Source organism: Mustelus asterias, unplaced genomic scaffold, assembly GCF_964213995.1.
Source record: "Mustelus asterias unplaced genomic scaffold, sMusAst1.hap1.1 HAP1_SCAFFOLD_36, whole genome shotgun sequence".
Classification (NCBI taxonomy): domain Eukaryota; kingdom Metazoa; phylum Chordata; class Chondrichthyes; order Carcharhiniformes; family Triakidae; genus Mustelus; species Mustelus asterias.
The window spans coordinates 3,914,899-4,203,256 of record NW_027590118.1 but is presented as its reverse complement, the minus strand read 5'-3'; the positions used below and the strand labels follow the sequence as shown (position 1 = coordinate 4,203,256).

Sequence of the window (288,358 nt, the reverse complement as noted above, 5' to 3'; positions counted from 1 at the left end):
TATCCAGGCAATCTGGGAGGCCGGAATTGATTATTGTCATGACTAACCTTTTGATGCATTTCATAACATTGGATATACAGTGAAAAGTGTTGTTGCCTGAGTGCCAGACTGACAAAGCATACTGTACATAGAGAAGGAGAGAGGGCAGAATGTAATGTTGCAGTCATAGCTAGAATGGAGTAAAAGATCCTCTTAATGCAATGTGGGTCCATTCAAACGTCTGGTGGCAGCAGACAAGCTGTTCCTGAGTCGGCAGCATGGTGGCACAATGGGTAGCGCTGCTGTCTCACAGGAACCTGAGTTCGATTCCTGGCTTGGATCACTGTCTGTGTGGAATTTGCACATTCTACCCCTGTCTGCATGGGTTTGTTCCGGATGCTGCGGTTTTCACCCAAAGTCCAAAATGTGCAGGTTAGGTTGATTGGCCATGTTAACTGCCCATTAGCGTCCTGGGATATGTATGTTTGGGGGATTAGCAGGGTACATATGTGGGACTTTGGGGATAGGGTCTGGGTGGGATTGTTGTCGGTGTAGACTCGATGGGTCAAATGGCCCCCTTCTGCACTGTAGTGATTCTATAATTCTATGAGTCGGTTGGTCATGTCCTCACACATTCTTTATCTTTTTCTTTCTCTGATGGAACAAGTGGGACGAGTTGATGTCCGTGGTGCGCTATTCCTGAATTAGGCTGGTTGCTTTTGTGCGGCAACGGGAAGTTTAGACAGAGTTAATGTGTGGGAGGTTGGTTTGAGTGATGGACTGGTCTGCATTCACCAAGCTTTGAAGTTTCTCGCAGTCTTGGACAGAGCAGGAGCCATACCAAGCTAGAATGTTACGGTGCATCTGTAAAAGTTGGAGAGAGTCGCAGCTGACATGCCAAATGTCTGTAAACGTCTGAGAAAATAGAGACGTTCGGAGACTTTCTTAATTATAGGGACGTCATAGCTCCATCCACCCGAGGAAATAGTCTTTGAACGTTCCCTTCATCATTTTATAATTCTGTATTAAGTCTCCCCTCAACCTCCTCCGCTCCAGAGAGAACAGCCCCAGCTCCCTCAACATTTCCTCATAAGACCTACCCTCCAAACCAGGCAGCATCCTGGTAAATCACCACTGCACTCTTTCCAGCGCTTCCACATCCTTCTTATTGTAAGGTGACCGGAACTGCACACAATATTCCAAATGTGGTCTCACCAAGGTCCTGTACAGTTTCAGCATAACCCGACGGCTCTGAATCTCCAACCCTCTGTTCAAAAAAGCTAACACACTCTAGGCCTTCATCACGGTTCTATCCACTTGAGTGGAAACCTTCAGCGATCTGTGGATATGGACACCAAGATCTCTCTGTTCCTCCACAGTCTTCAGAACCCTAACTTTGACCCTGTCATCCACATTTAAATTTGTCCGACCAAAATGAATCACCTCACATTTATCAGGATTAAACTCCATCTGCCACTTTTCAGCCCAGCTTTGCATCCTATCTATGCCTCTTTGCAGTCTACAACAGCCCTCCACCTCATCCACTACTCCACCAATCTTGATGTCTTCAGCAAATTTACGATCCACCCTTCAGCCCCCTCCTCTCGGTCATGAATAAAAATCAGAAAGAGCAGTGGACCAAGCACTGATCCCTGTGGCACTCCGCTATCAACCTGCCTCCAGTCCGAAAATGTTCCATCCACCACCACCCTCTGTCTTCGACCAGATAGCCAGTTACCGATCCAATCGGCCAATTTTCCCTCTCTCCCACACCTCCTTACTTTCATCATAAGCCGACCATGGGGGACCTTATCAAACGCCTTACTAAAATCCATGTATGTGGCATCAACTGCCCTACCTTCATCAACACAATGAGTTACCTCCTCAAAAAATTCTATAAAAATTGTGAGGCACGACTTGCCCTTCACGAATCCGTGCTGACTATCCCGGATTAATCCGCATCTTTCCAAATGGTCGTAAATCCCATTCTTAAGGACCTTTTCCATCAATTTACCAACCACCGAAGTAAGACTAACCGGCCTATAATTACGAGGGTCATTTCTGTTCCCTTTCTTAAACAGACGAACAATATTCGCCACTCTCCAGTCCTCTGGCACCATCCCCGTGGAGAGTGAGGATCCAAAGATCAAAGCCAAAGGCTCTGCAATCTCAACCCTTGCCTCCGAAAGAATCCTAGGATATATTTCATCATGCCCAGGGGACTTATCGAACTTCAGTTTATTCAAAACTGCTAGTACACCCTCCCTCCGGACATCAACTTCCTCCAGCCTCTTAGCCTGTAACACCTTCTCTTCCTCAAAAACATGGTGAAGAAAATATCCCACCTGATCCATGGAGTTATTGATGTTCCTGGTAAGTGACAATTACCCTTGTAGTTGTCCAAATCTGTGTGTGAGCTGCTCTTTGCTGTTACTCTGTGACTGATCTGCATGTCAGCATTTTACAGACACAGAAACAAACAAAGAACAATACAGCACAGGAACAGACCCTTCGGCCCTCCAAGCCCTCGCCGCTCCCTGGTCCAAACTAGACCATTCTTTTGTATCCCTCCATTCCCACTCCGTTCATGTGGCTTTCTAGATAAGTCTTAAACGCTCCCAGTGTGTCCGCCTCCACCACCTTGCCTGACAGCGCATTCCAGGCCCCCACCAACCTCTGTGTAAAATACGTCCTTCTGAGATCCGTGTTAAACCTCCCCCCGCCCCCCCTCACCTTGAACCTATGAACCCTCGTGAACGTCACCACCGATCTGGGAAAAAGCTGCCCACCGTTCACCCTGTCTGCCTTTCATAATTGTATCCACCTCCATTAGGTCACCCCTCATCCTCCGTCTTTCCAGTGAGAACAACCCCAGTTTACCCAATCTCTCCTCATAGCTAAGCCCTTCCATACCAGCACCATCCTGGTAAACCTCCTCTGCACTCTCTCTACAGCCTCCACGTCCTTCCGGTAGTGTGGCGACCAGAACAGGGCGCAGTATTCCAAATGCGGCCCAACCAATGTTCGATACAACCGCATCATCAGATCCCAACCTTTATACTCTATGCCCCGTCCGATAAAGGCAAGCATGCCATATGTCTTCTTCACTACCTTCTCCACCTGTGACATCACCTTCAAGGATCTGTGGACTTGCACACCCAGATCCCACTGCGTATCTACACCCTTTATGGTTCTGATGATGGGCGGATGAACACGTGGCTGAGGAATGCTTGGGCGGATGAACACGTGGCTGAGGAACTGGTGCAGGGGGCAGGGTTTCCAATTCTTGGATCATTGGGACCTCTTCTGGGGCAGGTGGGACCTGTACAAGAGAGACGGGTTACACCTAAACTACAAGGAATTATGATCACTGGATCCAAAGTGTTCCCTCACACTCACATCCATCACTTGCCCTAACTCATTTCCCAATAGGAGATCCAACATCGCATCCTCTCTAGTTGGCACCTCTATATCCTGATATAGAAAATTGCAGGGAGATTTGCTAGTGTTATTGGGAAGCGTTTAAAGTAGATTTGCAGGGGGATGGGAACCAGAGTGCCAGAGCAGATAGTGGAGCAGGGGTAAAAAGACAGGTTAGTTCAAGCAAAATCACAAATGGAAGGGTAGAGTGTAGTGGAAATAGTATTTTGAGGTGTGTCTATTTCAATGCCAGAAGTAATGTGGGGAAGACAGATGAGCTGAAGTCGTGGATAGACACATGGAAATATGACATTATAGCCATGAGTGAAACTTGGCTACAGGAGGGGCAGGACTGGCAGCTCAATGTTCCAGGGTTCCAATGTTTCAGGCAGGATAGAGGCAGAGGGATAAAAAGTGGGGGGGGGGGGGGTGGTGGCATTGTTGGTCAGGGAAAATGTTACAGCGGTACTCAGGCATGATAGATTAGGGAATTTGACTACAGAGGCCCTATGGGTGGAGCTGAGAAACAGGAAAGGTATGATCACATTAATGGGCTTGTATTATAGACCACCCAATCGTCTTCGAGAATTGGAGGAGCAATTCAGCGGAGAGATAGCTGACAACTGCAAGAAACACAAAGTTGTGAGAGTAGGGGATTTTAATTTTCCCCATATAGATTGGGATTCGCATACTGTTAAAAGTTTAGATGGGGGAGAGTTTGTAAAATGTGTTCAGGAGAATTTTCTACATCAGTATATAGAGGTGCCAACTAGAGAGGGTGCGATATTGGATCTCCTATTGGGAAATGAGTTAGGGCAGGTGATGGATGTGAGTGTGAGGGAAAACTTTGGATCCAGTGATCATAATGCCATTAGTCTCAACCTGATCCTGGATAAGGATAGATCTGGTCCTCGGGTTGAAGTTCTCAACTGGAAAAAGGGCAAATTTGATGAAATGAGAAGGGATCTGGGAAGTGTGGATTGGCATAGGCTGTTCTCTGGTAAGGATGTAAATGGAAAGTGGGAAGCCTTCAAGGGAGAAATTTTGAGAGTGCAGAGTTGTACGTTACTGTCAGGATTAAAGGCAAAGTAAATCGGAATACGGAACCTTGGTTCCCGAGGGAGATTGTAACACTGATTAAGAGGAAGAGAGAGTTGTATGAAATGTACAGGCAGCAAGGAATAGATCAGATGCTCGAGGAGTATAAAAAGTGCAAGAAGCTAATTAAGAGGGAAATCAGGAGGGCTAAAAGAAGACATGAGGTTGCTTTGGCAGACAGAGTGAAGGAAAATCCAAAGAGCTTCTCTCGGTTTGTTAGGAGTAAAAGGACAGTGAGGGATAAAATTGGTCCTCTTGAAGACCAGAGTAGTAGACTGTGTATGGAACCAAAAGAGATGGGGGAGATACTAAATGGTTTTTTTGCATCCGTATTTACTGGGGAAACGGGCATGGAGTCTACGGAAATAGGGCAAACAGGTAGTGAGGTCCTGGAACCTTTACAGATTAAAGGGGAGAAGGTGCTGGCTGTCTTGAGGCAAATCAGAGTGGATAAATCCCCAGGACTGGACAGGGTATTCCCACGGAGCTTGAGGGAAGCTAGTGTTGAACTTGCAGTGGCCTTGGCAGACATATTTAAAATGTCAGTATTCACGGGGGAGGTGCCGGATGATTGGAGGGTGGCTAATGTTGTTCCGTTGTTTATAAAAGGTTCCAAAAGAAATCCGGGAAATTATAGGCCAGTACGTTTGACGTCGGTGGTGGGCAAGTTATTGGAAGGTGTGATAAGGGATATGATCTACAAATATTTGGATAGACAGGGACTTATTAGGGAGAGTCAACATGGCTTTGTGCGTGGTAGGTCATGTTTGACCAATCTATTAGTGTTTTTAGAGGAGGTTACCAGGAAAGTGGATGAAGGGAAGGCTGTCGATGTTGTCTACCTGTATTTCAGCAAAGGCCTTTGACAAGGTCCCTCTTGGGAGGTTAGTTAGGCAGGTTCAGTCGCTAGGTATACATGGGTAGGTAGTAAATTGGATTAGACACTGGCTCAATGGAAGAAGCCAGAGAGTGGTTTTGGAGGATTGCTTCTCTAAGTGGAGGCCTGTGACTAGTGGTGTGCCGCAGGGATCGGTGTTGGGTCCATTGTTGTTTGTCATCGATATCAAAGATCTGGATGATAATGTGGTAAATTGGATTAGCAAGTTTGCTGATGATACAAAGATTGGAGGTGTTGTGGACAGTGAGGAAGGTTTTCAAAGCTTGCAGAGGGATTTGGACCAATTAGAAAAATGGGCTGAAAAATGGCAAATGGAATTTAACGCAGACAAGTGTGAGATATTGCACTTTGGAAGGACAACCAAAGTAGAACGTAGAGGGTAAATGGTAGGACTCTGAAGAGTGCAGTTGAACAGAGGGATCTGGGAATACAGGTACAGAATTCCCTAAAGGTCACGTCACATGTGGATAGGGTCGTAAAGACTGCCTTTGCTCCATTGGCCTTTATAAATCGGAGTATCGAGTATTAAAGTTGTAGTGTTATGGTAAGGTTATATAAGACATTGGTGAGGCCGAATTTAGAGTATTGTGTACAGTTTTGGTCACCTAGTTACAGGAAGGATGTAAATAAGGTTGTAAGAGTGCAGAGAAGGTTCACAAGGATGTTGCCGGGACTTGAGAAGCTGAGTTGCAGAGAGAGATTGAATAGGTTGGGACTTTATTCCCTGGAGTGTAGAAGATTGAGGGGAGATTTGATAGAGGTGTATAAGATTTTGAAGGGTATAGATAGAGTGAATGCAAGCAGGCTTTTTCCGCTGAGGTTAGGGGAGAAAAAAACCAGAGGGCATGGGTTAAGGGTGAAAGGAGAAAAGTTTAAGGGGAATATTAGGGGGGGGGGCGTCTTCACCCAGGGAGTGGTGGGAGTGTGCAAATGACCTGCCGGATAAAGTGGTAAATGCTTTTAACATTTAAGAAAAACTTGGACGGGTTCATGGATGAGAACAAAGTCAGCATGGGTTTACAGAAAGGAAATCTTGTTTGAAGAATCTATTGGAATTTTTTGAGGATGCAATCAGCAGAGTTCACTGAGGAGAACCAGTGGATGTGGTTTATTGAGACTTTCAGAAGGCTTTCGACAAGGTCTCATGTAACAGACTACCAAGTGAAGTGAAAGCACATGGGAATGCAGGCAATGTTTTGAGACGGATAGAAAGCTGGTTCGCTGATAGAAAGCAAAGAGTTGGCAATAAATTGGCCTTTTTCTGATTAGCAGTCAGTGTCTAGTGGGGTACTGCAGGAATCTGTGCACGGACCCCAACTGCTCACATTATTTATTAATTATTTTGAAAATGGACCTAAATGTATCATCTCCAAATTTACAGATGATAAAAGTTGGGTGAGGGTGAGCTGTGAGAAACATGCAGACATGCTTCAGTGTGATTGGAACAGGCTCAATGTGTGGTCACGTGCAAAGCAGTTGCAGTAAAATGTGGATAAATGTGAGGTTATCCAATTTAGCAGCAATAATAGGAAGGCGGATTATTATTTGAATGGGTGTAAATTGAGAGAGGTGGATACTCAGCGAGACCTTTGTGTCCGTATGCAGCGGTAAGTGAAAGTAAGCGCGCATGTACAACAGGCAGTAAAGAAGACAACTGTAATGCTGCCCTTCATCGGGATATGATTTGAGTACAGGAATAGAGATGAGTCACTGCAGTTGTACAGGGCATTGCTGAGGCCACACTTCGAGAATTGTGTGCAGTTTTGGTGTCCTTATCTGAGGAAGGATACCCTCGCTATAGGGGGAGTACAGCGAATGTTTACCAGGCTGATTCCTGGGATGGCAAGTCTGTGATATGAAGAGGGACTAATTCGGTTAGGACTTTATTCATTGGAGTTCATTAGAGTGAAACATATAATATTGGAACAGGTTTAGACAGGGTAGATTCAGAAAGAATGTTCCCGATGCTCAGGGAGTTGAGGACGAGGGTTCATGGTTTGAGGATAAGCCTTAACCTTTTAGAACAGAGGTGAGGAGAAATTTCTCCACTCTGATGATCTATGGACTTCGCTACCACAGAAAGTAGCTGAGGCCAAAACCTTTCGTGATTTCAGGAAGAAATTATGTATCGCTCTTGGGGCTAAATTGATCACGGGATATGGGAGCAAGGGACGATCAGGATATTGAAGCTGATGATGATCCGTGATCAAACTGAATGTCGGAGGGGGGTGGGGATCAAAATATTAGGTCGACAAGTGGAGAGGCTGGGGACGAGCTTGGGGCTGGGAAAAGGCTGGCAAAGAAGAAGAGCACTCTGGGGGAGGATGACCTCACTGGGCCAGGAGGTCTGGAGTGCTTTTACTTCAATGCAAGGAGCGTAGCAGGTAAGACAGACGAACTTAGGGCCTTAATGCTCACGAGGAAATTGGATCTGGTTGCGGTGACAGAGACTTGGTTGAAAGAGGGACAGGACTGGCAGCTGAATATTCCGGGGTACAAGTGTTTTAGGCGAGACAGAGGAGGGGCCAAAAGAGGTGGGGGAGTTGCAGTATTAGTTAGAGAGCATATTACAGCGGTGCAGAGGGAGGACAATTCACAGGGGTCGTGTAACGAGTCACTCTGGGTGGAGCTTAGAAACAGGAAGGGCGCAATCACTCTGTTGCGGGTATACTACAGGCCGCCCAACAGCCGAAGGGAAGTGGAAGAACGGATATGTCAGGAGATACTGGATCGGTGCAGGAAAAATAGGGTTGTTGTCGTGGGAGACTTCAATTTCCCTGGTATAGACAGGAAATCGCTGAGAGCTGGGACTCTGAATCGGGAGGAATTTGTAAAATGCGTACAGCAGGGTTCTTTGGAACAATATGGAGATAGCCCGACTAGAGAGGGGACTATACTGGACCTAGTACTGGGGAATGAGCCCGGCCAGGTCTTCAAAGTTTCGGTAGGGGAACATGTGGCAAATAGTGGCCACAATTCTTTAGAATAGTGATGGAAAAGGATGAGTGGTGTCCCAAGTGTAAGATGTTGGATTGGGGGAAGGCTAACTTTAGTGGGATTAGGCAGAAATTGGCAGCTGTTGATTGGGAGAGGCTGTTTGAGGGTAAATCCACATCTGGCATGTGGGAGTCTTTTAAGGAACAGTTGTTAGGGCTACAGGGCAGGCATGTGCCTGTAAAAAAAGCATAGCAAGTGTAGGATTCGAGAACCGTGGATAACCAGGGACATTGAGGGACTGGTCAAAAAGAAAAGAGAGGCGTATGTTAGGTCCAGGCAGCTAAACACGGAGGGAGCTCTGGAGGAGTACAAAGAATGAAGGAAAGTACTCAAACGGGTAATTAGAAGGGCAAAAAGGGGTCACGAAATGTGCTTGGCAGACAGGATTAAGGAGAATCCCAAGGCATTTTATTCATACGTTAGGCACAAAAGGGTTGTCAGGGGAAAAATCGGAACTCTCAGGGACAAAAGTGGGGAATTATGCTTGAAGCCCAAAGAAGTAGAGGAGATCCTAAATGAATGCTTTGCTTCGGTATTCAGAAAGGAGAGGCATGTGTTCACTGGGAGTGTCTCGGAGGGGATTGTTGACCCATTAGAGAAAATCTCCATTACACGGGAGGAATATAAAGGCTGACAAATCCCCAGGGCCTGATGGAATCTATCCAAGGCTGCTCAGGGAGGCGAGAGATGAAATCGCTGGGCCTCTGACGCAAATCTTTGTCTCGTCACTGGACACAGGTGAGGTCCCAGAGGATTGGTGGATAGCTAATGTTGTCCCGTTATTTAAGAAGGGTAGGAAGGATAACCCGGGTAATTATAGGCTTGGCGTCCGTGGTGGGGAAGTTGTTGGAGTAGATTCTTAGAGATAGGATGTATGCGCATTTAGAAAGGAATAAGCTCATTAACGATAGTCAGCATGGTTCTGTGAGAGGGAAGTCATGCCTCACTAACCTGGTGGAGTTTTTTGAAGAAGTGACTAGAATGGTTGACGAGGGAAGGGCCGTGGATGTCGTCTATATGGACGTTAGTAAAGTGTTTGACAAAGTCCCTCATGGTAGGCTGGTGAAAAAGGTTGGATCTCATGGGATAAAGGGGGAGGTGGCTCGATGGGTGGATAACTAGCTTGGTCACAGAAGACAGAGGGTGGTAGTGGAAGGGTCTTTTTTCTGGCTGGAGAACTCTGACTAGTGGTGTTCCGCAGGGCTCTGTATTGGGACCGCTGCTGTTTGTGATTTATATAAACGATATGGAAGAAGGTCTAACTGGGGTGATCAGTAAGTTTCCGGACGACACAAAATTGGTAGGACATGCAGATAGTGAGGAGCATTGTCAAAAGCTACAGAAGGATATCGATAGACTGGAAATTTTGGCAAAGAAATGGCAGATGGAGTTCATTCCTGATAAATGCGAAGTTATGCATTTTGGTTGAACTAACGTAGGGAGGAAATAATGTAGGGAGGAGCTATACGATAAATGGCAGAACCATAAAGGGTGTAGATACGCAGAGGGACCTTGGTGTGCAAGTCCACAGATCCTTGAAGGTGACGTCACAGGTGGCGAAGGTGGTGAAGAAGGCAAATGGCATGCTTGCCTTTATAGGACGGAGCATAGAGTATAAAAGTTGGGGTCTGATGTTGCAGATGTATAGAACGGCCGCATTTGGAATACTGCATCCAGTTCTGGTCGCCACACTACCAGAAGGACATGGAGGCTTTGGAGAGAGTACAGAGGAGGTTTACCAGGATGTTGCCTGGTACGGACGGGCTTAGTTATGAGGAGAGATTGGGTAAACTGGGGTTGTTCTCCCTGGAAAGACGGAGGATGAGGGGAGACTTAAGAGAGGTGTATAAAATTATGAAAGGCATCGTTAGGGTGAACGGTGGAATGCTTTTCCCCAGGTCGGTGGTGACGTTCACGAGGGTTCATAGGTTCAAGGTGAAGGAGGGGGAGGTTTAACACAGATATCAGAAGGACATATTTTACACAGAGGGTGATGGGGGCCTGGAATGCGCTGCCAGGCGAGGTGGTGGAGGCGGACACATTGGGAACGTTGAAGACTTATCTGGATAGCGACATGAAAGGAGTGGGAATGGAGGGATACAAAAAAATGGTCTAGTTTGGACCAGGGAGCGGCACGGGCTTGGAGGGCCGAAGGGCCTGTTCCTGTGCTGTATTGTTCTTTGTTCTTTGTTCTCTCACCTCAACACTCTCCCCCTCTCATCTCCACACTCCTACTTTCACCTCCACACTCTCCCCCTCTCACCTGTCCACACTGTGTATCTCACCCTCTGCTATACCTGCACTGGAGATTTGTGTTTGGACAGTGTAGAGGGAGTTAGTTTATGTATCTGGGCCTGTGCTGCATCTACAATGAGGGTACTTGTTGGGCAAGTGTAGAATCAGCTTATCCTTGTAAATGTCTGATGGGCGCAAGCTTACGGATTTCGAGCTTGAAGGTTGCCTGACTAAGTTGAACCTTCACTTTAGCAGCCATGTGGCAGCCTGGTCACACAGTTAAGATGGGGTGGGAGTGACACTGGACCTCTGTAGCTGACATTGGAGTGTTTGATGGGATGTTGCAGATGATGTTTGCACCGTGTTTAAGGGCTGTCACCATTCCCTCCGCACTCTGGCTGGCAGCGTGAGGGGACAGACTGACTTCGCACCTAATCCCTGCAGTAAATATCCTGGGAGTGTTTGTTGGATCAGTGTGTATTGATCTAACACAATGTTGTTCCCCTCTCATCTGAAAGCTCCCTCCTCACATCAACACACTCCCTCTCACCTCAGCAACCGCCTCTCACTTCAACTCCCACCGTCCACCGCAACACCCCTCACCTCAACACTGACCCTCTCATCTCAAAATTCCCCTTCACCTCAACACTCGCTCTCTCTCTCACCCCACTCACATCAAAAATAGGATTGACCTTGTGAATTCCTTCAATCTTTCTGATTCTAGGCTGCCATCAACAGCATAAAGTTTCACTGTGCACCGTCCGTCTGTTCCTCCAGGAATACCCGAGTGTTAAACAATTTCTGAATCGAGCATCTATTTCAGGTCAGGGAAAGGTAGCGGCGTTGAAGCATGATGCTAAATACCAGCATTAACTATACCAATGTCTGATTTCTCCATGTCCCGTGTTACATTGATTTGGGTGAGAATTTAGGAGGCATGGTTACTAAGTTTGCAGATGACACCAAGATTGGTGGCATAGTGGACAGTGAAAGTTATCTCCGATTGCAACGGGATCTTGATCACTTGGGCCAGTGGGCTGACAAATGAGAGATGAAGTTTAATTTAGATAAATGCGAGATTATGAATTTTGGTAGATGGAATCAGGGCAGGATTTACTGAGTTAATGGTTGGGCGTTGGGGAGAGTTACAGAACAAAGAAATCTAGAGCGGGGGTAAGGGAAATATAGACATTGACAGCAAAACAGAGGGTTGAAGTGAGATCGTGGGATGAGACACAGGATCTGGGGGGGGGGTGTCCAGTGTGGGCTCAGAACAAAGAACAATAAAGCACAGGAACGGGCCCTTCGGCCCTCCAAGCTTGCCCCGATCTATTCCCAGTCTGTTAGAACCGAGAACCATAGAATATTACAGCACAGAAACAGACCTTTTGGTCCTTCTTACCTGTGCCGAACCATTGACTGCCTCGTCCCACTGACCTGCACCTGGACTATATCCCTCCACACCCCTCTCATCCATGTTCCTGTCCAAGCTTTTCTTAAATGGTAAAAGTGAGCCCGCATTCACCACTTCATCTGACAGCTCATTCCACACTCCCACCACTCTCTGTGTGAAGAAGCCCCCCCCCCCCCCGCCAACCCCTGATCTTCCCTTTTCCCCTTTAACCCATGTACTCTAGTTTTTTTCTCCCCTAGCCTCCGTGGAAAAAGCCTGCTCCATTCACTCAATCTATATCCATCATAATTTTATACACCTCTATCAAATCTCCCCTCATTTGTCTATGCTCCAGGGAATAATGTCCTAACCTATTCAACCTTTCTCTGTAACTCAGCTTCTCAAGTCCCGGCAGCATCCTTGCAAAACTTCTCTGCACAGTTTCAACTTTATTAATATCCTTCCTGTAATTAGGTGACCAGAACTGCACACAATACTCGAAATTCGGCCTCACCAATGTCTCATACAACCTCACCATAACATTCCAACTCTTATAGTCAAAACTTTGATTTATAAAGGCCAATGTACCAAAAGCGCTCTTAACTACCGGTGACGCCACTTTTATGCATTATGTGTCCGTATTCCCAGATCCCTCTGTTCTACTGCACTCTTCAGAGTCCTACCATTTACCTTGTATGTTCTACCTTGGTTTGTCCTTTCAAAGTGCAATACCTCACACTTGTCTGCAATAAACTCCATCTGCCATTTTGCAGCCCATTTTGCTGGCAAATCCCTCTGCAAGCTTTGAAAACCTTCCTCACTGTCCACGACACCTCCAATCTTTGTATCGTCAGCAAATTTGCTGGTCCAATTTACCGCATTATCATCCAGATCATTGATATAGGTGACAAACAACAATGGACCTAGCACTGATCCCTGCGGCACACCACTAGTCACAGGCCTCCAGTCAGAGAAGCAATCCTCCACTACCACTCTCTGGCTTCTTCCACTGAGCCAATGTCTAAGCCAATTTACTACCTCTCCATTTTTACCTAGCGACTGACACTTCCTAAGTAACCGCCCATGTGGGACTTTTTCAAAGGCCTTACTAAATTCCATGCAGCCAACATCCACCGCCTTCCCTTCATCCACTCTCCTGGTAACCTGCTCGAAAAACTCGAATAGATTGGTCAAACATGACGTACCAGGCACAAAGCGATGTTGACTCTCCCTAATAAGTCCCTGTCGATCCAATTATTTGGAGATCCTATCTCTTAGTACTCCTTCCAATAATTTATCGACTGCTGACGTCAAACTGACCGGCCTATAATTTCCCGCATTACGTTTTGAGCGTTTTTTAAACAACGGAACAACATGAGCTATCCTCCAATCATCCAGCAACTCACCCATGGATACTGACATTTTAAATATATCTTCCAGGGCCTCTGCAATTTCAACACTAGACTCCTTCAAGGTCCGAGGGAATACCCTGTCCGGTCCTGGGGATTTATCTACTCTGATTTGCCTCAGGACAGCAAGCACCTCCTCCCCTTTAATCTGTAAAGGTTCCATGACCTCCCTACGTATTTGCCTTATTTACTTAGACGCCATGCCAGTTTCCTTAGTAAATACGGATGCAAAACACCTATTTAATATCTCCCCCATTCCTTTTGGTTCCATACATAGCCGTCTACTCGGATATTCAAGAGGACCAATTTTATCCCTGACTATCCTTTTGCTCTTAATATACCAGTAGAAATTCTGAGGATTATCCTTCACCTTGTCTGCCAAAGCAACCTCATGTCTTCTTTTCGCCCTCCTGATTTCTTTCTTAAGTAGTTTCTTGCACTTTTTATACTCCTCAAGCATCTTATTTCTCCCTGTTGCCTATACATTTCATAGATCTCTCTCTTCTTATTCATCAGAGTTCCAATATCCCTCGAGAACCAAGGTTCCTTATTCTTATTCACTTTGCCTTTAATCCTGACAGGAACAGACAAACTCTGCACTCTGAAAATTTCTCCTTTGAAAGCCTCCCACTTACCAATCACATCCTTGCCAGAGAAGAGCCTGTCTCAATTCTCACTTTTTAGATCCTTTCTCATTCCTTCAAATTTGGCCTTTTTCCGGTTTAGAACCTCAACCCGAGGACCAGATCTAGCTTTATCCATGATCAAGGACAAAACAAAGAACAAAGAACGATACAGCACAGGAACAGGCCCTTCGGCCCTCCAAGCCCGCGCCGCTCCCTGGTCCAAACTAGACCATTCTTTTGTATCCCTCCATTCCCACTCCGTTCAGGTGGCTATCTAGATAAGTCTTAAACGTTCCCAGTGTGTCCGCCTCCACCACCTTGCCCGGCAGCGCATTCCAGGCCCCCATCACCCTCTGTGTAAAAGACGTCATTCTGATATCCGTGTTAAACCTCCCCCGCTTCACCTTGAACCTACGACCCCTCGTGAACGTAACCACTGACCTGGGAAAAAGCTTCCCATCGTTCACCCTATCTCTGCCTTTCATAATTTTATACATCTCTATTAATTATCCCCTCATCCTCCGTCTTTCCAGTGAGAACAACCCCAGTTTACCCAATCTCTCCTCCTAACTAAGCCCCTCCATACCAGGCAACATCCTGTTAAACCTCCTCTGCACTCTCTCCAAAGCCTCCATGTCCTTCTGCTACTGGATGCAGTATTCCAAATGCGGCCGAACCAACGTTCTATATAACCGCAACATCAGACCCCAACTTTTATATTGTATGCCCCGTCCTATAAAGGCAAGCATGCCATATGCCTTCTTCACTACCTTCTCCACCTGTGACGTCACCTTCAAGGATCTGTGCACTTGTACACCCAGGTCCCACTGCGTATCGACACCCTTTGTGGTTCTGCCATTTATCGGATAGCTCCCTCCCCTACGTTAGTTCTATCAAAATGCATCACTTCACATTTATTGGTATTGAACTCCATCTGCCATTTCTTTGCCCAAATTTCCAGCCTCTATCCTTCTGTAGCCTCTGACAATGTTCCTCACTATCTGCAAGTCCAGCCATTTTCGTGTCGTCCGGAAACTAACTGATCACCCGAGTTACACTTTCTTCCAGATCGTTTATTTCAATCACAAACAGCAGAGGTCTCAAGACAGAGCCCTGCGTAACACCAGTAGTCACAGGCCTCCTGCCGGAAAAAGACCCTTCCACTACCACCCTCTGTCTTCTGTGACCAAGCCAGTTCTCTACCCATCTAGCCACCTCCCCCTTTATCCCATGAGATCCAACCTTTTCCCCCACCTGCCACGAGGCACTTTGTCAAACGCTTTACGGACGTCCACATAGACGACATCCACTGCCCTTCCCTCGTCAACCATTCTAGTCACGTCTTCAAAAAACTCCACCAGGTTAGTGAGGCATGACCTCCCTCTCACAAAACCATGCTGACTATCGTTAATGAGTTAATTCCTTTCCAAATGCGCATACATTCTATCTCTAAGAATCCTCTCCAACAACTTCCCGACCACGGACGTCAAGCTCACCGGCCTATAATTTCCCGGGTTATCCTTCCTACCCTTCCTAAATAATGGGACCACATTAGCTATCCTCCAATCCTCTGGGACCTCACCTGTGTCCAGTGACGAGACAAAGGTTTGCATCAGAGGCCCAGCGATTTCATCTCTCGTCTCCGTGAGCAGCCTTGGATAGATTCCATCAGACTTTATATTCCCTAAAAAAACCGAACACTTCCTCCCTTGTCATGGAGATTTTCTCCAACGGTTCAACGCTCCCCTCCGACACACTGCCAGTCAACACATCCCTCTCCTTTGTGAATACCGGCGCAAAGTATTCATTTAGGATCTCAAGTTGAAACTAATGGCGTTGTGATCACTGGCACCAAAGTGTTCCCCTACACATGCTTCCGTCACTTGTCCTAACTCGTTTCCTAAAAGGAAATCTAATTTTACATCCTCTCTGGTTGAGACCTCTATATATTGATTTAGAAAAAAATCCTGAACACATTTTACAAACTCTAACCCGTCTAGACCTTTCACAGTATGGGAGTCCCAATCTATTTGTGGAAAATTAAATTCCCCTCCGGTCACAACATTATGTTTCCTGCTGTTGTCTGCTATTTCTCTGCAGATTTGCTCCTCCAATTCTCGCTGACTATTGGGTGGTCTATAATACAACCCCATTATTGTGGTCATACCACGCATATGGCCTCGGGAGACAAACTCTCTAATCTGTCTTGCCTGAGCACTGCTGTACCATTTTCCCTGACTAGCAATACCACCCCCCCCCCCCACCCTTCATCCCTCTGCCTCTATCACGTCTGAAGCATTGGAAGCCCGGAACATTGAGCTGCCAGTCCTGCCCCTCCTGCACCCGAGTTTCACTGATGGCTATAATGTCATAATTCCATGTGTCATTCCACGCCCTCAGCTCATCTGCCTTCCCCACAATACTCCTGGCATTGAAATAGACACGCCTCAGAAGATTATTACCACCACACACAACCCTTCTGTTTGTGATATTTCATGAACTATTAACATCATTCACTTTCACCCCCGCTCCACTGTTTGCTCTGGCACTCTGGTTCCCATCCCCCTGCAATTCTAGTTTAAACCCTCCCCAATAACACTGGCAAACCACCCTGCAAGTATATTGGTCCCCTTGTAGTTTAGGTGTAACCTGTCTCTCTTGTACAGGTTCCACCTGCCCCAGAAGAGGTCCCAATGACCGAGAAATCTGAAAACCTGCCCCCTACACCAGTTCCTCAGCCACGTGTTCATCCGCCCGAGCATCCTACTCTTACCCTCACTGGCACGTGGCACAGGTAGCAATCATGTGGCTCTGTCCATGTGGCTATCTAGATAAGTCATAAATGATCTTCGCGTGCCTGCCTCAAACAGCTTGCTTGGTCGAACATTCCAGGCCCCCACCACCCTCTGTGCAAAATACATCCCCCGCATATCTGTCTTGAACATTGCCCCCCTTACCTGAACTTGAGACCCCTTGTGTTTGTCATTTCTGACCTGGAAAATGCTTCCAACTGTTCACCCTATCTATGCCCTTCATAATTTTGAAAACTTCTATTAGGTCGCCCCTCAACCTCCGTCTTTCCAGTGAGAACAACACAAGTTTACTCAATCTCTCCTCATAGCTAATACCCTCCACCCCAGGCAACATCCTGTTTAACCTCCTCTGTACTCTGTCCAAACCCTCCACGTCCTTCTGGTAGTGTGGCGAACAGAACTGGATGCAGTATTCCAAATGTGGCCGAGCCAACGTTCTATATAACCGCAACGTCAGACCCCAACGTTTATACGCTATGCCACGTCCAATAAAGGCAAGTGAAAGGGACTGAGGAAAATTTGTGGGGAAGACAGTTACCAGTGTTCTTTATCCCTGGTGGGCTTCAGTGTCCTGTTTGCAGGGTGGGTGCTGTGAACAGGATGCTGTTGGTTGAGTGATGTGGGCTGGGCCAATGGGATTGCACTGGGGGCGGGAGAAGAAAATAAAGGCGCCAGGAAGTGAAGAGGCAGAGCTGGAGGGAGAGGCAGAGCTGGAGAGGAACAGTGCAGAGAGAGAGAGGCAGAGCTGGAGAGGCATAGAGCTGGAGGGAGAGGCAGAGCTGGAGAGGAAGAGTGCAGAGAGAGAGAGGCAGAGCTGGAGAGGCAGAGAGCTGGAGGGAGAGGCAGAGCTGGAGAGGAAGAGTGCAGAGAGAGAGAGAGAGGCAGAGCTGGAGAGGCAGAGAGCTGGAGAGAGAGGCAGAGCTGGAGAGGAAGAGTGCAGAGAGAGAGAGGCAGCCAGGCGTTCCCCTGCCTGTTCTTTTCATTACTGCTGAGGAGGACCGCCTTCAGCGCACTCGACCTACTTTGCTGCACGGATAGCTCGCGGCACCTCTGCCTCCTGCGGCATCATCTTCCACACGTGTGTCTCTCCTGGACTGAGAGTGGGTGTCGTGAGTAACTGGTGGGGACTATACACTCCAACTGGATCAGTACCTACGAATGTGTTACGGAGGATGAGTTTCCCCATATGTGCAACAACAGTTGAAGATCAGAGCTCACTGTTTCATGTCTGTTAATGATATGAGTTATTAAATTTATTTTTGATATTCCGACTTACAGTACTGACATTTATGGGTAAACAGGGAATTAGCCAAATCAACATCAACCGCTAGGAATTCGGGATCCTGTTGATTGAATATTTAAATAGTTGCCCCCATATAGTGGTCAGCAGGGGGTTACATTTTTGGAGGCACCGCTGAGATCATTCCTGTTTACCCATAAGGTCAAATATAATTTTTTTCTGTCAGTCAGTAACAGTTAACCCAGTAATTACAACAGGAAAAGTTTTACAGTATTAGTAGCTCACTTAAGACAATGGATTTTTCTCAGGCTGCTAACTGGAGCCGCCAAAAGAATATCAGTCTTTCTCGTGGCATATTACTGAGCAATGTGCCAATAGATACTAGTGAGGAGACCATTGCTGGGGTCTTAAACACACTGAAAGTCTTTGGTCGCACCAAGATTTGTGGTCGCCGTGGGGATTCTACTGGCACACAGTTGTTCATACTAGTGGAGACTAGCATTGATTTAACCCCTGACACTGTACCTCCAGATGTAGGTATTGAAGGAGAAGCTGGGCCATGGGCTGTGCATACGCTAGAAAGCCTTGTCACACAGGATGCTGCTCCTGAAGAGGACGCTTTCCATACAAAGCTGTTGTTATTACTACAAGAGGAAGGCAAGTCGATGGAGGATTTTCAGGCCATAGTATCAGAAAATCAAGCTCCCAAAGTGGATGTGAACATGGATTTAGTGGCTGCTATTGGCAAACTGGTGGACAAGTGCAACCAAGTGTCTCCCGATGGGCCTAGCTACAGAAAGCTGAGACTGTTTTCAGGACTGAAACCTGTACCCCCAGGTGAGGAAGAATACGATGCCTGGATGGAGCAGGCTACCCAGATGATCAATGAGTGGCAATGCACTGACGCCGCCAAGAGACAGCGTATAGTGGAGAGTTTAAAAGGACCTGCTGCTGACATCGTTCGATTTTTGAAAGTTAGCACTCCCACTGCTACGGCCACCAATTATTTATCTGCTCTGGACACAGCTTATGGCACCACGGAGAGTGGAGCCGACATCTTGGCCAAGTTCAGATACACATACCAGGATGAAGGGGAAAACCTCTCTGCTTTTCTATATCGCATTGACAAACTTCTCCATCGTGCTGTTCTTCTGGGAGGAATTACGGCTGCAGACATGAATCGAGCTCGGATGGAACAGCTAGTCAAGGGTGCACTCACTCGAGACATGGTTGCTCTGCGTGTAAGGATGAGCCACACCCTGGACAAACCCCCTTCCTTCTTCCAGCTGATGCGGGAGGTAAGAGAGGAAGAAAATTGGATTAGCGCCAGAGAAGGGGTGAAAGCTACTGTCACCGCAGCCACCGCCAGTGTACCGCAGTCCTCAGTTACGTCTGAGTTGAATAGCCTACGAAATGAGGTAAGGGAACTGACTTCTCAGGTGGCCAGACTGTTGAGCGCCGTTCCAGTTACTCCTACATCTGAAAGTACGACAGCAAGGACTGGGTCCGTACAGCAGGCGCCAGAAGCTGCTGTTCGGGACGCGTCGCCCCGAGTGAAAATGTCCAAACCACTGCCGGCAGGAATCTTTTGCTACAGGTGTGGGCAAGATGGGCATACAAGGAGAGAGTGCAACGAACTCGAGGATCTGAGGAAAGTGAATCAGAAGCTGATCAAAGCAAGCAGAAAGCAGGGAAACTTCAGGAGCCATGTGAAGGAACGGTGCTTGGTTCCGTGTGAAATACGTTCCACCCACTGTCCACCCCCAGCGAAGTAGGGCTCAAAACAGTTACCTGCAGGATTAGTGGGGCCCATCTCTGGTGTACCTGTGCAAATAGAAGGAGTTTATGCAAGAGCTTTGCTTGACAGTGGCTCCCAAGTAACCGTTTTGTATCGCAACTTCTACGACACCTACCTGAAACACTTACCTCTCCAGCCACTTGAAGACCTGGAAATATGGGGTTTAAGCTCTCACCAATACCCATATGATGGCTACCTGTCCATACAACTCGAGTTCACTGCCGCTGTAACCGGAGTGCCGCAGACAGTTGACACTTTGGCCTTAGTATGTCCTGACCCTGTGAAAGATAACAACATTGCAGTGCTGGTGGGGACAAATACCCGGCTAGTGAGAGAGTTGGTTGAGTCCTGTAAAGAACAGGCGGGAGAACGCTTCTTGGGTACTTTGACCATACACCCCGTCCTCCGAGAAGCTTATGAGACACTCACCCAGTCTGAAACAACAGAAGGGGTAGACAAGCATGGTACTGTGTGGTTTACCCTGCACAAGCCAATCACCTTGCAACCAGGACAAGTGTTTAAAGTCACTGGCCTCCCAAAGTTTCCTGGTGATTTCACAGACCAGCGAGCACTGACAGATCAGCCTATTTAACTTTTTCCCCTGAAGAGTTGTGGGTGAGGCCTGAGGTTCATCCTGCATCAGTTGTTTCCAGCAGACGCATTACTGTGACTGTGAAGAACCTGTCATCCAGAGAAATCTCCTTGAAACGTGGGACTTCAGTAGCCCATATTTTTCCAGTAGCCCCTGTTTCTCTGCCGAGGGCACAGTGTGCGGATAAAGCTGCAATCGAACTGACCCCTTCCTCTTTTGATTTTGGAGCCTCTCCTATGCCAGAGGAGGCAAGGAGGCGTCTCTGTGAGAAAATGATGGAGAGGAAAGAGGTTTCTCTCAGCACGAGTGGGATGTAGGTTGTTCTAAAAGCACCAGACATGAAATAAGACTGAAGGATGCAAGGCCCTTCCGAGAGAGGTCACGTCGTTTGTCGCCTGCTGACTTTGAGGATGTGCGTCAGCACCTACAGGAACTACAAAGCCATGGCATCATCTCTGAATCGCGTAGTCCCTACGCATCGCCAATAGTAGTCGGACGCAAGAAGTCAGGGAAGGTACGAATGTGCGTGGACTACCGAACCCTTAACCTTCGAACAATACCGGACCAGTACACTGTCCCAAGGATAGAAGACGCTCTTCACTGCTTGTCTGGGAGTAAATGGTTCACAGTCCTCGACCTGAGGAGCGGGTACTATCAAATAACCATGAGTGAGGCTGACAAGGAGAAGACCGCTTTTATCTGCCCGTTGGGTTTTTATCAGTTCGAACGCATGCCTCAGGGAATTTCCGGACCACCGGCCACTTTTCAGAGAGTCATGGAACATACTGTCGGCGGCATGAACTTTCTGGAGGTGTTGGTGTACCTGGATGATCTCATTGTGTTTGGACGAACCCTCGAAGAACACGAGGAGCGGTTGCTCAAAGTGCTTGACCGGCTCCAAGAAGAAGGTCTGAAGCTGTCGCTTGACAAGTGCCAGTTTGGCAGGACTTCTGTCACCTACGTTGGACATTTAGTGTCGCAGGACGGAATAGCGACGGACCCATCCAAGGTAGAGGCTGTTGTCTCCTGGCCAAGACCCCAAACGGTGACAGAGCTCAGATCCTTCCTTGGATTTTGTGGCTACTATCGCCGCTTTGTCAAGGACTTCTCCAAACTCTGCCGTCCCCTCAACGGACTCCTTCAAGGATATCCTCCCCGTCCCCGCTCCAAGGGGAGTCAGACTGCAAACTCACCTGACAAGACTTACTTCAAGCCTTCTGAACCCTTTGGCTCTCGGTGGAGTGAGCAATGCGAACATGCTTTCCAAGGACTCAAGACCCGGCTCACCAAAGCCCCTGTATTGGCGTTCGCAGATCCACAGAAGCCTTACATTCTGCACGTGGATGCTAGCCTAGACGGACTAGGTGGTGTCTTATACCAAGAGCATGATGATGGTCTACGCCCAGTTGCATTCATCAGCAGAAGTCTCTCGCCATCTGAGAAAAACTATCCAGCACACAAACTGGAGTTTTTAGCTCTCAAGTGGGCTATTGTGGATAAGCTACATGACTATCTTTACGGAGCTACTGTACAAGTCAGAACGGACAACAATCCCCTGACCTACGTCACAACGTCAGCTAAACTGGATGCCACTGGTCATCGTTGGCTCTCAGCACTGTCCACCTACAACTTTAGCCTTAAGTACAGACCAGGCCGGCATAACCTTGACGCAGACTCGTTGTCTCGACGTCCACATGACAGCATGACACCAGATGATGAATGGCAAGAAATCCCAGTTCCAGGAGTGCGGGCTCTCTGTCAGACTGTGTCGAGTAGCACACGAGCAGGACACTCCTATCCATGTGTGATCGAACAAATAGGGGCTCATGTGTCTGCAGTTCCCAAGGCTTTCTGTCATACCGTTGCAGTAGTAGCTGATCAGCTGCCCACTTTCAGTCCAGCAGAGCTTCAAGCTGCTCAGAAAAGTGACCCGTGTATAGGAGAAATATGGCTAGCTGTCAATCAGAAGGCACCAGCAAGTCAAATACAGACAAACCATCCTGATCTTACACTTCTGAAACGAGAGTGGGGGAAGTGGTCAATCGAGCAGGGTCTGCTTTACAGGACAGTCAAACAGTCTGACCTACGCTTACGGCGACAGCTTGTGCTCCCCAAGCAGTTCCACCATATGATTCTGAAGTCACTGCATGACAACAATGGACATCTGGGATTTGACAAGACCTATGCACTCGTCTGTGACAGATTCTTCTGGCCCTGCATGAAGCTAGACGTAGAGACCTACTGCAAGACATGTGAACGCTGCATTAAGAGAAAGACTCTGCCACAGAGAGCAGCACCACTTTCCCACATCCAAACTTCAGGCCCTATGGATCTTGTATGCATTGACTTTCTCTCCATAGAACCTGATTCCCGCAATGTGTGCAATGTGTTGGTAGTCACTGACCACTTCACTCGTTATGCACAAGCATTCCCAACCAAGGATCAGAGAGCCATAACGGTTGCCAGAACTCTATGGGAGAAATACTTCATTCACTACGGCCTACCAGCTCGCATACATTCAGACCAGGGTCGGGATTTTGAAAGCCAGTTGGTGAGAGAGATGTTGACCATGTTGGGTGTGAGGAAATCAAGAACTTCACCATACCACCCACAAGGTGACCCTCAACCAGAGAGGTTCAATAGAACCCTGTTGAACATGCTAGGAACTCTTGAGCCCAGTCAAAAGTCCAAATGGAGTCAGCACATTGCACATCTGGTCTACGCGTACAACTGTACCCCAAATGAAGCTACCGGGTATTCGCCCTACTTTTTAATGTTCGGGAGGGAAGCCAGACTTCCTGTGGACATTTGCTTTGGCGTGTCAGCGGATGGGACCTCAACAACTTCCCACTTGCAGTATGTGTCTAAGATGAAGAAAGAGCTGCAAGCAGCCTATCAGTTGGCCCAAGCCACTTCCGCTAAAATGAACCAAAGTAACAAGGAGAGGTATGACCAGAGAGTGCGCTACCATTGCTTGAAGCCTGGGGATAGAGTCCTCATTCGAAACCTTGGCCTGAAAGGGAAACAGAAGCTTGCTGATCGGTGGAGTGCAAATCCTTATGTGGTTGAGAGTCAAATGTCTGATCTTCCTGTTTATCGTCTAAAGCCTGCAGATGGTTCGGGACCCATTAAGGTCATGCACCGAAATCATATTTTACCCCTGGGACAAGAGGTCCAATTGAGCACTGAGGTTGACTCAAAGCCTACTCCCTCTCCAAGAGCCCTCAGGCGCAGAAAAGCAAAAGAAAGGAATCAAACTCCTGAGGTGCACAAAGATGATTCCGCAGCTGATGTGCCCCTGGGAGATCAAAACTCTTCAGACTCAGAGTCAGAGTATGGACATTACCCAGAGGACTTGATCATTGACAATCCGGAGGGAATCTGTGAACAACCGGAACAGGATGTCATGCCTACAGAGTCCAATCCCCCCACAAATGCTACAGAAGTGACAGAAGTTGCAGCGAGCTCAGAATCTTCAGAAGGGCTACCTGTTGTGATAGAAGAGGTAGTAACTGAGCAAGGGGAAGTAGAATCAGACAGGTCAGTTGAGGACACTTACACTACAGACACATCTAACATAGCCAATCCAGAACCAGAGATAAGGAGATCACAGAGAGAGAGAAAGCCAGCAGACCGTTTCCATTATACAAAGCTGGGAGAGCCATGTGCAAAGTCTGTAGTAGTAGGACATACAAGTGTTCACTCAGCTACGCCACCCACTAGGCATTTTCCTGAACACTGCAATAGTTGTCATACATGGTGGTGTAACTCCTTTGCTCAGTGCTCGTCATGTATAAATAAGGTACCACTCTTTTCACCCACTATTATACCAGTCATCACACTATAAGGTACATGGTGTAATTGGTTAACTGGGTCCTATGTCATGTACTTCAGCATGGGGGCGTGCTGTATTTTTGGTGGGGGGAGAATGTAAGGGACTGAGGAAAATTTGTGGGGAAGACAGTTACCAGTGTTCTTTATCCCTGGTGGGCTTCAGTGTCCTGTTTGCAGGGTGGGTGCTGTGAACAGGATGCTGTTGGTTGAGTGATGTGGGCTGGGCCAATGGGATTGCACTGGGGGCGGGAGAAAAAAATAAAGGCGCCAGGAAGTGAAGAGGCAGAGCTGGAGGGAGAGGCAGAGCTGGAGAGGAAGAGTGCAGAGAGAGAGAGGCAGAGCTGGAGAGGCAGAGAGCTGGAGGGAGAGGCAGAGCTGGAGAGGAAGAGTGCAGAGAGAGAGAGGCAGAGCTGGAGAGGCAGAGAGCTGGAGGGAGAGGCAGAGCTGGAGAGGAAGAGTGCAGAGAGAGAGAGGCAGAGCTGGAGAGGCAGAGAGCTGGAGAGAGAGGCAGAGCTGGAGAGGAAGAGTGCAGAGAGAGGCAGTCAGGCGTTCTCCTGCCTGTTCTTTTAATTCTTGCTGAGGAGGACAGCCTTCAGCGCACTCGACCTACTTTGCTGCACGGATAGCTCGCGGCACCTCTGCCTCCTGCGGCATCATCTTCCACACGTGTGTCTCTCCTGGACTGAGAGTGGGTGTCGTGAGTAACTGGTGGGGACTATACACTCCAACTGGATCGGTACCTACGAATGTGTTACGGAGGATGAGTTTCCCCATATGTGCAACAACAGTTGAAGATCAGAGCTCACTGTTTCATGTCTGTTAATGATATGTGTTATTAAATTTATTTTTGATATTCCGACTTACAGTACTGACATTTATGGGTAAACAGGGAATTAGCCAAATCAACATCAACCGCTAGGAATTCGGGATCCTGTTGATTGAATATTTAAATAGTAGCCCCCATATAGTGGTCAGCAGGGGGTTACACAAGCATGCCATATGCCTTCTTCACCACCTTTTCCACCTGTGCTGCCACCTTTAAGGACCTGTGGACTTATGGACTCAGTGCCCAGCTCCCTGTCTCTGGAGAAAAGTCTCAGTCACAGCCCTCTGGGATTCCTGATTTACAGAATTAAACAACTAAATAAACAAATAAATAAATATTGGGAGGCTGATTTTAAAAAGTCTCCCCAAGGAATGGACACAGCTTGTTCCCAGTTTAAAGAGGGGAGTTTATCTCTTTCTGTGACTGACATGTTGTCCATTTAGACTCGGAATATACATGGCGTTCAGTGGCTGGGTGGGAGGATTACACCAGGCACGAGGCTGGGAAAATTAAATTTCTCCCCTTTGTCCCCTCCGGATGTTGTCAAATTGTTGCCCATGGGATCTGGCTGTGCATCAATAACCAGCTGCCTTTCCTGAACTCCAAATTGTAAACATGCCAATTTAAAATGGAACTGGCTCAGTGACTGTAAAACACTTGGGAAGGAGGAGGGAGGCATGCAATTAAAATTCCCCGGCCTTGGAAATGACTTATTCCCAATTCCAGAGTCCGGATTGTGTTTTTAGAAGGTGTGGTGTGAATTGGAGAATTGCCAGGGGCAGGGGGTCGGGACAGGGATTTAATATCACTGCCTCTATCACTCCAGCTTTCAGGATTGTTGTGTTTCACTGGAGTGGAACGATTCCTGCTCTTTGCCCCATGGTTTAATGCAGCCTCTATGACTAGGCCTCAATTGAAGCCCTAATCTCACAGGGCCCTCAGGAAGCCTCCTCCATTTGCTTCATCCCCAAACAGTGTCTGTGCTAAATTGGATGGGATGAATTATTCAATAAAAACTGTAGCAGCCTCTTTAATTCTTCTTTTGGGATGTTATTGAGGGTTTTACTCGCTCTCTCCCTCTCTCTGCGTCCCTTTATGTATCTTTGTGATTGAAGGAAATGAAGGAAAGGTGACAGAGAGAGAGATTGTGAAAACAGTGGTGGAAATGTGGTTCCTTCACAGATTCCAACATGACAACAAATGCAGCAGAAACAGGTGGAGAGAGAGAGAGAGAGAGAGAAGAGAACGAGGCGAATGTGGAAACAGCTGGATGTGGTGGGTTAAACTGAGGCTGTTCGTGGGAGGGGGGCTTCAATGAGGGACACACCCTCCATTTTAATTCTGAGGGTCGTGTTGGGATCGTGTCTCAGTCTCTTTTTCCCACGCGCTCTCTCAGTCTGATTCTCTGTCAGTCTCAGTCTCTCTCTCAGTCTGATTCTCTGTCAGTCTCAATCTCTCTCAGTCTGATTCTCTGTCAGTCTCAATCTCTCTCTCTGTCTGATTCTCTGTCAGTCTCAATCTCTCTCTCAGTCTGATTCTCTGTCAGTCTCAATCTCTCGCTCTGTCTGATTCACTGTCAGTCTCAATCTCTCTCTGTCTGATTCTCTGTCAGTCTCAATCTCTCTCTCAGTCTGATTCTCTGTCAGTCTCAATCTCTCTCTCAGTCTGATTCTCTGTCAGTCTCAATCTCGCTCTGTCTGATTCTCTGTCAGTCTCAATCTCTCCCTCAGTCTGATTCTCTGTCAGTCTCAATCTCTCTCTCAGTCTGATCCTCTGTCAGTCTCAATCTCTCTCTCAGTCTGATTCTCTGTCAGTCTCAATCTCTCTCTCAGTCTGATTCTCTGCCAGTCTCAGTCTCTCTCTCAGTCTGATTCTCTGTCAGTCTCAATCTCTCTCTCAGTCTGATTCTCTGTCAGTCTCAATCTCGCTCTGTCTGATTCTCTGTCAGTCTCAATCTCTCCCTCAGTCTGATTCTCTGTCAGTCACAATCTCTCTCTCAGTCTGATTCTCTGTCAGTCTCAATCTCTCTCTCAGTCTGATTCGATCTCTGTCTATCGCATTCTCTTTCTCTCTGCCTCATTCTCTCTATGTGTCGATACCTGTAAACATTTCCTCAATTGTAAAATATTTGCAACCTATATGCCTGCTGGCAGTTTCGACATTACAGCAATCCTGCAGGAACTGAGAGAGAGAAAGATCCACTGTGAGAAAGCTGAATTTTAAAATTCCCACTATTTTGGTGATCTTTGTGTACACAGGGTGATTGCAGAATTCCAAAATTACAATACTGAGGTCACATTATACGCTGCACCCGGAGGAAACCCCTGCAAACATGGAGAGAACGTGAAAACTCCACACAGACAGTGATCAAAGCCGAGAATCGAACGCAATTCACTGGCGCTGTGAGGCAGCAGTGTTAACCGACTGTGCCACCGTGTCACTGTGAGACAGCAGTGTTAACCCACTGTGTCACCGTGTCGCTGTGAGGCAGCAGTGTTAACCCACTGTGTCACCGTGTCACTGTGAGGCAGCAGTGTTAACCCACTGTGTCACCGTGTCACTGTGAGGCAGCAGTGTTAACCCACTGTGTCACCGAGTCGCTGTGAGGCAGCAGTGTTAACCCACTGTGTCACCGTGTCGCTGTGAGGCAGCAGTGTTAACCCACTGTGTCACCGTGTCACTGTGTGACACCATTGTTAACCCACTGTGTCACCGTGTCGCTGTGAGGCAGCAGTGTTAACCGACTGTGTCACCGTGTCACTGTGAGGCAGCAGTGTTAACCCACTGTGCCACCGTGTAACTGTGAGGCAGCAGTGTTAACCACTGTGCCACCGTGTCACTGTGAGGCAGCAATGTTAACCCACTGTGTCGCCCACTGTGGCCTTGAACAAAATGGCTTGCTATGCAATTTTGGAGGACAGTTAAGAGTCAGACATGTTGCTGTGGCTCTGGAATGGCATGTCGACCAGACCAGGTGAGGACGGCAGATTTCCGTCTCTGAAGGGCATGAGTGAAGCAGGGGGAGGATGAAGGTGTGGAGAGAGAAATTGAGAGTGCGAGGGAGTATAGTGAAGAGATTGATGGGTACAGGAAAGAGTGCGAGGGAACACAAGAAATTGATAGCATCGAAAAGCAAAGGGCGTTGGGGGGGAGGGGGGGCGGGGGGCTGGGTGGTGCAGTGAAAAAAGACACAGAGTCTCCAGTGTGAGCTCTTTTCTCAGCTCCCACTCTTTGGAAAAAAGCCTCAGCCACAACCCACTGGGATTCCTGAATCATAGAAACAAATACACAAATGAATGGTGGGAGGCTGATTTCCAGACCAGACAGCATCCTGGTAAATCTTTTCTGTACCCTCTCCAAAGCCTCGACATCCTTTTGGTAGTTTGGTGACCAGAATTGAACACTATATTCCAAGTGCGGTCTAAGTAAGGTTCTGTAAAGCTGCAACACTACTTGCCAATTTTTAAACTCAATACCCCGGCCGATGAAGGCGACCATGCAGTATGCCTTCTTGACTACCTTCTCCACCTGCATTGCCACTTTCAGTGACCTGTGTACCTGTACACCCAGATCCCTCTGCCTATCAATACTCCGAAGGGTTCTGCCATTTACAGTATATTTCCTATCTGTATTAAACCTTCCAAAATGCATTACTTCACATTTGTCCTGATTAAACTCCATCTGCCATCTCTCTGCCCAAGTCTTGGACTGATCTCTATCCTGCTGTATCCTCTGATGGTCCTCATCGCTATCCGCAAATCCACCAACCTATGTGTCATCAGCAAACTTACCTTCCCCCGCCACCCCTCATCTCCTGCCCCCCCGCAACCCCTCACGCCATCCCCACAGCCCCTCGCACCCTTCAACACCCCCCACAACCCCTCACCCCTCCCCACAACCTCTCGCACCCTTCAACGCCCCCCCACAACCTCTCACCCCCTCCCCACAACCTCTCGCACCCTTCAACCCCCCCCCCCAACAACCCCTCACCCCCTCCCCACAACCTCTCGCACCCTTCAACCCCCCCAACCCCTCACCACAGCCTCTCGCACCCTTCAACCCCTCCCCGCGACCCCTTGCCCCACTTCCCCCCACAACTCGCCCCCTCAATACCAATTGACTCTAATCGACGTACTTGGACTATCAGCGACTATACCTTGTGTATTGATGTGTTTGTCCAGAAGCTTCTTCAATCAGAGAGTTCCTGCCGCCAGCAGCCACTCAGGCAGCGAGTTCCAGATTTCCAACACAGTCTGCTCAACATTCTGTACCCACATCCCCTCTGAAACACTCTCACTTTTAACCTCTGCCCTTTGTTCAAACCCACACAACTATGGCACTGGGCATGCGCTCTCCCCACATTGCCCCTCACAAAGATGGCACTGGGCATGCGCTCACCTCACATTGCCCCTCACAAAGATGGCACTGGGCATGCGCTCATCTAACATTGCCCCTCACAAAGATGGCGGCAGCGCAGGCGCACAGCCCCGCTGTAAACATGGCGGCCGTGAACTCGGGGCCGAAACGGGGAACAATACTGGGCTCCTGTTGGGTACAAACGGGGAATAGGGGATTTCATTCTCTGAGTTTCCGCTTTTCAGAAACCTGGTTATGAATCCTCTCCGCCCATCCACTGGATCCATCGCTCCCCCCGAACCGCCATTCCACTCACTGAGTGACTGACCATCAGATCACACATCGCCATCAGCACACTGCGCATGCTCCACTCTCAGCCCCGCCCCTCATTCACTCCGATTGGTTGGAGGACCAGCCGCTCCCGCTCGGTCCTCCAGTCCCGCCCCCTTCTCCTCCTATTGGTCCGGAGCTGCCGTCAATCAGACGGGCATTGTGACGGTGTGTGATGGTGGGCGGGGCCACATGACCAGGTTAAAGGCCAACAGGTCTATTTGGCAGCACAAGACACGATATTCCGAGTCTGAATAGACAACATCTCGGTCACAGAAAGAGATAAACTCCCCTCTTTAAACTGGGAAAAAGCTGTGTCCTTTCCTTGGGGAGACTTTTTAAAATCAGCCTCCCAACATTTATTTATTTGTTTATTTAGTTGTTTAATTCTGTAAATCAGGAATCCCAGAGGGCTGTGACTGAGACTTTTCTCCAGAGACAGGGAGCTGGGCATTGAGTCCATAAGTCCACAGGTCCTTAAAGGTGGCAGCACAGGTGGAAAAGGTGGTGATGAAGGCATATGGCATGCTTGCCTTTATTGGACGGAGCATAGAGTATAAAAGTTGAGGTCTGATGTTGCGGTTATATAGAACGTTGGCGAGGGCACATTTGGAATACTGCGTCCAGTTCTGGTCGCCACTCTGCCAGAAGGAGGTGGAGGCTTTGGAGAGATTACAGAAAAGGTTTCCCAGGATGTTGCCTGGGATGGAGTGTATTAGTTATGAGGAGAGATTGAGTAAACTAGGGTTGTTCTCACTGGAAAGACGGAGGTTGAGGGGCGACCTAATAGAAGTTTTCAAAATTATGAAGGGCATAGATAGGGTGAACAGTTGGAAGCATTTTCCCAGGTCAGAAATGACAAACACAAGGGGTCACAAGTTCAGGTAAGGGGGGCAATGTTCAAGACAGATATGCGGGGCATGTATTTTGCACAGAGGGTGGTGGGGGCCTGGAATGTTCTACCAAGCAAGGTGGTTGAGGCAGGCACGCTAGGATCATTTAAGACTTATCTCGATAGCCACATGAACAGAGCCACATGATTGCTACCTGAGCCACGTGCCAGTGAGGGTAAGAGTAGGATGCTCGGGCGGATGAACAGGTGGCTGAGGAACTGGTGTAGGGGGCAGGGTTTCAGATTTCTATGTCATTGGGACCATTTCTGAGGCAGGTGGGCCGTGTATAAGAGAGATGGGTTACACCTGAACTACAAGGGAACCAATATACTTGCAGGGAGATTTGCTCGTGTTATTGGGGAGCGTTTAAACTAGATTTGCAGGCGGATGGGAACCAGAGTGCCAGAGCAGATAGTGAGCAGGGGTCAAAAGACAGGTTAGTTCAAGCAAAATCACAAATGGAAGGGTAGAGTGTGGTGGAAATAACCTTTTGAGGTGTGTCTATTTCAACGCCAGGAGTATTGTGGTGAAGGCAGATAAGCTGAAGGCGTGGATTGACACATGGAAATATGACACTATAGCCATTAGTGAAAATTGGCCACAGGAGGCGCAGGACTGGCAGCTCAATGTTCCAGAGTTCCAATGTTTCAGGCGGGATAGAGACTGAGGGATAAAATGTGAGGGGGGTGGCATTGTTGGTCAGGGAAAATGTTACAGCGATACTCAGGCAGGATAGATTGAGGGGCTTGTCCACAGAGGCCCTATGGGTGGAGCTGAGAAACAGGAAAGGTAAGACCACATTAATGGTGTTGTGTCATAGACCACCCAATAGTTAGCGAGATTTGGAGGAGCAAATCAATAGAGAGATAGCTGACAACTGCAAGAAACACAAAGTTGTGAGAGGAGGGGATTTTAATTTTCCACATATAGATTGGGACTCATATACTGTTAAAGGTTTAGACGGGGTAGAATTTGTAAAATGTGTTCAGGAGAAGTTTCTGCATCAGTATACAGAGGAGCCAACGAGAGAGGGTGCGATTTTGGATCTCCTGTTGGGAAATGAGTTAGGGCAGGTGATTGATGTGAGAGTGAAGGAACACTCTGGATCCAGTGATCATAATGCCATTAGTTTCAACCTGATCATGGATAAGGATAGATCAGGTCCTCGGGTTGAAGTTCTGAAGTGGAAAAAAGGCCGAATTTGATTAAATGAGAAGGGATCTGGGAAGTGTGGATTGGCACAGGCTGTTCTCTGGTAGGGATGAAAATGGAAAGTGGGAGGCCTTCAAAGGAGAAATTTTGAGAGTGCAGAGTTTGTATGTTCCTGTCAGGATTAAAGGCAAATTAAATAGGAATAAGGAACCTTGGTTCTCGAGGGAGATTGTAACACTGATTAAGAGGAAGAGGGAGTTGTATCAAATGTACAGGCAGCAAGGAACAGATCTGATGCTCGAGGAGTATAAAAAGGGCAAGAAGCTAATTCAGAGGGAAATCAGGAGGGCTAAAAGAAGACATGAGGTTGCTTTGGCAGACAGAGTGAAGGAAAATCCAAAAAGCTTCTATATTTAAGGAGCAAAAGGATAGTGAGGGACAAAATTGGTCCTCTTGAAGACCAGAGTGGTAGACTGTGTATGGAACCAAAAGAGATGGGGGAGATACTAAATTTTTTTTGTCATCCGTATTTACTGAAGAAACGGGCATGGAGTCTACGGAAATAGGGCAAACAGGTAGGGAGGTCATGGAACCTTTACAGATTAAAGGGGAGGAGGTGCTTGCTGTCTTGAGGCAAATCAGAGTGGATAAATCCCCAGGACCGGACAGGGTATTCCCACTGACCTTGAGGGAAGCTAGTGTTGAACATGAAGGAGCTCTGACAGACATATTTAAAATGTCAGTATTCACGGGGGAGGTGCCGGATGATTGGAGGCTGGCTCATGTTGTTCCTTTGTTTTGAAAAGGTTCCAGAATAAATCCGGGAAATTAAAGGCCATTAATTTTGACGTCGGTGGTGGGCAAGGTCTTGTAAGGTGTGATAAGGGATAGCATATATACGTAATTTGCATAGACAGGGACTTATTAGGGAGAGTCAACATGGCTTTGTGCGTGGTAGGTCATGTTTGACCAACCTATTAGAGTTTTTAGAGGAGGTTACCAGGAAAATGGATGAAGGGAAGGCGGTAGATGTTGTCTACGTGGATTTCAGCAAGGCCTTTGACAAGGTCCCTCTTGGGAGGTTAGTTAGGAAGGTTCAGTCGCTGGGTATACATGGGGTGGTAGTAAATTGGATTAGACACTGGCTCAATGGAAGAAGCCAGAGAGTGGTTATGGAGGATTGCTTCTCTGAGTGGAGGCCTGTGACTAGTGGTGTGCCGCAGGGATCGGTGTTGTGTCCATTGCTGTTTCTCATCTATATCAATGATCTGGATGATAATGTGGTAAATTGGATCAGCAAATTTGCTGATGATACAAAGATTGGAGGTGTAGTGGACAGTGAGGAAGGTTTTCAAAGCTTGCAGAGGGACCAACTAGAAAAATGGGCTGAAAAATGGCAAATGGAATTTAACGCAGACAAGTGTGAGATATTGCACTTTGGAAGGACAAACCAACGTAGAACGTAAAGGGTAAATGGTAGGACTCTGAAGAGTGCAGTTGAACAGAGGGATCTGGGAATACAGGTACACAATTCCCTAAAAGAGACGTCACAGGTGGATAAGGTTGTAAAGAGTGCCTTGGATACATTGGCCTTTATAAATCGGAGTATCGAGTATAAAAGTTGGAGTGTTATGGTAATGTTATAGTAGGCATTGGTGAGGCCGAATTTAGAGTATTGTGTACAGTTTTGGTCACCTTGTTACAGGAAGGATGTAAATAAGGTTGAAAGAGTGCAGAGAAGGTTTTTAAGGATGTTGCCGGGACTTGAGAAGCTGAGTTGCAGAGAGAGATTGAATAGGTTGGGTCTTTATTCCCTGGAGTGTAAAAGGATGAGGGGAGACTTGAGAGAGGTGTATAAGATTTTGATGGGTATAGATAGAGTGAATGCAAGCAGGCTTTTTCCACTGAGGCGAGGGGAGAAAAAAAACCAGAGGCCATGGGTTAAGGGTGAAAGGAGAAAAGATTAAAGGGAATATTAGGGGCGGCTTCTTCACGCAGAGAGTGGTGGGTGTGTGGAATGAGCTGCCGGATGAAGTGGTAAATGCTTTTAACATTTCAGAAAAACGTGGACGGGTTGATGGATGAGAGGGTTGTGGAGGGATATGGTCCAAGTGCAGGTCAGTGGGACGAGGCAAAAAATGGTTCGGCACAGACAAGAAGAGCCAAAAGGCCTGTTTCTGAGCTGTAATTTTCTATGGTCTTCTATGCCAAATTTCCATTGTCTTCTGAGAAAGTAGAGGCATCTTAACCATCGCATCGGCATGGAAGGACCAGGACAGGTTGTTGGTGATCTGGACACCTGGAAACTTGAAGCTCTCGACCATCTTCACTTCATCCCCATTGATGTAGACAGGGGCATGTCCTCCACGACGTTCCCTGAAGTCGATGACTATCACCTTCATTTTGTTGACATTGAAAGATACATTATTGTCATCGCACCAGTTCACCAGATTCTCTATCTCTGGACCAGAGAGAGCAGGGGACAAGAGGGATGGGGATTTTGGGAATGAGGGGAATGGGGAATGGGGGATGTAGGGAATGAGGGAGTTCTGGGGGTGAGGGTGATATGGAAATCAGGGGATCAAGGGGTCAGGGTGATATGGGATGGGGATATGGGGAATGAAGGAAATGGGGACTTGAGGAATGAGGAGGTGGAGATATGGGGAATAAGGGAAATCTGGGGGTGAGGGTGATATGGATGCCGGGAAAAGGGGTGAGGGTGATGTGGGGGTGAGTGGGACATGGGAAATTAGGGGGATGTGGGAATCAGGGAAATGTGAATGAAGAAGGTATGGGTATGAGAGGATTGGGGTTATGGGGAATGGGGGCATTATAGGGATGAGGGCGATGGGAATGTACGGGAGATATGGAGAAATGAAAATAATGGTTAGAGAGGGAGGTGGGGATATGAGGGGGTGGGGATATGGGGGTTGAGGGTATGGGAGTTATATGGGTGATGGGATGGGAGGATGGGGTGGCGATATGCTGGGGATATAGGGTGAGGATATGTGGAATATGTAGTGAGGGGGATATGAGGATGAGGGGAATTGTGGAATATGGAGGCGGGATATGGGGGTGAAGCGCAGAGGGGATATGGGGAATAAAGGAATAGGATGAAATGGGGGTGAGAGTGATTGGGACACGGGGAATGAGAGGGCGGGGAGATATGGGACAACGGGAATGAGGAAGAAGCGGGGATACGGGGTGAGCAGGATGGGGAATTAGATTAGAGGGACAATGTATAGAGATCTGGAAATAGTGGCGATGGGGGTTAATGGAGGGAACAGTGAGGGGGAACAGAGAAGGGAATGGAGGGATCAGGATAGAATAGAGGGGATAGTTGTGGTGCAGAAGGGGTGAATAATGGTGACACAGTGCGGAGCAGAGCAAAAGAATAGAGGGGATGGGGAAATAGTGGGGATACACGGTAGGGGGACTGGAGGGGACACAGGTCGGTGAAAGGAAGAGAGTGAGATGGAAAGAGTCGGAGACCGGGAAGAAACAAATCAAGGGAGAGTGAGCAATAAACGAAAATTAGATGAGCTTCAGTGTCAGCAACGAAATCCATTTGTCTGCCTCAGAGTGTTCCTCGACTCTCATCTTCATTCTCAGAAGAAAGAATATGGTCCCCTGATATGATGGTGGTTCTTGCACTATCAGACTTGCCCTGCCATAGAATATGGTGTTAAGCCCCTGGGAGCATAATTAATGAGTTGGGAGCTGGAAGAAATTGTGTGGTTTCCCGCCAGCTCGAGAGCGGGAAACACACCAAGTTCCTCTCCTCTCACCATGGGACATAGACCTGGGTGGGAGATTTCCGTCCAGGGAGTCACAGCCTACAGTTTCCTGCTGGTTCACTCCCTCCTTCATGGAGTAGAGCTGTTACATTTTGCACTTTCCAGTCCACTTGGGCCTTTCCTGAACCTCGGGAATGTTAGCAGATTACAACCAATGCAGTGTCACAGCAGATGCCTGGGCATCCAGGTGTGTGATGGCGGGAATTGGATTGTGGGGCACAGGAGTAGATTTGGCAGCAAGGACAGATGGCTGGCTCTCAGTTGGCTCCCCTTTCCTAATGTCTGGTTCTTTGATAAAACACTTCAGAGCCTTTAAATAAGCCACCTCCGCCCTCCCCCTCCCCATCCAGGAACCCACAAGCAACCTGACAGTGTGGGATTGATCAATGCTTACTTTTCAGGCTCCCCGCATGACAAGTTCCCCCATCCACCATTGGGTGAATACCAGCAGTGACAGGATGAGGCCCTTAGGTGATCATTAAATGCCCACCTAACGGCCTCAATTGTTGGCAGGCAGGAAGGCCATTCATGAGGCAGGAAAGTGGCAGGGTCCGCATCAATCACTCTCCCACCTGATTAAATGCCTTCCCCACCAGCTCCAAACTTACCACGGGAAAACGCATTAAGTTCCACCCAGTATTTTAGTGAGGGCATGGAAAGAAAGGACAATTCATTTTTTTAAAAGGATCAAAGAAATTAAAGGAAAATATCCACATTGTAAAATTGCCCTTCTTTTTTCTGAAATCACAAATGACCAGTTTCTTTTGTTGTTGGAACTTTGGAGTTGATAGGAACTGTAGGAGGAGGAATTTATTTGATTTGATTTTGATTTGATTTATTCTTGTCACATATATTAGTGTACAGTGAAAAGTATTGCATCTTGCACGCTATACAGACAAAGCACACTGTACATAGAAAAGGAAAGGAGAAGTATGTAGTGTTACAGTCATAGCTAGGGTATGAGAAAGATCAGTGTGATGCGAGGGGGGCCATTCATAAGTCTGATGGCAGCAGGGAAGAAGCTGTTCTTGAGTCAGTTGGTAATTTCCACATGTGGCAAATACAATGGGACAGTCCTGGTTTCCATAATGCCTGTGCTTATGGTTTTATCAACTGGGAACAGCAGAAGTCTCTCTTTCTGCCTTCTATTAACCTGATCTGATAAATGAAACACATGGAACGAAATGTGTGCTTGGTTTTGGTCAACTTGCGGTTTGGACGCACTGAACGAGTAACTTCGCTGCGGAAATTATTACAATTCACAGGAGGTCGAAACTCCAGTGAATAGAAAGGCATCACAAGCTTGATTTATGTGCGCAACTGAAATAAAAGCTGATCAGCAAAGACCTTGTCTGGAGAACACCAAATATTATGACATGCTGTCGTCTCTGTTTGTTAATTTTCTAATGGAGATTGTTGGTGCTACAAATCTTATTGCTTTTGCCAGCAGCATGGTTCACCGCGCGATGGGGAGTGTACAGAAGAAGGAATGGAAAATGTATAGTTTTATTCACCATAAAAGGATCAACAAAAGGACCTTGTGTATGTATAAGGGAGACTGTCACTTTCCATCCCTGGAATACTCACTGCGTGACTGGTGTGCAACCTAATTGTTTGTGAACAGAATTCCCACTCACCTGAAGAAGGATCTTGGAGCTCCGAAAGCTTGTGTGGCTTTTGCTACCAAATAAACCTGTTGGACTTTAACCTGGTGTTGTAAACTTCTTACTGTGTTTACCCCAGTCCAACGCCGGCATCTCCACATTATGACCTAATTGAGAAGCAGAGGTGAATGGCAAAAGTGCACAAAGCATTTATCACAGACATATTCATCTACTCTCGAAAAACGGACACTTTGAAATGGATAATGTAGTCCACTTGATCAGAAGTGGGCAATGCTATCATCTACATCATTAGATAGGGAAATTTTGGGTTTTGGAGGAGGTGTGACAGATTCACTCTTGCATTCAAAAACATACCAACGAAAGTCACATTGTACAGGATTTTGTAATGCAGCCATCGATTGTCATGTGGTTAATATTTATCTCTGTTGTTCAAAGCTGTTCTGCACACAGGTGATGAGGTTATTATTAATATCTGTTCTAAATGCCTGGTGCAATCGTGATATTCATCTCTGTCCCTTGGTTAGGTTGCACACAGTTGGTATTCCAGTGATGCAGAGCCATGGTCTCCCTCAGACTCACACAAACTCCTTGCCGACTGCCTCATTTGCACCAAAACACATGAATTGGGAAATTGTGACTTTGTTTTTGTTTCACCTGTTTCAGCTCCATTAAGGATGTTATATAAATGCAGTTGTTGTTTAATTCCTTCTTTTCTCAAGCCCATGCTTGTTCTCTTTGGAGCGAGGTGAGCTGTGCCCAGCTTCTAATTTTATCTTTTACTCTTGTTCTATGCTTCTAAAACTTCATTCTAACTCTTTCAAACTCTGTAACAACGCTCTCATGCAATTTCTCATAGATTTGGCCACACCCTAGCTGTAACTGTAACACTACATTCTGCACTCTCTCCTTTCCTTCTCTATGACAGTATGTTTTGTCTGTATAGCGCGCCAGAAAAAATACTTTTCACTGCATGTTAATACATGTGACAATAATAAATCAAAACAAATCAAATCTTTTGTTTTACAATTCACTCCCTCCATTTTAATTATATTTTCTTTCTTCCCAACTCTGTCTCACATTTCGAAAAAAGTTTAATGTCATTTGGTCCCTTTGCCTTTTGCACGGTCTCTCGCTCTTTCTCTCTGCCTCTGTTTGTGTATTTTCCTGTGGATCTGACTTGCTCCCTCTTTCTGCTTGTCCCTGCTTGTCGGTACATCTGCATTTTTTTCATAATCTCTATCTTCTATCATTGTTTCCCTTTCTCTATTAATTCCTTGGTCACCTTTGCTGTCAAAATGTATCTTTCTCTCTATCCATTCCCCTTTGTCATTCCACTTCTTTCCCTTTCTCCCTTACTTGTTCCCGACCTCAGCCTTTCCCACTGTAGGTGGTCTCTCACCTGCCTTGATGTGGATCTGGGTGACAGATCATCTGGTGCCATTCATGACAAACTGGGATATTTCGACTCATGAACGGGGCAAGGATATAGCCAGAAGATTCTTCCTTTTGCTATCAATTGGCGACTTTGCTCAGCGTACAATCCCTACAGTGCAGAAGGAGGTCATTTGGTCCATCGAGTCTGCACTGACTCTCCAAACGAGCTTGTTACCCGGACCCAGAAACTGCCCTATCCCCGTTGCCCCAAGCATTTACCTTGCGAATCTCCCTAACCTACAGATCTTGGGACACATCTCATTTTTTGCACATAAATCAACATTAGTCCTCTTTAACTCGATACAATCATAGAATCCCCACAGTGCAGAAGGAGGCCAATCGGCCAATTGAGCTTTAACCAACAACAATCCCAGCCAGGCCTTGTTCCCATGTATTTACCCTTCTCGTCCCCCTGACACCAAGGGGCAATTTATCACGGCCAATCCATCTAACCCGCACATCTTTGGACTGTGGAAGGAAATCGGAGCCACTGGAGGAAACTCAGGCAGACCACGGGAGAACGTGCAAACTCCACACAGACTGCCACCCGAGGCCGGAATCAAACCCGGGCAGCAGTGTAAACCACTGTGCCACCCACTTCAGTGGAACAGTTCAGCCACTCCTGTAGGCAAGTGGTGAATGCCATCCATAGTATTCCAGAGTCCTTGATTCCTGTGAGGTTTCTGTTTAATCGCAGTCCCAGGCCTTTCAACAAAATCCCCAATGACAACAGATCCGGAAGGCCAGAAGCAGCAAACCTGAGGTCCAAAATACTGATACAACATTCCATAGAAAGTTCTGCAATCCTTATCACATCATCATAGTTCACACCAAGTCTGTCACCACTGGCCAACATTCAACCAGACCTGAATTTGAAATGTTCAAATTCCTCCATTGTCTCAGCCCTCACAATCTGTGTGATCTCCTCAGCCTCGACAACCCTTTGATATTTCTGTGCCGTATCTTTTGTGCTTTCGTGATTTTGATTTCTCTGCCACGCCTTTGGCTCTGATATGGACATGCCGGCATTGGACTGGACTGGGCGCAGTAAGAAGTCTCACAACACCAGATTAAAGTCCATCAAGTTTATTTGGTATCACTGAGCTTTGGGAGCGCTGCCCCTTCATCAGGTGAGACTCAGCTGATGAAACGGCAGCGTTCTGAGACCCTTTGGCCACCTCGGCCGTAAGGTCAGGATCTGGGAGAGAAATCCTGGGCCCTGATGAGTCTCCTTTGGATCAGTCCATGAAACCATATTTGCAAGACACTCTTTTTTCAGGAGGATGGTCCCTTTAAATGCCACAATGGTGTCCAAATCTTTTTCTTTTCAAAGAGACTCCCATCCCGAACCAAAAAATCTGAGTGGTGTAAGGCCTGGAGTTCCCTCCTTAAACTTCTCTGCCTCTCCAACTGTCTCCTTCAAGTCACGCCAAAAAAACCTATTTATTTGATCAAGATTATGGTCATCTGTCCTACTAGGTGACTCTGTCACATCTTCCTTGCTAACCCTCCTGTGAAGCATTTTAAGATGTTTGACTATGTTATAGATGCTATGTAAATGCAGCTCATTGTAACAAGCATTGTGATTGCGACAGCATTATGTAGCTGTTATGTCAGTAAAGGCCAGCGGAGGGTGTGCTTGGTCAGTGTAAAGATAGAGTAAGAGGTCTCACACCTCCAGGTTGAAGGCCAACAGGTTTGCGGGTTAGGTTGATTGGCCAGGTTAAAAATTGCCCCTGAGAGTCCTGGGATGCGTAGGTTAGAGGGATTAGCGGGTAAATATGTGGGGGTAGGGCCTGGGTGGGATTGTGGTCGGTGCAGACTCGATGGGCCGAATGGCCTCCTTCTGCACTGTAGGGTTTCTATGATTCTATGATTCTAGGTTTATTTGGAATCATGCGCTTTCGGACCGCTGTTCCTTCATCAGGTGAGTGTAAAGGTAGAGGAACAGGAGGGTTTTGAGGATCTTGGTTGAGAGCACAGGTATCTCATGAGGTTTCATGGTGATAATGGAAGCTGGAAAATGCCTGTAATACATTAACAATGTTGTATTTCAGAAGTTGCAAAGCAATGCCTCACATTCTCCAAATTTGTCATTGATGCAGAGCATTTACCTGTCGACCCACGTTATGTAGTGTGCAATGGCTCAATCTGACTGAAGGGGGGAAAATCTGGCTTCTCCAGGAATAGCTTAGGGAGGGAATTCGAGAACGTAAGGTCCAGGATCCTCAGTGCCTCTGAGGATGGAACAACCCCAATAAAATATGGGAGGCACTACGATGCAGAATATCTTTGGATAATGTTCTACATAGAAGCCTAGTCATTACGACGGCTTGGTGGCACAGTGGTTAGCACTGCTGCCTCACAGCGCCAGGGACTCGGGTTTGATTCCAGTCTTGGGTCACTGTCTCTGTGGAGTTTGCACATTTTCCCCGTGTCTGTGTGAGTTTCCTCCAGGTGCTCTGATTGCCTCCCACAGTCCAAAGATGTACGGGTTAGGTGGATTGGCCGTGCTAAATTGCTCGTAGTGTCAGGGGCTTAACAGTAAATATGTGGGCTTATGGGAACAGGGCCTGGGTGGGATTGTGGTTGGTGCAGACTAGATGGGCCGAATGGCCTTCTTCTGCACTTTAGGGATTCTATGATTAAACTCAAAACTGCAAGGATTCAAGGGCACCCCAGCAAATAGGTAAGAAACTGGTTGAAGGCCAGGAAACAAGGAGTAATGGTGAGAGGAGATATGTCATGGTGGGGAGAAATGCTGAGTGATGCACCTCAAGGGTCAGTGCGAGGACCTGGGGCAGAATTCTCCATTTCTGAAACCAAGGGTGGAATTCTCCCAAGCCGCCTGTGGCAGGTTTGATGGTGGGCTGTGCGGAGAATGTGGCAAAAGCCAAAGGTCTGGATTCTCCAATCTCCACCGTGGCTCGGATTCTCCAGTCCTGCGGCTGTGCATGGAGAATTTGGCTGAGTGTCAAATTCTCCATTCTCACTGGCAGTGGGAGCGGGACGTGAACAGCCAGAGAAATTTGGCCAAAAGGTTGGAAACCAATTTGAAATATGGTGCCACCTATGGGATGGATGTTGGGACTGGTACCTAATGGAATTCCCATTTGACAGGCACTCCATGCACATTGGGCCTGGCACTTCGTAGCTACAGGACTGAAAGTAACACTGAATGTGAAAAGGGGCAGAGATGATGTTGAGTTGCCGGCGTTGGACTGGGGTGGGCACAGTAAGTTGTCTCACAACACCAGGTTAATGTCGAACAGGTTTATTTGGTAGCACGAGCTTTCTGAGCAATGCCCCTTCATCAGGTGAGTGCAGGATTTGTTTCACAAACAGGGCACATATCGACACAAACTCAGTTACAAGATAATGTTTGGAATGCGAGTCTTAACAGGTAATCAAGTCTTCACAGGTACAGACAATGTGAGTGGAGAGAAGGTTAAGCAAAGGTTAAAGAGGTGTGAATTTTCTCCAGCTGGGACAGTAGTGAGATTTTGCAAACCGAGGCAAGTCGTGGGGGCAGAGACAGATACTCGAGTTGATTTCTTTTTAAGGTCGAATGGAAGTACCAATAACCAGGTGTAACACTGGAAAACAGTCAACTCCTCCATGGAGCAGTAAATTTAACAAGGTGTCAAAATCCCAGCTCTATCCAATGTTGCTAAATTGCCTCATCAATTGCTCATTCATTGACATTAACAACTGCAGACACTGCACCGAGTACGATCTAATGAGGTGTGAAATGGTCGTCAAACACTTTAGCTGCTAAACAGCTAAAAACGTTTGGCTCCTTTCTGGCCGGTTAACTCAGGTGGTTAGAGGGTGGCACGAATAACACCAAGGTCGCAGTTTCGATCCCCATGTGGGCCAAAGTGTTGATGTATGTATGGCTCCTGTTGCATCCAGGTCCAATACCTTTGCTCGGTAAGAAGTCTCACAACACCAGGTTAAAGTCCAACAGGTTTATTTGGAATCACCAGCTTTCGGAGCACTGCCACAGTGAGCCGATCCACGCCACAGTGAGCGACGGGCAGCCCTCCTCGAGGTCAGTGGCGATGACATTTTCTGCATAATCCGATCAGGTGTGGTGCTGGCATCAGATAATGACCATGAAAAGTTGTCACTTTGCTGTAAAAACCCAACCTAATGCCCTTCAGAGAAAGGAAGCAATGCCCTTACACAGTCCCGAATCCAAAGCGTTGGAGTTGACACCTAATGCTCGGGACACGCAATGCTGAGGCATAAATTCTGCCCTGTCACTGCTACCCACATCCCTGGCAAAGAAAAGGTGTTATCAGTATATCGTCATTAATGCACCCTGTCCAATAACTTTAGGGTGGCACGGTGTGACAAAGTGGTTCGCACTGCTGCCTCACAGCGCCAAGGACTGGGATTTGATTCCCGGCTTGGGTGACTGTCTGTGCGGAGTCTGCGCGTTCTCCCAATATCTGCGTGGGTTTCCTTCCAGTTTCTTCCCACAGTCTGAAAGACACGCTGGTTCGCTGCATCGGTCATGCTAAATTCTCCCTCACTGTACCAGATCAGGCGCTGGAGTGTGGCCACTCGGGGATTTTCACAGTAACTTCATTGCAGTGTTAATGTAAGCTTAGTTGTGACACTAATTAATAAACTTTAAATTCGTCACCTCGCCTACTTGTTTACCTGAAGTTGATGGCAAGCAAATCTATCCAAGGTTGCAATTTGTTCTGCTGGTATCACCAATGTGAAGTCTATGAAAATATATCCCACAAAATGGAAGTGATGTTGACAGTAGTTTTCTCTTCATCTCAATTTGCTTTATTTATCTGATAATTTAATCTTTTAAACAGTTGATTCTAATCTTTGTTGGGTTATTTTCTTTACTCAGTTCCAATTATTAGTGAATTTGTTTGGGAATAATGTTGGGGGAGCTCTGTCACTGGCTTGCTCTTCCACTTCAAAGAGAACAAAGAAGGTTGTTTGTATTTTGTATAGAGATAAATAACAAATAATACTGTAGATAATTTTCCAATTGGTCTGAACGGTGATGATGATGTAGAGAAAGTGAAAACAGAAAACACGAAGAGATGCAGCAATGTGACTCTTATTAGGCCTCAGTGTCAATGGGATCAAAGACAATGGCTCAGGTGATAGGAGGAAGGAAGTTAGGATAATAATGTTTGCTTCAGTCATTGTTTTTATTCTGATGTTTGATGTAGGCATGATCTGTTTCCTCTGATTGAGGAGTGACTGATAAGGAGGTCTTCAATTGAAAGTTTGCATTATAGTGAAAAGAGAGAGGGGGCGGTGGTTAGAAAAAATATCTTTACTCAGATCCATTGGCCGGAGTTTCACCGGCACGCCCGTCCCAATTCGGCGGTGGGCGCAACTGGAGAACGGCATTCTCTGTTGGCCTCGGGCAGGATCGGACGAACGCTGTGCAGATAAAATTCCGCCCAATGAATCTACAGTGCAGAAGGAGGCCATTTGGCCCATTGAACCTGCACCGATAACAATCCCACCCAGGGCCCATCCCCGTAACCACATGTATTTACAGTCCTAATCCCCCTGACACTGAGGGACAACTTAGCACAGCCAATCAACCCAACCCACACATCTTTGGACAAGTGCCCGAAGGAAACCCATACAGACACGGGGAGAATGTGCAAACTCCACACAGACAGTGACCCGAGGCCGGAATTGAACCCAGGTCCCTTGCGCTTTAAGGCAGCAGCGCTAACCACTGCGCCACCGTGATGCTCAAGGTTTTTGGAATGTTTTGATGCACAGAACCGTTCAGGTAGAGATCGCTGCGAAAATGAGATATATATTTGAAGCAGAGGAAGGTGCAGGCTTAATGGAGTATGCAGGGGAAGTGGAATTAGCTTTAGCAAAGAGCTAGCATGGCTACAATTGGACGAATGGCCTCTCCCTGCGCTGTGAGTTATGGTCCTGGTATATAATTTGTTATCGGAGAGCCTCGAACTCATATTCATGGTCCTGAACTTATACCTTCAAGTTTTCATCATCCAGAAGTAAGTTGTTGAAAATGCTCTTTGATATTTCAGCTCAAGGTTTCATTATCTCATCAGATACTGCTCTGGTTTGGGAATGGATGAAGTTAGAGAGGAAAGGAGATTGTGCGGTCCCATTTGTTAATACATTGACCTTTAATTTCTGAAGCCCAGATTATGGGATGAAAATCTATCACAGTTGATGGGCGTTGAGAATCCTAAATTAACTGATTGAGTTTCGAATCAATTTTCAATGGGCACGACACCAAGAATACTGTCTCGAAATACATTCATCAAATGGTAATCTTATTTGGGAAGTCCACAATAATAGATGTTTTGAACGTGGAAACTAATCACACCACTTGAACATGGGATAAGAATGGAAGGATGATATTAATTTAAGGCAGATTGGAGAGAGCTCTGCTGTACATATGCCTTATTGTACTGTTGAATAGGAAGTTCTGGACACAGCAACAACTGCCCAGCTTATTTCCCAAGTACTAACATCCCTCCTCTTGTCCATAGAAGTTTAAAAGAAAATAAAACTTGCTTATATATTATCCTTTTGTATGACTTTGGAATTGAATCTATAGGAGCAGCACGGTGGCACAGTGGTTAACACTGCTGCCTCACAGCTCCAGTGATCCGGGTTTGATTCCCGGCTTGGGTGGCCGTCTGTTTGGAATTTGCACGTTCTCCCCGTGTCTGCATGGGTTTCCTCCGGGTGCTCCGCTTTCCTCCCACAGTCCAAAGATTTGGGGGTCAGGTTGATGGGCCACGCTAAATTCCCCAAAGTGTCCAGGGATGTGTAGGTTGGAGGGATTCGCGGGGTAAATGTGTGGGGTTGTGGGAATAGGGCCTGGGGTGGGATTGTTGTCAGTGCAGACTCAATGGGCTGAATGGCCTCCTTCTGCACTGTGGAGATTCTATGATAATCATCGAACCTCGAGGCAAGAATGTTGCAGCTGACTGGAAGAAAATGCATTGCTCAGAGTTGGCCATGATCTCCCATTCGAAAGAAATAAAATTAATCAGCAGTTTTAAAAAATAGTTAATCAGAGTTTGAGCAAAATGTTAGCGTTCGCTTTTTGTCAAGTTTTAAAGTTTATTTATTAGTATCATCAGTAGGCTCACATTAACACTGCAATGAAGTTACTGTGAAAATCCCCTAGTCGCCACACTCCGGCGCCTGTTCGAGTACACTGAGGGAGAATTTAGCATGGCCAATGCACCCTAACCAGCACATCTTTCAGACTGTGGGAGGAAACCGGAGCACCCGGAGGAAACTCACACAGACACAGGGAGACTCCGTACAGACAGTAACCCAAGCCGGGAATCGAACCTGGGTCCCTGGCGCTGTGAGGCAGCAGTGCTAAACACAGTGCCACCGTGCGGTGGCTGGTTATATTTTAGAACTGAACTTTCTGGGGCCACACACCTTGTGCCACTTTGACAACTTCAAAATTCAACTAAAACGGCAACTGATTTCTTTAAGAGGTGACACTATACTATCCAGTAAGAAGTCTCACAACACCAGGTTAAAGTCCAACAGGTTTATTTGGAATCATGAGCTTTCGGAGCACTGCTCCTTCATCACCTGATTAACATTAGCCTGGCGTTGTGAGACTTCTTACCAGACCCGCCCCCGTCCAACGCCGGCATCTCCACATCATGGCTATCATGCTCCTTAATCAGGTGACTCACCTGAGGAAGGAGCAGCGCTCCGAAAGCTCGTGATACCAAATAAACCTGTTGGACTTTAACCTGGTGTTGTGGGACTTCTCACTGAGATCAAAGCTTAGTGCAGTGGGTAAAATGGACTGATGTATGAGGAGAGATTGACCAGGTTAGGATTGTTTTCACTGGAGGTCAGATGAATGAGGGGGGAATCTCATAGAGACTTATAAAATTCTAACACGACTAGACAGGGCGGATGCAGGGAGGATGTTCCTGATGGTGGGAGTGTCCAGAACTAGGGGTCACAGTCTGAGGATTCGGGGTAGACCATTTAGGACGACACCAGGAGACATTTCTTCACCCAAAGCATGGTGAGCCCTGTGGAATTCATTACCGCGGGAAGTAGTTGATGCCAAAACCTTGAATGCATGCAAGAGGTGACTAGATCTAGCACTTGGGACGAATGGGATAGAAACGTTATGGGGAGAAAGCAGGATTCGGCTATGGAGTTGGACAATCAGCCATGATCACAATGAATGGCGGAGCAGGCTCGAAGGGCCAAATTGACTCCTCCTGTCTTACCTTCCATGCTTCTATGACAAAGTTTTGTCTCGACTGGTGTTCCACACAAGGACTAGATAGTTCCATGGGTACGATGGGTTTCGAGGGATTGTGGGCCAAATGCGGGCAATTGGGATTAGCTTTGGGGTTTTAAAGAAAAGGACAGTATGGACAAGTTGAGCCGAACGGCCTGTTGACATGCTGTAAACCTCTATGACTCTAAGTATTTGTTCATATACCACAGGCCTTCAGAAGTTGCAATAGCATCGTATTTAAAACCAAGGAGATTTCAAATAATGGTACTTTAGTTTAGCTTTTAGATAGTGTAATTTCTATTACATAGAAAACTAGTTCCAGTGATGCAATGGATATAAACACCAAAATTATTTGTTTAGCGCCAAAGATATTGATGTGTGAAGCCGATGACAACCATTTCAGAATATGCATTTGTACTTGGGTATTAGCTGCCAGCTAAACACTTTACATTAGCATAGCAAGATTGATTCAATGGCCCTAACTTCACCAAGACAGATGAACTCATTTGAATCGTTTTGTCAAAACCCACAATATAGGCTTTAAAAAAAAAACATTTTGCTGTAAACACAAACAATTCCAAAGCTGAAATTAAGGGTTGAATCCAATTGTTTAATCATCTCCTCTTGTCACAATGACAATGGTATGGAGTAAAAGAGACTGAACAAAACCATCACAGTACAATGCATTTAATGCAATTAGCTTCTGATACTCAGTTTGCAGAACTTTATGAGATGCAGATTAAGTGAGACTTATTGTGCCGATGAAAATATTGCAGCAGCATTGTAAGAAGAGTATTGAACAGGTGAGCCATGAAGTTGCAGGATTGGAATCGCAGAGCAAGGGGCACTCCCGTTCCTGATGTTAGTTTTACCTTTCTTTCACCCCTCTCTAATATAGCATCAATATTTTCGTCTGTAATGTCGCTCTCTTTAGAAGCAAATACGTGGGGAGCACCGTGACGAATCATCTGCAGCATTTCATCTTTCCCCAGCTTAATGAGATTCTGATCGACTAACCTTCCTGAAAGAATTCAGTTTCGATGTTAAGAAATTGTAAAGAACAAAGAAAATTACAGCACAGGAACAGGCCCTTCGGCCCCTCCAAGCCTGCACTGACCATGCTGCCCCGACTGAACTAAAACCCCCTACTCTTCCGGGGACCATATCCCTCTATTCCCATCCTAGTCATGTATTTATCTAGACGCCCCTTGAAACTCACGACCATATCTGCTTCCACTAGCTCCCCTGGCAGCGAGTTCCAGTCACCCACCACCCTCTGTGTAAAACATTTGCCTCATACATCTCCTTTGAACCTTGCCCCTCACACCTTAAACCTGTGCCCCCGAGTAATTGATTCTTCCACCCTGGGAAAAAGCTTCTGACTATCCCCTCTGTCCATGCCCCTCATAATCTTGTAGACTTCTATCAGGTCGCCCCCCAACCTCCATCATTCCAGTGAGAACAAACCAAGTTTCTCCAACCTCTCCTCATAGCTAATGCCCTCCATACCAGGCAACATCCTGGTATGGAGGGCATTAAACTTGTAGTAATGCAAGAGACGGGTTCACATGTTAATAAATAGACACACAAGGGCGATAGTGGAAACTATTGAGCCCACTTTGTTGCACAGCATACTTTAACTGGCTGTTCACACTCTGTGGAAGATTGCAGAGGGTTTCATGTTCAGTTTTGCATTTTTAAGACAATTTCACCAAAAGTCAGGAACACATATGCCAGATTGCACAGTTGCAGGTGGTATCTTCTAATCTATTGTAATGATGATTCATTTTAAAATCATTGACGATTAGTGAAGTTAGCTGTGAAAATATTGAAGTTTAATTTTAAAATGTTCTGCGGTATTTGAAAAAGAACAGGTTACTGAGGTAATATCCAATGCATTCACAATCCCCAACACAAAGTTTTAACATCCGTGCCATAACTCAGTCGGAGAAAAGAATGCAAGATAAAATTCTGGAGTGAAGGCTGGGAATGATTGACACTTCTCATGGTAACCCAAAGTTTCACCGATGCCATTTAAAGTTAACACCTCAAAGCACCGAAACAGACTGAGGAAATATACTGGGAAAACTTTAAGAAACAACAAAGAACAACTAAGAAAGCAATAAAGAAAGGAAAGATAGGTTATGAAGCTAGGCTAGCTCTAAATATAAAAAATGATTGTAAAAGCATTTACAAATATATAAAAAGGAATAGAGTGGCTCGAGTGAATGTTGGACCCTTGGAGGACGAGAGGGGGGATTTAATAGTGGGAAATGAGGAAATGGCTGAAACTTTAAATGAGTTTTTTTTGTCGGTCTTCACGGTGGAAGACACAAATAGTTTACCGAATAGTAACGATAGAGGGTTGGTAGGAGGAGAGGTACTCAATACAATTAATATTACCAGGGAGGCAGTGCTTGGTAGACTAACGGGACTGAAGGTGGACAAATGCAAGGTTATTCACTTTGGAGGAAATAATAGCAAATTGGATTATTATCCAAATGGAAAAAGATTGCAACATGATACTGTGCAAAGGGACCTGGGGGTCCTTGTGCATGTGACGAAAAAACCCAGTCTGCAGGTGCAACAGGTGATCAAGAAGGCAAATGGGGTGTTGGCCTTTATCGCAAGGGGGATAGAATATAAAAGCAGAGATGTCTTGCTGCATCTGTACAGGGCATTGGTGAGGCCGCAGATGGAATACTGTGTGCAGTATTGGTCCCCTTAATTGTGGAAGGATATATTGGCTTTGGAGGGAGTGCAGAGAAGGTTCACCAAGTTGATACCAAAGATGAGGGGTGTTGATTATGAGGAGAGACTGAGCAGATTGGGTTTGTACTCGTTGGAATTTAGCAGGCTGAGGGGGGATGTGATAGAGACCTATAAGATAATGAAGGGGCTGGATAGGTTAGAGGTGGAGAGATTCTTTCCACTTGGAAAGGAAGCTAGAACTGGAGAGCACAGCCTCAAAATAAAGGGGGGTCAGTTTAGGACAGAGTTGAGGAGGAACTTCTTCTCTCAGAGGGTGGTGAATCTCACAAAACAATGAAAGCGCCTGGACCTATTTAATTATTTCTCAGATGCATTGATTGCAATCCAGTAACTGGCTGGTGGATCAATGAAGCAATTGAGAAACTTGCCACTTCACACAGGAGGGGAATTAGAATATCCACTGTGTTTGTGGATTGGAGGCAAGTACTGACAGATGCTCTTCCCTGAAGCATACTAGTGAACCAGCTGAACAATTGGGGAGCCCTGCTCCCTTTTGCTGCTCACTATAAACTTTAATTCAAACTTCACAAATGAGTGAGATTTGAATTAATAAGCCCTTGGTACACGAGGCAATCATGAAGCACTGATTAAAATCAGTGCATCAGTTGTTTTGTGTGAAACTGAATCACGGAAGGCAGTTCCTGACAGTGACACCTCAGCATTCCTGAAACTTAAAATGGAATTCATTTCCAAACTCTCAATTGGATTTGGAAGTTAATTGGTGAGGAGAAACAAGATGCCCAGTCAACTGAAATCATACCACGCCAATTCTGAAAACAACCGCACGCTCCATTCAAATAAAGAGAAGCAAACTGAATGCCTTTGCTGAAATATTTCCACCAGTTCAGTCGAGTGGAGTTTTTAAAAAACCATGGGAGCAACACACGGAAGATTTGAGAGGGTATCAGTGGCAGTAAAATAACAAATGTCGCTTGATCAGTGCACTTGGATGTTAAAACCAGCTACAATAGTTATATATTCAACAGTACGTGGGTTTCAGAACACAAATACCGAATCGCTCAGTAACTTACCATAGCTTGGAGGTCTACCTGATGGTTCCAGTCTGAGTCGTATGGGATTACTACATCTGCCGTGGCTAGATTTAGACCAAGACCCCCAGCGCGTGTGCTTAATATGAAGATAAACTTTGAGCTCCCAGGACTATTGAAAGCAGAAATAGTATCCTGGAGGGATGAGAGAGAAAAGTTAAGCCAGAATTGAACAAACGATTGGGACCGATCTTTTTACTAATTGTTGGAAAGTTTCATTTTTAAAAATACAAATAGATGCTCGATTCAAATTGAATATTCATATTTCTTGTTTGAAAACCTTGAGTCAGTTTTGTAACCATAAGTCTCGAATTCTTACTTAGATAATAGAGCCTCAGATCAATTTAAGAGGAGAGAACTTTCCTCAAACAAACTCAGTTTTGAAAGCACAGGGCAAGAAACATACTTGTCTCTCCTCATGCGGTGTCTGTCCATCCAGTCTACAATCCTCGTAGTTTCTCCACATACAATAATCTTCCAAGATATCCAGCACCCTGGTCATTTGGCTGAAGATCAACACCCGAGAACCTGTGGAAAAGGAGATCATTCATCAAGGTGATCGGTAGCCAAGAACACAGTGCAGATACACAAATGCTTCAAAAACCTACATCTGCTGATGTGGATAATGGAAACCAAATTTCAGTGGTCACATGCAGGATGCAGAGTAATCTAGTAAACTTGTTATAGTACAGGAGGCATAAATGAACACACACAACCAACACCAATTTTATAATTCATACAATGTGAACTGTCCATGTGACCCAGCTGCCTTGATTGATGGGAATGATTTCAAAGGGTTTATATTCCAGGTGGATTCTAGACGGTGCTGCAGTTTGGGCAGCAAAAATTAAACCCTAATCAAAAAAAAACTTCAATCCCAAACCATATAATTATCCCATTCACCTTCTCCCAACACGTTAGCCCCCAATTTTCAGAATATTTGGCTCCTGTAACTATTCCCCCGGAAGGAGGTTGGGGCCCATCAAGCATTGCAGAGGCCTGTGATCCAACTCTCCTCATGAAGAATATTTGATGCTAAATCGGCCAGTTTTTGGGAGCCCCCAGCCCCAGTGGATGGCGTGTGGCAGGCCAGAATGACTAAAACAGGATGCGATTTCAGATCAAGACACACTATTGTTTTAAACAGTCACTAAAACTTGTGAAATGAAAGCTAAATAGATGAAAGCAAAGTTCTGGAAATACTCAGCAGGTCAGGCAGCATCTGTGGAGAGGGGAGTTCTGAAGAGTCATAGTTGACCCTTCGCTGATGCTACCAGATTAGTTGAGTATTTTCAGCAGTTTTTAACTCATTAAAACATATGCTGATTTGTAACCCAAAACATCACAGCATGCAATCTGATGTACCTTGCTGCACAGGTCAAATGCTGTCATGGTGTCATCAGTGATCATTTTCAAATTCTTTTGCAGACATCGTCGTGGAAATCCTTGCATGCTTACGAAGGATAAACATCACAAACCCCTTTCATTTATTAAAAATCCTGTTCTATTTTTGATCAGTCTGCAGCACAGGTACAGTACTGCTCCAGAGCATGACAAAGTCTGACATCGGACTCGGAAATGCACAAATAACCATGCAGGCGGTTGTTTACAGCCAATCTATACACCAGGATGTTTGATTTCCCACTCTACCGGATTTCCTTATACATGGATCGGACTACACAGTTGTTTTTGTTCAATTCCTCCTGGTCTCCAGAGTCTCAACTAATTTGGTCATGGATTCGAGTTCGAGTGACTGGCATGCTCTTTGGATTTCCAATCGAATCTGAATCCAAACCTACATCCTCCCAAAATAGGAACTTTAACATTAAGCTAATTCTTAATCCATTGAGACAATGTCATCTATTTCACAAAGCGTGAACTTTATTACTATATTTACTCTCTAATGACAGATGTGTTGAACATATTCTAAAAACCTAATTTGCATTGTGTTTTAGTTTGGTTATCTCCTCAAGGATATCTCAGGAAGCTTCTTTGCCTGTCCTACTATAACTAAACCCATTGCTGATTCCAGTGTTTATTGCATATTAATTTATAACACATTTTGGAATATTTTCAATTAATTTCCCTTTACGGCCTGGCAATCGTTAATTTGGGCCTTATGTCTTATGTTGGCTACTCCCCACCCCGTCCGAGCTACTCAAGTATCCACGAAACTATCAAATCACTCCATGTCTCCTTCCAATAGAAAGATTGAAAGACAGAAAGGGAAACAAAAGCCTTGACCAGGCCTGCGGCTGACCTTGCTCCTTCACTTTCCGCAACAGTTTGTCCAGTACCACCATTTTGCCACTGTTAACTACCAGGTGAGTGTCAGTGGTGTAAGGTGGGACAGGTTCAGCTCCGTCAAACAGATAGGGGTGGTTGCAGCACTTGCGCAGTTGCATCAGTCTATTCAATAGACGCATTTTGTCCATTTTCCCTGAGGAGTTCAGGATGTCAATATCCTTCATTAATATCCTGGTGTACCTGTCAGCAAGGCCAGAATTAAAACTCATCAGACCAACTTGGAGATAAATACATTTTTTAAATGAAGCTCAACAGAAAGCAATTACAACCTCAAATGAATGCTTTGTTCTATCGGTGCCTCGGACAAAGTCGGGGATCCACATTCCAACCCCTCTCACCTACCAGGGAACAGGGTGCTCCATCTAAGCCTCACAGATATAGAAACCCATATCTTACGACTAATACACACTCGACATTTTGTTCTTTGATATAAAGTACAATTCATTCCAGGTGGCCAGGGTTTGAAGGGACGGGAATATTCCTTTTCATGTCATTTGGATGCGAGCAATATGAAGTACTCTGGGATTAAGAATTTGTAACGCAGAAACAGGCCACTTAGATCAACAATTCCAGATCAGTGTTCATGATAAGAGTCTCCTCACACCTTCGATTTCTTTTTCCATTCAATGTTTAACAAACTTCCCTAAAATGCATCAATGTCATGCCTCTCCTTGTGGTAGTGAGTTCCACACTAACCACTCTGCCACTTTCTTTTTTGAATTTTCTTCTAAATTCCTGTTTGATTCATGAGTGACTATTTTATATTTATGGCAGCGATCCTGGCATCTCCGTGAGGCAATGACATTGTGTTACATCGGGTGCAGTCTCATTTTGAAGAGCTTTGCAGCGTTCTCCTTGACCAACTAGATAGACATGGTTAATAAGTTTGGAGGGGACACCTCACTCGTACCTGATCAGGTGGGTATCAATAATGGGCTTCATTGGGGTTTGAAAGAAGAAAGCCCAAAGCTGAGAGCAAAGTAGTTTGAAGCACTGTAATAATCACACTTGAATGGCAATCGTCCAGTCTGAACAAAGAAGAACAAAGAACAATACAGCACAGGAACAGGCCCTTCGGCCCTCCAGGTCCGTGCCGCTCCCTGGTCCAAATCGACCATTCTTTTACATCCCTCCATTCCCACTTCCGTTCATATGGCTATCTAGATCAGTCTTAAATGTTCCCAGTGTCTCCGCCTCCACCACCTTGCCTGGCAGCGCATTCCAGGCCCCCACCTCCCTCTGTGTAAAATATGCCCTTCTGATATCTGTGTTAAACTTCCCCCCGCTTCACCTTGAACCTATGACCCCTCGTGAACGTCACCACCGACCTGGGAAAAAGCTTCCCACCGTTCACCCGATCTATGCCATTCAAAATGTAATACACTTCTATTAAGTCTCCCCTCATCCTTCGTCTTTCCAGGGAGAACAACCCCAGTTTTCCGAATCTCTCCTCATCACTAAGCCCCTCCATAACAGGCAACATCCTGGTAAAACTCCTCTGTACTCACTCCAAAGCCTCCACGTCCTTCTGGTAGTGTGCGGACCAGAAATGGACGCAGTATTCCAAATGAGGCCGAACCAACGTTCTACACATCTGCAACATCAGACCCCCCACTTTTATACTCGATGCCCCGTCCTATAAAGGGAAGCATGCCATATGCCTTCTTCACCACCTTCTCCACCTGTGCAGTCACCTTCAAGGATCTGTGGACTTGCACACCCAGGTGCCTCTGCGTATCTACACCCTTTATGGTTCTGCCATTTATCGTACAGCTCCTCCCGACATTATTTCTAACCAAAACGCATCACTTCGCATTCATCAGGATTGAACTCCATCTGCCATTTCTTTGCCAAAGTTTCCAGCCTATCTATATCCTTCTGTAGCTTCTGACAATGCTCCTCACTATCTGCAAGTCCTGCCAAATTTGTGTCGTCCGCAAACTTCCTGATCACCCCAGTTACACCTTCTTCCAGATCGTTTCTATAAATCACAAACAGCAGAGGTCCCAATACAGAGCCCTGCGGAACACCACTAGTCGCATGCCTCCAGCCAGAAAAAGACCCTTCCAATCCCACCCTCTGTCTTCTGTGACCAAGCCAGTTCTCCACCCAACGAGCCACCTCCCCCTTTCTCCCATGAGATCCAACCTTTTTCACCAGCCTCCCATGAGGGACTTGGTCAAACGCTTTACTAAAGTCCATATAGACGATATCCACGGCCCTTCCCTCATCAACCATTCTGGTCACTTCTTCAAAAACTCCACCAGGTTAGTGAGGCATGACCTCCCTCTCACAAAACCATGCTGACTATCGATATTGAGTTTATTCCCTTCTAAATGCGCATACATCCTATCTCTAACGATCTTCTCCAACAACTTTCCCACCACGGACGTCAAGCTCACTAACCTATAATTACCCGGATTATCCTTCCTACCCTTCTTAAATAACGGTACGACATTACCAATCGTCCAATCCTCTGGGACATCACCTGCGTCCAGTGACGCGACAAAAATTTGCGTCAGAGGCCCAGCGATTTCATCTCTCGTCTCCCTGAGCCGCCTTGGATAGATTCCATCAGGCCCTGGGGATTTGTGAGTCTTTATATTCACTAACAAACCTAACACTTCCTCCCTTGTACTGGAGATTTTTTCCAACGGTTCACCACTCCCCTCCGAGACACTCCCAGTCAACACATCCCTCTCCTTTGTGAATATCGACGCAAAGTATTAGAACATAGAACATAGAACAGTACAGCACAGATGTTGTGCCGAGCTTTATCTGAAACCAAGATCAAGCTATCCCACTCCCTATCTTCCTGGTGTGTTCCATGTGCCGATCCAATAACCGCTGAAATATTCCAAAAGTTTCTGACTCGACTATCACTGCAGGCAGTCCATTCCACACCCCAACCACTCTCTGCATAAAGAACCTACCTCTGATATCCTTCCTGTACCTCCCACCACGAACCCTGTTTTATGCCCCCTTGTAATAGCTCCATCCACCCGAGGAAATAGTCTTTCAACGTTCACTCTATCTACCCCCTTCATCATTTTATAAACCTCTATTAAGTCTCCCCTCAGCCTCCTCCGCTCCAGAGAGAACAGCCCTGGCTCCCTCAACCTTTCCTATAAGACCTCTCCTCCAAACCAGGCAGCATCCTGGTAAATCTCCTCTGCACTCTTTCCAGCGCTTCCACATCTTTCTTATAGTGAGGTGACCACAACTGCACACAATATTCCAAATGTGGTCTCACCAAGCTCCTGTACAGTTGCAGCATAACCCCACGGCTCTTAAACTCCAACCCCCTGTTAATAAAAGCGAACACACTATAGGCCTTCTTCACAGCTCTATCCAATTGAGTGGCAACCTTTAGAGATCTGTGGATATGAACCCCAAGACCGCTCTGTTCCTCCACAGTCTTCAGAACCCTACCTTTGACCCTGTAATCCACATTTAAATTAGTCCTAACAAAATGAATCACCGCGCATTCATGAGGGTTAAACTCCATTTGCCATTTTTCAGCCCAGCTTTGCATCCTATCTATTTCTCTTTGCAGCCTACAACAGCCCTCCACTTCATCCACTACTCCACCAATCTTGGTGTCATCAGCAAATTTACTTATCCATCCTTCAGCCCCCTCCTCTAAGTCATTAATAAAAATCACAAAGAGCAGAGGACCAAGCACTGATCCCTGCGGCACTCCGCTAGCAACCTGCCTCCAATCCGAAAATTTTCCATCGACCACCACCCTCTGTCTTCGATCAGACAGCCAGTTACCTATCCAATCGGCCAACTGTTCCTCTATCCCACCCTCCTCAGTTTCATCATAAGCAGACCATGGGGGACCTTATCAAACGCCTTACTAAAATCCATGTATCTGACATCAACTGCCCTACCTTCATCAACACACTTAGTTACCTCCTCAAAAAATTCTACCAAATTTGTGAGGCCCTTCACGACTTGCCCTTCACGAATCCGTGCTGACTATCCCGGGTTAATCCGCATCTTTCTAAATGGTCGTAAATCCCATCTCTAAGGACATTTTCCATCAATTTACCAACCACCGAAGTAAGACTAACCGGTCAATAATTACCAGGGTCATTTCTATTCCCTTTCTTAAACAGAGGAACAACATTCGCCATTCTCCAGTCTTCTGGCACCATCCCCGTGGACAGTGAGGACCCAAAGATCAAAGCCAAAGGCTCTGCAATCTCATCCCTTGCCTCCCAAAGAATCCTAGGATACATTTCATCAGGCCCAGGGGACTTATTGACCTTCAGTTTATTCAAAACTGCCAGGACATCTTCCCTCCGAACATCTATTTCCTTCAGCCTATTAGCCTGTAACACCTTCTCTTCCTCAAAAACATGGCCCCTCTCCTTGGTGAACACTGAAGAAAAGTATTCATTCATCACCTCGCCTATCTCTACTGACTCCATACACAAGTTCCCAGTACTGTCCTTGACCGGCCCTAACCACACCCTGGTCATTCTTTTATTCCTCACGTAAGAGTAAAAAGCCTTGGGGTTTTCCTTGATCCGAACGGCCAAGGATCTCCCCTCCTTCTTTGTGCTCCAAGCATAATTCCCCACTTTTGTCCCTGAGAGGTCCGAGTTTTTCCCTGACAACCCTTTTGTTCCTAATGTATGAATGAAATGCCTTAGGATTCTCTTAATCCTGTCGGCCAAGGACATTTCGTGACCCCTTTTTGCCCTTCTAATTCCCCGTTTGATTTCTTTCCTACTTTCTTTGTACTCCTCCAGAGCTCCGTCCGTTTTTAGCTGCCTGGACCTAACATACGCCTCTCTTTTCTTTTTTACCAGTCCCTCAATTTCCCTGGTTATCCACGGTTCTCGAATCCTGCCCTTCCTATCCTTCTTTTTTACAGGCACATGCCTGTCCTGTAGCCCTAACAATTGTTCCTTAAAAGACTCCCACATGCCAGATGTGGATTTACCCTCAAATAGCCTCTCCCAATCAACAGCTGCCAATTTCTGCCTAATCCCAATCTGCCCAATCCAACACCTTACCCTTGAGACACCACTCATCCTTTTCCATCACTATCCTAAAGCTAACAGAATTGTGGTCACTATTTGCCACATGTTCCCCGACCGAAACTTTGAAGACCTGACCGGGCTCATTCCCCAGTATTAGGTCCAGTGTAGCCTCCTCTCTAGTCGGGCTATCTCCATATTGTTCCAAAGAACCCTCCTGTCTGCATTTTACAAATTCCTCCGCATTCAGAGTCCCAGCTCTCAGCGATTTCCAGTCTATACCAGGGAAATTAAAGTCTCCCACTACAACAACCCTATTTTTCCTGCACCTATCCATTATCCCCTGGTATATCCGTTCTTCCACTTCCCGTGGGCTGTTGGGGGGCCTGTAGTATACCCCCAACATAGTGACTGCGCCCTTCCTGTTTCTAAGCTCCACCCAGAGTGACTCGTTACACGGCCCCTCTGAATTGTCCTCCCTCTGCACCGCTCTAATATGCTCTATAACTAATACTGCTGTTCCCCCACCTCTTTTGGCCCCTCCCCTGTCTCACCTAAAACACTTGTACCCCGGAATATTCAGCTGCCAGTCCTGTCCCTCTTTCAACCAATTCTCTGTCACCGCAACCACATCCAAATTCCTCGTGAGCATTAAGGCCCTAAGTTCGTCTGTCTTACCTGCTACGCTCCTTGCATTGAAGTAACAGCACTCCAGAACTCCAGGCCCAGTGAGGTCATCCTCCCCCAGAGCGCTCTTCTTCTTTGCCTGAATTCAATGATGATCTTCTGTTTCGGGCAAAAAATAATGGAAATGATTGAGGGAAGTTAGAATTCCAAACACAAAAATTTTACAGATCAGACGGAAGCAAGATGGTCAATAGTAGGAAGTCAGCCTATTATTGGTGCATTGGGTAAAATCACACTCGCTTACTTTGGTGCATCTATTCCCTTCGTTCTACAAATGCTTTAATTGTTGATTGAAGTGCAGCACAATTTCAATGAGTTCTTGCGAGATGATGCCATACTTCACAATGCAACATATTATGATTCACAAGTTGTGGACTCAACATTCCCGTTGCATTTTGCTGAGGCCGACAGACATTTTGACTTCCTTTTTTGGCGGCAGGCTCTTTTCTACCTCAGCTTTAAAATGTCGGAGGAGGAAGGATCTCAATACCTAATTCAGGTGAGAATACATGCTTTTTACACACTGATGATGCCCAAGAAGGTCAAGCAAAATAATGCAATTTTACAAAAGCTGCACTGAACAGTTCTGTGGACTGAAGCACAGGTTAAATAAAAACAGCTGAACAAGCCATGGGTTGAAGCACATCTACAGGTGTGGGCAGAATGTTGACTTGATGAAAACACCTACAACTTCAGAATAGATTGTCAACAGCTTTATTCTGCAACAGAACAGATCAGACCTTGGAATCCAACCCTTTATGAGAAAACACAGTCACCATATAACAATAGAAAATTACAGCTCAGAAACAGGCCTTTTGGCCCCTCTTGTCTGTGCCGAACCATTTTTTGCCGAGTCCCACTGACCTGCACTTGGAACATATCCCTCCACATCCCTCTCATCCATGAACCCGTACAAGTTTTTCTTAAATTTTTACCACTTTATCCGGCAGCTCATTTCACACTCCCACCACTCTCTGCATGAAGAAGCCCCCCCTAATATTCCCTTTAAACTTTTCTCCTTTCACCCTTAACCCATGCCCTCTGGTTTTTTTCTCCCCGAGCCTCAGTGGATAAAGCGTGCTTGCATTCACTCTATCTATGCCCGTCAAAATCTTATACACCTCTATCAAATCTCCCCTCATTCTTCTACGCTCCAGGGAATAAATTCCCAACCTATTCAATCTCTCTCTGTAACTCAGCTTCTCAAGTCCCGGCAACATCCTTGTGAACCTTCTCTGCACTCTTTCAATCTTATTTACATCCTTCCAGTAACTAGGTGACCTCGTTTTGTATATACTCATAAAAGCTCATATTCCCTCATATTCCATTTTTAAACAATCTTCTGTGGCCTTTTGCTGGTTTCTAAAACACTCCCAATCCTCCAGCTTGTTACTATTCCTTGTCATATGATAAGCCTCTTCCCTTAATCTAACACAATCGTTAATGCTCTCAATAAGCCACAGATGAATGTTTCTTGCAGATCATTTATTTCCCAATTTCATTGATAAACATTTAAAGAAAGAATTCAACATTTTCAATGTTCACTATCAACCTTCGCAGGCTCTGCTCTCAAACTTAAAGCCAATTCGATAGGGACAAGATTCTTGTTTATGATTGTGGAAATATGCCACTTGCAGACATTCATATGGAACTCAATTGTGATATGAATATTTGCCTGTTGAGCTTTTACGATGAGATTACCAATTAACCCTGCCTCATTGCACAATACAAGATCAGGGCTGTATGGTGGCTATGGTTAGCACTACTGCTTCACAGACCAGGGACCCGGCTTCAATTCTGGCCTTGGGTGACTGTTTTTGGGGAATTTACATGTTCTCCCCGTGTCTGCGTGGGTTTCCTTTGTGTGCTCCAGATTCCCCTCTCAGTCTGATGTGCAGGTTAGGTGGATTGGCCATGCTAAATTGCCCCATTGGTATCCCAAGATGTGTAGGTTAGTGGGGTAACTAAGTGGGATTAAGGGGATAGTAACCTTAAATTCACTTTCCTCATTCCTCAACAATGTACATTTCTACCACACCTTTAACATAGGTGGCATGATGGCACAGTGGTTGGCACTCCTGTCTCACAGCGCCAGGGAGACAGGTTCAATTCTATCCTCGGGTCACTCTCTGTGTGGAGTTTGTGCATTCTCCCCGTGTCTGCTCCGGTTTCCTCCCACATTCCAAAGATGTGCGGGTTAGGTTGATTGGCTGTGCTAAATAAACATTTGGTGTTAGTGCGATTGGCGGGGTAAATATGCGGGGTTGGTGCAGACGTGATGGGCCAAATGGCCTCCGTCTGCACTGTAGGGATTCTATGATGATAAGATGTCTACAGGATCATCACAGGGGCAATTACCAGACAAATGGGACACCGAGCTACCAAAAAAACGATTGAGAGGTGTCTTAAATAAGGATGAGCTCGAGAGGCAGAGAGATTGAGGGAAATAATTCCAGTGCTTTCGGCTAAACAGCTGAATGTTGACCATCAGCGATGCACAAATGGAGCAGTGGACAGAACTTGGTTCATGTCAGCAGCAGTTCTGATGAATTTAATCTTCCACGTGGTGCAAGGTGGGATGCTGTTTAGGAAAACCTCGTGCTAATTAAGGTTTTGAACAAGGGCGGGTGATATTATGGTGGTGGTATTGGTAATATTGAGAATATGGGGTTGGAAATGTAGTTCAGGCTCAAGTAGGATATCATAATTGCAAAGAGTTTGGTGAAGCCTCAGACAGACAGTAACCAGACAGAGGTTTGGAGTGAATGGTTAGGAAATGGAGCTTGTAGTGTGAACAGAAGAGGAGATAAATCCGAGTAATTGTAACCTACCATTCTCCCTCTCCCCCAACACATTACAGCTTCTCAAATAGTGGATAGACATTTCAGCAAATAAAAATTATTCTATTTCCCTTAGCCTGCACCTCCCAAAATGAGATAAAAACACTTTAATTTAGCAAGTCTTCCTGATCAGGAAGCAGTTCTACTGGAGATCCAGCATCAATTGAAATGCTCTTATCAAGGTCGGGATCAGCAATTGGAACAGCCCGTGGGGATGCTTAATGGGCCTTGTTACCAAGGCCAACTGAGGAGTTCAATATATGGCGACAGAAAAAATAATTGAGAGTAAATGAAGCGAAAGAAATCTCTCCCCCTTCACCATATTACGTAATATCTGAAGTGATTCAAATTATTCAGATCTGGGTAAAATGTCCACCCTAATTAAAAACGCCTGTGGTAGTTGCCTACATCGAGTGAAAGGCAATAATTATCTATTCGTGTCATCAACTTCCAAGTTGCCTATTACAGCACCTTAAATGCCATGTTTACTTCAAGCACTATTTACTGAATGCAAGAACACCTGGTAAATGTTCATTTAGCTTTGTGCCCTTTACCATTTTTAATCCATTCTAAGTGGGATGCAGTTGGACTGGGCAGAAACCACTCTCGTTACACGAATAGAGCCAACACTTAATTCCAGTGGATCGCAGGTAACTCATGTCTGCAAGAAGTGGTGGCAACGAGAAAATGCTGGAATTCATCATTAAAGAAGAAATAGCAGGCCATCTGGATAAGAATGGTTCGATTAAGCAGACGCAGCATGGATTCATGAGGGGAAAGTTGTGCTTGACGAACTTGTTGGATTTTTATGAAGATGTGACTAGTGCGGTTGATGGAGGGGAACCGGTGGATGCGGTGTTTTTGGATTTCCAAAAGGTGTTTGGTAAGGTGCCTCACAAAAGGTTGCTGAAGAAGATTGGGTCACACGGAGTTGGGGGGAGGGTGTTAGCGTGGATTGGGGATTGGCTATCCGACAGGAAGCAGAGAGTCGGAATAAATGGGTGCTTTTCTGGTTGGAGGATGGTAACTATTGGCGTGCCGCAGGGATCGGTACTGGGGCCTCAACTATTTACCATTTATATAGACGATCTGGAGGAGGGGACTGAGTGCAGGGTAACAAAGTTTGCTGATGACACAAAGATAATTAGGAAAGTGTGTCGTGTGGAGGGCGTAGAAGGTCATCAGAGAGATTTGGGCAGGCTGAGTGATTGGGCGAGGATCTGGCAGATGCAGTATAACGTTGACAAGTGCGAGGTTATTCACTTTGGAGGAAATAATAGCAAATCGGATTATTATCTAAACGGAAAAAAATTACAACATGCTACTGTGCAAAGGGACCTGGGGGTCCTTGTGCATGAGACGCAAAAACCCAGTCTGCAGGTGCAACAGGTGATCAAGAAGGCAAATGGAATGTTGGCCTATATCGCAAGGGGGATAGAATATCAAAGCAGAGATGTCTTCTGCATCTGTACAGGGCATTGGTGAGGCCGCAGCTGGAATACTGTGTGCAGTATTGGTCCCCTTATTTGCGGAAGGATATATGGGCCTTGGAGGGAGTGCAGAGAAGGTTCACCAGGTTGATACCAGAGATGAGGGGTGTTGATTATGAGGAGCGACAGAGCATATTGGGTTTGTACTCGTTGGAATTTCGAAGGCTGAGGGGGGATCTTATAGAGACCTATAAGAAAATGAAGGGGCTGGATAGGGTAGAGGTGGAGAGATTCTTTCCACTTAGAAATGAACTCGAACTAGAGAGCACAGCCTCAAAATAAAGGGGGGGTGTCTGTTTAGGACAGAGTTGAGGAAGAACTTCTTCTCTCAGAGGGTGGTGAATCTCTGGAATTCTCTGCCCACTGAAGTGGTCGAGGCTACCTCGTTGAATATGTTTAAATCACAGATAGATGGATTCCTGATCGGTAAGGGTAGTAGGGGTTGTAGGGATCAGGCGGGTACGTGGAACTGATCCACTTCAGATCAGCCTTGATCTTATTGAATGACGGGGCAGGCTCGAGGGGCTAGATGGCCTACTCCTCCTCCTATTTCTGATGTTGTCATGTTATTTATCACTTCATAAAAGTCAAATTAATTTGTAATTCAAACGCAGTAACTCAACATTTAACACTGCTCGGATAAACAGTTAGTAGAATATAGATCCTCAGTTTTTGCCATCACATTTGTAATCAATACATTAACAGTTCTAAATCTACCAGGGCAAGTCAAAGGCAGGAATCCTGCGGTGAGTAACTCGCCTCCTTACTCCCCAAAGCTTCTCCACCAGATACAAAGCATAAGTCAGGGGTGTGATGGAATGCTCTTCATTTGCCTGGATGAGTGCAGCTCCAACAACAGTCATGAAGTTCAACACCATCCAGGACAAAGCAGCCCACTTGATTGCTACCCCATCCACAAACATTCACTCCCTCCACCACCGATGAACAGTGACAGCCGTGTGTACCATCTACAAGATGCACTGCAGGAATTCACCAGGGTTCCTTAGGCTGCACCTTCCAAACTCTCAGCCACTGCCACCTAGAATGGCAAGAGCCACAGGTACCTGGGGACACCACCACCTGGAGGTTTCCCTCCAAGTCACTCATCATCCTGGCTTTGGAAACATATCGCTGCTTGTTCACCGTCATTGGGTCAAAAAACCTGGAACTCCTTCCCTAACAGCACTGTGGATGTACCTAGAACTTCAGGGACTGCAGTGGTTCAAGAAGGCAGCTCACCACCACCTTCTGAAGGGCAACTTGGGATGTCCAACAAATGCTGGTCTAGTCAACGACATCCACACCCCGTAAATGAAGAAAAGAAACCTTGCTGTGTCTTCAAATTAGCCCCAAACACTCTCAAGGCACATCACTTCATCACACAAATATACAACTTTTGGAATAATATTTCTGAGGGCGATGGCCCAGAAATAACTTTGCATTTTCATGACGTATCAGCATCAGAATACAGATAAGATAAGAAGCTTATCATGTGCAATCGCTCAACAAGCTTCTGGTCCCCGAAGCATTTGTTTGTGTCAAACCAAGAATCAAAGTCCTGCAAAGAACAACAAGCGGCTCTAGTCATGCCAACCCCAAACGTTTTAGCATATTGTGTTACTTCCATCAACGCCACATCCAATGGTTTCAATTATTACATTGTTTATCACTAGAAGAGCAAGAATGGCAATTTAAAAAGGTAGCATCCAAATTAGATCGTTCACAAATGAAATCATAAAACAGATGCACAGCTGCTCATAACAATTGCAAATCAGTTTCAGCTGGTCGGCTTGTGAGCAATTGAACATGGAAAAAAATCATTTTTTCCCTTGGACCACCTACTCCCATCTCTGTAACAAGCTACAGGACACCCACACAGGAAGAATGGTCAGTTAGGCACTCAGTTAGAAACATAGCTTTTCTTACTTTAACAAAAATAAATAAATACTAAAATACTTCTGACAGCTAATTTGTGGATTGAGATAGATATGGATAAAGTGAGCTCTCACGCCAGCCTGCTTTTAATGTAAGTTTAGAATTGTGACACAAGGTGACAGTTTTGCTCAAGGAAACATCAAGCATGTTAAATACGCTTCGCAGTGTAAGGCAGATGTGACACCGAGCATCAGGAATGGTCAATAGCAGTTTGAAGGGTTAGAGGAGCAGACATCACCAATTGGACTCTGCATCGGCACACATCTGGTGAATTTAGTGCTCAGAAAATGTGGGCAGGTGGACAAATTAATACACAGACTGCGGCCATTTAGCTACCTGGCTGCTCCCAATGCAAGGAACAATGGTGTCACACAACACCCTCCAGCAAGTTGGACGGCTTCCCCGGACACTAGCTTCAAAAATGAAAAAGACACAACTTTGCAGCATTCTCTCATGCCTTCCAAAAAGAAATAGATTGAAACACTGTAATTGAACCTGAGACAAACGGTGCAGTCACTGTCAAGCTGCTTTTCTCATTACTTACTGCAGACGAATTGAAGACATCCAGGAGGAGGAAGTTGAGCAGAGCCCAGAGTTCGTGCAGGTTGTTCTGAAGTGGTGAATCCGTGAGCAATAATCCATTTGTTGTTTTGAATTCTCTCACTATTTCAGAGAGTTGTAAATTTAGCAAATTTAAAAACATGACTGTACAAACTGGGTACAAGTTCGAATCATACTACTGGCCCAACTGTAGATTCAGACTGCATTTAAAAGTTCGCTGATCTTTTAGGTGTTTATCCGTGTCTGTTATTCATCCAATGAATTCAGATATAGTGGCACCAAATGCTTTGCATTAGGAAGCAAAAAGCAAGTGTAGTAATAGTGCATCAAGATTACAAACGGTTATCTATAACTTGCAAGACGGGAATATGGAAACTTCCACAGCCGTCCACAATTGAATGGCATTTCCTTCAAATCGAAGCAATGGTTGTGCAAGGAGCAGCTGGTTAAAAAGCAATGGTTGTTGAAGGGGCAGCTGGTTAAAAAGCAATGGTTGTGGAAGGAGCAGCTGGTTAAAAAGCAATGGTTGTGGAAGGGACAGCTGGTTAAAAAGCTTTTAAATCAAGAGCACACTACGGTCTGAATAAGCAGATCTGATCTTTGATTTTCAATTCAAATATTTCCACTCCACTCTTCCACTAGTGTTAAAACCCAGAGATTAACTATCGAGCCTCAATAATTGATGGTGCAATAACTTTTCCAGAAGTTTCTGAACCCCTGGAGTAATTTGGTTGAATATGGCACAGCGGTTCGCACTTCTGCCTCACAGCAACAGGGACCAGTGTTTGATTTCCGGCTTGGGTAACTGTGTGGAGTCTACATGTTCTCCCCGTGTCTGTGTGGGTTTCCTCCGGGTGCTCCGGTTTCCTCCCACAGTCCGAAAGACATGCTGGTTAGGGTGCATTGGCTGTGCTAAATTCCCCCTCAGTGTTACCCGAACAGGCGCCAGAGTGTGGCGACCAGGGGATTTTCACAGTAGCTTCATTACAGTGTTAATGTAACCCGACTTGTGACACTGATAAACTTTAACTTAAAAAAAGATTTGTCTGCATTGGATTGTGAGATTAAAGCGCTAATTTCCTCAAGATTCGCATTCCATCTGTGACAATAAATAACCCTTTTAATTTAGCTCTTAAAGCTTTGATGGAAGTGCGAAGGATCAGGGAAAGCAGCAAATAACAATTATATGAACCATTAGTACTCAAAATGTATCATTTCCCTTCATTTCAAAATCTCTATTCCTGGATTTCCCTCCAACCTTTTGTTCCAACCTTCCTGTCCTTCGTTATCTCATTCACCAGAGAACAGTCACTTCCATCCACACTGAATTCTTTTTTACTGTTCTTTGCCACTCCGTCTTACCCCGTCTTTGCATTCCCCTCTCCAGGGGAACAGTGTGCAGCAAACCTCTGTGCCTCATTTTCTGTCTGGTCCCACACATAACTGCACCTTGCTCAAAAATAACCTCACTCCATGATATATAACCGAGAATGTGACACATGGTTTACAAAGTTTTAAAGTTTATTTATTAGTGGCACAAGTGGGCTTACATTAACACTGCAATGATGTTACCCTTCAAATCCCCAAGTCGCCACACTTCGGTCCACTGAGAATTTAGCACTGCCAGAGCACCGAACCAGCAATTTTTTTGGACTGTGGTCGGAAACCGGAGCACCCGGAGGAAACCCACGCAGACATGGGGAGAACGTGTAAACTCCACACAGACGATGACCCAAGCTGGGAATCGAAGCTGGGTCGCTGGCGCTGTGAGGCAGCAGTGCGAACCACCGAGCTACCATGTCGCCCCCTGCTCATGCCCCCATGCTACAAATCAAGCCTGCGTTTCTCCCCAATTCACCTGAAGATGAGGCAGAAAATGTAGCGTTCACTACAATGGTAGCCATTAACTCTGGTGGTAATGGACGGGATGGGGAAGAGAGCAGAGAAAATGAAGGGAAAACACACTTACCTTGGATTTCCATTTTTGATCCTGTCGGCTTCATCTATAACCAGATATCGCCAATTAAATATTTTGAAAACAGATTTCTCCCTGATGAGCATTTCATACGACGTCACACAGACATCCGACTCTCCAGGAAGGAGGACATCTGCGATGATAGCTGCCTGAAAAAGTAAGAAGTGGGTTACATTTCAGTTTTCCAAACACCAGAAATTTAGTTTTCTAGAAGACAATTGGGATGCAGCAGAAACAGATCTGATCACAGGCATTAATCAGACAAATTTAGCTGAATAAAACACTGACGTTGGGGTTTTCCAGCCCCGCCAGCAGTGAGCAGAGTCAAGGGCAGGACGGGAAAAGGTGGAGAGCGGCCAAAGGGCAATTGGCTCTTGGCAAATCTCCAAACCATAGAATCCCTACAGTGCAGGAAGAGGCCATTCGGCCCATTGAGTCTGCACCGACCACAATCCCACCCGGGCCCTATTCTCCAAACCATAGAATCCCTCTCTGTCTGGAGCTCGCTCTGTCTGTCTCTCACCCCCTCTCTCCCTTTCTTTCTATTTCATGGCCTCCTCGATCTTTCTCCAGCTCTCCCTCTCTGTAGTCCAGAAGATGAAATCTCCTATTCCTGGAGCGGACAGAGTCCATCGGAATCTTGTGGCTTATAGGTGCAGAATTTTAACTACAGGATCTATGGGACTGTATTAGTTAGAATAGAATAGAATAGAATCCCTGCAGTGCAGAAGGAGGCCATTCGGCCCATCGAGTCTGCACTGACCACTATCCCACCCAGGCCCTATTCCCGTAACTCCACATATTTATCCTGTTAACCCCCCCTGACACTAGGGTTAATTTAGCATGGCTAATCAACCTAACCTGCACTTCTTTGGACTGTGAGACTTCTGACGAAGGAGCAGCGCTCCGAAAGCGAAAGGCATTTGCTACCAAATAAACCTGTTGGACTTTAACCTGCTGTTGTTAAACCTCTTGTTGTGAGGCAGCAGTGCTAACCACTGTGCCACCACGTCAAGATGTTCCAGCCCAGCACACGATTTTCCCTGCCACTGATGGGGCTGGAAAATCCCGCCCAGAGTGTTGCAAAGCAAGGAGAGAGCAATAAATTACTATATAATTGAACATATTTGCAAATTAACACTCAAACGTTGTCTGCGTGGCAAATCTCGGATTTTAGTTACGCTGAGCAAAGAAAAGCTGATCTCCAAAGCCAGTCTCAAGGAACCTTGAGGGATGCCGTTAACACTGGCGACAGATCCATTCTCCGCATGCATGTTGAAAACATGTTTTTGAGAGAGTCGACAAAAGTAAATTCAATTCAGTGAAAGGCAGGATTAATATTAAGGATTGAATAATGGCCAAATACAACATTTCAATTTGATAAGTCCAAATTTATTAAAATTGTATCCCAGGTTTGATGAGTCCTTGACTTATTGTACTTTTCTTACACAACGTGCTTGTTCACACAACTGCAATGCTCGTGGTTATTTATTCAGTAATTTAAACAATGTCATCGAGGTTTACAGCATTGAAAAAGCCCCTTCAGCCCAACTTGTCCATGCTGCTCTTTTTTTAAACCACTTCGCTTGTCCCAATTGCCCGCGTTTGGCCCATATCCCTCCATACCCATCTAACTGTCTAAATGCTTTTCAAAAAAACAAAATTGTACCCGCCTCTATTACTACCTCTGGCAACTTGTTCCAGACACACACCACCCTCATTGAAAAAGTTGTCCCTCTGGACCCTTTCCTATCACTTCCCTCTCAGCTTAAACCTATGCCCTCTAGTTTGACTCCCCTACCTTTGGGAGGTATTCCAAAATTTACCTTTGTGGTTTATGGGTCAGTGTTTAGTGGTAAAAAGAATCTTGCTCCCCCGTGAATGAACTGACTCTCTCGCGACTTGCCCAACAGATGCTGTCTGTCTTTTGGTACCTCACCCTTGCAGCTTTTTCACACACAAGTTTTGACAGCAAGTGCTTGCGGATTACTGAATTCCTATTTGATAAATGACAGATGTCGAGATAGCAACCAGCTTTAGGAATCCTGGCTGTTTTTTTCTTGTTCCGATGCTGGGGCAGCAAGGGTAGTTGTACTTTCCCACTGGGGTCGGCCAACATGTGGCAGGAGATCCAACAAGCACTGCACGGATTACTTCCACAACGTGCAATGCATTTTCAAATTAAACTCCATGCATCAGCTGTATTTTCCAACAGTATTTTTGGGAACATAAAACGCAGTTCTTACCCTTTGATCCTTGTCACCTATTAAACAAATAGCTCGAAGAGTCGGTATCCATCCTTTGAACTCAAGCATCCAGTTGTGCAGTGTAGACTTGGGGACTAGAACCATGTGAGTTCCAGGAATGTTTCTATCATGTTTCATGTACCCAAGAAGAGCAATAGTTTGCAAAGTCTTCCCGAGACCCTGTTAAACAAAGTAAAACAATTAATTCTCTTAGAATCAAAGACTTTTTTCATCAGTGTTGTCCTGAAGCATTTCTGAAATGTACTGGAAGAAAGCATTCGGCTCACCAAGTTTGTTCTGCAATTTAATTAGATCATAGCTTATCTACATCGTAACTCCATTTATCTGCCTTGGTTCCATTTCCCTTCACACTAATCTAACAAAAACCTTCGTCTCAGTTTTGACATGTCCAGACTAACCATGCCTCAAGTTTTTTATAAAATAAAAAGCTAGGTTTTGGCAGGAAGTAGGAGAAAACAAACGTTCCAGGTTTCCTCTAATCTTTGAATGGTACACCCTCGAACATCCAGGAGAAGATACTTGTTCCCTATTTAGAAACATCGAAGATAGGAGCAGGAGGAGGCCATTTGGCCCTTCGAGCCTGCTCCGCCATTCATTACGATCATGGCGGATCATCCAAATCAATAGCCTCATCCTGCTTCCCCCCCGCCCCCAATAACCTTTGCTCCCATTCACCCCAACTGCTTTACCGAGCCGCCCCTTGAATACATATAATGAATGCTTCACCCCGTTTTGAACCGGGAACCTTTCACGTTAGGCGAACGTGATAACCAGTACACTACAGAGACATTTATCTTTTTAAATCTTTTAAACTAAACATCTCACATGCCGACACCAAACAATTGTTATGTCTACAATCAATGTGTATTCATACCGTTTCATCTGCCAGGATACCATTAATGCCATTCTCAGATAAAGAATCAGCCAATTCAGTCCACGGATCTGATAGTCGCGGAGTTTCCCTCCTTTTACATCTGTGGAAGAGACCCCAAACATTTAGAGCCTTCAACCGTTGCAAGAGTCTGCACAGAATACAGCTCAAGGGGAAATGAAATCAGTGCGATGACCAAAAGGAAAAGTATTACTGTTTCAGGAACCATTGAACTGAAAGCACCATGATAGCTTGAGACAACAAAAAGCAAGCGGTACAATCCATTTGGTATTAGGGTCTCAATGTTTGCATAAAGAATGTCAGCGTTCAGACGCAGGCTCCCAAACAAAGGTGGTGCTTTTCACCACGACTACTACCATTCTATAGCGGCTAAACTGAACAATACAACAAGGCCAAAGTATATACAGAAACGTAAACTGTTAAACAGAGCACCTAAACTTCACTAAGGCAAGTATGAACAAGATTGGGAGGGCAGAGAGAAGGAATGATGGTGAGGAACCAGTTTACTGGGCTTTGACTGCTTTGTGAGAAATCATTGCATGGACATTGCTGCGATTTTGAATATGTTATGAGTATTTGGAGCATTGCGTGCAGTTCTGGTCATCACACTACCAGAAGGACGTGGAAGCTTTGGGGAGAGTGCAAAGAAGGTTCACCAGGATGTTGCCTGGTGTCAAGGGTGTTGGCCATGAGGAGAGGTTGCATAAACTAGGATTGTTTTCATTGGAAAGACAGAGGCTGAGGACAGATCTGATAGAGGTGGACACAATGATGAGAGGCATAGGCAGGGTGGATAGCCAGAAGCTTTTTTCCAAGGGTGGAAGTGTTAATTACAAGGGGGCGCAGGTTCAAGGTGAGAGGGATAAAATTTAAGGGAGATGTGTGGGAGAAGTTTCTCACAGAGTGGTGGGTGCCTGGAATGCACTACCAGGGGAGTTGATGGAAGCAGGCACATTAGCAACATTTAAGAGGCATCTCAATGGGTAAATGAATAGGGAGGGAATAGAGGGATACAGACCCAAATCAGGACAGAAGGGTTTTTCTTTATTTTAGTGAGGGCATCATGATTGGCACAGGCTGGGAGGGCTGGAGGGCCTGTCTTGTGCTGTACTTTTCTTTGTTCTTTGATTGGGGAAATGCCATTTGGAAGAACAGATCATTCAGCTCACCATTTCTTAGGGTAAGGAACTGATTATACATGATTCTCAACACCAAAAGGACAGCATGTTACATGTACGCAATCTGTATGATAATCCAATTATTCCTCATGAAAACAGATGGTTCCTTTACATGTGGCGCACACTAACATGTTAAAATGGCTGCTAGGACCCCAAGAAAAATAAGTTGCAGCAGTTTCAACTCAGTCCCTTGGGGGCACTGGTTGAGAGGGCAAAGCTGAACAAAGCAAAGAACAAGGTGAAAGGCTGATATATGAAACACATGTCATACTGGCATGAGGGAGATCTTTCAGCTTTACCCTGCATTTTATTCATGCTGAATCTGACCTCAAAATACTCAATATCGACAATATCCAGTCAGAAAATATTATGTCAGATTACAAGTTAGGCTGTAGTGAGTCCGTGGTGTCTGTCAGCATTAGTAGATTGTTCCATTGAAAAGACCCCTTATGCCAATAAACACAGCCAATTAAACCAGGAGAACGGGAGGTGCTGTTTTTGGAAATTTAATTACAACAGTCTCAAATGTTCCCACAAGTCTAATTTTGACAAAATTGAATACTGCACATCGATGAATGGTGACTGAAAATGTGAAAGGAATTGGGAAAAGATAGTGAAAACTGAGCTACATTAACTCATGTATGAAATAATGAATAAAATGGCTTTACACACATGATGGGGATTCTTCAAACCTTGTGCAGACATTGGTTGTCTTGCTGTTTTCTGACAGTAGCTCTTCATCCTCTTCCTGTTCCGTACGACGATGCCGATAGCTAAGAATTAAAAGTGAATTGTTTTGTGCGAGGGGTTACTATTACTTTCCAAACCAATTTAAAAGAGCTGTTACTGCAGTCAATTTCAAATCCACAATCACTTCAGAATAAACAGCACCGTACAAATTATTTTGGAGATTGTGCATCACTTTTGTGGTGAAGATTAGTACATAGAATCCTAAAGTGCAGAAAGAGGCCATTTGGCCCATGGAGTCTGCACCGGCCTCAATCCCACCCAGACCCTATCCCCATAATGCCATGCATGTACCCTCGCTAGTTCCCCTGACACTAAGGGGCAATTTAGCATGGCCAATTCACCTAACCCTAATCTTTGGACTGCGGGATGAAACCGGAGCACCCGGAGGAAACCCACGCAGACACGGGGAGAATATGCAACCTCAATACAGACAGTGACCCATGCCGGGAATCGAACCTGGGTCCCTGGCGCTGTGGGGCAGCAGTGCTAACCACTGCCACACTGCCGCTCTAACTACTGTGCCACCATGCCCCATGTACAGCATGTTATTGAACTAAGATTCAAAATTGCAATTCATGCAGGTGGCCATTATTTTAATTTAAAGTTGATTCGAAACATAAACTTTGAAATCTACTGTTATGTCAATACTCTCCCAAGACCCTGGTAGATTACACAGCATATTAGTACTTTTTAATTTAATTAGGTAATTACACATGTATAATCTTTTGTGCCAATAGTTGTCAACATACTCTTCATTCATACATGTGACACATTTAAGAACATCAGTGTTTTTAATGCAAGGTTGACAGGAATTCCACGCCTGTTATACGGATGCAGGATATTTGAACACTTGGTGTCTAAGATGCTGTTTCAACATTAAAAAGGCAGAGAAAAGGTGTAGGCCATGCAACCTCAGACATCTGTTTATTCAATTAAATCATGCCTGCTGTTGCTTCATATCACTTGATAGTGCAGCCAACAAAGAAAAAATATCCATTCAGAAAATTTAACACCCATCGCCATGTGGGGCAGACCTTTCCACCAAGTGGAACGAAATAGCCCTCACTTTCAATCCTAACTAACCTCGTTCTAATATTAAGATGTGCCCCCTTGAACCAGATTTCCCTCAAAAGAAATTAGTCTCTGTATCTACCCTATCAAATCCCCCAATCATTTTAAACAACTCAATTTGGTCACTCTTTATTACTCTAAACTCAACGGAATGAAAGCCAAATTTTGGAACATGTTATGTCCTCATAACCTGACACTAAGAACAGATAGCATTCCGGTGCCAGACTAATATTACTTTCCTGAGGTTCGTTGCCCAGAACCAAAAGCAGTTCTCCAGCTGAGGTTTGACCAAGGCTCTGTAAAGCTTCCTCATTTTTTCATCCCAATCTATTTTGAGATAAATGCCATCTTCCTCTTAGCATAATCCATTAACTTTTGTAACAGCGCAGTGACATCGTGTTATTTGTATATATGGAAACTCAAATCTCTTTTGCTCCTCCACAACTAATCTCTCTTGTCGAAAACACTTAGATTTGCCTTTCTCAGTTCCAAAGTGGGTGGCCTCATACTTCTCCACACTGAACTACATTTGCCACAGCTTTGCCCACTCACTGGGCTGTGCCCTCTTTGCAACTCCATCATATGATCCCAATTTGTGGTTGCTCCTAACCTAGTCTGCAAATATGGATGAAGCAGTAAAGAGTTATATCCAAATCACTGAAAGCTGAGGCCCCAAAACCTCAAGGAGGAATGAAAGCTTTACATCCACCATTCTACTTTGACCCCAACATTAAGGCCTCTTTGGCCTTCAAACGCCAGGAACACTTTCCAAGTTGAAATCTCTCAGAATTTGCATCATGAATCCAAAAACACTTTGCCTGGAATATATCTTACTTTCCAACCGACAGAAGCGTTGTTTCTCATCTTTCTTTAATCGACGGCGCCCGGGTTTCATCTTTAAAGGAGACGTTGGTGTTTTCTGTGCAGCAGGTTGGATAAAGTGGGCAAAAAACTCGGTCTGTTGCAGCAGATAATCAAATCTGTCGAACAAGAAAAATAAATGTTCATAAGAAAATAAAGCATTGAGAATTAACGTCACAAGAGTGTGCAAACACATCTCATTGAATGTACAGTCAATCTACAGTTCTCCTTGTGGGGGCTGCAGATTTTTTTTTATTGAGGCGTAATAGTACGTGTCTTTGGAAAACAGCCTTTCACCTGTTATTACTTTGTAAATTGGGCCACTGAGTAACATTTGGGTGAGGTGGGGAAAGAAGAATAAAGACAACCCTCTCTGCTGAGGTGCTATTCAATCATTCCCACTGTAATTGAGATTTCACTTTGTGCTAGTAAATTCAAAAATGCTCTTCCAGCACAACCTATATTTGTACATACAGGATGTGGTGAACCATTGTTGGTTCCCACCAGGAGTGCCGAGCCATGGTTTGGCCAGCACTATGAGTCTGTAGATATGTTACTGTTGGGGTTAGGGTTGGGCTGTTCTACCTGTTAATATAGTCCTATGGTACACTCCAGTTGGCTCCGCCTTCCGGGAGAGGTATAAATGTCACTGCTCTGCCTGTTGACCCTTTAGTCTGGGATTGTATATTGTATATAGTAGCTCCGTTATTGTTGGTAATAAAAGCCTTTATTTCCCGGGTACATCCAGCCTCCCGTGTGATTTATCGCGCATCAATTTTATTACCAACCAAATTTTTTTTGACAAAAACAAAAGAAAACCATGGAGCAAATGCTGAAACCCGAGCGGCTTACGTTGGATCCACGTGCGGTGGGAGAGTCGAACACTTTCGACCATTGGTTGAAGTGTTTCCAAGATTACCTCGGCGCCTCCACAGCGGTTCAAAATGACGCCGACAGACTGCGGGTCCTCCACGCGAGGGTAAGCGACACTGTATACTTAGCGATCCGTGAGGCCCAAGACCACAAAGGGGCCATCGAGCTTCTCAAAAAGCGATACAACAAACCGCCGAATGAGATCCATGCTCGACGCCTTCTCGCCACTCGACGGCGGCAGCCGGGTGAAACGACGGAACAGTACCTGTGTGAACTTCAGCAGCTAGCCAGAGCCTGCAACTGCAAGCCAGTGTCGGCAGCCCAGTATATGAGCGACCAAGTTCGAGATGTGTTCGTGGCGGGAATCGGCTCGTCGTACATTCGCGTTCGGCTGCTAGAGCAAGGTAACCTCGACCTCACTAAAACCGTAGAATTAGCTGGCGCTCTAGAAACGGCCTCCAAAAGTCTGGAGATGTACCCCGACGACCGCGTGGGGACATTGTGGCAGGTGCAGCCGCAGACTCCACTTTATTCAGCGGTTTCGAAAAACGGCGCGATTGCGTTTCCAGCCTCGGGCCTGACGACGGCAGCAGCTCCAGGAGGCCTGCGGTGTTACTTCTGTGGGGGGTGAAACACCCTCGGCAGCGATGTCCAGCTAAAGCAGTATTGTGCTCCGCCTGTGGCAAGAAGGGGCATTATTCCAAAGTCTGCAGGATCAAACCACCCTCCAAACATAGCAGCACGGAGTGTGATTCCCCGGAGCCGGTCTCCTTGTCTTCTGCGTCTTCGAGGTCTTCCATCACGTGCGATTCCAGAGCGTCGCCACTCCTAATGACGGAGTCGCAAGACACGTGCGACCTGCAGGGGCCGCCATTTTTGGCACCATCGACCACGTGCGACCTATGGGGGCAGCCATTTTGGTCGGCACCGACCGTAAATGACCAGCAGGGGCCGTAATGGACCAGCTCAGCTGCCTGCAGTTGCACCCACGATCCAACGGTGGCGTCAATCATCCTGGACCAGGACAAGCCTCACAGACTCGACAAGTCCATGATGGACATACAGGTAAACGGACTCCAGATTTATTGTTTGTTTGACAGTGGGAGTACGGAGAGCTTCATTCACCCTGACACCGTGAAGCGGTGCGGTCTCCGGATTCGGACTGTCAAGCAGACAATTTCGAGGGCGTCAAGGTCCCGGTCTGTCACCGTGCTAGGGAGCTGCGTGGTCAACCTGACGGTGCAGGGCACGGTTTACGAGAGCTTCAGGCTCCGTGTGTTACCGCACCTTTGCGCGCCGATACTCCTAGGACTAGATTTTATGGCCCACCTGAAGAGTGTAACCCTGCTGTACGATGGGCCACTCCCTCCGCTTTCAGTGGGAGCACTGCAGCCTCTAAATTGCCCAAAGCGCTCCACATGTAGCCTCTCGACGCTCAGGATTACCCCACCCTCCCTATTCCAGACTCCCGTGCCAGGCTGCAAGCCCATCGCAACAAAGAGCAGGCGTTACAGCGCTGAGGATCAGATCTTCATTCGATCTGAAGTTCAGCGGCTCCTCAAGGAGGGGATCATCCAACCTAGCGCTAGTCCATGGAGAGCGCAAGTAGTGGTGGTTAAGAATGGGAACAAACCTCGGATGGTCATAGACTATAGTCAGACCATTAACAGATATACGCAGCGGGATGCGTATCCCCTTCCGCGCATATCTGACATGATCAATCAGATTGCGCAGTACAGGGTGTTCTCCACCATTGACTTGAAGTCTGCTTACCACCTGCTCCCCATTCGCCCAGAGGACCGAAAATACACGGACTTTGAGGCGGATGGTCGTCTGTACCATTTTGTAAGGGTTCCCTTTGGTGTCACGAATGGGGTCTCGGTCTTCCAGCGTGCTATAGACCGAATGGTGGACCAGAACGGGCTGCGGGCTCCCTTCCCGTACCTGGATAATATCACCATCTGCGGCCACGACCAGCAGGACCACGATCCCAACCTTCTTAGATTCTTATGCACTGCATCTTGCCTGAATCTGACCTACAACAGGGAGAAGTATGTGTTTCGCAAGCGACGCCTCGCTATCCTCGGATACGTGGTGGAAAACGGGGTCCTCGGCCCTGATCCAGACCGTATGCGTTCCCTCCTCGAACTTCCCCTGCCCACTAGCATAAAAGCACTGAGAAGATGCTTAGGCTTCTTCTCATACTATGCACAGTGGGTTCCCAGTTACGCGGACAAAGCACGTCCGCTCATCAAGTCTACCTCCTTTCCCCTAACAACAGAGGCTCGCTTAGCCTTTGCAGGAATAAAAGCCGACATCGCGAAAGCCACGATGCACGCTATTGATGAGTCCATCCCCTTCCAGGTATAGAGTGATGCATCTGATTTCGCCCATGGCCGCCACACTTAAACAGGCGGGCAGGCCCGTCACCTTTTTTTCTCGCACACTCCAAGGCCCTGAAATTCGGCATTCTGCGGTGGAAAAAGAGGCCCAGGCCATTGTGGAGGCCGTTCGGCATTGGCGCCATTACTTGGCGGGAAAACGGTTCACTCTGCTCACGGACCAGCGGTCCGTGGCGTTCATGTTCAACAACACGTTACGGGGTAAGATCAAGAATGATAAAATCTTGAGGTGGAGAATCGAACTCTCCACCTACAATTATGATATCATGTACCGTCCAGGGAAGCTCAACGAGCCCTCGGACGCCCTGTCGCATGGAACATGCGCTAGTGTGCAGGAGAATCGATTACAGGCTCTCCACAATGACCTCTTCCATCCGGGGGTCACTTGGCTCTTCCATTTCATAAAGGCCCAGAATCTACCCTACTCGGTGGAGGATGTCAGGTCCATATCTCGAAGCTGCCAGGTATGTGCTGAATGCAAAGCGTACTTCTACCGACCTGACAGGGCACACCTCATTAAGGCCACTCGTCCTTTTGAAAGACTGAGGGTGGACTTCAAGGGCCCCCTTCCCTCGACAGATCGGAACGTGTACTTTCTCAATGTGATTGACGAGTACTCACGATTCCCTTTTGTCATTCCCTGTTCTGATATGACCGCTGCCACGGTTATCAAAGCATTACGGGATCTTTTCACTCTGTTCGGTTACCCCTGTTATATCCACAGTGATAGGGGCTCGTCGTTCATGAGCGACGACTTGAGGCAATACCTGCTCTTAAATGGGATAGCCTCTAGTAGAACCACGAGCTACAATCCTAGGGGTAACGGGCAGTTTGAACGAGAGAATGCTACAGTCTGGAAGGCTGTCTTACTGGCGTTGAGGTCTAAAGGTCTTCCAGTATCCCGTTGGCAAGAGGTACTCCCTGATGCGCTCCATTCCATCCGCTCTCTCCTGTGTACGGCAACCAACGCTACTCCTCATGAGAGAATGTTTTCATTCCCTAGGAAGTCTTCCTCTGGGACCTCATTACCGTCTTGGTTGACGTACTCAGGACCTGTCCTCCTGCGGCGGCATGTTAGGACCCGCAAGTCCAACCCTTTGGTTGAACAGGTCCATCTCCTCCACTCCAACCCTCAATATGCCGATGTGGCATATCCTGACGGGCGAGAGGACACGGTCTCGATTCGAGATCTGGCGCCTGCAGGGGGCTTGGAAACCCGAGTCGCTCCCACACCCCCAGTTAGGGACCCCCCGACCATTATCTCTTCTCCTGACACGGCGCGGGCAGGATCGGGACCACCAGTTAACACTTCTACTCCCGTGTACAGCTTGCCTGAGTCAAGGAGATTGTCGCCACCTTGAGGCGTGCTCGAGTCCAGCGGATTGTCACCACCTCGTGGTCTACCGGCCCGTGCGGAACTGGAGGAGCTACTGGACACCGCCTTGGAGAGAAGGTCACCGCGATTGCCTGAACTGGCGTCATCGCCAGTGTTGAGGAGGTCGCAGAGACGGTGCGGTCCCCCAAACCGTTTGAACTTATAGACAGATGAACAGTTGTTCTGTGTTTTGTACCCCGCCGGCCTTTGTTTTTAAAGGAGGGGTGAATGTGGTGAACCATTGTTGGTTACCACCAGGAGTGCTGAGCCATGGTTTGGCCAGCACTATGAGTCAGTAGAATGTTACTGTCGGGGTTAGTTTTGGGCTGTTCTACCTGTTAATATAGTCCTATGGTACACCCCAGTTGGCTCCACCTCCTGGGAGAGGTATAAAGGTCACTGCTCTGCCTGGTGACCCTTTGGTCTGGGATTGTATATAGTAGCTCCGTTATTGTTGGTAATAAAAGCCTTTATTTCCCGGTACATCCAGCCTCCCGTGTGATTTATCGTGCATCACAGGATAGTACACAAATGGGTATAGTACTGTACGTGACAGCCTCAAATTTAGCACTGTTCATGTTTAGAAACATAGAAACATAGAAAAGCTACAGCACAAAACAAGCCGTTCGGCCCCACAAGTTGTGCTGAGCATATCCCGACCATCTCGGCCGACTTATAACCCTCCATCCTATTCAGTCCCATGTACGCATCCAGGAGTCTATAAAAATACCCGATTGAGTTTGCCTCCATCACCACTGACGGCAGCCGATTGCACTCGCCCACCACCCTCTGTGTGAAAAACCTCCCCCTAACATTTCCCCTGTACCTACCCCCCAGCACCTTAAACCTCTGTCCTCTTGTAGCAACCATTTCCACCCTGGGAAAAAGCCTCTGAGAGTCCACCCGATCTATGCCTCTCATCATCTTATATACCTCTATTAGATCTCCTCTCATCCTACGTCTCTCCAAGGAGAAAAGACCAAGCTCCCTCAGCCTATCCTCATAAGGCATGCCATTCAACCCAGGCAACATCCTTGTAAATCTCCTCTGCACCCGTTCAATCTTTTCCACATCCTTCCTGTAATGAGGAAGGATGTGGAAAGAGGTGGTACTGACAGTAGCTCTACTGATATTAATGCAGCTCACTCACACTGTCACTCAGGAACCCCTCTCCCCCAGCGCCCTGTGTTACTGACTGTATCTGTACTGATGTTAATCCAGTTCCTTCACACTGTCACTCAGTACCCCCTCTCCCCCAGCACCCTGTGTTACTGACTGTATCTCTACTGATGTTAATCCAGCTCCCTCACACTGTCACTCAGTAATCCCTATCCCCCAGCACCCTGTGTTACTGAATGTATCTCTACTGGTGTTAATCCAGCTCCCTCACACTGTCACTCAGTAACCCCTCTCCCCCAGCACCCTGTGTTACTGACTGTATCTCTACTGATGTTAATCCAACTCTCGATAAAAAAAAGTGTTAAAAGCACAATTCAGTAGAATGTTTGTGTGGGCAAGAGGAGGAAGCTTGGTGGTTTAAATCTGATGGTAAAAGCAGCAATTTCTCTACCACAATATTTCTGAAATAGCTTAGTAGTTAATAACCTCTATTCTATAGCATTTCCAATGGTTTGCTGGCACTACCCTGATGCTTGAATTGCTCCATTTGCTCAGAGGATATTGCAAAACCAAAGCAAGAGTGTCGAAGGTTAGAAAGTCAAAGCCTGCTCAATTTTGAGAGATTAAAAATATGATTAGTTCCATCCATGAACCACTGGGGAATATTTATACAGTTTATATTTATACAGTTGAACAATGCAAAAAGACAACTAATCGCTAATTTGAAAAGGCCACAACTCCACTTATCGCAGCCCACAAAAAGGAGCGTCATGAGACGTGGGCATCACTCGCTAGACCGGCATCCATTACCCTCAAGGTGGGGGTGGTGGTGAGCAGCCTTCTTGAACAACTGCAGTCTGTGTGGTACGTACACCAACAATGGACGGGGAAATGGAGTTGAAGCCCAAGATCAGCAATGATCAAACTGAATGGCAGAGCAGGTTCGAAGAGCCATGTGGTCTACTCTTGCCCCTCCTAGTGTTGTCTTCCATCTGCTGTCAATGTTGTTCTCGGTGTTAGAGGTCATGGATTTGGATGGTGCTGTCAAAGGAGCCTTGAAAATATACTGTCGTGCATCTTGCGTATGGTTCACACTGCTGCCAATTTATGGGTAGTGAATGGAGTGACAATCAAGTGGCTGCTTTGCCTCGGAAGCTGCTGAGTTTCTTGAATGTTGTTGGGACTGCACTCATCCCGGCAAATGAAGGATATTCCTTCACACTTCTGACTCCTGCCAACGGATTATGGGTAGGTTTTGGGGATTTCAGTGGTGGGTCATTCGCCATAGAATTCCCAGCCTCTGAGCTACTCTTGTAGCTCGCAGTAATTATCTGCTCAGTTCAGTTTCTGGTCAATGGTAACCCCCAGAATGTTGATGGCGGAAGATGCAATAATGGGAAAGCGGCTGATTATTAAGTGGGAAAATGGCTCGAGTCTCGTTTGTTGGAGATGATCATTGCCTGGCACTCGGGTGGTACACAAGTGATTTGCCACTTGTCAGTCCAAGCCTGAACATTAACCAGGTCTTGCTGCGTGCAAGAACAGGCCGCTTCGGTATCTGAGGAGCTGCAAACTGTACAAAACGTAGTGCAATTCTCATCTGTAAACACCCTTACTTCCGACCTTATGATGAAGCAGCTGAAAAAGTTTGGGCCTCGGCACCACCCTGAGGAACTCCTACAATCATGTCTTAGGGCTGAGATGATTGGCCTCCAACATTTACAACCATCTTCTTTTGTGTGAGGTATGACTCCAACCAGTGGACAGCTTCCCTGATTCCCACTGAGTCCAATTTTGCTCGGTCTTCTTGATGCCACACTTAGTCAAATATTCCCTCAATGTCATGGATGGCCATTCACCTCGCTGCCACAACACCAATAGAACACAAAACCTCTGCTTAGTTTAAAGCATCAAAACACAAGGAACGGGGAAATATCAATCAACTTTAAAAGGCCACTACTTCCTGAAGAAGCATGTCTCTCACCTATCAGTTATGGTTACCACATTATCATAGTCTTCTTAGGACGTTATCATTGCTGATCTAACAATAGTTTGATCCTGCTGCAAGTTGGCCATATTCTAAGTTATCTAATTTTGAATGATGTGCATCATTCAGCGAATGAAAGATTGCAATTGCCAGGACCAGCTTTCAAAAATGGGACGAACCACCCTGTGAAGTCAGGATACTGAAATTCCTCCGAAGGAAATTCAGGCTGAAAGTATTGCGAATCAGCACTGATGGACGAGGATTAAATGGGCTCCTGCTCTAGAGGATGGAGCGGTAAAGCTGAAAATGTTAAAACAAGACCAGCACCCTCGAGCAAAGCTGTACTTTCTCTGGGTGGTGGCAGTGACGCAGAGCTGGTTCCCCCAAGATGATAACCTAATCAATTCTAATTTGTTAACTATTTGATCCAAATTAAAATGAATGTAAAGCAAGGAGACTTTCCATGTATCAATGAATTGCAATCCTATGTACAAATGAAAATAATTTCAACAAATGCTTCCTTTACTGATTATAACATTGTTTCTTCATAGGCCGCATCCTCCTCTTTCTGCTCTGGTTTAGGCACTTTGAATATAAATGCTGCATCACCCACTGTCCATCTAGCACAGAAAACATTAGATGAACGGTCAATAAACAGGTCTATAACAAACAGAAACTTGCAGAGTGGAAAATTTATTCATCCAAATGACGCTGCATTATAAATATTACACCCGCTGATTTTTCATTTATCAGATGGACTTCCAAGCAGAACAATACACGTTCCACACAGGGCCAATGCCATTTGGTACCGAGGGAATGTTCTCTCTCCCTTTAAATTGGGCAAAGTAGATGACAGGTTTGCCTAAGAAAATGCCTAAGACAATAAAACCAGCTTTTGTCTTGAGAATGAATCTTGATTCAAAACCCTATTTTGCCAAATCTCTAATCCCAAAGGGTAGAGATAAAAAAAAGCAAAGAACTATATTTCTATAGTACCTTTCATGATCTCAATACTCTGTTTTTATGATATTAACTGAGTGATAAATACGATTTGGAGATGCCGGCGTTGGACTGGGGTAAGCACAATAAGAAGTCTCAACACCAGGGGTTAAAGGCCAACAGGTTTATTTGGTAGCACAAGCCACAGACATTTAGAGCGTTGCTCCTTCACCAGGTGAGTGGGAGTTCTGTTCACAAAAAGGGCATATAAAGACACAAACTCAATTTACAAAATAATGGTTGGAATGTGAGTCTTTCCAGGTAATCAATTCTTAAAGGTACAGACAGTGTCAGTGGAGAGGGGGTTAAGCACAGGTTAAGCATCCGTGCTGAACCCTCTCTCCACTCGCATTCCAACCTGGTGTTGTGAGACTTCTTACTCTGATAAATACGAGACAGGACACAGGACACTTCAAAATGCTGCCCTGGGAACGTTTATACCGGAACAAGAGGGAAGAATGGGTTGTGTCTCATCCGAAAGGCGGCACCTTTGACAGTATAGCATTTTGTTGTAGTGTCAATCTGGATGTCTAGTCTGAAGTCACTGGAGTGGTATTTGAACCCATAACCACCTGACTCAGAGGTGAGAATGCTGCCAACTACATTGCGCCTAATGAGAAACATGAACTTACAATAGGCATTTCATAATGGTTCATCTAATCTCCCCAGCAAACTTCCGCTATAGCTAATCAGGTCCAACATTATTTTGTCATTACAGGTGACAAGAAACAAGACATTCAGTCCAATTGGCCTGTGCGAACTTACCAGGCCGTCCATCCATCAGTCTTTCCTTTTCTAGAGAAAATAAGTCCAGTCTTTCCTGATACAGGATAGCCTTTCAGTTGCACTATCACCCTTGTCAATCTTCTTTTTCACATATTTGTATCCTTTTTATAATTTGGAAGCCAGAACTGCGCAGAGTACATCAATGTGTGGTTTAACCATCTTTAACATAGGAAAAATCTCCAAAGTACTCCACGGGACTGGCCTAAAAATATTTTACACTGAGCCACAAGTTATATTAGTATAGATGTGGTCAAACTGGTACGTTTTAAAGGGGGGAGAGGTTTAGGAAGAGTATTCCAAACGTAGGGCTTAGGCAGCTAAAGGCAATTTATCAACGTCACAAGTAGGCTTACATTAACACTGCAATGAAGTTACTTTGAAAATCACCTCGTCGTCACTGAGGGAGAATTTAGCACGACCAATGCCCCTAACCAGCATGTCTTTTGGACTGTGGGAGGAAACTGGAGCAGCCAGAAGAAAACCACGCAGACAGGGGGAAAATGTGCAAAGTCCACACAGACAGTGAGTGACCCAAGTCGGGAATCAAACCCGGGTCCCTGGCGCTGTGAGGCAGCAGTGCTAACCACTGTGCATCATGATCACGCGTCAAAAGCAGGGACGTGCAAGTTGCCAGAAATGGAGGAGCACAACGATCTGTGGGACTGCAAGAGACAGGAAGGGGTAAGGCAGTAGATGGATTTGAGAACAAGGATGACATGAAAACTAAGGCGTTGCTAGACTGGAGGTGATGGTTGAACAGACTTGATTCAAGTTAGGATTCAGAGGGTTTTGAACAAAGTTTATGGAGGTTGGCAAACAGGAGGCCAGCCACAGCACTGGAATAGTTGAGATGCGAACGAAGGTTTCAGCAGCAGATCAGCTGAATCAGGGTGGGAGCAGGGCAATGCTACAAAAATGTAAATGGGATATTTTGGTGATGGAGCTGATATTTAGTCAAAATGTCACCTCAGGGCCAAAAGGTTACAAATATTGTTGTTCAGTCTCAGTTTATGGATGGACAGGTAAGAATCAAACTAGACGAGGACAGTCTCATCCAACCTACCGGTGAAGGTGATCGGATGCTGGAATGTGTAAAAGGCCGCAGACACATCAAGGATAGTTTACCATGCTCACAGTTACACAGGACACCATTTATCTGATGCTGAGAATTTCAGTACTGAGACATGACAGAAATTTGTTTGAACAAGTCAAACATCAAACTGTAGGAAAGTTGGAAAGGGATTTGAGAGAAAGGGAAGGTTAGAGATGAGGAAATTGGCAAGGACAGAGGAAGAGGGTTTTTTTTTTAGAAGTTGGTGATGGTGTCAGATTTTAAGGGGAATGGGACAGTAGCAAAGGAAAGGGAACCCATTGACAATATCAGTTAACATGGGGACCAAGAAATGGGGTGGTCAACAGTTCAGTAGGAATGGATAATAATAGGGTGCAAAGGGTGTTAAGAAAGGAGATGCAAATTCAAAGCAAGTGTGTGGGAGGAACCGTGAGCAAAGTTTGGCTTGGATAGCCTTAATCCTAGATGCAGAAGTCCATCTGCTCCTCATGGCAGGGGTTAAGATGACAGTTTAGACGGCAAAGTCAGGGCCTACTGCTGCATCCCAACATGCAGGATTTATAAAACATTACTTCCCCAGTTTTCAATTCTATACACCTAGGAATGAACCTGAGTGCTTAGTTTACTGTTTTACAATGGTTTTATTAATCTGCATCATGACGTATAATGATGAACCCTCTGCACATTGATCCGAGATGCATGAGACTTCTTTATTCTTCATAGAAAAATGTAACACGCATTTTAATTGAAATTCATTTTCCAATTAGAGGCCATTTTAGAGTCTTATATTTGCTTCTGTCTTCCTAAGTAGGTGCACTGATTATAACCACAAAATTGTTACTTCCACTTTTGAATCAGGATCCTGAATCCAGAGGCAAGAAAATCCTTAATAATCCATTGCAGCACGATCTCTCGATAAGAATGACAAGGTAAGCGAGCCATCTTCTGAACAACATTGTGCAAGATAAATTTTCTGTTCCATCACCAGGGTATAAAACGCAGCGGAGATGATTGGTTTTGGTCACAGAGAACTTGGCCAGTCTACCACCTCCCCTCCCTCTCAAAAACCACTAAACATTTCACCCTTTCACACTGCCAACCAGCACAGAGATGGAATGGTAAATTTGGATTCAGACACATACTCTGATTATTTCACTGCTTCTAATCTCGCCCAGCAGAACACGTTGGGTCAAATCTCCACTGGGAATTGGGAAATATAAGAACTGAGTCACTTCTACAATGCAAAAGAAGGGGCAACAACCAGCTGACTGGCAAGTAATCGTACCCAGAATAAAAGACTTAGGAGTTGTTACACCTCCCAAATTTGCAGTGACCCAAACGCTACTGGGATCCGAAACATTGAGCGATGTTTGTTTGGGTATAGATGTTACATAGGCAGAGAGGAATGAGGAGAAGTAGGCAATTCAGTCCTTCGAACCTGATCCACCATTCAACCAGATCATGGCTGATCTCTCCCTGGTCTCCAACACATCTCCCCTCCTGTCCCCCTTATCTCTTTAACCTGCTCTTTCTTTAAATCAGAAATATACCTATTTCCTTCTTGAAACCATTTAATGATTCAAACTCCACCGCGCTATGGGGCATCGAGTTCCACAAATTCACCAACTTCTGTGAGAAGTAATCTCACAGAAGGGAGGAAGTGGAGGGGAGGGGAGGGGGGAAGGCGGGAAGGGAGGAGAGGGAGAGGGGGGTGGGGGAGGAGGGGTGGGGGAGTGGGAGGAGAGGGGAGGGGTGGAGGGGAGAGGAAAGGGGAGGGGGTGGAGGAGAGAGGGGGAGGGGGAGTGGTGAGGGGAGGGGGGAGGAGGGGGGAGGGGGGAGTAGAGGGGAGGGGGGAGGAGGGGGGGACGGGACGGGGGAGGCTGGCCAGCCCCGCCCACCGGACCGTTACGAGACAACCGTGGGGGGGGGTAGGGGGTGGAGGGGGAGAGTGGAGGGGGGGAGGGGGGTGGAGGGGGGAGGGGAGGGGTTAGAGGGAGTTGGAGGGGGGAGGAGAGGGGGAGGAGAGGAGGGGAGGGGGAGGGAATGGGGAGGGGACGGGGGAGGTGGGGGGGAGGGGAGGGGAGGGGGAGGGGGAGGGGAGGGGGAGGGGAGAGGAGGGAGGGACGGGGAGGGGGAGAGGAGGGGGTAGGGGCGGAGCGGAGGGGGAGAAGAGGAGGGGAGGCGGGGAGGAAAGGAGGGGGGGGAGGGGAGGCGGAGGGGGGTGGGGGAAGGGGTTGGAGGGAGGATGTTAGGGGAGGGTGGGAGGGGGAGAAGGGTGGGAAGGGACTGGGGGGGGCTCGCCAGCCCCGCCCACTGGACCTTTACTCGGCAACAGTGAAGGGGGAGGGACCGGGGGGAGGAAGGAGAGGGGAGGGGAGGGGGGTGTGGGGGGAGGGAAAGGAGGAGGGGTGAGGGAGGGGAGTGGGAGGGGGGAGGGGGAGGGTAGTGGAAGGGGGAGGGTGAGGGGTGCGGGAGGGGTGAAGGGGAGGGGACTGAAAGGGGGAGGGGGATGGGAGTGGGAGGGGGACGGCGTGGATGGGGGAGGGGAGTGAGAGGGGGAGGGGGTGGGGTTGGAGGGGGATGAAGGGGAGGGGGAGGTGGGGACGGGGTAGGAGAGGGGGAAGCGGACGGGGGCATGAGGAGGAGTGAGGGGGAAGAGGGGGGAAGGTGGGGGGGTTGGCGAAAGGGGGTAGGGGGGAGGGGGGAGGAAGGGGGTAAGAGGAGGAAGGGGGAGGCGGGTGAGGAAGGGGAGGGGGAAGGGGAGGAGCGAGGGTGGGGGAGGGAGGAAGGGGAATGGGGGAAGCGAGTGGGGGAGGTGGGGAAGGGGAGGGAGGGGGAGGGGGATGGGAAGGGAGGGGGAGGGGGGAAGGGGAATGGGGGAGGGAGGGTGGGAGGGAGAAGGGGAGGGGGAAGGGGGGAAGGCGGAGGGGGTAAGGGGAGGGGACGCGGGAGGGGACGAGGGAATGGGAGGGGGCGGGGGAGGGGACGGGGGGAGGGGAGGAGACGGGGAGAGGGGAGGGATGGGGGAGGGGAGAGGGGGAAGAAGGGGGAGGTGGGGGGCGGGAAGGAGAGGGGGAAGGGGAGGGGCATGAGGGATACGGAGGAGGCGAAGGGGGGGAAGTGGGGAGAGGGGGGAAGGGGGAAGAGGGGGGAAGGGGGAGGGGGTTGCGGAAGGGGGTGTGGGAGGGGGGAGTAAGGGGGGAAGTGGAGGGGGAGGGGGGAGCGTAGGGGGAGGGGGAAGGGGGAAGGCGAATGGGGGGAGAGAGGGTGGGGAGGGGGGAAGAGGAGGGGGGATGGGATGGAGGGAGGAAGGGGGAGCGGGGAAGGGGGAGGGGGGAGTTGGGAACGGGAGGGGTGGAAGGGTCTGACGGGGGAAGGGGAGGGGACGAGAGGAGGGGAAGTGGGGAGGGGACGGTGGAGGGGAAGGGAGGTGGAAGGGTGGAGGAGAGGAAGGGGGAAGAAGGGGAGGGGGAGGAGGATTGGGGGGAAGGAGAGGGGAGGAAAGGGAGGGGGGCATGAGGAGGAGGGAGGGGGAAGAGGGGGGGAAGGGGGAGGGGCGAGGGACAGGAAGGGGGGAGGCTTGTGGAGGGGGGGAAGGGACGGGTGTGGGAGGGGGAGGGGGATGGGGGGAGGGGTGGGGAGGGGGGAAGGGGAAGGGGAGGGATGGGGGGAGGAGGACGTAGGAGGAGGAGGAGGGGAAGGGGAGGGTGTAGGAAGAGGGGAGAGGGGTAAGGGATGGGGGTAACTTGATGGGAGGGGGAGGGGGACGGTGGAGGAGGAGTGGGGAGGTGGGGAGGTGGAGGGGGCGAGAAAGAGGGGGGAGAGGGAGGAGGGAAGAGGACTGGGGGAGGAACAAAGAACAAAGAACAGTACAGCACAGGAAACAGGCCCTTCGGCCCTCCAAGCCTGTGCCGCTCCTTGGTCCAACTAGACCAATCGTTTGTATCCCTCCATTCCCAGGCTGCTCATGTGACTATCCAGGTAAGTCTTAAACGATGTCAGCGGGCCTGCCTCCACCACCCTACTTGGCAGCGCATTCCAGGCCCCCACACGACCCTCTGTGTAAAATCCGTCCCTCTGATAGGCGGTGGGGAGGGAGGTGGGGAGAAAGGGGGGAGGACGGGGCAGTGGAAGGGGGGAGAACGGGGGAGGAAAAGGGGGGAGGGGAAGGGGGAGGGAAGCTGGGGAGGGGAAGGGGAGGGGGGAAGGGAAGGGGGAGGGGAAGGGGGGAGGGCAAGGGGGAGGGGAAGGGGGGAGGGGAAGGGGGAGGGGAAGGGGAGAGGGGAAGGGGAGGGGGAGGGGAAGGAGAGGGGGAAGGGGGGGAGTGGAGGGGGAGGGACGGGGGTGGGGGGAAGCGGGGAGGGGGGTGGAAGGGGAGGTGGCAAGGTTGGACGGGAAGGGGGAGAAGGGGAGGGGGAGGAGGGAGGAGGAGGCGAGAGGGAGGGGAGGCGAGACGGAGGGGGGAGGATAAGGGAGGGGGAGGAGGGAGGGGGGAGGGGGGAGGAGGGAGGAGGGAGGGGGAGTGGGTAGGGATGACGGGGTAGGGGAGGGGAGGGGGGATAGGGGAGGGGAGGAGATGGGGGAGAGGGGGGAGGGGGAGGGGGGAGGAAGGGGGAGGAAGGGGGGAGGGTTGTAGGGGGAGTGGGGAGGAGGGGGGAGTGGGGGAGGGGGAGGGAGAGGGGCAGAGGGAGGGGGAAGGGGGAGGGGGAAGGGGGGAGGGGAAGGGAGGAGGGGAGAGGGATAGGGAGGGGAGGAGGGGAGGGAGGGTGGCAGGGGAAGGGGAGGGGGGAGGGGGCTGGAAGGGGGAGGGGGAGGAAGGTGGGAGGGTGGGGAAGAGTTAGGGGGTAGGGGGGAGAGAGGGGAGGGAGGGGAGGGGAGGGGTGCGAGGGGGAGGGAAGAGGGAGGGGGGAGGAAGGGGGGAGGGGGGAGGAAGTGGGGGGTAAGGGGGGTAGGGGAGGAAGGGGGAGCGTGGGTGGATAGGGAGGAGAGGTGGAGTGCGAGGGGGAGGAGGGGGCAGTAAGGGGTGGGAGGGGTGGAGGAACGGGGGCGGCGGGTTGGAGGGGAAGCAGGGCAGAGGAACGGAGAGGGGGAGGGGAAGGGGAGAGAGAGGAGGAGGGGGGAGGAAGGGAGTAGGGAGGGGAGGGGAGGGTAGTGGCATGGGGAGGAGGGAGGGTGAGGGGGAATGGCGGGGAGGGGGTGAAGGGGGGCTAGGGGAGGAGGGAGGGGCGGGGGGAAGGGAGGGGGATGTGCCGGGGGTGGAGAGGAGGGGGAGGGGGGAAGGGGAGGGTAGGATGGAGGAGGGAGAGGGGGGGGGAGGGAGGAGAAAGGGGGGTAGTCAGGGGTGGGAGGGGTGGTGGGGGAGGGGGGAGGAAGGGAGAGTGAGGGGGAGGGGGAAGAGGGGGTGGGGGTGGGGGAGGAGGGGTGGTCGAGGAGTAGGGGAGGGGGGAGGGAGAGGGTGGATGGGGAGGGGGGAGGGAGGGGGAGCGAGGGGCGGGGAGAGGGGGTGGGGTAGGAGGGAGGGGGAGGGAGGGGAGGGGAAGGAATGGGGGAGGGTGGAGAGGGAGGATAGGAGGGAGGGGGAGGGATGGAGGGTGGAGAGGGGGTGAGGGGGAGGGGAGGGATAGAGTGGGAGAGGGGGAGGGGGTAGGGAGGGGGAGAGGGAATGGGATGGGACGGGGAGACTGGGGCGATGGAGGAGGGTGGGGGAGGGAGGAGGGGGAGGAGGGGAGCGGAGGAGGAGGGGAGGAGGGGGGAGGGAGGAGGGGTAACGGAGGGGGAGTGGGAGTGGGGTGGGACGGGGGAGACTGTGGGAGGGAGCTCGGCGGACGAGGGAGGAGTGAGGAGGATTGTGAAGGAGGGGAGGGGAGGGGAGGAGGAAGGGAGGAGGGGGGAGGGAGGAGGGGGTAGGAGCTGTGAGGGGGAGGTGGGAGAGAGCAGGGAAATGGGGAGGCGGACGAGGGTGGGGGAGGATGTGAGGACAAGGGGGGAGGGGAGAGGGGCTGGAGATGCGGGGGCGGGGGAGGGGTTGGGGACGAGGGAGTGGGGACAAGTCGGTAGGGGATGGGGAGGGGACATTGGGGGTTGGGGAAGGGGAAGGGAGAAGAGGGAGGTGGGGTGCGAACGACGGGGAGAGGTGTAGGGGATGAGGGGGAGAGGGGGAGGTGAAAGTGGGGGGTTGGCTGTGGAGGGAGGGGACACAGGAAAGGGAGGGGCAAGAGGGGAGAGGAGGGGGCAAGGGGAGGTGCTGAGTGGGAGTTGAGTGGAGGGGAGGGGACAGTGGTCGCCAAAGGGAGGGGCCAATGGGGGAGGGGAGGGGCCAACGATGGAGCGGAGTGAAGGGGCCAATGGGGGAGGGGGGAGGGGCCAATGCGGGAGGGGATGGGAGGGGCCAATGGGGGAGGGGAGGCAATTTGATTTGATTTATTATTGTCACATGTATTAGTATACAGTGTAAAGTATTGTTTACTGCGGGTTATACAGACAAAGCATACCGTTCATAGAGAAGGAAAGGGGACGGTGCAGAATGTAGTGTTACAGTCATAGTTAGGGTGTAGAGAAAAATCAACTGAAAGTTAGGTAGGTCCATTCATGGCAGCCGGGAAGAAGCTGTTCTTGAGACGGTTGGTGCATCATTTCAGACTTCTATATCTTTACCCTAATGGAAGAAGGTGGCAGGAGTGAAACAATGATCAGACAGGGGATGTGGCTCACCCATTGCCCTTGGAATGTGCTGATGCCTGCGAGAATGATTTGCCTCTGCTCTGGGAGAGAAAGCGATCAGGTTAACCAATCAGATTAATTTGAGGCCTTACTTGATGCAATCATTCACAGCCATCTTGGCCTTTTGGCCAGGATGAAGCCCAGATCAAGCCCGGGAGGTGTTGCAATGCCTCATCCTGTCAGCGTCCATCTTGTTTGATCAAGCCAAGATGGTATGGAGATTCTTGTCTTGCCAGCTTGAATCTGGTTTGTCCCTCGTTTGGGGACTCTGATTGGACTCAATACTTTTGTTTGATTCTGAATAAAGAATCAAAAGGTACAAACAATGTGGAAGAGAGAATGTGCGGGGTGTGTGGGGTCCTTGATTATGCTGGCTGCTTTTCCGAGGCAGCAGGAAGTGCAGACAGAGTCAATGGATGGGAGGCTGGTTTGCATGATGGACTGAGCTTTGTTCACGACCCTTTGTAGTTTCTTGCAGTCTTGGACAGAGCAGGAGACAGACCAAACTGTGATACAACCAGAAAGAATGCTTTCTTGGTGCATCTGTAAAAATTGTGGGAGTCGTAGCAAACAGCACTATTCAGCGGGCAGCGTTGTAGCAGGCAGCGGAGTGAGCAGGGGGCAGAGTGAGAGCTGAAGGGCTTTGGCTTAACGGGCTTCGGCCAGAACAGGCAAAATCGAGATGTTTTTTTTCCCCCAGAAAGTTTATTCTTGTTTTTACCCAGAGTAAAAAAAAATGCCAGGCAAGATGTTGGAATGCTCCTCTTGCCGGATGTGGGAGATCAGGGAGACCTCCAATGTCCCTGACAACAACAACTGCAAAAGATGGATCCAGCTGCAACTGCTAGCAAAGCGTATTAGAGAACTGGAGCAGGAGCTTGATGACCTCCATCTAATTCGGGAGAATGAGGAGTTTATGGACCGTAGCTTTAGGGAGGTAGTTACACCTAAGCAGCAGAGCACAGGAAATTGGGTTACTGTAAGGAGAGGAAATGGCAATGTGAAAGGACAGACAGAGCAGGGTTCCCCTGTGGCCATACCCCTCCACAACAGGTATACTGAATTGGATACTGTTGTGGGAGATGCTTTACCTGGGACAAGCTGCGACAGCCGGAACTCTGATACTGAGTCTGGTTCTGCAGCGCAAAAGGGTGGGAGGAAGAAGAGGAGAGCAGTAGTGATCGGGGACTCAATGGTCAGAGGTACAGACCGGAGGTTCTGTGGTCGGGACAGAGACTCCCGCATGGTTTGTTGCCTCCCGGGTGCCAAGGTCAGGGATGTCTCTAATCACGTGCACAGCGTTCTAAAGTGGGAAGGTGAGAGCCAGCTTCAATTCCCGGCTTGGCTCACTGCCTGTGCAAAGTTTGTACATTCTCCCCGTGTCTGCATGGGTTTTCTCCGGGTGCTCCGGTTCCCACCCACAGTCTGAAAGTGCGGGTTAGGTTGATTGGCCGTGATTAATTGACAATTTAATAAAATCTAATAAACCGCACACCCCCTCCCCCGCACGCCCCCTCCCCCGCACGCCCCCTTCCACAGCGCTTCAGTTTCCTCCCACAGTCCGAAAGACGTGCTGGCTAGGGTGCATTGGCCCTGCTAAATTCTCCCTCAGTGTAACCCGAACAGGCATCGGAGTGTGGAGACGAGGGATTTTTCACAGAAATTTCATTGCAGTGTTAATATCAGCCTCCTTTTGACACTAATAAATACACTTTAATTTGATTTAAATGTCCTTAATGACTCTTCTCTCAAGCACTGGAGTTTTAATTTGAGTGCTGAATTAATCACAGATTCATAAAATCCCTGCAGTGCAGGAGGAGGCCATTCAGCCCATTGAGCCTGTACTGACAACACTCCCACTCAGACTTGATCTCTGGAACCCTTGTAGTCCTCCTGCTGGACCCCTGACACGAAGGGGCCATTACGCTTGGCCAAACTTTCTAACATGCACATCTTTGGAGTGTGGGAGTAAACCGGAGCACCCGACGGAACCCACGCCGACACGGGGAGAACGTACAAACTCCCACAGACAGTGACCCGAGGCTGGAATTGAACCCGGGTCCCTGGAGCTGTGAGGCAGCAGTGCTAACCACTGTGTCACCGTGCCGCCCACGCTACTTGTGACATTAATGAACAAACTTTAAACTGATGCGTAATTGAACCTTTCTTGGATATTTCTCTTATTCATTCACAAGCAGTGAATCAGGGGAGGATGACAAAGATTATTTTCTAACTGCACGGCACTGGATCTGAAGCCTCGATCTAAAAGAATCAACAAGTTGTTCTGGGTCCTTGGATGTTTATGCCAAAAAAATAAATATTTGTCATAATTCAATTGCGAGCTTTCTGCTGTGAATGACACAGATTTGCTTTAATATTATTTGAAAATAATCACTTTGAAATCATCATTTGTCTCAATAGTTGATTTATTCAGGGCACTCGCATCATTATTACCGTCAATCTGGGCATTTCTTTCAGCAAGAATGCATTCATGATTCATAATTATTACCCAGTGTTGATCCATTCATTCAAAATCATACAATCATCGACTCATAGGATCCCCATCGTGCAGAAGGAGGACGTTAAGTCCATCGAACCTACACCAACGCCAACCCCACCCTGGCCCTATCCCCGCAACCCCACATATTTACCCCGCTAATTCCCCGGAATGAAGGGTCATGAACAAAGCCCAATCCATCACACAAACCAGCCTCCCATCCATTGACTCTGTCTACACTGCCCGCTACTTCGGCAAAGCAGCCAGGATAATTAAGGACGACACACACCCCGGACATTTTCTCTTTCACTTGCTTCCATCGGGAAAAGGACAAAGTCTGAGGACTCGCACCAACCAACTCAAGAACAGCTTCTTCCCTGCTGCCATCAGACTTTTGAATGGACCTACCTCATATTAAATTGATCTTTCTCTCCACCCGACCTATGACTGTAACACTACATTCTGCATCTTCTCCTTTCCTTCCCTCTGAACCGGACGCTTTGTCTGTATAACCCGCAAGAAACAATATTTTTCACTGAACACTAATACATGTGACAATAATAAATCAAATCAATCCACTTCATTGTTTGACCTGTGACAAAGTGACCTATTGCAGACATTCACAAAGAATGGTCTTCTGTTTAAAATTCTGCTCCTTTGCATTTACATGATTCAAAATAATAAAATATCAAATTATAAACATTCCCTTTGTGGTGAGGGTCTGGAGAAGGTGCTGTAAAGACATGGAGTTAAGTTATAAATATTCTTTGATAAATTACATATAAATAGCACGATTTGTACACAGTGGGAGCTGTACTGCTCAGTCCTGAGACATTTCAGATCGCGTACCTACGAAAATTAGTCACAGAGCCATCGAGGTTTACAGCATGGAAACAGGCCCTTCGACCCAACTTACCGCTCTTTTTTTAACCACTAAGCTAGTCCCAATTGTCCGCATTTGGCCCATATCCCTCTGTACCCATCTTACCCATGTAACTGTCTAAATGCTTTGTATCAGACAAAATTGTACCCACCTCTGCTATTGCCTCTGGCAACTTGTTCCAGACACTCAGTACCCTCTGTGTGAAAAATTTGCCCCCCTCTGGATCCTTCTGTATCTCTCCCCTCTCACCTTAAACCTGTACCTCTAGTTTTAGACTCTCCTACCTTTGGGAAAAGATGTTGACTATCTCGCCGATACAAGACCCCGAAGGCGATTCTCCCAACAAAATTCTAAGTGCTGAATTGGCTGGAAAACTGCTGTAAATCACGCTCGTTTTTTTTCCGTGGGAGTTCAGACTCGAATCTCCCACAATATGTGCAACGCAGAGGCCACAATAGTGAATATTATTAAAAGATAGGGGGCGGGGCCTATTCAGGCCGGAGTCTGACAGTTCCTGAACTCTGCGCATGTGCAGTGGCCCTGATCTGTCAGCCTGCAGTTTGCCAGACAGCTCGATCGCTGGCCAGCCCATTGCCAATGACCAGCGTCTGTGTGATTCCACCCATTGGCGATGGGCTGAGTCTGTGTGATTCCCTCCATTGGTGATGAGCTGAGTCTGTGTGATTCCCCCATTGCCGATGAGCTGGGTCTGTGTGATTCCCCCCATTGGTGATGGGCTGAGTCTGTGTGTTTCCCCCCATTGGTGATGGACTGGATCTGTGTGATTCCCCCCATTGGCGATGAGCTGGGTCTGTGCGATTACCCCCGTTGGCGATGGGCTGCGTCTGTATGATTCACCCATTGGTGATGAGCTGGGTGTTTAATTTAAACGTTTTCTTGTATTTAATTAATTATTTTTCTCTATTTCTTCTCCCCAGGAATTTGAATTTTGAAGACTGAAATGTGACTCGGAACCCTTGGACCAGAGATTTTCTCCAGAGGGGGATGATGAACTGAGGCCTGTTCCACAGGCCACACTCGTGTGTTGTTGTCTCTGTATTACCCCGAACCCGGTGGGGGCTGGAGTTTGAAGACCTGAGATTGAAATAGCCAAGCTTTGCAATTCGTCACAAATATGTTGACCCTTTGCTGGATGACAAACATAAAATTATTTCTGTCATATGAAATGGTCTATTAGTTTGTTCTGTATCCAAAATAACAGGAGTGTGAGACAGAGCAATGAAGCTAATTATTAAATAGAATGCGCAGACGCCTTTACAATTCAGTTTTAGAAGTTCAGCCTTTTGTCACTCTAATTCCTAGGAGGGGGTGGTGGTGAATTTCTGCCTCTCTCACTCTGTATCTCTCTCTGTCTCTCTCTCTCTCTGTCTCTCTCACTTTGTGTGAATCAGTATCCGTGATGTCTCTATGCGCTGATGGATTATGTTTTTAAAAAGGATAAAAGCAAATTACTGCGGCTGCTGGAATCTGAAACCAAAAGAGGAAACGCTGGGAAATCTCAGCATGTCTGGCAGCATCTGCAAGGAGAGGAAAGAGCTGACGTTTCGAGTCCAGGTGACCCTTTGTTGAAGCTCAAAGCTCCTTACAGATACTGCCATGTTTTAAAAAGGGTTTCGCTCAGCTTCAAGAGGGAGTTCAACCCCTCAGAAGACTGGGAAATCTCCAGATTTGGGACAACATGCGCACACACAAACACATGCACACTGATATAGATTATACATGTATAATATATATATATCTATACACACACACACAGACACACTGACACAGACACACACACACAGACCAAACACACACACAGTGATGCACACTGGCGCACACACCCATTGAAACACACTGACACACACACACATTGACACACACTGATACAGAAACAGTGATACACACTGACCCACACACACAGTGATACACACAGACACACACAAACAGTGAGACACACTGACACACACACACAGTGAAACACACTGACACACACACAGTGAGACACACTGACACACACACGCTGACGCACAGTGACACACACAGTGACACACACTGACACACAAAGTGACACACACTGACACACACACATACACAGTGATACAAACTGACACATAAACACACACAGTGACACACACTGACACACAAACACACAGGGATACAAACTGACCCACACACACACACAGTGATGCACACTGACACACACATGGACACTGACCCTCACACACTGATACACACACAGACACACACACAGTGATACACACTGACACACATACACAGTGATACACACTGACACACACAGTGATGCACACTTACACACACATGGACACTGACCCTCAGAAACTGATACACACACATACAAACATTGAAACACACTGACACACACACACATTGACACACACTGACAAACACACAGTGATACACACTGACCCACACACACAGTGATACACACTGACACACCCACACAGTGGCACACACTGACACACACACACACACACACAGTGACACACATACACAGTAAGACACACTGACACACACACACACAGTGATACTTACTGACACACACACAGTAATGCACACTGACACACACACACAGTGATACTCACTGACACACACAAAGTGATACACACTGACACACACACCCATTGAAACACACTGACACACACACACACATTGACACACACTGACACACACACACACTGTGATACACACTGACCCACACACACACACACTGGTACACTCGTCCACACACACACACAGTGATGCACACTGACCCATACAAACACTGACACACACCGACCCACACACACACATTGACACACACTGACGCACACACAGTGATACACACTGACACACACACACTGTGATACACACTGATCCCCACACACAGTGACACACACTGACTCACACACACAGTGATGCACATTGACCCACACAAACACTGACACAAACTGACCCACACAGACACATTGACACACACTGACACACACACAGTGATACACACTGACACACACACACAGTGATGCACACTGACACACACCCATTGAAACACACTGACACACACACACATTGACACACACTGACACGTACACAGTGATACACACTGACACACACAAACACACACACAGTGATACACACTGACACATACACACACAGTGATAGACACTGACTCATACACACACAGTGATACACACTGACAAACACACACACACAGTGATGCACACTGACGCACACACACACAGTTACACACACTGACCCACACACACACACTGACACACAGTGACACACACACAGTGATACGCACGGACACATGCACACACACAGATACTCACTGACACACACACACACACACAGTGATACACACTGACACACACAGTGATAAACACTGACAAACACGCACAGTGAAACACACTGACACACACACACAGTAACACACACACACACAGTGATACACACTGACACACACACACGCAGCGATACACACAAACACACACACAAAGTGATACACACTGACACATACACACACAGTGACATGCACTGACCCACACACACACACAATGTGGTACACGCTGACACACAAACACACACAAACAGTGATTCACACTGACACACTCACACATAGTGATACACACTGACACACACACAGTGATACACACTGGCACACACACACACAGTGACACACACAGTGATACACACTGACACATACACACACAGTGACACACACTGACACACAAACTCAAAGTGACACACACTGACACAGACAAACACACGCAGTGTTACACACTGACACACACAGTGATACGTACTGACACACACACACAGTGAAACACACTGACACACACACAACCAGTTATACACATTGACACACACACACACAGTGACACACACTGACACGCACACACAGTGATACGCACTGGCGCGCACACACACACACACACAAACAGTGATACCCAATGCACACACACAGTGATACACACTGACCCCCACACACACACACTGTGATGCACAGTGACAACACACTCACACACAGTGACACACACTGACACACACATGGACACTGACCCTCACACACGCTGATACACACACACACACCCACACACCGTGACACACACTGACACACTCACACATTGATACACACTGACGCAAACACACACACACACAGACAGTGATACACACTGACACACACACACAGTGAGACTCACTGACACACACACACACACACACATAGACACACAGTGATGCACACTGACCCACACAAACACACAGTGATGCACACACTGACCCACACACACAAACACACACAGTAATACACACTGACCCACACACACACACAGTGATACACACTGACACACACACACACAGTGGCACACACTGACACACACACATACACACACAGTGACACACGTACACAGTGATACACACTGACACACACACACACACTGTGATACTCACTGACACACACACACACACACAGACACACAGTGATGCACACTGACCCACACAAACACACAGTGATGCACACTGACCCACACACACAAACACACACAGTAATACACACTGACCCACACACACACACAGTGATACACACTGACCCACACACACACACACAGTGATGCACACTGACCCACACATACACAGTGATACTCACTGACACACACTCAGACAGTGATAAAAACTGACACGCACACAGTGAAACACACTGTCACACACAAACACGCATTGACACACAATGACACACACACAGTGATACACTCTGACCCACACACACACAGTGATACACACTGACCCCCCCACACACAGTGATACACACTGACACACACAGAGTGATGCACACTGACACACAGTGATACACTATCACACGCGCGCGCGCACACACACACACACACACACACACACACACACACAGTGATACACACTGACAAAGAAAAACAGTGATGCACACTGACAAAGAAAAACAGTGATACACACTGACTCCCCCACACACAGTGATACACACCGACACACATACAGACACACAGTGACACAAACACACACAGTGATACTCACTGACACGCACACACACAGTGATACACACTGACCCACACACACACACACATACACACACACTGACACACACAGACACACAGTGATGCACACTGACCCACACACTGTGTCACACACTACGGCACAAATTGACACACACATACAGTGACACACACTGACACACACACACAGTGACACACACTGAAACACACAGCGACACAAACTGACACACACACAGTGATACTGAAACACAAACACACAATGATACACACTGACACACACAGTGACACACTGAAACACACAAAGTGAGACACACTGACACACACACACACAGTGATAGAGACTGACACACACAGTGTCACACATTGACCCACACATACACAGTTAAACACACACCCCCACACACACACTCAGTTATGCATACTGACACACACACTCACACACACAGCGACACACACTGACACACACAGGAAACTGACCGTCACACACACTCAGTGACACACACACAGTGACACACACTGACACACCCACACTCAGTGATACACACTGACGCACACACACACAGTAATACACACTGACACACACACAGTGAGCCACACTGACACACAGACAGTGACACACACATACAGTGACGCACAGTGACACACACACAGTGACACACACTGAGAAACGCAAACAGTGACACACACTGACACACAGCGACACACATTGACAAACACACAGTGATATACACTGACACACACAAACACACACACAGTGATGCACACTGACACACACACACTGTGACATACACTGACACACACACAGTGACGGACACTGACACACACACAGTGACGCACAGTGACACACACTGACACACACACAGTGACACACACAGACACACAGCGACACACACTTACACACACACAGTGACACACACACGCAGTGACACACACTGACCCACACACACACGCAGTGATACACACTGACCCACACACACACACACACACAGTGACACAAACTGACACACACACACACAGTGATACACACTGACACACACAAACAGAGAGTGATGCACACTGACCCACAATTGGGCACAGACTCTCAGACATACTGATGCACACACTGTGACACACACGGACACACACACAGTGATACACACTGGCAGCCGCACAGTGATACACACTGACACACACAGTGACACACACTGACCCCCCCACAGACAGTGATGCACACTGACACACTGACACACACACACACACACCGTGACACACAGTTACACACACACAGTGTCACACACTGACACACACACACAGTGACGCACAGTGACACACACACAGTGACACACACTGACACACACACAGTGACACACACTGACACACACAGTGACGCACAAACAGTGATACACACGGACACACACACACACACACACACAGTGATACACACTGACACACACAGTGACACACACTGACCCACACGCACACAGTGATGCACAATGACACACACACACATACATACACACACACACAGTGATGCACACTGACAACACACTCACACACTTTGACACACACTGACACCCACATGGACACTGAACCTCACACACACTGACACACACACGCACACACACACACACACGCACAGACACACACACACACACACACACACACACAGTGACACACACACATAGTGATACAAACTGACGCACACACACACAGACAGTGATACAGAGTGACGCGCACACACACAGTTAGACACACTGACAAACACACACAGTGAAACACACTGACACACACACACAGTGACACACACACAGTGACACACACTGACACACACACTGTGATACACACACAGTGACACACACACAGTGACACACACTGACACACACAGCAACACAAACTGACACACACATACAGTGATGCACACTGACACACACACATACACACACAGTGACACACATACACAGTGATACACACTGACACACACACACACACTGTGATACTCACTGACACACACACCCACACAGACACACAGTGATGCACACTGACCCACACAAACACACAGTGATGCACACTGACCCACACACACAAACACACACAGTAATACACACTGACCCACACACACAGTGATACACACTGACCCACACACACACACACAGTGATGCACACTGACCCACACATACACAGTGATACTCACTGACACACACTCAGACAGTGATAAACACTGACACGCACACAGTGAAACACACTGTCACACACAAACACGCATTGACACACAATGACACACACACAGTGATACACTCTGACCCACACACACACAGTGATACACACTGACCCCCCCACACACAGTAATACACACTGACACACACAGAGTGATGCACACTGACACACAGTGATACACTATCACACGCGCGCGCACACACACACACACACACACACACACACACACACAGTGATACACACTGACAAAGAAAAACAGTGATGCACACTGACAAAGAGAAACAGTGATACACACTGACTCCCCCACACACAGTGATACACACTGACACACATACAGACACACAGTGACACAAACACACACAGTGATACTCACTGACACGCACACACACACAGTGATACACACTGACCCACACACACACACACATACACACTGACACACACAGACACACAGTGATGCACACTGACCCACACACTGTGTCACACACTACGGCACAAATTGACACACACATACAGTGACACACACTGACACACACACACAGTGACACACACTGACACACACAGCGACACAAACTGACACACACACAGTGATACTGAAACACAAACACACAGTGATATACACTGACACACACAAACACACACACAGTGATGCACAATGACACACACACACACATACATACACACATACACACACAGTGATGCACACTGACAACGCACTCACACACTTTGACACACACTGACACCCACATGGACACTGACCCTCACACACACTGACACACACACACACACAGACACACACACACACAGTGACACACACACATAGTGATACAAACTGACGCACACACACACAGACAGTGATACAGAGTGACGCGCACACACACACAGTTAGACACACTGACAAACACACACAGTGAAACACACTGACACACACACACAGTGACACACACACAGTGACACACACTGACACACACACTGTGATACACACACAGTGACACACACACAATGACACACAATGACACACACAGCAACACAAACTGACACACACATACAGTGATACACACTGACACACACACAGTGACACACACTGACACACACACAGTGACACACACTGACACACACACACAGTGACACACACTGACACACACAGCGACACACACTGACACACACACAGTGATACTGACACACGCACACACAGAGTGATACACACTGACACACACAGTGACACACACGGACACACACAGACACACACTGACACACGCAGACACACACAGTGACACACACTGAAACACACACAGTCATACACACTGACACACACACACACACACTGTGATACACACTGACGCACACAGTGTCACACATTGACCCACACATACACAGTGATACACACTGACCCACACACACACTCAGTGATGCACACTGCCACACACACAGCGTCACACACTGACACACACATGGACACTGACCCTCACACACACTGATACAGACACACACAGTGACTCACACTGACACACACACACTCAGTGATACACACTGACGCACATACACACAGTGATACACATTGAGACACACACAGTGCAACACACTGACTCAGACACACAGTGACACACACTTACACACACACCCAGTGACACACACATACAGTGACGCACACTGACACACACACAGTGGCACATACTGAGAGACACCGTGACACACAATGACACACACAGCGACACACACTGACAAACGCACGCAGTGACACACACTGACACACAGCGACACACACTGACACACACACAGTGATGCACAATGACACACACACACAGTGACACACACTGACACACACACAGTGATACACACTGACACACACACAAAACGACGCAGAGTGACACACACTGACACACATAGTGACACACATACAGACACACAGCGACACACACTGACACACGCGCAGTGACACACACTGACACACACACACAGTAACACACACACACAGCGACACACACTGACCCACACACACACATACAATGATACACACTGACCCACACACACACAGTGATACACACTGACCCACAAACACACACAGTGATGCACACTGACACACAAATGGGCACTGACCTTCACACACACTGATACACACACTGTGACACACACGGACACACACACAGTGATATACACAGACACACACACAGTGATACACACTGACACACACACAGTGATACACACTGACACACACACAAAATGACGCACAGTGACACACACTGACACACATAGTGACACACACACAGACACACAGCGACACACACTGACACACACGCAGTGACACACACTGACACACACACACAGTAACACACACACACAGCGACACACACTGACCCACACACACACATACAATGACACATACTGACCCACACACACACAGTGATACACACTGACCCACACACACACACAGTGATGCACACTGACACACAAATGGGCACTGACCCTCACACACACTGATACACACACTGTGACACACACGGACACACACACAGTGATATACACAGACACACACACAGTGATACACACTGACACACACACACGCACACAGTGACACACACTGACCCACACACACACAGTGATGCACACTGACACACACACAGTGAGGCACAGTGACACACACTGACACACACACAGTGACACACACAAACACACAGCGACACACACTGAGAAACGCAAACAGTGACACACACTGACACACAGCGACACACATTGACAAACACACAGTGATATACACTGACACACACAAACACACACACAGTGATGCACACTGACACTCACACACAGTGACATACACTGACACACAGACAGTGACGGACACTGACACACACACAGTGACGCACAGTGACACACACTGACACACACACAGTGATACACACAGACACACAGCGACACACACTTACACACACACACAGTGACACACACACACAGTGACACACACTGACCCACACACACACGCAGTGATACACACTGACCCACACACACACACACAGTGGCACACACTGACCCACACACACACAGTGATACACACTGACACACACAAACAGAGAGTGATGCACACTGACCCACAAATGGGCACTGACTCTCAGACATACTGATACACACACTGTGACACACAGGGACACACACACACAGTGATACACACTGGCAGCCGCACAGTGATACACACTGACACACACAGTGACACACACTGACCCCCACACACACAGTGATGCACACTGACACACACACACACACACACCGTGACACACAGTTACACACACACAGTGACACACACTGACACACACACACAGTGACGCACAGTGACACACACACAGTGACACACACTGACACACACACAGTGACACACACTGACACACACAGTGACGCACAAACAGTGATACACACGGACACACACACACACAGTGATACACACTGACACACACAGTGACACACACTGACCCACACGCACACAGTGATACACAATGACACACACACATACATACACACACACACACACACAGTGATGCACACTGACAACACACTCACACACTTTGTCACACACTGACACCCACATGGATACTGACCCTCACACACACTGACACACACACACACACAGTGACACACACACATAGTGATACAAACTGACGCACACACACACACACACAGTGATACAGAGTGACGCGCACACACACACAGTTAGACACACTGACAAACACACACAGTGAAACACACTGACACACACACACAGTGACACACACACAGTGACACACACTGACACACACACTGTGATACACACACAGTGACATACACACAGTGACACACACTGACACACACAGCAACACAAACTGACACACACATACAGTGATACACACTGACACACACACATACACACACAGTGACACACATACACAGTGATACACACTGACACACACACACACTGTGATACTCACTGACACACACACACACACACACACAGACACACAGTGATGCACACTGACCCACACAAACACACAGTGAAGCACACTGACCCACACACACAAACACACACAGTAATACACACTGACCCACACACACACAGTGATACACACTGACCCACACACACACACACAGTGATGCACACTGACCCACACATACACAGTGATACTCACTGACACACACTCAGACAGTGATAAACACTGACACGCACACAGTGAAACACACTGTCACACACAAACACGCATTGACACACAATGACACACACACAGTGATACACTCTGACCCACACACACACAGTGATACACACTGACCCCCCCACGCACAGTGATACAAACTGACACACACAGAGTGATGCACACTGACACACAGTGATACACTATCACACGCGCGCACACACACACACACACACACACACACACACACACACAGTGATACACACTGACAAAGAAAAACAGTGATGCACACTGACAAAGAGAAACAGTGATACACACTGACTCCCCCACACACAGTGATACACACTGACACACATACAGACACACAGTGACACAAACACACACAGTGATACTCACTGACACGCACACACACACAGTGATACACACTGACCCACACACAGACACACACACACATACACACTGACACACACAGACACACAGTAATGCACACTGACCCACACACTGTGTCACACACTACGGCACAAATTGACACACACATACAGTGACACACACTGACACACAAACACAGTGACACACACTGACACACACAGCGACACAAACTTACACACACACAGTGATACTGAAACACAAACACACAGTGATACACACTGACACACACAGTGACACACTGAAACACACAAAGTGAGTCACACTGACACACACACACACAGTGATAAAGACTGACACACACAGTGTCACACATTGACCCACACATACACAGTTAAACACACACCCCCACACACACACTCAGTTATGCATACTGACACACACACTCACACACACAGCGACACACAATGACACACACAGAAAACTGACCGTCACACACACTCAGTGACACACACACAGTGACACACACTGACACACCCACACTCAGTGATACACACTGACGCACACACACACAGTAATACACACTGACACACACACAGTGAGGCACACTGACACACACACTGTGACACACACATACAGTGACGCACAGTGACACACACAGTGACACATACTGAGAAACGCAAACAGTGACACACACTGACAGACAGCGACACACATTGACAAACACACAGTGATATACACTGACACACACAAACACACACACAGTGATGCACACTGACACACACACACAGTGACATACACTGACACACACACAGTGACGGACACTGACACACACACAGTGACGCACAGTGACACACACTGACACACACACAGTGACACACACAGACACACAGCGACACACACGTACACACACACAGTGACACACACACACAGTGACACACACTGACCCACACACACACGCAGTGATACACACTGACCCACACACACACACACACAGTGACACACACTGAAACACACACACACAGTGATACACACTGACACACACAAACAGAGAGTGATGCACACTGACCCACAAATGGGCACTGACTCTCAGACATACTGATACACACACTGTGACACACACGGACACACACACAGTGATACACACTGGCAGCCGCACAGTGATACACACTGACGCACACAGTGACACACACTGACCCCCACACACACAGTGATGCACACTGACACACACACACACACGCCGTGACTCACAGTTACACACACACAGTGACACACACTGACACACACACACAGTGACGCACAGTGACACACACACAGTGACACACACTGACACACACACAGTGACACACACTGACACACACAGTGACGCACAAACAGTGATACACACGGACACACACACACACACAGTGATAAACACTGACACACACAGTGAAACACACTGACCCACACGCACACAGTGATGCACAATGACACACACACACATACATACACACACACACATACACACACAGTGATGCACACTGACAACGCACTCACACACTTTGACACACACTGACACCCACATGGACACTGACCCTCACACACACTGACACACACACACACACAGACACACACACACACACAGTGACACACACACATAGTGATACAAACTGACGCACACACACACAGACAGTGATACAGAGTGACGCGCACACACACACAGTTAGACACACTGACAAACACACACAGTGAAACACACTGACACACACACACAGTGACACACACACAGTGACACACACTGACACACACACACAGTGACACACACACAGTGACACACACGGACACACACACAGTGATACACACTGGCAGCCGCACAGTGATACACACTGACACACACAGTGACACACACTGACCCCCACACACACAGTGATGCACACTGACACACACACACACACGCCGTGACTCACAGTTACACACACACAGTGACACACACTGACACACACACACAGTGACGCACAGTGACACACACACAGTGACACACACTGACACACACACAGTGACACACACTGACACACACAGTGACGCACAAACAGTGATACACACGGACACACACACACACACAGTGATAAACACTGACACACACAGTGAAACACACTGACCCACACGCACACAGTGATGCACAATGACACACACACACATACATACACACACACACATACACACACAGTGATGCACACTGACAACGCACTCACACACTTTGACACACACTGACACCCACATGGACACTGACCCTCACACACACTGACACACACACACACACACACAGACACACACACACACACAGTGACACACACACATAGTGATACAAACTGACGCACACACACACAGACAGTGATACAGAGTGACGCGCACACACACACAGTTAGACACACTGACAAACACACACAGTGAAACACACTGACACACACACACAGTGACACACACACAGTGACACACACTGACACACACACACAGTGACACACACACAGTGACACACACTGACACACACACTGTGATACACACACAGTGACACACACACAGTGACACACACACAGTGACACACCCTGACACACACACTGTGATACACACACAGTGACACACACACAATGACACACACTGACACACACAGCAACACAAACTGACACACACATACAGTGATACACACTGACACACACACAGTGACACACACTGACACACACACAGTGACACACACTGACACACACACACAGTGACACACACTGACACACACAGCGACACACACTGACACACACACAGTGATACTGACACACGCACACACAGAGTGATACACACTGACAGACACAGTGACACACACGGACACACACAGACACACGCTGACACACGCAGACACACACAGTGACACACACTGAAACACAGACAGTGATACACACTGACACACACACGCACACTGTGATACACACTGACGCACACAGTGTCACACATTGACCCACACATACACAGTGATACACACTGACCCACACACACACTCAGTGATGCACACTGCCACACACACAGCGTCACACACTGACACTCACATGGACACTGACCCTCACACCCACTGATACACACACACACAGTGACACACACTGACACACACACACTCAGTGATACACACTGACGCACATGCACACAGTGATACACATTGAGACACACACAGTGCAACACACTTACACACACACCCAGTGACACACACATACAGTGACGCACACTGACACACACACATTGGCACATACTGAGAGACACCGTGACACACAATGACACACACAGCGACACACACTGACAAACGCACGCAGTGACACACACTGACACACAGCGACACACACTGACACACACACAGTGATGCACAATGACACACACACACAGTGACACACACTGACACACACTGACACACACACAGTGACACACAATGACATACACACACAGTGACACACACTGACACACACACAGTGATACACACTGACACACACACAAAATGACGCACAGTGACACACACTGACACACATAGTGACACACACACAGACACACAGCGACACACACTGACACACACACAGTGACACACACTGACACACACACAGTAACACACACACACAGCGACACACACTGACCCACACACACACATACAATGACACACACTGACCCACACACACACAGTGATACACACTGACCCACACACACACACAGTGATGCACACTGACACACAAATGGGCACTGACCCTCACACACACTGATGCACACACTGTGACACACACGGACACACACACAGTGATATACACAGACACACACACAGTGATACACACTGACACACACACACAGTGACACACACTGACCCACACACACACAGTGATGCACACTGACACACACACAGTGAGGCACAGTGACACACACTGACACACGCACAGTGACACACACAAACACACAGCGACACACACTGACACACACACACACACTGACACACACACTGACACACACACACAGTAACACACACACACAGTGACATACACTGACCCATAAACACACAAACACAGTGATACACACTGACCCACGCACACACACACACAGTGACACACACTGACACACACACAGTGATACAAACTGACACACGCAAACACACACAGACACAGTGATGCACACAGACACACACACAGTGACACACACTGACACACACAGAGTGATACACACTGACACACACAAACACACACAGACACAGTGATGCACACTGACACACACACAGTGACACACACACAGTGACACACACTGACACACACAGAGTGATACACACTGACACACACAAACACACACAGACACAGTGATGCACACTGACACACACACAGTGACACACACACAGACACACAGCGACAAACACTGACACACACAGTGACACACACTGACACACACACACAGTAACACACACACAGAGTGACACACACTGACCCACACACACACACAGTGATACGCACTGACCCACACATACACACACAATGACACACACTGACCCACACACACACAGTGATACACACTGACCCACACACACACACAGTGATGCACACTGACACACAAGTGGGCGCTGACCCTCAGACACAGATACACACACTGTGACACACACGGACACACACACAGTGATACACACTGACACACACACAGTGATACACACTGACACACACACCCACAGAGACACACACTGACCCACACACACACAGTGATGCACACTGACACACACACAGTGAGGCACAGTGACACACACTGACACACACACAGTGACACACACACATACACACAGCGACACACTCTGACACACACACACACACAGTAACACACACACACACAGTGACACACACTGACCAACACACACACCCACAGTGACACACACTGACACGCAGACACAGTGATACACAGTGACCCTCACACAGACACACACAGTGATGCACACTGACACACAGATGGGCACTGACCCTCACACACACTGATACACACACTGTGACACACACGGACACACATACAGTGATACACACTGACACACACACGGTGATAGACACTGACACACACACACACACAGTGACACACACTGACACACACGCACAGAGACACGCACACACACAGTGACACACACTGACATACACACAGTGCACACACTGACACACACAGTGACACACTCCCAGTCATACACATTGACACACACACATTGATACACTCTGAGACACACAGCGACACACACGGACCCACACACACACAGTACTACACAGTGACCCCCCCCCCCCCACACACACACACGGTGATGCACACTGAAAAAACACGCACACACTTTGACACACACTGACACACACATGGACACTGACCGTCACACACACTGATAAAAACACACGCACACACAGTGACAAAAACACGCACAGTGATACACACTGACGCACACTCACACAAACACAGACAGTGATACACACTGACAAACACACACACACAGTGAGACACACTGACACACACACACAGTGAAACACACTGACACACACACAGTGACAAACACTGACACACACACAGTAACACACATACGGTGACATACACAAGGTGACACACACTGACACACTGACACACACAGCAACACAAACTGACACACCCATACAGTGATACACACTGACACACACACTGTGACACACTGACACACACACACACAGTGACACACACACAGTGACACACACACTGTGTCACACACTACGGCACAAACTGACACACACATAATGTGACACACACTGACACACACACAATGACACACACTGACACACACAGCGACACAAACTGACACACACACACACAGTGATACTGAAACGTACACACACAGTGATACACACTGACACACACTTTGACACACACTGAAAAACACACAGTGATACACACTGACACACACATACACAGTGATACACACTGACCCACACACACACTCAGTAATGCACACTGACACACACACTCACACACACAGCGACACACACTGACACACTGGAGACTGACCGTCACACACACTGATACACACACACTGACACACACACATTCAGTGACACACACTGACACACAGCGACACACACTGACAAACACACAGTGATATACACTGACACACACAAACACACACACACAGTGATGCACACTGACACACACACACAGTGACACACACTGACACACACACAGTGACGCACACTGACACACATCCAGTGACGAACAGTGACACACACTGACACACACACATTGACACACACAAACACACAGCGACACACACTGACCCACACACACACACAGTGATACACACACACACACACACACAGTGACACACAATGAACCACACACACACACAGTGATACACACTGACCCACACACACACAGAGTGATGCACACTGACCCACAAATGGGCACTGACTCTCAGACATACTGATACACACACTGTGACACACACGGACACACATACAGTGATACACACTGACACAGACACCGTGATACACACTGACACACACACACAGTGACACACACTGACACACACGCACAGAGACACACACACACAGTGACACACACTGACACACACACAGTGCACACACTGAAACACCCAGTGACACACTCCCAGTCATAGACATTGACACACACACACACATTGATACACTCTGAGATACACAGTGACACACACGGACCCACACACACACAGTACTACACAGTGACCCACACACACACACACACACAAACACACACAGTGATGCACACTGACAAAACACTCACACACTTTGACACACACTGACACACATATGGACACTGACCGTCACACACACTGATAAAAACACACGCACACACAGTGACACACACACGCACAGTGATACACACTGACGCACACTCACACACACACAGACAGTGATACACACTGACAAACACACACACAGTGAGACACACTGACACACGCACATACACACAGTGATACACACTGACACACACACACAGTGACAAACACTGACACACACACAGTAACACACATACGGTGACACACACAAGGTGACACACACTGACACACACAGCAACACAAACTGACACACACATACAGTGATACACACTGACACACCCACTGTGACACACACTGACACACACACACAGTGACACACACACATTGACACACACACTGTGTCACACACTACGGCACAAACTGACACACACATACAGTGACACACACTGACAGACACACACAATGACACACACTGACACACACAGCGACACAAACTGACACACACACACAGTGATACTGAAACGTACACACACAGTGATACACACTGCCACACACTTTGACACACACTGAAAAACACACAGTGATACACACTGACACACACATAAACAGTGATACACACTGACCCACACACACACTCAGTAATGCACACTGACACACACACTCACACACACAGCGACACACACTGACACACTGGAGACTGACCGTCACACACACTGATACACACACACACAGTGACACACACTGACACACACACACTCAGTGACACACACTGACACACAGCGGCACACACTGACAAACACACAGTGATATACACTGACACACACTAACACACACACAGTGATGCACGCTGACACACACAGTGACACACACTGACACACACACAGTGACGCACACTGACATACATACAGTGACGCACAGTGACACACACTGACACACACACAGTGACACACACAGACACACAGCGACACACACTTCCACACACACACAGTGACACACACATACAGTGACACACACTGACCCACACAGACACGCAGTGATACACACTGACCCAGACACACACACAGTGACACACACAGACCCACACACACACAGTGATACACACTGACCCACACACACACAGAGTGATGCACACTGACCCACAAATGGGCACTGACTCTCAGACATACTGATACACACACTGTGACACACACGGACACACACACAGTGATACACACTGACAGCCGCACAGTGATACACACTGACACACACAGTGACACACACTGACCCACACACACACAGTGATGCACACTGATACACACACACACACACACCGTGACACACAGTTACACACACAGATTGACACACACTGACACACACGCACACAGTGACGCACAGCGACACACACACAGTGACACACACACAGTGACACACACTGACACACACTGACACACACACAGTGACACACAATGACACACACAGTGACACACAAACAGTGATACACACCGACACACACACACACACACAGTGATACACACTGACACACACAGTGACACATACTGACCCACACGCACACAGTGACACACAATGTCACACACACACACACACACACAAATACACACACTGATACACACACACACACACACACAGTGACACACACACATAGTGATACACACTGACGCACACACACACACACAGTGATACACAGTGACGCGCACACACACAGTTAGACACACTGACAAACACACTCAGTGACACACACACAGTGACACACACTGACACACACACAGTGATACACACACAGTGACACACACACAGTGACACACACTGACACACAAAGCGACACAAACTGACACACTCATACAGTGATACACACTGACACACACACACAGTGACACACACGGACACACACAGCGACACACACTGACGCACACACAGTGATACTGACATACGCACACACAGAGTGATACACACTGACACACACAGTGACACACACGGACACACACAGACACACACTGACACACAGAGACACACACAGTGACACACACTGAAACACACACAGTGATACACACTGACACACACAGTGATACACACTGACACACACAGCGTCACACATTGACCCACACATACACAGTGATACACACTGACCCACACACACACTCAGTGATGCACACTCACACACACACTCACACACACAGCGACTCACACTGACACACACAGGAGACTGACCGTCACACGCACTGATACACACACACACACAGTGACACACACTGACACACAGACACTCAGTGACACACACTGACAAACACACAGTGATATACACTGACACACACAAACACACACACAGTGATGCACACTGACACACACACAGTGACACACACTGACACACACACAGTGACGCACACTGACACACATACAGTGACGCACAGTGACACACACTGACACACACACAGTGACACACACAGACACACAGCGACACACACTTACACACACACAGTGAAACACACATACAGTGACACATACTGACCCACACACACACGCAATGATACACACTGTCCCACACACACACACAGTTACACACACTGACCCACACACACACAGTGATACACACTGACCCACACACACACAGAGTGATGCACACTGACCCACAAATGGGCACTGACTCTCAGACATACTGATACACACTGTGACACAGACGGACACACACAGTGATGCACACTGACAGCCGCACAGTGATACACACTGACACACACAGTGACACACACTGACCCACACACACACAGTGATGCACACTGACACACACACACACACCGTGACACACAGTTACACACACACAGTGACACACACTGACACACACGCACACAGTGACGCACAGTGACATACACACAGTGACACACACTGACACACACACACAGTGACACACAATGGCACACACAGTGACACACAAACAGTGATATACACCGACACACACACACAGTGATACACACTGACACACACGCACACAGTGATACACAATGTCACACACACACACATACACACATACACACACACACACAGACACACAGTGATGCACACTGACAACACACTCACACACTTTGACACACACTGACACCCACATGGACACTGACCCTCACACACACTGATACACACACACACACACACACACAGTGACACACACACATAGTGATACACACTGACGCACACACACACACACAGTGATACACAGTGACGCGCACACACACAGTTAGACACACTGACAACCACACACAGTGAAACACACTGACACACACACACAGTGACACACACACAGTGACACACACTGACACACACACAGTGATACACACACAGTGACACACACACAGTGACACACACTGACACACACAGCGACACAAACTGACACACACATACAGTGATACACACTGACACACACAGTGACACACATTGACCCACACATACACAGTGATACACACTGACCCACACACACACTCAGTGATGCACACTGCCACACACACAGCGTCACACACTGACACACACATGGACACTGACCCTCACACACACTGATACACACACACACAGTGACACACACTGACACACATACACTCAGTGATACACACTGACGAACATACACACAGTGATACACATTGAGACACACACAGTGCAACACACTGACTCAGACACACAGTGACACACACTTACACACACACAGTGACACACACATACAGTGACGCACAGTGACACACACACAGTGGCACACACTGAGACACACCGTGACACACAATGACACACACAGCGACACACGCTGACAAACGCACGCAGTGACACACACTGACACACAGCGACACACACTGACACACACACAGTGATGCACACTGACACACACACACAGTGACACACACTGACACACACACAGTGACACACACTGACACACACACACAATGACGCACAGTGACACACACTGACACACATAGTGACACACACACAGACACACAGCGACACACACTTACACACACACAGTGACACACACTGACACACACACACAGTAACACACACACAGCGACACACACTGACCCACACACACACATACAATGACACACACTGACCCACACACACACAGTGATACACACTGACCCACACACACACACACAGTGATGCACACTGACACACAAATGGGCACTGACCCTCACACACATTGATACACACACTGTGACACACACGGACACACACACAGTGATATACACACACACACAGTGATACACACTGACACACACACACAGTGACACACGCTGACCCACACACACACAGTGATGCACACTGACACAAACACAGTGAGGCACAGTGACACACACTGACACACACACAGTGACACACACACACACACACACACACACAGCGACACACACTGACACACACACACACAATGACACACACACACAGTAACACACACACACACACACACACACACTGTGACACACACTGAAATACACACACAAACACAGTGATACACACTGACCCAGACACACACACACACACACAGTGACACACACTGACACACACACACTCAGTGATACACACTGACGCACATACGCACAGTGATACACACTGACACACACACAGTGACACACACTGACATACACACACAGTGCAACACACTGACTCACACACGCAGTGGCACACACTGAGACACACCGTGACACACACTGACACACACAGCGACACTCACTGACACACGCACACAGTGGCACACACTGACACACAGCGACACACACTGACACACACACAGTGATACACACTGACACACACAAACACACACACACCCAGTGATGCACACTGACACACACACACAGTGACACACACTGACACACACACTGTGACACACACTGACACAAACACAAAATGACGCACAGTGACTCACACTGACACACAGTGACACACACACAGACACACAGCAACATACACTGACACACACAGTGACACACACTGACACACACACACAGTAACACACACACACTGTGACACACGCTGACCCACACACACACAGTGATACACACTGACCCACACAAACACACAGTGATGCACACTGACACACAAATGGGCGCCGGCCCTCCCAGACAGATACACACACGGTGACACACACGGACACACACACAGTGATACACACTGACAGCCGCACAGTGATACACACTGACACACACAGTGACACACACTGACCCACACACACTCAGTGTTGCACACTGACACACACACACCGTGACACACAGTTACACACACACAGTGACACACAATGACACACACACACAGTGACGCACAGTGACACACACACAGTGACACACACTGACACACACACACAGTGACACACACTGACACACACAGTTACGCACAAACAGTGATACACACTGACAGAAACAGTGACACACACTGACCCACACGCACAATGTGATACACAATGACACACATACACACACACATACATACACACACACACACACACACACACACAGTGATGCACACTGACAACACACTCACACACTTTGACACACACTGACACCCACATGGACACTGACCCTCACACACACTGACACACACACACACACAGTGACACACAGACATAGTGATACACACTGACGCACACACACACACACACACAGTGATACACAGTGACGCGTACACACACACACACAGACACACTGACAAACACACACAGTGAAACACACTGACACACACACACACAGTGACACACACACAGTGACAAACACACAGTGATACACACACAGTGACACACACAGTGACACACACTGACACACACAGCGACACACACTGACACACACACAGTGATACTGACACACGCACACACAGAGTGATACACACTGACACACACAGTGACACACACGGACACACACAGACACACACTGACACACAGAGACACACACAGTGACACACACTGAAACACACACAGTGATACACACTGACACACACAGTGAAACACACTGACACACACAAACACACACACAGTGACACACACTGACACACACACACAGTGACGCACACTGAAACACATACAGTGACGCACAGTGACACACACTGACACACACACAGTGACACACACTGACACACAGCGACACACACTTACACACACACAGTGACGCACACATACAGTGACACACACTGACCCACACACACGCAGTGATACACACTGACCCACACACACACACAGTGACACACGCTGACCCTCACACACACAGTGATACACACTGACCCAGACACACACAGAGTGATGCACACTGACCCACAAATGGGCACTGACTCTCAGACATACTGATACACACACTGTGACACACACGGACACACACAGTGATACACACTGACAGCCGCACAGTGATACACACTGGCACACACAGTGACACACACTGACCCACACACACACACACAGTGATGCACACTGATACACACACAGACACACCGTGACATACAGTTACACACACACAGTGACACACACACAGTGACACACACACTGTGTCACACACTACGGCACAAACTGACACACACACACAGTGACACACACTGACACACACAGCGACACAAACTGACACACACACACAGTGATACTGAAACGTTCACACACAGTGATACACACAGACACACACAGTGACACACACTGAAAAACACACAGTGATACACACTGACACACACACTAACACAGTGATACACACTGACACAAACAGTGTCACACATTGACCCACACATACACAGTGATACACACTGACCCGCACACACACTCAGTGATGCACACTCACACACACACTCACACACAGAGCGACTCACACTGACACACAAAGGAGACTGACCGTCACACACACTGATACACACACACACACAGTGACACACAGTGACACACAGTGACACACACACACTCAGTGACACACACTGACACACAGCGACACACACTGACACACACACAGTGATATACACTGACACACACAAACACACACACAGTGATGCACACTGACACACACACACAGTGACACACACTGACACACACACAGTGACACACAATGACACACATACAGTGACGCACAGTGACACACAATGACACACACACAGTGACACACACAGACACACAGCGACACACACTTACACACACACAGTGACACACACATACAGTGACACACACTGCCCCACACACACACGCAGTGATACACACTGACCCACACACACACACAGTGACACACACTGACCCACACACACACAGTGATACACACTGACTCACACACACACACAGAGTGATGCACACTGACCCACAAATGGGCACTGACTCTCGGACATACTGATACACACACTGTGACACACACGGACACACACACAGTGATACACACTGACAGCCGCACAGTGATACACACTGACACACACAGTGACACACACTGACCCACACACACACAGTGATGCACACTGATACACACACACACACCGTGACACACAGTTACACACACACAGTGACACACACTGACACACACGCACACAGTGACGCACAGTGACACACACACAGTGACACACACACAGTGACACACACTGACACACACACAGTGACACACAATGAAACACACAGTGACACACAAACAGTGATACACACCGACACACACACACACAGTGATACACACTGACACACACAGTGACACACACTGACCCACACGCACACAGTGATACACAATGTCACACACACACACACACACAGACACACAGTGATGCACACTGACAACACACTCACACACTTTGACACACACTGACACCCACATGGACACTGACCCTCACACACCCTGATACACACACACACACACACACACACAGTGACACACACACATAGTGATACACACTGACGCACACACACATACACAGTGATACACAGTGACGCGCACACACACACAGTTAGACACACTGACAAACACACACAGTGCAACACACTGACGCACACACACACTGACACACACACAGTGACACAAACTGACACACACAGTGATACACACACAGTGACACACACACAGTGACACACACTGACACACACAGCGACACGAACTGACACACACATACAGTGATACACACTGACACACACAGTGATACACACACAGTGCCACACACACAGTGACACACACTGACACACACAGCGACACACACTGACACACACACAGTGATACTGACACACGCACAGACAGAGCGATACACACTGACACACACAGACACACACTGACACACAGAGACACACACAGTGACACACACTGACACACACACACTCAGTGACACACACTGACACACAGCGACACACACTGACAAACACACAGTTTTATACACTGACACACACAAACACACACACAGTGATGCACACTGACACACACACACAGTGACACACACTGACACACATACAGTGACGCACAGTGACACACACTGACACACACACAGTGACACACAGACACACAGCGACACACACTTACACACACACAGTGACACACACATACAGTGACACACACTGACCCACACACACACGCAGTGATACACACTGACCCACACACACACACACAGTGACACACACTGACCCACACACACACAGTGATACACACTGACCCACACACACACAGAGTGATGCACACAGACCCACAAATGGGCACTGACTCTCAGACATACTGATACACACACTGTGACACACACGGACACACACACAGTGACACACACTGACCCACACACACACAGTGATGCACACTGATACACACACACACACACACACCGTGACACACAGTTACACACACACAGTGACACGCCCTGACACACACGCACACAGTGACGCACAGTGACACACACACAGTGACACACACTGACACACACACACACATACACACACACAGACACACAGTGATGCACACTGACAACACACTCACACACTTTGACCACACTGACACCCACATGGACACTGACCCTCACACACACTAATACACACACGCACACACACACACACACACACACACACACACAGTGACACACACACATAGTGATACACACTGACGCACACACATACACAGTGACGCGCACACACACACAGTTAGACACACTGACAAACACACACAGTGAAACACACTGACACACACACACAGTGACACACACTGACACACACACACAGTGACACACACACAGTGAAACACACTGACACACACACACAGTGACACACACACACAGTGAAACACACTGACACACACACACAGTGACACACACTGACACACACACACAGTGACACACACTGACACACACACACAGTGACACACACACAGTGAAACACACTGACACACACACACAGTGACACACACACACAGTGACACACACAGTGACACACACACAGTGACACACACTGACACTCACACAGTGATACACACACAGTGACACACACACAGTGACACACACTGACACACACAGCGACACAAACCGACACACACATATAGTGATACACACTGACACACACACAGTGACACACACTGACACACACAGCGGCACACACTGACACACACACAGTGATACAGACACACGCACACACAGAGTGATACACACTGGCACACACAGTGACACACACGGACACACACAGACACACACTGACACACACAGACACACACAGTGACACACACTGAAACACACACAGTGATACACACTGACACACACACAGTGATACACACTGACACACACAGTGTCACACATTGACCCACACATACACAGTGATACACACTGACCCACACACACACTCAGTGATGCACACTGCCACACACACAGCGTCACACACTGACATACGCATGGACACTGACCCTCACACACACTGATACACGCACACACAGTGACTCACACTGACACACACACACTCAGTGATACACACTGACGAACATACACACAGTGATACACATTGAGACACACACAGTGCAACACACTGACTCAGACACACATACAGTGACGCACAGTGACACACACACAGTGGCACACACTGAGACACACCGTGACACACAATGACACACACAGCGACACACACTGACAAACGCACGCAGTGACACACACTGACACACAGCGACACACACTGACACACACACAGTGATGCACACTGACACACGCACACAGTGACACACACTGACACACACACAGTGACACACACTGACACACACACACAATGACGCACACTGACATACACTGACACACATTGTGACACACACACAGACACACAGCGACACACACTTACACCCACACAGTGACACACACTGACACACACACACAGTAACACACACACACAGCGACACACACTGACCCACACACACACATACAATGACACACACTGACCCACACACACACAGTGATGCACACTGACACACAAATGGGCACTGACCCTCACACACACTGATACACACACAGTGACACACACGGACACACACACAGTGATATACACAGACACACACACAGTGATACACACTGACACACACACACAGTGACACACACTGACCCACACACACACAGTGATGCACACTGTCCCACACACACACAGTGAGGCACAGTGACACACACTGACACACACACAGTGACACACACACACACACAGCGACACACACTGTCACACACACAGACACAATGACACACACACACAGTAACATACACACACACACACACACAGTGACACACACTGACCCATACACAAATAAACACAGTGATACACACTGACCCACACACACACACACAGTGACACACACTGACACACACACACTCAGTGATACACACTGACGCACATACGCACAGTGATACACACTGACACACACACATTGAGACACACTGACATACACACACAGTGCAACACACTGACTCACACACGCAGTGGCACACACTGAGACACACCGTGACACACACTGACTCACACAGCGACACACACTGACACACGCACAAAGTGACACACACTGACACACAGCGACACACACTGACACACACACAGTGATACACACTGACACACACAAACACACAGTGATGCACACTGACACACACACAGAGTGACACACACTGACACACACACAGTGACACACACTGACACACACAGCGACACACACTGACACACACACAGAGTGATACACACTGACACACACAGTGACACACACGGACACACACAGACACACACTGACACACGCAGACACACACAGTGACACACACTGAAACACACACAGTGATACACACTGACACACACACACACACTGTGATACACACTGACACACACAGTGTCACACATTGACCCACACATACACAGTGATACACACTGACCCACACACACACTCAGTGATGCACACTGCCACACACACAGCGTCACACACTGACACACACATGGACACTGACCCTCACACACACTGATACACACACACACAGTGACACACACTGACACACACACTCAGTGATACACACTGACGCACATACACACAGTGATACACATTGAGACGCACACAGTGCAACACACTGACTCAGACACACATACAGTGACGCACAGTGACACACACACAGTGGCACACACTGAGACACACCGTGACACACAATGACACACACAGCGACACACACTGACAAACGCACGCAGTGACACACACTGACACACAGCGACACACACTGACACACACACAGTGATGCACATGACACACACACAGTGACACACACTGACACACACACAGTGACACACACTGACACACACACAAAATGACGCACAGTGACACACACTGACACACATAGTGACACACACACAGACACACAGCGACACACACTGACACACACACAGTGACACACACTGACACACACACAGTAACACACACACACAGCGACACACACTGACCCACACACACACATACAATGACACACACTGACCCACACACACACATTGATACACACTGACCCACACACACACAGTGATGCACACTGACACACAAATGGGCACTGACCCTCACACACACTGATGTACACACTGTGACACACACGGAAAAACACACAGTGATATACACAGGCACACACACAGTTATACACACTGACACACACACACACACGCAGTGACGCACTCTGACCCACACACACACAGTGATGCACACTGACACACACACAGTGAGGCACACTGACACACACACAGTGACACACACAAACACACAGCGACACACACTGACACACACACACAGTAACACACACACACACAGTGACACACACTGATCCATAAACACACAAACACAGTGATACACACTGACCCACACACACACACACACAGTGACATACACTGACACACACACACTCAGTGATACACACTGACGCAAATACGCACAGTGATACACACCTACACACACACACAGTGAGACACACTGACATACACACACAGTGCAACACACTGACTCACACACACATTGGCACTCACTGAGACACACCGTGACACACAATGACACACACAGCGACACACACTGACACACCCACACAGCGACACACACTGACACACAGCGACACACACTGACACACACACACAGTGATACACACTGACACACACAAACACACACACACACAGATGCACACTGACACACACACACAGTGACACACACTGACACACACACAGTGACACACACTGGCACAAACACAAAATGACGCACAGTGACTCACACTGACACACACAGTGACACACACACAGACACACAGCGACAAACACTGACACACACAGTGACACACACTGACACACACACACAGTAACACACACACACAGTGACACACACTGACCCACACACACACACACACAGTGATACACACTGACCCACACACACACACAATGACACACACTGACCCACACACACACAGTGATACACACTGACCCACACACACACACACACAGTGATGCACACTGACACACAAATGGGCGCTGACCCTCACACACAGATACACACACTGTGACACACACGGACACACACACAGTGATACACACAGACACACACACAGTGATACACAGTGACACACACACACAGACACACACTGACCCACACACACACAGTGATGCACACTGACACACACACAGTGACACACACACATACACACAGCGACACACACTGACACACACACAGTAACACACACACACACAGTGACACACACTGACCCACACACACACGCACAGTGACACACACTGACCCACACACACACAGTGATACACACTGACCCACACACACAAACACACACAGTGATGCACACTGACACACACATGGGCACTGACCCTCACACACACTGATACACACACTGTGACACACACGGACACACATACAGTGATACACACTGACACACACACCGTGATACACACTGACACACACAGTGACACACTCCCAGTCATACACATTGACAGACACACACACACATTGATACACTCTGAGACACACAGTGACACACACGGACCCAGACACACACAGTACTACACAGTGACACACACACACACACACACACAGTGATGCACACTGACAAAACACTCACACACTTTGACACACACTGACACACACATGGACACTGACCCTCACACACACTGATAAACAGACACGCACACACACTGACACTCACACACACAGACAGTGATACACACTGACAAACACACACACACAGTGAGACACACTGACACACACACACAGTGAAACACACTGACACACACACACAGTGACAACCACTGACACACACACAGTAACACACATACGGTGACACACACAAGGTGACACACACTGACACACACAGCAACACAAACTGACACACACATACAGTGATACACACTGACACACACTCTGTGACACACACTGACACACACACACACAGTGGCACACACACAGTGACACACACACTGTGTCACACACTACGGCACAAATTGACACACACATACAGTGACACACACTGACACACACACAGTGACACACACTGACACACACAGCGACACAAACTGACACACACACACACAGTGATACTGAAACGTACACACTCAGTGATACACACTGACACACACTTTGACACACACTGAAAAACACACTGTGATACACACTGACACACGCACACACACAGTGATACACACTGACACACACAGTGTCACACATTGACCCACACATACACAGTGATACACACTGACCCACACACACACTCAGTAATGCACACTGACACACACACTCTCACACACAGCGACACACACTGACACACACAGGAGACTGACCGTCACACACACTGATACACACACACACAGTGACACACACTGACACACACACACTCAGTGACACACACTGACACACAGCGACACACACTGACACACACACAGTGATATACACTGACACACACAAACACACACACAGTGATGCACACTGACACACACACACAGTGACACACACTGACACACACACAGTGTCGCACACTGACACACATACAGTGACGCACAGTGACACACACTGACACACAGTGACACAAACAGACACACAGCGACACACACTTACACACACAGTGACACACACACACACAGTGACACACACTGACCCACACACACACATACAGTGATACACACTGACCCACACACACACACACAGTGACACACACTGAACCACACACACACACAGTAATACACATTGACCCACACACACAGGGTGATGCACACTGACCCACAAATGGGCACTGACTCTCAGACATACTGATACACACAGTGTGACACACACGGACACACATACAGTGATACACACTGACACACACACCGTGATACACACTGACACACACACAGACAGTGACACACACTGGCACACACGCACAGAGACACACACACACACAGTGACACACACTGACACACACACAGTGCACACACTGACACACACAGTGACACACTCCCAGTCATACACATTGATACACACACACACATTGATACACTCTGATACACACAGTGACACACACGGACCCACACACACACACAGTACTACACACGGACACACACACACACAGTACTACACAGTGACCCACACACACACACACACACACACACACACACACAGTGATGCACACTGACAAAACACTCACACACTTTGACACACACTGACACACACATGGACACTGACCCTCACACACACTGATACACACACGCGCACACACAGTGACACACACACAGTGATACACACTGACGCACACTCACACACACACAGACAGTGATACACACTGAATAACACACACACACAGTGAGACACACTGACACACACACACAGTGAAACACACTGACACACACACACAGTGACAAACACTGACACACACACAGTAACACACACACGGGGACACACACAAGGTGACACACACTGACACACACAGCAACACAAACTGACACACACATACAGTGATACACACTGACACACACACTGTGACACACACTCACAAACACACACAGTGACACACACACAGTGACACACACACTGTGTCACAAACTACGGCACAAACTGACACACACACACAGTGACACACACTGACACACACAGCGACACAAACTGACACTCACACATAGTGATACTGAAACGTACACACACAGTGATACACACTGACACACACAGTGACACACACTGAAAAACAAACAGTGATACACACAGACACACACACACACAGTGACACACACTAACACACAAAGTGTCACACATTGACCCACACATACACAGTGATACACACTGACCCGCACACACTCAGTGATGCACACTCACACACACGCTCACACACACAGCGACCCACACTGACACACACAGGAGACTGACCGTCACACACACTGATACACACACACACAGTGACACACACTGACACACACACACTCAGTGACACACACTTTCACACAGCGACACACACTGACAAACACACAGTGATATACACTGACACACACAAACACACACACAGTGATGCACACTGACACACACACACAGTGACACACACTGACACACACACAGTGACGCACACTGACACACATACAGTGACGCACAGTGACACACACTGACACACACACAGTGACACACACAGATACACAGCGACACACACTTACACACACACAGTGAAACACACATACAGTGACACACACTGACCCACACACACACGCAGTGATACACACTGACCCACACACACACACAATGACACACACTGACCCACACACACACAGTGATACACACTAGCCCACACACACACAGAGTGATGCACACTGACCCACAAATGGGCACTGACTCTCAGACATACTGATACACACACTGTGACACACACTGACCCACACACACACAGTGATGCACACTGATACACACCCACACACACCGTGACACACAGTTACACACACACAGTGACACACACTGACACACACGCACACAGTGACTCACCGTGACACACACACAGTGACACACACACAGTGACACACACTGACACACACACAGTGACACACAATGACACACACAGTGACACACAAACAGTGATACACAATGTCACACACACACACACACACAGTGATACACAATGTCTCACACACACACACACACACACACAGACACACAGTGATGCACACTGACAACACACTCACACACTTTGACACACACTGACACCCACATGGACACTGACCCTCACACACACTGATACACACACACACACACACACAGTGACACACACACATAGTGATACACACTGACGCACACACACACACACAGTGATACACAGTGACGCGCACACACACACAGTTAGACACACTGACAAACACACACAGTGAAACACACTGACACACACACACAGTGACACACACACAGTGACACACACTGACACACACACAGTGATACACACACAGTGACACACACTGACACACACAGTGACACACACGGACACACACATACAGTGATACACACTGACACACACATACAGTGACACACACTGACACACACAGCGACACACACTGACACACACAGTGATACTGACAAAAGCACACAAAGAGAGTTACACACTGACACACACAGTGACACACACGGACACACACAGACACACACTGACACACACAGACACACACAGTGACACACACTGAAACACACACAGTGATAAACACTAACACACACAGTGTCACACATTGACCCACACATACACAGTGATACACACTGACCCACACACACACTCAGTGATGCACACTCACACACACAGCGACCCACACTGACACACACAGGAGACTGACCGTCACACACACTGATACACACACACACAGTGACACACACTGACACACACACACACTCAGTGACGCACAATGACGCACAGCGATACACACTGACAAACACACAGTGATATACACTGACACACACACACACACACAGTGATGCACACTGACACACGCACACACACACAGTGACACACACTGACCCACACACACACAGTGATACACACTGACCCACACACACACAGAGTGATGCACACTGACCCACAAATGGGCACTGACTCTCAGACATACTGATACACACACTGTGACACACACGGACACAAACACAGTGATATACACTGACAGCCGCACAGTGATACACACTGACGCACACAGTGACACACACTGACCCACACACACACGGTGATGCACACTGATACACACCCATACACACCGTGACACACAGTTACACACACAGTGACACACACTGACACACACGCATACAGTGACGCACCGTGACACAGACACAGTGACACACACACAGTGACACACACTGACACACACACAGTGACACACAATGACACACACAGTGACACACAAACAGTGATACACACCGACACACACACACACAGTCATACACACTGACGCACACAGTGACACACACTGACCCACACGCACACAGTGATACACAATGTCACACACACACACACACACAGACACACAGTGATGCACACTGACAACACACTCACACACTTTGACACACACTGACACCCACATGGACACTGACCCTCACACACACTGATACACACACACACAGACAGTGACACACACACATAGTGATACACACTGACGCACACACACACACAGTGATACACAGTGACGCGCGCACACACACAGTTAGACACACTGACAAACACACACAGTGAAACACACTGACACACACACACAGTGACACACACACAGTGACACATACACAGTGACACACACTGACACACACAGCGACACACACTGACACACACACAGTGATACTGACACAAGCACACACAGAGTGATACACACTGACACACACAGTGACACACACGGACACACACAGACACACACTGACACACACAGACACACACAGTGACACACACTGAAACACACACAGTGATACACACTGACACACACTTTGACACACTAACACACACAGTGTCACACATTGACCTACACATACACAGTGATACACACTGACCCACACACACACTCAGTGATGCACACTCACTCACACACACACTCACACACACAGCGACCCACACTGACGCACAGCGACACACACTGACAAACACACAGTGATATACACTGACACACACAAACACACACACAGTGATGCACACTGACACACACACACAGTGACACACACTGACACACACACAGTGACGCACACTGACACGCATACAGTGACGCACAGTGACACACACTGACACACACACAGTGACACACACACAGTGACACACACAGACACACAGCGACACACACTTACACACACACAGTGACACACACATACAGTGACTCACACTGACCCACACACACACGCAGTGATACACACTGACCCACACACACACACAGTGACACACACTGACCCACACAACACAGTGATACACACTGACCCACACACACACAGAGTGATGCACACTGACCCACAAATGGCACTGACTCTCAGACATACTGATACACACACTGTGACACACATGGACACACACACAGTGATACACACTGACAGCCGCACAGTGATACACACTGACACACACTTTGACACACACTGACCCTCACACACACAGTGATGCACACTGATACACACACACACACACCGTGACACACAGTTACACACAGACAGTGACACACATTGACACACACGCACACAGTGACGCACAGTGACACACACGCTCACAGTGACGCACAGTGACACACACACAGTGACACACACACAGTGACACACACTGACACACACACAGTGACACACAATGAAACACACAGTGACACACAAACAGTGATACACACCGACACACACACACACACAGCGATACACACTGACACACACAGTGACACACACTGACCCACACGCACACAGTGATACACAATGTCACACACACACACACACACACACACACACAGACACACAGTGATGCACACTGACAACACACTCACACACTTTGACACACACTGACACCCACATGGACACTGACCCTCACACACACTGATACACACACACACACACACAGTGACACACACACATAGTGATACACACTGACGCACACACACACACACAGTGATACACAGTGACGCGCACACACACACAGTTAGGCACACTGACAAACACACACAGTGAAACACACTGACACACACACACAGTGACACACACACAGTGACACACACTGACACACACACAGTGATAAAGACACACTGACACACACAGCGGCACAAACTGACACACAAATACAGTGATACAGACTGACACACACACACAGTGACACACACGGACACACACAGACACACACTGACACACACAGACACACACAGTGACACACACTGAAACGCACACAGTGATACACACTGACACACACAGTGATACACACTGACACACACAGTGTCACACACTGACCCACACACACACTCAGTGATGCACACTGCCACACGCACAGCGTCACACACTGACACACACATGGACACTGACCCTCACACACACTGATGCACACACACAGTGACACACACTGACTCAGACACACAGTGACACACACTGACGCACATACACGCAGTGATACACATTGAGACACACACAGTGCCACACACTGACTCAGACACACAGTGACACACACTTACACACACACAGTGACACACACATACAGTGACGCACAGTGACACACACACACAGTGGCACACACTGAGACACACCGTGACACACAATGAAACACACAGCGGGACACACTGACAAACGCACGCAGTGACACACACTGACACACAGCGATACACACTGACACACACACAGTGATACATACTGACACACACACAGTGACACACACTGAAACACACACAGTGACACACACTGACACACACACACAATGAAGCACAGTGACACACACTGACACACATAGTGACACACACACAGACACACAGCGACACAAACTGACACACACACAGTGACACACACTGACACACACACAGTAACACACACACACAGCGACACACACTGACCCACACACACACATACAATGACACACACTGACCCACACACACATAGTGATACACACTGACCCACACACACACACACACAGTGATGCACACTGACACACAAATGGGCACTGACCCTCACACACACTGATACACACACCGTGACACACACGGACACACACACAGTGATATACACAGACACACACACAGTGATACACACTGACACATACACACACAGTGACACACACTGACCCACACACACACACAGTGATGCACACTGACACACACACAGTGAGGCACAGTGACACACACTGACACACATAGTGACACACACACAGACACACAGCGACACAAACTGACACACACACAGTGACACACACTGACACACACACACAGTAACACACACGCACAGCGACACACACTGACCCACACACACATACAATGACACACACTGACCCACACACACATAGTGATACACACTGACCCACACACACACACACACAGTGATGCACACTGACACACAAATGGGCACTGACCCTCACACACACTGATACACACACCGTGACACACACGGACACACACACAGTGATATACACAGACACACACACAGTGATACACACTGACACACTCACACACAGTGACACACACTGACCCACACACACAGCGACACACACTGACACACAGCGACACACACTGACACACACACACAGTGATACACACTGACACACACAAACACACACACACACAGATGCACACTGACACACACACACACAGTGACACACACTGACACACACACAGTGACACACACTGGCACAAACACAAAATGACGCACAGTGACTCACACTGACACACACAGTGACACACACACAGACACACAGCGACAAACACTGACACACACAGTGACACACACTGACACACACACACAGTAACACACACACACAGTGACACACACTGACCCACACACACACACACACACAGTGATACACACTGACCCACACACACACACAATGACACACACTGACCCACACACACACAGTGATACACACTGACCCACACACACACACACAGTGATGCACACTGACACACAAATGGGCGCTGACCCTCACACACAGATACACACACTGTGACACACACGGACACACACACAGTGATACACACAGACACACACACAGTGATACACAGTGACACACACACACACACAGACACACACTGACCCACACACACACAGTGATGCACACTGACACACACACAGTGACACACACACATACACACAGCGACACACACTGACACACACACAGTAACACACACACACACAGTGACACACACTGACCCACACACACACGCACAGTGACACACACTGACCCACACACACACAGTGATACACACTGACCCACACACACAAACACACACAGTGATGCACACTGACACACACATGGGCACTGACCCTCACACACACTGATACACACACTGTGACACACACGGACACACATACAGTGATACACACTGACACACACACCGTGATACACACTGACACACACAGTGACACACTCCCAGTCATACACATTGACAGACACACACACACATTGATACACTCTGAGACACACAGTGACACACACGGACCCAGACACACACAGTACTACACAGTGACACACACACACACACACACACAGTGATGCACACTGACAAAACACTCACACACTTTGACACACACTGACACACACATGGACACTGACCCTCACACACACTGATAAACAGACACGCACACACACTGACACTCACACACACAGACAGTGATACACACTGACAAACACACACGCACAGTGAGACACACTGACACACACACACAGTGAAACACACTGACACACACACACAGTGACAACCACTGACACACACACAGTAACACACATACGGTGACACACACAAGGTGACACACACTGACACACACAGCAACACAAACTGACACACACATACAGTGATACACACTGACACACACTCTGTGACACACACTGACACACACACACACAGTGGCACACACACAGTGACACACACACTGTGTCACACACTACGGCACAAATTGACACACACATACAGTGACACACACTGACACACACACAGTGACACACACTGACACACACAGCGACACAAACTGACACACACACACACAGTGATACTGAAACGTACACACTCAGTGATACACACTGACACACACTTTGACACACACTGAAAAACACACTGTGATACACACTGACACACGCACACACACAGTGATACACACTGACACACAGAGTGTCACACATTGACCCACACATACACAGTGATACACACTGACCCACACACACACTCAGTAATGCACACTGACACACACACTCTCACACACAGCGACACACACTGACACACACAGGAGACTGACCGTCACACACACTAATACACACACACACAGTGACACACACTGACACACACACACTCAGTGACACACACTGACACACAGCGACACACACTGACACACACACAGTGATATACACTGACACACACAAACACACACACAGTGATGCACACTGACACACACACACAGTGACACACACTGACACACACACAGTGTCGCACACTGACACACATACAGTGACGCACAGTGACACACACTGGCACACAGTGACACAAACAGACACACAGCGACACACACTTACACACACAGTGACACACACACACAGTGACACACACTGACCCACACACACACACACAGTGATACACACTGACCCACACACACACACACAGTGACACACACTGAACCACACACACACACAGTAATACACATTGACCCACACACACAGGGTGATGCACACTGACCCACAAATGGGCACTGACTCTCAGACATACTGATACACACAGTGTGACACACACGGACACACATACAGTGATACACACTGACACACACACCGTGATACACACTGACACACACACAGACAGTGACACACACTGGCACACACGCACAGAGACACACACACACACAGTGACACACACTGACACACACACAGTGCACACACTGACACACACAGTGACACACTCCCAGTCATACACATTGATACACACACACACACATTGATACACTCTGATACACACAGTGACACACACGGACCCACACACACACACAGTACTACACACGGACACACACACACACAGTACTACACAGTGACCCACACACACACACACACACACACACACACACACACACAGTGATGCACACTGACAAAACACTCACACACTTTGACACACACTGACACACACATGGACACTGACCCTCACACACACTGATACACACACGCGCACACACAGTGACACACACACAGTGATACACACTGACGCACACTCACACACACACAGACAGTGATACACACTGAATAACACACACACACAGTGAGACACACTGACACACACACACAGTGAAACACACTGACACACACACAGACAGTGACACACACTGGCACACACGCACAGAGACACACACACACACAGTGACACACACTGACACACACACAGTGCACACACTGACACACACAGTGACACACTCCCAGTCATACACATTGATACACACACACACATTGATACACTCTGATACACACAGTGACACACACGGACCCACACACACACACAGTACTACACACGGACACACACACACACAGTACTACACAGTGACCCACACACACACACACACACACACACACACACACACACACACACACACACAGTGATGCACACTGACAAAACACTCACACACTTTGACACACACTGACACACACATGGACACTGACCCTCACACACACTGATACACACACGCGCACACACAGTGACACACACACAGTGATACACACTGACGCACACTCACACACACACAGACAGTGATACACACTGAATAACACACACACACAGTGAGACACACTGACACACACACACAGTGAAACACACTGACACACACACACAGTGACAAACACTGACACACACACAGTAACACACACACGGGGACACACACAAGGTGACACACACTGACACACACAGCAACACAAACTGACACACACATACAGTGATACACACTGACACACACACTGTGACACACACTCACAAACACACACAGTGACACACACACAGTGACACACACACTGTGTCACAAACTACGGCACAAACTGACACACACACACAGTGACACACACTGACACACACAGCGACACAAACTGACACTCACACATAGTGATACTGAAACGTACACACACAGTGATACACACTGACACACACAGTGACACACACTGAAAAACAAACAGTGATACACACAGACACACACACACACAGTGACACACACTGACACACAAAGTGTCACACATTGACCCACACATACACAGTGATACACACTGACCCGCACACACTCAGTGATGCACACTCACACACACGCTCACACACACAGCGACCCACACTGACACACACAGGAGACTGACCGTCACACACACTGATACACACACACACAGTGACACACACTGACACACACACACTCAGTGACACACACTTTCACACAGCGACACACACTGACAAACACACAGTGATATACACTGACACACACAAACACACACACAGTGATGCACACTGACACACACACACAGTGACACACACTGACACACACACAGTGACGCACACTGACACACATACAGTGACGCACAGTGACACACACTGACACACACACAGTGACACACACAGATACACAGCGACACACACTTACACACACACAGTGAAACACACATACAGTGACACACACTGACCCACACACACACGCAGTGATACACACTGACCCACACACACACACAATGACACACACTGACCCACACACACACAGTGATACACACTAGCCCACACACACACAGAGTGATGCACACTGACCCACAAATGGGCACTGACTCTCAGACATACTGATACACACACTGTGACACACACTGACCCACACACACACAGTGATGCACACTGATACACACCCACACACACCGTGACACACAGTTACACACACACAGTGACACACACTGACACACACGCACACAGTGACGCACCGTGACACACACACAGTGACACACACACAGTGACACACACTGACACACACACAGTGACACACAATGACACACACAGTGACACACAAACAGTGATACACAATGTCACACACACACACACACACACAGTGATACACAATGTCTCACACACACACACACACACACACAGACACACAGTGATGCACACTGACAACACACTCACACACTTTGACACACACTGACACCCACATGGACACTGACCCTCACACACACTGATACACACACACACACACACACAGTGACACACACACATAGTGATACACACTGACGCACACACACACACACAGTGATACACAGTGACGCGCACACACACACAGTTAGACACACTGACAAACACACACAGTGAAACACACTGACACACACACACAGTGACACACACACAGTGACACACACTGACACACACACAGTGATACACACACAGTGACACACACTGACACACACAGTGACACACACGGACACACACATACAGTGATACACACTGACACACACATACAGTGACACACACTGACACACACAGCGACACACACTGACACACACACAGTGATACTGACAAAAGCACACAAAGAGAGTTACACACTGACACACACAGTGACACACACGGACACACACAGACACACACTGACACACACAGACACACACAGTGACACACACTGAAACACACACAGTGATAAACACTAACACACACAGTGTCACACATTGACCCACACATACACAGTGATACACACTGACCCACACACACACTCAGTGATGCACACTCACACACACAGCGACCCACACTGACACACACAGGAGACTGACCGTCACACACACTGATACACACACACACAGTGACACACACTGACACACACACACACTCAGTGACGCACAATGACGCACAGCGATACACACTGACAAACACACAGTGATATACACTGACACACACACACACACACAGTGATGCACACTGACACACGCACACACACACAGTGACACACACTGACCCACACACACACAGTGATACACACTGACCCACACACACACAGAGTGATGCACACTGACCCACAAATGGGCACTGACTCTCAGACATACTGATACACACACTGTGACACACACGGACACAAACACAGTGATATACACTGACAGCCGCACAGTGATACACACTGACGCACACAGTGACACACACTGACCCACACACACACGGTGATGCACACTGATACACACCCATACACACCGTGACACACAGTTACACACACAGTGACACACACTGACACACACGCATACAGTGACGCACCGTGACACAGACACAGTGACACACACACAGTGACACACACTGACACACACACAGTGACACACAATGACACACACAGTGACACACAAACAGTGATACACACCGACACACACACACACAGTCATACACACTGACGCACACAGTGACACACACTGACCCACACGCACACAGTGATACACAATGTCACACACACACACACACACACACAGACACACAGTGATGCACACTGACAACACACTCACACACTTTGACACACACTGACACCCACATGGACACTGACCCTCACACACACTGATACACACACACACAGACAGTGACACACACACATAGTGATACACACTGACGCACACACACACACAGTGATACACAGTGACGCGCGCACACACACAGTTAGACACACTGACAAACACACACAGTGAAACACACTGACACACACACACAGTGACACACACACAGTGACACATACACAGTGACACACACTGACACACACAGCGACACACACTGACACACACACAGTGATACTGACACAAGCACACACAGAGTGATACACACTGACACACACAGTGACACACACGGACACACACAGACACACACTGACACACACAGACACACACAGTGACACACACTGAAACACACACAGTGATACACACTGACACACACTTTGACACACTAACACACACAGTGTCACACATTGACCCACACATACACAGTGATACACACTGACCCACACACACACTCAGTGATGCACACTCACTCACACACACACTCACACACACAGCGACCCACACTGACGCACAGCGACACACACTGACAAACACACAGTGATATACACTGACACACACAAACACACACACAGTGATGCACACTGACACACACACACAGTGACACACACTGACACACACACAGTGACGCACACTGACACGCATACAGTGACGCACAGTGACACACACTGACACACACACAGTGACACACACACAGTGACACACACAGACACACAGCGACACACACTTACACACACACAGTGACACACACATACAGTGACTCACACTGACCCACACACACACGCAGTGATACACACTGACCCACACACACACACAGTGACACACACTGACCCACACAACACAGTGATACACACTGACCCACACACACACAGAGTGATGCACACTGACCCACAAATGGCACTGACTCTCAGACATACTGATACACACACTGTGACACACATGGACACACACACAGTGATACACACTGACAGCCGCACAGTGATACACACTGACACACACTTTGACACACACTGACCCTCACACACACAGTGATGCACACTGATACACACACACACACACCGTGACACACAGTTACACACAGACAGTGACACACATTGACACACACGCACACAGTGACGCACAGTGACACACACGCTCACAGTGACGCACAGTGACACACACACAGTGACACACACACAGTGACACACACTGACACACACACAGTGACACACAATGAAACACACAGTGACACACAAACAGTGATACACACCGACACACACACACACACAGCGATACACACTGACACACACAGTGACACACACTGACCCACACGCACACAGTGATACACAATGTCACACACACACACACACACACAGACACACAGTGATGCACACTGACAACACACTCACACACTTTGACACACACTGACACCCACATGGACACTGACCCTCACACACACTGATACACACACACACACACACACACACAGTGACACACACACATAGTGATACACACTGACGCACACACACACACACAGTGATACACAGTGACGCGCACACACACACAGTTAGGCACACTGACAAACACACACAGTGAAACACACTGACACACACACACAGTGACACACACACAGTGACACACACTGACACACACACAGTGATAAAGACACACTGACACACACAGCGGCACAAACTGACACACAAATACAGTGATACAGACTGACACACACACACAGTGACACACACGGACACACACAGACACACACTGACACACACAGACACACACAGTGACACACACTGAAACGCACACAGTGATACACACTGACACACACAGTGATACACACTGACACACACAGTGTCACACACTGACCCACACACACACTCAGTGATGCACACTGCCACACGCACAGCGTCACACACTGACACACACATGGACACTGACCCTCACACACACTGATGCACACACACAGTGACACACACTGACACACACACACACTCAGTGATACACACTGACGCACATACACGCAGTGATACACATTGAGACACACACAGTGCCACACACTGACTCAGACACACAGTGACACACACTTACACACACACAGTGACACACACATACAGTGACGCACAGTGACACACACACACAGTGGCACACACTGAGACACACCGTGACACACAATGAAACACACAGCGGGACACACTGACAAACGCACGCAGTGACACACACTGACACACAGCGATACACACTGACACACACACAGTGATACATACTGACACACACACAGTGACACACACTGAAACACACACAGTGACACACACTGACACACACACACAATGAAGCACAGTGACACACACTGACACACATAGTGACACACACACAGACACACAGCGACACAAACTGACACACACACAGTGACACACACTGACACACACACAGTAACACACACACACAGCGACACACACTGACCCACACACACACATACAATGACACACACTGACCCACACACACATAGTGATACACACTGACCCACACACACACACACAGTGATGCACACTGACACACAAATGGGCACTGACCCTCACACACACTGATACACACACCGTGACACACACGGACACACACACAGTGATATACACAGACACACACACAGTGATACACACTGACACATACACACACAGTGACACACACTGACCCACACACACACACAGTGATGCACACTGACACACACACAGTGAGGCACAGTGACACACACTGACACACATAGTGACACACACACAGACACACAGCGACACAAACTGACACACACACAGTGACACACACTGACACACACACACAGTAACACACACGCACAGCGACACACACTGACCCACACACACATACAATGACACACACTGACCCACACACACATAGTGATACACACTGACCCACACACACACACACACAGTGATGCACACTGACACACAAATGGGCACTGACCCTCACACACACTGATACACACACCGTGACACACACGGACACACACACAGTGATATACACAGACACACACACAGTGATACACACTGACACACTCACACACAGTGACACACACTGACCCACACACACAGCGACACACACTGACACACAGCGACACACACTGACACACACACACAGTGATACACACTGACACACACAAACACACACACACACAGATGCACACTGACACACACACACAGTGACACACACTGACACACACACAGTGACACACACTGGCACAAACACAAAATGACGCACATTGACTCACACTGACACACACAGTGACACACACACAGACACACAGCGACAAACACTGACACACACAGTGACACACACTGACACACACACACAGTAACACACACACACAGTGACACACACTGACCCACACACACACACACACAGTGATACACACTGACCCACACACACACACAATGACACACACTGACCCACACACACACAGTGATACACACTGACCCACACACACACACACAGTGATGCACACTGACACACAAATGGGCGCTGACCCTCACACACAGATACACACACTGTGACACACACGGACACACACACAGTGATACACACAGACACACACACAGTGATACACAGTGACACACACACACACACAGACACACACTGACCCACACACACACAGTGATGCACACTGACACACACACAGTGACACACACACATACACACAGCGACACACACTGACACACACACAGTAACACACACACACACAGTGACACACACTGACCCACACACACACGCACAGTGACACACACTGACCCACACACACACAGTGATACACACTGACCCACACACACAAACACACACAGTGATGCACACTGACGCACACATGGGCACTGACCCTCACACACACTGATACACACACTGTGACACACACGGACACACATACAGTGATACACACTGACACACACACCGTGATACACACTGACACACACAGTGACACACTCCCAGTCATACACATTGACAGACACACACACACATTGATACACTCTGAGACACACAGTGACACACACGGACCCAGACACACACAGTACTACACAGTGACACACACACACACACACACACAGTGATGCACACTGACAAAACACTCACACACTTTGACACACACTGACACACACATGGACACTGACCCTCACACACACTGATAAACAGACACGCACACACACTGACACTCACACACACAGACAGTGATACACACTGACAAACACACACACACAGTGAGACACACTGACACACACACACAGTGAAACACACTGACACACACACACAGTGACAACCACTGACACACACACAGTAACACACATACGGTGACACACACAAGGTGACACACACTGACACACACAGCAACACAAACTGACACACACATACAGTGATACACACTGACACACACTCTGTGACACACACTGACACACACACACACAGTGGCACACACACAGTGACACACACACTGTGTCACACACTACGGCACAAATTGACACACACATACAGTGACACACACTGACACACACACAGTGACACACACTGACACACACAGCGACACAAACTGACACACACACACACAGTGATACTGAAACGTACACACTCAGTGATACACACTGACACACACTTTGACACACACTGAAAAACACACTGTGATACACACTGACACACGCACACACACAGTGATACACACTGACACACACAGTGTCACACATTGACCCACACATACACAGTGATACACACTGACCCACACACACACTCAGTAATGCACACTGACACACACACTCTCACACACAGCGACACACACTGACACACACAGGAGACTGACCGTCACACACACTGATACACACACACACAGTGACACACACTGACACACACACACTCAGTGACACACACTGACACACAGCGACACACACTGACACACACACAGTGATATACACTGACACACACAAACACACACACAGTGATGCACACTGACACACACACACAGTGACACACACTGACACACACACAGTGTCGCACACTGACACACATACAGTGACGCACAGTGACACACACTGACACACAGTGACACAAACAGACACACAGCGACACACACTTACACACACAGTGACACACACACACACAGTGACACACACTGACCCACACACACACACACAGTGATACACACTGACCCACACACACACACACAGTGACACACACTGAACCACACACACACACAGTAATACACATTGACCCACACACACAGGGTGATGCACACTGACCCACAAATGGGCACTGACTCTCAGACATACTGATACACACAGTGTGACACACACGGACACACATACAGTGATACACACTGACACACACACCGTGATACACACTGACACACACACAGACAGTGACACAAACTGGCACACACGCACAGAGACACACACACACACAGTGACACACACTGACACACACACAGTGCACACACTGACACACACAGTGACACACTCCCAGTCATACACATTGATACACACACACACACATTGATACACTCTGATACACACAGTGACACACACGGACCCACACACACACACAGTACTACACACGGACACACACACACACAGTACTACACAGTGACCCACACACACACACACACACACACACACACACACACACAGTGATGCACACTGACAAAACACTCACACACTTTGACACACACTGACACACACATGGACACTGACCCTCACACACACTGATACACACACGCGCACACACAGTGACACACACACAGTGATACACACTGACGCACACTCACACACACACAGACAGTGATACACACTGAATAACACACACACACAGTGAGACACACTGACACACACACACAGTGAAACACACTGACACACACACAGACAGTGACACACACTGGCACACACGCACAGAGACACACACACACACAGTGACACACACTGACACACACACAGTGCACACACTGACACACACAGTGACACACTCCCAGTCATACACATTGATACACACACACACATTGATACACTCTGATACACACAGTGACACACACGGACCCACACACACACACAGTACTACACACGGACACACACACACACAGTACTACACAGTGACCCACACACACACACACACACACACACACACACACACACACACACAGTGATGCACACTGACAAAACACTCACACACTTTGACACACACTGACACACACATGGACACTGACCCTCACACACACTGATACACACACGCGCACACACAGTGACACACACACAGTGATACACACTGACGCACACTCACACACACACAGACAGTGATACACACTGAATAACACACACACACAGTGAGACACACTGACACACACACACAGTGAAACACACTGACACACACACACAGTGACAAACACTGACACACACACAGTAACACACACACGGGGACACACACAAGGTGACACACACTGACACACACAGCAACACAAACTGACACACACATACAGTGATACACACTGACACACACACTGTGACACACACTCACAAACACACACAGTGACACACACACAGTGACACACACACTGTGTCACAAACTACGGCACAAACTGACACACACACACAGTGACACACACTGACACACACAGCGACACAAACTGACACTCACACATAGTGATACTGAAACGTACACACACAGTGATACACACTGACACACACAGTGACACACACTGAAAAACAAACAGTGATACACACAGACACACACACACACAGTGACACACACTGACACACAAAGTGTCACACATTGACCCACACATACACAGTGATACACACTGACCCGCACACACTCAGTGATGCACACTCACACACACGCTCACACACACAGCGACCCACACTGACACACACAGGAGACTGACCGTCACACACACTGATACACACACACACAGTGACACACACTGACACACACACACTCAGTGACACACACTTTCACACAGCGACACACACTGACAAACACACAGTGATATACACTGACACACACAAACACACACACAGTGATGCACACTGACACACACACACAGTGACACACACTGACACACACACAGTGACGCACACTGACACACATACAGTGACGCACAGTGACACACACTGACACACACACAGTGACACACACAGATACACAGCGACACACACTTACACACACACAGTGAAACACACATACAGTGACACACACTGACCCACACACACACGCAGTGATACACACTGACCCACACACACACACAATGACACACACTGACCCACACACACACAGTGATACACACTAGCCCACACACACACAGAGTGATGCACACTGACCCACAAATGGGCACTGACTCTCAGACATACTGATACACACACTGTGACACACACGGACACACACACAGTGATATACACTGACAGCCGCACAGTGATACACACTGACACACACAGTGACACACACTGACCCACACACACACAGTGATGCACACTGATACACACCCACACACACCGTCACACACAGTTACACACACACAGTGACACACACTGACACACACGCACACAGTGACGCACCGTGACACACACACAGTGACACACACACAGTGACACACACTGACACACACACAGTGACACACAATGACACACACAGTGACACACAAACAGTGATACACAATGTCACACACACACACACAGTGATACACAATGTCTCACACACACACACACACACACAGACACACAGTGATGCACACTGACAACACACTCACACACTTTGACACACACTGACACCCACATGGACACTGACCCTCACACACACTGATACACACACACACACACACACAGTGACACACACACATAGTGATACACACTGACGCACACACACACACACAGTGATACACAGTGACGCGCACACACACACAGTTAGACACACTGACAAACACACACAGTGAAACACACTGACACACACACACAGTGACACACACACAGTGACACACACTGACACACACACAGTGATACACACACAGTGACACACACTGACACACACAGTGACACACACGGACACACACATACAGTGATACACACTGACACACACATACAGTGACACACACTGACACACACAGCGACACACACTGACACACACACAGTGATACTGACAAAAGCACACAAAGAGAGTTACACACTGACACACACAGTGACACACACGGACACACACAGACACACACTGACACACACAGACACACACAGTGACACACACTGAAACACACACAGTGATAAACACTAACACACACAGTGTCACACATTGACCCACACATACACAGTGATACACACTGACCCACACACACACTCAGTGATGCACACTCACACACACAGCGACCCACACTGACACACACAGGAGACTGACCGTCACACACACTGATACACACACACACAGTGACACACACTGACACACACACACACTCAGTGACGCACAATGACGCACAGCGATACACACTGACAAACACACAGTGATATACACTGACACACACACACACACACAGTGATGCACACTGACACACGCACACACACACAGTGACACACACTGACCCACACACACACAGTGATACACACTGACCCACACACACACAGAGTGATGCACACTGACCCACAAATGGGCACTGACTCTCAGACATACTGATACACACACTGTGACACACACGGACACAAACACAGTGATATACACTGACAGCCGCACAGTGATACACACTGACGCACACAGTGACACACACTGACCCACACACACACGGTGATGCACACTGATACACACCCATACACACCGTGACACACAGTTACACACACAGTGACACACACTGACACACACGCATACAGTGACGCACCGTGACACAGACACAGTGACACACACACAGTGACACACACTGACACACACACACAGTGACACACAATGACACACACAGTGACACACAAACAGTGATACACACCGACACACACACACACAGTCATACACACTGACGCACACAGTGACACACACTGACCCACACGCACACAGTGATACACAATGTCACACACACACACACACACACACAGACACACAGTGATGCACACTGACAACACACTCACACACTTTGACACACACTGACACCCACATGGACACTGACCCTCACACACACTGATACACACACACACAGACAGTGACACACACACATAGTGATACACACTGACGCACACACACACACAGTGATACACAGTGACGCGCGCACACACACAGTTAGACACACTGAGAAACACACACAGTGAAACACACTGACACACACACACAGTGACACACACACAGTGACACATACACAGTGACACACACTGACACACACAGCGACACACACTGACACACACACAGTGATACTGACACAAGCACACACAGAGTGATACACACTGACACACACAGTGACACACACGGACACACACAGACACACACTGACACACACAGACACACACAGTGACACACACTGAAACACACACAGTGATACACACTGACACACACTTTGACACACTAACACACACGGTGTCACACATTGACCCACACATACACAGTGATACACACTGACCCACACACACACTCAGTGATGCACACTCACTCACACACACACTCACGCACACAGCGACCCACACTGACGCACAGCGACACACACTGACAAACACACAGTGATATACACTGACACACACAAACACACACACAGTGATGCACACTGACACACACACACAGTGACACACACTGACACACACACAGTGACGCACACTGACACGCATACAGTGACGCACAGTGACACACACTGAAACACACACAGTGACACACACACAGTGACACACACAGACACACAGCGACACACACTTACACACACACAGTGACACACACATACAGTGACTCACACTGACCCACACACACACGCAGTGATACACACTGACCCACACACACACACAGTGACACACACTGACCCACACAACACAGTGATACACACTGACCCACACACACACAGAGTGATGCACACTGACCCACAAATGGCACTGACTCTCAGACATACTGATGCACACACTGTGACACACATGGACACACACACAGTGATACACACTGACAGCCGCACAGTGATACACACTGACACACACTTTGACACACACTGACCCTCACACACACAGTGATGCACACTGATACACACACACACACACCGTGACACACAGTTACACACAGACAGTGACACACATTGACACACACGCACACAGTGACGCACAGTGACACACACGCTCACAGTGACGCACAGTGACACACACACAGTGACACACACACAGTGACACACACTGACACACACACAGTGACACACAATGAAACACACAGTGACACACAAACAGTGATACACACCGACACACACACACACACAGCGATACACACTGACACACACAGTGACACACACTGACCCACACGCACACAGTGATACACAATGTCACACACACACACACACACACACACAGACACACAGTGATGCACACTGACAACACACTCACACACTTTGACACACACTGACACCCACATGGACACTGACCCTCACACACACTGATACACACACACACACACACAGTGACACACACACATAGTGATACACACTGACGCACACACACACACACAGTGATACACAGTGACGCGCACACACACACAGTTAGGCACACTGACAAACACACACAGTGAAACACACTGACACACACACACAGTGACACACACACAGTGACACACACTGACACACACACAGTGATAAAGACACACTGACACACACAGCGGCACAAACTGACACACAAATACAGTGATACAGACTGACACACACACACAGTGACACACACTGACACACACACAGTGATACTGACACACGCACTCACAGATTGATACACACTGACACACACAGTGACACACACGGACACACACAGACACACACTGACACACACAGACACACACAGTGACACACACTGAAACGCACACAGTGATACACACTGACACACACAGTGATACACACTGACACACACAGTGTCACACATTGACCCACACATACACAGTGATACACACTGACCCACACACACACTCAGTGATGCACACTGCCACACGCACAGCGTCACACACTGACACACACATGGACACTGACCCTCACACACACTGATGCACACACACAGTGACACACACTGACACACACACACACTCAGTGATACACACTGACGCACATACACGCAGTGATACACATTGAGACACACACAGTGCCACACACTGACTCAGACACACAGTGACACACACTTACACACACACAGTGACACACACATACAGTGACGCACAGTGACACACACACACAGTGGCACACACTGAGACACACCGTGACACACAATGAAACACACAGCGGGACACACTGACAAACGCACGCAGTGACACACACTGACACACAGCGATACACACTGACACACACACAGTGATACATACTGACACACACACAGTGACACACACTGAAACACACACAGTGACACACACTGACACACACACACAATGAAGCACAGTGACACACACTGACACACATAGTGACACACACACAGACACACAGCGACACAAACTGACACACACACAGTGACACACACTGACACACACACAGTAACACACACACACAGCGACACACACTGACCCACACACACACATACAATGACACACACTGACCCACACACACATAGTGATACACACTGACCCACACACACACACACAGTGATGCACACTGACACACAAATGGGCACTGACCCTCACACACACTGATACACACACCGTGACACACACGGACACACACACAGTGATATACACAGACACACACACAGTGATACACACTGACACATACACACACAGTGACACACACTGACCCACACACACACACAGTGATGCACACTGACACACACACAGTGAGGCACAGTGACACACACTGACACACATAGTGACACACACACAGACACACAGCGACACAAACTGACACACACACAGTGACACACACTGACACACACACACAGTAACACACACGCACAGCGACACACACTGACCCACACACACACATACAATGACACACACTGACCCACACACACATAGTGATACACACTGACCCACACACACACACACAGTGATGCACACTGACACACAAATGGGCACTGACCCTCACACACACTGATACACACACCGTGACACACACGGACACACACACAGTGATATACACAGACACACACACAGTGATACACACTGACACACTCACACACAGTGACACACACTGACCCACACACACACAGTGATGCACACTGACACACACACAGTGAGGCACAGTGACATACACTGACACACACACACACAGCGACACACACTGACACACACACGCACAATGACACACACACACAGTAACACACACACACACAGTGACACACACTGACCCATACACACACAAACACAGTGATACACACTGACCCCCAGACACACACACACACAGTGACACACACTGACACACACACACTCAGTGATACACACTGACGCACATAGGCACAGTGATACACACTGACACACACACAGTGAGACACACTGACATACACACACAGTGCAACACACTGACTCACACACACAGTGGCACACACTGAGACACACCGTGACACACACTATCACACACAGCGACACACACTGACACACGCACACAGTGACACACACTGACACACAGCGACACACACACAGTGATACACACTGACACACACAAACACACACACACAGTGATGCACACTGACACACATACACAGCGACACACACTGACACACACACACAGTGACACACACTGAAACAAACACAAAATGACGCACAGTGACTCACACTGACACACGCACACAGTGACACACACAGACACACAGCGACACACACTGACACACACAGTGACACACGCTGACACACACACACAGTAACACACACACACAGTGACATACACTGACCCACACACACACACACACAGTGATACACAGTGACCCACACACACATACACAATGACCCACACTGACCCACACACACACAGTGATACACACTGACCCACACACACACACACAGTGATGCACACTGACACACAAATGGGCGCCGGCCCTCACACACAGATACACATACTGTGACACACACGGACACACACACAGTGATACACACTGACACACACACAGTGATACACACTGACACACACACACAGACACACACTGACCCACACACACACAGTGATGCACACTGACACACACAGTGAGGCACAGTGACACACACTGACACACACACAGTGACACACACACATACACACAGCGACATACACTGACACACACACACAGTAACACAAACACACACAGTGACCCACACTGACCCACACACACACCCACAGTGACACACACTGACCCACACACACACAGTGATACACACTGACCCACACACACACACACACACAGTGATGCACACTGACACACAAATGGGCACTGACCCTCACACACACTGATCCACACACTGTGACACACACGGACACACATACAATCATACACACTGACACACACACCGTGATACACACTGACACACACACACACACACAGTGACACACACTGACACACACGCACAGAGACACACACACACAGTTACACAAACTGACACACACAGTGACACACACGGACCCACACACACACATTAATACACACTGACACACTCACACGCACACACACACACACAGTGATGCACACTGACAAAACACTCACACACTTTGACACACACTGACAGAAACATGGACACTGACCCTCACACACACTGATACATACACACGCACACACAGTGACACATACACACACAGTGATACACACTGACGCACACTCATACATACACAGACAGTGATACACACTGACAAACACACACACAGTGAGACACACTGACACACACACACAGTGAAACACACTGACACACACACAGTGACAAACACTGACACACACACAGTAACACACATACGGTGACACACACAAGGTGACACACACTGACACACACGGCAACACAAACTGACACACACATACAGTGATACACACTGACACACACACTGTGACACACACTGACACACACACACACACAGTGACACACACACAGTGACACACACACTGTGTCACATACTACGGCACAAACTGACACACACATACAGTGACACACACTGACACACACACATAGTGACACACACTGACACACACAGCGACACAAACTGACACACGCACAGTGATACTGAAACGTACACACACAGTGATACACACTGAAACACACACAGTGATACACACTGACACACACACACACACAGTGATACACACTGACCAACACACACACTCAGTGATGCACACTGACACACACACTCACACACACAGCGACACACACTGACACACACAGGAGACTGACCGTCACACACACTGATACACACACACACAGTGACACACACACACTCAGTGATACACACTGACGCACACACACACAGTAATACACACTGACACACACACAGTGAGCCACACTGACACACACACAGAGACACACACAAACAGTGACGCACAGTGACACACACACACAGTGGCACACGGTGAGACACACAGTGACAGACACTGACATACACAGCGACATACACTGACACACGCACACAGTGACACACACTGACACACAGCGACACACACTGACACACACACATTAATATACACTGACACACACAAACACACACACAGTGATGCACACTGACACACACACAGTGACACACACTGACATACACACAGTGACACACACAGCCACACAGCGACACACACTGACACACACACAGTAACACCCACACCCAGTGACACACACTGACGCACACACAGTGATACACACTGACCCACACACACACACAGTGACACACACTGACCCACACAGTGATACACACTGACCCACACACAAACAGAGTAATGCACACTGACACACAAATGTGCACTGACTCTCACTCATACTGATACACACACTGTGACACACACGGACACACACACACAGTGATACACACTGACAGACACACAGTGATACACACTGACACACACACACTGACAAACACTGACCCACACACACACAGTGATGCACACTGACACACACACAGTGACACACACTGACACACACAGAGTGACACATACTGACGCACAGCGAGACACACTGACAAACACACAGTGACACACACTGACAGACACACACAGTAACATACACAGTGACACACGCTGACCCACACACACACACACACACACATACACACTGACCCACACACACTCACACAGCGATGCACACTGACACACACATGGACACTGACCCTCACACACTGATACACACACACAGTGGTACACACTGACACACACATAGTGATACACACTGACACACACAGTGATACACACTGACCACCACAGACACACAGTGACACACACTGACACACACAGTGATACACACTGACCCACACACACACAGTGATAAACACTGACACGCACACACACAAACAGTGATACACACTGACACACACACACACAGTGACACACACTGACACACACACACACACAGTGAAACATACTGACGCACACAGTGACACACAGACAGTGATACACACCGAGACACACACACAGTGATACACAATGATACACATAGTGACACACATTGACCCACACGCACACATTGATACACAATGACACACACACACACACACAGTGATGCACACTGACAACACACTCACACACTTTGACACACACTGACACACACATGGACACTGACTCTCACACACACTGATACACACACACACACACACACACACACACACACACAGTGGCACACACACATAATGATATACACTGACGTGCACACACACACACACACAGACAGTGATACACAGTGACGCGCACACACACACAGTTAGACACACTGACAAACACACACAGTGAAACACACTGACCCACACATGGACACTGACCCTCACACACACTGACACACACACAGTGAGCCACACTGACACACACACAGAGACACACACAAACAGTGACGCACAGTGACACACACACACAGTGGCATACGCTGAGACACACAGTGACAGACACTGACATACACAGCGACATACACTGACACACGCACACAGTGACACACACTGACACACAGCGACACACACTGACACACACACATTAATATACACTGACACACACAAACACACACACAGTGATGCACACTGACACACACACAGTGACACACACTGACACACACACAGTAACAGCCACACCCAGTGACACACACTGACGCACACACAGTGATATACACTGACCCACACACACACACACAGTGACACACACTGACCCACACAGTGATACACACTGACCCACACACAAACAGAGTAATGCACACTGATACACAAATGTGCACTGACTCTCACTCATACTGATACACACACTGTGACACACACGGACACACACACACAGTGATACACACTGACAGACACACAGTGATACACACTGACACACACACACTGACAACCACTGACCCACACACACACAGTGATGCACACTGACACACACTGACACACACAGAGTGACACATACTGACGCACAGCGAGACACACTGACAAACACACAGTGACACACACTGACAGACACACACAGTAACATACACAGTGACACACGCTGACCCACACACACACACACACATACACACTGACCCACACACACTCACACAGCGATGCACACTGACACACACATGGACACTGACCCTCACACACTGATACACACACACAGTGGTACACACTGACACACACACAGTGATACACACTGACACACACAGTGATACACACTGACCACCACAGACACACAGTGACACACACTGACACACACAGTGATACACACTGACCCACACACACACAGTGATAAACACTGACACGCACACACACAAACAGTGATACACACTGACACACAAACACACAGTGACACACACTGACACACACACACACACAGTGAAACATACTGACACACACAGTGACACACAGACAGTGATACACACCGAGACACACACACAGTGATACACAATGATACACACAGTGACACACATTGACCCACACGCACACATTGATACACAATGACACACACACACACACACACACAGTGATGCACAGTGACAACACACTCACACACTTTGACACACACTGACACACACATGGACACTGACTCTCTCACACACTGATACACACACACACACACACACACAGTGGCACACACACATAATGATACACACTGACGCGCACACACACACACACACAGACAGTGATACACAGTGACGCGCACACACACACAGTTAGACACACTGACAAACACACACAGTGAAACACACTGACCCACACATGGACACTGACCCTCACAAACACTGATACACACACACACAGTGACACACACACTCACTCAGTGATACACACTGGCGCACATACGCACAGTGATACACATTGACACACACACACAGTGAGACACACTGACACACACACACACACACAGTGCAACACACTGACTCACACACACAGTGACACACACATACAGTGACGCACAGTGACACACACACAGTGGCACACACTGAGACACACCATGACGCACACTGACACACAAATGGGCACTGACACTCACACACACTGATACACACACTGTGACACACACGGACACACACACAGTGATATACACAGACACACACACAGTGATACACACTGACACACACACACACACACACACACTGATACACACTGACCCACACACACACAGTGATGCACACTGACACACACACAGTGAGGCACAGTGACACACACTGACACACACACAGTGACACACACAAACACACAGCGACACACACTGACACACACACACACACTGACACACACACAGTAACACACACACACACAGTGACACACACTGACCCATAAACACACAAACACAGTGATACACACTGACCCACACACACACACACACACAGTGACACACACTGACACACACACACTCAGTGATACACACTGGCGCACATACGCACAGTGATACACATTGACACGCACACAGTGAGACACACTGACACACACACACACAGTGCAACACACTGACTCACACACACAGTGACACACACATACAGTGACGCACAGTGACACACACACAGTGGCACACACTGAGACACACCATGACACACACTGACACACACACAGCGACACACACTGACACACGCACACATTGACACACACTGACACACAGCGACACACACTGAGAAAAAACAGTGTTACACACTGACACACACAAACACACACACACAGTGATGCACACTGACACACGCACACAGTGACACACACTGACACACACACAGTGACACACACTGACACACACACACAATGACGCACAGTGACACACACTGACACACACACTGACACTCAAACAGACACACAGCGACACCCACTGACACACACACAAAGTGACACACACTGACACACACACACAGTAACACATACACACACAAACAGTGATACACACTGACCCACACACACACACACACAATGACACACACTGACCCTCCCATACACAGTGATACACACTGACCCACCCACACACACAGTGATGCACACTGACACACAAATGGGCACTGACGCTCACACATACTGATACACACACTGTGACACACACGGACACACACACAGTGATACACACTGACACACACACAGTGATACACACTGACACACACACACACAGTGACACACACTGACCCACACACACTCAGTGATGCACACTGACACACACACACAGTGAGGCACAGTGACACACACTGACACACACACAGTGACACACATATACACACAGCGACACACTGACACACACACACTGACACACACACACAATAACACACACACACACACAGTAACACACACTGACCCACACACACACAAACACAGTGATACACACTGACCCACACACACACACACAGTGATGCACACTGACACAGAAATGGGCACTGACCCTCACACACACTGATCCACACACTGTGACACACACGGACACACATGCAGTGATACACACTGACACACACACACACACACACACACAGTGACACACACTGACCCACACACACAGTGATGCACACTGACACACACACAGTGACACACACTGACACACACACAGTGACACACAATGACACACAGCGACACACACTGTCACACACACAGTGACACACACTGACGGACACACACAGTAACACACACAGAAGTACACACTGACCCACACACACCCACACAGTGATGCACACTGACACACACATGGACACTGACTCTCACACACTGATACACACACAGTGATACACACTGACACACACACAGTGATACACACTGACCCCCAAACACACAGTGATAGACACTGACACACACAGTGTAACACACTGACCCACACACACACACACACACACACACACACACACAGGGATGCACACTGACACACACATGGACACTGACCCTCACACACTGATAGACACACGCACACATTGAAACACACAGACATACACAGAGTGATACACACTGACACACACACACACACACGCACACAGTGATGGACACTGCCACACACATGGACACTGACCCTCACACACACTGATACACACACACACACACAGTGACACACACAGACACACACACAGTGATACACACTGACACACACATACAGTGATGCACACTGACACACACTTGGACACTGACCCTCACGCACTGATACACACACACACAGTGACACACACAGACACACACACAGTGATACACACTGACCCACACACACTCAGTGATACACACTGACACACACACACACAGTGATACACACTGACACACACACAGTGATGCACACTGACACACACATGGGCACTGACACACACACAGTGACACACAAATGGACACTGACCCTCACACACTGACACCAGCTTCCTGTTTGGTTGAAGTGTCTGTCACTCCCGGATTTGCTCTGGGGGCGGGGCCGTTAGCTGCTGCTGTTCTGATTGGCTGACACGGCTGTCAGTCAGAAAGCTCAGCCTCTGATTGGCTCATCCGCTGTCAGTCAAAGTGCAGAGACCAGTCATTGGTGGACTTGGCTGTCAGGAAGTGAGCGGCAATTCTGATTGGCTGATTCGGGCAGTCGTCGATGTGGGCTCTGATTGGCTGAGGCGGTGTTAGCAATCCAGTCTCTGATGGCTGAGGCGGTGATTTAGTGATCCCACTCTCTGATTGGCTGAGGTGTTGATTTAGTGATCCCGCTCTGTGATTGGCTGAGGCGGTGATTTAGTGATCCTGCTCTGTGATTGGCTGAGGCGGTGATTTAGTGATCCTGCTCTGTGATTGGCTGAGGTGGTGATTTAGTGACCCCGCTCTATGATTGGCTGAGACGGCGATTTAGTGATCCCGCTCTTTGATTAGCTGTCAGTCAGTTTTGCTTCTTCATTAATTGAATATTTGAACTGAGTGGATATTTCACCGTGATCCTGATCTGCTCCCTGAACTTGGATTGAGTCACCGCGTAAATAAATGTGTTTGCGCAGGAATTTAAATCCCGCAGCATAAATCCGACATTTTGAAATGTGTATTCAGTATCAGTGAGGTAAATTAATCCTTTCACTTTCACATATAAAAATTTTATGACAAACACAGCCCAGAGGAGAATGAAAGCTGCGAAATGCTGAAAAGTAAAATCATTGACTTTCTTCTGCTCTCCATCTCGGGGTCTCTGCGATTCTCTCCCTGACTCTGAGCCCTCAGTCCCTTCCGGACTCGACTGGTCACCAAAATGTGTCTGACAGTCAGAGCGTTAATCACCAGGATTAAACCGAATGGGAGCAATGGGGTCAAAACCGCATCAAACCAGGAAAATCCAACCAAGCCAGGATCAGTGAGATAGCTTGTCTTTGTCCCACAGCCCCACTGGACATTGTCCATTATCCGCTGAGGTTCCTGTGTAAAGTACCAGGGGATGTTTCTCACAGAGAGCAGGAGGCCGGTTGTTGCCAGAACCACAGCCGCAGTTTTCCCGGTGCAATATTTAGTTTTCAGTTTCTGGCAGCGAAATGGCCACAAATCGATCAAAGGAGAAAGTGAGGGTGAACCAGACTGAACAGTCTGTGGCTGCAGACAGCAGAACAGTGCTAACACGACACACAGGGGTGAGGGACAAGAAACTCAGCGGGAAAAAATAAACCTTTATCCTGCTGAGAATGGGGTTAATGATGATGAAGAGCAGATCCGCCGCTGCCATGGCCACCAGGTAGCGAGTGGTGCAGGTGGAGAGGCCACACTTGCCCCGACTCAGGATCACAATTCCCAGTAAATTAACTGTCAGTGAAAAAGGGACAAGAGGCGGGAAATGAGTGAGTGAACATTCCCCATGTGTGAACCCACAGTAAGGAGAGGATTTCAGCATCAATCCAATGGGGTTCCCGGGGTCGCGGTGTTGTTGGAGGAGTTGTGTTAGAGATTAACATTACAGATTGGAAAGTAGCCAATGTAAACCGCTGGTTAAGTAGGGACTGGGGGACAGGAAGCAGTGAATTACACATCTCTCACTTTGATGGAGCAAATCTGCAAATTCTCATCATTCAAATAATTCACAGAGTTTGCATTTCTCATCTGATCTGTTTTCCAGGATTAATTCAGACTGGACGGGTTTCCCAATTAGACCCAAAGTGGACAGAGATAGAATCTGCAATCCCTTCCTGCACCCAATTATCAGAGCCCACCCCGGATTTAACACATCTCTGGACTGGACAGCTGATGGTGTCAATTCAGGATTTTTCTATTTAATTTCCCCTCTCCAAATTTCCTCCCCATTCTGACTCTCCTCCGCAGCTTTTCTGCTTCTAATTAACAGATTATATCCTCTGTCTGTCTCTTTTTTCCTTTCTTCTCTCCCTCTCTCTTTGCCTTCTCCTTTGCTTCCCTATCTATCTCTTCCTAATCTCTTCGTCTCTCCGACCAGCTTTATTCCCCTCTATCTGGATTTCTCTCTTATCCAGTGCGTTTCCATTCTTCATTCACATTATAACTTCACCCCATATCTCCTTATCGCTCTCCAATTGTTCTCTCGCTCCTCGTGTTTCTCCCGATATCTCTCTATCTCACCCCAGTATTGCCCTCTCCATCTCGCTTTCTCCCCATTCCTGTTCAGCTCCCTCCAGAATCTCTCCCTCTCCCTTTCCAGCTTTCTTTGTGGGGATTTTAAGCACAGCATGATCCCATGGACAGCACTGTTACCATATCCAGAGAGGAAAAAGTGGGTGGTGGGGAGTGGGGGGGGGAGGGGGGCAGACATGTCATTCCCCCAGCTTCGCGCTTGGTGTAATCCTCCACCCAGCTCCATGTGAATTCTGAGTTTGGATACATTTCCACTCAGTGACAGAAAGAAATAAACTCCCCTCTTTAAACTGGGAAAAAGCTGTGTCCATTCCTTTGGTAGACTTTTTAAAATGAGCCTCCCAGTAGTTATTTATGAATAAATTTATCGATCTACAGACCCTCACCACCCTCTGGGGAAAAACATATTTCCTCACACGCCCCCCCCCGCCCTCCCCCCCCCCAAACCTCCTTACCCCCACCGTGAACCTGTCCCCTCGTGACTGACCCTTCAGATATGGGAAAAGTTGCTCCTTATCCACTCTGTCCATGGCCCTCATAATCTTTTCTACCTCGATCAGGTCGCCCCTCTGTCTTTTCTGCTAAAACGTTAATAACCCAAGCCCACGCAACCTATTTTCATAACGTAGATCTTCCATCCAAGGCAGCATCTTGGTGAATCTCCACTGTCCCCTCATCCAGCGCAAACACATCCTTCCTATAATGTGGCGATCAGAACTGCACACAGTACTCCAGCCGGGGCCTCACCAAAGATCGAGACAATTCCAACATTACTCCCCTGCATTTGTAATCGATGCCTCGAATGATAAAGGCAAGTGTCCCATATGCAATTTTCACCACCTTACTAACATGCCCTGCTGCTTTCAAAGATCTGTGGTCAAATACGCCAAGGTCACATTCTACCATAGATCTTCCTATAGTCCGAACATTCATTGAGTACTTCCTTGTTAAATTAATCCTTCCAAAGTGTACCAGCTCACACTTTTCAGGGTTACATTCCATTACACGGTGTAAAACACACTCCAAGCTGCCAACTGCACCTTGTGCGATCTTGCTGCAAAACTTGCTTTAAAGGTTGTTTCAGTGTTGAGAGAGAGTTTCATCTTTCCAGGGAAATGAAGTGAATTCTCCAGACTTGGGACAATGCACACACACAGAGTGGTAGGTGTGTGGGGCTTTTTTGTTGGGTGCCGTGGTGTAAAGGACTCACAGCAGGTGTGAGGATGGAGGCAGGGGAAGGGCTGTGTCTCAATTGATTAGTTTCACAGTGCAGCTGCTGTGGGATCTTGCTGTGCACAACCTGTCCTGGGCCCTTTGTCTGCCTTGAAACAATGATCATCCTCTTTGAAAATAGTTCACTGACTGTAAAGAAGGCTCCAAGGCCTTGAATATAAAAAAGCTTCAACTTGAACAATGGGACTGAGGGAGTTCATGAACACTTTCTGCAGAGGACTGAGGGGACATTCAGCCAACATTACATTGCTGCCTGTGGGATCTTACTGTGCGACAAATATTCCAGCCTCAGTTTGTACATTAAAACAAGAAACACACACACACAGAAAACAATTATCATAAACTCTGAACTGAATTTGAAACTGCCTCTGTGCTTTGGATCTTCCTGTGCACAAGTTATAATCAGAAATCTCTAAATTAACAGCAGTGAGGTCAGATTAACAATTAATCTCTTCACTGTAAATAATTCTTGATGGCCTGGAATGAAAGTTCTTTAACTAGAAGCGGGTGTAATTGTGGAATAAAAATGTGTCTGAGGCAGAGAGATAAATGTGAGGGTGAAATGAAATGCACAGGGTTTTATTTGAATACAGTTTGCTGTGGTGGTGATTGTCGGAGCTCTCGCTCTATGTCTGGTGTTGGGAAGCTGAGTTTGTGAAGTGTGGTCCCTTTAAAAGCTGGTTTTGTGTCCCTTTAAAGTTGGACATGTTTCAATGCTTGGAGGCTTCAAATGCAGGTACAGACAGAGTACACAGACTGCAACATTTGTCGCAAAGACCAAGCATCAAGGTCGCCATGGTAACAGGCTTTGCAGGTTATTGAATTCTGAGTTTAGCCAAGCAGTCCAAAGAAGACACTCAGCTCTCAGGAAGCTATCAAATGTTAATTTATTGTTGTTGACAAGATCAGATCAATCCTGGTGCAGGAAAATTCAGAGGTCATCACAATTATAAAAAACAGGAGATCAATTGCCTGCCTACAGTTCAACTAAAGGGTTGCCACCTCTCAAAGCCTAGAGAGGGAAAGCGCAGCTCTCTCCAGCTTTGAATATGACTTAATAGACCTCTCCATCTATCGATCTGAATCAGAAATAACTTGCAGGCAGCGGAATAGAAAGACGAACGCCAAAACGTTTCCAAAGCCACAAAATCTAGTTGTATACATTTTTGCGAGTGACTAAATTATGTTCTTTTTTTTCTGTTAATGAATGTCCTTGTGTGTATTTGAACAGCTTTCCAGTAGAATCTGACTTTAATCACAATGCTACTTCTTTAAATAAAGTTCCCTGTTAGTTAAATACATAAATTGTTAATTATTCACTTAAAGTGAGTGTCAGATATTGCTGTTAGTTAACAACTAAATGTTAATGAAGAACAGTTCACACCTTCCCACACACCTTTCACACATCACAAATCAAGGTATTCCTCTTTGAGGAATTCGGTGTGGCTTGTTAAAAGGGCATCAACCTTTTTCTCATGACACTGTCTCTCTATCTGTGTCTCTGTATCTCCATTGTGTGGCTTGTGAGGCAGGAAGTGAGAGAGTGGGGAGACAGGCTGAGGGAGGGCTGATGTTACGGAGTGAGAGAGAAAAGGGCGGATCAGGTTAAAGAGTGGGAGAGATAGCTGAACATTGTGGAGTTAGGATGGAGGGAAAATGGCACAGGATTTGGGGGTAGAGGGTTTCCTGTGAGCAGTAACTGCTGATGTCCCTGTCACATCTTTCCTGAAGGTGTGATGTTCAAACACTCAAATCCTGAGACAGCCTGTTTTGAAATGTATTCTGAGGAAATGAACAGTTTCTTCCCGATTGAGGTTTTAGCCACTTGCCTCCTGGGCTGGGCGGTGTGGAAACATTGCTACCCATGGGATCCTGCTGTGTATCAATGACCTGCATGATATACAGAACTGCAAATGGCAACCACACAACTTAAAAGGCAAATTAGCTCAGTGACGATAAAGCACATGGGAGGATGAAGGGTGTAAAAATCAAACCCTTGGCCTTGGTAAAGCCTTGTTCTCAATCCCTGTGTCCTGTTTGTGTTTTTAGACAGGGTGGTGAGATTTGGAGGATTTATTATTTTTTGAGGGGGGTGGGGAGGGATGGGGGTTCAATATCTAGGACTCTGTCACCACAACTTTTCTTCTCTCTCCCCATCCATTTGCTTCAAAGTTGCACCCTGTAATTAATGAGAAATAAAATCCCCTTGCGTTTTGTTTTATTGTTGTGGGGTGTATGAGGGGTGTGCGGACGGGACTGATGGTGGGGAGCAGTTGTTCTCTTTTCCCTCTTGCCCCTTCCATCCGTGTGTGGGATGTTTTGGGTCTGGAAAGGACAGTTCTGTTTCACTGGGGTGGGGAGAATCCTGTTATTTGTCCCCAAGGTTTATTGCATCCTGTGGGACTAGGCCTCAATTCAAGGCCTAATCTCAGGGCCCTCAGGATGCCTTTTCCATTCTCTTCATTCCATACAGTTACTGAGTTTAATTTTATGAGATCAATCGTTAAATAAAACTGCAGCAGCCGCGGCAATTCATTCCACTCAGGATGCAATTGTCGGTTTTCAAACTCTCTCACCCAACGTTCTCATTAGATTGTGTTATCAGTGAGGGAGAGAGAAAAAGAGGAAGGTGTAAGAGAGAGAGAGAGAGAGAGAAGTCCGAGAAGAAGGGAGAGGTGAGAAGATAAATTGTCGGGGGGATTGGTGGGGGATGAGGGAGGGTGGGTGGGCGGAGATAGGACGTGATTAGGGGGTCCTCCACTGTTTCATTCCAGGCGAGCCCCCAGTCATTGAAACATATAAACTAGAAGCATGAGTTGGAGCCTGGCCGCCATTCAATTTTGTTGTGGCTGATCATCAAATTTAATATCTTGATTCACCCTGACCCCATATCCCTTGATCCCTTTCGCCCCGAGAGCTATATCTAATTTATTTTTGAAGTCACAGAATGCCTGTGAATTCCACACATTCACCACCCTCTGACTGAATAAATTTCTCCTCACCTCACTTCTAAAAAGGTTTTCCCTTCTCATCAAGCTAAGACAGCTAGTTGTGGACTCCCCCACCATTGGTAACTTTCTTTCCGAATCGACCCGTTCGAATCCTGTTTGAATTTTATAAGTTTCTATGAGATTTCCTCTCACTATTCTGAATGCATTTGCCGGAACAACATTCGGTGGTAGTGAATCCCACACATTCACCATCCTCTGACTGAATAAATCTCTCCTCACCTCAGCTCCAAAAGATTTGTCCCTAATCCTAAGCCTATGACCCCGAGTTCTCGACTCCCCAACCATTGGTAACATTCTTTCTGAATCGACCCTGCCTCATTCTGTTAGAATTTAATACGTTTCTATGAGGTCCCCTCTCACTCTACAAATTGCAATTGAAGATAATCCTAACAAATCTAATCTCTCCATCCCAGGAATCAGCCTCGTAAACCGTCGCTGCACTTCCTCTACAGCAAGGACATCCTTCCTCAGATCAGAACAACAAAACAGTACAAAACTCTCCAGATGTGGCCTCTCCAATGCTTTATAAATTGCACGAAATCATCCCTATCCCTAAATAGGAATCATCTCGCTATGAAAGCTTACAGACCATTTAGCTCCATTCCTGCCTGCTGTACCTGCCTGGTTCCGTGCAGTGAATGATGCACGAGGAGACCAAGGTTTTGATGAGAATCCACCTCTCTCAATTTACACCCATTCAATAACAACTTGTCTTCCTAATATTCCTACCAGAGTCGATATCCTCACAGTGATCCACATTAAACTGCATTTGCCATGCGTATGACCACACCCTCAGCCTGTCCAAATCACGCTGAATATTCTCTGCACCCTCCTCACAGCTCACCCTCCCACTCGGCTTTGTACCATCTGCAAATTTGGAGAGGATGCATTCAGTAACCCTTCTGGAAGACTAAATAAACCCCATCCACTGGTTCGCCTCGGTCAACTCTACTAGTTCCACCCTCAAACAATTCCAACATATTCCAATCATGATATCCCTTTAGTAAATCCATGCTGCCTTTGTCTGATTATGGCACTGCCTTCCAAATGCCGAGTTATCAAATCCTTGAAATTTGACTCTTGCAATTTCCCCAGCACCGACGTTAGGCTCACTGGTCTATAGTTCACTGTTTTCTCTCTCCAGTCCTGTCTGAATACCGGCCTTGCATTCGCTACCCTCCAATCTGTAGGAACCAGCCCAGAGTCCAATAAAATTGGAAAATAACCACCATTGGATCTGCTATTCCCAGGAAGACATACTTAAGTACTCTGGGATGAAGATTATCCGAACCTGGAGTTTTATCCACCTTCAATCCCATCATTTTCCCCAAAACCATTTCTCTACAAATTCAAATTTCCTTCAGCTTCTCTCTAAAACTTGTTCCTCTCAGAACTTTTGTATATTATTCATGTCTTCCTTTCTGAAGATCGAAGTAATGTACAATTTAATTCCTCAGCTATTATTTTGTCCCCGTGATGGGATCTCCCATTTCTGACCGCAAAGGTCCTAGTTTGTCAATCTGTTTCTCTTTACATACCGATCGACATTGTTTGAAGTCAGTTGTCATGTTCCACGGTAGATTACTTTCATACTCTATTTTCCTTTCCTTAATCAATCCCTTGCTCCTCCCAAAAGGTTGGATTTGAAAAAAGTGATTGTGTTACTGAGGGTGAATCTGTGATGATGTGTTTTAGCTTTTCACCAATTCACACATAAAATTGTGTTTTCTATCTGGCTGCTCCCATATTGCAGTGTGATTGTGGGATCTTGCTGTGCAGGATGACCAGCAGGACTTCTGAAATGACACAGGAACATGTTATTTTCCTCAGAAACCCTCTAACCCTCCTGCTGCTGACCACAGTCTACACACCTTGGTTATTGAGCCCTCTGCTCAGGGGAAGAAGTTTCTTCTTAACTATCCTATCTTTGTCCCTCATAATTTTGAACACCTCAATGATGTCCGCACTCCGCCTTCACTGTTATGTGGAAAGCAACCCCAGCCTAACCAGCCTGTCTTCACTGCAGAAACACTGCTGCCCAGGCAACATTCTGGTGAATCTCCTTTGCGTTACTTCCAGAGCAATCACATCCTCCGTCGAGTGAGGCCCCCAGAAATCCTCACAGTCCTCGGGCTGATGACAAATGAGTGTTTCATACATCTCCATCATGACCTCCCTGCTCCTATCTTCGATACATCAGCTAGTAAAGAAAATTGTCATGTCCGCCTTCGTAAGCAGCTGATCATCAGAAATTACCCACTGGAATGGAAAACAATAGAAGGTTTATGTTTTCTCCTGAGTTTAAACAGAAATTAAATTTTTAAAAATCCAAAGAGCAGTTGTCCAGTCACAACCTCAACATAAAAAAATAAATGAACTAACTTCAAAAGAGTAAAAAAAATGTCAAGTAACACAGGCTGTGATAACGAGCATTCAGCACATGTTCCAAAATTAAGATCATCTTGACAGATTTCATTGAAGAATTTTAGCAATTATCAGGAATGATATGGTCGATGTCCGACACATGGCGTTTCTAGATGCCTTCAGTAAGTTAAGGCTGAACAGACACATGAGTAACCTCATTGCAAGTGGAGTTAAAGGACCAGCAGCAGAATGACTAGAAGTTGGTTACAAAGACACAACGCAGGGAGTGGAAGTTAAAGGGATTTTTATCTGATTGCTGGAAGGTGGGAAGTGGTTTTCCACGAGGATCAGCGCTGGGATCACTTTCCTTCACCATTTACATCAACAACATGGTATAGGGAAACAAAATTATCATTTCAAAATTTACAAACCAATCCAAACTGAGAATGAGAATGAGAAGAGTGGAAGAATACACCTAAATACAATAACACATTGATAATAAATTATAAACATGCAAATTTGGGTATTGGAATTGGGAATTAATTTCACCACAGCTCAGTGTCATGTTCTTCATTCTGATCAGAACAATATGTTTCCCAATCACTCTGTAGAAATCAAGTATCTGAATGTTCTCGAGGAGTTCAGGGCTTCAGGTGATCAGATTCACAAATCGCTTTCAGAAGCAACACAGTTTAGACAGAACCACAACAACTCAGAAAAAAAACCCATTGGAGTTCATTTATACATTAATGGAAATGTGAACAATTCACAAAATGTTTCACAATCACTGAATACTGCACGGTTTGTAATTGGTTTGTTTAAATATCATGAAGTCGCTGAAACCTCTTTCTTTTCAATACAAAGCCGAGGTATGGAGAAATTTCACATCATCCACTGACCACCAAACAAAGCCAAACTCTTCCTGTTTTCAACATATTCCAACGATAAAAGACTGAGGCAGCTCCACAGAATGGACATCTCACTCACCAAATTAAAATAGGATATATTTGAAACTGAAACAACTTACTTCATTCCAATTCTTTTCCGAAACACAATACAATTCGACATTGGACAGAAAGTGCCAGATATTAATGGAGACTTCGATCAGATATTCCACTCAGTTGAAAGATCCACAATCAGTACAATTTTACACTGACAAATATACCCTGCAATACTTGTTCCCATTCCACTCTGGTTAGTGATCCGCATTCAAATTTCCATTATATTCTTACTCCCACGAAACATTATTTCAGAAAGATCACCTTCACTGAGGTCCAATCTTACAATAGATATGATTGAGTAGTTCACTCCTCAATATATTAACTTCATTGAGTAGTGAGCCCGTGAATAACATACGGAGGCTCATTGTCAGTTGATGAAAAGCATTAAAACCACAGAGATATTTCAAGCCATTTGATTTAAGTAAATTACATCGTTGACCTGGTGTCTTTATAACAGTGACCACGAGATCAGCATGGAGCATTTTCAGTCAGAGTTTAAAATTAGAGAGCCGTTCACACACAGATTTACACAACCACAATTGTTCCAGTCACTCACCAGGAACAACAATAATGGCAATGATTGGGTAGAATATTTTCTGAACGCTGTCAATTGGATAATGCATCTTCAGTGCGAGGTGATGTGCCTCATCGAGTTGCTGGCAGTCTCCCTGTGTTAAACTCTGAGGTGATATGTTACCAAACCCTTTAATTTATACACTGTTAAAGTTACCTGAGGGACGTTGTGGCAGCAACCTGGTTTGAAGTTTTTTAAAAAAAATACATGAACAAATAGATTTCGACATTGAGTTCAGTGATGGAAAATATTAATTTTTAGTCTTGTCTTCTTTCCAAACACTGGATTCTGTTGATCGCATTTATCAACTAATAACAAGTGGAAAGATGTTGTTCACTCAAACACCATCAGTCCCACCTCTAGATCTCAAATAGTTTCAGTGATATCTGTTACTAGACTGTGACATTTCAGTAATTCAGTTTCAATTGTTACCGTGTCCCTCCGTGTGATCTTTAACTGTGGACATTCTGCGATGTGATTTAAGTGGATTTGAGTTGAGCATAAATTGCAAAATTCTGTTGATCAATAATTTTAAACTATTTCGTCTGCAAAGACATTTGTTTTTTTATCCCGAAATCTACTGCAGCTCCTCAAAGTGAGAAAATATTCAGAAACAATGGGATATCTCAGAAAGTTGAGGCCCTGCAGCAGATACAATCACATCATCTCTTAGAGCAGTAAAATAACAGATTTAACTGTGACGAGCAATGCACAGGTTCCAAATGACACTGGATCCACATCTGATACAGTGTTCAGAAACGTGCACAGATGTGGAAGGAGAGAGAAGAGCAGGAGAGAGAGGGATGACTTGTGGGATGGGCTGAATCTGGAAAGAGTGCGAGGCTGGGAAAATGAATGGATAAGAATGAGAGAGGAAGACTCTGAGCGAGTGAAAGTGAAAAAGAGGAAGATAGAATGATAGATGGGGCGGGAGTGAGGGCGTGATGATGGGGAAGCAGTTATTGTGAAAGGAATGGTGTTCATAACAGTAACTTAGCTTAGAGAGAAGTTAGCTCCGCTGGCTATGAGGAGAGGTTGAATAAACCAGGATTGTTTTCACTGGAAAGAAGAAGGCTGAGGGGAAACCTGATAGAGGTCTACAAAATTGTGAGAGGCACAGACAGGGTGGATAGTCACAAGCTTTTTTCCAAGGGTGGAAGGTTTATTTACAAGGGGGCAGTGGTTCCAATTGCAGGAGGAAATATTAAAGCAGATGTGCGGGGGATGTTTTTCACACAGCAGTGTCGGTGCCTGGAATGCGTGCCAGAGGAGGTGGTGGAATGAGGCACATTAGCAACGTTTAAGAGGCATCTGGATTGATGCATTAATAGGAGGTAAGAGGGATAGAGACAGGATAAGCGCAGCAGGTGTTATTTTAAAATAGGGCATCATGATCGGCACAGGTTTGGAGGGTCAAAGAATCATAAAAACACTACAGCACAGAAAGAGGCCATTCGGCCCATCGAGCCTGCACTGACCATAAACGCACCCAAGCCCTAGCCCCATACCCCTCCATATTTACCCGCTAATCCCTCTCACCTACGCATCTCAGGACAAAAAGGGCAATTTTAGCAGGGCCAATCAACCTAACCCGCTCATCGTTGGATTATGGGAGGCAACCAGAGTACCCGGATGAAACCCACGCAGAAACGATGAGAATGTGCAAACTCCACACAGGCAGAGATCCAAGCCAGGAATCGAACCCAGGTCCTTAAAGGTGGCAGCACAGGTGGAGAGGGCGGTGAAGAAGTCGTATGGCATGTTTGCCTTTATTGGACGGGGCATAGAATATAAAAGTTGGCATATGATGTTGCAGCAGTATAGAACATTGGACAAAAACTGACCCATCTAAAGTACTCGAAGTGTAGCTTTTCCAGTCAATATTTGCAAAGTTAAAGTCCCTATAACAACTACCCTGTGGCTTTCGCTCCGATCCAGAATCATCTTTGCAATCCTTTCCTCTACATCTCTGGATATTTTCGGTGGCCTATCAAAAACTCCCAACAGGGTGACCTCTCCATTCCTGTTTCTCACCTCAGCCCAAACTACCTCAGACGAGTCCTCATCGAATGTCCTTTCTGCCAATGTAATACTGTCCTTGACTAACAATGCCACACCTCCACCTCTTTTACCACCTTCCCTGCTCTGACTGAAACAGCCAAACCCCGGAACCTGCAACAACCATTCCTGACTCTGCTCTGTCCATGTCTCGGAGATGGTCACAGCATCGAAGTCCCAGGTACCAACACATGCTGCAAGTTCACCCACCTTATTGCGGATGCTCCTGGCATTGAAGTATACACACTTCAAACCATCTTTCTGCCTGCCAGTTCACTCTGCGACGCTGAAACCTTATGCACGACGTTACTACTCTCAAACTCCTGTACAGTGGATCTACAATTTAGGTTCCCACCCCCCTGCTGAATTAGTTTGAACCCTCCCAAAGAGCATGAGCAAATCCCACCCCCCCCTCCCCAGGTTATTGGTACCGCTCTGGTTCAGGTTGAGACCATCCCATTTGCAGATGTCCCACCTACCCCAGAATGAGCCCCAATGGTCAATGTATCTGAATCCCTCCCTCCTGCACCATCCCTGTAGTCACGTGTTCAACTGCTCTCTCTCCCTATTCCTCTCCTCGCTAGCACGTGGCACGGGTAACAAACCAGAGAAAACAACTCTGTTTCTTCTAGGCCTAAGCTTCCATCCTAACTCCCTGAATTTCTGCCTTACAGCGCCATCCTTTTTCCTACCTGTGGCTTTGGTGTCTGTGTGGACCACGACGTGGGGCTGGTCCCCCTCCCCCTTAAGGAACCCGAAAACACGATCCGAGACATCATGGACCCCGGCACCTGGGAGGCAACTCACCAAAAGCGAATCCCTCTCGTTCCCACATAATCTCCTATCTGTCCCCCTAACTATGGAGTACCCAATAACTAATACGCTACTCCTCTCCCCCCTTCCCTTCTGAGCAACACAGGCAGCCTCTGTGCCCTTGTGGCTTACCCCTGCTAATTCTGCCCCCCAAACATCCCATAGGCGGAACATTGCACTGCCTGCACTGACATACCTACTACTTCCTTTACGGAGAAACGAGAGAGAGAAAAAAGAAGCGTACCGAGTCTTTTTTGGATAGAGGAGGGGGGAGGGTGGGGAAATCTACACGTGTAGAGTCTCGGGTTAACTCCGCGTTCAAATTTATTCCGTCAAAAAAAACCTTCCCAGGCCTCCCCGCGGCCTACTTCCGGTTTCCTGTTTACTCCGCGAAAGTAAGGTAAAAAAAATCACTCTTACCCTCAGCCACTACTGACATGAATCGCTTGCTACGGTGGAACAATGATGGGTGATGGAGGGAGAGCAGGGGCAATGGAGAGAGAGGAGGGATGATGGAGTGAGAGCAGGGGTGAGGGAGAGAGAGCAGGGGCGAGGGAGAGGGAGCAGGGGCAATGGAGGGGGAGCAGGGTGAGGGAGAGGGAGCAGGGGTGAAGGAGGGAGGGACGATATGATGGAGGGAGAGATGGTGCTAGGGAGGGAGGAAAGACGGGTTAAAGAAGTGAGAGTAGTGGAGGGAGGGAACGATGTTCTGAGGGATTGATGAACGGTGGGAGGAGACTTTGACATCAGCAGAGATGGGATGAAGGAGGGAGAGAAAGAGTGAATGAGGGAGACAAGGTGCGGCTGAGGGAGGTCGAAAAGTTTCAATGAGGGAGAAACGGTAGAGGAAGGGAGAGACAAGGTGAGGGACTCACAAACTGGGTCAGGGATGGACAGACAGTGTGAGGTGGAGAATGAAAGGGTGAGGGATAGAGGGACAGGGGGAGGGACGAGAGATAGGATGAGGGAGGGAAAGACAGGGCGAAGGACGGAAAGAAGAGATGAGGGAGGGGCAGATCGTGAAATGTGGAGTGAAGGATGGAGGGACAGAGGGAAGGAGGGACAGATGGGGTCAGGGAGCAAGATATAGTGAGATGTGGAGTGAAGGATGGAGGGACAGGGTGAGGGAGGGACAGACGGGGTGAGGGAGGGAGAGATAGTGAGATGTGGAGTGAAGAATGGAGGGACGGGGTGAAGGAGGGACAGACGGGGTGAGGGAGGGAGAGATAGTGAGATGTGGAGTGAAGGATGGGGATACGGGGGTGAGGGAGGGACAGACCGGATGAGGGAGGAAGGGATAGTGAGATGTGGAGTGAAGGATGGAGGGACGGTTTGAGGGAATGACAGACGGGGTGAGGGAGGGAGAGATAGTGAGATGTGGAGTGAAGAATGGAAGGACGGGGTGAAGGAGGGACAGACGGGGTGAGGGCGGGAGAGATAGTGAGATGGGAGAAGGGAAGCGAGTGAGCAGTCTGTGGAGGGATCCCCTGTGCTTGTCCCCCTCCAAAATAGGTATATTGTTTTGGATTCTGTGGAGGGGGATGACCCTCCAGGGGTAAGCCACGAGGACCAGATCGCCTCCACGGAGACAGGCTCAGGGGTCCGGAAGGGAAAGAAGGGGTTTAGGAGAGTGATAGTTGTGGGGGACGCAATGGTGAGAGGCACGGACAGGCGCTTCTGTGGGACTGAACGAGAATCCAGGATGGTAGTCTGCCTCCCTGGTGCCGGGGTACTGGATGGCTCCAAGAGTGTAGGAAGCAGATTTAAAAAGGAAGCTAGTCAAACTGATGTGATTGTACACATTGGTGGAAATGATGTAGGTAGGAAGAGCAGGGGGGGGGTCATACGAGAGAAATTCAGGGTGTTGGGTCCTAGGCTAAAAAGTAAGACCTCCAGGGTGGCAATCTCTGGACTGCTCCCGGTGTCTAGTGCAAGTGAGGCTCGGAACAGGGAGATTCTACAGGTGAACGTGTGGTTAAAGGACTGGTGCAAGCGGGATGGTTTTAAATTCATGAATACCTATGAAATCTTCAAGTCAGGATGGCAACTGTACAGAAAGGATGGGTTACACCTTAACTGGAAGGGAGCAAATATCCTGGCTGGGAGTTTTGCTGGAGTGTTTCGGCAGGATTTAAACTAGTGTGGCAGAGGGGTGGGGAACAAAACAGGAGGTCAGTAAATACTGAGGCTGGGGTTGAGCTGGGGGCCAGGGCAAGGCTAGCTAAGAAGAGGAGCACTCTGGAGGAGGAGGACCTGACTGGGCCTGGAGGTCTGGAGTGCATCTGCTTCAATGCGAGGAGTGTAACGGGTAAAACAGACGAACTTAGAGCCTTAATGCTTATGCGGAATTTGGATGTGGTTGCGGTGAAGGAAATTTGGTTAAAAGAAGGACAGGACTGGCAGCTGAATATTCCGGGGTATAAGTGTTTTAGGCGAGACAGAGGAGGGGCTAAAAAACGTGGGGGAGTAGCGATATTAGTTATGGAGCATATTACCGCGGTGCAGAGGGTAGACATCTTCGAGGGGTCATGTACTGAGTCGCTGTGGGTGGAACTCAGAAACAGGAAGGGTGCAGTCACTATGCTGGGGGTGTACTACAGACCACCGAACAGCCCACGAAAAGTGGAGGAAAGGATATGTCAGGAGATTCTGGATAGGTGCAGAAAAGATAGGGTTGTTGTAGTGGGGGACTTTAATTTCCTTGGCACAGACTGGAAAGTGCTTCGAGCTGGGGGTCCGGACGGGGAGGAATTTGTAAAATGCGTACTGGGAGGTTCCTTGGAACAGTATGTAGATAGCCCGACTCGAGAGGGGGCTATACTGGACCTAGTTCTGGGAAATGAGCCCGTTCAGGTCGTCAAAGTTTCGGTAGGGGAACATGTGGCAAATAGTGACCACAACTCTGTTAACTTTAGGATAGTAATGGACAAGGATGAGTGCTGTCCTACGGGCAGGGTGCTAAATTGGGGGAAGGCTGACTATAGCCGGATGAGGCAGGAATTGGTGGATGTTGATTGGGAGAGGATGTTCGAGGGTAAGTCCGCGTCTGGCATGTGGGAGTCTTTTAAGGAACTATTGATGAGGCTGCAGGATCGGCATGTACCTATAAAAAGGAAAGATAGGAACGGTAGGATCCGAGAGCCGTGGATAACCAGGGAAATTGAGGATCTGACTAAAATGAAAAGGGAGGCGTACGTTAAGTCCAGGCAACTGAAAACAGATGGAGCTCTGGAGGAATACAGAGAGAGTAGGAAAGATCTCAAACGGGGAGTGAGAAGGGCGAAAAGAGGTCACGAGATGTTCTTGGCAGGCAGGATTCAGGAGAACCCTATGGCATTCTAGTCATACGTTAGGAACAAAAGAGTTGTCAGGGAGAAAATCGGACAATTCAGGGACAAAGGAGGGGAATTATGCTTAGAACCCAAGGGAATAGGGGAGATCCTAAATGAATACTTTGCATCGGTATTCACGAAGGAGAGGGGCGTGTTAACCGGGAGTGTCTCAGAGGGAGGTGTTGACCCGTTAGAGAAAATCTCCATTACAAGAGAGGAAGTTTTAGGTTTTTTAGGGAACATTAAAACTGACAAAGCCCCAGGGCCTCATGGGATCTATCCTCGACTGCTCAGGGAGACGAGAGGTGAAATTGCTGGGCCTCTGACGGAAATCTTTGGCGCTTCTTTGGACACGGGTGAGGTCCCTGAGGATTGGAGGATAGCGAATGTGGTCCCGTTGTTTAAGAAGGGTAGCAGGGATAACACAGGAAATTATCGGCCGGTGAGCTTGACATCCGTGGTAGGGAAGTTGTTGGAGAGGATTCTTAGAGACAGGATGTATGTGCATTTAGAACGGAACAATCTCATTCGTGACAGACAGCCTGGTTTTGTAAGAGGGAGGTCGTGCCTTACAAATTTGGTGGAGTTTTTTGAGGAAGTGACAAAAACGGTTGATGAAGGAAGGGCCGTGGATGTCGTCTATATGGATTTCAGTAAGGCATTTGACAAAGTCCCACATGGCAGGTTGGTTACGAAGGTTAAGGCTCATGGGATACAAGGAGAAGTGGCTAGATGGGTGGAGAACTGGCTTGACCACAGGAGACAGAGGGTAGTGGTCGAAGGGTCTTTTTCCGGCTGGAGGTCTGTGACCAGTGGTGTTCCGCAAGGGCCTGTACTGGGACCTCTGCTATTTGTGATATATATAAATGATTTGGAAGAATGTGTAACTGGTGTAATCAGCAAGTTTGCGGATGACACGAAGATGGCTGGAATTGCGGATAGCGAAGAGCATTGTCGGGCAATACAGCAGGATATAGATAGTCTGGAAAATTGGGCGGAGAGGTGGCAGATGGAGTTTATTCCGGATAAATGCGAAGTGATGCATTTTGGAAGAAATAATGTAGGGAGGAGTTATACAATAAATGGCAGAGTCATCAGGAGAATAGAAACACAGAGGGACCTATGTGTGCAAGTCCACAAATCCTTGAAGGTGGCAACACAGGTGGAGAAGGTGGTGAAGAAGGCATATGGTATGCTTGCCTTTATAGGACGGGGTATAGAGTATAAAAGATGGAGTCTGATGATGCAGCTGTATAGAACGCTGTTTAGGCCAAATTTGGAGTACTGCGTCCAGTTCTGGTCGCCGCACTACCAGAAGGACGTGGAGGCATTGGAGAGAGTGCAGAGAAGGTTTACCAGGATGTTGCCTGGTATGGAGGGTCTTAGCTAGGAGGAGAGATTGAGTAGACTGGGGTTGTTCTACTTGGAAAGACGGAGAATGAGGGGAGATCTAATAGAGGTATACAAGATTATGAAGGGTATAGATAGGGTGAACAGTGGGAAGCCTTTTCCCATTTCGGAGGTGACGATCACGAGGGGTCACGGGGTCAAGCTGAGAGCGGCGAAGTATAACTCAGACATCAGAGGGACGTCTTTTACACAGAGGGTGGTGGGGGCCTGGAAAGCGCTGCCAAGTAGGGTGGTGGAGGAAGGCACGCTGACATCGTTTAAGACTTACCTGGATAGTCACATGAGCAGTCTGGGAATGGAGGGATACAAACGATTGGTCTCGTTGGACCAAGGAGCGGCACAGACTTGGAGGGCCGAAGGGCCTGTTTCCTGTGCTGTACTGTTCTTTGTTCTTTTATGTGGAGTGAAGGATGGGGATGCGGGGGTGTGGGAGGGACAGACGGGGTGAGGGAGGGAGGGATAGTGAGATGTGGAGTGTAGGATGGAGGGACGGGGTGAGGGAGGGACAGACTGGGTGAGGGAGGGAGAGATAGTAAGATATGGAGTGAAGGATGGAGGGACGGGGTGAGGGAGGGACAGACGGGGTGAGGGAGGGTGAGATAGTGAGATGTGGAGTGAAGGATGGGTAGACGGGGTGAGGGAGGAAGAGATAGTGGGATGTGGAGTGAGGGATGGAGGAACGCGGTGAGGGAGGGAGAGACGGGGTGAGGGAGGGAGAGATAGTGAGATGTGGAGCGAAGGATGGGGAGACGGGGTGAGGGAGGGATAGATAGTGAGATGTGGAGTGAAGGATGGAGGGACGGTTTGAAGGTGGAACAGACGGGGTGAGGAAGGGTGAGATAGTGAGATGTGGGGTGAAGGATCGAGGGACGGGGTGAGGGAGGGACAAACGGGGTGAGGAGAGAGAGATAGTGAGATGTGGAGTGAAGGATGGAGGGACGGGGTGAAGTAGGATGTTTGGTGATGACTGAGGATGAAGAGTTGTGAGGAATGGAGAAACTCAGCGTGGGAGTGAAAATTGGGGCATGGGATTGACAGTTGCACCGAGTTTATTGAACGCGGGGGAGGGCGTGGAGAGGTTAAAAGAATGCAACCGGGGAGAATATGCAGGTCAGTTTTAATTGAATTGAAAGTAATTAAGTGTTAAGATACTTGAGGATAGTGTGGAAGACAGACAGATTCAGTATGCAATCCCCAGTGAGATCAGGAACACTTTCGCATTCTCTCTCCACTCCCTGTGTTTTGGGGACTTGCTGCAAGTATATTAGTGGCTTGTGTGGTGCTCAGGTTTTATTGAAATGTTTTTCTTTTGAAACATGAGCAACAGGGGAAAGAAGAGTGTGTGAGGGAGAGATTTTGAGAGAGTGGGTGAGATTGTTGCTGCATTTCACCAGACTGCCTGTATCCTCCTGACAGCGGCTAATCTCTTCATTTTCATTTTCTCCGTTCCATGCGGTCGTCATTGAGTAATTTGAGTAAACACTGAGTCAGTTTGGATCATTTATGCTGCAGTGCTTATAGTATTTAATCAGATAACTGTCATCAAACAGGCACAATGTTTTTTCTGTGTCTGACATTATGGAGTGGACAGAGAATGGGGATTTGAACATGTTATTGTGTTAACTCCCAAAATTAGGAATTGACACTTGGTCTGTTGTTGTCGGCGGCAAGTCCCAAAAATAAGGGGAAGCAGAGTTAGGAATGAGCTGAGGAGGAACCTCTTCACCCAAAGGGTTGTGAATCTCTGGAATTCCCTGCCCAGTGAAGCAGTTGAGGCTCCGTCATTGAATGTTTTTAAGGCAAGGATAGATAGATTTTTGAACAGTAAAGAAATTAAGGGTTATGATGCGCGGGCGGGTCCCTGAGAAGAACAGCCATAATCTGATTGAATGGTGGAGCAGGCTCGAGGAGCCAGATGGCCTACTCCTGCTCCCGGTTCTTATGTCCATACGTTTTTTTGTTTACTCCCGGCATGAATTTTATTCATAACACTGGGCATCGTATTACACAGGCCGGCTGTTCACTAAGCGTGCATGTGCGCGTGCATGCGTGTGTGTGTGTGCGTGCGCACGTGCAAAATGTTCTGTGTGTCTGTTAGTGTGTGCATGTGGGTGCATGGTTTTCTGTTTTTCAGTCAGCATATGTGTGAAAGATCATGTGTGTGCGTTTCATGAGTTAGTGTGTGTGTCAGCGAATATGTGAGAATGTATATTCGTGTGAGAATGTACACACGTGCACAAATGTGTTTACATGTGATGAAGGTTGTCAGAAAATACAACAAGATATTGATAAGCTGGAAAATTGGGCGGAGAAATGGCAGATGGAACTTAATCCAGATAAATGCGAGGTGATGCATTTTGGGCGATCAAATTCAGGTGGGAGCTGTAAACAAAATGGCAGAACCATCAGGAGCAAAGACACACAGAGAGATCTGGGAGTACAGGTGAACAGATTTATAAAAGTGGCAGCACAGGTGGTAAAGGTTGTGAAGAAAGCACATGGAATGCTTGCCTTCAGCAGACAGGGCAACGAGTATACAATTTGGCAAATTATGTTACAGTTGTATAAAACATTGGTTTGGCCACATATTGAATGGTGTGTCCAATTCTGGTCACCGCACTACCAGAAGGATGTGGAGGCTTTGGAGAGGGCACAGAACAGGTTTTGCAGGATGTTGCCTGGTATTTGCTATGAGGGGAGATTGAGTACACTGGAATTGTTCTCCCTTGAATGGCGCAGGCTGAGGGGCCACCGACTAGAAGTTTATAAAATGATGAGGGGTATAGATAAGGTGAACAGTTGGAAGCTATTTCCCAGGACATAAATGACAATTGCAAGGGGGCACACGTTCAAGATAAGGGGGGAAATGTTCATTTCGGGTCTGCAGGTGAAGCTCTTTACACAGAGGATGGCGGGGGCCTTGAACGCACTGCCAAGTGAGGCAGTTACTTCAGCCACATTTAAGACTTATCTTGATAGGCATATGAACAAGCGGGGAATAGAGGGATATCAGTGGTTGGTCTCGATAGGTAAACATGATCGGCGCAGGCTTGGAGGGCCGGCCTGTTCCTGCGTGTAGTGTTCTTTGTTGATAGAACAGAGAACATTACAGCGCAGTACAGGCCCTTCGGCCTTCGATGTTGCGCCGACCAGTGAAGCCAATGTAAAACCTCTCTAATCTACACTACTCAAATATCATCCATATGTTTATCCAATAACCATTTCAATGCTCTTCATGTTGACGAGTCCACGACTGCTGCAGGCAGGGCATTCCACGCCCTTACTACTCTCTGAGTAAAGAACCTACCACTGACATCTGTCCTATATCTCGCACCCCTCAATTTAATGGTATGTCCCCTCGTGTAGGCCATTACCATCCGAGGAAAAAGGCTCTCACTATCCACCCTATCTAATCCTCTAATCTTCTGATCACCCTTGTATGCGTCTATTAAGTCACCTCTTAGCCTTCTTCTCTCTAACGAAAAGAACATCAAGTCCCTCAGCCTTTCCTCATACGATTTTCCCACCAAATCAGGCAACATCCTGGTAAATCTCCTCTGCACCCTTTCCAATGCCTCCACATTTTCCTATAATGTGGCGACCAGAACTGTATGCAATACTACAAGTGAAGCCGCACCACAGTTTTGTACAGTTGCAGCATGACCTCATGGCTCCGGAACTCAATCCCTCTACCAATAAAAGCTAAGACTAACACACCGTAAGCCTGGGTGTCAACTTTCCGGGATCTATGTACATGGACACCCAGATCCCTCTGCTCATCCACACTAACCTTATCTTACCATTAGGCCAGTACTCGGTATTCCTGTTACTACTCCCGAAGCGAATCACCTCTCATTTTTCCGCATTAAACTCCATTTGCCACCTCTCAGCCCAGCTCTGCAGCATATCCATGTCCCTCTGTAAGCTACCACTTCCCTACACACTGTTTACAACTCCACCGACTTTAGTGTCATTCGCAAATTTACTAATCCATCCTTCTACGCCCTCGTCCAGGTAATTTATAAAAATGACAAACAGCAGTGGCCCCAATACAGATCCTTGCGGTACACCACTAGGTACTGAACTCCAGGATGAACATTTCCCATCAACCACCACCCTCTGTTTTCTTACAGCACGCCAATTCCTGATCCAAACCACTAAAGCACCCGCAATCCCATGCATCTGTATTTCCTGGAATATCTTACCATGGGGAACCTTATCAAACGCTTTGCTGATATCCATATACACCACATCAACCGCTTTACCCTCATCCACCTCTTTGATCACCTTCTCAAAGAACTCAATGAGGCTTGTGCGGCACGACCTACCCTTCACAAAACCGTGCTGACTATCCCGAATCAAATTATTCCTTTCTGGATTATTATAACTCCTATCTCTTATAACCCTTTCCAAAACTTTACCCACAACAGAAGTAAGGCTCAGCGGTCTATAATTACCAGGGTTGTCCCTACTCCCCTTCTTGAACAAGGGGACAACATTTGCTATCCTCCAGTCTTCTGGCACTGTTCCTGTAGACAATGACGACACAAAGAACAACGCCAAAGGCTCTGCAATCTCCTCTCTCGCCTCCCAGATAATCCTACGATAAATCCTATCCGGCCCAGTGGACTTATCTATTTATACCCTTTCCAGAATTCCTAAAACCTCCACCTTATGAACCTCAATTCCGTCCAGTCCAACAGCCTGCATCTCAGTACTTCCCTCGACAACACTATCCCTCTTGTGTGTATGTTTGTGTCTTTCCTTTTGTGTGTGTGTATGTGTGTGTGTGTGTGTGTGTGTGTGTGTGTGTATGTGTGTGTGTGTGTGTGTGTGTGTGTGTGTGTGTGTGTGTGTGAGGGAGAGAGAGAGAGAGAGAGAGAGAGAGAGAGATTCTCAGTGAGATTGTGTATGTGACTGTGTGTGAGTGAGCCTGTCCGTGAGGGTATGTGTGAGGGAGTTGGTGCGGGTGATTTTAACATAGAAATTTAGAAACTAAAAGCAAGAAGAGGAAATTCTGCCCTTTCGAATGTCCCGCCACACTTTATGATCAAGGCTGATCATCAAATACTATACGCTGACCCCGACTTTCCCACATATCCCTTGATCCCTTTAGCCCCAAGAGCTATATCTACTTTATTGCTGAAATCACACAGTGTTTTGGCCTCAGCTACATTCTGTGGGAGTGAATTCCACACATTCATCACCCTCTGGGTGAAGAAATTTCTTCTCACCTCAGTTCTAAAAGGTTTACCTCTGATCCTCAAACTACGACCCCGAGTTCTGAACGCCCCCACCATCGGGAACATTCTTTCTGAATCTACCAGGTTGAACACTGTTAGAAATTTATCATTCATATTAGATCTACTCTCACCCTTTTAAACTCCAATTGTGTTGAAATGTGTGATTATGTGTCAGAGTTTGTTAATGTGAGACTGCATGCGTGAGTTTGTATGAATGCTTATCTGTCTGTGAGAGTGAGAGTGTAAGATTTACGACTCACTGTGTGATTGTCTGTGTGAGATAGTGTGAGGGAATGTGTTTGTGAGAGGGTGTGTGTGTGTGTGTATGAGTGTCTGTGAGAAAGTGAGAGTGTAAGACTTACTGAATCAGTGTGTGATTGTCTGTGTGAGAAAGTGTGAATGTTTTTGAGACAGTATGTGTGTATGAGTATCTGTCTGTGAGTAAGAGTGTGAGTAAGATTTACGGACACAGTGTGTAATTGTCTGTGTGTGATAGTGTGAGAGAATGTGTTTGTGAGACGGTGTGTGCCAGTGTGATTTTTGTCTGTGTGTGAGAGAGCGGGAGCTCTGCATGTGAGAGAGTGGCAATGTGAGAGAGACAGAGACGGACAAATTGACCAAGTGTCTAATGGAGATTGACACACAGAGAGACGCAGGGAAAGATTCGCCAATTTTAAAATGATTGTGGATTTACAATGGGCCACAGGAAGGTTGAGAATTCATGGCCAATTACATCATGGAGTGACATTCTGGAAAACTGGCACTGCGAACACAGAAGCACACACACATAAACTTGGACACACACACACACACACACACACACACACACACACACACACACACACACACACACACACACACATGGTGGCAGAGAAACAGACAGTGACTGCTTAACATTTCGATTTCTAACAATAAACGCCCTCTTTAAACTATCACTGGAGAGTGGGGTTAACCCAGCAAAACACACAGCCGAGGCAGGATTAAGCACAAGATGGAGACTCGAAGATACGGCAGGGCTGACAGCAAACTGCGCACTGCGATCAGAATCCTGAGAGAAAGAGGAATAGATATACGATGTCTTCAACAAGCCTGCAGATGGAGTGCAGTATAGATAAGCATGGTTGCTGCTAGATGGGTCTGTCCACTCCAGGATAGGCCTCCTGTCCCATGCGTTCAAAGAAAGGTCCACCGATGTCCAGCCGGCGTTCTATTCTGACCACTGCCTCCTACTGGACGACTGTCAACGAGAGAAAACACAGAAAGTACATTGAAGGCGAATGTAAAACTGTTGACCCCGGAGAACCTTGAGGAACTCAAAAGGGATTACAAAGGTTGGAGAATGGTGAAACGATTATTTGATTTGATTTACTATTGACACATGTATTGGGATACAGTGAAAAGTCTTGTTTCTTGCGCACTATACAGAAAAAGCATACCGTTCACAGAGAACATAGAGGAGAAGGAAACGAGATAGTGCATAATGTAGTGTTATAGTCATAGCTAGGGTGTAGATAAAGATCAACTTAATGCCAAGTAGGTCCATTCAAACGTCTGACAGCAGCAGGCAAGACGCTGTGCTTGAGTCGGTTGGTACGTGACCTCAGACCTTTGTATCTCTTTCCCGACGGAAGAAGGTGGAAGAGGGAATGTCCGGCGTGCATAGGGTCCTTAATCATGCTGGCTGCTTTTCCCGAGGGAGCGGGAAGCGTAGACGGAGCCAATGAATGGGAGGCTGCTTTGAGTGATGGACTGGCTTTTGTTCATGACCATTTGTAGTTTATTGCGGTCCTGGGCAGAGCAGCAGCCATACCAAGCTGTGATACAACCAGAAAGAGTGCTTTCTACTGTGCATCTGTTGAAGTTGGTCAGATTCGTAGCTAACAGGCCAAATTTCCTTAATTGAGTCTCCATCACTTTGTTGGAAAGCTATTAAGGGGAACACCAGGAGTTTCTTCATCCTGAATGGAGTTCAGAAGGCGAGAGAGAGAGATGAGGGGAATGTCCCGACTCCGAAAAGACATCTGCTCTGACTGCGGTCGATGGGGGTAGGTGCAAAGGAGGATTGCCAGGAGTTGAAGAAACCACGAGATCACCCGGATAACTTTTTAGCCGGGCCCGAAGGTAATGGTTCTCTTTCCAAACCTCTGACTTTGTTACTGTGGGGAGACGTTGGCCCATTGTCCAGATCAGTGACAGGGAACTCAGTGCTCCCTTACAGAAAGAGACAGGGAGAGCACCTCACTTGACTGGAGTTAACACAGGCCTAGATTACATCAACTGCTTCACCAACGGAGTCGAGACACCACTTCATAGAAATCATAGAAACCCTACAATGCAGAAGGAGGCCATTCGGCCCATCGAGTCTGCACCGACCACAATCCCACCCAGGCCTTACCCCACATATTTACCCACTAATCCCTCTAACCTACGCATCCCAGGATTCTAAGGGGCAATTTTTAACCTGGCCAATCAACCTAACCTACACATCTTTGGATGTGGGAGGAAACCGGAGCACCCGGTGGAAACCCACGCAGACACGAGGAGAATGTGCAAACTCCACACAGACAGTGACCTGAGCCGGGAATCGAACCCGGGACCCTGGAGCTGTGAAGCAGCAGTGCTAACCACTGTGCTACCGTGCCGCCCGAAACGCTTCACGAATTTGCGTGTCATCCTTGCGCAGGGGCCATGCTAATCTTCTCTGTATCGTTCCAATTTTAGTATTGAATGTTCCTGAATACCGGCAAGTTACCTTTTCAATCATTTTCCTGGCTCTGTCTCTTCCCTTGCTTTTCACAGTGTGTTTTGTCTCTGCTTCGCAGTGATAATTCACTGGGAATGTTCCAGTGACCTGAACACTTGAGGCTAACACTGGTGCACTACTGAGGCCACACTGTCAGAGGGTCAGGGCAGAGGGATTGCTGCACGGTCGGAGGATCAGTTTTGAGGGAGTGCCACACTGTCAGAGGGTCAGAACTGAGAGAGTGCTGTACTGTCAGAGGATCAGTACTGAGGGAGTGCTGCACTGTCAAAGGGTCAATACTGAGGGAGTGCCACACTGTCAGACGGTCAGGACTGAGAGATCGCCGCACTGTCAGAAGGATAGTACTGAGGGAGTGCCGCACTGTCAGAGGGTCAGTGCTGAGGAAGTACTGCACAGTCAGAGGGTCAGTACTGAACGAGTGCTGCAGTGTCAGAGGGTCAGGGCTGAAGGAGTGCCGCACTGTCAGAGGGTCAGTGCTGACGGAGTGCTGCCCTGTCATAAGGTCAGTGCTGAAGGTGTTCCGCACTGTCAGCGGGTTAGTGCTGAGGGAGTGCTGCACTGTCAGAGTGTCAGTATTGAGGGAGTGCTGCACTGTCAGAGGGTCAGATTGAGGGAGTGCCGCACTGCCAGAGGGTCAGTGCTGAGGGAGTGCTGCACTGTCAGAGGGGCAGTACTCAGGGAGTGCTGCACTGCCAGAGGATCAGTGCTGAGGGAGTGCCGCACTGTCAGAGTGTCCGTACTGAGGGAGTGCTGCACTGTCAGAGGGTCAGTGCTGAAGGAGTGCTGCACTGTCAGAGTGTCAGTACTGAGGGACTGCTGCACTGTCAGAGGGTCAGTACTGAGGGAGTGCCGCACTGTCAGAGGGTCGGTACTGAGGGAGTGCTGCACTGTCAGAGGGTCAGTGCTGAAGGAGTGCTGCACTGTCAGAGGGTCAGTGCTGAGGGAGTGCTGCACTGTCAAAGGGTCAATACTGAGGGAGTGCCACACTGTCAGACGGTTAGGAATGAGAGATCGCCGCACTGTCAGAAGGATAGTACTGAGGGAGTGCCGCACTGTCAGAGGGTCAGTGCTGAGGAATTACTGCACAGTCAGAGGGTCAGCACTGAACGAGTGCTGCAGTGTCAGAGGGTCAGGGCTGAAGGAGTTCCGCACTGTCAGAGGGTCAGTGCTCACGGAGTGCTGCTCTGTCATAAGGTCAGTGCTGAAGGTGTTCCGCACTGTCAGCGGGTCAGTGCTGAGGGAGTGCTGCACTGTCAGAGCGTCAGTACTGAGGGAGTGCTGCACTGTCAGAGGGTCAGATTGAGGGAGTGCCGCACTGCCAGAGGGTCAGTGCTGAGGGAGTGCCGCACTGTCAGAGGTTCAGTGCTGAGGGAGTGCTGCACTGTCAGAGGGTCAGTACTGAGGGAGTGCTGCACTGTCAGAGGGTCAGATTGAGGGAGTGCCGCACTGCCAGAGGGTCAGTGCTGAGGGAGTGCCGCACTGTCAGAGGGTCAGTGCTGAGGGAGTGCTGCACTGTCAGAGGGGCAGTACTCAGGGAGTGCTGCACTGCCAGAGGATCAGTGCTGAGGGAGTGCCGCACTGTCAGAGTGTCCGTTCTGAGGGAGTGCTGCACTGTCAGAGGGTTATTGCTGAAGGAGTGCTGCACTGTCAGAGTGTCAGTACTGAGGGAGTGCTGCACTGTCAGAGGGTCGGTACTGAGGGAGTGCTGCACTGTCAGAGGGTCAGTACTGAGGGAGTGCTGCACAGTCAGAGGGTCAGCACTGAACGAGTGCTGCAGTGTCAGAGGGTCAGGGCTGAAGGAGTTCCGCACTGTCAGAGGGTCAGTGCTCACGGAGTGCTGCCCTGTCAAAAGGTCAGTGCTGAAGGTGTTCCGCACTGTCAGCGGGTCAGTGCTGAAGGAGTGCTGCACTGTCAGATGGTCAGTACTGAGGGAGTGCCGCACTGTCAGAAAGCCAGTGCTGAGGGAGTGCTGCATTGTCAGAGAGTCAGTGCTGAGGGAGTGCTGCACTGTCAGAGGGTCAGATTGAGAGAGTGCCGCACTGTCAGAGGGTCAGTGCTGAGGGAGTGCTGCACTGTCAGAGGGTCAGATTGCGGCAGTGCGGCACGGCCAGAGGGTCAGTGCTGAGGGAGTGCTGCACTGTCAGAGGGTCAGTACTGAGGGAGTGCTGCACTGTCAGAGGGTCAGTACTGAGGGAGTGCTGCACTGTCAGAGGGTCAGATTGAGGGAGGGCCGCACTGCCAGAGGGTCAGTGCTGAGGGAGTGCCGCACTGTCAGAGGGTCAGTGCTGAGGGAGTGCTGCACTGTCAGAGGGTCAGTTCTGAGGGAGTGCTGCACTGTCAGAGGGTCAGATTGAGGGAGTGCCGCACTGCCAGAGGGTCAGTGCTGAGGGAGTGCCGCACTGTCAGAGGGTCAGTGCTGAGGGAGTGCTGCACTGTCAGAGGGGCAGTACTCAGGGAGTGCTGCACTGCCAGAGGATCAGTGCTGAGGGAGTGCCGCACTGTCAGAGTGTCCGTACTGAGGGAGTGCTGCACTGTCAGAGGGTCAGTGCTGAAGGAGTGCTGCACTGTCAGAGTGTCAGTACTGAGGGAGTGCTGCACTGTCAGAGGGTCGGTACTGAGGGAGTGCTGCACTGTCAGAGGGTCAGTACTGAGGGAGTGCTGCACTGTCAGAGGGTCAGTACTGAGGGAGTGCTGCACTGTCAGAGGGTCAGTACTGTGGGAATGCCGCACTGTCAGAGTGTCAGTGCTGAAGGAGTGCTGCACTGTCAGATGGTCAGTACTGAGGGAGTGCCGCACTGTCAGAAAGCCAGTGCTGAGGGAGTGCTGCACTGTCAGAGAGTCAGTGCTGAGGGAGTGCTGCGCTGTCAGAGGGTCAGATTGAGAGAGTGCCGCACTGTCAGAGGGTCAGTGCTGAGGGAGTGCTGCACTGTCAGAGGGTCAGATTGCGGCAGTGCGGCACGGCCAGAGGGTCAGTGCTGAGGGAGTGCTGCACTGTCAGAGGGTCAGTACTGAGGGAGTGCTGCACTGTCAGAGGGTCAGTACTGAGGGAGTGCTGCACTGTCAGAGGGTCAGTACTGTGGGAATGCCGCACTGTCAGAGTGTCAGTGCTGAAGGAGTGCTGCACTGTCAGAGGGTCAGTACTGAGGGAGTGCCGCACTGTCAGAAAGCCAGTGCTGAGGGAGTGCTGCACTGTCAGAGAGTCAGTGCTGAGGGAGTGCTACACTGTCAGCGGGTCCATACTGAGGGAGTGCCGTGCTGTCAGAGGGTCAGTGCTGAAGGAGTTCCGCACTGTCAAAGTGTCAGTACTGAGGGAGTGCCACACTGTTAGAGTGTCAGTGCTGAAGCAAAAGCTTCAGGGTTTTCTTTGATCCGACCTGCCAAAGGCTTCTCATGTTCCCTCCTGGGTCTTCTTAATTCCATCTTTAGGTCCTTCCGGAAAAACTTGTAACCCTCAAGCGCCCTACCTGAGCCTTCACGTCTCATCTTCACATAAGTCTCCTTCTTCCTCTTCACAAGAGATTCAACTTCTTCAGTAAACCACGGTTCCCTCACTCGACCACTTACTCCCTGCCTGACAGGTACATACATATCAAGGACACCGAGTAGCTGTTCCTTGAACAACCTCCGCATTTCAATTGTGCCCATCCCCTGCAGTTTCCTTCCCCAACCTATGCCTCCGAAATCCCGCCTAATCGCATCATAATGTCCTTTCCCCCAGCTATAACTGTTGCCCTTCGGTATACATCTATTCCTTTCCATCGCTAAAGTAAACGTAACCGAATTGTGGTCACTATCACCAAAGTGCTCCCCTCCCTCCAAAACTGTGTCAGGAGGCCTTTCTGCACACATTGGACAAAAACTGACCCCTCTAAAGTACTCGAACTATAGCTTTTCCAGTCAATATTTGCAAAGCTAAAGTCCCCCATAACAACTACCCTGTTACTTTCACTGCTGTCGAGAATCATCCATGCAATCCTTTCCTCTCCATCTCTGGAACTTTTAGGAGGCCTATAGAAAAATAACAACAGGGTGACCTCTCCTTTCCTGTTTCTAACCTCAGCCCATAGTACCTGAGTAGATGAGTTCTCATCAAATGTCCTTCCCGCCAGCGTGATACTGTCCTTGACTAACAATGCCACACCTCCACTTATTTTGCCACCTTCCCTGCTCTACTGAAACATCTAAACCCCGGAACCTGCAACAACCATTCCTGACCCTGCTCTATCCATGTCTCCGAGATGGCCACAACATTGAAGTCCCAGGTACCAACCCATGCTGCAAGCTCACCCACCTTATTCTCTGTTTCTCTTACTGTCTCTCTGCATCTCCCTCATTCACCTTCTCTCTACACTCTTCCTCTGTGTCTCCTCCCCCCTCTCAGTCTTACTCTCCTTCTCCCTCTCCTTCTCTGTCCCCTTTTTCTTCTTTCTCTTTCTTTCTTTCTCTCTCTCTCTCTACCTCGCTCTGTATTTTGCTCTTGCTGTGTGCATTGTACTCATTCAGTTTCACTGTTTCAAATTCACTGACGCTCTCTGTCTCTGTATCTGTTTCTCTCTGCCTCCCTTTCTGTCTCCATTTCCGTCTGAGTCTCCCTCTCTCTTTACGTTCTCCCATCTGTCTCCCTCTGTCTCCCTTTCTCATTCCCTGTCCATCTCCCTCCCCATTTCCCCCAAAATCTATCCCTGTTTTTCTCGCTCTGTGAGAGTCCCTATCTGTCTCTGTCCTTTCTCTCTGTCTCTGTCTCTCTCTCTCTCTCGCTCTCTCTTTTTCTTTCACTGTATCTGTTAGAATCTCTTTCGAAATCTGTGACACTCCATGTCTTTATGCCCTTCCCTCTCTGTGTCAATCTTTGACTCTCTGTCACTCTCACTGTTGCTCTCACTGCCCTCTCTCTCTCTATCTGTCACGCTTTCTGCCTCTGTGAGGCTGTTTGGTGATTTACAGTTTGAATGTCGAATAGGAAGAATCAGGGATCTTGTAGTTGCAGGGTTTATTGAACAAAGAACAAAGAACAGTACAGCACAGGAAACAGGCCCTTCGGCACTCCAAACCTCTGTTGCTCATTGGTCAAACTCGACCATTCGTTTGTATCCCTCCATTCCCAGACTGCTCATGTAACTATCCAGGTAAGTCTTAAACTATGCCAGCGTGTCCGCCACCCTACTTGGCAGCACATTAGAGGCACCCACCACCCTCTGTGTAAAAAACGTCTCTCTGATATCTGAGTTAAAACTCACCCCTCTCAACTTGAGCCCGTGACTCTTCGTGATCATCATCTCCGACCTGGGAAAAAGCTTCCCACTGTTCACCCTATCTATACCCATCATAATTTGGTACACCTCTATTAGGACTCCCCTGATTCTCCGTCTTTCCAGGGAGAATAGCCCAGTTTCCCCAACCTCCTCATAGCTAAGACCCTCCATACCAGGCAACATCCTGGTAAACCTTTTCTGCACTCTCTCAAAAGCCTCCACGTCCTTCCGGCAAAGTACGGCGACCAGAACTGGACGCAGTACTCCAAATGTGGCCTAACCAGCGTGCTATACAACTGCAACATCAGACTCCAGCTTTTGTTCTCTATACCCCGTCCTATAAAGGCAAGCATACCATATTCCTTCTTCACCACCTTCTCCACCTGTGCTGCCACCTTTGTGGACTTGCACACCAAGGTCCCTCTTGGATTGGATTTGTGGACTTGCATTCCTCGGTCCCTCTGTGTTTCTGTACTCTTGATGGCTCTGCCATTTATTGTATAACTCCGCCCTACATTAGTTCTTCCAAAATGCATCACTTCGCACTTAACTGGATTAAATTCTACCTGCCATTTCTTCGCCCAATTCTCCAGCCGATCTATATCCTGCTGGATTGTCCGACAATGTTCATCGCTATCCACAAGTCCAGCCACCTTCGTGTCATCCGCAAACTTGCTCATTACACCAGTTACGCCTTCTTCCAAATCATTTATATATATCACAAATAGCAGAGGTCCCAGTACAGTGCCCTGCGGAACACCACAGGTCACAGACCTCCAGCCGGAAAAATACCCTTTGACTGCTACCCTCTGTCTCCTGCGGCCAAGCAAGTTCTCTACCCATCTAGCCATCTCTCCTTGAATCCCATGAGACTTAACCTTCTTAACCAACCTGCCATGAGGGACTTTGTCAAATGCCTTACTGAAATCCATACAGACGACATCCACGGCCTTTCCTTTGTCAACCGTTTTTGTCACTTCCTCAAAAAACTTCACCGAATTTGTAAGGCACGACCTCCCTCTTACAAAACCATGCTGTCTGTCACAAATGAGATTGTTGCGTTCTAAATGTGCATAGACCCTGTATCTCAGAATCCCCTCCAACAACTTCCCTACCACGGACGTCAAGCTAACTGACCTATAATTACCCGGGTTATCCCTGCTACACTTCTTAAATACCGGTACCACATTCGCTATCCCCCAATCCTCAGGGACCTCACCTGTGTCCAATTAAGAGACAAATATTACGTCTCTTGTCTCCCTGAGCAGTCTAGGATAGATGCCACCAGGCCCTGGGGATTTGTCAGTTTTAATGTTACCTAAAAAACCTAATACTTCCTCCCTTGCAATGAGGATTCTCTCTAACGGATCAACACCTCCCTCTGAGACACTCCCAGTCAACAAGTCCCTCTCCTTTGTGAATACCGATGCAAAGTATTAATTTAGGATCTCCCCTATTCCCTTGGGTTCTCAGCATATTTCCCCTCCTTTGTCCCTGAGTGGTCCGACTTTTTCCCTAACAACTCTTTTGTTCCTAACATATGAATAAAATGCCTTAGGATTCTCGCTAATCCTGTCTGCCAAGAACCTTTCGTGACCTCTTTTTGCCCTTCTAACTCCCCGTTTGAGTTTTTTCCTACTCTCTCTATATCCCTCCAGAGCTCCATCTGATTCAACAATGAGTTGAAGAATTGCAATAAGGGGATATTTCAGCAGATTTTTCAGCTGCTGTCTGAAGTGACTCTGTGTCACAGCATACATAGAAGTGTTTGTACAGCAAATTGTGAGTTGCAGCATGAGACCCAATTCCAGAACGAAAATATCTAAATGTACCGAAAAGCTCAATTTAGACATCCAAAGCCTTATTGAAAATACCATTAATGTTGACCATAAGAGGATGAAATTGGCTGAGATAACAAACAGTAAAATTATGGATTTCCTGCGACTCTCCATCTCTGGTTCGCTGGGATTCTCCCCATTGCTGTGTGTCCGGAGTCTCCTGCATTGAGTAGCAGAATCAGGACGAATGGGACACACGGGGTTAGAATGTGGTGGAATCACTCGATTGTCGTCCAGACCGCCAAGAACAGAACATGTATTCACAAATCCAGGGGAAGTTCCCCAGTGTATATGTATTTGATAACACAAAATACCAGAAAATGTTATTTAAACAGCTCAGCATCGTCACTGTTCCCAGAACCACAGCCGCCGATTTCTCACTGCAGTATTTACTTTTCCGCTTGGGGCAGCAAATGGCCACAAATCGATCAAAGGTGAAAGTGACGGTGAACCAGACAGAACAGTCAGTGGCTGCATAAAGCAGGACGGCGTGGATCTTACACACGGGGACCCAGCGCAGGAAATAAATCTGTTTCCAATAAACAATGGGAATGTGTCTCAATATCAGTTAGAGGATAATGAACAGCAAATCCCCAATTGCCATGGCCACCAGGTTACGAGTGACACATTTGGACAGACCACAGTGTCTGCTCGTCAGTGTTACAATTGTGATTATGTTCACTGTCAGGAAGGGAAATAAAGACTAAAATTAAATGTGATTCAAATGAAGCAATTACCATTTAGACTGAGGATGGGTTAAAATTTTTAACACACACACACAGAAGAATTAAATCTATTTTTTTTTAAAATCCGGCGCATCTTTTGCAGTGTGAGAGGAAAGTGGGGCATCCGGAGGAAAGCCACAGAGACACGGGAAGAAGGTCCAAACTCCACACAGTTACTCATGCTTGGAATTGAACCCAGGTCCCTGCTACTGTGAGTCAGCAGTGATAACCATTGTGTCACCGTGCTGCTCCATGGTAGCGACACAATGTTTACACTTCAGTGAGCATTTTCCGGGGAGTCCACAACATTGACCTTCACTCAGTTACAGGTAAATAGCCCCTCTTTCTTGTGGGGGATTTGGAGGGTAAGAAGGAAGAGGGTGTGAACCCTGACAGAAAATACAGACTGGAGTCCTGTAGGTGGTGATCTGTTGTCCCTCAGACAGCTTAATGACAACCCCTGCAGCAGAGCTGGTACCAAACAGTGCTGGTTTCACCCTTTCTTCTGGCCAATAGTAACAGTTGGCAGAGGGAGATCCTGATGCCTAAACAGTTCCGACTCTATTATACTTACACAGGACTGCACACTGGAGAGGAGACCATAGCATTGTGGCCACCAGTAGCCACCAGTAGCACATACGTTTGTTTGGACCTGCATCGCATTAAGATGTTCTTTTTCTGCACCCTAGCTATGACTGCAACATTACATCAGCACTCTCTCCTCCTTTATGTACGGTATGCTTTGTCTGTATCGCATTCATTGAGCAATACTTTTCACTGTATACGAATACATGTCATGATGTGGAGATGCCGGCGTTGGACTGGGGTAAACACAGTAAGGAGTCTAACAACACCAGGTTAAAGTCCAACAGGTTTATTTGGTAGCAAACGCCACTAGCTTTCGGGGCGCTGCTCCTTCGTCAGGTGAGTGGGAGATCCACAGGGATCGATGCTGGGTCCCTTGCTGATTGAAGTGTACATTGATGGTCCAGACATGAATGTGTGAGGTATGGTCAGTAAGTTCACAGATGATACAAAAATTGGTGGTGTGGTAAATATTGAGGAGGACAGCCTTAGATTACAGGAATCATATAATCCTACAGTGCAGAAGGAGGCTATTCGGCCCATCGAGTCGGCACTGACCACAATCCCACCCAGGCCCTTTTCCCAAAACCCCATTAATTTACCCTCGCGAATATCCCTGACACTAAGGTCTATATAGCCTGTCCAATCCACCTAACCCATACGTCTTTCAATGTGGGAGGAAACTGGAGCACCCGGAGGAAACCCATGCAGACACGGGGAAAATGTGCAAACTCCACACAGACAGTGACCCAAGCCAGGAATCGAACACGCGTCCTTGACGCTGCAGAGCAGCAGCGCTAACCACTGTGCCACCGTGTCCAGGAAACGGACAGGCTGGTCAAATGGGAAAATGAAATTTAAAACTGAAAAATGTGAGGCGATGCCTTTGGGACGACGATCAGGGCAAGGAAATGCACAATGTCCGGTCGAGTGTGAGGAAGAGCAGAGGACTAGAATGAAGTTGGGGTGCATATATGCAGATCCTGAAGCCGGCAAGACAGGGAGATGAGGTGGTGAGGACGACGTGTAGGATACTTGCCTTTAGCAGTCGCAGCATAGAATATAAGAGCTCGGAGATTACGATGGAAGTTTATAAAATGCTGGTCAGACCAGAGCAAGAGAACTGTGTGCAGCTCTGGTCATCACACAACAGGCCGGATTTAATTGCAAAGGAGACGGTGGAGAGGAGATTCACCAAGAAGCTGCCTGGGCTGGAGAGTTTCAGCAGTGAAGAGAGGCTGTTTTTTTAACTTAGAGGGGTGGAGGGGGAGTGGGTGTAGTGGGTGGTGGTGGGGATTGGTTTCATGTGGGCGGTGGGGGAGGGGATCTGAGTGATATGTACAAAATTATGCTGCACACAGATAGGAAGAAACATTTTCCCTTCAGTAGAGGTGTCAATAACCAGAGGGGCGAGGATTTAAGGTAAAGGACAGGTTTTTGTGTCGATTTGAGGAAAGATGTTTCCATCCACAGGGTGCTGGGATCTGCAGCTCACGGTCTGAAAGCGTGGTAGCAGCAGGAACAACCACAAGAGGCATTTAGGTCATCAATTCAAACGCCAGAGCATACAAGGCTGTGGATCGAGTGCTGGAAAATGGGATTTCATTGGATAGGTGTTTGATGACCAGTTCAGACATAAGGAGCCGAAGGGCCTCATATTGTGCTGTTAAATCTCATAGAAACATAGAAAACTACAGCACAAAACAGGCCCTTCGACACCACAAGTTGTGCCGAACATATCCCTACCTTTTTGGGCCTACCTATAACCCTCCATCCTATTAAGTCCAATGTACTCATCCAGGAGTTTCTTAATAGAAAATCTCGATGGCTGTTAGACCACCCTCAGCAATGGCGCCATCACTTGCAGCTCTTACAGCGCTGGCTGGGATACCGACCATGTACCAAACCTATGGGGTTGTAAATGCACAATTGAAGCCAGCAGTGAGCTGCCTGGTCTGAGAGAGACATCTGTCAGCTCTCTGCTGCTGCAGCTCGCTTCAACACAGCAGCTGCCCCCAGATAGTCCGGGGGCCACAGCTCTTTGTAAGGAGACCCCGACCGGATATAATCCCACACCCGCCACCTGGACCTATCACCCACCCCCCCTTCCCCCACACCACTTGCAAGAAGAGAGGCAACGACGCCCCTTCACTAACCCACTGTGAATGCAGAGAGGCAGCGAAACCCCCTCCCTACCCCACTGTGCATGCAGAGAGGGATTGATACCCCCTCCTACCCCACTGTGCATGCAGAGAGGCAGCGAGAAACCCCCTCCCAAACCCGCTGTGAATGCAAAGAGGCAGCGAGACCAGCCTACCTAACCCACTGTGCCTGCAGAGAGGCAGCGAGGCACCCCTCCCTACCTTCAGCTCCTGCCCCTTCAGCTCCCGCCCCTGCAGGTCCAGCCCCTGCAGGTCCCGCTCCTGCACACCATGGCCCGTAGGCCTCGCTACGTTCAGGCCCTCCTCCTGTAGAACCTGCCACCTCATGCCCCACTACTGGTACTGCCCGGTGGGCATTACCCAAGGGGAACATACCATTGCCCTCGACCTTGCTCAGTGTCCACAATGGCCTTCAGAAAACCGGCGAGGTCAACACGACTCGTCCTCATACATGTGGGCCAGCTCTTTTCCTCAATGGGCAGGGAGTAGCTTCAGTTCACTGCCTGTATGGAGTCTGCATCTTCTCCCCTTGGCTGCGTGGGTTTCCTCCGGGTGCTCTGGCTTCCTTCCACACTGCAAAATGTGCAGGTTAGGCAGATTGGTCATGCTGAATTGCCCCTTAGTGTCAGGTGACTAGCTCGGGTAAATGCATGGGGTTATGGGGATAGGGCCTGGGTGGGATTGTGGTCGGTGCAAACTCAATGGGCCCAATGGTCTCCTTCTGCACTGTGGAATGATGATTCTATGAATGTTTTTCAAATATTTGCTCCCCAAATTAAGATCAAATTCGCAAAACAATCTGCATTTAATTTAATCGACAACTTTGATTCTCCACCTTGCAATTATAACACCTACGTAAAAATCAATGAATGATGATCTGGTAGCTTAAAGGGATTTGTATTTATACATGAATAATACTTCATCACCAAACTCCATGACCTGGTGCTCGGCTCCTCCCTCTGCAACTGGATCGTAGACTTCATCACCCACTGACCCCAGTCAGAAATGATAGGCAACAACACCTCCTCCACGATCATCCTCAGCACCGGTGCCCACACGGCTGTGTCCTCAGCCCCTTATACCCCTTCTAACTGACGACTTTGTGGACAAATTCACCTCCAACTGGATTTTCAGGTTTGCTGATGACGGGACAGAGACAGGAATGAGACAAGGAATCTGGTGAAATGGTCCGATGACAATAATATTTTCCTCAATGTCAGTCAAATGAAGGAGATAGTCATCGACTTCAGGAAGCGCATTGGAGGACATGCCCCTGTCTACATCAATGGGAATGAAGTGGAAATGGTCAAAAGCTTCACGTTTCCAGTTGTCCAGATCACCAACAACCTACCCTGGTCCCTCCATGCCGACGCTTTAGTTAAGAAAGACCCAACTCCTTCACTTTCTCGGGAGGCTAAGGAAATTTGCCATGTCTGCTACGACTCTCACCCGACCATTATTTTGTATCCCTCTGTTCCCACTCCGTTCATATGGCTATCGAGATAAGTCTTAAACGTTCCCAGTGTGTCTGCCTCCACCACCTTGCCCGGCAGCGCATTCCAGGCCCCCTCCACCCTCTGTGTAAAATACGTCCTTGTGATATCCGTGTTAAACCCCCCCCCGCCCCCCCCGCCACCCTCACCTTGAACATATGACCCCTCGTGAACGTCACCACTGATCTGGAAAAAAGCTTCCCACCGTTCACCCTATCTATGCCTTTCATAATTTTAGACACCTCTATTAGGTCACCCCTCATCCTCCGTCTTTCAGTGAGAACAACCCCAGTTTATCCAATTTCTCCTCATAGCTAAGCCCTTCCATACCAGGTAACATCCTGGTAAATCTCCTCTGCACTCTCTCTAAAGCCTCCACGCCCTTCCGGTAGTGTGGCGACCGGAACTGGACGCAGTATTCCAAATGCGGCCGAACCAACGTTCTATTCATCTGCAACATCAGACCCCAACGTTTATACTCTACGCACCGTCCTATAAAGGCAAGCATGTCATATGCCTTATTCACTACCTTCTCCACCTGTGACGTCACCTTCAAGGATCTGTGGACTTGCACACCCAGGTCCCTCTGCGTATCTACACCCCTTATGGTTCTGCCATTTATCGCATAGCTCCCGCCAACGTTAGTTCTACCAAAATGCATCACTTCGCATTCATCTGGATTGAACTCCATCTGCCATTTCTTTGCCCAAATTTCCAGCCTATCTATATCCTTCTGTAGCCTGTGACAATGTTCCTCACTATCTGCAAGACCAGCCACTTTCGTGTCGTCCGCAAAATTACTGATGACCCCAGGTCCACCTTCTTCCAGATCGTTTCTATAAATCAAGAACAGCAGAGGTCCCAATACAGAGCCCTGCAGAACAACACAAGTCACAGGCATTCGGCCGGAAAAAGACCCTTCCACTACCACCCTCTGTCTTCTGTGAATAAGCCAGTTCTCCACCCATCTAGCCACCTCCCCCTTTATCCCAATATGAACGATATGCTTTGGTGAAAAGTGTGCGAGAAACAATAATTTTCAAATTATACTAATACATGTGACAAAAATAAATCAAATCAATGTCCGAATGACTTGCTGGTTAGATGCTTCGACTAAGCTAAATTCTCCCTCAGTGTCACCGGACATGTGCCAGAGTGTGACGATAAGGGTATTTTCACAGTAACTTCATTGCAGTGTTAATGTAAGCCTACTGTAACACTAATAAATTGACCTTAAACTTTAAATCAAGAAAGGTACAGCAAGGGAATTTGTATTTGTACATTAATAATATTTTTGTCTTTATTCCGTTTGGTAAAACGAGCACATACAATGAAGGGAATATAATTCAAAGCTATTACCATATCCATACGCATAACCTGTGAACAAATACACTTGTGTTCATGTTATCTGTCCAGGTGGAATTAAATAACATTCATTGCATTTTACAAAGCTTCTTTAAATTTATGATCCATAAACGGGCGCATCCCTTACAACACATGCAACTTTCTATTCAAAATTGTTTGATTTCAGGTTACTTAGCATTTTGCTCGAACACTTGGAAAGAAAGAAATGTCAGGACGCGGGAGACCTGAACCCTTTTATTTATGTTCATGTGACATCTTTTGAGTGTGAACGACATTGGAAATGGCAGACAATGCGACCAATCTATTGATGCTCGTTCTTTGTAATAACGATCTCATTAATCTTCTCCCCCTGCTCTTTCGCAGAACCCTGTATATATTCCCTCTTCTATGTTACTTCCTCTTATATTTTTTTGAATATTGATCATTGATTCGATTTCAGCAACTTCAGCCAAGTCCAGCATTTCACTTTCCTCCCACAGTCCGAAAGACGTGCTGGTTCGGGTGCATTGGCCATGCTAAATTCTCCCTTAGTGTACCCGAACTGGCGTCGGAGTGTGGCGACTAGGGGATTTTCACAGTAACTTCATTGTAATGTTAATTTCAGCCTCCTTGTGGCAGTAATAAATAAACTTGAACACTTTAAATGTCCTGAATGATTCTATTCTTGAGTCGGTTGGTACGTGAATTCAGACTTTTATATATTTTTTCCGACATAAGAAGGATGAAGAAAGAATGTCCGGGGTGTGTGGGGTCCTTGATTTTGCTGGCTGCTTTGTCAAGGAAGCAGGAAGTTTAGAGATAGTCAATGGATGCAAGACTGGTTTGTGCGATTGACTGGGCTTCATTCATGATCCTTTGTAGTTTCTTGCGGTCTGTGGCAGAGCACGAGCCATACCAAGTACTGGAGTTTTAATTTGAATGCTGAATTAATCAGATAATCAGAGAATCACTGCAGTGCATGAGGAGGTCATTCAGCCCATTGAACCTGTACCGACAACAATCCCATCCAGGCTCCAACTCCAAATCCCCCCGTATTTGTCCTGCTGGATCCCTGACACTGAGGGTTCGTTTAGCATGGCCAGTACTTCGAACCTGGACATCCCTGGACACTAAGGCGCAATTTAACAGGGCTAATCCTTCTACTCCGCACATCTTTGGACACCAAGGGGCACTTTAACAGTACTAATCCTGCTGACCTGCACATCTTTGGACACTAAGGGGCAATTTGGCACAGGCCGTCCACCAAACCTGCACATCTTTGGACACTAAGGGGCAATTTAACGGGGTTAATCCTTCTAACCTGCACATCCCTGGACACTAAGGGGATATTGAACATAGGCAATCCACCTAACCTGCATATCTTTGGACACTAAGGGGCAATTTAGCTTGGCCAACCCACCGAACACGCACATCTTTGGAGTGTGGGAGGAAATCAGAGCACCCAGAGAAAACCCACACAGGCGCAGTGAGAACATACAGACTCCACACAGAGAGGTGCCCGAGGCTGTTATCGAACCTGGGTCCCTGGAACTATGAGGCAGAAGTGCTAACCACTGTGTTCCCGTTCCGCACACGCTACTTGTGTTACAAATAAATAAACTTTAAACTGATGTGTAATTGAACCTTTCCTGGATATTTCTCTGATTCATTCACAAGCAGTGAATCAGGGTCGGGTTACAAAGATTTACAAACATTAATTTCGAACTGCACGCCACTGGATCCGAAGCCTCGATCTAAAAGAATCAACAAGTTGTTCTGCGTCTATCGATGATTATGACAAGAAAATAAATATTTGCCACGATTCAATACTGTGCCTTCTGCTGTGAATGACACAGATTTGCTTTAAAATTATTTGAAAATAATCACTTGGAAATCATCATTTGTCTCAATAGCTGATTTATTCAGGGCATCACATCCTTATTACTATCGGTCTGGGCATTTTATAGATAGATCATAGATCCCTAAAGTGCAGAAGGAGGCAGTTCAGTCCATCGAGCCTACACCAACGGCAACCCCACCCAGGCCCTATCCCCGCGACCCCACATATTTACCCTGAATTCCCCTGAATGAACGTTCACGAACGTAGCCAACTCCATCACACAAACCAGCCATCCATCCATTGACTCTGTCTACACTTCCCACTGCCTCGGAAAAGAAACCAGCAGCATCAAGGTCCCCACGTACCCCGGGCATACTCTCTTCCACCTTTTTCCAGCTGGAAAAAAGATAAACAGTCTGAGAACACGCACCAACCGACTCAAGAACAATGTCTTCCCTGCTGCCATCAGACTTACCTCATATTAAATTGATCTTTCTCTCCACCCTAGCTATGACTGTAACACCATGTTCTGCATCCTCTCCTTGTAACATTCACAAAGAATGGTCTTCTGTTTAAAATTCTGCTTCTTTGTATTTACATGATTCAAAATAATAAAATATCGAATTATAAACATAATTATAACAGCTAATCCAAATTGCCCGCATTTTGCCCATATCCCTCTGTACCCATCTTACCCATCTTACCCATGTAACTGTCTAATTGCTTTTGAAAAAAAAATTGTGCCCACCCCTGCTATTCCCTCTGGCAACATGTTCCAGACACTCATCACCCTCTGTGTGAAAAAAAATTCCCCTCTGGATCCTTTTATATCTCTCCCCTCTAACCTTAAACCTATGTCTCTAGTTTTAGACTCCCCTACCTTTGGGAAAATAAGTTGACAATCGAGCTGATAAAAGTCCCAGGGGGCGATTCTCACAACAAAACTCTAAGTGCTGAATTGGCTGGAAAACTGGTGTAAATCACGCTGTTTATTTTCAGTGGGAGTTCAGACTCGAACTTCTCACAGTCTGTGGAACGCAGAGGCCACAATTGTGAAAATCATGAAAATATCGCGGGCTGGGGCCTATTGAGGCCGGAGTCTGACAGTTTCTGAACTCTGTGCATGTGCAGCGGCCCAGATCTGTCAGCCAGCAGTTTGCCAGACAGCTTGATCGCTGGCCAGCCCATTACCGATGAGCCGCGTCTGTGTGTTTCCCTCCACTGGTGATGAGCCAGCTCTGTGTGATTCCCGAAATGCCGATGAGCTGGATCTGTGTGATTCCCTCCATTGGCGATGAGCTGGGTCTGGGTGTTTTCCCCATTGGCGATGGACTGAGTCTGTGTGATTCCCCCACTTGCCGATGAGACGGATCTGTATGATTCCCCCCATTGGCGACGAGCTGGCTCTGTGTGATTTCCCCCCATTGGTGATGAGCGGGGTCGGTGTGATTCCCCCCATTGGCGATGAGCTGTGTCTGTGTGATTCCCCCCACTCGGGATGAGCTGGGTCTGTTTGATTCCCCCATTGGTGATGGGCTTGTTCTGTGTGATTCCTCCCAGTGGTGATGAGCTGTGTCTGTGTTATTCCCTCCTTCTGTGATGAGCTGGGTCTGTGCAATTTCCCCATTGGCGATCAGCTGTGTTGTGTGATGCCCCCATTGGTGATGAGTTGGGTCTGTGTGATTCCACCCATTGTTGATGAGCTGGGTGTTTAATTTAAACGTTTTCTTGTATTTAATTAATTATTATTCTCTATTTCTTCTCCCCAGGAATTTAACTTTTGATGACTCGGGAACCTTGGACCAGTGCTTTTCTCCAGTGGAGGATGATGAACTGAGGCCTGTTCCACAGGCCACACTCACGTGTGTTGTTATCTCTTGATTGCCCCAAACGAGGTGGGGGTTGGAGTTTGAAGACCTGTGGTTAAAATAGCTAAGCTTTGCAATTCGTCACAAATATGTTAACTCTTTGGTGGGTGACAAAGATAAAATGAATTCTGTACAATGAAACGGTCTGTCAGTTTGTTTATATCCAAAATAACAGGAGTGTGAGACAGAGCAATGAGCCTAATTATTAAATAGAATGCACAGAGGTCTTTACAATTCAGTTTTCGAACTTCAGAATTTTGTCACGCTAATCGCTCGGGGGAGTGGGGGTGGATTTCACTGTTTCTGCCGCCTCTAGCTCTCTCTGTCACTCTCTCTCTCTCTCTCTCTCTCTCGCTCTGGCTCTCACTCACTCTCACTCGGTCTGACACTTGCTCTCTCTCTCTCTCTCTCTCGCTCTCTCTCTCTCTCTCTCTCTCTCGCTCTCTCTCTCTCTCGCTCTGGCTCTCACTCACTCTCACTCGGTCTGACACTTGCTCTCTCTCTCTCTCTCTCTCTCGCTCTCTCTCTCTCTCTCGCTTCGTCTGCCTCTCTTTGTCTGCCTCTCTCTCTCTCTCTCTGTGTCTCTCTCACTCTATCTGCCTCTCTCTCTCTCTGTCTCTCTCATTCTGTGTGTATCAGTGCCCGTGTTATCTCTATGCGGTGATGGATTATGTTTATAAAAGGATAAAAGCAAATGTCTGCAGATGCTGGAATCTGAAATCAAAAGAGGACACGCTAGAAAATCTCAGTAGGTCTGGCAGCATCTGCAGGAGAGAAAAGAGCTGACATTTTAAGTTCAGATGGCCGTTTGTTGAAGCTCAAAGCTCAAAGCTTTGACAAAGCGTCATCTGGATTTGAAACGTCACCCCTTTTCTCTCCTTACAGATGCTGCCATGTTTTGAAAAGGGTTCGGCTCAGCTTCAAGAGGGAGTTGAACACCTCAGAGGACTGGAGGGAAATCTCCAGATTTGGGACAATGCACACACACACACACACAGATAGATTATACACAAAGATGCACACACAGAGACAGATACACACTACACTGATACATACACAGATAATCACTGATGCACACACACGGAGGGAAACACTGATATACACACTGATAGACACTGATAGACACACAGACACTGATACGCACTGATAGACACACAGGCTGATACACACTGATAGACACAGAAACTCTGATAAACACTTTTTAACACACACAGATACACACTGATAGACGCACACACAGATACACACTGATAGACACACAGATTGACACTCTCACATACTGCTACACACACACACATACACACTGATACGCACAGACACACACTGATACAGACACAGATACACACACTGACTCACACACACACACACAGTGATGCACACTGACACACACATCGACACTGACGCACACACACAGACATAGATACTGGCAAACAGATATATTGTAGTCATGATGTGGAGTGCTGCTGGTGGTGATGCCGAGTTTCTCAAGGTTCCTGTTCTTGGTGTGCATGTAGATGGTGTAGTTCCACATCGACACAGATATACACAGACATTGACAGAAACACACAGAGACTCTGACAGGCACACACACACAGACTCTGACAGACACACATACATAGACACTGACAAACACACACACAGACTCTGAAAGACACACACACAGACAGACAGTGACACACACACACACAATCTCTGAGAAACACACACACAGGCACTGACAGACCTACACACGCGGACTCTGACAAACACACACCGACTCTGGCAGACACACACATATACACTGACAGACACACACTCGTAGACATTGACAGACACACACACACACAGGCACTGACAGACGCACACGCACAGAGACTGACAGACACAAACACATAGACACTGACACACACACACACACACACACACACACAGAACTGACAGACACACACACATTGACTCTGACAGACACACACACAGAGACTCTGACAGACACACACACGGACACTGACAGACACACACATATACTCTGACAGACACACACACACAGACACTGACAGACACACACACAGACACTGACAGACACACACGCAGGCACTGACAGGCACACACAGGACACACACAGACACTAACACAGAGACACTGACAGACACACATAGATAGAGACACACACACAGACACACACACATAGACACTGACAGACACACACAAACACTGACAGACACACACACAGACACTGACAGACACACACACACAGATACTGACACACAGACACTGACAGATACACACACAAACACTGACAGACACACACGTATATTCTGACAGAGACACACACACTCACACACTGACAGACACACATACACAGACACTGACGGACACACACACAGACACTGACAGACACACACACACACACTGACACACACACACATACACTGACAGACACACACAAACAGCCTGTGACAGACACACACAGACACTGACAGACACACACGCAGACACTGACAGGTCACACACAGGACACACACGCACAGACTCTAACACAGAGACACTGACAGACACACGTAGATAGAGACACACACACAGACACACACACATAGACACTGACAGACACACACAAACACTGACAGACACACGCACACACAAACACTGACAGACACACACGTAGAGTCTGACAGACACACAAACACACACTGACAGACACACACACACACAGACACTGACAGACACAAATACACAGACACTGACGGACATACACACAGACACTGACAGACACACACAGACTCTGACAGACACACACACAGACTCTGACAGACACACACACACACTGACAGACACACACACGCACACTGAAACACACATACAGACACTGACAGACACACACACACAGACTCTGACAGACAGACACAGACACTGACAGACACACACGCAGACACTGACAGGCACACACACTGACAGACTCACATAGACACAGACACACACACAGAAACACACACATAGACACTGACAGACACACACACAGACTCTGATACAAACACACACCAGCTTCCTAATTGGTTGATGCATCTGTCGCTCAGCGAATGGATCTCCCGGATTTGTTCTGGGGGCGGACCGTTATCTGACGGTGTTCTGATTGGCTGACACGGCTTTCAGTAAGAAGGTCGAGCCTCTGATTGGCTAATCCGCTGTCAAACTGCGGAGACCAGTCATTGGTCGACTTGGCTGTCAGGAAGCGAGCGGCAAATCTGATTGGCTGATTCATGCAAACGGTCTGGCCTTTGATTGGCTGAGGTTCTCAGTTAGCAATCTTGTCTCTGATTGGGTGAGGATCAGTTCGCACTCCAGTCTCTGAGTGGCCGGGGGTCAGTTAGCAATCCCGTTTCTGATTGGCTGAGGCGGGACGTTAGCAATCCAGTTTCTGATTGGCTGAGGCGGTCAGTTAGCAATCCTGTATCTGATTGGCTGAGGCGGTCAGTTAGCAATCCAGTTTCTGATTGGCTGAGGTGGTGATTTAGTGATCCCGCTCTGTGATTGTCTGAGGCGATGATTTAGTGATCCCGCTCTGTGATTGGCTGTCAGTCAGTTTTGTTTCTTCACTAATTGAATAATTGATGTGAGCGGATATTTCAACGCGATTTTGATCTGCTCCCTGAACTTGGATTGAACCACCGCATAAATAAATGTGTTTGTGCAGCAATTTAAATCCTGCAGCATCAGTCCGACTTGTTGTAATGTAAATTCAGGATTAGTGACGGAAAGTAATCCTTTCGCTTTCAAATAGATGAAATATATTACAGACACGGCCCAGAGGAGAATGAAAGTTCCGGATAAGCTGAAGAGTAAAATCATTGACTTCCTTCTGCTCTCCATCTCGGGGTCTCTGCAATTCTCTCCCTTACTCTGAGCCCTCAGTCCCTTTCGGACTCGACTGCTCACCAAAATGTGTCTGACTGTCAGAGCGTTAATCAACAGGATTAAACCGAATGGGAGCATTGGGGTTAAAATCCGATCAAACCAGGAAAATCCAACCCACCCAGGATCAGTCCAATAGTTATCCTTTGTCTGACAATACCACTGGACATTGTCGATTATCATTGCAGGTACATAAGAAAAGTACAAGGGGATGTTTTTCACGGGGAGTAGGATGCCGGTTGTTGCCAGAACTACAGCCGCAGTTTTCCCAGTGCAATATTTGGTTTTCAGTTTTTGGCAGCCAATGGCCACAAATCGATCAAAGGAGAAAGTGACGGTGAACCAGACAGAACAGTCTCTGGCTGCAGGCAGCAGGACACCGTGAACACTACACACATTGGTGAGGGACAGGAAATTCAGGGGGAAATAATAACCATTTATCATGGTTAGAATGGGGTTAAGGATGATGAACAGTAGATCCGCCGCTGCCATGGCCACCAGGTAGCGAGTGGTGCAGGTGGAGAGGCCACACTTTCCCCGACTCAGGATCACAATTCCCAGTAAATTAACTGTCAGTGAAAAAGGGACAAGAGGCGGGAAATTAGTGAGTGAACATTCTCCATGTGTGAAGCGACAGTAAGGAGAGGATTTCAGCATCAATCCAATGGGGTTCCCGGGGTGGCGGGGTTGTTGGAGGAGTTGTATTAGAGATTAACATTGCAGATTGGAAAGTAGCCAATGTAACACCGCTGGTGAAGTAGGGATTGGGGGACAGGAAGCTGTGAATTACACATCTCTCACTTTGATGGAGAAAATCTGCAAATTCTGATCATCAAAATATTTGAGAGAGATTGGATTTCTCATCTGATCTGTTTTACAGGATCAGTTCAGACTGGATGGGTTTCCCAATTAGACCCAAAGTGGACAGAGATAGAATCTGCAATCCCTTCCTGCATCCAATTATCAGAGCCCACCCCGGATTGAACACGTCTCTGGACTGGACAGCTGATGGAGTTGGAAGTCAATTCAGGATTTTTATATTTAACTTACCCTCTCCAAATTTCCTCCCCATTCTCACTCTCCTCCACAGCTTTTCTGCTTCTAATTTACAGATGATATCCTCTGTCCGTCATTTTTTTTCCATTCTCCTCTCCCTCTCTCTATGCCTTCTCCTTTGCTTCCCTATCTATCTCTTCCTAAACTCTTCTTCTCTCCGACCAGCTTTATTCCCCTCTATCTTGATTTCTCTCTTATCCAGTGCGTTTCCATTCTTCATTCTCACTATATCTTCACCCCCATATTTCCCTATCGCTCTCCAATTGTTCTCTCTCTCCTCCTGTTTCTCCCCATATCTCTCTATCTCACCCCAGTATTGCTCTCTCCATCTCGCTTTCTCCTCATTTCTGTTCACCTCCCTCCAGAATCTCTCCCTCTCCCTTTCCAGCTTTCTTTGGGGGCTTTTAGGCACAGCATGATCTCATGGCAGCACTGTGACCATATCCAGAGAGGACAAAGTCGGGGGGGGGGGGGAGGGGGGAGACATTTCGTTCCCCCAGGCTTGGGCTTGGTGTATTCCTCCACCCAGCGCCATGTGAAATGTGAGTTTGGATCCATATCCCCTCAGTGACAGAAAGAGATAAGCTCCCCTCTTTAAACTGGGAACAAGCTGTGTCCATTCGCATGGTATACTGTTTAAAATGAGCCACCCAGTAGTTATTAATGAATCAATTCATTGATGTATTGATCTATTGATTGATTTCTGTAAATAAGGAATCTCAGGGCTCTGACTGAGGCTATTCTCCAGAGACAGGAAACTGGGCACTGTCTCCTAACTGGAGACCCCCAGATAAGGTGGTTCTTCCCACCCCCTCACAGCAATATGATTTGTGGTTATTGGCAGTGTGGCTCAGAAATATTGCATCGCTCCTTTCAACAGAGAGCACATGAGAGAAGGGAACGAAGCCGAGATATGGACAGAAAAAGGAAGTTAGAAGGAGGGATGGAGTAAGACGTGGTGAGTGTGGTTGTAAAGACCTGACCCTAGATAATCACATCCATCTTTACAATGAGTGAGAGAGATAGTGGCAGGAGGAGAAAAGAGAAGGAGGGGTGAAACAGAGACAGAGGGAGGCCCGAGGGGACTGGAAGGTCAAGGCAGAGGTGGTGATGGAGGGAGAACATTTGAGAAAGAGAGACAGGATGTGAGAATCTCCAGTGTGTGGTCACTAGCTGCAGCTCTATTCACACCCAGTCAGATAGTCTGGGAGGATGTAAAAAGTGTCCTGAAGGAATCAGTAGCCGCTTCCCAAACAGAAAGAGGGAGTTGAGCGGCTTATAGAGACTGAGAAGGGACAGGGGGTGGGCAGGATGGAGCAGGGCTGGCACTTTAATTCAGTTTTAGAAGATTCTCTCTGTGGAACTCTTTCTCCATTTCAAGATTTATGTCTGATTGGAAGAAATGGAGGGAAGGAAAGAGTGAGAGAGAATGATGAGAACCAAGAGAGAGATGTATAGAATAATAGAATCATATCATGCAGAAGAGACCCATCGAATCTGTACTGACACAAGAGAAATACTTGAAACCCCACCTAACCCCATATGTCAGCACTTGTCCCATCGCCCTGAATGTTATGATGTGGTAAGTGCTCATCCAGAAACCTTTTAAAGGATGTGAGGCAACCCACCTCCACCACCCTCCCAGGTAGCGCATTCCAGACCGTCACCACCCACTGGGTAAAAAAAAATATTTTCTCACATCCCCCCTAAACCTTGTTGCCCCCACCGTGAACATATGTCCCTTCATGACTGACCCTTCAGATATGGGAAACAGTTGCTCCTCAACTGTAGCACAGTGGTTAGCACTGCTGCTTCACAGCTCCAGGGCCCAGGGTTCGATTCCCGGCTCGGGTCACTGTCTGTGTGGAGTTTGCACATTCTCCTCGTGTCTGCGTGGGTTTCCTCCGGGTGCTCCGGTTTCCTCCCACAGTCCAAAGATGTGCGGGTTAGGTTGATTGGCCAGGTTTAAAAAAAAAGTTGACCCTTAGAGTCCTGGGATGCATAGGTTAGAGGGATTAGCGGGTAAAATATGTGGGGGTACGGCCTGGGTGGGATTGTGGTCGGTGCAGACTCGATGGGCCGAATGGCCTCATTCTGCACTGTAGGGTTTCTATGATCTATGATCTACTCAGTCCATGGCCCTCATAATCTTGTACACCTTGATCAGGTCACCCCTCTGTCTTCTCTGCTAAAACGTTAATAACCCAAGCCTACGCAACCTCTTTTCATAACGTAGACCTTCTATCCAAAGCAGCATCTTGGTGAATCTCCTCTGCACCCCCATCCAGCGCAATCACATCCTTCCTATAGTGTGGTGACCAGAACTGCACACAGTACTCCAGCTGTGGCCTCACGCCAGTTCGATACAATTCCAACATTACTTCCCTGCTTTTGTAATCTATGCCTCGATTGATAAAGGCAAGTGTCTCAAATGCCATTTTCACCACACTTCTGCTTTCAAAGATGTTTGTTCAAATATGCCAAGCTCACATTCTGCCATAGATATTCCTCGAGTCCGAACATTGATTGAGTATTTCCTTGTCAAATTACTCCTTCCAAAGCTCACACTTTTCACGGTTACATTCCATTAAACAGTGGAAAACACACTCCACACTGCGAACAGCACCTTGTGCGATCTTGCTGCAGAGCTTGTCTTAAAAGGTTGCCTCGCTGTTAAGAGAGAGTTTCATCTATCCAGGGAAGTGAAGGGAACTCTCCAGACTTGGGACGATGTACAGGCACAGAGTGGTAGGTGTGTGGGGCTTCAGTTGGGTGCGGTGGGGGAAGGGGCTCTCAGCAGGTGTGCAGATGGAGGCAGAGGAATGTCTGTGTCTCATTTGATTAGTTTCACAGGGACTGAGAGAGAAAAGGGAGGATCAGATTGAACAGGGGGAGTGATAGCTGAACATTGTGGAGTTGGGGTGGAGAGAAAATGGCACGGGATTTGGGGGCAGAGGTTTTCCTGTGTGCAGTCACTGCTGATCTCCCTGTGACATCTTTCCAGATGTTCAAACACTTCAGTCCTGAGGCAGTCTGGTTTGAAATGTATCCTGCTAGTTTGGGCGGTGTGGAAACATTGCTGCCTATGACCTGCAGCATATACAGAACTGCAAATGGTAACTACACAACTTTGAAGGCAAATTTGGGAGAGGGGATGAGAGGAAAATCAAACCCGTGGTCTTGCGAAAGACGTGTCCTCAATCCCTGTGTCCTGTTTGTGTTTTTAGACAGGGTGGTGCGATTTGGAGGATTTAAAATTTTTTGGGTGGAGTGGTGAGGGAAGGGGGTTCAATATCTCGGCCTCTCTCACTACCACTTTCCCTCTCTCTCCGTCCGTTTGCTTCAATGTTGCATCTTGTAATTAATATAAAATAAAATCCCATTGTGATATTCTGTTTTTTGTTGATGTGGGGTGTGTGGACGGGACAGATGGTGGGGAACAGAGGTGCCCTTTTCCACCCTCGCCCTTCCCATGCTTGTGTGGGATGTTCTGGGGCTGGAAAGGACAGTTCTGTTTCACTTGTGGGGATAATCCTGGTCTTTGTCCCCAAGGTTTATTTTATCCTTTGGGACTAGGCCTCAATGAAAGGGCAATTCTCAGGGCCCTCAGGATACCTTTTCCATGCGCTTCATTCCGAATAGTTACTGTGTTTAATTTTATGACAGCATTCGTTCAATAAAACTGTAGCCGCCAAGTCAATTCATTTCACTGACGATGCAATTCTCAGTTTTCCAACTCTCTCACCCTACGTTCTCGGTCAATTCTGTTATCAGTGAGGGAGAGAGAGAGAGAGAAAGAGGAGGGTGTAAGAGAGAGAGAGAAGCCCGAGAGGAAGGGAGAAGTGAGACGATAAATTGTTGCGGAGGGCGGGAAGGGGGGGAGTGGGCGGGGGGAGAGGGGGCGTGTTTCGGGGATCCTCCACTGTTTCATTCCAGGCGAGCCCCCCAGTCATTGAAACATAGAAACTAGAATCATGAGTAGGAGCCTGCGCCACCATTCATTATTATTGTGGCTGATCATCAAATGTAATATCTTGATTCACCCTGACCCCAAATCCTTTTATCCCTTTAGCCCCTCGAGCTATATCTAATTTATTTTTGAAATCACAGAACTGTGAATTCCACACATTCACCACCCTCTGACTGAAGAAATTTCTCCTCCCCTCAGTTCTAAAAAGGTATTCCCTTCTCATCAAACTAAGACAGCTAGTTGTGGACACCCCCACCATTGGTAACATTCTTTCTGAATCGACCCTGTCTAATCCTGTTAGAATTTAATAATTTTCTATGCGATCGCTTCTCACTATTCTGAATGCATTTGCCTGAACAACATTCGGTGGTAGTGAATTCTACACATTCACCACCCTCTGACTGAATACATTTCTCCTCACCTCAGCTCCAAAAGGTTTGTCCCTCATCCTCAAACTATGACCCCGAGTTTTCGACTCCCCCACCATTGGTAACATTCTTTCTGAATCGACCCTGCCTCGTTCTGTTAGAATTTAATACATTTCTATGAGGTCCACTCTCACTCTACAAATTTCCATTGAATATAATCCGAACCAATCTAATCTCTCCTCATATGACAGAAATGCCATCCCAGGAATCAGCCTGGTAAACCGTCACTGTACTTCCTCTATAGCAGGGACATCCTTCCTCAGATAAGGACACCAAAACTGTACAAGCGTCTCCAGGTGTGGCCTCTCCAATGCTCTATAAATTGCAGCAAATCATCCCCATCCCTATATAGGAATCATCTCGCTCTGAACGCTTACAGACCATTTAGCTCCACAGCTGCCTGCTGTCCCTGCCTGGTTCATTGCAGTGAATGATGTCCGGGGAGACCAAGGTTTTGATGAGAATCCACCTCCTTCAATTTACACCCATTCAATAATAACTTGTCTTCCTTATAGTCCTACCAGAGTCGATATCCTCACAGTGATCCACATTAAACTGCATCAGCCATGCGTATCACCACACCCTCAGACTGTCCAAGTCATGCTGAATATTCTCTGCACCCGTTATGGGATCTCCCATTTCTGACTGCAAAGTTCCTAGTTCGTCAATCTGTTTCTCTTTACATACCGATAGATATTTTTTGAAGTCAGTTGTCATGTTCCACGGTAGATTACTTTCATACTCTATTTTTATTTCCTTAATCAATCCCTTGCTCCTCCCAAGAGACTGGATTGTTAAACAGTGATTGTGTTACTGAGGGTTAATCTGTGATGATGTGTTTTAGCTTTTCACCAATTAACACCTACAATTGTGTTTTAAATCTGGCTGCTGCTACATTGCAGTGTGATTGTGGGATCTTGCTGTGCAGGATGACCAGCAACATTTCTGAAATTACACAGGTTCATTTTATGTTCCTCAGAAACCCTCCAACCCTCCGGCTGCTGACCTTAATCTACACACCTTGGACATTGACCCATCTGCTCAGGGGAAAACGTTTCTTCTTAACTATCCTATCCATGTCCATCATAATTTTGTACACTTCAATGACGTCCATTCTCCGCGTTCACTGTTCTAAGGAAAGCAACCCCAGCCTAACCAGCCTGTCTTCACTGCAGAAACTCTGCTGCCCAAGCAACATCCTCGTGAATCTCCTTTGCGTTCCTTCCAGAGCAATCACATCCTCCGTCTAGCGAGGCCACCAGCACTCCTCACAGTCCTCGAGCTGAAGACTAATGGGTGTTTTATACATCTCCATCATGACCTCCCTGCTCCTATCTTCGATACATCAGCTAATAAAAAAAATGTCATGTCTGCCTTCTTAAGCAGCTGATCATCAGAAGTTACCCACTGGAATGGAAAACAATAGAAGGTTTAAGTTTTTTCTTGAGTTTGTACAGAAATTAAATTTAAAAAATTCAAAGAACAGTTGTCCAGACACAACCTCAACATAAAAAAATAAATGAACTAACTTGAAATGAGTTTAAAAAATGACAAGTAACACAGGCTGTGATAAAGAGCATTCAGCACATATTCCAAAATTAAGGTCATTCTTGACAGATTTCATTGAATAATTTGAGCAATTATCATGAATGATATGGTCGATGACCGACAAATGGCGTTTCTAGATGCCTTCAGTAAGTTAAGGCTGAACAGACTCATGAGTAACCTCATTGCAAGTGGAGTTAGAGGACAAGCAGCAGAATGACTCGGAGCTGGTTACAAAGACACAACACAGGGAGTGGGAGTTAAAGGGATTTTCTCTGATTGCTGGATGTTGGGAAGTGGTTTTCCACAAGGATCAGCGCTGGGATCACTCTCCTTCACCTCTTACATCAACAGTATGGAATAGGGAAGAAAAAATATAATTTCAAAATTTAAAAACCAATCCAAACTCAGAACGAGAATGATCAGAGTGGAAGAATACACCTAAATACAATAACACATTAATAATAAATTATAAACTTGCAATTTGGGTAATGGAATTGAAAATTAACTTCACCTCAGCTCAGTGTCAGGTTCTTCATTCTGATCAGAACAATATCTTTCCTAATCACTCTGTAGAAATCAAGTATCTGAATGTTTTCGAGGAGTTCAGGGCTTCAGGTGATCAGATTCACAAATCGCTTTCAGAAGCAACACAGTTTAGACAGAACCACAACAACCCAGAAAAAAACCCATTGAAGTTCATTTATAGATTAATGGAACTGTGAACAAATCACAAAATGTTTGACAAGCACTGAATACTGCACGGTTTGTAATTGGTTTGTTTAAAAATCAGGAACTCGCTGAAACCTCTTTCTTTTCAATACAAAGCCGAGGTATGGAGAAATTTCACATCATCCACTGACCACCAAACAACGCCAAACTCTTCCTGTTGTCAACATACTCCAAAGATAAAAGACTGAGGCAGTTCCACAGAATGGAAATCTCACTCACCAAATTAAAATAGGATATATTTAAAATTGAACCAACTTATTTCAATGCAATTCTTTTCCTAAACACAATACTATTCCACATGGACAGATGGTGCCAGACATTAATGGAGACTTCGATCAGATATTCCACTCAGGTGAAAGAACCACAATCAGTACAATTTTACATTGACAAATATACCCTGAAATACTTGTTCACTGGTGTCAGGTATTCCACTCTGGTTAGTGACCCATACTCAAATTTCCATTATATTCTTACTCCCACTAAACATTATTTCAGAAAGATCACCTTCACTGAGGTCCAATCTTACAATAGATAAGATTGAGCAGTTCACTCCTCAATACATTGACTTCATTGAGTAGTGAGCCCGTGAATAACATACAGAGGCTCATTGTCAGTTGATGAAAAGGATTAAAAACACAGAGATATTTCAAGCCATTTGATTTAAGTAAATTACATCGTTGACCTGGTTTCTTTAGAACAGTGACCACGAGATCAGCATGGAGCATTTTCATTCAGAGTTTTGAATCAGAGAGCCGTTCACAGACAGATTTACACAACCTCAATGGTCCGAGTCACTCACCAGGAACAACAATAATGGCAATGATTGGGTAGAATATTTTCTGAAAGCTGTCAACTGGATAATGCATCTTCAGTGTGAGGTGATGTGCCTCATCGAGCTGCTGGCAGTCTCCCTGTCTTAAACTCTTAGGTGATATGTTCCCAAGCCCTTTAATTTATACACTGTAAAGTTACCTTAGGGACATTGTGGCAGAAACCTGGTTTGAAGCTTTTTTTAAATATAAGAACAAACAAATTACGACATTGAGTTCAGTGATGGAAAATATTTATTTTTAGTCTTGACTTACTTCTTTCCAAACACTGGAATCTGTTGATCGTATTTATCAACTAATAACAAGTGGAAAGATGCTGTCCATTCAAACACGATCGGTCCCACCTCTAGATCTCAGATAGTTTCAGTGATATCTGTTCCTGGACTCTGACATTTCAGTAATTGAGTTTCAAATGTTACCGTGTCTCTCCCTGTGATCTTTAACTGTGGACATCCTGTGATGTGATTTAAGTGGGTTGGAGTTTTGCATAAAATGCAAAATTCTGTTGATCAATAATTTGGAACTATTTAGTCTGCAAAGAAATTCGTTTTTTACCCCAAAATCGAATGCCGCTCCTCAAACTGGGAGAATGTTCGGAAACAATGGGACATCTCAGAAAATTCAGGCACTGCAGCAGATTCAATCACATCACCTCTTAGAGCAGTAAAATAACAGATTTAACTGTGACGAGCAATGCACAGGCTCCAAATGACACTGGACCCACATCTGATACAGTGTTCAGAAACGTGCTCATATGTGAAAGGAGAGAGATGATCACGAGAAAGAGGTACGGCTTGTGGGATGGGCTGAATCTAGAGAGGGTGCGAGGCTGGGAAAATGAATGTATAACATAGAACATAGAACAGTACAGCACAGAACAGGCCCTTCGGTCCACGATGTTGTGCCGACCTTCATCTGAAACCAAGATCAAGCTATCCCACTCCCTACCATCCTGGTGTGCTCCATGTGCCTATCCAATAACCGGTTAAATGTTCCAAAAGTGTCTGACTCCACTATCACTGCAGGCAGTCCATTCCACACCCCAACCACTCTCTGCGTGAAGAACCTACCTCTGATATCCTTCCTATATCTCCCACCATGAACCCTATAGTTATGCCCCCTTGTAATAGCTCCATCCACCCGAGGAAATAGTCTTTGAACGTTCACTCGATCCATCCCCTTCATCATTTTATAAACCTCTATTAAGTCTTCCCTCAATCTCCTCCGCTCCAGAGAGAACAGCCCCAGCTCCCTCAACCTTTCCTCATAAGACCGACACTCCAAACCAGGCAGCATCCTGGTAAATCTCCTCTGCACTCTTTCCAGCGCTTCCACATCCTTCTTATAGTGAGGTAACCAGAACTGCACGCAAAATTCCAAATGCGGTCTCACCAAGGTCCTGTACAGTTGCAGCATAACCCCATGGCTCTTAAACCCCAACCCCCTGTTAATAAAAGCTAACACACTATATGCCTTCTTCACAGCTCTATCCACTTGAGTGGCAACCTTTCGAGATCTGTGGATATGGACCCCAAGATCTCTCTGTTCCTCCACAGTCTTCAGAACCCTACCTTTGACCCTGTAATCCACATTTAAATTTGTCCTACCCAAATGAATCACCTCACATTTATCGGGGTTAAACTCCATTTGCCATTTTTCAGCCCAGCTTTGCATCCTATCTATGTCTCTTTGCAGCCTACAACAGCCCTCCACCTCATCCACTACTCCACCAATCTTGGTGTCATCAGCAAATTTACTGATCCACCCTTCAGCCCCCTCCTCTAAGTCATTAATAAAAATCACAAAGAGCAGAGGACCAAGCACCGATCCCTGCGGCACTCCGCTAGCAACCTGCCTCCAGTCCGAAAATTTTCCATCCACCAACACCCTCTGTCTTCGATCAGATAGCCAGTTACCTATCCAATCGGCCAACTTTCCCTCTATCCCACACCTCCTTACTTTCATCATAAGCCGACCATGGGGGACCTTATCAAACGCCTTAATAAAATCCATGTATATGACATCAACCGCCCTACCTTCATCAACACACCTAGTCACCTCCTCAAAAAATTCTATGAAATTTGTGAGGCACGATTTGCCCTTCACAAATCCGTGCTGACTATCCCGGGAATTATAGACCGGTGAGTCTCACTTCTGTTGTCGGCAAGATGTTGGAATAAATTATAAGGGATAGGATTTATAGTTATTTGGAGAGTAATGAATTGATAGGTGATAGTCAGCATGGTTTTGTGGCAGGTAGGTCGTGCCTTACTAACCTTATTGAGTTTTTTGAGAAAGTGACCAAGGAGGTGGATGGGGGCAAGGCGGTGGACGTGGTATATATGGATTTTAGTAAGGCGTTTGATAAGGTTCACCATGGTAGGCTTCTGCAGAAAATGCAGATGTATGGGATTGGGGGTGATCTAGGAAATTGGATCAGGAATTGGCTAGCGGATAGGAAACAGAGGGTGGTGGTTGATAGTAAATATTCATCATGGAGTGCGGTTACAAGTGGTGTACCTCAGGGATCTGTTTTGGGGCCACTGCTGTTTGTAATATTTATTAATGATCTGGATGAGGGTATAGTTGGGTGGATTAGCAAATTTGCTGATGACACCAAAGTCGGTGGTGTGGTAGACAGTGAGGAAGGGTGTCGTAGTTTGCAGGAAGACTTAGACAGGTTGCAAAGTTGGGCCGAGAGGTGGCGGATGGAGTTTAATGCGGAGAAGTGTGAGGTAATTCACTTTGGTAGGAATAACAGATGTGTTGAGTATAGGGCTAACGGGAGGACTTTGAATAGTGTGGAGGAGCAGAGGGATCTAGGTGTATGTGTGCATAGATCCCTGAAAGTTGGGAATCAAGTAGATAAGGTTGTTAAGAAGGCATATGGTGTCTTGGCGTTTATTGGTAGGGGGATTGAATTTAGGAGTCGTAGCGTTATGTTGCAACTGTACACAACTCTGGTGCGGCCGCACTTGGAGTACTGTGTGCAGTTCTGGTCCCCACATTACAGGAAGGATGTGGAGGCTTTGGAGAGGGTGCAGAGGAGGTTTACCAGGATGTTGCCTGGTATGGAGGGGAGATCCTATGAGGAGAGGCTGAGGGATTTGGGATTGTTTTCGCTGGAAAGGCGGCGGCTAAGAGGGGATCTTATTGAAACATATAAGATGATTAGAGGTTTAGATAGGGTGGATAGTGATAGCCTTTTTCCTCTGATGGAGAAATCCAGCACGAGGGGGCATGGCTTTAAATTGAGGGGGGGTAGTTATAGAACCGATGTCAGGGGTAGGTTCTTTACCCAGAGGGTGGTGAGGGATTGGAATGCCCTGCCAGCATCAGTAGTAAATGCGCCTAGTTTGGGGGCGTTTAAGAGATCCGTAGATAGGTTCATGGACGAAAAGAAATTGGTTTAGGTTGGAGGGTCACAGTTTTTTTTTTTTTTTAACTGGTCGGTGCAACATCGTGGGCCGAAGGGCCTGTTCTGCGCTGTAATGTTCTATGTTCTATGTTCTATGTTCTAATCCGCATCTTTCTAAATGGTCGTAAATCCCATCCCTAAGGACCTTTTCCATCAATTTACCAACCACCGAAGTCAGACTAACCGGTCTATAATTACCAGGGTCATTTCTCTTCCCTTTCTTAAACAGAGGAACAACATTTGCCACTCTCCAGTCCTCTGGCACCATCCCCGTGGACAGCGAGGACCCAAAGATCAAAGCCAAAGGCTCTGCAATCTGATCCCTCGCCTCCCAGAGAATCCTAGGATACATTTCATCAGGCCCAGGGGACTTATCGACCTTCAGTTTATTCAAAACTGCCAATACATCCTCCCTCCGAACATCTATTTCCTCCAGCCTATTAGCCTGTAACACCTTCTCTTCCTGAAAAACATGGCCCCTCTCCTTGGTGAACACTGAAGAAAAGTATTCATTCATCACCTCGCCTATCTCTTCTGATTCCATACACAAGTTCCCACCACTGTCCTTGACCGGCCCTAACCTCACCCTGGTCATTCTTTTATTCCTCACATAAGAGTAAAAAGCCTTGGGGTTTTCCTTGATCCGACCCGCCAAGGACTTCTCATGCCCCTCCTAGCTCTCCTCAGCCCCTTTTTCAGCTCATTCCTTGCTAACTTGTAACCCTCAATCGAGCCATCTGAACCTTGTTTCCTCATCCCTACATAAGCTTCCTCTTCCTTTTCACAAGACATTCCACCTCTTTTGTGAACCACGGTTCCCTCACTCGGCCATTTCCTCCCTGCCTGACAGGGACATACCTATCAAGGACACCCAGTATTTGTTCCTTGAATGAGAGAATGAGAGAGGAAGACTCTGAGCGAGTGAAAGTGAAAAAGAGGAAGAGAGAGGGATAGATGGGGCGGGAGTGACGGCGTGATGATGGGGGAAGCCGTTATTGTGAGAGGAATGGTGTTTATAACAGGAACTTACATTATAGAGAAGTCAGCTCCGCTGGCTATGAGGAGAGGTTGAATAAACCATGATTGTTTTCACTGGAAAGACGGAGGCTGAGGGGAGACCTGATAGAGGTCTACAAAATTGTGGGAGGCACAGACAGGGTGGATAGTCAGAGAGTTTTCTCCAAGGGTGGCAGGTTCAGTTACAAGGGGGCAGTGGTTCCAATTGCAGGAGGAAATATTAAAGGAGATGTGAGAGGGATGTTCCTCACACAGAGATTGTGGGTGCCTGGAATGCTCTGCCAGGGGAGATGGTGGAATCAGCACATTCGCAACTTTTAAGACGCATGTGGATTGATACATTAATAGGAGGTAAGAGGGATCGAGACAGAGTAAGCGCAGCAGATGTTATTTTAAAATAGGGCATCATGATCAGCTCAGGTTTGGAGGGTCATAGAATCAAGAAACCCGACAGCACTGAAAGAGGCCATTCGGCCCATCGAGTCTGCACTGACCACAATCCCACCCATGCGCTAACCCCATGTCCCTACATATTTACCCACTAATCCCTCTAACCTTCGCATCTCAGGAGTCCAAGGGCAATTTTAGCATGGCCAATCAACCTAACCCGCACATCTTTGGACTGTGGGAGGAATCCGAAGCTCCCGGAGGAAACACACGCAGACACGAGGAGAATGTGCAAACTCCACACAAACAGTGATCCAAGCCGGGAATCGAACCCAGATCCTTAAAGGTGGCAGCACAGGTGGAGAGGGTGGAGAAGAAGTCATATGGCCTGCTTGCCTTTATTGGACGGGGCATAGAATATAACAGTTGGGGTCTGATGTTGCAGCTGGATAGAACGATGGTTAGGCCACATTTGGAATTCTGCGTCCAGTTCTGGTTGCCACACTACCAGAAGGGCGTGGAGGCTTTGGAGGGAGTGCTGAGATGGTTTACCAGGATGTTGCCTGGTATAGAGTGTCTTAGCTATGAAGAGAGATTGGGTAAACTGGGGTTGTTCTCCCTGGACAGACGGAGGATGAGGGGCGACCTAATTGAAGTGTATAAAATTATGAAGGGCATAGATATAGTGAACAGTGGGAAGCTTTTTCTCAGGTCGGAGGTGACGAACACAAGGGGTAACGGGTTCAAGATGAGGGGCGCAACGTTCAACACAGATGTCAGGGGGACGTATTTTACACAGAGGGTGGTGGGGGCCTGGAATGCACTGGCAAGCAAGGTGATTGAGGCGGACACGCTGGGATCATTTAAGACGTATCTAGATAACCACATGAACAGACTTGGAATAGAGAGATACAAAAGAATGGTCTCGTGGGCACATGAGCGGCGCAGTCTTGGAGGGCCGAAGGGCCTGTTCCTGTGCTGCATTGTTCTTTGTTCTTTGTTCTGTATTACCCAGTACCAAATCCAATGTGATCTCGCCTCTTGTTGGCCTATCGACATTCTGTGTCAGAAAACCCTCCTGCCCACATTGGACAAAACCTTACCCATCGGCACGGTAGCACAGTGGGGGATGGCACGGTAGCACAATGGTTAGCACTCTTGCTTCACAGCTCCAGGGACCTGGTTTCGATTCCCGGCTTGGGTCACTCTCTGTGTGGAGTTTGCACATTCTCCTCGTGTCGGCGTGCATTTCCTCCGGGTGCTCCGGTTTCCTCCCACAGTCCAAAGATGCGCGGGTTAGGTTGATTGGCCATGCTAAAATTGCCCTTCGTGTCCTGAGATGCGTAGTTTAGAGGGATTGGTGGGTAAGTATGTAGGAATATGGGCGTAGGACCTATGTGTGATTGTGGTCGGTGCAGACTCGATGGGCCAATTGGCCTCTATCTGTACTGTAGGGTTTCTTTCTTTCTATCTAAAGTACTCGAGCTACAGCTTTTCCAGTCAATATTTGCAAAGATAAAGTCCCCCAAAACAACCACCCTGTTACTTTCGCTCCTATCCATAATCATCTTTGCAATCATTCCCTCGACATCTCTGGAACTTTTCGGAGGCCTATCGAAAACTCCCAACAGGGTGGCCTCTCCTTTCCTGTTTCGAACCTCAGCCCATTCTACCTCAGTAGACGAGTCCTCATCAAACGTCCTTTCTGCCATTGTAATACTGTCCTTGACTAACAATGATGTGGAGATGCCGGCGTTGGACTGGGGTAAACACAGTAAGAAGTTTAACAACACCAGGTTAAAGTCCAACAGGTTTATTTGGTAGCAAAAGCCACACAAGCTTTCGAGGCTCTGAGCCCCTTCTTCAGGTGAGTGGGAATTCTGTTCACAAACAGAACTTATAAAGACACAGACTCAATTTACATGAATAATGGTTGGAATGCGAATACTTACAACTAATCCAGTCTTTAAGAAACAAAACAATGGGAGTGGAGAGAGCATCAAGACAGGCTAAAAAGATGTGTATTGTCTCCAGACAAGACAGCCAGTGAAACTCTGCAGGTCCACGCAACTGTGGGAGTTACAAATAGTGTGACATAAATTCTGATTCTAGGATCGCATGATAAAGACTGCTCCGCGACACACGACAGCGCAGAGTCGCGGAGCAGAAACTGATAGCCAGGTTCCGCACACACAAGGACGGCCTCAACCGGGATATTGGGTTTATGTCACACTATTTCACATAAATATTTCTGCTTTTTTCCTCCTGAGTCTTTATCATGCGATCCTAGAATCAGAATTTATGTCACACTATTTGTAACTCCCACAGTTGCGTGGACCTGCAGAGTTTCACTGGCTGTCTTGTCTGGAGACAATACACATCTTTTTAGCCTGTCTCGATGCTCTCTCCACTCCCATTGTTTTGTTTCTTAAAGACTGGATTAGTTGTAAGTATTCGCATTCCAACCATTATTCATGTAAATTGAGTCTGTGTCTTTATAAGTTCTGTTTGTGAACAGAATTCCCACTCACCTGAAGAAGGGGCTCAGAGCCTCGAAAGCTTGTGTGGCTTTTGCTACCAAATAAACCTGTTGGACTTTAACCTGGTGTTGTTAAACTTCTTACTTGACTAACAATGCCACACCTCCCCCTCTTTTACTACCTTCCCTGCACTTACTGAAACAACTAAACCCCGGAACCTGCAACAACCATTCCTGTCCCTGCTCTGTCCATGTCTCCGAGATGGCCACAACATCGAAGTCCCACGTACCAAACCATGCTGAAAGTTCACCCACCTTATTCCGGAAGCTCCTGGCATTGAAGTATACACACTTCAAACCACCTTCCTGCCTGCCAGTACACTCCTGCGACGCTGAAACCTCATCCATGACCTCACTACTCTCAACCTCCTGTACACTGGAGCAAGAATTCAGGTTCCCAACCCCCTGCCGAATTAGTTTCAACCCTCCCGAAGAGCATTAGCAAATTCCGCCCCCCCCCTCCCCCAGGATATTGGTATCCCTCTAGTAGAGGTGTAGACGATCCCGTTTTTAGAGGTCCCACCTACCCCAGAATGAGCCCCAATTGTCCAGGTATCTGAATCCCTCCCTCCTGCAGCATCCCTGTAATCACGTGTTCAACTGCTCTCTCTCTCTCCCTATTCCTCTCTCAATTTCACGTGGCACGGGTAACAAACCAGAGATAACAACTCTGTTTCTTCTCGCCCTAAGCTGCCATCCTAACTCCCTGAGTATCTGCCTTACATCCCCGTCCCTTTTCCTACCTACGTCTTGAGTGCCTATGTGAAGCACAACTTGGGGCTGCTCCCCCTCCCCCTTAAGGATCCCGAAAACACGATCCGAGACATCATGGACTGTGGCACCTGGGAGGCAACATACGAACCGCGAGTCCCTCTCGTTACCACAGAATCTCCTATCCTTCCCCCTAACTGTGGAGTCCCCAATAACTAATGCTCTACTCCTCTCCCCCCTTCCCTTCTCAGCAACAAGGGCAGACTCCGAACCAGAGACCCGTACCTTATGGCTTACCCCAGTGACGTCATCCCCCCAACAGTTTCCAAAACGGAATACTTGTTATACAGAGGAACAGGGGATCCAGAGGATCGCTGATCTGACGGCTTCTTACCTCTTCTAGCCGTCATCTACGTATCATAATTTCTAGGACTAGCTACCTCCCTGCAGTTTCTATCGACAGCTGCCTCTGCCTCCCAAATAATCCTGAGTTCATCCTGTTCCAGCTCCAGATCCCTAACACGGTCTTCAATGAGCTGGAATTGGGTGCACTTCCTGCAGGTGTACCGGGACGATGGAGGGAGAGCAGGGGTGATAGAGGGGGAGCAGGGGCGTGGGAGGGTGAGCAGGGGTGAGGGAGGGAGAGCAGGGTCGTGGGAGGGAGAGCAGGGGTGAGGGAGGGAGAGCAGTAACCAGGGAGGGAGAGCAGGGGTGAGGGAGGGAGAGCAGGGGTGATGGAGGGAGACCAGGGGCGAGGGAGGCAGAGCAGGGGCGAGGGAGGGTAGAGCAAGGACGAGGGAGGTATATTAGGGGCGATGGGGGGAGAGCAGGAGCGAGGGAGGGAGAACAGGGGCGACTGAGGGAGAGCAGGGGCGATGGACGGAGAGCAGGGTGAAGGAGGGAGAGCAGGGGCGAGGGAGAGGGATCAGGGGTGAAGGAGGTAGGAACAAAGCGATGGAAGAAGAAACGAGGTGATGGAGGGGGAGATGGTGCTAGGGATGGAGTAAAGCCGGGTAGAAGAAGCGAGAGTAGTGGAGGGAGTGAACGGTGTTCTGAGGGATTGATGGACGGCTCGAGGAGACTTTGACATCAGCAGAGATGGAATGAAGGAGGGAGAGACAGAGCGAATGAGTGAGACAAGGTGCGATTGAGGGAGGTAGAAATGTTTCAATGAGGGAGAAACAGTCGATGGAGGGAGCGAAGAGGTGAGGGATGGACAGACTGTGTGAGGTGGAGAATGACAGGGTGAGGGATAGAGGGAAAGGGGGAGGGACGAGAGACAGGACGAGTGAGGGAATGACAGGGCGAAGGAGGGAAAGACGAGATGAGGGAGGTAGAGATAGTGAGATGTGGAGTGAAGGATGAAGGGACGGTGTGAGGGAGGGACAGACGGGGTGAGGGCGGGAGAGATAGTGAAATGTGGAGTGAAGGATGGAGGGACGGGGTGAAGGAGGGAAAGACGGGGTGAGGGAGGGAGAGAGATTGAGATGCGGAGTGAAGGATGGAGGGACGGGGTGAGGGAGGAAGATACAGTGAGGTGTGGACTGAAGGATGGAGGGACAGGGTGAAGGAGGGACAGACGGGGTGAGGGAGGGAGAGATAGTTCGATGTCGAATGAAGGATGGAGGGTCGGGGTGAAGGAAGAGCAGACGGGGTGAGGGAGGGAGACGTAGTGAGATGTGGAGTGAAGGATGGAGGGACGGGGTGAGGGAGGAAGTTTGGTGATGACTGAGCATGAAGAGTTGTGAGGAATGGAGAAATACAGCGAGGTAGTGAGACTCGGGGATTGACAGATGAGCCGAGTTTACTGAACGCGGGGTAGGGCGGGGAGAGGTGAACAGAACGCAACCGGGGAGAATATGCTGGTCAGTTTTAATTGAATTGAAAGTAATTAAGTGTTAAGATACTTGAGGATAGTTTGGAAGACAGACAGATTCAACATGCAATCTCCATTGAGATCAGGAACACATTCCCATTCTCTCTCCATTCCCTGTGTTGTAGGGACATGCTGCAAGTATTTTAGGGGCCTGTGTGGTGCTCAGGTTTTATTGATTTTTTTTTTGAAACATGAGCAACAGGGCAAAGAAGAGTGTGTGACGGAGAGATTTTGAGAGAGTGAGTGAGAGATTGAGAGAGTGGGTGAGATTTTGAGAGAGTGAGTGAGAGATTGAGAGAGTGGGTGAGATTGTTGCTCCATTTCACCAGACTGACTCTATCCTCCTGACAGCGGCTAATCTCTTCATTTTCTACCTTCCATGCGGCCGTCATCAGGAAACACTCAGTCAGTTTGGATCATTGATGCAGTGTTTGTAATAATTAATCAGATAACTGTCATCAAACAGGCACCATTTTATTTCTGGGTCTGACAGTGTGGAGTGGACAGAGAATGGGGATTTGAACATGTCCGTGTGTTAGCTCCTAAAATTAGGAATTAACGCTTGGTCTGTTGTTGTAGGGCGAATGTCCCCAAAGTAAGGGGAAGCAGATTTAAGACTGCGTTGAGGAGCACCATCTTCACACAAAGGGTGAGCGGGCGGGTAAGTGGAGCTGAGTCCACAAAATGATCAGCCATGAACTTATTGAATGCTGGAGCAGGCTCGAGGGTCCAGATGTCCGACTCCTGCTCCCAGTTCTTATATTCTTTCGTTTTTTTGTTTACTCCAGGCATCAATTTTATTCATAACACTGGACACCTTATTACAGAGACCGGCTGTTCACTGAGGTCATCCTAGTGCTTGAAATTAGTGAGCACGTTAATAATCATGGGGGAGCTAAGCGTGTGTGTGCGTGTGTGTGTGTGTGTGTGTGTGTCAGCGACCATATGGGAATGTGTATTCGTGTGAGAATGTATACTTGCAGACAAATGTGTTTACATGTGATGAAGTTTGTCAGAATATACAATAAGATATTGATAGGCTGGAAAATTGGGCGGAGAAATGACAGATGGAATTTAATCCAGACAAATGCGAGGTGATGCATTTTGGTCGATCTAATTCAGGTGGGAGCTGTAAAATAAATGGCAGAACCGTCAGGAGCACAGACACACAGAGAGATCTGGGAGTACAGGTGAACAGATTTATAAAAGTGGCAGCACTGGTGGAGAAGGTCGTGAAGAAAGCATATGCAATGCTTGTCTTCATCAGACAGGGCAACGAGTATAACATTTGGCAAATTATGTAACAGTTGTACAAAACATTGGTTTGGCCACATTTGCAATAGTGTGTCCAATTCTGGTCACCGCACGACCAGAAGGATGTGGAGGCTTTGGAGAGGGTACAGGGAAGGTTTACCAGGATGTTGCCAGGTATTAGCTATGAGGGGAGATTGAATACACTGGGATTGTTCTCCCTGGAAAGGCAGAGGCTGAGGGGCTACCGGATCGAAGTTTAGAAAATGATGAGAGGTATAGATAAGGTGAAGAGTTAGAAGCTTTTTCCCAGGAAAGAAACGACAATTACAAGGTGACACAAGTTCAAGATAATGGGGGAAGCTTTTTACACAGAGGGTGGTGGGGGCCAAGTGAGGCAGTTACTTCAGCCACATTTAAGACTTATCTTGACAGGCATATGAACAAACAAGGAATAGAGGGATATAAGCGGTTGGTCGAGACAGGTAAACATGATCGGTGCAGGCTTGGGGGGCCGGCCTGTTCCTGTGTGGACTGTTCTTTGTTGATAGAACAAAGAACATAGAACATTACAGCGCAGTATAGGCCCTTCGGCCTTCGATGTTGCGCCGACCAGTGAAACCAATCTAAAGCCCCTCTAATTTGCATTATTCCAATATCATCCATATGTTTATCCAATAACCATTTGAAAGCTCTTCATGTTGTCGAGTCCACGACTGCTGCAGGCAGGGCATTCCACGCCCTTACTACTCCCTGAGAAAAGAACCTACCTCGAACATCTGTCCTATATCTCTCACCCCTCAATTTAAAGCTATGTCCCATCGTGCTTGCCATCACCATCCGAGGAAAAAGGCTCTCACTATCCACCCTATCTAATCCTCTGATCATCTTGTATGCCTCTATTAAGTCACCTCTTATCCTTCTTCTCTCCAACGAAAACAACCTCAAGTCCCTCAGCCTTTCCACATACGATCTTCCCACCATGCCAGGCAACATCCTAGTGAATCACCTCTGCACCCTTTCCAACGCTTCCACATCTTTCCTATAATGCGGCGACCAGAACTGTACGCAATACTCCACGTGCGGCCGCCCAGCGTTTTGTACAGTTGCAGGATGACCTCATCGCTCCGAAACTCAATCCCTCTACCAATAAAAGCTAACACACCGTACGCCTTCTTAACAGCCCTATCAACCTGGGTGCCAACTTTCAGGGATCTGTGCACATGGACACCCAGATCTCTCTGGTCATCCACACTACCAACTATCTTACCATTCGGCCAGTACTCTGTATTCCTCTAACTCCTTCCAAAGTGAATCACCTCACACTTTTCCGCATTAAACTCCATTTGCCACCTCTCAGCTCAGCTCTGCAGCTCATCCATGTCTCTCTGTAACCTGCCACTTCCCTCTGCACTGTCTACAACTCCACCGGCTTTAGTGTCATCCGCAAATTTACTAATCCATCCTTCTACGCCCTCGTTCAGGTCATTTATAAAAATGACAAACAGCAGTGGCCCCAAAACAGATCCTTGCGCTATACCACTCGTTACTGAACTCCAGGATCAACATTTCCCATCAACCACCACCCTCTATTTTCTTACAGCTAGCCAATTCCTGGTCCAAAACACTAAATCACCCTTAATGCCATGCGTCCGTATTTTCTGCAATACCTTACCATGGGGAACCTTATCAAACGCATTGCTGAAATCCATATGCACCACATCAACCGGTTTACCCTCATCCACCTCTTTGGTCACCTTCTCAAAGAACTCAGTAAGATTTGTGAGGCACGACCTACCCTTCACAAAACCGTGCTGACTATCCCTAATCGAATTATTCCTTTCTCGATTATTATAAATCCTATCTCTTATAATCCTTTCCAAAACCTTACCCACAACAGAAGTAAGGCTCACCGGTCAATAATTACCAGGCTTGTCCCTACTCCCCTTCTTGAACAAGGGGACAACATTTGCTATCCTCCAGTCTTCTGGCACTGTTCCTGTAGACAATGACGACACAAAGAACGAAGCCAAAGGCTCTGCAATCTCCTCTCTAGCCTCCCAGACAATCCTAGGATAAATGCCATCCGACCCAGGGGACTTATCTATTTTTACACTTTCCAGAATTGCTACCACCTCCTCCTTATAGAACCATAGAACCATAGAAAATTACAGCTCAGAAACAGTCCTTTTGGCCCTTCCTGTCTGTGCCAAACCATTTTTTGCCTAGTTCCACTGACCTGCACTTGGACCATATCCCTCCACAGCCCTCTCATCCATGAACTTGTCCAAGTGTTTCTTAAATGTTAAAAGTGGCCTTCATAAATCGGAGTATCGAGTATAAAAGTTGGAGTGTTATGGTAAGGTTATATAAGGCATTGTTGAGGCCGAATATGAAGTATTGTGTACAGTTTTGGTCACCTCGTTACAGAAAGGATATAAATATTGTTGAAAGAGTGCAGAGAAGGTTCCCAAGGATGTTGCCGGGACTTGGGAAGTTGAGTGACAGAGAGAGATTGAATAGGTTGGGACTTTATCCCCTGGAGCGTAGAAGATTGAGGGGAGATTTACCACTTCATCCGGCAGCTCATTCCACACTGCCACCACTCTCTGCGCGAAGAAGCGCCACCCCCCCCCCCGCCCCCCGACCTAACATTCCCTTTAAACCTTTCTCCTTTCACCCTTAACCCATGCCCTCTGTTTTTTTCTCTCCCCTAGCCTCAGCGGAAAAAGCCTGCTTGCATTCACTTCATCTATACCCATCAAAATCGTATACACCTCTATCAAATGGAGACAGACACACAGAGAGACGCAGGGAAAGATTCGCCAATTTGAAAATGATTGTGGATTTACAATGGGCCATTGGAAGTTTGAGAATTCATGGCCAATTATATCATGGAGTGACATTCTGGAAAATTGGCACTGCGAACACAGAAGCACACACACATAAACTTGGACACACACACAGACACACACACACACAGACACACACACACACACTCACACACACACACACACACACACACACACACACACACATAGAAAACACACAGACATCCACACACATGGCAGAGAAACAGACAGTGACTGATTAACATTTTGATTTCTAACAAATAAAAGCCCTGTTTAAACTATCACTGGCGAGTGGGGTTAACCCAGCAAATTCACACAGGAGGGGCAGGATTACGCACAAGATGGAGACTCGAAGATACGACAGGGCTGACAGTGATCAGATTCCTGAGAGAAAGAGTAAAAGATATACGATGTTTTCAACAAGCCTGCAGATGGAGTGCAGTATACATAATCATGGTTGCTGCCAGATTGGTCTGTCCACTACAAGATAGCCCTCCTGTCCCATGCGTTCACAGGAAGGTCCACCGTTGTCAAGCCGGCGTTCTATTCTGACCACTGCCTCCTACTGGACGACTGTCACCTACAGAAAACACAGAAAGTGGGTGAGGCGGACATTGAAGCTGAATGTAGAACTGTTGACCCTGGAGAACCTTGAGGGAATGTCCGGCGTGCTGAGGGTCCTTAATGATGCTGGCTGCTTTTCCCGAGGCAGCGGGAAGTGTAGACGGAACCAATAAATGGGAGGCTGGTTTGAGTAATGGACTGGGTTTAGTTCATGACTGTTTGTAATTTCTTGCGGTCCTGGGTAGAGCAGCAGCCATACCAAGCTGTGGTACAATCAGAAAGAATGTTTTCTATGGTGCATCTGTAGAAGTTCGTCAGAGTCGTAGCTAACAGGCCAAATTCCCTTTTTTGAATCTCCTTCGTTTTGTTGGAAAGCTATTAAGGGGAACACCAGGAGTTTCTTCATCCTGAATGGAGTTCAGAAGGCGAGAGAGAGTTGAGGGGAAAGTCCCGACTCCGAAAAGTCATCTGCTCTTGCAGTGGTCGATGGGGGTAGGTAGCAAGGAGGATTGCCAGGAGTTGAAGAAACCAGGGGGTCACCCGGATAATTTTTTCCCCGGGCCCGAAGGTAATGGTTCTCTTTCCAAACATCTGACTTTGTTACTGTGAGGATAGGTTTGTCCATTGTCCACATCAGTGACAGGGAACTCAGTGCTACCTTACAGAAAGAGGCGGGGAGAGCACCTCGCTTGACTGGAGTTAACACGTGGATTACATCAACTGCTTCACCAACAGAGTCGAGAAACCAATTCCTGTATTGAATGTTCCTGAATTCCAGCAAGTTACCTTTTTAATCATTTTCCTGGCTCTGTCTCTTCCCTTGCTCTTCACAGTGCGTTTTGTCTCTGCCCGGCAGTGATAATTCATTGGAAATGTTCCAGAGACCTGCAGACATGAGGCTAACACTGGTGCACTACTGAGGCCGTACTGTCAGAGGATCAGTCTTGAAGGAATGCCGCACTGTCAGAGGGTCAGTATTGATGGAGTGCCGCTCTGTCAGAGGTTCAGTACCGAGGGAGTGCCACACTGTCAGAGGATCAGCACTGAGGGAGTGCTGCACTGTCAGAGGGTTAGCACCGAGTGAGTGCTGCACTGTCAGAGGGTCAGTGCTGAAGGAGTGCCACACTGTCAGAGGGTCAGTACTGAGGGAGTGCCGCACTGTCAGAGGGTCAGTACTGAGAGTGCACCACACTGTCAGAAGGTTAGTATTGAGGGAGTGCTGCACTGTCAGAGGGTCAGTGCTGAGGAAGTGCTGCACTGTCAGAGGGTCAGTCCTGAGGGAGTGCCGCACTGTCAGAGGGTCAGTACTGAGGGAGTGCCGCACTGTCAGAGGGTCAGTGCTGAAGAACTATTGCAAAGTCAGAGGTTCAGTGCTGAAGGACTTCGGCACTGGCAGAGGGTCAGTGCTGAGGGAGTGCCGCACTGTCAATGGGTCAATGCTGAAGGAGTCCTGCACTGTCAGAGGGTCAGATTGAGGGAGTGCCCACTGGCAGAGGGTCAGTGCTGAGGGAGTGCCGCACTGTCAGAGGGTCAGTACTGAGGGCGTGCTGCACTGTCAGAGGGTCAGTACTGAGGGAGTGCCGCACTATCAGAGGTTCAGTATTTTGAGTGCACTGCACTGTAAGAAGGTTAGTACTGAGGGAGTGCCGCACTGTCAGAGGGTCAGTACTGAGGGAGCGCCGCACTGTCAGAGGGTCAGTACTGAGGGATTGCTGCACTGTCAGAGGGTCAGTACTGAGGGAGTGCCGCACTGTCAGAGGGTCAGTACTGAGGGAGTGCCGCACTGTCAGAGGGTCAGTGCTGAGGAAGTGCTGCACTGTCAGAGGGTCAGTCCTGAGGGAGTGCCGCACTGTCAGAGGGTCAGTACTGAGGGAGTGCCGCACTGTCAGAGGGTCAGTGCTGAAGAAGTATTGCAAAGTCAGAGGTTCAGTGCTGAAGGACTTCCGCACTGGCAGAGGGTCAGTGCTGAGGGAGTGCCGCACTGTCAGAGGGTCAATGCTGAAGGAGTCCTGCACTGTCAGAGGGTCAGATTGAGGGAGTGCCCACTGGCAGAGGGTCAGTGATGAGGGAGTGCTGCACTGTCAGAAGGTCAGTACTGAGGGCGTGCTGCACTGTCAGAGGGTCAGTACTGAGGGAGTGCCGCACTATCAGAGGTTCAGTATTTTGAGTGCACTGCACTGTAAGAAGGTTAGTACTGAGGGATTGCCGCACTGTCAGAGGGTCAGTACTGAGGGAGCGCCGCACTGTCAGAGGGTCAGTACTGAGCGATTGCTGCACTGTCAGAGGGTCAGTACTGAGGGAGTGCCGCACTGTCAGAGGGTCAGTGCTGAGGGAGTGCCGCACTGTCAGAGGGCCAGTACTGAGGGAGTGCTGCACTGTCAGATGGTAAGTACTGAGGGAGTGCTGCACTTTCAGAGACTCAGTGCTGAAGGAGTTCCGCACTGTCTGAGGGTCAGTACTGAGGTAGTGCTGCACTGTCATGGGGTCAGATTGAGGGAGTGCCCACTGGCAGAGGGTCAGTGCTGAGGGAGTGCTGCTCTGTCAGAGGGTCAGTACTGAGGGCGTGCTGCACTGTCAGAGGGTCAGTGCTGAGGGAGTGACGCACTGTCAGAGGGTCAGTGCTGAAGGAGTGCTGCACAGACAGAGGGTCAGTACTGAGGGAGTGCCGCACTGTCAGAGGGTCAGTGCTGTGGGAGTGCTGCACTGTCAGAGGGTCAGTACTGAGGGAGTGCCGCACTGTCAGAGGATCAGTGCTGAGGGAGTGCTGCACTGCCAGAGGGTCCGTACTGAGGGAGTGCCGCGCTGTCAGATGGTCAGTGCTGAAGATGTTTCGAACTGTCAGAGTGTCAGTGCTGAAGGAGTGCTGCACTGTCAGAGGGTCGGTGCTGAGGGAGTGCTGCACCGTCAGAGGGTCAGTTCTGAGCTGGTGCTGCACGTCAGAGGGTCAGTACATTAGATAGTTATACCGACCCCTTCAGTACCCTCGTTGGCACATGGTACATCTGAATCTGAATTTTACTCTACACCCTCATCTCCACCAATGAAATATTCGTGTCCTGTAAATACATTGTACCCCAAAATGGTTTAGTTATAATAAATACAAACAAAATACTGGATGATAACGTTTGTTATGAATTGGTACCAGTTGTAGTAGATTTCACTAAAATTCATTTCCAAGATTGGCGTCCCTCTCAACTTAGTGAATTATATTTTCAGTAAACACAGAGGTTGTGAAATCAAGAAGTAACAAAGGAGGTGCAAGAATGGTTTGGTGATTTCAAAGGTCGCTAGAGCAGGGCCTTAATTAATATTTCAGCAACTGTTTATAGTGCAGCAACGTCCACGGTTATTGCTGTTGATTTGGCAAATCTAGAACTTAAAATTCAAACATTAACCCAGCAGGTTAAGCCTGTAATGGCTGAGGAAAATAACAATAATCAGAATGCTGCTTCAGGATCATTGCTCCGATAACTTGCTGATCAATATGTGGTGACTGCATTAGAAAGACATGCTAAAATCATTCATCAAATTATTAAAGACAAGGCTATGAATGATGGGAAACAGCAGAATAGAACCTTGTGTAGTGTCTGTGGGAATTGGATGATAGAACAATTTAGAGAGAATTCAGAACAAGGTAATTAGGGAAGATTCCTCCCTGGATTAGTAATGTACAATTAGATTACCTAAATTGTGGACAAATACATCCTAATATATCCTGATGTCAGTTTGGATGATTGACCAAGGTTTGGTTTGAGAATAATTGTGGTGGAGTTTTCCATAAGGCTTTAGGATTAATAGTGCGCATTCCAATGGATGCAGTTGGATGGAAAGTATCAGAGGTTAAGAACGTTGGTATCATTATGGATGGTATATGGATCGGATGTGGTAAGTTCTACCTTATGTTGTAGAAGAGAGGGGAATTTTGTGGGGACTACTTCAAGCGAATGCCAACAATCAGGAAGTATAAATGTTTGTCCAGATCTCAATATATTCAAACAAACAAGCTTCTTGTGGGTTTAAAGTTGATGAAAATCTAAATTGTGTTATGGAAGTTAGGCATCTCGATAGAGACATCACTAAAGGCAGCTTCTAAAGGAAATGATGGATATTGCAGGACCATTCCCATTGAACCATTATCAGTTTGGATATTTATAATATCACCCACACTCCACGTAAACCAGCAAGAACAGGCCAAATTGAATTGGCTCAAATACACCATAGACAAGGGTGGATAATTATTAATGGATGAACTTCAGGGCAATTTAGGTGAAGATTTTGAGCAATATAACAGTGAACAATCTAACACTGCTATCAGCCAAATAGTTGATCATTTGGAGCACAGTGCAGCATGTTTAGCTGCTGCTGATCACATTTACATTCAACTGAAACAAACTGCTGAGAGGATTGATGAGAATATAAAGGACGAAGGTTGGTGGGATGGTTGCTCGAACCAGAGTTCACATTTTCAAATCCATCCCGGGGTTCTTGTGACATTTTCTCTATTTAATTTCTGACCCTCATTCACAAACTCCGCCTTCCCGCCACTGGGGAATGCCAGGATGGACAGCCGGAAACGGCAGTGCACCTGCGCGCAGTGGGAAACGGGCCGCGCGCTCGAGGGGTGGAGCACACGCAGGCGCACCTGGAGCTGCGGCTGCTGTTTTCCCGCTCGCCTATTGGTCAAAGTGCGATGACGTTCTGCGGGCGGAGAGTGACGTCAGACCTCCCGCCAGCCGCGCGCAGAAAGCGTTCAAAGGTCGGGCCACGTGAAGGCGGGTTGATTCTCACGTCAGTGAGTGGGTGGGACTGAATTGTATCCTCACTTTCCATTGGTGCATTCTGCTGTCCGTCAGGTGAAGACAGCCAATAGGGAGTCGCTTCAGCAGAATGATTGACAGCCAGTCTGGGTCCGCCCACCCGGCCAGATTGTGATAAAGCAGCAACTTGCTGTGCATTCACTGCCATTGGGGACATTCCCAGGCAGCAAGAGGCGGCAAGGGCGGCGCCTTCCGTCCCAAAGAGCAGCATTCACCCCATACCGCTTTCTCTTCCATTTGGGCAGCACCAAAACAGCTTCTTGTTATTTATTTCATTGGCAGCTCCCCCGGGTGCTCTTGATGCTCCTGTTCCAGCACCTTTCCTCTTAATGATGGGAAATGAGGCTCTCAGAGCCCAGAACAAACATCCAGCAACACCCACAGCTCCCAGATTCCCCCAACCCCAATAAGAGAACCCTCTATCACAATTCGGAGTGTGCCTTATATCAATTTGGATTGTCCATTATCCTGATTTAGTGTACCCCCATCCCAATTTGGAGCATCACCTAATCCCGAATAAGAGAGCCTTCTATCTCGATTAAGAGTGTCCCCTATTTAGATTTGGAGCAGAGACTATTTCAGTTCTGAATGCTTGTATCTCAACTAGAAGTGACTTATATCCATTTGGAGTGCTACGGTCCATTAGGAATGACCGCTGTCAATAAGGAGTAATGTCTGTTAATTCATATCAATGAGGTGTATCCCACTCAATTTGGAGTGGCCTCCACCTCCATTAGGAGTGGCCCATATCTAGATTTGGAATGCCTGTGTCGATTTGGGGCACGCGCTATCTTGAATAAGAAATCCTTTCCCTTCAATTAGGAGTGCCCCTTATTTAGATTTGGAGCAGCGACTATTGCAGTTACGAGTGCCACATCTCAATTGGGTGTGTTCCGCCTCAATTCGGAGCGCCCCCTGTCAATTAGAAGTGCCCCCTGTCAATTAGAGTGCCCCCTGTCAATTAGGAGTGCCCCCTGTCAATTAGAGTGCCCCCGGTCAATTAGGAGTGCCCCTGTCAATTAGGAGCGCCCCCTGTCAATTAGGAGTGCCTCCTGTCAATTAGGAGCGCCACCTGTCAATTAGGAGTGCCCCCTGTCAATTAGAGTGTCCCTGTCAATTAGGAGATACCCTTGTCAATTAAGACTGCCCCCTGTCAATTAGGAGAGTCCCTGTCAAGTAGTAGTGACCCTATCTCAATTTGGAGTGCCCCCCGTCAATTAGGAATGTCCCCTGTCAATTAGGATTGCCTCCTGTCAATTAGAAGTGCCCCCTTTCAAGTCGGAGCATCCCCTGACACTCGGAATGTCCCCCGTCAATTAGGAAGGTCCCTTGTCAATTAGGAGCGCCTCCTGTCAATTAGGAGCGCCTCCTGTCAATTAGGAGTGCCCCTGTCAATTAGGATCAACCCCTGTCGAGTGGAGCACGCCCAACAATAAGTAGTGCCAGCGCCATTTAGGAGTACCCCTTTCAATTTGGAGTTCCCCCTGTCAATTAGGAGTGTCCTCTGACAATTTGCAACGCCCCTGTCTATTAGTAGTGCCCTTGTCAATGAGGATTGCCCCTTGTCAATTCGGAGCACCCTCTGTCAATTAGGAGCGCCCCCTGTCAATTAGGAGCGCCCCCATCAATTAGTAGCTCCCGGGTCAATTAGGAGTGCCCCCTGTCAGTTAGGAGTGCCCCCTATCGTTAGGAGTGCCCCCTGTCATTTAGGAGAGCCTCCTGTCATTTAGGACTTCCCCCTGCCAATTAGGAATGCACCTGTCAATTAGGAGTGCCCCCTGCCAATAAGGAATGCACCTGTCAATTAGCAGTGCCCCCTGTCAATTGGGAGTGCACCCACGTGCTTCAAAAAAAATACAATTTTTCCACCCACTTCACCCCGCGCCCGACCCACTTCTGGTTTTCTGTTTAAATTTACTCACAAGGAAACCCCGCGACAAAGTAAGTCTTAAAAGTTGATCGCTTACCCTTTCTCGTCTAGCCTCAACTCGCTTCTCACCACCTTGCTCCGGTTGAAACACTGAGCGAGCTACCCCCACGCCAGGAGCTTTTATTTTAAAAAATACAATTCTTCCTCCCACGCACCCCGCGTCGGGTATACCTCCGGTTTTCCGGTTAAAGTTACGAACAAGGAAACCCAGCGAAAAAGTATGTATTAGAAGTGGATCTCTTAGCCTTTTTAGTCCAGCCTCAACTCGCTCCTCACCACCTTGCTCCGGTTGAAAATTAGGTGCACCCTCTGTCAATTAGGAGTGCCTCCTGTCAATTGGTAGAGCCTCCTGTCAATTGGTAGGGCCTCCTATCTCAATTAGCAGTGCCCCCTGTCAATTGGGAGTGCCACCTGTCAATTGGGGTTGCCCCCATCTCAACTAGGTATGCCCCCTGTCAATTAGAAATGCCCCCTGTCAATTAACAGGGCCCCTTGAAAAATAGGAGAGCATCCTGTCAAATGGAGTGCCCCCATCAATTTGGAGTGTGCCCTGTCAATAAGGAGTGCCCCTGTGATGCAGAGGTGCCCCCGTCTCAATGAGCAGTGCCCCCATATCATCTAGGAGTGCCCCTGTCAATTCGGAGTGCCCCCTATCTCAAGTAGCATCCCACCCCCCACCCCCTTCAATAAGGAGTACCTCTATCAAGTAGGAGTGCCCCTATCTCAATTAGGAGTGCCCCTGTCAAGTAGGAGTGCCCCCTGTAAATTAGGTATGCCCCCGTCAATTCGAAGTGCCTCCTATCTCAATTAACAGTGCCCCGCCTAAATTAGGAATGCCTCCATCTCAATTAGCAGTGCCCCTGTCAATTAGGAGTGCCCCTGTCAATAAGGAGTGTTCCCTGTCAATTAGGAGCGCCCCTGTCGATTAGGATTGCCGCTGTCAATTAGGAGTGCCCACATTCTCAATTAGGGATGCCCGTGTCAATTAGGAGTGCCCCGTGTCAATTAGCAGTGCCCTCCATCAATTAGGAGTGACCCCTATCAATTGGAAGTGCCCCCTGCCAGTTAGGAGTGCACCCTGTCAGATAGGAATGCCCCTTTTCAATTAGGAGTTCCCCTTTTCAATTAGGAGTGCGCCCTATCTCAGTTAGCAATGCCCCTGTCCATTAGGAACTCCAGGATGAATATTTCCCATCAGCCACAACACTTTGTTTTCTTCCAGCTTGGCAATTCCTTTTCCAAACCACTAAATCAACCTCAATCACATGTATCCGTATTTTAGGCAAATGCTTACCATGGGGAACGTTATCAAGCGCTTTGCTGAAATCCGTATACACCACATCAACCGCTTTACCCTCATCCACATCTTTGATCACCTTCTCAAATAATTCAATAAGGTTTGTGAGGCACGGCCTACCCTTCACAGAACCGTGCTGACTGTCCCTAATCAAATGATTCCTTTCTAGTTGATTATAAATCCTATCTCATATAATCCTTTCCAATACTTTGTCCACAACAGAAGTAAGGCTCAGTGGTCTATAATTACCAGGGTTGTCCCTACTCCCCTTCTTGAAGAAGGGGACAGCATTTGCTATCCCCCAGTCTTCTGGCACTGTTCCTGTAGACAATGACGGAACAAAGATCAATGCCAAAGGCTCTGCAATCTCCTCTCTCGCCTCCCAGAGAATCCTAGGATAAATCCCATCCGGCCCAGTGGACTTATCTATTTTTACCCTTTCCAGAATTGCTCATGCCTCCTCCTTATGAACATCAATCCCATCCAGTCCAAAAGCCTGCTTCTCAGTATTCCCCTGGACAACACTGTCCCTCTCCAGTGTGATTATCGACGAAAAAGATTCATTTAGTGCTCTCCTATCTCTTCAGACTCCACGCAGAACTTCCCACTACTATCCTTGACTGGCCCTAATCTTACCCGAGTCATTCGTTTACTCCTGACATACCCCTGTCAAGTCGGAGTGCGCCCTGTCAATCAGGAGTGCCCCCTATCTCAATTAGGCGTGCACACTTTCAATTTGAAGTGCCACCGAACTCAATTGGTAGTGCCCCCTGTCAATTAGGAGCAATACCCTGTGGAATAGGAGTGCACGTGTCAATGGGGAGTGCCCCCTGCAAATTTCGAACGCTCCCTGTCAATTAGGAGGGAGGACTGTCCATTAGGAGTGTCCCCTGTCAATTAGGAGTGCCCTATTTCAGATCGGAGTGCCCCCTACCTCAATTAGGAATGCCCCTATTAATTAGGAGTGCCCCCCGTCAATTAAGAGCGCCCCATCAATTAGGAGTGCCCCCTGTCAATTGTGAGTGCCCCCTGTCAATTGGGAAGGCCTCCTATGTCAAATAGCAGTGCCCCCTGTCAGTTAGGGGTGCCCCCTGTCAGTTAGGAGTGCCCCCAACTCAATTAGTGATGCCCCTGTCAATTAGGAGTGACCCCTGTCAATTAGGAGCGCCCCCCCCCCATCTATTGGGAGTGCCCTCTGTCAATTGGTAGTGCCCCTGTCAAATAGGAATGCATCCCGTGTCACTAGCATTGCATCTGCAAATTAGGGTTCCTCCTGTCAATTAGGAGTGCCCCTGTCAATTAGGACTGCCCCCGGTCATTATGGTATGCGCCCCATCATTTAGCAGTGGCCCTGTCAATTAGGAGTGTCCACAGTCAATTAGGAGGGCCCCGTGTCAATTAAGAGTACCCCCGCCAATTCAGAGAGCCAATTTCAGTTAGCGTGCTCCCTGTCAATGAGGAGTGCCGCTAGTCACTTAGGAGTGCCCCTGTCAATGAGGATAGCACATGTATATTAGGAGTGCCGGCTGTCAATAAGGAGTGCACCTGTCAATTAGGAATGTTCCCTGTCAATCAGGAGTTCGCTCTGTCACTTACGAGCGCTTCCTGTCAATTGGGAATGCCCCCGGTCATTTTGGAGTGCTCACCATTGATTAGGAGTGGCGCTGTCAATTAGGAGAGTCCCCTGTCAATTAGGAGTGTCCCCTGTCAATTAGGAGTGTCTGTGTCAATTAGGAGTGCCACTTGTGTATTAGGAGCACCCCCTGTCAATTACTTGCGCCCCCGGTCAACTAGAAGTGTCCCCATCAATTAGTAGTGCCCTGTTCAATTAAGAGAGTCCCGTGTCAATTAGCAGTGCCCCGTGTCAACGAGCATTGCATCTGCAAATTAGGGTTCCTCCTGTCAATTAGGAGTGCCCCCTGTGAATTAGGATTGCCCCCGGTCATTATGGTATGCGCCCCATCATTTAGCAGTGCCCCTGTCAATTAGGAGTGTCCACAGACAATTAGGAGTGCCCCGTGTCAATTAAGAGTACCGCCGCCAATTCAGAGTGCCAATGTCAGTTAGAGTGCTCCCTGTCCATGAGGAGTGCCGCTAGTCACTTAAGAGTGCCCCTGTCAATGAGGATAGCACATGTAACTTAGGAGTGCCGCCTTTCAATAAGGAGTGCACCTGTCAATTAGGACTGTTCCCTGTCAATCAGGAGTTCGCTCTGTCAATTACGAGCGCTTCCTGTCAATTGGGAATGCATCCGGTCATTTTGGAGTGCTCACCATCGATTCGGATTGGCGCTGTCAATTAGGAGAGTCCCCTGTCACTTAGGAGTGTCCCCTGTCAATTAGGAGTGCCCCCTGTCAATTAGGAGTGTCCCGTGTCAATTAGGAGTGCCCCCTGTCAATTAGGAGTGTACCCTGTCACTTAGGAGTGTCCCCTGTCAATTAGGAGTGCCCCCTGTCAATTAGGAGTGTCCCGTGTCAATCAGGAGTGCCCCCTGTCAATTAGGAGTGTCTCATGTCAATTAGGAGTGCCCCCTGTCCATCGTGAGTGCCAATGTCTATTAGGAGTGCCGACTGTCAATCAGGAGGGCAACTTATCAATTAAGAATGCCCCTTTAAATTTGGAGTTCCCCCTGTCAATTAGGAGTGTCCGTGTCAATCAGGAGATCCCCTTGTTAATGAGGAGTTTCCCCCTCCCGTCAATTTGGAGTGCCGCCTGTCAGTTAGGAGTGCGCCCTATCAAATAGGAGTGCCCCTGTCAATCAGGAGTGCCATCTGTCAGTTAGGCGTGCCACCTGTCAATTAGGTGTGCCCACTGTCAATTAGGCGTGCCCCGTTCAATTTGTAGTGCGCCCTGTCAATTAGCAGTGCCCCAGACAATTAGGAGTGCCCCCTGTCAACTGGGAGCGCCCATGTCAATTCAGAGTGCTCCATATCAATTAGGAGCACTCCCCTGTCAATTAGGAGGGCAGCGAAATGACAGGGGGCACTCGTCATTGACCGGGGACACTCCTCATTGACAGGGGGCAATTCTCATTGTCAGGGTGCACTCCGCATTGGCATCGGGCACTCCTTTTGACATGGGGCGCTCCTAATTTACAGGGGGCACTCCTAATTGACAGGTGGCACTCCTTATTCACAGGGGGCTCTCCAATTGACAGGGGGGACTCCAATTCACATGGGGAACTCCTAACTGACAGGGGGTACTCCAATTTGATAGGGGGCACTCGAGATTGAGAGGGGAAACTCCAGGATGACAGGGGTCACTCCTAATTGTCAGCGGTCACTCCTAAATGGAAGGGGACATTCCTAATTGTCAGGGGTCACTCCTACTTGGCAGGGAACACTCCAAAATGACAGCGGGCACTCCTTATTGACAGGGGGCACTCCGAACTGACAGGGGGAGCTCCTTACTGACAAGGGGCATTCCTAAATGACACGGGGCACTCCTAATTGACAGGCGGCACTCCTACGCGTCAGGGGACACTGCAACATGACAGCGGGCACTCCGAATTGACAGGGGGCACTCCTACGTGTCAGGGGACACTGCAACATGACAGCGGGCACTCCTAATTGACAGGGGGCACTCCACACTGACAGGGGACGCTCCTAACTGACAACGGGCACTACTAATTGATACAGGGTACTCCAAAGTGACAGGGGGCACGCCTAAATGACAGGGGGCGCTCCTAATTGACAGGGGGCACTCCTCATTGACAGAGGGCACTCCTCATTGACAGGGGGCAATCCTCATTGAAAGGGGGCACTCCTCATTAAGAGGGGCACTCCGCATTGACAGCGGGAACTCCCTATTGACAGGGGGCACTCCAATTGACAGTGGGGACTCCTTATTGTCAGGGGGAACTCCTCATTGACAGAGCGCACTCAAATTGACAGGGGGAACACCTCATTGAGAGGGGGCACTCCATAATGGCAGCGGGCACTCATTATTGACAGTGGGCATTTCTAATTGACAGGGGGCACTCAAATTGACAGGGGGTGCCCCAATTGACAGGGGGTACTCCAAATGACACGGGGCACTCCAATTGACAGGGAGTACTCCAATTGACAAGGGGACTCCAATTGACATGGGGAACTCGTTACTGACAGGGGGCACTCCTCATTGTCAGGGGGAACTCCTAATTGACAAGGGGCACTCGTAATTGGCAGGGGGCAGTCCGAATTGACAGTGTGCACGACTATTTGACAGGTTATACTCCAAATTGACAGGGGTAACTCCTAATTGTCAGGGGTCACTCCTAAGTGTCAGAGGACGCTCTAAAATGACAGCGGGCACACCTAATTGACAGGGGGCACTCCTAACTGACAGAGGGAGCTCCTAACTGACAATGGGCACTCTTAATTGGAAGGGGGTACTCGTAATTGACAGGAGGCACTCCTCATTGACAGGGGGCACTCCTCATTGACAGGGGGCACTCCTCATTGACAGGGGGCACTCCTCATTGACAGGGGGCTGTCCTCATTGAAAGGTGGCACTCCTCATTGATAGGGGGCACTCCTCATTGACAGGGGGCACTCCTCATTGACAGGGGGCAATCCTCATTGTCAGGGTGCACTCGTCATTGGAATCGGGCACTCCTAATTGAAATGGGGGCGCTCCTAATTTACAGGGGGCACTCCTAATTGACAGGGGGCACTCCTTATTGACAGGGGGCACTCCAATTGACAGGGGGGACTCCAATTCACATGCGGAACTCCTAACTGACAGGGGGTTCTTCAATTTGACAGGGGGCACTCGAAATTGACAGGGGAAACTCCAGGTTGACAGGGGTCACTCCTAAATGGCAGGGGACAGTCCAGAATGACAGTGGGCACTCCGAATTGACAGGGGGCACTCCGAACTGACAGGGGGATCTCCTAACTGACAAGGGGCATTCCAAAATGACAGGGGACACTCCACACTGACAGGGGAAGCTCCTAACTGACAAGGGGCACTACTAATTGAAAGGGGGTACTCCAAAGTGACAGGGGGCACTCCTAAATGACAGGGGGCGCTCCAAATTGACAGGGGGCACCCCTCATTGACAGAGGGCCATCCTCATTGACAGGGGTCACTCCGCATTGACAGGGGGGACTCCAATTCACTTGGGGAACTCCTAACTGACAGGGGGTACTCCAATTTGACAGGGGGCACTCGAAATTGACAGGGGAAACTCCAGGTTGACATGGCTCACTCCTAATTGGCAGGGGACACTCCAGAATGATGGTGGGCACTCCAAATTGACAGGGGGCTCCCCGAACTGACAGGGGGAATCTCCTAACTGACAAGAGGGAGTCCAAAATGACAGGGGGCACTCCTAATTGACAGGGGGCACTCCTACGTGTCAGCGGACAGTGCAACATGACAGCGGGCACTCCTAATTGACAGGGGGCACTCCACACTGACAGAGGAAGCTCCTAATTGACAAGGGGCACTACTAATTGAAATGGGGTACTCCTCATTGACAGAGGGCACTCCTCATTGACAGGGGGCAATCCTCATTGAAAGGGTGCACACCTCATTGATAGGGGCACTCCGCATTGACAGCGGGAACTCCCTATTGACATGGGGGAACTCCAATTGACAGCGGGGACTCCTCATTGACAGGGGGCACTCCAATTGACACGGTGGCACTCCTATATGCCAGGGGGAACTACTAATTGACAGGAGCAGTCCCAATTGACACGGGCACTCTTAATTGACCGGGCGCACTCCTCATTGACAGGGGGCACTCCAATTGACACAGTGGCACTCCTAATTGACAGGGGGCACTCCTAATTGACAGGGGCAGACACAATTGACAGGGGGCACTCCTCATTGACAGGGAGCACACCTCATTGACAGCGGGCGCTCCTCATTTACAAGGGTCGCTCCTATTTGGCAGGGGTCGCTCATAATAGGCAGGGGGCGCTCCTAATTGACAAGGGGCGCTCCTAATTGACAAGGGGCTCTCCTAACTGACGGGGGCGCTCCTAACTGACATGGGGCACTCCGAATTGAAAGGGGTTAATCCTCATTGAAAAGGCGGCGTTCCACATTGTTAGGGGGCACACCTCTTTGACAGGGGGGACTCTTCATTGTCATGGGGGCACTCATAACTGACAGAGGGAGACTCCACTTTGACGTTGGGGCACCCCTCGTTGACGGGGGGGCACTCATCATTGACAGGGACGCTCTCTTCATTGACGTGTGGGCACTCCTCTTTGACGTGGGGGGAATTCTCATTGACGGGGATGCACTCCTCATTGAACGGGGGGCACTCCTCTTTGAGCGGGGGGGGGGGGGAGGCACTCATCAATTACAGGGGACCCTAAGTATTGACTGAGGGAACTCCTCATTGACACGGGGCGCTCCTGATTGACAAGGGGAACTCCTCATTGACTGGGGACACTCCTCATTGACAGGGTGCACTCCTCATTGGAATGGGGCCCTCCAAATTGACACGGGGTACGCCTAATTGACATGGGATATCCAAATTGACAGGAGGTACTCCTTATTGACAGGATGCACTCCTTATTGACACGGGGCTCTTCTAATTGACGGGGTACTCAAATTGATAATGGGCGCTCCAATTAACAGAGGGTACTCCAATTGACACGGGGCAATGCAATTGACAGGGAGTACTCAAATTGACAGGGGGACTCCAATTGACATGGGGACTCCTAACTGACAGGGGGCACTCCTCATTGACAGGGGGCAGTCCTCATTGACAGAGGGAACTCCTTATTGACAGGGGGCACTCCAATTGACACCGTGGCACTCCTAATTGACAGGGGGCACTCCTAATTGACAGGAGCAGATCTAATTGACAGCGTGCACTCCTCATTGACAGCGGGCGCTCCTCATTGACAGGGATCGCTCCTATTTGGCAGTGGTCGCTCCTAATTGGGAGGGGGCGCTCGTAATTGAATCGGGGCGCTCCTAATTGACAGCGGGCGCTCCTAACTGACAGGGGGCGCTCTTAACTGACTGGGGGCACTCGAATTGAAAGGGGGTACTCCTAATTGACTGTGGGCACTCCTCATTGACGGGGGCATTCCAATTGACCCGGTGGCACTCCTAATATACAGGGGGCACTCCTATTTGACAGGGGGCACTTCTAATTGACAGGGACACTCCTCATTGACAGGGGGCACTCCTGATTGACAGGGGGAAATCCTCATTGACAGGGGGAACTCCAATTTACACCGTGGCACTCCTAATTGACAGGGCCCCCTCCTAATTGACAGTGGAAGATCTAATTGACAGCGGGCGCTCCTCATTGACAGGGGTCGCTCCTACTTGGCAGTGGTCGCTCCTAATTGGCAGGGGGCGCTCGTAACAGAGAAGGGGCGCTCCTAATTGGCAGGGGGCGTTCCTAACTGACAGGACGCGCTCCTAACTGACAGGAGGCACTCCGAATTGAAAGTGGGTACTCCTAAAGACTGAGGGCACTCCTCATTGACAGGGGGCACTCCACTTGACCCGGTAGCACTCCTTATTGACGGGGGCATTCCAAATTGACAGGGGGCACTTCTAATTGACAGGGGCAGTCCTCATTGACATGGGGAACTCCTCATTGAAAGGGGGGACTCCAATTGACACAGTGGCAGTCCTAATGGACAGGGGCAGACATAATTGACAGGGGGCACTCCTCATTGACAGGGGCCACTCCTCATTGACAGTGGGCGCTCCTCATTGACACGGGTTGCTCCTAGTTGGCAGGGGTCGCTCCAGATTGGCAGGGGGCGTCCCTAATTGACAAGGGGCGCTCATAATTGAAAGCGGGTACTCCTAGTTGTTTGCGGGCACTCCTCATTGACAGGGGGCACTCCTTATTGACAAGGTGCCCTCCACATTGATATGGGGAAAACCTCATTGACAGGGGGAACTCTTCACTGACATGTGGGCACTCATAACTGACAGTGGGAGACTCCTCATTGACGGTGGGGCACCCCTCATTGACGTGGGGCGAATCCTCAGTGACGGGGATGCACCCCTCATTGACAGTGGGGCACTCCTCTTTGAGTGGGGGGGGCACTCCTCATTGACAGGGGCACTAAATATTGACTAGGGGAATTCCTCATTGACAGTGGGCGCTCCTAATTGACATGGGGAGCTCCTCATTGACAGCGGTCGCTCCTCATTGACTTGGGGCACTCCTCATTGACTGGGGGCACTCCTCATTGACAGGGTGCACTCCTCATTGGCATAGGGCCCTCCTAATTGACATGGGGTACTCCTAATTGACAAGGGGCACTCCAAATTGACAGGAGGTACGCCTTATTGACAGTGGGCACACCTTATTGACAGGCAGCACCCCCTATTGACAGGGGACACTCCTTATTGATAAGGGGCACTTCTAATTGATGGGGTACTGAAACTGATAGGGTGCGCTTCAATTAACAGGGGGTACTCCAATTGGCACGGGGCACTCCAATTGACAGGGAGTACTCCAATTGACATGGGGAACTCCTTACCGACAGGGGGAACTCCTAACTGACAGGGGGCACTCCTCATTGACAGGGGGCACTCCTCATTGTCAGGGGGAACTCCTAATTGACAGGGGGCGCTCCTAACTGACAGGGGGCACTCCGAATTGAACGGGGGCACTCCTAATTGACTGAGGGCACTCCTCATTGACAGGCGGCACTCCTCATTGACAGGGGGCAATCCTCATTAACAGGGGGCATTCCTCATTGAAAAAGGGCGCTCCACATTGATAGGGGGCACACCTCATTGACAGTGGGCACTCCTCATTGTCAGGGGGAACTCCTCATTGAGAGCGGGCGCTCCTCATTGACAAGGGGCGCTCCTAATTGACAGGGGGCGCTCCAAACTGACAGGGGGCACTCCGAATTGAACGGGGGCACTCCAAATTGACTGAGGGCACTCCCCATTGACAGGGGGCACTCCTCATTGACAGGGGGCAATCCTCATTAACAGGGGGCATTCCTCATTGAAAAAGGGCGCTCCACATTGATAGGGGGCACACCTCATTGACAGGGGGCACTCCTCATTGACATGGCGAGACTCCTCATTGACGGGGGGTCACTCATCATTGACTGGGGTGCTCTCCTCTTTGACGGGTGGGCACTCCTCTTTGACGTGGGGCGAATCCTCAGTGACGGGGATGCACCCCTCATTGACAGTGGGGCACTCCTCTTTGAATGGGGGGGGGGCACTTCTCATTGACAGGGGCATTAAATATTGACTGGGGGAACTCCTCATTGACAGTTGGCGCTCCTAATTGACATGGGGAGCTCCTCATTGACAACGGTCACTCCTCATTGACTTGGGGCACTCCTCATTGACAGGGGGCACTCCTCATTGACAGGGGGCAATCCTCATTAACAGGAGGCATTCCTCATTGACAAAGGGCGCTCCACATTGATAGGGGGCAAACCTCATTGACAGGGGGCACTCCTCATTGACATGGCGAGACTCCTCATTGACGGTGGGGCACCCCTCATTGACGGGGGGTCACTCATTATTGACTGGGGTGCCCTTTGACGGGTGGGCACTCCTCTTTGACGTGGGGGGAGTCCTCATTGATGGGAGTGCACTCCTCATTGATAGTGGGGCACTCCTCTTTAAGCGGGGGACACTCCTCATTGACAGGGGACACTAAATATTGACTGGGGGATCTCCTTATTGACAGGGGCGCTCCTAATTGACAAGGGGAGCTCCTCATTGACAGGGGCCTCCTCATTGACACGGGGCAGTCCTAATTGACAGGGGGCGCTCCTAATTGCAAGGGTGCTCTCCTCATTGACAGGGGGCACTCCTCATTGACTTGGGGCACGCCTCATTGACTGGGGGCACTCAAAATTGACAGGGTGCTCGCCACATTGGCATGGGGCCTCCTAAATGACATGGGGTACTCCTAATTGACATGGGCCATTCCAAATTGACAGGAGGTACTCCTTATTGACAGTGGGCACTCCTTATTGACAGGGGGCACTCCCTATTGACAGGGGGCACTCCTTATTGACAAGGGGGCACTTCTAATTGACGAGGCACTCAAATTGACAGGGAGCGCTCTAATTAACAGGGGGTACTCCAGTTGACACGGGGCACTCCAATAGACAGGGTGTACTCCAATTGACAGGGGGACTCCAGTTGACATGGGGACCACATCACTGACAGGGGGCACTCCCCATTGACTTGGGGCACTCCTCATTGACTTGGGGCACTTCTCATTGACTGGGGGCACTCCTCATTGAGACCGTGCCACTCCTCATTGTCAGGGGGCACTCTAATTGACAGGATGTACTCCAATTGACAGGGGGACTCCAATTGACATGGGGAACTCCTCACTGACAGGGGGCACTCCTCATTGACTGGGGGCTCTCCTCATTGACAGGAGGCAATCCTCATTGACAGGGGCACTCCTCATTGACAGGGGGAGCTCCTAATTGACAGGGGGCACTCCTAATTGACATGGGGCACTGCTAATTGTCAGGGGGCACTCCTAATTGACAGGGGATGCTCCTAATTAATATGGGGAGCTCGTAATTGGTAAGGGGCACTCCTAATTGAAAGGGGGCACTCCTAATTGATAGGGTGCACTCCTAATTGAAGGTGGGCACTCCTCATTTATGGGGGGCACTCCTCATTGACAAGGGGAATTCCTCATGGACTGGGGCCTCCGAATTGACAGGGGGACTGGAATTGATATGAGGCACTCCAAATTGACAGCGGGCACTCATCATTGGCATGGGGCAATCAACGAACAAATAACAATACAGCACAGCAACCGGCCCTTCGGCCCTCCAAGCCCGTGCCGCTCCATGTTCCAACTAGATCATTCTTTTGTATCCCTCCATTCCCACTCCGTTCATATGGCTATCAAGATAAGTCTTAAACGTTCCCATTGTGTCCGCCTCCACCACCTTGCCTGGCAGCGCATTCCAGGCCCCCACCACCATCTGTGTAAAATATGTCCTTCTGATATCTGTGTTTTACCTCCCCCCTTCACCTTGAACCTATGACTCCTCGTGAACGTCACCCCCGTAATTGGCGGGGGTCAGTCCTAATTGACTGGGGGCCCGACTAATTGACAGGGGGTACTCTACATTGACAGGCGGAACTCCAAGTTGACCGGGGGCACTCCTAATTGTCAGGGGTCCCTCCTAATTGGCAGGGGGGAATCCAAAATGACAGGGGGCACTCCTATTTGACAGGGCGCTCACGAACGGACAGGGGGAATCTCCTAACTGACAAGGGGCACTCCGAATTGAAAGGGGTTACTCCTAATTGACAGTGGGCTCCACTCATTGACAGGCGGCTCCTCTCATTGAAAGGGGGCAATGCTCATTGAGATGGGGCACTCCTCATTGACAGGAGGCTTTCCTAATTGACAGGGCCACTCCTCATTGACAGTGGGCACTCGGCATTGAAGGTGGGGCACTCCTCATTGACAAGGGGAATTCCTCATTGAGAGGGGCCACCCAATTAACAGGGGGCACTCCTAATTGACATGGGACACCGCTAATTGTCAAGGGGCACTCCTAATTCACATGGGGCACTACTAATTGACAGGAGGCACTCCGAATTGAAAGTGGGTACTCCTAAAGACTGAGGGCACTCCTCATTGACAGGGGGCACTCCACTTGACCCGGTAGCACTCCTTATTGACGGGGGCATTCCAAATTGACAGGGGGCACTTCTAATTGACAGGGGCAGTCCTCATTGACATGGGGAACTCCTCATTGAAAGGGGGGACTCCAATTGACACAGTGGCAGTCCTAATGGACAGGGGCAGACATAATTGACAGGGGGCACTCCTCATTGACAGGGGCCACTCCTCATTGACAGTGGGCGCTCCTCATTGACACGGGTTGCTCCTAGTTGGCAGGGGTCGCTCCAGATTGGCAGGGGGCGTCCCTAATTGACAAGGGGCGCTCATAATTGAAAGCGGGTACTCCTAGTTGTTTGCGGGCACTCCTCATTGACAGGGGGCACTCCTTATTGACAAGGTGCCCTCCACATTGATATGGGGAAAACCTCATTGACAGGGGGAACTCTTCACTGACATGTGGGCACTCATAACTGACAGTGGGAGACTCCTCATTGACGGTGGGGCACCCCTCATTGACGTGGGGCGAATCCTCAGTGACGGGGATGCACCCCTCATTGACAGTGGGGCACTCCTCTTTGAGTGGGGGGGGCACTCCTCATTGACAGGGGCACTAAATATTGACTAGGGGAACTCCTCATTGACAGTGGGCGCTCCTAATTGACATGGGGAGCTCCTCATTGACAGCGGTCGCTCCTCATTGACTTGGGGCACTCCTCATTGACTGGGGGCACTCCTCATTGACAGGGTGCACTCCTCATTGGCATAGGGCCCTCCTAATTGACATGGGGTACTCCTAATTGACAAGGGGCACTCCAAATTGACAGGAGGTACGCCTTATTGACAGTGGGCACACCTTATTGACAGGCAGCACCCCCTATTGACAGGGGACACTCCTTATTGATAAGGGGCACTTCTAATTGACGAGGCACTCAAATTGACAGGGAGCGCTCTAATTAACAGGGGGTACTCCAATTGGCACGGGGCACTCCAATAGACAGGGTGTACTCCAATTGACAGGGGGACTCCAGTTGACATGGGGACCACATCACTGACAGGGGGCACTCCCCATTGACTTGGGGCACTCCTCATTGACTTGGGGCACTTCTCATTGACTGGGGGCACTCCTCATTGAGACCGTGCCACTCCTCATTGTCAGGGGGCACTCTAATTGACAGGATGTACTCCAATTGACAGGGGGACTCCAATTGACATGGGGAACTCCTCACTGACAGGGGGCACTCCTCATTGACTGGGGGCTCTCCTCATTGACAGGAGGCAATCCTCATTGACAGGGGCACTCCTCATTGACAGGGGGAGCTCCTAATTGACAGGGGGCACTCCTAATTGACATGGGGCACTGCTAATTGTCAGGGGGCACTCCTAATTGACAGGGGATGCTCCTAATTAATATGGGGAGCTCGTAATTGGTAAGGGGCACTCCTAATTGAAAGGGGGCACTCCTAATTGATAGGGTGCACTCCTAATTGAAGGTGGGCACTCCTCATTTATGGGGGGCACTCCTCATTGACAAGGGGAATTCCTCATGGACTGGGGCCTCCGAATTGACAGGGGGACTGGAATTGATATGAGGCACTCCAAATTGACAGCGGGCACTCATCATTGGCATGGGGCAATCAACGAACAAATAACAATACAGCACAGCAACCGGCCCTTCGGCCCTCCAAGCCCGTGCCGCTCCATGTTCCAACTAGATCATTCTTTTGTATCCCTCCATTCCCACTCCGTTCATATGGCTATCAAGATAAGTCTTAAACGTTCCCATTGTGTCCGCCTCCACCACCTTGCCTGGCAGCGCATTCCAGGCCCCCACCACCATCTGTGTAAAATATGTCCTTCTGATATCTGTGTTTTACCTCCCCCCTTCACCTTGAACCTATGACTCCTCGTGAACGTCACCCCCGTAATTGGCGGGGGTCAGTCCTAATTGACTGGGGGCCCGACTAATTGACAGGGGGTACTCTACATTGACAGGCGGAACTCCAAGTTGACCGGGGGCACTCCTAATTGTCAGGGGTCCCTCCTAATTGGCAGGGGGGAATCCAAAATGACAGGGGGCACTCCTATTTGACAGGGCGCTCACGAACGGACAGGGGGAATCTCCTAACTGACAAGGGGCACTCCGAATTGAAAGGGGTTACTCCTAATTGACAGTGGGCTCCACTCATTGACAGGCGGCTCCTCTCATTGAAAGGGGGCAATGCTCATTGAGATGGGGCACTCCTCATTGACAGGAGGCTTTCCTAATTGACAGGGCCACTCCTCATTGACAGTGGGCACTCGGCATTGAAGGTGGGGCACTCCTCATTGACAAGGGGAATTCCTCATTGAGAGGGGCCACCCAATTAACAGGGGGCACTCCTAATTGACATGGGACACCGCTAATTGTCAAGGGGCACTCCTAATTCACATGGGGCACTACTAATTGACAGGAGGCACTCCGAATTGAAAGTGGGTACTCCTAAAGACTGAGGGCACTCCTCATTGACAGGGGGCACTCCACTTGACCCGGTAGCACTCCTTATTGACGGGGGCATTCCAAATTGACAGGGGGCACCTCTAATTGACAGGGGCAGTCCTCATTGACATGGGGAACTCCTCATTGAAAGGGGGGACTCCAATTGACACAGTGGCAGTCCTAATGGACAGGGGCAGACATAATTGACAGGGGGCACTCCTCATTGACAGGGGCCACTCCTCATTGACAGTGGGCGCTCCTCATTGACACGGGTTGCTCCTAGTTGGCAGGGGTCGCTCCAGATTGGCAGGGGGCGTCCCTAATTGACAAGGGGCGCTCATAATTGAAAGCGGGTACTCCTAGTTGTTTGCGGGCACTCCTCATTGACAGGGGGCACTCCTTATTGACAAGGTGCCCTCCACATTGATATGGGGAAAACCTCATTGACAGGGGGAACTCTTCACTGACATGTGGGCACTCATAACTGACAGTGGGAGACTCCTCATTGACGGTGGGGCACCCCTCATTGACGTGGGGCGAATCCTCAGTGACGGGGATGCACCCCTCATTGACAGTGGGGCACTCCTCTTTGAGTGGGGGGGGCACTCCTCATTGACAGGGGCACTAAATATTGACTAGGGGAACTCCTCATTGACAGTGGGCGCTCCTAATTGACATGGGGAGCTCCTCATTGACAGCGGTCGCTCCTCATTGACTTGGGGCACTCCTCATTGACTGGGGGCACTCCTCATTGACAGGGTGCACTCCTCATTGGCATAGGGCCCTCCTAATTGACATGGGGTACTCCTAATTGACAAGGGGCACTCCAAATTGACAGGAGGTACGCCTTATTGACAGTGGGCACACCTTATTGACAGGCAGCACCCCCTATTGACAGGGGACACTCCTTATTGATAAGGGGCACTTCTAATTGACGAGGCACTCAAATTGACAGGGAGCGCTCTAATTAACAGGGGGTACTCCAATTGGCACGGGGCACTCCAATAGACAGGGTGTACTCCAATTGACAGGGGGACTCCAGTTGACATGGGGACCACATCACTGACAGGGGGCACTCCCCATTGACTTGGGGCACTCCTCATTGACTTGGGGCACTTCTCATTGACTGGGGGCACTCCTCATTGAGACCGTGCCACTCCTCATTGTCAGGGGGCACTCTAATTGACAGGATGTACTCCAATTGACAGGGGGACTCCAATTGACATGGGGAACTCCTCACTGACAGGGGGCACTCCTCATTGACTGGGGGCTCTCCTCATTGACAGGAGGCAATCCTCATTGACAGGGGCACTCCTCATTGACAGGGGGAGCTCCTAATTGACAGGGGGCACTCCTAATTGACATGGGGCACTGCTAATTGTCAGGGGGCACTCCTAATTGACAGGGGATGCTCCTAATTAATATGGGGAGCTCGTAATTGGTAAGGGGCACTCCTAATTGAAAGGGGGCACTCCTAATTGATAGGGTGCACTCCTAATTGAAGGTGGGCACTCCTCATTTATGGGGGGCACTCCTCATTGACAAGGGGAATTCCTCATGGACTGGGGCCTCCGAATTGACAGGGGGACTGGAATTGATATGAGGCACTCCAAATTGACAGCGGGCACTCATCATTGGCATGGGGCAATCAACGAACAAATAACAATACAGCACAGCAACCGGCCCTTCGGCCCTCCAAGCCCGTGCCGCTCCATGTTCCAACTAGATCATTCTTTTGTATCCCTCCATTCCCACTCCGTTCATATGGCTATCAAGATAAGTCTTAAACGTTCCCATTGTGTCCGCCTCCACCACCTTGCCTGGCAGCGCATTCCAGGCCCCCACCACCATCTGTGTAAAATATGTCCTTCTGATATCTGTGTTTTACCTCCCCCCTTCACCTTGAACCTATGACTCCTCGTGAACGTCACCCCCGTAATTGGCGGGGGTCAGTCCTAATTGACTGGGGGCCCGACTAATTGACAGGGGGTACTCTACATTGACAGGCGGAACTCCAAGTTGACCGGGGGCACTCCTAATTGTCAGGGGTCCCTCCTAATTGGCAGGGGGGAATCCAAAATGACAGGGGGCACTCCTATTTGACAGGGCGCTCACGAACGGACAGGGGGAATCTCCTAACTGACAAGGGGCACTCCGAATTGAAAGGGGTTACTCCTAATTGACAGTGGGCTCCACTCATTGACAGGCGGCTCCTCTCATTGAAAGGGGGCAATGCTCATTGAGATGGGGCACTCCTCATTGACAGGAGGCTTTCCTAATTGACAGGGCCACTCCTCATTGACAGTGGGCACTCGGCATTGAAGGTGGGGCACTCCTCATTGACAAGGGGAATTCCTCATTGAGAGGGGCCACCCAATTAACAGGGGGCACTCCTAATTGACATGGGACACCGCTAATTGTCAAGGGGCACTCCTAATTCACATGGGGCACTACTAATTGACAGTGGGCACTCCTAATTGACAGGGGGCACCTCGAATTTACATGGGGAACTCCTAATTGACAGGGTGAGCTCCTAACTGACAAGGGACACTCCTATATGAAAGGGGGAACTCCTAATTGACAGGGGACACTCGTAATTGACAGGGGGCATTCGTTTTTGACAGTGGGCACTCCTCATTGACATGAAGTACTGCTAATTGTCAGGGGGCACTGCGAAGTGTCAGGGGGCACTCCGAATTGACATGGGGCACTCCTAGGTGACAGGGGGCACTCCTAACTGACATGGGGACCTCGTAATTGATAAGGGGCACTCCTAATTGAAAGGGGGCACTCCTAATTGACAGGGGCACTCCTTTTTGACAGGGCCACTCATCATTGACAGTGGGCACTCCACATTGACGGGGGGCACTCCTCATTGACAAGGGGAATTCTTCATTGACAGGGGCCTCCCAATTGACAGGGGGAATCCAATTGATATGAGGGATTCCTAATGGACAGGGGGGCACTCATCATTGGCAGCGGGCACTCATCATTGGCATGGGGCACTCATAATTGGCAGGGGGCAGTCCGAATTGACAGGGGGTACTCCAACTTGACAGGCGGATATCCAAGTTGACCGGGGGCACTCCTAATTGTCAGGGGTCACTTCTAATTGGCAGGGGGCAATCCAACATGACAGGGGGCACTCCTATTTGACAGGGGGCTCTCTAACCAGGGGAGATCCTAACTGACAAGGGGCACTCCGAATTGACAGGAGGCACTCCTAATTGACAGTGATCACTCCTCGCTGGCGGGGCCCACTCCACATTGACAGGGGCACTCCGCATTGATGATTGGTCTCTCCTCATGGATTGTGCGGCACTCGTCATTGACGTTGGGGCACTCCTCATTGACGGGGGGGGGGGGCACTCCTCATTGACGTGGGGGGAATCCTCATTGACGGAGCGGACACTACTCATGCACGGGGGGGGGGGGGGCGGTGGGGGGGAGGCCGGAGGGGGGGGGGGTGTGGGGAGCACTCATCATTGACGGTGTGTCACTGCTCATTGACACAGTGAAGTCATCATTGACAGGGGGCTCTCCTATTTGACAGGGGTCACATCTAATTGATAGGTGCCATTACTAATTGACACGGGGCACTCCTAATTGACAGGCGACACACCCCATTTGCAGTGAACACTCCTCATTGAAAGGGGGCAGTCCTCATTAATAAAGGGCATTCCTCCTTGACAGGGGGCACACCTCATTGACAGGGGGAACTCCTCATTGACAGGGGGCACTCCTAATTGATAGGTGCCACTCTTAATTGACAGGGGGAGCTCCTAATTGACAAGGCGCTATCCTAATTGACAGAGGGCAGACCGAATTGAAAGGGGGCACTCCTAATTGATAGGCGGCACTCCTCAGTGACAGGGGTCAGTCCCCTTGACAGGCGACACTCCTCATTGACAGGGGGCATTCATACTTGACACGGGGCACTCCTCATTGCCATGGCGCACTCCTAATTGTCATTGGTCACTCCCCTTTCACGGTGGAGCACTCCTCAATTACTAGAGGTCACACCTCGTTGACGGTGGGTCACTCGTCCTTGACCGGGGGGGGGGGGGGCACTGCTCTTTGACAAGGGGAACTCTTCATTGACAGGGGCGTCCTAATTGACGGGAGCACTCCAAATAGACAGGTGGCACTTCAAATTTACAGGGGAACTCCCAATTGACAGGCGACACGCCTCATTGAGAGGGGGCACTCCTCATTGACGGTGGGCAGTCCAATTGTCGGGTGGGGCACTCCAATTGACATGGGGGACTCCTAATTGACGGGGCACTCCTCATTGACAGGGGGCACTCCTCATTGACAGGGGCACTACTCATTGACAGGGGGCACTCCACATTGACTGTGGGGCACTCCTCATTCACTAGGGGTCACTCCTCATTGACGGTGCGGCTAACTGACCACTGTCCTAACTGAAAAGGGGAACTCCTATATGAAAGGGGGCATCCTAATTGACAGGGGAGACTCATAATTGACAGGGGGCAATCCTTATTGACAGGGGGCACTCCTCATTGACAGGGGGCAGTCCTCATTGACAGGGGGCACTCCTCTTTTACAGGCCTCCCAATTGACAGGTGGCACTTCAAATTTACAGGGGAACTCACAATTGACAGGGGACACGCCTCATTGAGAGGGGGCACTCCTCATTGACGGTGGGCAGTCCAATTGTCGGGGGGGGGGCACTCAAATTGACATGGGGGACTCCTAATTGACGGGGCACTCCTCATTGACAGGGGGCACTCCTCATTGACCGGGGCACTACTCATTGACAGGGGGCACTCCACATTGACTGTGGGGCACTCCTCATTCACTAGGGGTCACTCCTCATTGACGGTGCGGCTAACTGACCACTGTCCTAACTGAGAAGGGGAACTCCTATATGAAAGGGGGCACTCCTAATTGTCAGGGGAGACTCGTAATTGACAGGGGGCAATCCTTATTGACAGGGGACACTCCTCATTGACAGGGGCAGTCCTCATTGACAGGGGGCACTCCTCTTTTACAGGCCTCTCCTAATTTACAGTGGACACATCTTATTGACAGAGGGGCACTCCTATTTGAAAAGGGGGGCACTCCTAATTGACAGAGATCACTCCTAGTTGACGGGGGCCACTCTTCATTGAAAGGGGCACTCCGCGTTGATGATTGGTCTCTCCTCATGGATGGTGCGGCACTCCTCATTGACGTTGGGGCACTCCTCATTGACGTGGGCGGAATCCTCATTGATGGGGCGGACACTACTCATTCACGGGGGGGTGGGGCGGGGAGGGGCACTCCTCGTTGACGGTGGGGCACTGCTCATTGCCAGGGTGAAGTCTTCATTGACAGGGGGCTCTCCTATTTGACAGGTGTCACACCTAATTGATAGGTGCCATTACTAATTGACACGGGGCACTCCTAATTGACAGGCGACACACCCCATTTGCAGTGAACGCACCTCATTGAAAAGGGGCAGTCGTCATTGACAGCGGTCACTCCTCATTGACAGGGGGCACTCCTAATTGATAGGTGCCACTCTTAATTGACAGGGGGAGCTCCTAATTGACAAGGCGCTATCCTAATTGACAGGGGGCAGACCGAATTGACAGGGGGCACTCCTAAGTGGTAGCCGGCACTCCACAGTGACATGGGACAGTCCCCTTGACATGCGACACTCCTCATTGACAGGGGGCATTCATACTTGACAGGGGGCACTCCTCATTGCGATGTGGCACTCCTAATTGACATTGGTCACTCCCCTTTCACGATGGAGCACTCCTCAATGACTAGAGGTCACAACTCGTTGAAGGTGGGTCACTCGTCCTTGCCGGGGGGGGGGGGGGCGGGGTTGGGTCACTGCTCTTTGACAAGGGGAACTCATCATTGACAGGGGCGTCCTAATTGACGGGAGCACTCCAAATAGACAGGTGGCACTTCAAATTTACAGGGGAACTCCCAATTGTCGGGGGGGCACTTCAATTGACAGGGTGCACTGCAATTGACATGGGGTACTCCTAATTGACAGGGGGCACTCATCATTGACAAGGGGCACTCCTCATTGACAGGGGGCAATACTCATTGACAGGGGGCACTCCACATTGACAGTGGGGCACTCACTCCTCATTCACTCGGGTTCACTCCTCTTTGACGGGGGGCAAACTGACCACTGTCCTAACTGAGAAGGGGCACTCCTATATGAAAGGGAGCACTCCTAATTGACAGGGGTGACTCGTAATTGACAGGGGGCAATCCTTATTGACAGGGGGCACTCCTCATTGACAGGGGGCAGTCCTCATTGAAAGGGGGCACGCCTCTTTTACAGGAGATCTCCTAATTTACAGTGGACACACCTCATTGACAGAGGGGCACTCCTAATTGACAGGGATCACTCCTAGTTGACGGGGGCCACTCCTCAGTGAATGGGGCATTCCACGTTGGTGGTGGGTCTCTCCTCATGGATCGTGCGGCACTCCTCACAGACGTTGGGGCTCTCCTCATTGACGGGGGGACACTCCTCATTGACGTGGGGGGAACCCTCATTGACGGGGCGGGCACTACACATTCACGGGGCGGGGGGGGGGGCGGAGGCCGGGGGTTTCGGTGCGGGAGCACTCCTCATTGACGGTGGGGCACTGCTCATTGACAGGGTGAAGTCTTCATTGACAGGGGGCTCTCCAAATTGACAGGGGTCACACCTAATTGATAGGTGCCACTGCGAATTGACAGGGGGAGTTCCTAATTGACAAGGCGCTCTCCAAATTGACAGGGGGCAGACGTAATTGACAGGGGGCACTCCTAATTGACAGGCGAATCACCCATTGGCAGGGGACACTCCTCATTGACAGGGGGCACTCCTCATTGACAGGGTGGACTCCTCATTGACAGGGGGCATTCCTCCTTGATAGGGGGCGCTCCTTATTGACAGGGGGCACTCCTCATTGACAAGGGGCACTCCTAATTGATAGGTGCCACTCGGAAATGACAGGGGGAGCTCCTAATTGACAAGGCGCACATCTAATTGACAGGGGGCAGACCTAATTGACAGGGGGCACTCCTAATTGCGAGACGACACACCTCAGTGACAGGGGACACCCCCATTGGCAGGCGGCACTCCTCATTGACAGGGGGCACTCCTCATTGACAGGGGGCATTCCTCCTTGACAGGGGAACCTCCTCATTGACAGGGGGCACTCCTCATTGACAGGGGGCACTCCTAATTGAAAAGGGGGGCACTCCAAATTGACAGGGATCACTCCTAGGTGACGGGGGCAACTCCTCGTTGACAGTGGCACTCCGCGTTGATGGTGGGTCTTTCCTCATGGACGGTGCGGCACTCCTCATTGACGTTGGGGTACGCCTCATTGACGGGGGACACTCTTCTTTTACAGGGGCTCTCCTAATTTACAGTAGACACATCTCATTGACAGAGGGGCACACCTAATTGAAAAGGGGGGCACTCCCAATTGACAGGGATCACTCCTAGGTGACGGGGGCCAATCCTCATTGACAGGGGGCACTCCTCATTGACAGGGGCACTCCGCGCTGATGGTGGGTCTCTCCTCATGGATGGTGCGGCACTCCTCATTGACGTTGGGGCACTCCTCATTGACGTGGGGGGAATCTTCATGACGGGGCGGGCACTACTCATTCCCGGGGGGGCGGGGGGGGGGAGGCCTGGGGAGCACTCCTCATTGATGGTGGGGTACTCCTCATTGACAGAGGGCACTCCTAATTGATAGGTGCCACTCCTAATTGACAGGGGGAAGCTCCTAATTGACAAGGCGCTATGCTAATTGACAGGGGGGACTCCTAATTGACAGTGGTCACTCATCATTGATTAGGGGTCACTCCTCGTTGATGGTGGGGCACTCGTCATTGGGGGGGGGGGTGTAGTGCTCATTGACAAGGGGACTTCCTCATTAACAGGGGCGTCCTAATTGACAGGCGGCACTCCTAATTGACAGGGGGTACTCCTAATTGACAGGCGACAAACCCAATCGGCAGGGGACACTCCTCATTGACAGGGGGCACTCCTCATTAACAGGGAGCACTCCTCATTGACAGGGGGCATTCCTCCTTGACAGGGGGCACTCCTAATTGACAGGGGACACTCCTAATTGACACGGGGCACTCCTAATTGATAGGTGGAGTTTTTAATTGACAAGGCGCAATCCTAATTGACAGGGGGCACCCCTTATTGAAAGGCGACACATCTCATTGGCAGGGAACACTCCTCATTGACAGGCGGCAGTCCTCATTGACAGGGAGCACTCCTCATTGACAGGGGTCTTTCCTTCTTGACAGGGGGCACTCCTCATTGACAGAGGGTACTCCTCATTGACAGGGAGCACTCCTCATTGACAGAGGGCACTCCTAATTGATAGGTGCCACTCATAATTGACAGTGGGAGCTCCTAATTGACAAGGCGCGATGCTAATTGACAGGGGACACTCCTACTTGACAGTGGTCACTCCTCATTGACTAGGGGTCATCTCTCGTTGATGGTGTGGCACTCGTCATTGAGGGGGTGGGGGGTACTGCTCATTGACAAGGGGACTTCCTCATTGACAGTGGCGCCCTAATTGACAGGGGGCACACCTAACTGACAGGGGGCATTCCAAATTGACAGGCGACACACCCCATCGGCAGGGGACACTCCTCTTTGACATGGGGCACTCCTCATTGACAGGGGGCAATCCTCATTGACAGGGGGCACTCCTAATTAATAGGTGCCACTCCTAATTCACAGGGGGAGCTCCTAATTGACCAGGCGCTATCCAAATTGACAGAGGGCAGACCTAATTGACGGGGGGCACTCCTAATTGACACGCGACAGACCTCAGTGACAGGGGACACTCCTCATTGACAGGCGGCACTCCTCTAAAGCAGGGGGCAGTCCTCATTGACAGAGGGCACTCCTTATTGACAGGGGGCACTCCTAATTGACAGGCGACAGACCTCAGTGACAGGGGACTCCTCATTGACAGGCGGCACTCCTCTAAAGCAGGGGGCACTCCTCATTGACAGAGGGCACTCCCTATTGACAGGGGGCACTCCTAATTGACAGTGGTCAATCCTCATTGACTAGGGGTCACTCCTCGTTGACGGTGGGGCACTCGTCATTCAGGGGGGGAGTGTAGTGCTCATTGACAATGGGACATCCTCATTAACAGGGGCGTCCTAATTGACAGGGGGCACTCCTCAGTGACAGGGGGCACTCCTAATTGACAGGCGACAAACCCCATCGGCAGGGGACACTCCTCATTGACAGGGGGCACTCCTCATTAACAGGGAGCACTCCTCATAGACAGGGGGCATTCCTCCTTGACAGGGGGCACTCCTAATTGACAGGGGACACTCCTAATTGACAAGGGGCTCTCCTAATTGATTGGGGGAGATTTTAATTGACAAGGCGCAATCCTAATTGACAGGGGGCACTCCTAATTGAAAGGCGACACATCTCATTGGCAGGGAACAATCCTAATTGACAGAGGGTACTCCTCATTGAGAGGGAGGACTCCTCATTGACAGGTGGCACTCCTAATTGATAGGTGCCACTCATAATTGACGGGGGGAGCTCCTAATTTACAAGGCGCTATCCTAAATGACAGGGGGCAGACCTAATTGACAGTCGTCACACCCCATTGGCATGGGACACTCCTCATTGAAGGGGGGCACTCCTCATTGACAGGGGGCTCTCCTCATTGACAGAGGGCACTCCTATTTGATAGGTGCCACTCCAAATTGACAGAAGTGCTCCTAATGGACAAGGCGCTTTCCTAATTGACAGAGGGCAGACCTAATTCACAGTGGGCACTCCTAATTGACAGGCGACATACCTCAGTGACAGTGGACACTCCTCATTGTCTAGGGGTCACTCCTCATTGACGGTGGGGCTAACTGACCTCTCTCCTAACTTACAAGGGGCACTCCTATATGAAAGGCGGCACTCCTAATTGACAGGGGAGACTCGTAATTGACGGGAGCAATCCTAATTGACAGGGGGCACTCCTAATTGACAGGGGACACTCCTCATTGACGTGGGGTGAATTCTCATTGACGGGGCGGGCACTACTCATTCACGGGGGGGGGGGGGGTGGGGGCGGAGGAGGCCTGGGGGGGGGGGGGAGGGGGGTTGCGGGGAGCACTCCTCATTGACGGTGGGGCACTGCTCATTGACAGGGTGAAGTCATCATTGACAGTGGGCTTTCCAAATTGACCGGGGTCACAACTAATTGATAGGTGAAACTCCGAATTGACAGGGGGAGTTGAAAATTGACAAGGCGCTCTCCAAATTGACAGAGGGCAGACCTTATTGACAGGGGGCACTCCCAATCGACAGGCGACACACCCCATTGGCAGGGGACACTCCTCATTGACAGAGGACACTCCTCATTGACAGGGTGCACTCCTCATTTACAGGGGGCATTCCTGCTTGACAGCGGGCGCTCCGCACCGACAGGGGGCACTCTTCAGTAACAGGGGGAACTCCTCATTGACAGGGGGCACTCCTAATTAATAGGTGCCACTCCTAATTGACAAGGGGAGCTCCTAATTGACCAGGCGCTATCCACATTGACAGAGGGCAGACCTAATTGACAGGGGGTACTACTAATTGACAGGCGACAGACCTCAGTGACAGGGGACACTCCTCATTGACAGGCGGCACTTCTCTCAAGCAGGGAGCACTCCTCATTGACAGAGGGCAATCCTTATTGACAGGGGTCACTCCTAATTGACAGTGGTCACTCCTCATTGACTAGGGTTCACTCCTCGTTGACGGTGGGGCACTCGTCATTGAGAGGGGGGGGTGTAGCGCTCATTGACAAGGGGATTTATTCATTAACAGGGGCGTCCTAATTGACAGGGGGCACTCCTAATTGACAGGGGGCACTCCTAATTGACAGTCGACAAACCCCATCGGCAGGGGACACTCCTCATTGACAGGGTGTACTCCTCGTTAACAGGGAGCACTCCTCATTGACAGGGGGCATTCCTCCTTGACAGGGGGCACTCCTAATTGACAGGGGACACTCCTAATTCACACGGGGCACTCCTAATTGATTGGGGGAGATTTTAATTGACAAGGCGCAATCCTAGTTGACAGGGGGCATTCCTAATTGAAAGGCGACACATCTCATTGGCAGGGAACACTCCTCATTGACAGACGGCACTCCTCATTGAATGGGAGCACTCCTCATTGACAGGAGGCACACCTAAATGTCAGGCTACACACCTCATTGGCAGAGGACAATCCTAATTGACAGAGGGCACTCCACATTGACAGGGAGCACTCCTCATTGACAGGGGGCACGCCTAATTGACAGGTGCCACTCCTAGTTGAGAGGGGGAGCTCCTAATTTACAAGGCGCAGTACTAATTGATAGAGTGCAGAGCTAAGTGACAGGGGGCACTCCTAATTGACAGGGGACATACCTCATTGACAGGTGGCACTCCTAATTGATAGGCGCCACTCATAATTGACGGGGGGAGCTCCTAATTGACAAGGCGCTATCCTAACTGACAGGGGGCAGACCTAATTGACAGGCGTCACAACCCATTGGCATGGGAAACTCGTCATTGACGGGGGGCACTCCTCATTGACAGGGGGTTCTCCTCATTGACAGGGGGCATTCCTCCTTGACAGGGACCACTCCTCGTTGACAGGGGGCACTCATCATTGACGGGGGCACTCCTAATTTACATTGGTCACTCCTCATTGACTAGGGGTCACTCCTCGTTGACGGTGGGGCACTCGCCATTGAGGGGGGTGGGGGGTTACTGCTCAGTGACAAGGGGACTTCCTCATTGACAGGGCGTCCTAATTGACAGGGGGCACTCCTAATTGACTGGCGACACACCCCATCGGCATGGGACACTCCTCATTCACAGGGGGCACTCCTCATTGACAGGGGGCACTCCTAATTAATAGGTGCCACTCCTAATTGACAGGGGGAGCTCCGAATTGACCAGGCGCTATCCATATTGACAGAGGGCAGACCTAATTAACAGGGGTACTCCTAATTGACAGGCGACAGACCTCACTGACAAGGGACAATCCTCATTGAGAGGCGGCACTCCTTTAAAGCAGGGGGCACTCCTCATTGACAGAGGGCACTCCTTATTGACAGGGGGCACTCCTAATTGACAGTGGTCACTCCTCATTGACTAGGGTTCACTCCTCGTTGACGGTGGGGCACTCGTCATTGAGAGGGGGGGTGTAGTGCTCATTGACAAGGGGATTTCCTCTTTAACAGGGGCGTCCTAATTGACAGGGGGCACTCCTAATTGACAGGGGGCACTCCTAATTGACAGGCGACAAATCCGATCGGCAGGGGACACTCCTCATTGACAGGGTGCACTCCTCATTAACAGGGAGCACTCCTCATTGACAGGGGGCATTCCTCCTTGACAGGGGGCACTCCTAATTGACAGGGGACACTCCTAATTGACACGGGGCACTCCTAATTGATAGGGGGAGATTTTAATTGACAAGGCGCAATCCTAATTGACAGGGGGCACTCCGAATTGAAAGGCGACACATCTCATTGGCAGGGAACACTCCTCATTGACAGGCGGCACTCCTAAATGTCAGGCGACACACCTCATTGGCAGGGGACAATCCTATTTGACAGAGGGTACTCCTCATTGACAGGGGGCACGCCTAATTGATAGGTGCCACTCCTAGTTAACAGGGGGAGCACCTAATTTACAAGGCGCAGTACTAATTGATAGAGTGCAGAGCTAACTGACAGGGGGCACCCTAATTGACAGGGGACATACCACATTGACAGGTGGCACTCCTAATTGATAGGTGCCACTCATAATTGACGGGGGGAGCTCCGAATTGACAAGGCGCTATCCTAACTGACAGGGGGCAGACCTAATTGACAGGCGTCACACCCCATTGGCATGGGACACTCTTCATTGACGGGAGGCATTCCTCATTGACAGGGGGCTCTGCTCATTGACAGGGAGCACTCTTCATTGACAGGGAGCACTCCTCATTGACAGGGGGCACACCGAAATGTCAGGCGACACACCACATTGGCAGGGGACACTCCGAATTGACAGAGGGTACTCCTCATTGACAGGGAGCACTCCTCATTGACAGGGGGTTCTCCTCATTGACAGGGGGCATTCCTCCTTGACAGGGACCACTCCTCGTTGACAGGGGGCACTCATCATTGACGGGGGCACTCCTAATTTACATTGGTCACTCCTCATTGACTAGGGGTCACTCCTCGTTGACGGTGGGGCACTCGCCATTGAGGGGGGTGGGGGGTTACTGCTCATTGACAAGGGGACTTCCTCATTGACAGGGCGTCCTAATTGACAGGGGGCACTCCTAATTGACTGGCGACACACCCCATCGGCATGGGACACTCCTCATTCACAGGGGGCACTCCTCATTGACAGGGGGCACTCCTAATTAATAGGTGCCACTCCTAATTGACAGGGGGAGCTCCGAATTGACCAGGCGCTATCCATATTGACAGAGGGCAGACCTAATTGACAGGGGTACTCCTAACTGACAGGCGACAGACCTCACTGACAAGGGACACTCCTCATTGAGAGGCGGCACTCCTTTAAAGCAGGGGGCACTCCTCATTGACAGAGGGCACTCCTTATTGACAGGGGGCACTCCTAATTGACAGTGGTCACTCCTCATTGACTAGGGTTCACTCCTCGTTGACGGTGGGGCACTCGTCATTGAGAGGGCGGGTGTAGTGCTCATTGACAAGGGGATTTCCTCTTTAACAGGGGCGTCCTAATTGACAGGGGGCACTCCTAATTGACAGGGGGCACTCCTAATTGACAGGCGACAAATCCGATCGGCAGGGGACACTCCTCATTGACAGGGTGCACTCCTCATTAACAGGGAGCACTCCTCATTGACAGGGGGCATTCCTCCTTGACAGGGGGCACTCCTAATTGACAGGGGACACTCCTAATTGACACGGGGCACTCCTAATTGATAGGGGGAGATTTTAATTGACAAGGCGCAATCCTAATTGACAGGGGGCACTCCGAATTGAAAGGCGACACATCTCATTGGCAGGGAACACTCCTCATTGACAGGCGGCACTCCTCATTGACTGGGAGCACTCCTCATTGACAGGAGGCACACCTAAATGTCAGGCGACACACCTCATTGGCAGGGGACAATCCTAATTGACAGAGGGTACTCCTCATTGACAGGGGGCACGCCTAATTGATAGGTGCCACTCCTAGTTAACAGGGGGAGCACCTAATTTACAAGGCGCAGTACTAATTGATAGAGTGCAGAGCTAAGTGACAGGGGGCACCCTAATTGACAGGGGACATACCACATTGACAGGTGGCACTCCTAATTGATAGGTGCCACTCATAATTGACGGGGGGAGCTCCGAATTGACAAGGCGCTATCCGAACTGACAGGGGGCAGACCTAATTGACAGGCGTCACACCCCATTGGCATGGGACACTCTTCATTGACGGGAGGCACTCCTCATTGACAGGGGGCTCTGCTCATTGACAGGGAGCACTCTTCATTGACAGGGAGCACTCCTCATTGACAGGGGGCACACCGAAATGTCAGGCGACACACCACATTGGCAGGGGACACTCCCAATTGACAGAGGGTACTCCTCATTGACAGGGAGCACACCTCATTGACAGGGGGCATTCCTCCTTGACAGGGGGCACTCCGAATTGACAGGGGACACTCCTAAATGACACGGGGCACTCCTAATTGATAGGGGGAGATTTTAATTGACAAGGCGCAATCCTAATTGACAGGGGGCGCTCCGAATTGAAAGGCGACACATCTCACTGGCAGGGAAAACTCCTCATTGACAGGCGGCACTCCTCATTGACAGGGAGCACTCCTCATTGACAGAGGGCACACCTAAATTTCAGGCGACACACCTCATTGGCAGGGGACACTCCTAATTGACAGAGGGTACTCCTCATTGACAGGGGCCACGCCTAATTGATAGGTGCCACTCCTAGTTGACAGGGGGAGCACCTAATTTACAAGGCGCAGTACTAATTAATAGAGTGCAGACCTAAGTGTAAGGGGACAATCCTAATTGACAGGGGACATACCTCATTGACAGGTGGCACTCCTAATTGATAGGTGCCACTCATAATTGACGGGGGGAGCTCCTAATTGACAAGGTGCTTTCCATACTGACCGGGGGCAGACCTATTTGACAGGCGTCACACCCCATTGGCATGGGACACTCCTCATTGACGGGGGCACTCCTCATTGACAGGGGGCTCTCCTCATTGACAGGGGCCATTCCTCCTTGACAGGGACCACTCCTCGTTGACAGGGGGCACTCCTCATTGACAGGGGGCACTCCTAATTTACATTGGTCACTCCTCATTGACGAGGGGTCACTCCTCGTTGACGGTGGGGCACTCGTCCTTGAGGGGGGGTACTCCTCATTGGCAAGGGGACTTCCTCATTGACAGGGCGTCCTAATTGACAGGGGGCACTCCTCATTTACAGGGGGCAATCCTCATTGACAGGGGGCACTCCTAATTGATAGGTGCCACTCCTAATTGACAGGGGGCACTGCTAATTGACAGTGGTCACTCCTCATTGACTAGGGGTCACTCCTCGTTGACGGTGGGGCACTCGTCATTGAGGGGGTGGGGGGTACTGCTCATTGACAAGGGGACTTCCTCATTGACAGGAGCGTCCGAATTGACAGGCGACACACCCCATCGGCAGGGGACACTCCTCATTGACAGGGGGCACTCCTCATTCACAGGGAGCACTCCCCATTTACAGGGGTCATTCCTTCTTGACAGGGGGCACTCCTCATTGACGGGGGCACTCCTCATTGACAGGGGGCACTCCTAATCGACAGGCGACACACCCCATTGGCAGGGGACACTCCTCATTGACAGAGGACACTCCTCATTAACAGGGAGCACTCCTCATTGACATGGGGCATTCCTCCTTGCCAGGGGGCACTCCTAATTGACAGGGGACACTCCTAATTGACACGGGGCACTCCTAATTGATAGGTGGAGATTTTAATTGACAAGGCGCAATGCTAATTGACAGGGGGCACTCCTAATTGAAAGGCGACACATCCCATTGGCAGGGAACACTCCTCATTGACAGGCGGCACTCCTCATTGACAGGGAGCACTCCTCATTGACAGGGGGCACACCTAAATGTCAGGCGACACACCTCATTGGCAGGGGACACTCCGAATTGACAGACGGTACTCCTCATTGACAGGGAGCACACCTCATTGATAGGGGGCATTCCTCCTTGACAGGGGGCACTCCGAATTGACAGGGGACACTCCTAAATGACACGGGGCACTCCTAATTGATAGGGGGAGATTTTAATTGACAAGGCGCAATCCTAATTGACAGGGGGCACTCCTAATTGAAAGGCGACACATCCCATTGGCAGGGAACACTCCTCATTGACAGGCGGCACTCCTCATTGACAGGGAGCACTCCTCATTGACAGGGGGCACACCTAAATGTCAGGCGACAAACCTCATTGGCAGGGGACACTCCCAATTGACAGAGGGTACTCCTCATTGACAGGGAGCACACCTCATTGACAGGGGGCATTCCTCCTTGACAGGGGGCACTCCGAATTGACAGGGGACACTCCTAAATGACACGGGGCACTCCTAATTGATAGAGGGAGATTTTAATTGACAAGGCGCAATCCTAATTGACAGGGGGCACTCCTAATTGAAAGGCGACACATCCCATTGGAAGGGAACACTCCTCATTGACTAGGGGTCACTCCTCGTTGACGGTGGGGCACTCGTCATTGAGGGGGGGTGTAGTGCTCATTGACAAGGGGACTTCCTCATTAACAGGGGCGTCCTAATTGACAGGGGGCACTCCTAATTGACAGAGGGCACTCCTCATTGACAGGCGACAAACCCCAATCGGCAGGGGACACATCTCATTGACAGGGGGCAGTCCTCATTAACAGGGAGCACTCCTCATTGACAGGGGGCATTCCTCCTTGACAGGGGGCACTCCTAATTGAAAGGCGACACATCCCATTGGAAGGGAACACTCCTCAATGACAGGCGGCACTCCTCAGTGACAGGGAGCACTCCTCATTGACAGGGGGCACACCTAAATGTCAGGCGACACACCTCATTGGCAGGGGACACTCCTAATTGACAGAGGGTACGCATCATTGACAGGGAGCACTCCTCATTGACGGGGGGCACGCCTAATTGATAGGTGCCACTCCTAGTTGACAGGGGGACCACCTAAGTTACAAGGCGCAGTCCTAATTGAAAGAGTGCAGACCTAAGTGACAAGGATCACTCCTAATTGACAGGGGACATACCTCATTGACAGGTGGCACTCATAATTAATAGGTGCCACTCATAATTGACGGAGGGAGCTCCTAATTGACAAGGCGCTTTCCTAACTGACAGGGGGCAGTCCTAATTGACAGGCGTCACAGCCGATTGGCATGGGACACTCCTCATTGACGGGGGGCACTCCTCATTGACAGGGGGCTCTCCTCATTGACAGGGGGCATTCCTCCTTGACAGGGACCACTCCTCGTTGACAGGGGGCACTCCTCATTGACAGGGGACACTCCTAATTTACATTGGTCACTCCTCAATGACTTGGGGTCACTCCTCGTTGACGGTGGGGCACTCGTCATTAAGGGGGTGGGGGGTGGGGTACTGCTCATTGCCAAGGGGACTTCCTCATTGACAGGGCGTCCAATTTGACAGTGGGCACTCCTAACTGACAGGGCGCACTCCTAATTGACAGGGGGCACACCTAAATGTCAGGCGAAACACCTCATTGGCAGGGGACACTCCTAATTGACAGAGCGTACTCCTCATTGACAGGGAGCACTCCTCATTGACAGGGGGACGCCAAATTCATAGGTGCCACTCCTAGTTGACAGGGGGAGCTCCTAATTTACAAGGCGCAATACTAATTGAAAGAGTGCAGACCTAAGTGACAGTGGGCACTCCTAATTGACAGGCGACACACCCCATCGGCAGGGGACACTCTTCATTGACAGAGGGCACTCCTCATTGACAGGGGGCATTCCTCCTTGAGAGGGGGCACTCCTCATTGACAGGGGGCACTCCTCATTGACAGGGGGCACTCCTATTTGATAGGTGCCACTCCTAATTGACAGGGGGAGCTCCTAATGGACAAGGCGCGATCCTTATTGACAGGGGTAGACCAAATTGACAGGGGCACTCCTAATTGACAGGCGACACACCTCAGTGACAGGGGACACACCTCATTGTCTAGGGGCCACTCCTCATTGACGGTGGGGCGAACTGACCTCTCGCCTAACTTACAAGGGGCACTCCTATATGAAAGGCGGCACTCCTAATTGACAGGGGAGACTCGTAATTGACGGGAGCAATCCTAATTGACAGGGGGCATTTCTCCTTGACAGGGGGCACTCCTAACTGACAGGGGACACTCCTCATTGACGTGGGGGAATTCTCATTGACGGGGCGGGCACTACTCATTCACGGGGTGGGGGGGGGGGAGGAGGCCTGGGGATGGAGGGCGGTTGCGGGTAGCACTCCTCATTGACGGTGGGGCACTGCTCATTGACAGGGTGAAGTCATCATTGACAGTGGGCTCTCCAAATTGACAGGGGTTACAACTAATTGATAGGTGTAACTCCGAATAGACAGGGGGAGTTCCTAATTGACAAGGCGCTCTCCAAATTGACAGAGGGCAGGCCTAATTGACAGGGATCACTCCTAGGTGACGGGGGCCAATCTCCATTGACGGGGGCATTCCCCATTGACAGGGGCACTCCGCGCTGATGGTGGGTCTCTCCTCATGGATGGTGCGGCACTCCTCATTGACGTTGGGGCACTCCTCATTGACGTGGGGGGAATCATCATTGACGGGGCGGGCACTACTCATTCACGGGGGGGGGGAGGCCTGGGGCGGGGGGGTGCGGGGAGCACTCCTCATTGACGGTGGGGTACTCCTCATTGACAGAGGGCACTCCTAATTGATCGGTGCCACTCCTAATTGACAGGGGGAAGCTCCTAATTGAAAAGGCGCTCTGTTAATTGATAGGGGGGACTCCTAATTGACAGTTGTCAATCCTCATTGACTAGGGGTCACTCCTCGTTGACGGCGGGGCACTCGTCTTTGAGGGGGGTGGGGGGTTACTGCTCATTGACAAGGGGACTTCCTCATTGACAGGGCGTCCTAATTGACAGGCGACACACCCCATCGGCAGGGGACACTCCTCATTGCAGGGGGCACTCCTCATTGACAGGGGGCACTCCTATTTGATAGGTGCCACTCCTAATTGACAGAGGTGCTCCTAAAGGACAAGGCGCCATCCTAATTGACAGGGGGCAGACCTAATTGACAGGGGGCACTCCTAATTGACAGGCGACATACCTCAGTGACAGGGGACACTCCTCATTGTCTATTGGTCACTCCTCATTGACGGTGGGGCTAACTGACCTCTCTCCTAACTTACAAGGGGCACTCCAATATGAAAGGCGGCACTCCTAATTGACAGGGGAGACTCGTAATTGACGGGAGCAATCCTAATTGACAGGGGGCACTTCTCATTGACTGGGGGCACTCCTAATTGACAGGGGACACTCCTCATTGACGTGGGGTGAATTCTCATTGACGGGGCGGGCACTACTCATTCACGGGGGGGGGGGGGGGGGGGCGGAGGATGCCTGGGGGTGGAGGGGGGTGGAGGGGAGCACTCCTCATTGACGGTGGGGCACTGCTCATTGACAGGGTGAAGTCATCATTGACAGTGGGCTCTCCAAATTGACAGGGGTCACAACTTTTTGATAGGTGAAACTCCGAATTGACAGGGGGAGTTCCAAATTGACAAGGCGCTCTCAAAATTGACAGAGGCAGACCTTATTGACAGGGGGCACTCCCAATCGACAGGCGACACACCCCATTGGCAGGGGACACTCCTCATTGACAGAGGACACTCCTCATTGACAGGGTGCACTCCTCATTGACAGGGGGCATTCCTGCTTGACAGAGGGCGCTCCTCACCGACAGGGGGCACTCCTCATTGACAGGGGGCACTCCACATTGACAGGCGACAGACCTCATTGACAGGGGACACTCCTCATTGACAAGCGGCACTCCTCTAAAGCAGGGGGCACTCCTCATTGACAGAGGGCACTCCTTATTGACAGGGGGCACTCCTAATTGACAGTGGTCACTCCTCATTGACGAGGGGTCACTCCTCGTTGACGGTGGGGCACTCGTCATTGAGGGGGGGAGGTGTAGTGCTCATTGACAAGGGGACTTCCTCATTGACAGGGCGTCCTCATTGACAGGGGGCACTCCTAATTGACAGGGGGCACTCCTCATTTACAGGGGGCAATCCTCATTGACCGGGGGCACTCCTCATTGACAGGGGGCACTCCTCATTGACAGAGGGCACTCCTAATTGATAGGTGCCACTCAAAATTGACAGGGGGAGCTCCTAATTTACAAGGGGCTATGCTAATTGACAGGGGGCACTCCTAATTGGCAGTGGTCACTCCTCATTGACTAGGGGTCACTCCTCGTTGACGGTGGGGCACTCGTCATTGAGGGGGTGAGGGGCACTGCTCATTGACAAGGGGACTTCCTCATTGACAGGGGCGTCCTAATTGACAGGCGACACACCCCATCGGCAGGGGACACTCCTCATTGACAGGGTGCACTCCTCATTGACAGGGAGCACTCCCCATTGAAAGGGGGCACTCCTAATCGACAGGCGACACACCCCATTGGCAGGGGACCCTCCTCATTGACAGAGGACACCCCTCATTAACAGGGAGCATTCCTCATTGACAGGGGGCACTCCTAATTGACAGGGGACACTCCTAATTGACACGGGGCACTCCTAATTGATATGGGGAAATTTTAATTGACAAGGCGCAATCCTAATTGCCTGGGGGCACTCCTAATTGAAAGGCGACACATCTCATTGGCAGGGAACACTCCTCATTGACAGGCGGCACTCCTCATTGACAGGGAGCACTCCTCATTGACAGGGGGCATTCCTCCTTGACAGGGGGCACTCCTAATTGACAGGGGACACTCCTAATTGTCACGGGGCACTCCTAATTGATATGGGGAAATTTTAATTGACAAGGCGCTTTCCTTACTGACCGGGGGCAGACCTAATTGACAGGCGTCATACCCCATTGGCATGGGACACTCCTCATTGACTGGGGGCACGCCTCATTGACAGGGGGCTCTCCTCATTGACAGGGAGCATGCCCCCTTGACAGGGACCACTCCTCGTTGACAGGGGGCACTCCTCATTGAAAGGGGGCACTCCTCATTGACAGGGGGCACTCCTAATTTACATTGGTCATTCCTCATTGACTAGGGGTCACTCCTCGTTGACGGTGGGGCACTCGTCTTTGAGGGGGGGGGGTCTGCTCATTGACAAGGGACTTCCTCATTGACAGGGCGTCCTAACTAACAGTGGGCACTCCAATTGTCAGGGGGCACTCCTCATTGACAGGCGACACACCCCATCGGCAGGGGACACTCATCATTTACAGGGGGCACTCCTCATTGACAGGGGGCACTCCTCATTGAAATTGGGCACTCCTCATTGACAGTGGGCACTCCTATTTGTTAGGTTATACACCTAATTGACAGGGGGAGCTCCTAATGGACAAGGCGCTATGCAAATTGACAGAGGGCAGACCTAATTGACAGGGGGCACTCCTAATTGACAGGCGACACACCTCAGTGACAGGGGACACTCCTCATCGTCTAGGGGTCACTCCTCATTGACGGTGGGGCTAACTGACCTCTTTCCTAACTTACAAGGGGCTCTCCTATATGAAAGGCCGCACTGCTAATTGACAGGGGAGACTCGTAATTGACGGGAGCAATACTAATTGACAGGGGGCACTTCTCATTCACAGGGGGCAGTCGTAATTGACAGGGGACACTCCTCATTGACGTCGGGGGAATTCTCATTGACGGGATGGGCACTACTCATTCACGGGGTTGCGGGGGGGGGGGGGGGGGGGGTTGGAGGAGGCCTGGGGTGGGGAGGGGGTTGCGGGTAGCACTCCTCATTGACGGTGGGGCACTGCTCATTGACAGGGTGAAGTCATCACTGACTGTAGGCTCTCCAAATTGACTGGGGTCACAACTAATTGATAGGTGAAACTCCGAATTGACAAGGGGAGTTCATAATTGACAAGGCGCTCTCCAAATTGACAGTGGGCACTCCTAATTGACAGGGGGCACTCCTAATTGACAGACGACACGCCCCATTGGCAGGGGACACTCCTCATTGACAGGGGGCACTCCTCATTGACAGGGAGCACTCCTCATTGACAGGGGTCTTTCCTTCTTGACAGGGGGCACTCCTCATTGACACGGGGCACTCCTCATTGACAGGGGGCACTCCTAATTAATAGGTGCCACTCCTAATTGACAGAGGCAGCTCCAAATTGACCAGGCGCTACCCAAATTGACAGAGGGCAGACCTAATTGACAGGGGGCACTCCTAATTGACAGGCGACAGACCTCAGTGACAGGGGACACTCCTCATTGACAGGCGGCACTCCGAATTGACAGGGGGCACTCCTAATTGACATTGGTCACTCCTCATTGACTAGGGGTCACTCCTCGTTGACGGTCGGGCACTCGTCATTGAGGGGGGGTGTAGTGCTCATTGACAAGGGGACTTCCTCATTAACAGGGGCGTCCTAATTGACAGGGAGCACTCGTCATTGACAGGGGGCACACCTAAATGTCAGGCGACACACCTCATTGGCAGTGGACACTCCTAATTGACAGAGGGTACTCCTCATTGACAGGGAGCACTCCTCATTGACGGGGGGCACGCCTAATTGATAGGTGCCACTCCTTGTTGACAGGGGGAGCACCGAAGTTACAAGGCGCAGTACTAATTGATAGAGTGCAGACCAAAGTGACAGGGGGCACTCCTAATTGACAGGGGACATACCTCATTGACAGGTGGCACTCCTAATTAATAGGTGCCACTCATAATTGACGGAGGGAGCTCCTAATTGACAATGCGCTTTCCTAACTGACAGGGGGCAGACCTAATTGACAGGCGTCACACCCGATTGGCATCGGACACTCCTCATTGACGGGGGGCACTCCTCATTGAGAGGGTGCCCTCCTCACTGACAGGGGGCATTCCCCCTTGACAGGGACCACTCCTCGTTGACAGGGGGCACTCCTCATTGACAGGGGACACTCCTAATCTACATTGGTCACTCCTCAATGACTTGGGGTCACTCCTCGTTGACGGTGGGGCACTCGTCATTAAGGGGGGGGAGGGGTACTGCTCATTGGCAAGGGGACTTCCTCATTGACAGGGCGTCCTAATTGACAGTGGGCACTCCTAACTGACAGGGGGCACTCCTAATTGACAGGGGGCACACCTAAATGTCAGGCGAAACACCTCATTGGCAGGGGACACTCCTAATTGACAGAGGGTACTCCACATTGGCAGGGAGCACTCCTCATTGACAGGGGGCACGCCTAATTGATAGGTGCCACTCCTAGTTGACAGGGGGAGCTCCTAATTTACAAGGCGCAGTACTAATTGATGGAGTGCAGACCTAAGTGACTGGGGGCACTCCTAATTGACAGGCGACACACCCCATCGGCAGGGGAAACTCCTCATTGAAAGGGGGCACTCCTCATTGACAGGGGGCATTCCTCCTTGAGAGGGGGCACTCCTCATTGACAGGGGGCACTCCTCATTGTCAGGGGGCACTCCTATTTGATAGGTGCCACTCCTAATTGACAGGGGGAGCTCCAAATGGACAAGGCGCTATCCTAATTGACAGGGGCAGACCTTATTGACAGGGGGCACTCCTAATTGGCAGGCGACACACCTCAGTGACAGGGGACACTCCTCATTGTCTAGGGGCCACTCCTCATTGACGGTGGGGCTAACTGACCTCTCTCCTAACTTACAAGGGGCACTCCTATATGAAAGGCGGCTCTCCTAATTGACAGTGGAGACTCGTAATTGACGGGATCAATCCTAATTAACAGGGGGCACATCACATTGACAGGGGGCACTCCTAATTGACAGGGGACACTCCTCATTGACGTGGGGGAATTCTCATTGACGGGGCGGGCACTACTCATTCACGGGGTGGGGGGGGGGGGGAGGAGGCCTGGGGATGGAGGGCGGTTGCGGGTAGCACTCCTCATTGACGGTGGGGCACCTCTCATTGACAGGGTGAAGTCATCATTGACAGTGGGCTCTCCAAATTGACAGGGGTCACAACTAATTGATAGGTGTAACTCCGAATTGACAGGGGGAGTTCCTAATTGACAAGGCGCTCTCCAAATTGACAGAGGGCAGACCTAATTGACAGGTGGCACTCCTAATTGACAGGCGACACACCCCATTGGCAGCGGACACTCCTCATTGACAGAGGACACTCCCCATTGACAGGGGGCACTCCTCATTGACATGGTGCAATCCTCATTGACAGGGGGCATTCCTCCTTGACAGAGGGCGCTCCTCGCTGACAGGGGGCACTCTTCATTGACAGGGGGCACTCCTCATTGACAGGGGGCACTCGTAATTAATCGGTGCTACTCCTAACAGACAGGGGGTCCCCCGAATTGACCAGGCACTATCCAAATTGACAGAGGGCAGACCTAATTGACAGCGGGCACTCCTCTAAAGCAGGGGGCACTCCTCATTGACAGAGGGCACTCTTTATTGACAGAAGGCACTCCTAATTGACAGTGGTCACTCCTCGTTGACGGTGGGGCACTCGTCATTGAGGGGGGCGGGGTGTAGTGCTCATTGACAAGGGGACTTCTTCATTAACAGGGGCGTCCTCATTGACAGGGGGCACTCCTAAATGACAGGGCGCACTCCTAATTGACAGGCGACAAACCCCATCGGCAGGGGACACTCCTCATTGAAAGGGGGCACTCCTCATTAACAGGGAGCACTCCTCATTGACAGGGGGCATTCCTCCTTGACAGGGGGCACCCCTAATTGACAGGGGACACTCCTAATTGTCACGGGGCACTCCTAATTGATAGGGGGAGATTTTAATTGACAAGGCGCAATCCTAATTGACAGGGGGCACTCCTAATTGAAAGGCGACACATCTCATTGGCAGGGAACACTCCTCATTGACAGGCGGCACTCCTCATTGACAGGGAGCAATCCTCATTGACAGGGGGCACACCTAAATGTCAGGCGACACACCTCATTGGCAGGGGACACTCCTAATTGACAGGGGGTACTCCTCATTGACAGGGAGCACTCCTCATTGACAGGGGTCACTCCTAATTGATAGGTGCCACTCCTAGTTGACAGGGGGAGCTTCTAATTTACAAGGCGCAGTACTAATTGATAGAGTGCAGACCAAAGTGACAGGGGGCACTCCTAATTGACAGGGGGCATACCCCATTGACAGGTGGCACTCCTAATTGACGGAAGGAGCTCCTAATTGACAAGGCGCTTTCCTAACTGACAGGGGGCAGAGCTAATTGACAGGCGTCACACCCGATTGGCATCGGACACTCCTCATTGACGGGGGGGACTCCTCATTGACAGGGTGCTCTCCTCATTGACAAGGGGCATTCCTCCTTGACAGGGACCACTCCCCGTTGACAGGGGGCACTCCTCATTGACAGGGGACACTCCTAATGTACATTGGTTACTCCTCAATGACTGGGGGTCACTCCTCGTTGACGGTGGGGCACTCGTCATTAAGGGGGGAGAGGGGTAATGCTCATTGGCAAGGGGACTTCCTCATTGACAGGGCGTCCTAATTGACAGTGGGCACTCCTAACTGACAGGGGGCACGCCTAATTGACAGGGGGCACACCTAAATGTCAGGCGAAACACCTCATTGGCAGGGGACACTCCTAATTGACAGAGGGTACTCCTCATTGACAGGGAGAACTCCCCATTGACGGGGGGCACGCCTAATTGATAGGTGCCACTCCTAGTTGACAGGGGGAGCACCTAAGTTACAAAGCGCAGTCCTAATTGATAGAGTGCAGACCTAAGTGACAAGGGGCACTCCTAATTGACAGGGGACATACCTCATTGACAGGTGGCACTCATAATTAATAGGTGCCACTCATAATTGACGGAGGGAGCTCCTAATTGACAAGGCGCTTTCCTAACTGACAGGGGGCAGACCTAATTGACAGGCGTCACAGCCGATTGGCATGGGACACTCCTCATTGACGGGGGGCACTCCTCATTGACAGGGGGCTCTCCTCATTGACAGGGGGCATTCCTCCTTGACAGGGGACACTCCTAATTTACATTGGTCACTCCTCAATGACTTGGGGTCACTCCTCGTTGACGGTGGGTCACTCGTCATTAAGGGGGTGGGGGGTGGGGTACTGCTCATTGCCAAGGGGACTTCCTCATTGACAGGGCGTCCAAATTGACAGTGGGCTCTCCTAACTGACAGGGCGCACTCCTAATTGACAGGGGGCACACCTAAATGTCAGGCGAAACACCTCATTGGCAGGGGACACTCCTAATTGACAGAGGGTACTCCTCATTGACAGGGAGCACTCCTCATTGACAGGGGGCACGCCAAATTCATAGGTGCCACTCCTAGTTGACAGGGGGAGCTCCTAATTTACAAGGCGCAATACTAATTGAAAGAGTGCAGACCTAAGTGACAGTGGGCACTCCTAATTGACAGGCGACACACCCCATCGGCAGGGGACACTCTTCATTGACAGAGGGCACTCCTCATTGACAGGGGGCATTCCTCCTTGAGAGGGGGCACTCCTCATTGACAGGGGGCACTCCTCATTGTCAGGGGGCACTCCTATTTGATAGGTGCCACTCCTAATTGACAGGGGGAGCTCCTAATGGACAAGGCGCGATCCTTATTGACAGGGGGTAGACCAAATTGACAGGGGGCACTCCAAATTGACAGGCGACACACCTCAGTGACAGGGGACACACCTCATTGTCTAGGGGCCACTCCTCATTGACGGTGGGGCTAACTGACCTCTCGCCTAACTTACAAGGGGCACTCCTATATGAAAGGCGGCACTCCTAATTGACAGGGGAGACTCGTAATTGACGGGAGCAATCCTAATTGACAGGGGGCACTTCTCCTTGACAGGGGGCACTCCTAACTGACAGGGGACACTCCTCATTGCCGTGGGGGGAATTCTCATTGACGGGGCGGGCACTACTCATTCACGGGGTGGGGGGGGGGGAGGAGGCCTGGGGATGGAGGGCGGTTGCGGGTATCACTCCTCATTGACGGTGGGGCACTGCTCATTGACAGGGTGAAGTCATCATTGACAGTGGGCTCTCCAAATTGACAGGGGTTACAACTAATTGATAGGTGTAACTCCGAATAGACAGGGGGAGTTCCTAATTGACAAGGCGCTCTCCAAATTGACAGAGGGCAGGCCTAATTGACAGGGATCACTCCTAGGTGACGGGGGCCAATCCTCATTGACGGGGGCATTCCCCATTGACAGGGGCACTCCGCGCTGATGGTGGGTCTCTCCTCATGGATGGTGCGGCACTCCTCATTGACGTTGGGGCACTCCTCATTGACGTGGGGGGAATCATCATTGACGGGGCGGGCACTACTCGTTCACGGGGGGGGAGGCCTGGGGCGGGGGGGTGCGGGGAGCACTCCTCATTGACTGTGGGGTACTCCTCATTGACAGAGGGCACTTCTAATTGACAGGGGGAAGCTCCTAATTGAAAAGGCGCTCTGTTAATTGATAGGGGGGACTCTTAATTGACATTTGTCACTCCTCATTGACTAGGGGTCACTCCTCGTTGACGGCGGGGCACTCGTCTTTGAGGGGGGGTGGGGGGTTACTGCTCATTGACAAGGGGACTTCCTCATTGACAGGGCGTCCTAATTGACAGTGGGCACTCCTAATTGACAGGCGACACACCCCATCGGCAGGGGACACTCCTCATTGCAGGGGGCACTCCTCATTGACAGGGGGCACTCCTATTTGATATGTGCCACTCCTAATTGATAGAGGTGCTCCTAATGGACAAGGCGCCATCCTAATTGACAGGGGGCAGACCTAATTGACAGGGGGCACTCCTAATTGACAGGCGACATACCTCAGTGACAGGGGACACTCCTCATTGTCTATTGGTCACTCGTCATTGACGGTGGGGCTAACTGACCTCTCTCCTAATTTACAAGGGGCACTCCTATATGAAAGGCGGCACTCCTAATTGTCAGGGGAGACTCGTAATTGACGGGAGCAATCCTAATTGACAGGGGGCACTTCTCATTGACTGGGGGCACTCCTAATTGACAGGGGACACTCCTCATTGACGTGGGGTGAATTCTCATTGACGGGGCGGGCACTTCTCATTCACGGGGGGGTGAGGGGCGGAGGAGGCCTGGGGGTGGAGGGGGGTTGCGGGGAGCACTCCTCATTGACGGTGGGGCACTGCTCATTGACAGGGTGAAGTCATCATTGACAGTGGGCTCTCCAAATTGACAAGGGTAACAACTTTTTGATAGGTGAAACTCCGAATTGACAGGGGGAGTTCCAAATTGACAAGGCGCTCTCAAAATTGACAGAGGGCACACCTTATTGACAGGGGGCACTCCCAATCGACAGGCGACACACCCCATTGGCAGGGGACACTCCTCATTGACAGAGGACACTCCTCATTGACAGGGTGCACTCCTCATTGACAGGGGGCATTCCTGCTTGACAGAGGGCGCTCCGCACCGACAGGGGACACTCCTCATTGACAGGGGGCACTCCTCATTGACAGGGGGCACTCCTAATTAATAGGTGCCACTCCTAATTGACAGGGGGAGCTCCTAATTGACCAGGCGCTATCCACATTGACAGAGGGCAGACCTCAGTGACAGGGGACACTCCTCATTGACAGGCGGCACTCCTCTAAAGCAGGGGGCACTCCTCATTGACAGAGGCCACTCCTTATTGACAGGGGGCACTCCTAATTGACAGTGGTAACTCCTAATTGACTAGGGTTCACTCCTCGTTGACGGTGGGGCACTCGTCATTGAGTGGGGGGGTGTAGTGCTCATTGACAAGGGGATTTCCTCTTTAACAGGGGCGTCCTAATTGACAGGGCGCACTCCTAATTGACAGGGGGCATTCCTAATTGACAGGCGACACACCCCATCGGCAGGGGACACTACTCATTGACAGGGTGCACTCCTCATTAACAGGGAGCACTCCTCATTGACAGGGGGCATTCCTCATTGACAGGGGGCACTCCTAATTGACAGGGGACACTTCTAATTGACACGGGGCACTCCTAATTGATAGGGGGAGATTTTAATTGACAAGGCGCAATCCTAATTGACAGGGGGCACTCCTAATTGACAGGGGACATACCTCATTTACAGGTGGCACTCCTAATTGGTAGGTGCCACTCATAATTGACGGGGGGAGCTCCTAATTGACAAGGCGCTATCCTAACTGACAGGGGGCAGACCTAATTGACAGGCGTCACACCCCATTGGCATGGGACACTCTTCATTGACGGGTGACACTCCTCATTGACAGGGGGCTCTCCTCATTGACAGGGGGCATTCCTCCTTGACAGGGACCACTTCGCGTTGACAGGGGGCACTCGTCATTGACAGGGGGCACTCCTAATTTACATTGGTCACTCCTCATTGACGAGGGGTCACTCCTCGTTGACGGTGGGGCACTCGTCATTGAGGGGGGGGGGGTACTGCTCATTGGCAAGGGGACTTCCTCATTGACAGGGCGTCCAAATTAACAGAGGGCACTCCTAATTGACAGGGGGCACCCCTCATTTACAGGGGGCAATCCTCCTTGACAGGGGGCACTCCTCATTGTCAGGGGGCACTCCTCATTGACAGAGGGCACTCCTAATTGATAGGTGCCACTGCTAATTGACAGGGGGCACTCCTAATTGACAGTGGTCACTCCTCATTGACTAGGGGTCACTCCTCGTTGACGGTGGGGCACTCGACATTGAGGGGGTGGGGGGTACTGCTCATTGACAAGGGGACTTCCTCATTGACAGGGGCGTCCTAATTGACAGGCGACACACCCCATCGGCAGGGGACACTCCTCATTGACAGGGGGCACTCCCCATTGACAGGAGTCATTCCTTCTTGACAGGGGGCACTCCTCATTGACGGGGGCACTCCTCATTGACAGGGGGCACTCCTAATCGACAGGCGACACACCCCATTGGCAGGGGACACTCCTCATTGACAGAGGACACTCCTCATTAACAGGGAGCACTCCTCATTGACATGGGGCATTCCTCCTTGACAGCGGGCACTCCTAATTGACAGGGGACACTCGTAATTGACACGGGGCACTCCTAATTGATAGGGGGAGATTTTAATTGACAAGGCGCAATCCTAATTGACAGGGGGCACTCCGAATTGAAAGGCGACACATCTCAATGGCAGGGAACACTCCTCATTGACAGGCGGCACTCCTCATTGACTGGGAGCAATCCTCATTGACAGGGGGCACACCTTAATGTCAGGCGACACACCTCATTGGCAGGGGACAATCCGAATTGACGGAGGGTACTCCTCATTGACAGGGAGCACTCCTCATTGACAGGGGGCACGCCTAATTGATAGGTGCCACTCCTAGTTGACAGGGGGAGCTCCTAATTTACAAGGCGCAGTACTAATTGATAGAGTGCAGAGCTAAGTGACAGGGGGCACTCCTAATTGACAGGGGACATACCTCATTGACAGGCGTCACACCCCATTGGCATGGAACACTCTTCATTGACGGGGGCCACTCCTCATTGACAGGGGGCTCTCCTCATTGACCGGGGGCATTCCTCCTTGACAGGGACCACTTCTCGTTGACAGTGGGCACTCCTCATTGACAGGGGGCACTCTTAATTTACATTGGTCACTCCTCATTGACGAGGGGTCACTCCTCGTTGACGGTGGGGCACTCGTCATTGAGGGGGGGGGGGTACTGCTCATTGGCAAGGGGACTGCCTCATTGACAGGGCGTCCTAATTGACAGTGGGCACTCCTAATTGACAGGGGTCACTCCTCATTTACAGGGGGCAATCCTCTTTGACAGGGGGCACTCCTCATTGATAGGGGGCACTCCTCATTGACAGAGGGCACTCCTAATTGATAGGTGCCACTCCTAATTGACAGGGGGCACTCCTAATTGACAGTGGTCACTCCTCATTGACTAGGGGTCAGTCCTCGTTGACGGTGGGGCACTCGTCATTGAGGGGGTGGGGGTACTGCTCATTGACAAGGGGAATTCCTCATTGACAGGGGCGTCCTAATTGACAGGCGACACACCCCATCGGCAGGGGACACTCCTCATTGACAGGGGGCACTCCTCATTCACAGGGAGCACTCCCCATTTACAGGGGTCATTCCTTCTTGACAGGGGGCACTCCTCATTGACGGGGGCACTCCTCATTAACAGGGGGCACTCCTAATCGACAGGCGACACACCCCATTGGCAGGGGACTCTCCTCATTGACAGAGGACACTCCTCATTAACAGGGAGCACTCCTCATTGACATTGGGCATTCCTCCTTGACAGCGGGCACTCCTAATTGACAGGGGACACTCCTAATTGACACGGGGCACTCCTAATTGATAGGTGGAGATTTTAATTGACGAGGCGCAATCCTAATTGACAGGGAGCACTCCAAATTGAAAGGCGACACACCACATTGGCAGGGGACACTCCGAATTGACAGAGGGTACTCCTCATTGACAGGGAGCACACCTCATTGACAGGGGGCATTCCTCCTTGACAGGGGGCACTCCGAATTGACAGGGGACACTCCTGAATGACACGGGGCACTCCTAATTGACACGGGGAGATTTTAATTGACAAGGCCCAATCCTAATTGACAGGGGGCACTCCGAATTGACAGTGGTCACTCCTCATTGAGTAGGGGTCACTCCTCGTTGACGGTGGGGCACTCGTCATTGAGGGGGTGGGGGGTACTGCTCATTGACAATGGGACTTCCTCATTGACAGGGGCGTCCTAATTGACAGGCGACACACCCCATCGGCAGGGGACACTCCTCATTGACAGGGGGCACTCCTCATTCACAGGGAGCACTCCCCATTTACAGGGGTCATTCCTTCTTGACAGGGGGCACTCCTCATTGACGGGGGCACTCCTCATTGTCAGGGGGCACTCCTAATCGACAGAGGACACTCCTCATTAACAGGGAGCACTCCTCATTGACATGGGGCATTCCTCCTTGACAGGGGGCACTCCTAATTGACAGGGGACACTCCTAATTGACACGGGGCACTCCTAATTGATAGGGGGAGAATTTAATTGACAAGGCGCAATCCTAATTGACAGGGGGCACTCCTTATTGAAAGGCGACACATCTCATTAGCAGGGAACACTCCTCATTGACAGGCGGCACACCTAAATGTCAGGCGACACACCTCATTGGCAGGGGACACTCCGAATTGACAGAGGGTACTCCTCATTGACAGGGAGCACACCTCATTGACAGGGGGCATTCCTCCTTGACAGGGGGCACTCCGAATTGACAGGGGACACTCCTAAATGACACGGGGCACTCCTAATTGAAAGGGGGAGAATTTAATTGACAAGGCGCAATCCTAATTGACAGGGGGCACTCCGAATTGAAAGGCGACACATCTCATTGGCAGGAGCACTCCTCATTGACAGGCGGCACTCCAAATTGACTGGGAGCACTCCTCATTGACAGGGGGCACACCTAAATGTCAGGCGACACACCTCATTGGCAGGGGACACTCCTAATTGACAGAGGGTACTCCTCATTGACAGGGAGCACTCCTCATTGACAGGTGGCACTCTTAATTGATAGGTGCCACTCATACTTGACGGGGGGAGCTCCTAATTGACAAGGTGCTTTCCTTACTGACCGGGGGCAGACCTATTTGATAGGCGTCACACCCCATTGGCATGGGACACTCCTCATTGACGGGGGGCACTCCTCATTGACAGGGGCTCTCCTCATTGACAGGGGGCATTCCTCCTTGACAGGGACCACTCCTCGTTGACAGGGGGCACTCCTCATTGACAGGGGGCATTCCTCATTGACAGGGGGCACTCCTAATTTATATTGGTCATTCCTCATTGACTAGGGGTCACTCCTCGTTGAAGGTGGGGCACTCGTCATTGAGTGGGGGGAGGTTCTGCTCATTGACAAGGGGACTTCCTCATTGACAGGGCGTCCTAATTGACAGTGGGCACTTCTAATTGTCAGGGGGCACTCCTCATTGACAGGCGACACACCCCATCGGCAGGGGACACTCCTCATTTACAGGGGGCACTCCTCATTGACAGGGGGCATTCTTCCTTGAGAGGGTGCACTCCTCATTCACAGGGGGCACTCCTCATTGACAGGGGGCACTCCTCATTGACAGGGGGCACTCCTATATGATAGGTGCCACTCCTAGTTGACAGGGGGATCTCCTAATGGACAAGGCGCTATCCTAATTGACAGAGGGCAGACCTAATTGACAGTGGGCAGTCTTAATTGACAGGCGACACACCTCAGAGACAGGGGACACTCCTCATCGTCTAGGGGTCACTCCTCATTGACGGTGGGGCTAACTGACCTCTCTCCTAACTTACAAGGGGCTCTCCTATATGAAAGGCCGCACTGCTAATTGATAGGGGAGACTCCTAATTGACCAGGCGTTTTCCAAATTGAGAGAGGGCAGACCAAATTGACAGGGGGTACTCCTAATTGACAGTGGGTACTCCTAATTGACAGGCGACAGACCTCAGTGACAGGGGACACTCCTCATTGACAGCCGGCACTCCTCTAAAGCAGGGGGCACTCCTCATTGACAGAGGGCACTCCTTATTGACAGGGTGCACTCCTAATTGACAGTGGTCGCTCCTCATTGACGAGGGGTCACTCCTCGTTGACGGTGGGGCACTCGTCATTGAGGGGGGGAGGTGTAGTGCTCATTGACAAGGGGACTTCTTCATTAACAGGGGCGTCCTCATTGACAGGGGGCACTCCTAAATGACAGGGCGCACTCCTAATTGACAGGCGACAAACCCCATCGGCAGGGGACACTCCTCATTGACAGGGGGCACTCCTCATGAACAGGGAGCACGCCTCATTGACAGGGGGCATCCCTCCTTGACAGGGGGCACTCCTAATTGACAGGGGACACTCCTAATTGACACGGGGCAATCCTAATTGATAGGGGGAGATTTTAATTGACAAGGCGCAATCCTAATTGACAGGGGACACTCCTAATTGAAAGGCGACACATCTCATTGGCAGGGAACACTCCTCATTGACAGGCGGCACTCCTCATTGACTGGGAGCACTCCTCATTGACAGGGGGCACGCCTAATTGATAGGTGTCACTCCTAGTTGACAGGGGGAGCTCCTAATTTACAAGCGCAGTACTAATTGATAGAGTGCAGAGCTAAGTGACAGGGGCCACTCCTAATTGACAGGGGACATACCACATTGACAGGTGGCACTCATAATTAATAGGTGCCACTCATAATTGACGGGGGCGCTCCAAATTGACAAGGCGCTATCCTAACTGACAGGGGGCAGACCTAATTGACAGGCGTCACACCCCATTGGCATGGGACACTCCTCATTGACGGGGGGCACTCGTCATTGACAGGGGGCTCTCCTCATTGACAGGGGGCAGACCCAATTGAAAGGGACCACTCCTCGTTGACAGGGGGCACTCCTCATTGACAGGGGGCACTCCTAATTTACCTTGGTCACTCCTCATTGACTAGGGGTCACTCCTCATTGACAGAGGGCACTCCTAATTGATAGGTGCCACTCATAATTGACAGGGGGAGCTCCTAATTTACAAGGGGCTACGCTAATTGACAGGGGGCACTCCTAATTGGCAGTGGTGACTCCTCATTGACTAGGGGTCACTCCTCGTTGACGGTGGGGCACTCGTCATTGAGGGGGTGAGGGGTACTGCTCATTGACAAGGGGACTTCCTCATTGACAGGGGCGTCCTAATTGACAGGCGACACACCCCATCGGCAGGGGACACTCCTCATTGACAGGGGGCACTCCTCATTGACAGGGAGCACTCCCCATTGAAAGGGGGCACTCCTAATCGACAGGCGACACACGCCATTGGCAGGGGACCCTCCTCATTGACAGAGGACACCCCTCTTTAACAGGGAGCATTCCTCATTGACAGGGGGCACTCCTAATTGACAGGGGACACTCCTAATTGACACGGGGCACTCCTAATTGATATGGGGAAATTTTAATT

General features: G+C 48.8%; 2 pseudogenes; both read right to left on the bottom strand.

Annotated features, from left to right (window-relative positions):
• Nucleotides 1-48,738: 48,738 nt before the first annotated feature.
• On the bottom strand, nt 48,739-224,907 carry LOC144482686 (SWI/SNF-related matrix-associated actin-dependent regulator of chromatin subfamily A member 5-like; annotated as a pseudogene).
• On the bottom strand, nt 186,755-186,850 carry LOC144482688 (U6 spliceosomal RNA; annotated as a pseudogene).
• Nucleotides 224,908-288,358: the final 63,451 nt, after the last annotated feature.